General features: G+C 39.6%; 14 protein-coding genes across 21 annotated transcripts; 5 read left to right on the forward strand and 9 right to left on the reverse strand.

Annotated features, from left to right (window-relative positions):
* Nucleotides 1-1272: 1272 nt before the first annotated feature.
* Nucleotides 1273-27367, reverse strand: LOC121181061. Of its 2 annotated transcripts, XM_041036843.1 has the most exons (65): nucleotides 27242-27367; nucleotides 24554-24651; nucleotides 23623-23641; nucleotides 23429-23465; nucleotides 22284-22406; nucleotides 21785-21984; nucleotides 21602-21705; nucleotides 21049-21161; nucleotides 20553-20795; nucleotides 20295-20369; nucleotides 19945-20186; nucleotides 19405-19486; nucleotides 19116-19259; nucleotides 18617-18819; nucleotides 18406-18515; nucleotides 18160-18278; nucleotides 17876-18046; nucleotides 17764-17795; nucleotides 17379-17476; nucleotides 17263-17285; nucleotides 17142-17163; nucleotides 16998-17025; nucleotides 16820-16898; nucleotides 16591-16737; nucleotides 16216-16427; nucleotides 15830-15930; nucleotides 15614-15732; nucleotides 15322-15498; nucleotides 15199-15230; nucleotides 14994-15091; nucleotides 14731-14753; nucleotides 14613-14634; nucleotides 14486-14513; nucleotides 14293-14377; nucleotides 14030-14176; nucleotides 13610-13821; nucleotides 13366-13469; nucleotides 13168-13286; nucleotides 12901-13056; nucleotides 12536-12750; nucleotides 12285-12370; nucleotides 11877-12013; nucleotides 11667-11792; nucleotides 11392-11582; nucleotides 10306-10394; nucleotides 9738-9865; nucleotides 9528-9655; nucleotides 9334-9451; nucleotides 8749-8967; nucleotides 8440-8610; nucleotides 7955-8104; nucleotides 7811-7875; nucleotides 7586-7715; nucleotides 7257-7342; nucleotides 7038-7167; nucleotides 6515-6705; nucleotides 6189-6279; nucleotides 4649-4778; nucleotides 4373-4563; nucleotides 3855-4016; nucleotides 3628-3764; nucleotides 3039-3178; nucleotides 2855-2949; nucleotides 2268-2622; nucleotides 1273-1911 (listed from the first exon to the last, which is right to left on the reverse strand). In XM_041036843.1, exons 2-65 carry the CDS (start codon nucleotides 24603-24605, stop codon nucleotides 1823-1825), a joined length of 7851 nt encoding a protein of 2616 aa, XP_040892777.1. In that variant the 5' UTR covers nucleotides 24606-24651; nucleotides 27242-27367; the 3' UTR covers nucleotides 1273-1822. The 2 variants fall into 2 exon arrangements, with proteins under 2 accessions (XP_040892777.1, XP_040892778.1); XM_041036844.1 differs by lacking the exons at nucleotides 1273-1911; nucleotides 2268-2622; nucleotides 2855-2949; ... (1 more) ...; nucleotides 3628-3764; nucleotides 3855-4016 and having other exon boundaries at nucleotides 4423-4563; nucleotides 6185-6279.
* Nucleotides 27368-29595: 2228 nt separating this feature from the next.
* Nucleotides 29596-37702, forward strand: ears2 (glutamyl-tRNA synthetase 2, mitochondrial). Its single transcript, XM_041036856.1, has 10 exons — nucleotides 29596-30001; nucleotides 30685-30840; nucleotides 31042-31231; nucleotides 31360-31510; nucleotides 31709-32030; nucleotides 32480-32588; nucleotides 32995-33148; nucleotides 33742-33872; nucleotides 33954-34089; nucleotides 36548-37702. Exons 1-10 carry the CDS (start codon nucleotides 29827-29829, stop codon nucleotides 36641-36643), a joined length of 1620 nt encoding a protein of 539 aa, XP_040892790.1. The 5' UTR covers nucleotides 29596-29826; the 3' UTR covers nucleotides 36644-37702.
* A 699-nt stretch (nucleotides 37703-38401) lies between these two features.
* On the forward strand, nucleotides 38402-47287 carry LOC121181068 (ADP-ribosylation factor-binding protein GGA3-like). Its single transcript, XM_041036855.1, has 16 exons — nucleotides 38402-38540; nucleotides 40155-40239; nucleotides 40737-40812; nucleotides 41426-41524; nucleotides 42358-42481; nucleotides 42715-42815; nucleotides 42898-42978; nucleotides 43067-43204; nucleotides 43962-44175; nucleotides 44298-44477; nucleotides 44571-44638; nucleotides 44715-44827; nucleotides 45566-45702; nucleotides 45844-46013; nucleotides 46603-46713; nucleotides 47093-47287. Exons 1-16 carry the CDS (start codon nucleotides 38498-38500, stop codon nucleotides 47201-47203), a joined length of 1851 nt encoding a protein of 616 aa, XP_040892789.1. The 5' UTR covers nucleotides 38402-38497; the 3' UTR covers nucleotides 47204-47287.
* A 3110-nt stretch (nucleotides 47288-50397) lies between these two features.
* Nucleotides 50398-60918, reverse strand: LOC121181063 (cAMP-specific 3',5'-cyclic phosphodiesterase 4B-like; the record flags this gene model as incomplete). The annotated part of the gene is made up of 16 exons (XM_041036846.1): nucleotides 60868-60918; nucleotides 59778-59912; nucleotides 58587-58714; nucleotides 58286-58468; nucleotides 58102-58141; nucleotides 57784-57854; nucleotides 56966-57128; nucleotides 56443-56536; nucleotides 56176-56333; nucleotides 55181-55279; nucleotides 54870-55034; nucleotides 53781-53880; nucleotides 53525-53679; nucleotides 52912-53034; nucleotides 52565-52747; nucleotides 50398-51363 (listed from the first exon to the last, which is right to left on the reverse strand). Coding segments are annotated over exons 1-16 (2808 nt in total), but the record flags the coding sequence as incomplete, so codon positions are not given.
* Nucleotides 60919-64212: 3294 nt separating this feature from the next.
* Nucleotides 64213-99302, reverse strand: cdc37 (cell division cycle 37 homolog (S. cerevisiae)). 2 transcript variants are annotated; one of them, XM_041036868.1, is made up of 8 exons: nucleotides 98979-99302; nucleotides 96863-97156; nucleotides 96670-96775; nucleotides 67803-67918; nucleotides 67591-67713; nucleotides 66578-66760; nucleotides 65929-66000; nucleotides 64213-65801 (listed from the first exon to the last, which is right to left on the reverse strand). In XM_041036868.1, the coding sequence occupies exons 1-8, from the start codon at nucleotides 99093-99095 to the stop codon at nucleotides 65691-65693; spliced, it is 1122 nt and encodes a 373-aa protein (XP_040892802.1). In that variant the 5' UTR covers nucleotides 99096-99302; the 3' UTR covers nucleotides 64213-65690. The 2 variants fall into 2 exon arrangements, with proteins under 2 accessions (XP_040892802.1, XP_040892800.1); XM_041036866.1 differs by having other exon boundaries at nucleotides 98930-99302.
* Nucleotides 99303-101174: 1872 nt separating this feature from the next.
* Nucleotides 101175-125504, reverse strand: LOC121181072 (vascular cell adhesion protein 1-like). 4 transcript variants are annotated; one of them, XM_041036863.1, is made up of 6 exons: nucleotides 125189-125497; nucleotides 124540-124809; nucleotides 124040-124369; nucleotides 123247-123504; nucleotides 122338-122379; nucleotides 120988-122307 (listed from the first exon to the last, which is right to left on the reverse strand). In XM_041036863.1, exons 1-6 carry the CDS (start codon nucleotides 125253-125255, stop codon nucleotides 122189-122191), a joined length of 1086 nt encoding a protein of 361 aa, XP_040892797.1. In that variant the 5' UTR covers nucleotides 125256-125497; the 3' UTR covers nucleotides 120988-122188. The 4 variants fall into 4 exon arrangements, with proteins under 4 accessions (XP_040892796.1, XP_040892795.1, XP_040892797.1 ...); XM_041036862.1 differs by lacking the exons at nucleotides 120988-122307; nucleotides 122338-122379; nucleotides 123247-123504; nucleotides 124040-124369; nucleotides 124540-124809 and adding exons at nucleotides 101175-102797; nucleotides 102940-103197; nucleotides 104431-104760; nucleotides 104929-105198 and having other exon boundaries at nucleotides 125189-125504; XM_041036861.1 differs by lacking the exons at nucleotides 120988-122307; nucleotides 122338-122379; nucleotides 123247-123504; ... (1 more) ...; nucleotides 124540-124809; nucleotides 125189-125497 and adding exons at nucleotides 101175-102797; nucleotides 102940-103197; nucleotides 104431-104760; nucleotides 104929-105198; nucleotides 105946-106262.
* Nucleotides 111857-114706, forward strand: LOC121181076 (vascular cell adhesion protein 1-like). The gene is made up of 5 exons (XM_041036865.1): nucleotides 111857-112067; nucleotides 112427-112696; nucleotides 112867-113196; nucleotides 114095-114352; nucleotides 114495-114706. The coding sequence occupies exons 1-5, from the start codon at nucleotides 111995-111997 to the stop codon at nucleotides 114587-114589; spliced, it is 1026 nt and encodes a 341-aa protein (XP_040892799.1). The 5' UTR covers nucleotides 111857-111994; the 3' UTR covers nucleotides 114590-114706.
* LOC121181075 (intercellular adhesion molecule 1-like) lies at nucleotides 117316-120519 on the forward strand. The gene is made up of 5 exons (XM_041036864.1): nucleotides 117316-117460; nucleotides 118020-118289; nucleotides 118466-118795; nucleotides 119595-119852; nucleotides 119995-120519. Exons 1-5 carry the CDS (start codon nucleotides 117388-117390, stop codon nucleotides 120087-120089), a joined length of 1026 nt encoding a protein of 341 aa, XP_040892798.1. The 5' UTR covers nucleotides 117316-117387; the 3' UTR covers nucleotides 120090-120519.
* A 2443-nt stretch (nucleotides 125505-127947) lies between the features above and the next one.
* On the reverse strand, nucleotides 127948-144379 carry LOC121180903 (general transcription factor 3C polypeptide 1). The gene is made up of 40 exons (XM_041036596.1): nucleotides 143929-144379; nucleotides 142966-143175; nucleotides 142241-142417; nucleotides 141983-142126; nucleotides 141652-141748; nucleotides 141446-141569; nucleotides 140680-140856; nucleotides 140254-140369; nucleotides 140082-140134; nucleotides 139584-139975; nucleotides 139372-139437; nucleotides 138897-139027; nucleotides 138509-138633; nucleotides 138264-138417; nucleotides 137902-138005; nucleotides 137493-137635; nucleotides 136467-136850; nucleotides 136088-136233; nucleotides 135903-136000; nucleotides 135720-135816; nucleotides 135373-135556; nucleotides 135151-135247; nucleotides 134648-134780; nucleotides 134460-134547; nucleotides 134236-134297; nucleotides 133808-133916; nucleotides 133560-133702; nucleotides 133175-133317; nucleotides 133009-133093; nucleotides 132814-132926; nucleotides 132663-132722; nucleotides 132441-132534; nucleotides 132000-132172; nucleotides 131104-131766; nucleotides 130839-130978; nucleotides 130258-130362; nucleotides 129876-130165; nucleotides 129127-129692; nucleotides 128821-129007; nucleotides 127948-128423 (listed from the first exon to the last, which is right to left on the reverse strand). Exons 1-40 carry the CDS (start codon nucleotides 144147-144149, stop codon nucleotides 128223-128225), a joined length of 6795 nt encoding a protein of 2264 aa, XP_040892530.1. The 5' UTR covers nucleotides 144150-144379; the 3' UTR covers nucleotides 127948-128222.
* Nucleotides 144380-145233: 854 nt separating this feature from the next.
* LOC121180565 (axin-1-like) lies at nucleotides 145234-157074 on the reverse strand. Of its 2 annotated transcripts, none has more exons than XM_041036081.1 (13): nucleotides 156920-157074; nucleotides 155311-156001; nucleotides 153745-153938; nucleotides 153451-153606; nucleotides 152905-153039; nucleotides 152656-152752; nucleotides 152107-152244; nucleotides 150552-150945; nucleotides 150057-150234; nucleotides 149776-149949; nucleotides 149197-149496; nucleotides 148914-149063; nucleotides 145234-148446 (listed from the first exon to the last, which is right to left on the reverse strand). In XM_041036081.1, exons 2-13 carry the CDS (start codon nucleotides 155929-155931, stop codon nucleotides 148320-148322), a joined length of 2664 nt encoding a protein of 887 aa, XP_040892015.1. In that variant the 5' UTR covers nucleotides 155932-156001; nucleotides 156920-157074; the 3' UTR covers nucleotides 145234-148319. The 2 variants fall into 2 exon arrangements, with proteins under 2 accessions (XP_040892015.1, XP_040892014.1); XM_041036080.1 differs by having other exon boundaries at nucleotides 149776-149952.
* Nucleotides 157075-171097: 14023 nt separating this feature from the next.
* On the reverse strand, nucleotides 171098-174091 carry thumpd1 (THUMP domain containing 1). Its single transcript, XM_041035295.1, has 5 exons — nucleotides 173629-174091; nucleotides 172765-172942; nucleotides 172601-172686; nucleotides 172045-172207; nucleotides 171098-171912 (listed from the first exon to the last, which is right to left on the reverse strand). The coding sequence occupies exons 1-5, from the start codon at nucleotides 173833-173835 to the stop codon at nucleotides 171581-171583; spliced, it is 966 nt and encodes a 321-aa protein (XP_040891229.1). The 5' UTR covers nucleotides 173836-174091; the 3' UTR covers nucleotides 171098-171580.
* Nucleotides 174092-174380: 289 nt separating this feature from the next.
* On the reverse strand, nucleotides 174381-179008 carry eri2 (ERI1 exoribonuclease family member 2). Its single transcript, XM_041036438.1, has 9 exons — nucleotides 178859-179008; nucleotides 178489-178553; nucleotides 178321-178401; nucleotides 178111-178238; nucleotides 177834-177996; nucleotides 177378-177478; nucleotides 177062-177143; nucleotides 176865-176953; nucleotides 174381-176406 (listed from the first exon to the last, which is right to left on the reverse strand). Exons 1-9 carry the CDS (start codon nucleotides 178945-178947, stop codon nucleotides 174919-174921), a joined length of 2286 nt encoding a protein of 761 aa, XP_040892372.1. The 5' UTR covers nucleotides 178948-179008; the 3' UTR covers nucleotides 174381-174918.
* Nucleotides 179009-179348: 340 nt separating this feature from the next.
* LOC121180713 (RNA exonuclease 5-like) lies at nucleotides 179349-186628 on the forward strand. Its single transcript, XM_041036332.1, has 19 exons — nucleotides 179349-179461; nucleotides 180192-180464; nucleotides 180631-180757; nucleotides 180872-180992; nucleotides 181401-181508; nucleotides 181754-181842; nucleotides 182155-182270; nucleotides 182357-182495; nucleotides 182885-182979; nucleotides 183062-183164; nucleotides 183247-183344; nucleotides 183863-183971; nucleotides 184075-184191; nucleotides 184280-184417; nucleotides 184767-184859; nucleotides 184974-185337; nucleotides 185438-185628; nucleotides 185913-186022; nucleotides 186098-186628. The coding sequence occupies exons 2-19, from the start codon at nucleotides 180208-180210 to the stop codon at nucleotides 186141-186143; spliced, it is 2421 nt and encodes an 806-aa protein (XP_040892266.1). The 5' UTR covers nucleotides 179349-179461; nucleotides 180192-180207; the 3' UTR covers nucleotides 186144-186628.
* A 165-nt stretch (nucleotides 186629-186793) lies between these two features.
* Nucleotides 186794-195978, reverse strand: parn (poly(A)-specific ribonuclease (deadenylation nuclease)). 2 transcript variants are annotated; one of them, XM_041037121.1, is made up of 26 exons: nucleotides 195894-195978; nucleotides 195546-195623; nucleotides 195371-195450; nucleotides 194737-194804; nucleotides 194261-194342; nucleotides 193988-194048; nucleotides 192982-193150; nucleotides 192693-192755; nucleotides 192552-192590; nucleotides 192428-192470; nucleotides 192262-192342; nucleotides 192034-192090; nucleotides 191849-191926; nucleotides 191666-191709; nucleotides 191522-191564; nucleotides 191123-191198; nucleotides 190900-191010; nucleotides 190736-190805; nucleotides 190586-190641; nucleotides 190086-190172; nucleotides 189922-189996; nucleotides 189649-189826; nucleotides 189377-189504; nucleotides 188609-188675; nucleotides 188361-188521; nucleotides 186794-188009 (listed from the first exon to the last, which is right to left on the reverse strand). In XM_041037121.1, the coding sequence occupies exons 1-26, from the start codon at nucleotides 195910-195912 to the stop codon at nucleotides 187966-187968; spliced, it is 2058 nt and encodes a 685-aa protein (XP_040893055.1). In that variant the 5' UTR covers nucleotides 195913-195978; the 3' UTR covers nucleotides 186794-187965. The 2 variants fall into 2 exon arrangements, with proteins under 2 accessions (XP_040893055.1, XP_040893054.1); XM_041037120.1 differs by having other exon boundaries at nucleotides 186794-188012.
* Between the last annotated feature and the right edge of the window lie 90782 nt (nucleotides 195979-286760).

A 286760-nucleotide genomic window follows, 5' to 3' on the forward strand; every position in this document is an offset into this window, starting at 1 on the left:
CTTTGATATGAATTCTTTACAGGAGCAATGGCAAACGCACCGGTGTCTGTTGGTGAGTCCACACTCCGCATATGAAATTAGACATTAGCTCTAATTTCCTGTAACTTTATTGAAAACCTAATTCAATTCAAAACTGTGTTTTGAATTGAATTAACTTTTTTTTGGTCCTCTCCGTCCCCGTTTCTTGTAGTGTCAGTGGGTGCACTGGGCGACCGTCCGGTTCAGGTTGCCTGTCCTATGTGCCATCAGACAGTCTTCACCCAGGTGGACTACACCTCTGGCTTGCTCACCTACCTTTCCTGTGGAACCCTCTTCCTCTGTGGGTAAGAAGGACTGAGGTGTCATTCCCTTCATCATATTATTCATGAATATGAGGTCTACAGCCACGCTCACAGCCCCATGAGGCAGCAAAAGCAAAAAAAATTGTTGGGTGGCTTAAAAAGAGACAAAATTAAAAACACAAAAACTTTATCTATCCTTTATTTTTCAAAAATAATCAGAGAAATTATGAAATAATGTAAAGTTTGACATCCTGTATTTTATGTACTGTCCTCTCCAGCTGTTTTTTCGGTTGCTGTCTCATCCCGTTCTGCACTAACCGGCTAAGAGATGTCAAGCACTCCTGTCCAACCTGCAGAACTGTTCTTGGCGTGTACAAACGCTTATAACTGATGTCAGAACCGCAACGATTAGTCAATTCATTGATTTGTCAATCAACAATAGCAACTGCTTTGATAACTGAGTAACAGTTTCAGTCATTTTTTTAAAAGCCAACATTTGCTGGTTTTGTGCTTCTTGAATGTGAGAATCTGATGCTTTTCTTTGTTGTATGTGATAGTAAACCAAACAGGACATTTTCACTATTTTCTGATATTTTAAAGACGTAATTAACGATGAATAAAAAAATAATTGATAGTTACAGCCCTAAATGATATGGTTCTCTGCTTAGGGATAAACTTTCAGCACATTCCTTACTTCACCAGACAGTAGTTTTCTCCTCAATGAACCAGTGAATTCAGAAAATGTAATTATACTCAATCTGACTAATAAAGGTTGCTGCTGACACTGTTATATATTTACTCATGCTTCTTATTAAGTTGCCTTAAAAGTTTTGCAATGTTATACTGGAAACTTGGAGCTGAGTTTACATTCATGACATTTTTGGAACTAAATTTGTTCTATGTGTTGTTATTGCTAATGTACAGATAAAATGAGGATCCTCTTACAACTTATTCCCTTTTCATCCTTGAATATTCAAATAATGAACTTTGATCATAGTGCAAAGATAAACAATATGTATTTATTATTCAGAAACTCCAGGCATACTGTTTGTTTTCAAGGTAAAAGAAAGCCTTAAAGAAAGCACTAATTCCAAAAGGATACGCAGGATTACAGAAACATAAGTACAGTAGAAACTGTCACCTTATTTTCTTCCATTTAACCTTCATTTCAACAATTAAAACAACTGAAGCTTCAGGAAAAAAGCTTCAGAACAAAAATGTGATTGAAGCAAATATAAGAGCTTAATAAAAACGGTTTCACAGCATATATTCTTTCTACTGCAGGACTTATAAAGAATATATTATTTACATCTATTGTGTTGTTATTGCACTAGAAATATTTTATTCATAGTAAGCACTGCAATTTAATATGTAGCCATTTAATATCAGTTACGATTTGACGTAACCCTGGCTGTCTGCATCATCTCTTCAACATTATTTTCCTTCAGTTAGAGATAAATAAAAACTTTACTTCATCATCTTTTCCACTTCATGATTCTGGGCCCTGAATTTGGATTAGCAGCCATGTGAGTTCTGTTTCTTCACACTAAAATGTGCTGAGAAGTGATGAAGAGCACAAGGAGAACAAGGAGGGAGAAGCCAGCGTCTGCTCGGATTCGGGTACCATTACCTAAAACAGAAACACAAACTCCCGTTAAAGACCTCCTGTTAAAGTGAAGTTGTACTGTTAAAGACTGCAAAATACTTAACATCTCTCATTTAAATTTTTTAACTACAGTACCTGATTCAACAACGACTTAACCTCATATATTCCATATGTACGAACTACTGTTATTTCAGGTACTGTAAAACTAAAAATAGAATGAACTGCAAACTTATTTAACTAGTTTTCTGTCAGTTGTAGCTGTCTGGCCTTAGTTGTGTTGTTTCTTTTTGAAAAAAGAGATCTCAAACTCACACTGTTAGTGGTAAACAGTATACTGTTTCCCAAATATTCTTTTTACCTTATGAAGCCTCGATTCTCACCTGTGGTTGTGGAGGATCCAGTAGTGGTGGTTGAGGATGACGATGAGCTGCTTGCAACGGTGGTGGCAGCAGGAGAACCGGTGGCCGTAGAGTTGGTGTTTGGAGGGTTGGTGGCCGTAGAGTTGGTGTTTGGAGGGTTGGTGGCCATAGAGTTGGTGTTTGGAGGGTTGGTGGTCGTAGAGTTGGTGGTGGACGTGGGGTCAGCTCTACCTCCCACAATCCCCACGCCCAGCGTTTCGAGCTCTGACTGGAACTGCCTGCTGATCCAGCTCTGTACCAGTGTTTGGTTTTCATAGGATTTCAAATCTGCCAGGTTGGTGCCAAGAAGACCTTTAACTTGATTAACAGTCAGGTTCTTGGGAGAGCAGAGCAGGGAGAAGTGTTATAGTAGTGTGAAAACACACACACACATTTATTATTTGAATCGACTGTCACTAACTGCAGAAACAGAGGCTCAGAGCAGAATCATCTGCCACAATCTCACAAACTCACAAATCAATGGCCCTTACAAAGACTTCTGCCTCCCAAAGACTAACAACACTGCTAAAATTTAAACACATACACACACTCACACACACTCTACTAACCAGTACAACGTTCTCATCCAGACTGGTGAAGGTAGCCATGTCCATGTTGACATTGGAGGACGCCAATCTCACGACATAGTCTGAAGTTGCACCCCCTGCAGGCCGAGAAGGAAATGACCGGTGATTTAAGTTTTTCTGCATGCAGTGTGTGTGTGTGTGTGTGTGTGTGTGTGTGTTTGCCTACCGACATAAGATTGTGTGAGCTGGTAGGAGGATAAAGGGATAGTTGAGCGGGTGTTCACTGTAAATGCTTGGCTGGCGATGGTGAACAGTTCTCTCTTTTGTTCTGTGGTGCAGTTGGACACAGTGAGGGCACTGGCCTCTCTGCGGGACACAAACACACAATGTAGAGTAAGAGACAGGTATGAATAGTGCTAGAAAACCATTAAAATAAACGAGGATCCCCACATTGGAATCAATGTTCCCTTAAACGTTTATTAAACTTTTAGAAAGATCATAATGATTTAGTGATTTTCATATGTGCCAGACCATCCTAATTACATTTTGTCTGCCTTATTAGTTTCAACCCATGTGGGGTTGAAACTAATCAGAGTTTATGTGAGCCCTGTGAGATGAGAAAACCATCTCTCTTAGATGTAACTGTGTCCTTTTTGAGAATCACTACATCCATTTGTCTAAAAAAAAACTATAACAAAGTTCATTTTACAGGATTTGGAAATTGTTATTTTTCAAAAAATTTCATGCTATGATCAGAATAAACCCCTCTGACACCAAATAATCCTCCAAACACACACATAGCCCTGAAGTCTTACTTGAGGCTTTGTTGGGAAATGTTCTTTAAAACGTCGATGTCCAGGGAGCACAGGTTGGCTCCTCCGATGGCGTTGAGCTCTGCACTGCCGAGTTTATTCCCTGCCTGACTAAGATACTTAGAGATGATGGCCTTAGCCTGGACAAGAAGAAACATTCATCCATGAGAACGTATAATTATATACGCATACATGCCCAACACACTTTACGTGTTTACTTGTTTGCTCACCAGGCTCGGGTCCCACTGCCCATTTGATGAGTCCATCAAAGCAGAGAGTGTGTCAAGCTGAGTAATACTCCACTTGCTGATGTTGTCAATAGTGGCCACACGAGACGCTGGGCCTAAGAGCTGAACCTGATCCTCTGGGACGGTTGAGTTGGCAGCGTAAGCCTATAAACGTGAAAATCAGAGTGGAGACGTCGCAGAACCAGAGTCAGTTAATTTGTTAAAAGTGTTTGCCCTGCAGATGTTTTCTAAAACACAGCTGCTGCTCACTCCTTAGAGAATCAGTCAAACTTCTAATTCTCTTGTTCTGATGTTAAGGTTTCTCTAAAGGTTGAGGTTAATTCCAATGAGCTTCTCTCCAAAAGGAACATTTGGAAATATCCAACCTGTATTATTTTTGCATTTTCATCTGTTTTGCTCCGTTAACAAACTGATTTAAGCGGCACTGCTGCAAAAAGCCTGAGCTCTTAGAGTTCACTTTGAAAAAGGCACCTTCACCTTCACAGGCTACCGTCACCTACCTCTTCCAGCTTGCTGAGAACAATCTTCAGGTATTCCAGCTGGTCCACCTTGCTAGTGATGGCATCCAAGTTGTTTTTAACGGTCTCGGCACTGAGGCAACAGTTGAACTGGTTTATGTCGTCATAGTTGAAGGGGAACGTCTCATCGCTGATAGTCACCTGGGTGATTGTACCTACTGTGCACTCATTAACTGAAACACATGGAAAAATAATAAATTATGAATTCAAATAGAAAATTCATGATGGAAAAAATTAGCAGAGAAGAGAGACACTGACCTATAGATCGCTTTGACTTCTTTCTTATGGACAGTCTTATTTCTTCCTTCAGCCTCCTCCTCTTCTGTCTGTCCACTCTGTTCTGTCTGAGAACTCTCAGGAAGTACCTCAAGAACGTGCGCTTCGTTTTCTGCTCACAGGAGTAAAGCGGGTGTGTGATGTCTCAAAACAACCAAACACCACCAACCTCGGTCCAACACTTAGCAGATAATGTCAACCCATCCACTAAATGAAGACACTGATGTACAGTGGGTACGGAAAGTATTCAGACCCCCTTAAATTTTTCACTCTTTATTATATTGCAGCCATTTGCTAAAATCATTTAAGTTCATTTTTTTTCCTCATTAATGTACACACAGCACCCCATATTGACAGAGAAACACAAAATTGTTGAAATTTTTGCAGATTTATTGAAAAAGAAAAACTGAAATATCACACGGCCATAAGTATTCAGACCCTTTGCTGTGACCCTCATATATTTAACTCATGTGCTGTCCACTTCTTCTGATCATCCTTGAGATGGTTCTTCATTGGAGTCCAGCTGTGTTTGATTATACTGATTGGACTTGATTAGGAAGGCCACACACCTGTCTATATAAGACCTTACAGCTCACAGTGCATGTCAGAGCAAATGAGAATCATGAGGTCAAAGGAACTGCCTGAAGAGCTCAGAGACAGAATTGTGGCAAGGCACAGATCTGGCCAAGGTTACAAAAAAAATTCTGCTGCACTTAAGGTTCCTTAGAGCACAGTGGCCTCCATAATCCTTAAATGGAAGACGTTTGGGACGACCAGAACCCTTCCTAGAGCTGGCTGTCCGGCCAAACTGAGCAATCGGGGGAAAAGAGCCTTGGTGAGAGAGATAAAGAAGAACCCAAAGATCACTGTGGCTGAGCTCCAGAGATGCAGTCGGGAGATGGGAGAAAGTTCTAGAAAGTCAACCATCACTGCAGCCCTCCACCAGTCGGGCCTTTATGGCAGAGTGGCCTCTCCTCAGTGCAAGACCCATGGAAGCCCGCATGGAGTTTGCTAAAGAACACCTGTAGGACTCCAAGATGGTGAGAAATAAGATTCTCTAGTCTGATGAGACCAATAAAGAACTTTTTGGCCTTAATACTAAGCGGTATGTGTGGAGAAAACCAGGCACTGCTCATCACCTGTCCAATACAGTCCCAACAGTGATGCATGGTGGTGGCAGCGTCATGCTGTGGGGGTGTTTTTCAGCTGCAGGGACAGGACGACTGGTTGCAATAAAAGGAAAGATGAATGCGGCCAAGTACAAGGATATCCTGGTCAAACACTTTCTCCAGAGTGCTCAGGACCTCAGACTGCCGTGTGATATTTCAGTTTTTCTTTTTTAATAAATCTGCAAAAATTTCAACAATTTCATGTTTCTCTGTCAATATGGGGTGCTGTGTGTACATTAATGAGGAAAAAAAAGCTTAAATGATTTTAGCAAATGGCTGCAATATAACAAAGAGTGAAAAATTTAAGGGGGTCTGAATACTTTCCATACCCACTGTATACATGTGATACTCACTTTGTCAAAGTTGCCATAGAAAGTCGAGGTCAGATACAGCGGTAACATCCCGAGGTCCTCCAGAGTTTTTTCATTCCATGTTGATGGGTCTCTAGTTATTGAACAACAGTGTAAAAAGAGAGTATCACACTGAATATGACACTAACACTCATGTTTTAACTGACCAATAAATTACTTTTCTGTTTTGATCTTTTTTTGGAGATAAACAGATGAAGACAGGAAGCAAAGGTTGCTGGTAAGAAATAAATTTGCTGACAAGAACATACAAAAAAGTATGATCTTGTGAAACTTGAAAGTATGGTCCTGTACTGCTGCTGCTGACGTACCCGTACGGTGTTTTCCCGCTCAGCAGCAGGGTTTCAACAGCAGCAGCTTGAGCATTAGTGAGGTCCGGGCAGTTCTTGAGATTTTCCAAAATAGAGGGGTCAGAGTTCTCGATGTAGGAGCCATCCAGAGTGCAGCACATGTTCCCCAACACCAATATATTATCCTTCGTCAAACTCGTGTTTGTTATGCCCTTAGAAAATAAAACAAGTAAATAAAACAAGTAAGAATTAGGATTACAATGTTGACACTTTAATTTAGAAAGCTGTGTATTCACACTAAGCTATACACTAATTAACAGAATAATATAATATGAATAAACACACACAGAAATTTGGGTGGAATCAGAGGAGCAGAAACAGATCAGGAAAATGATCCCAGCGACATTTTCTTTGAACATGCAAAAACTGTCTTTGTTACTGATTTTATCAAAATTATTGGTTTATTGGTTCAGTGAATTTGACAATATTTCTTAAATTTTGTTTAATAGGCCACTTAAATATAGTTTATTGTTCAGGGACTCACCAGGCAGCTCCTGGCATTAGCAAACAGCGCAGTCAGTTTGTAGCTGAGGACGGAGGAGAAGACGGAGAAGTCTGCATCCGCCAGCTGTTGGAAATAGGACCTGCAGCTGGCCTGTGGCACCAGAGAGTAACTGTAGGGAGACAGAAAAACAGTCACTGACACAAACTGTAGCAAGACTTGGTTTTAGCTTTAGTCTAGCTCAAATAAGCCTAAACTCACTCATAGTACAGCAGCACATCAGGAGGATAGAGGTCGAAGCTGGTGGCATCTGAGTCGTTTTTAATGTAGTTGTACATGCAGGTCAACTGTTGGTGAGATAAGACAAAAGTCAGAATGTCCCCTTTGCTGTAGCAATAAGCAGAGATTTGGTTATTTGTAGGTGGAAAGGTTAAAAAACTGGGCTAACTCTGATTGAAAAGAAAAACCTTTGATTTGTCAAGGTTACATAAACTAGACACGAAGTGATGACCTGTTTTACACACAGACTTTTAAGGGCTTCAGTGCTTACTGTTACACACATCCACGCGTACATTCTCCCACTCTCTCACCTGAGTCTCCACCAGTGTGACCTTGTTCTTGCCTTTCCTCCGGCAGGCTCTGATCAGCCTCTTGATCTGCACCTTCCGAATGATCGTCACTGCAGTGCAGGTGAACCCTTGCAGCACAGAGGATGACAAACTACAGACAAAACACACACACACGCACAGTATGTTATATCCACACCGAAATCCACTTGTGGGACATTTTCTGACTGAAACGTCTTCGAAACTCACCTTTCTGGACCTCCGAGCTCTGCAGTTGCATTTTCCGCAGCTATTACATTGAAGAATAACTCAACCTAATGGAAAACATATGGCATGACATATAGCAGGTGTGTTGAGTACAAAAGTGTGTATTTCACTGTTGCAGCCCCCTACCTGTTGCCGTTTCCACTTCTTCTTGTTGAGCTTTGAGATAACACTGCCTTGATTTGAGAAGCCCAGCAGCAGAACTCGAGGGATCTCAGTGGCCATTTCATCTGGTACGTTCTGTATGATCACATCACTGTTGCTGTTCACTGATACGATCTGGGAAAAGACAGTTAAAGAGTTTGTTTACAAGAACATTAATATCCCTGCTTTGACTCTTATTCTGGTTTTGATCCTGTTTGGGATAAGGCATTAACATGTTTTGATCCTGATTCTCTCTATGTACTTGCACTTGAATTACCTTTAATTGTCATTCTTTTTCTCCATATTGTTTTTTTTACTATTGTTATTCTTGTCTACACTGCATGCACAAGTTTTTCTCTTACTTGAATCGAGGATCTGAAGATAGAGGATGTCGTACAAATTGGAATATCTTCTGGAGACTGTACAGATAAAACGGACTTGACCAAAAAGGCAAACTGTTATTTACATACCTGAGTAACAAACATCTCCCGGACAATCTGTGGAGCTGACATCAGGTACACCATGAATGTAGGATTCTGAGATACAGTAACAAGCTGGGAGCCACTAATACCGCTGAACACTGTAGAAGGAAGACCCACAACAAGAGAGCCCAGCTGGAGCAACGACGACATGCTGTTGATCTGGTGAGACAAAGGGGAAGCAGCACACAGATGACCCCTAAGATAACTTTACACTGGCTTGAGTGCCCTCAGAGACAAATCCCAAATCGGGATTCAATAAAACATACAGCGACAGGCGGACAAACAGACAGGAGCTACCTGCAGAACCCCTGAAGACATCAGAGACAGAATAATGGCCTTGGCCTGGCCTTCGTTCCAGCCTGTCACACTGCTGAGAATGCTCAAGGAAGCAAATAGCTCCTTAGGCTTAATACTCTTGATCTGGCCTGTGGACAAGCCGGAGCTTTCGTTGCCGAGGGCAGCAATGGCTGTGGAACCGATGTTGTTACCAAGGTTACCCGCCAAAGCTGCGGAAACCTATGATGACCAAAGGAAAAAAACGTAGTCAGTTCTGGAGTGTGTTTTGGAGTAAGATCCATTCCTGGTGCAGGACCGTACAGGTACAACATGGTACCCTTTGCACCTCTAAAATTCATACTTCGTACTACACTACATGGCGACACAGAGTCTGCCCAGTTGTCGTGAAACTGTAGATGTTAAAATTTGAACATTTATGATTCCATGACAACTGCGCTTTTGTGGACGAAGATCTTGATCTATGATCAAAAGGTAAAGAGAGAAAAAACTTGATAAGAGACTCTTTAGCATCGCGGCTCTACATATTTTGTACAGATTTTTCCTTGTTGATTGAAAACTGTGTGTGTTTTGTGGGGTTTTTATTACCTGTGGGTCCAGGTTTGTGCAGAGAGTGGTCAGGTTGTACAGCACTATCATACTTTCTGCTGCAGTCAGCTGGCTGAACGCTGGACCAGGAGCGACACACCGAAACAACAGTGGCAGACTGCAGAGAGAGAGAAGATCTGATTTAGGATGAGCACATTTAGAGGGTATTATACATTTCAGAAATTTAGACTCACAGTAAGGGATTAAAGTTGCTGTCCTGAAGATAAATAAGCTGAGTGTAGTAGTTGGTGAGGTTGAGAGGTAAGGTGGAGTGGTTGAAGAGGGCGATATTCAGAGGGTTCACTGTGAACACCTGGATAACCTGCAGAGAGGAGGTAGAGGTATGAACAAGTTGGTCTGTACATCACTAATCTACTGATCATCAGCTGTTTCCTTATTAATACCTGTGCAGATCCAAACGTCTGAAGAACATCCAGAGTGAGGAAAGGCAGGAAAGGGCCCATGTACTCAACAAACCAGGCTGTAGAGTTTAGTTCTGGGACGCTGGGATTGTAACACCTCGGCACCGTCGCTACAACCACAAATTATAGATATTTCAGTGGAGAATTTAAACTGACCAGAGAGAAAAATACAGGATAAATAAAACTCACAATTTAGAAAGACTGACAGAGATTCTTTTCAGGGTGAATCGTTTAGTTCTGACAAAAGTGCTGATAAACTTACTCCTACATGCTGAACATTCAGCCTGCCACCAAGTCTGATATTATTGGAAAAATAATTGATTACTATATCAGGGTGTCTGCAGGCCTTGAAAACTTATACATCTTCAGTTTTGAAATGTTTTTGTATCAAACTGGGCTTTCAGGAGATGTTGTACACTTATGTAGTTGTGGGATTGTAGTAGTATAATAATAAAGGATTCTAGGCAACATGGCATGACCATGAAACAAGCTTTAAATTAATTCTATGTATGTTTTATTTGATTTTTTTATTTGACAACTGAAGACTGACCTGAGGTGAGGTACGCCCTGATGGTGTTGAACACATCTTGCCTCCCAAACTGTGCAGTAGTGTAGTTGTATTTACTAAGAACTGAAACGCTGAAAAAAGACAAAATGAAGTCAGAACATAATATTTGAAAACAACTAAAATGTACACGATGGTGGATGGTAAGAAATTATTGGTCAGTTGATAACTGTCACATCCTTGTTCCTGAGTCAGGTCCTGTTTGTCTGTGTTCCTCAATACCAGTTTAGTTAGTTTCCTGTTTTACTTTGAAATTACCAACCCCTTTGTCTTTTTTGTACATTCACTTCCTGTCCTCCTTTGTCTCAGTGATTACCTGTCCCGCCCCTAATGTGTTGCACCTGTGTCTTATTGTTTCCCCGCCTGCTAGTGTATTTAAGTCTTGGTCTCCCCTTTGTTCTCTGCTAGATCGTCTTTGTCTGTATAGTCAGGCGTTCCAGCGTTAGTTCCTTGTGATTTGACCTGGTTTGTCTTCTTTATGGTTTTTCCCTTTGCCTTACAATTTTGTTACCTCTGCCTGATTTTGGACTGCCTTTCTGTGTACCGACCCTGTTTGGATAAAAGACCAGCTCTTTGCCTCTTATTCCTGTGTGCTCGAGTCGTGCATTTGAGTCCCTCTCTGAGCCCTCACCCCTTGTCAATATCAACACACCTCGCTTTTCCTTTTCAACCTACAATATTTATCATGAATTTATGCTTTAAGGATCTTTTAAGAATATTTTGCAAGCAACGATACTGATAACCCTTTACTGCAAAAGTGAAAATCAATAAGTCACAGGTGAAGTGGATTAAGTAGATGGCATTGCATTTGGCAGTTACATACTACATACTGCAAAATGTACAAGATTCACGTTAGGAAATATGGGACCCCAAAGTATATTTTATTATAAGCCAGAAACGGATCGTTCTGATTCCTAAGAAAAATAATTAATTTATAAATGTGTTAGTGGCCCTCCCATCTCCCCACTGAGATAAATGTGAATCTTTGCATTTTTTCTGTCTATTCGTGTTTAGAAAACAAATTTAGAAAAACTGACATGGTTTAATAAACATTAGACACAGCACACATACAGCTTTTGGAAGGCCAGACAGGTGGCGTTGTGCGTGACGTCAGGGCTGATCATGCTCTTTGTGAGGAAGACCAAGTAGTTGTGTAGACGTCGGTCAAACCAAGCATTGACGTCTGACCTCTCGGAGCTGCTGAGAGCCGTGGGCCAGAAGCAAGACAGTGTGGGTCGCCCCACCACCACCGGGAGAGACTCCTGTAGTGAATATACACATTAGTGTGTTTTTTTTCGTGACAGTGTGTTTGCATTTTGTTGTGTGTTTGTGTGTGTGGTACATACGGTCTCCAGGAACATTGGTATCTGGATGTAGTTGTGGTAGAGCACACAGAGCTGTGTATCATTGTCGACAATGTCAGGGCGACGGAGGAAATCCCCAAGAGCGGATGGAGGCATGGAGTTCACCAACTGGAAGAATGGAAAATGTAAAATGAGTTATTGTCCTCCTCATTTGTTTTATAAATTTCCCATCCCTCATTTCTGGACACACACCTGATGCATTCTGTCGGGAGGCATGAGCGACAGGAAGGTGGTCAGGTTGGGGAACTGGAATCCCATGAATGAACGCTCCAGGAAGCTATAGAAACTGTGATTGTAGTTGTCTCCGTAGCAGCGCAGAGGTATTGGTCCTAGAAGAAGGGAGAGTGAAAGAGGAAAACAAACTTTGACTTGATGAGTTAAAATGGTTGGGTGAAAGATAGTAAATCCAAGATTATAACTAGTGGTTAAAAACTCCTCATGGTGCCTTTAAACATCAACCCCTCTCTAAGATCAGTGACAGAACAATTATCCTGATGACTTATTGTTGCAGGAATAAGTGATGTGATAAGTATAATCCATTATTTTGTAATACACCACCCCTGAAAACTGTTACTAGTTTCCTCTCTGTGATTTCTTCACCTCTGAGAGTCTGAATGATGTGGTTGTGGATTCCTCTCTTTGCATCTTCACTGAGAGATGAGATTGTTGAATTTAGGTCCTCCACTCTGAAATAAAGAAAAAAAAAACATAACGTACATAAAGTTAAATTTAGAAATTAACTACTGCAAGTTACATTTTCTAAGACCAGAAAGGAAATGGTTTTTAAAAAAAAACATTTGATTCGAAGTAAAATTAAGCCATTATTTCGATCATCATGAGTTTAAACGTACCCCTGCTGCCCGATACTGCAGTTCCTTCCTGCCAGTATTCTGAAGAATGGCGCAACATGGAGGGGTGACAGATTGACCAGCAGGGGGCGCAGTCGGTTGTGGAGCCACAGCGACACAACAGAGTCGCTTACTGAGTGATCTGAGAGGTTTGCGCGATCGAACACAACCTGTAACATGGCCGACCTCACGGTCGAGGGGATCAAGTTTTCATGACCCTGCAGAAAAAGAGAAAAGACAAACATTTTTAAAAAGAAACCTTCAGGATGATTTATCTAAACCACTGTTTTACTTGATATGACCTGATACCAGTTTAAGGTGAGTTGTTATGTGTTTGCAGGAAACTTGTTGGTGTGACACACACTCACCATGATGGCAGGCGAGAAGTCATCAAAGAAGACAGGGAGTAGATGGCTGGGGACGTATGTCATCAGCATGTTAGCCTGGGCAGGAGAAGTGAGCTGACCAGGTGTGGAGGACACCTCTGCGAGTTGTCTGACTGTCAGCTGTGGCAACGCTTCCATCTGCATGTGCACAGACACACACACATAGATACACAACAACATAGGTGGTTAAAACACAGACAAAAATAAACAAATAAACAAATGTAAGAAACACAAAGCAACAGAAGGTACCGCTGAGAAGTTGGAGAGGAGCATCTGCAGGTCGCGGAAGGACACGAGGACAGAGAAACCTCCCAGGTTCTTCTGCAGCCATACTCCACTGTTGCCAGTGTGTAAACTGCAGCTGGGATCTGAACAACAAAAAGCACACAACTTTACTCCTCTGAAGGAAAAAGGCACTGTGAACTTTATGGGAATGCGAGCACCTACCTGCAGTGTTGTTTCTGGTCAGGAAAACCTTAATGAAGTGTGTGTAGACAGACATTTGCCTGGCTAGTGTCATGTGTGGCTGGAGATGACTCAAAATCTTCACACTGAGTTAAAAATGAGTAGAAAGGGTGATTTGATTAATGCAAAGTGTCACAATATTTTGACATCTCAAGCGAGAGAATCGGGTCTTCACGGAAGCAGCAAAGGCGTAAGAGGCTCCTATGATAAACGCCGGGCTGCTTACATTTGTTGGTAGGTGCTGCAGTTCATTCCCTTTTTGGTGAGACATGATAGGAAGTCAGGGGAAACAGCAGGCAGGAACGGACGAAGCCGGCGGTTGAACCAAAGCTGGATGAAGGCCGGATCATTGAGGCTGACCATGTTGAAGGTGTCCAGTCGGATTTCTCGTATAGAGTCCAGAACCATTGGCAGTGCAGGATTACTGGGGTCCAGAGTCTACAAAAAAGATTGAAAACAAATCCAGCACAGAGGTCAGGTCCATTCCCTTGTATGTCAATACCAAATGAATCTGACATTTTAACAACTTCTCACAGATTTTGTGACACTGAGAGAAAAAGCGAGACAGCTGTATATTTTAATCCAGCAGATGTAATTGTAAAAATGTGCTGTAAATAGTACCTCTCTGAGAGTTACTGATCTGTACCTTGTTGGCTATTAGATCCAGAGCTTCATCGAGCACATGAGAGGCTTTGGAGAGGAGAAGCTTCCAGGCGGGTCTGGATCCGCTGGAGTTGGAGGAGCGATTACACATCAGCATCACCCCCAGATCCTCGGCTGTTAACGCTGACAGCTGTGTTATGTAAGAGCAGAGGAACAACAGGTGAGGAAATACACGGACCCACAGACTTTTTCACACAGCGGCAGTTGTAGGACCTGTTGTTCATCTAAGATGTTTGGTTGTCTTACTGAGGCACAAGCAAACTCCTCAACAGTGAAGTCACAGAAACGTCCGTTCATTTTCCCGCTGTCAAGGTGGAGCTGCAGCTCTGTGCTGTGGGTGAAGAATGATCGAGAAACTCAAAATTTTGCGGACGTCACATTTGGCACCAAGTGTCAAAATGTCCAAAAATAAGAGTTGAGAGTGTTTTAGAAATCCCACCTGTTCACTCCAACACAAATGTCGGTTTCTGTGGAAAAACAGCAATAAATGAAATCATGGTGATTATAAACATTAAAAGTACTGAATTACTTTGAAAATGTAGTTTTTAAGCAGTGGGACAGCTTACCGTTTGTCATGGTGACACTGCACTATGGGGAGAAAAAGATTAAAATGGTTATTGATGCATCTTCTATCATGAGACCAAAATGTGACACTATGAACAGACAAAAATCACATATAATTACCTCTCCACTGTAAATGACACAACCTACAACAAAAACACAAGTAAATGCCAATCACTTAATGGTGTATTCGAACAAATTACATATTTAAATTCCTTTTAAGTAATAGGTTTGGGAATGTAACAATAGGAAAATAAAGACATGATCAGGTTCAGGGAAGATGGCAGCCTTAGATACTGTTCAGACTCTGCACTTTCCACTTGAATCCACTAAATTCTTTTCAAATACAGCCTTTGATAATGGAGGTCAGAGACTGTGCTTCTCACCTGGTGGTATGTGCTGGGATAAAGCAGTCTTGATGTTGGTGATGACTGAAACTACATCAAGAGAAACTTTAGTCATGGCCAGGTCCAGTCTGGTAAACCTGGAACACCAAAACATGAAGAATTAACATCACGGTGTAATAATCAAAAATAATTATCCATGAAAAACCATGAAAACCCCCCCCAACATATTTAGATATGAACTCACAGTGTTTTGTATGATGAGCAGGAGAGGTTTCCCTTGAAATGAAGAAAACAGAGATAATTACTTTTAACAAGCAGTGCAAAGTCAAAATTCTGAATGAGGAGGAAGAACTTTACTCTGTTTTACCTGCGGAACAAACGTGACGAGGTGGAGCAGGAACTCTGAAAATTTCTTCTGCTCCGGAGGCTCAGTCAGGTAATCAAACAGCATATTGATGATGACGTCTTTATGTGGAAGAGCTGGAAGAGTCAACGCCAGCAGCTCTGCACTCTGCTTTGGAGTCAGGAGTTGTAGGACGTCCAGCTAAAGATAAGTAAAAGAAGGAGAAAAAAAGTTTACCCATGCTGAAAATAACAAAGTAATAACAGCACTGGCCAATTCTTTTAAATCCTTGTTGTTTGCAGAACTGAAATCTCACAGGGTTGAAGTATGGGTTGAGATGCAGCAGCTCTTTGAGAGACAAAAACATCGAAAATGGACCCAGATTCTCCTTTAGCCACTCAGCACTGCCCGTGGAGCTGTTCACGCAGCCTGGACCTGGAGCAAGACAAGGAGGTAAAGAGATGTTTAAGTCCATCCATGTTTAGGAATATGAAATGGATCATTATGGTCACTCAGATAGTGCAGCGAGTACCTGAGTGTGGTTGTGACAGGAAACGCAGGATGAAATCCTTCAAGATCACATGTTGCTGGCTTAAGCTCATGTCAAACAGCTGCTGGACAAACACCTGCAGTCTGATGATAAACAGACAGAAGAGGAAATCAGGATGTGTATTAAAGTTTATATCGAAATTGGCAGCACCATGGCAGCACTTTTTTTCCATCTTTAACATAATAACATGCTAACATGCTATGTCAGCAAGCTACCATGAAAACAATTCTCCACTGATACAGGGCTCGACTGAATCCTTATCAATAAAGTCAAAAACAGCAAACTAGATACAGACATGATGTGTATAAATGCAGTACACCAATGCTGTAGTGCTGTATATTTGTGCACAGTGTGTGGGAATCTCTTACATTTGCTGGTACGACTGACAGCTGAGGTTTCTGTGGCTCAGGCAGCGCAGAAAACTTCCGGATGCATATGGCAGCAACCACCTCAGACGTCCGGCGAACCACATCCTGATCTCACTGCTGTTCATCAGCTGCTCGTCAGTCAGCATCGACACTCTGATCTCCCCAATCACATCCAAAACCTCTGACGCTGATGGACCAACCACGGGGATAGGCTGTGGGGACGAGATAAGTTGATTGACTCACTATAGATTAGATTAACTGGAGGTGTCTTCCCTCTGTCTTCTTCAAACTGGTTTGCACATTTTGTTTCATTATTTACTTTAATAATCCTGAAAAGAAGCTGAGGATCCATCAGAGATTTAAAAAGCTACTGACCGTGTTGGCCAGGATGTCCAGAGCTGCGTCCAGCACAAAGGAGAGTTTGGTGAGCACCAACTTCCACAGCACTTTCGAGTGGCTGCTGTTTCCAGGCAGATTACACCTCAGGAGGGACAACACCTGATCGGCTGTGAGGTTCTCCAGCTGCATGTGTGACAGCGTGGTCATTCAGTCATTTAGCCATCCTACAAAGTATTTTTGTAATTTCTATCTGATTTTGACTCACCTGTGCACATGCATATTTCTCCAAGGTAAAGTAACAGGGGACAGAGGTCGATGTATTTAAGTACGACTGTAGGTCAGAGCTGTGAATGCATGTAAATTAACAAACACACACATCAGTACAGAGGCTGTTAGAACAGTTCTGATAATTCTGGATATAGATTAAAAAAAAAACTGGATACCTGTCGATTCCTCTGCAGATGTTTGTGGCTGTCAAACAGCAACGAAAGAAAAAAATCGAAAGATTTAAGCTCTAAAAATATTCAAAACAAAGTACTCAATAATAAAATGAGACTTAACTCAGACGCCCGTCAAAGAATTCTTACCATTGAAGACGGTTACTGGGCACTGTGAATGACAGATTAAATACATTTAAAGGAAAACGCTGAAATAATTAATCAATAAAATTCAATCAAAAATAGTTGTGCTAACTGAAAGAAATCTTACCACGAAGTTCTCTGGCACACATGCTGTTCAAACAGAAACAGAAAATGTTCACTTGTAATAAAAATACAGTGTCGTCCTGTATGTTTTTTATGTGTTTGTGAAAAAAAGAGACTGACCTTCTGGTGCAATGTTCAGCAGTTCATCTATGCCAGCCCAGGTGCCTGGCTCCAGGTCCGGAGGCAGAGATGGTATGGCAACGTACAGTCGCTCCAAACTGACACACAAATAACAACAACAAACATTTAACTAGAATTCAGAGAGCTCATATCATTGTCAAAGCTACAGAATGCTTTACATTTGTTTTTTAAAAAACAGGAAACAGCCAATGTTGAGAAAAAATCCTGAATCCAGACCAAAAACAAACCACTTCCTTGGCCCTTTGGCTAACATTCTACCAAACCTGACTGAACTCTTTTCAGAAAGCTTTGAGATATCATGCAGACTGACACACAGATTATATACTGATGTAAAGCACATTAAAACCAATGTGGAGGTACTCACATGTGTTTGTAGACACCACAGGGTGGGTTGACCTGAGAAATTAAATATTTTAAAATTAAATTCACAGGACAGTGAAAGGTTTGCCGAACTTGTATCATGGAAAAGCTTTTACCTTGACGGCGAGCTGAACCAGATAGTGTAGCACCTCTGGGAAGTTTTCAGGGGACTTCATCAGGAAGTCAAACACTTGGTTGATAACAACGTCTTTCTCCGGAGGAGTGGGAAGAGGCAACAGCAGCATCTCTGCTATTTGTTTTGGAGACAAGAGGTGAAGAACCTCCAGCTGGACAGAAGACAAGAGAGGAGAGAAAACAGTTATTTACAGTATACTTAAAGCTTCACTCATGTCGGTTTTAAATGGTCGAATGTCAAAAAGTTCAGGTTTTCCAGACTTACTCCAGAGAAATTGGGGTTGAGCTTGTAGAAGTCAGTGATGGAGGCGAATCTTGAGAAGAAGCCAAAGTTGCCTTTCAGCCACTCTGCACTATGATTGGCTGAGGAGAGACACTGGGGGTCTGAAACATATGCACAGAAATGTAAAGTACTTCCATTTAATGGTATTTTATACTTTTTACTCAACTGCATTTATTCGACAGCTAAATTTCGTAGCTTCTGCTTTACGACTGCAATCAGTTTGCTTACCAGAGGTGTTGTGATGCAGCAGGAAGGAGAAGATAAAGTGCTCATAGATGTTGTGACTGTACATTGGATCAGCATCCATGAAACTCATGTGTTTGCTGAGAGCTGCGACACTGCACATAGCAAGACAGACAAGAGGACAAAATTACATTTACACCAAACCCAGTGAACGTGAAGAACAAAAAAAAAAATCCTCTCAAACCCATGAACTCACATGGTTTGGTAAACGGGGCAGGAGAAGTTCTTGGTGCTGAGGCAGGAGAGGAGAGCTGGGGGTATGTTAGGCAGGAGGGGCATCAGTTTGACCTGGAACCAGAGCTTGATGAAGTTCGGGTCCTTCAGGTGTTCCTGAGTTAGAGATGGAGAGTCTGCTTCACCAAAGATCTGCCGAAAGTCGGACACCACCTCCTGGAAGTTCTGCAGGAGAAACACAAGAAGGACAAAGCACTGATTTAAATTTTTATCTTAAAATGTATAGTAAAATGAGAAAGTAAACAAACACACATAAAGTAGGTTACAATAAATGTTGGAGTCAGGATACATAAAACTGTACACTGGTTCAGCATGAGATATGTTTTAGTCAATAACACGTCTTTATGAATGCAAATAAATCTAAATAAATAAAGCATATATAATCAAAAAATTGGCAATTGTGCTTTGATTATTGAACATCACAGAATATATGAATGGAAATCAGATAGATAGATACTCACTGCTGTGGACAACTCCATTATCAGTGAGTTCAGACGTTCAGTCAGCTCTATGATCAGTCTCATGATCGTCTCCTCGGACATTGTCAGGTTGGTACGAGCAGCGCAGTGCAAAACGTAGGCCACATTTTCCACTGCATCAGTCAGCTGGTACCAAAAAAAGAAAAAGAATTATAGAACTGTGAGTGCAGATGACTTACCACTTTTTCATTTTTTTAAGCAGATGTTTGGCACCCAGGAAAGATTCATGTAAGTTTAAAAAAATATAAATATATAAATCTCAAAGTCTCACCCCACAAGGGCTCTTGTCAAGGGTGATGCTACAAACATCCTGGATTTCAGAGGTTTGATTGTCCCGACTATGGTCGAGATAACTGCAAAAAAACAAGACACAAACATGCATTCAGAAGACATAATAATACACCATCTTACATCCTAGAAATATATAGACTGGTCTGGTGTGGACTGAGCTGGTTACTTATTTAAAGCTGCATTCATTGATTTTTGGCCACTAGAGGGCAGAAAAACTCCACAATGAGCTGATAAGTCTGACATATTTTCACCTTATAAAATTCTTACGGTTAACGTGTTAACAAGCAGTTTCCTTTTTACACATTCAGCAGACATGGAGAAACATTTGTATGAATTTGGAGTTGAGCTTCTGGTAACCTGATGAATGAAATCCCTATATACACATTAGTTTTTTTTGTACAGTAAAAACCCCAAAATTTGACCCATATTGTTTCCCGTTGACTGGCACCTTTACTGGTACACACTACATACAGAACGTGATATGTAAAAAATGCTAATCAAATGGGTCAGCTTGACTTACAACACTTCGTGGAAGGCGAGCATGATGTTGGAATGCATCAGGTTCTCATCGTTCGGCAAAAACCTCCGTAACACCGGCATCACGACCTGCTGGTACCAGTCCTCCACGTTCGTCACATCAAACTTTGGCGCCTCTGGAATGACGGATGTGTTCTGTGGCCGGTAAATGTCTGCCAGCTCAGCCAGAGTCCAGTTGAGCAGGAACTGGGTCAGAGTGGTACTTCTTATTTCTGAAACATTTCTCTGGAGAAACACGGCAGATCAGGAGTCATTTACATTTGGCAGGTTTACTGTAGTTTACATTCATTGTATGTCGGTTTATGTGCACATGTGTATAGTATGTGCTTGTACCTCATGTGTGAAAGACACAAAGTCATGAACGAAGCTCCCAATGGGTCTGAAAGCCATCATGAACCCGTTTACAACCTGTAAACATGACAAGAGGTGCTATATCAGCAGGTACTCTAAAATAGCAAAATACAGAAACAGTCATGAAAGCGAATAAGCGTATTTCCAAAAAATGTAAAAGATTTTAAATCTGTTATTTCAAGTACTTCAAGAGCATTAAAGACCTGGCAGAGTCCATACATCCATGCCACATTACAGTACCTCTCTGATGGGGTGTTGTGGAGAGACCATGCCATTTGTAGGATGCGGAGGATAGGTAGGTGGATATCCAGGGCTCGTCCAGTTGTGGCCCCCATCAGGGCTCATGGTGGGAGGAGGGCCAGAGCCCCCTGTCAGCAAATCGTGGAAGACCAGGGTTAAGGTGCCGTTGTCCCAACCAGCAACCTCAGGCATCAGCAGCAGCTCTGCCTTCTGTGCTGGAGACAGCAGGTGAAGAACCTCCAACTGCGGTGGAGAAAGAAGCAAGAACGGGAGAGAGGAGGAGGATGCAGAGGAAGCAGTGTGAAAGAGTAAGGATGTGTTTACTTTAAGTGCAGCGACAGACTTGAATGTAAAAAAAAACTATTATTAAACTGTGTCCACCATTTGATACAACCTGAACAGTTCTAGTCTCTGGGAAGCAAAATGAATTAAAACTCCACCCATTCTGTTCCTGTGAGGTATAAAACCTATAAACTTGGACGAAAACTCAACTCACTCCACTGAAAACCATGTTGAGTGTTGAGAAGTCTTTCATTCGGGCCATGGCTCTGAAGGCACCGAAATTCTTCATCAGCCACTCCTCGCTGCTCTCGACTGGGCTCACGCAACCTGTGCAGAGATTACACACACACAGTGAACACAACTAACACACATATACAAATTAGAAGAGATAAATAATCTTATGAGATCTTAACAGATCTGAACACCCGAATTTGTCAGTTAAAGAAAATGTCACTAAAGCAATATTATATTAATGGTCATAATTGAATGGTTGTGATTTAAAATAATAATAATAATAATAATCTCTGGTGAGAATTAAACACTTCTTCATGTCCACAATTAGCCAAGATGGACCAATCTACACCTCAGCATTTTCACACCTATTTTACATATATTCATTATTTGGAATTCTTATTTATTTTTATCTTATTTATTGAACACTAGCCTTTGTAGCACAGCTGGCCCTATAGTAGTATGTATGTTAACGCACATACTATATGACCAGTTAATTGGAATTTAGACTTATTTGCATTTTAAAAAAACTTTACCAGCTACCCTGTCTCCAGACAGGAAAGGGTACATGAAGAATGTGTAGATCCACTTTTGTCTGACTGGATCCATCTCAGAATAGTAGTGACTGAGCTCCCTCACTCTGAAAGAAAAGACAGGATGGTGAGAAGTTGCTGTGGTCACCAAAACACACTGGTAGATAGAGACAGAAATAGACATACACAGTCTGGTAGGTGGAGCAGCTGAAGTTCTTGGTGCTGAGGCAGGACAGGAAATGTTTGGTAATGGATTTCAGCAGTGGTTTTATCCTGACGTCCAGCCACATCAGGACCAGGTCTTCATTCTGGAGGGGGTCTGCCCCGGGCCTCCATTCCAGTAAGCCTTGCAGTGTGAGAAATGGCACTCCTGTCATGCTGGACCTCTGTGGTGATGAATATGAGAAAAAAAAGGAATCAGTAGGTGCTGATTTTTTTAATGTAACATGGATAAATGTGTTACCCTGAAAGGTTAATAAAACAGGTAGACAAATACATGTCTTTCCAGAAGACGTTATTGCACAACTGATCTGTGACAGTCTGGAAAATTTGACAGCCACCCCATAAGAAAATACAAAAACAGCATTACAGCACCAACTGGTCAGGTTGGAATTTCTGACAACATTCCTCCTGTTGCGTGTCTACTGAGTCACATTCTTGTGTTGGTGCTAACTTTAAGCTATACCATGAAGGTGTACACATCCATCGTCGCCTCAAGCATGCTTTTCAACCTCTGCATGTGGTCCCTCCCGGTGTCTGTCGATGGCAATCCCACACACTGGAGGAAATGTGCGGTCGGATCCGGCACCTTGGAATGAACGTCAGGAGGAAAACTTAAGCAATAAGTAAACAATTTGACTTAGCAAAACCAACTGAAATCATATTTGTGACAGCAACTACAGAGCTTCTTTCAAAAGATTTTTTTTTTACTGCAAACATTTTCAGAAAACAGAAACTGCACCAAAGCTCATAAAGACATAATCAGTTCATAACATTTGGGATTATAATGTGCTGTTTTATAACAGCAGGTTTCCATGGAGCCATGGCTGATCATGGCTAACTGTCTGATTGTGTACTTCTGAAAGCACTGAACTTGAGGCACCTGGCCTATACAAACCACACAATGGATACTGAATAGAATATATTAAAAACAGTGACTGTCAGACTCAAGACAGTTCACACTCATTTCTAACTGCCTCATCATTCTGCCGTCAGCGTCTCACAGTAACAAGTTGCAGCAATCTTGACAAACCTCCACATCATAGACTTCCCCACACTGGTATTTGTTGCAGGCAAAATCTATTGTTTGGTGTTTCTGTCATGCAGTCCACACCTACCCACCAGTTGTTTTCTATACAAGTTGTACTTTATCAGGTTCAGTGTGATAACTCATGTGAACAATGTGAGAACTGATCTTGATGTTGCGACCGTGCATTCAAGTCATTCCAAAAATCCTAGGACGGAGAAGTCGCAAGCAAACTGTCATGGTAACTAATATTCTGGACCTCTCTCTCTCTCTCTCTCTCTTTTTTTTTTTTTAATTACACTGAATGACCCAGTCTAATACTACCATTAGGAAACTCTATCCCCATGAATTTCACAACTTGCTTAAAATTGTCTTTGTTGTCATTTGCTGTTTACAAAACAATCTCAGAAATATTCTTCAACCAAGAGATAAAATCAGGACATGACGTCTCTTGCCTGCAGCTTTGGGAAGGATTGGACTATGATCATAAACCCATTTAGACCAAATTTCTGTTGAGCATTTTTTTCTTTCCTGCACAATAATAGAAAATGGTTTGGAAAATGTTTGTGTTCAGCTTCACTCACCTGAACGCAAGTTTCTCTTGTATCGCAGGTTTCATTTCTGTAGATTTGCATCAGTGAAGCAACAAAACAAAAGACGTCAATTTTCATTTTATTTACATCAGAGTGGAATCAGGTGGAGAAGAACATTTTATGCATGACTGGTTTTCTAATAAAAATGCCATATCTGGTTTTCCATTTTAACTCCTTGATCTTACCTTTGTGCCCTTGATGCCCCTGAAAAGAGAAGACAAGGTTCATTGTTATAGCTGGCACTAGAATCTGAGAGATTTCGGAATAGATTTGGACATATTGAGGACATTTCTATCATGAGATGTTTTCTGGCAAGATAATAATTGTTTATTGTCAGTATAGAACCAAAGGACCAAAATCAACCATGAATTAATCCTTCTATCCTTGTGTCCTGTCTCATCCCGATCTTCATTGTCCAACGATTTAAAGCTGTTGCACTGGCTGACATGTTCCTACATTATGATAAACATACCTTTCACAGGTACTTTTATTTATGATCCCATATACAACATTTAAGAATAGTATTGAGTCTCTTTTATGAGCTATATTTCTGTGACCCATCTTTTTTTACTTATTCAGTTTGATCCAATGAACTTGAGGCCACATAAAGACTAGAAAAGCCACAAGCTAAGTAATTTCTTACAACGGCTTGATGCTGTAGTTTATGGGGAATGTTAAGCCAGGCAGGAGTAAATAGGGCATTTGTTGGGGACTATTTTCAGTGGCTGATTAATACACTTTTGGTGCTCCAGTGAGCATCTCCGGCAGCAGGTTGGTGTATGTGCAATCGAGCAAAGATAGATAGATATAGTTGTCTTTTTCATGGCAATGCATTGTGAATGAAGGAAAATGTCACCAAATTCATTTTTGAATTTTTAAATGATTTTAATGGCTCTCAGAGCTATAACTAGCAGGCAAAGAATATCAGCCTGTAGCTACAGACAGTACTGTGTAGGATCAATTCACTGGTGATTCTGATCTTTTAATGAGACAAGCTGACAATAAGAAAAATATGGAGTATCTATCATCAGGCTTTTCTTTTATATCTGGATTCTTCCCTTCTGACTGTAGCAGAAAAGAGGAGGATTACAGAAAAGACACAAAATCCGATCTTACCAAAGCAGCACCCCAGGAGGTAAACTAGTAGGAACAGGTAGCGTGATCTCATGATGTGACAGGTCTCATGGGATGGGAGGGCTTTGTGGTGAAATTCACTGGGGAGGGAATCAGAAAGAGCAGGTGACACAGTCAGCTGCTTGCACCAACAGGCACTACAAGATGCAGGTGGATCAGGGGACTAAAACACGGATGTTTATCCCAATCAGAGTGTTTCAAGGTCTCTTAATAACTTTAATCCTGAACAACATTGTCGTCCAGAGGCTGTCAACGCTGTGTAATGCTCTGGCACTTGAAGCTCAGAGCCTGTTTGGCTGGCCACTGATAGCAATCAGGGAGTGGCTGTTGGATAGACAGTCAGTGCCATAATGTGACCTTTAACATAGCGGTACAAAAGTGATGAGACAATAGATGCTTCAGAGTAAAGAATGCCGAAATTCTACACCATCCACCTCCACACAAAGAACATAAAGACAACAAGCACATAACCATGGTTGAAAAAATATATTCTGTAAGATGTTGCAAGAAATATACCTTGTTTCACCGCAGTCTCAACAACTAGTTTTCAGATTTTCTGCTGATCTGTCAGTGTTAGGTAGAGCCGGTAACAGAAAGGTGAATAACAAGAACCTGTGAATCCATCTCTCATGTTGGTGCAAATGACTCACCCAGCTTTTGTCATGGGAAGGTGATAACAAGTAGCGCACTGTAGCTTGTTCTCTTTCTCATGCACACACACACAGACTGTTTTGTTGTTCCTCACATCAAAGCTGTTATGCAGAGGAGGAATCATGATATAAATCTCTCAGTGCACAAACAGTAGGGGGAGTCCCCACAATGTGCCTGAGTGAACAGATTTATTTATTTAATTTCAAATTTTAATTTGACGATGAACTCCTTGAGACGCATCGTCTCATTTTCAGGAGACCAACAATAATCAATATAATAGCATCAACGAGAACAGAAACCGCACACACTATATCTCAAGTGTAATCTGCTCAAAGCTAACGAGAAATAAAATGAATTAACATCTATTTTTCTAATTATTCCAGTCTGATGATGCTTTAGAATTGAAAGCATGTCTCCCATTCTCTTGAGAAATTAATGGCACAGTAAAAAAAAAGAAACGGCTGTTGAGTGTGTCCAAGTGAATATGATGATGTGAGTGGAACTAACAGTTGCATTAAGATTTATGACCCCACATGATTACAGTAACACAACAATCTGTCTGTGTGCCATCATACTGACATTAGCTGTAGAGACAGGCAGGTTTAACGTTCTCCCTGAGAAGAAAATTATGTTTGTTATGTGGTTTAGGTTATTGCAAATGAAAAGGATTTGTTGTTCATAACATGATGATTTAAGGCCCTTGATTTTTTTTTCTTCAGAAGACAGATTTATTTGTTTGCAATAACTAGTTATGTTCTTTTCTTACAAATGTTTTACCACTGCAAACACATTTTTGTGCCTTCTAAGTAACTAACAACTGCAAACAAATACACACACACACACACACACAAGTTCCCTCTCAAGACTTTCACCCTATTGATTCTATGTTATGTATTGCCACATATGTTCCTTGTTTGGTTAAAGTATTTGTTCAGGATCATTCCTCCTCTACACACATTTATAACTCTGGCAGGTGAAAGACGAACACTATTTAGATCCTTTGTGACTCATTTGCTATTACCAAAGCTGGAACAGAAGTGGTGTGAAAATATTTGAAAATGTTTGTCCTATAAGGCTGGTCAAATGACTTCACCAACTTCCACACTTAAACACACAGGGAAACCAGGGAAGTGCCACACTAAAGAACGGTTTTGAAGTTCTTTGATTGAATATTTTCATTTGATACCACTTTATATTGTACTTTCTACTGCACTACATGTTGATTTTCAGACTTACATTCACTTTGCAGATAAAGATTCTACATACACGCAACCTAAATATGAAGAACTGCTGCAGACAAAAGTACCAAAAGGTATGCTGAATAAGGTAAATATAAAACGGTACACACCCTGAAAGAAGCCATTCTTCATTAAATGTACTTTCACTTTTGATGTTAATTCTTGACCGTGCACAGTTCATGAGTTACAAAGAGAAGTAATAGGATCAGATACTTACACTTGACACCTAATGTTTTGTTGCTACTACTTTTGTACATTTGCTTCCATAGAATTTTCAATGTTGCTGTAATTCATTCATTATTCTTTGTTCTAAAGGTTATTTAGAAAGTCACCTTGTTATTACATATTGGGAGAGGGCCTCTTCTTAGAGGAACTCCTGCAGGCTTGAGCACACTCTAACCCAGTTTAATGAGGGAGAAGTTATTATTCCCGCAGCTGAAATCCCTGGTCGGCATGTTGTTGCCGGAGATGCACACTCACACAACAGAAAAAGACCAGGTTATGGTACTATGCGATTACTTGACTGATTTTCCTCCTTGTCTGCATGTATTTATCACTGTAAAACCTTCACTTCTACACTTCTAATTTAGCACGACTCTATTGTTCTCTGATTAATCTGATTATGAATACATGTCAATGGGAATAGAACCATCTACAATAAGTACATATGGCGATATAAGATATAAAAAAATTGGTGATGTGATCCTTTAGGCTACAGTGACAGATTTGGCATGGAAACAAAAATTACATGATGACATGAAATCAAAATCCAATCTCTTACCAAATCTTGTCTTGTCTTGTCTGGAGTCCTTCAATTGCCTTAAAGTGCTTGGCTTAAACACTCTCTCTCTCCTGACACCTGAGACACAGGTGCACCAGTAAACTGCTGAAGGGTGTGTTGTCTTGTGACGACAACGCAGGCGATGATGGCGGATTCCTGTCTGCTGCACAAGGGGGCAGGACGAGGTTTGTCCTCCTGTTTCAGCCGTGTACTACACTGCACCTGCTGCGTTTAGGTATACAGTATGTGTTTATACGTGTAGATTACATGTACCCTCAGCCCGTGTGTCTGTGGATGACCGTGTGAAAGAAAGTCAGAAAAGAGACACAAAGTATAAAGTTACATCCGATTCATGTTCAGCAGGTTACACCTCCCTAGTATTTGTTTTTGGATATATAAGCCTCTAGCTATGTTAACAATAAAGCAATTTGGACCTAATATTTGAGACAGCCAATCATGTACAGTTTACCTAAGAGATCAGCATGGATTTAATATGGATTTATCTTGAACTTTAAACAGCTTGCCACAGAAACTTCCCACTCTGTGGTTTCACGGCACCAAACCCAGTCACGATGTGTATACAGCACAATAAGGGTTGACCATAAACAGTCCTGCCACCAATGAGAAAGAGAACTCTTTCAGAGGTGACATGTGTCTTTAACATGTTCCAGGTTAGTCTGTCCATTGGCTTTAATGCCTAAAGTTAGAAGGTAAAACATCAACTGATAAGATAACTTGAAAATCTAAATGTGGACTGTAAATATCACAGTGACAGATTCTGAACAGAAGTTATTCTTAGAACTCATAGAATTCATCTGTACACACACACACACACACACACACACACACACACACACACACACACACACACCACACACACACACACACACACACACACATACACACACACGCACACACACGCACACACACACACACACACACACACCTAGCATGCACAGGCACATCAAGTTAAACTGGTTTGTTAATAATCTGAGGCTCCAAACAAAGTGAAATCAGTATTACAGAGAGTGAGTCATTCAGTATAAAGGGTAACTGAATGTTACAGTGAACAGAGACCCGGCCATAAATTATATCGCAGGAACTGGATTACAAAATCTTCAAATAGAATTAAGTTCATTCACAACCTGATGAAGAAGAAGTGTAAATATCAGTTGGTTCACAACCACTGTATCACTGATATGACTAATGATGTAACCCACATCAGGTTATGCATCACAGTATTTAAGAACTTGTTGAAAATGCTTTAAGAATTACATACCAGAAATATTGTATTTGAAAGAATACTGAACAAGTGCACAGAAACCAATGTGTTTAGCCTTTTTGTGTGTAAATTGGAGGTCACCAGCTTATAGCTGAACTAATTACTTTAATCCACACATTGCCCCCAGGTGGTCAAAGATTATATTTCTTCCCTTTTCTTGCCTATTGCCTAAAGATCAATGTGAATACTCTTCGTGGGCTGATAGGGAAGATGATGATATTGCTTTAATGAACTTTATGTAAGAAACTGACACTCACTTCTAGAATCATTCCAGCATAATATTTATTGTTTATAGAAGAAATAAGTGACTTGGCAAGAGCCAGGTTTTTGTAGTGGTTTCCTTGGAGTTTCCTTTACCCTATATGACATTTCCCTCATCTGCCTCAGCCATGCATCCTTGAGATAATTCTCTAGCTGCTTCCCATTGCTGCAGAGTAATCATACTTGAATATGACACAGCTTAAAGTGGTGTGTCCTGCCACCTTTCGTCAGTTTGTGAAGTTGTTTTTTTTTTTTTACTGTGAGTTTGACAGTGTGACCTTCAGAGCTTCCTGCAGGTTATTCTGGCTGCCTGGGTCCAAGTCCCTCATAATACAACTGAGTGACACTTTCATCAAACCACTGTCTGATAAACACTCACATCTTTCAAATCCCATGCCCCCAGTTTGTGTACAGGCTTTTTCTACAGTTGTGGCCAAGATTGGCATTTAATATACTAAACAAATAATAATAACTGGTTGTTTAGGTTTTTATCATTATATTTAAGACAACTTTAAGATTTACGTCGCTTTAAAAATATAAATAAAAATAAATAAAAAACGAAAAAAATGAATGAATGAATGAATGAATGAATGAATGGAGCCAGCCCCCAGCGGCAGCCGAGGAACTGCAACTTTTTGAACGCGGAAGTGATCCTCACTGCTGAAACCTACAACTCCCCCCTTGGTCTCTACATTTACGCAGCAATTGTTATTGGATTAGAAAAAATAACGAGGGTGCCCGCTGGGGGGCAGTACGCGCTTTATGTAAGCTAAATTCTACTTCCGGTCTTGTTTCGACGAACAAGATTATTCAATGGGCTGAAATCATGTTTGACCCAAACATTCCCACACGTGAGGGAATAACTTTTGTAATCATAACGATTCTTTTTAGTGTTTTGCCCTCGTCTGTTGAAATGCAGTCTCGGTAACGTTCGTGCACATTTAACCGGGTCGGACTTCGGCTGGTGTCGTTCGCCGGTCTCCGGTGTGGACGTTAAGACGCGTATCTTGTCGGTAAAACGCCGTCAAGACGTTTTATCGTCATGTGGCTGTGGCTGAGATCCTGTCAGCGGTGTAACCTGGGCGGTGTGGTGACACGGAGAGTTTCACAGTGTCCCAGAAGTACGCGGGATAAACTCCAGGTGAGCGCCGCCATTAGAAGTTGTTGCTCCGCGGTTCAGGGGGAAGTGAGGGTCAGGTTTGCGCCCAGTCCGACAGGTAAGGTCCTTTACGTTTGCTTTCTTTTCTGCTGCACCATTTTTCCAAAAGAGATCAACAAATCAAACACACTCACATCCTGAAATTATAGTTTCCGAGGAAAGCTGATGCACGGCCAAAAGTATCTGGACGTTACCTCCATGGGGCGAGGGTTCATGGATGGGCCTACTGGGCACAGGCCCCCCTCACCTCCCTGGCCTAAGTATGAAGTGACTGTTAATATTTCTTGTTTGAAAGTCAAAGAGCTCACTTCAGACACAAAATTCAACCACAGAGAGACCCTGAACAACTATAAAAGATGCAAAATAACCTCAAAGAGACATAAAATGACCCACAAAAACAAAAACAGTGAGGTCGACCACTGATGTTTGGTTGCAGGCTCAATTCCAGTTCATCTTCGTTGTGAAGTCAGGGCTCTGTGCGGGCCAGTCAAGTTCTTCCACACCAAACTGGGAAATCTATTTCTTTCTGTACCTGGCTTAGTGAATTTCCCTGTTTGCTCCAGTTCATCATCTACAGCACACAACAGCTGTCATTTTCACTGTGTCCATAACAAAGTATTTGGCGCTGTTTTGTAAATTTCATCCACATCTTCATTTAAACACCTTGTGTAAAATGAAAACCAGCCTCTTCAGGTGTTTAATCAGTCGGATATTCTGACGGTATATTGCTTTGCGCCGCAGGCTTCTTACACCTCGGAGGCCTCCGAACTGCTCTCTACAATTACATCTTTGCAAAGAAGTTTGGAGGCGCGTTCATCCTGCGACTGGAGGACACTGATCAGAGCAGATTGGTACCAGGAGCAGCAGAGTCCATAGAAGACATGTTAGAGTGGGCCGGTAGGAACGACAGTGAATTGTCACTGCAAAGTTTATTTAGTATAAAGGGCCATCAGGGGTTTAGTCTGAAATCCGAATTATTCACTTTTCAGATATTAAACTGCAGCTAAAATTGTATTTTTATTGTTGGCAATTTTTTATGTTGAAATACAGCACTGCAAAGGTTTATTAATTTCATTTCACCATTTTCATGTTTGCCAGGTATACCTCCAGATGAGAGTCCTCGCCAAGGTGGGCCGGTGGGTCCATATCTGCAGTCTCAGAGATTAGACCTGTATAGCCAGACAGCCCAGCAGCTTGTCAAGAATGGTCATGCCTACTACTGTTTCTGCAGCCCGCAGAGACTGGAACTACTCAAAAAAGAGGCTTTGAGGGCCGGACAGACTCCTAGGTGACAAAATAACCGGAATAAACTCACTGTTTTCTTTATGTGTCATATTCTCACAGACTTGAAGATAACATACAACCAGACATCAGGATGTTTTTTAAGGCATTTGCTGGATTTCCCGTTCTCTGCAGATATGACAACAGGTGTCGCCACCTTCGGGCTGACCAGGTCAAAGAGAAGCTGGCTCAGGGAGCGCCACATGTGATCAGATTTCGTCTGGAAGAGGGCGTCGAGCCTTTTCAGGATCTGATCTTTGGATGGAATCGTCATGAGGTGGCCCAGGTCGGGTTTCTAAAATGTCTTTTGTAGCCTTTTGTTTATTTGATTTTGTAGTACTCACTAAATGGGTTAGGATTGTGTTTGGACTATTAATCCCCAGCTTCGTCAGATAACTGAAGGGTGTTTTGATGCATTTTTTCCATTATATTTACAAACTTTTTCTTTTCAGTTTTCCTTCATACCCTCTGTCCTCTCTTCTAGGTGGAGGGGGATCCTGTGGTGATCAAAGCAGATGGTTTTCCCACCTACCACCTCGCTAACATAGTAGATGATCATTACATGAAGATCACCCATGTTCTGCGGGGGTCTGAGTGGCTCATCTCCACCTCCAAACATCTCCTCATGTACCGAGCTCTTGGATGGAAGCCACCCACCTTTGGACATCTGCCACTTCTGGTGAACAAAGATGGTAGTAAACTGTCCAAGAGGCAGGGGGACATATTCATCCAGAGCTACCAGAGAGAAGGGATCCTGCCTGAGGCCCTTCTGGATATCACTACCAACTGTGGATCTGGATTCAGCAGTGAGTGATTGGAAAGTTTTCAGAAAGAGAACTGGAATCGCTCTCAGTAGAGCACATACGGCTGCCTAGGACAGTGTCAAACAGCATACACCAGAGTTCAGAGATAAGAATTTATATTCTTCGTGAACTATCTGGATCTGCCCCGAAATTTAATCGATTCTTCCCTGGCTCATGCCCCATCCCTCCACCAAGTTTGGTGGAGGGATGGGGGAAGTTCGATACTTATTGTTTAATCCAGCTGAAAAATAAACAACAAGCAAACAGACATGGGTGAAAACATAACCTCCTTGGCGGAAGTAATACAGAAACATAAAGAGTTAGTGACTATAAAAAATGCATTTGTTTGGATGCTTCAGTTGCGTAAACTTTAAAAATATCAGCTCTGGATATTTTGCCAAAATAATAATAGTTATAGTTTTATGTTTCTAAGTCATCATGTTGCTTTACAGCCAATCGAACGGGGAGGAGGATAGATGAGCTGATTTCTGAGTTTAATGCTTCAAAGATCACAACTCATTCTGCTTTGTTAGACCTGGAAAAACTACCAGAATTCAACAGGTAAGTGAAAACTCCGTCCCTCTCTGTGTTCCTGTCTTTTCACATTCACATCTGTTGTTTTCTTTCTCATTTCTCTCATCTGAGCTCCCTAAAACCACTTGTCCGAGACTTAAGCTTGAGACCGTAGTTTGAGCTTAATGTTAACATAAAATGAAAACAGGCTAACATTATAAATGTAGAGAAAAGCGTGAAATTTCCTCACCTGTTGCTGTACAGACGATAAACTGAACCCACTTCTTGGCCTTTCAGAATACCTCATCAGTACAACAATTGTTCCTCTGTTGTGTAATGAGCATTACAGGCTCACGGGGCTGCTGCAATGTCCTTTTCAAGTAAATGTAGGTTTTGTGGTTAAAACAAGCTGAATAGTAGGTCATATATCAGTAATGTCTCTTAATTGCAACAGAATCCACCTGGAGCAGCGTATTGAAAACGAGGAGCAGTGTCTTTTACTGATTAAAGATCTTCAGATACAAATCCAGCAGGCGTACGCAGCAGAGATCCAGGATGAGGAAGTCCTGCGTGAGGATTACATCAGGCGGGTGCTGCATCTTCGTAAGGTAACTTTAAGATCATATTTACAAATAAGTATTTTGACCTTACTACAACTAAGGAAAACCCAGTGTCCAGCGTGGACTGTCAGCATGTAGCCACGGTATAAAGAGGGGGCCAAATGGAAATTGGTGCTGACCAGAAATAGTTTTTTTTTTACTGTATTTTTAATATAATCAACTCAAACAAGCAAGTGTGTGAAACTTCTGTGTTTGACCCCTGGATGGGTTGTTTTTACCTTGAGCAAAAAAGGAACTAGTGAAGTTTTGTAATTCAGGTTGGTAAATTACTTAAAATCTCCCGGCACGTCAAAGCCATAAAACTAGTTCATGGTTTTGATAAAATGTTTATTATAAATGGTTTCAATTTGCAGTAAATCATCTTGGTTTTCCATCAAAAATGTAGATATTATTCCTCATGGTAAATTGTCTCTGTGAGAAAATCATATATTTTTCATGTCAAATCCTGTAATCTTCTGTTTATTCTTCTACTCTTTTTTCTCTTTCTGTTGGTGATCAGATATGGTCTATACTCTTCTTTCTCAGTATGGCTCTTCTGTCTGTCCTGTAATACTGAAACTACTCTCTTCCCCTCTCTACAGGGTCACATATCCTCCCTAAAGGAGCTCGTAGGTCCTGGTTATTCTTACCTTTGGGTGCGTCCTTCCTTCTCCAGCCAGCAAGTGGCAGCACTCACCTCAGAAGCCCGGCACATTGCCTCACTAGTGCTGAAGTATGTAGTAGTATAAACTTTTCACTGTGCAGCTACAGTGTTTTAGCAGGGTTTTGAACATTTCTGTGTCTGTGCATTTAGACTGATAGAAGAGCGAGGCGAGGAGCTGGCAGTGGATCAGCTCAGTAAAGATCTGAAGACTTTGGCTAAACAGACTAAAGCCACCAAGTACCGAGAAGTGATGAAGCTGTTACGTCTGGCACTCAGCGGTCTGCAGGTATGTGAAGACATCATGCTCAGTTTTATGACAGATAGTTTTAAAAATCTGCAGGGTTTCCTGTGTGAAATTGTTTCAGCTGAGGTGGGAGGTGCTGAACTTCAAGCTAACTTGAAAGAAGAAGGCCGGCCGTGTCCTACATTTTGATAATTGTCAACAAACCTCCCAAAAAGTTTTGTTTGTGTATCCAGAACCTTGGCTTATTCCTTTGTGCCACAGACCTCCATTGTTGTCCAAAAACTATTAAAAACACATCACTGTGCCCGACACTGTTGCAGTGGGTAACACCTTTATTCATTATGAAAAATATGGGCACAGCTGATGACTTTCACAGTCTCTGGAGAGTAGTTCCTCCTAAGGGGGAGGCTACTGCGCATGCTCTGGAACATAGTTTGCATTGTAATCAATCATGTCAATCATGTCTTTTTTTTTTTTTTTTTTTTGAGCTTTCCACTTGTGCGAAATTAGCATTAGAAAATGATGTGCTCTGTCCATGGCTGTGGGACTGTCTTCACTCTGTTATGCTGTCACTTTATTTTCACCCTGAAGAAAGTCTCCAACCCTCAGGGGGTGAACGTCCCATTCACTGCAGCATCTACATCCTTGTATCCTCTCATCTGAATACTCTGGTTTATACACGTATGCTTCTATGAATCAATCACATCCAACAATTTCTTCTTGTGCGTTAGACTTACACAGTCTTTGTACTTGTCAGACTTTGTCCCAGACATTGTAAATTTCTCTAAGAACTTTCAAAGAACTTGAGAGTGAACTAGTCCAAAGTCAGGAGGTTGTTATATGTAACACGCGCAGTAGCCTCTGCTTTACAGGAACTACTCTCCAGAGACTGTGAAAGGCATTGCAGTTATTAGTGTGTGGAGCTGTTTGCAATACAAACACAGTGCCTGTATTTTTCATCATGTGTTTTTAATAGTTTTTGGAAAATTCCCCTGTGTTATGGAGCTCTATGACACAGAGGAATAAGCTGACTTAAGTTCTGAATACATACACAGTAGTTGTTAGTAGGATAAATTTATTGTTGTTTAGGTTTTTTTTGTTGGATTTGTTGCCAAATAAAGAAATGCTCCAGACTTATCCTTTAACCCAGAGCTTCACCAGCAGCTCTGGTTGTGTGTTGAGTCAATCTTCACGCATCCTCAGCTGTGTGTGACTGACTGAGCCATTTGCCTTCAACATTTACTGACTGAAAAACAAATAAAAAAAAGATTAAAGCCCTGTTCAGACCTGGCATTAACATGCGTCTCAGGTCATCTGATCACAAGTGGACAGCTCTGAGTAGGCATCTCCACACGTGTCTCCAGTGAGCACTTGTGATGGGACCTCAGTTCCCCACTCTATATGCAAATAAAGACGTACATCAATTCCATTTGCAAAGACCAAACGTGTTGTTGTTTTTAACTGACGGGAAACAGCAATGAACACAGGTGGTTTGCGTTTTGAATGATTTCATTTACTTACTTGTGCTGAGCAAATGAAGCAGTGTTGGAAACGTCCAATGTGAGGACAAGTTTTAATGCAGGCGGAGGTTAAGCTCATTTAACAGGCTCTGAAAACGTAGCTAAGAAAGTTTTCGCCTTCAGCAGGTCGTGGATGCAGCACAATCTGTCCACGTTTAATAAGCTGGCTTTGTAATGTTTCTGTACAAATGCATCACAAATGCAGAGACTGTCAGAAGAGTGAGTGATGAATGAGAGGATGTTTTGCCTCCTTTTCATCTTGTTAATGTTTGTTAGTTGGAGAAAATGATTTAATTGAAGTAATCTACAGGAAGAGTGGGTGAAATTTCCTAAATCAAGAATAAAACTATCTGCCAAAGGTGGTAGTGGTTCCCAAAGGCTAGTCCCAACAAGGTTTGCATTGTGAATTTAGTCACTCTTCATACTTTTGCAGCATACCGTAAAAAAATTACAGCCTTTCAGTGTGTCTCGCTGAGCTAGGCTGCTCTCTTAGTGAACAAATCACAGGCTTGTTAACATGTTTGTTTTTCTTTGATTTATTTTTGCATAGTTATTTTTTGTCTTCCTCAAGAAGACCACCTGCACTGTAATATTTGAGTATCATTTTCACTCACTAAGGAACTGACAACATTCTCCAATCATTTTCTACAGGGACTTGCAACTTTCATTTCTGCAATTTTACTTTTAAAACTGTATTTTACAATTTTCACCTCAGCTGATTCAGTCATTTTTTTGGGCTGCAATAATCAAAAAGATTCAGTAGTTCCTGATGGACTTTTAAACCTGCATTTATCCCTTTTTAAAATTTCCATCCATGGCATGACTAAGCTAAACTCTAAAATAGCATGTTTAAAATGAAGTAATGACTAGAATGTGGAAAAGAGGAAGTTCTTTCTCAATGTGTTTCACAGAGGTTACTGTCTGGTGTGATTTGCGTTACTCTACTGACTTTTGATCTCCTGTTCCCCTCTGACCTGTAGCAAGGTCCCAGTGTAGCTGAGATGATGGTGTCTTTGGGGCCTGCAGAGATCAGCCATCGGTTCGAGAAACTCCTGCTGCTCTCAGAGACCAGTTAAAGACGGGACAGCCTGTCACCTCATGGACTGGTGTGAACCTGAAGACAAGAACTGCTGTTAAGGACGTGGCCTGTATGTTGAGAGTTAAACGTCTGACCTCGCACCGATTCTGTCAAAGCTAACTGGGACACATTTAAAATGAACTGCACCCCACTGGTGCAAGTTAAATAGTACTTGAATCACTGCAGATATTTTATAAAACAGCTGAAAACTTATTTTACACACTGTTTTATTCATTGGTGTGAGGCTTTACAGGATCAGGTGACACCATGGGCTTAAAGATGGGAAGTACCTGGGTATTCTGTATGCAAATTATCTTGTGCTTTACTTCACAAGAACTGTTTTAACGAACTCCAGTGTACAGATGCATTGTATAGCCACGAGGGAAAACACTTCCAATTCAAACATGAAAAAGTCATAAAATACCAGTCATGCAAAAAACAGGGGACACAACCCCCCACCCCCCCCCACCCCCCCTCCCTCCCCCCTCCCTCCCCCCTCCCTCCCCACACACAGAAAATAGCAGTGGATGCTTTTGGGAAAAAAATCACGTCATAAATTATTTGAATTACTGCTGACTCTTTCTCATGAAACATATATATTTAATGTTACATTACTGCTCACCTGTTTCACTTTAATCTCATAGGATATTGTATTAAAGATTGAAAGCTTTGCCAAATAATATCAAATAATTATCATATCTTGTTAAAATATCAGCTATAGCCAAATTTTTAAGTATTTAAATAATATATTTGTGTTGTGATTCAAGACTCAGTACTCAGAGAGTCCTGCCTTCAAAATTTTACTTAAAGCATTATCACCTAAATATAATTAAAGCATCAAAAGTGGAAGGACCCATACAGCAGAATATGGCCTCTGTCAAAGAAATGAAGTGAAAAGAAGTAACTGTAACCCCTGCAACAAACAGACATTCAAACGTGAGCCTTCCTCTTTAAATGTCACTTCATTAACCCGTTAGAACAGGTCAAGACTTTTCATATTGAGCTGTCAGCTGAAGACATTTCCTGAGCTGATAAATTCTCAGACTCTTCAAACCATGTGGTAACACTCAGGAACCACAGGCCCTTCTGAGCGACTGACTGATGATCTGAAAATGAAGCTAATTGATGCCTACGACGCAGGGGAGGCTATAAAAAGATATCAGAGTGTTTCCAGCTTGCAATTTCCTCTGTCCAAAATGCCATGTCAACTGCAGAAGTCGAGACAAGACCTGGAAGACCAAGAAAACATTCAGATAAAACTGCCCCGTCTGCAGGGCAGGAACATTAAGCAAAACCTCCATATGACTGCAGAGGAGCTGCAGGAAGGCTTAGCATATACAATAGCAGTGACAGACAGGGTCTATACACAGAAGACCCAAGAGACGGAAGATTCCCTGCAACCTCATCACAAAATGTCAACGTTTGAAGTCTACAAAGCAACATCTGTCCAGTCAATCCAGTCTTGTTTTTGGAAACAAGTGCTGTGGACTGATGAAGTCAAAACGGAGCTCTGTGTGTTTGGAGAAAATAAAGAAGCAGCATTTTATGAAAAGAAAACTTTCCCAGCTGTTAAGCATGGGAGTGGAGATAATTAATTGTTCATGAGAGTTTTTTTTTTTGTAAAATACTTAAGTTTCCACCACTGACACAGTGTGGGGCAGATGTTCTGTGTGAGGGGAGGGGGCGGGGGGTGTAACACATAAACTGGTTAGTGTGTCAGGAGTGTGACTGGGCGTGAGTGTCACATGTCGCCACAGTGACACAGGCAGCAGTTTGACACCTCCGCTTCCCCCAGCAGACGCGCTCACATCAGCGGCTAAAGCTCCCCCGGACCCGCAGGAGACGGACCGCGATGGCGACCGGTGACAGCACGGAAACTTTCGAGTCGTGGCTCAGTAAGTAAAATGTGGGAATCCAACAAAGTTAATTTGTTGTTGTTGTTGGTTTTTTTTTTACTCGTAGAGCCGACCTTGCTAACGTAACGTTATCATCTCATATCTGAACCAACCGCCGCTGCTCGTTACGGGAACCGTTCTTTGGCGGCGTCAGCTGGACTAAGTTACTGTAATTAGACTTTATATTTGCGTGAATGTGCGTGTATGTCGATTTATTTTAACTTTAATAAATCAGTTTGCCCTGATGCACAAAGTATCAGTTGGAACAGGAAGTTGGTTAGGTCGTGCGCGTGCCCCACCAGCGGTGGAGCGGTGCGTTGTGTCTGCGCGTCTGTTGTGCGCGTTCACGGAGCTAGAAAACTTCCATAATATCTTTCAGGTTAAGATTAAAAAAAAAAAAAGTTTTCACAAGTTTTCATTTTGTTCGAGTAAAACTAATAATACTACCACGGAGACGGACACTAGTAGTGACACTAGTAGTGAATTTACTGACAAGTTTGCAAGTAAAATGACAAGTGCAAGTACTCGTTGTAAATACAGCTATTTTCAGAGTATTAATAATAGAGCTGCATCAATTAGTCATTTATTTCATTAGTTGATCAAAAGAAAAAGATGTCCTGCTTTTACTTACGTTCTAGTAAATTAAGTATTTTAAGGGTTCGGACTCTTGGTCGGACAAAACAAGACATTTAATGATGTGACTTTGTGCTCTTGGATTTTTTATGTTTATAGATCAAATGATTAATCAATAATGAACAGAATCGTTGGTTGCAGGCCTATTTAATTCTTGTGAAAACCCCCTATCCCCAATTTTGGCCATTTTATTCAAATCAGTTGACCTTACATGCTCCTTGACTTTTTATATAATGTCAAAGTGCCTGTTTTAATATTGGAAGACTTTTATGCCAAAATGACAGTATTTCATGATTTTATCTCGTTTTCAGTGTAACATCTGGATATTCAAAATAAATAGTAGCTCCGTTTGACCAATAAATGTTGTTCAGTAAAGTATGAAGTCAGCCAAAATAGAAATACTGAAGTACCAGTACCTCAAAATAGCATTAAGGAATCCTACCCTAGTGCTGAAATTATTAATTGGTAAATTGAAGGACAGTTAGTCAACAACAACAACAACAACAACAGCAGTTTTGCTAATCAGTTAAGCCACTTACTGAGCAAAATACAGAACCTTCTGGTTCTGGAGAACTTGTCAGATGAAACATGCAATTTGAAGAGTTCTGGAAGCTCTGGAAAGTTTTCTGGTGTTTTATAGACTCAAAAATTCCTCAATTAATGGAAAGAATAACCAACATGTTAACTGATAATGAAAATAATTGTTTGTTGCAGTGTTGTTTTGCTTACTACATCCGTAAGGTTTGCTTATAGTGCCTGAACATGCAGAACGTTCCTACTTCTCATAGATTCTGTGTACTTAGTAAAACATGCTTTAAGCAGATTTTCCCTTTTTTGTGCAGATCTGTCACTGATCTGTCAGCGTAATTTCACTTCCTCATTAAATTGTATATTTTTGCATACACTGGTAAGCATATGTTTGATCTAATTGTGGCACATTATGAAAATATTTCTTGGACATCTCTGATTTGTTTGTTCCAGACCAGGCCACAGACCCAAATAATCAGGAGGACAGATGGGACTGCATCCAGGGCTTCTACCAGCTTGTAAACCAGGAGACTGAAGGGTATGAAGAATTAGTTTTTTTTCTTTATTGTTACCCGCATTTTTTCACGTGAGTTTCCACATCGTTTTTCAGCTTTGAACATGAATTAAACTGTTTGAGGAAGGCCGCTTGCTTCTGGAAGTGACTTTAACGCAATTGTGTTGTTTGAGAAAGAGTTGCTTCACATCCATGTTGCGATCACAGCTTCTCAGTTACAGCATCGTGCAAGAACTCTGCAGCACCTTCGCCTTTGACCATGTTTCCTCTGCTCAGTATAAACACATTATATTGTCTAAATGTAATGCAATGTTAATTCAAAGGCAACAAAAATCTAACACTTTCCTCCTTATTTTAGGTTTTCATCCATTTCCATTCCATTTCTGTTAGCTGTGATCAAGCATTACAGAGTGTGGAATCTATGTGAATAGATCCTCTTTTGCTGCTGGCATAATATGTTCTCTGCTTCAAGTCTTTTCAGACATTTTAATGTGATTTAAAGCTTAATTTTCTGCTTTCAGGCCACAGGTAGCCACTCGTCTTCTTGCTCATAAAATCCAGTCCCCACAGGAGAAAGAGGCTCTGCAGGCACTGACCGTAAGTAACCAGATCAGAATCCTCACCTCCAGCTAAAAACACACATATAATCTACATTACACAGCATATTTTTATCTTTTGTCTTATTTTTCATTTATGAAGTCCCCTGAAGCAACTGGCAACAAATTTTCCCCTGTTTTTAAAATTTGAAATGTTCTTTTTTTTTTTTATTGTTTTAAAAGTCAGTTGTGATAATGAGATTGTTTGGTCCCTACATACAGTAAATACATAGATCTGTTTTTATTTAATGCTTTTTGTCACAGCTCATACGCAGCATTTAACACTGCATCATTCAGTGAAGAACAATGCCTTTGTTTTAACCCTGGGAGCAGGAGGTGAGGTGAATGATATCTGTGACTAACTTTAATCACATGGTGACATGAGGGGTTTGATCTGCATTTGAATCTGCTCTGCCTCTGTTTCCCTGCAAAATGCAACTCGGAGAAGATTCTCGATGTTCATGTGCCTCCTGTCATGTGATATATAAAGGTGGTTAACCACAAGCATGCATGCAGTGAAAAAATCTGTTCCCACTCTCTTGTGTTGCGTAAGAACAATCTTTTCTTTTAATCTCATTTTCATGTCTCAAGGTCTCTGCTTTGGTGCTTTCCAGGTTCTGGAGGCATGTATGAACAACTGCGGGAAGAGGTTCCACAGCGAAGCCGCCAAGTTTCGCTTTCTCAATGAGCTCATCAAAGTATTAACCCCAAAGGTACTACCCGTCCCAGAGCGTGTTGGTAGCTGGAAACAAGGGGAACACGTTACTTAAACTGTGATTTTTAAAGTAGTAATTCAGTCTTTTTTTTTTTTTAATTAAAAGAGATTTACTGCCTGATGCTGAGAACTCACATGACTTCAAACTCCCAAAAAGACAGTACAGAATAGAAAATTCTATTTTTAATCATTTAATTGCATTCATTAAAAGTGCTATGAAAAGAAACAAGACAGCAACTATAAACACAAAGCTAAAGCTGCAAACACCAATTCTAATCTGTAAATAAAACCTTTATACAAATAAACTACACGGATATATGACTTATCTAACAAATACATGTGCAAAGCTCAATCAGATACAAATACAACAGAAAAATATGTCAAACCATTAACCACACAGGTACATATTATACAATAGGAACATTAGTCAAAGCATAGGTAACTGTCCAATAATAGCAAATTAGAATAATTACAAGGCATAAAAAGACATGTTTTATAATATTTATTAAAAATAGTTACTGTAAAGGGTCAGAACAGTGAAGAGGGGTCAATACTGTTGTGAAAACAAGAATAATGTAGATTTATAAATCCAAAATGACATGAAATTAATCAAATGAGATTGTGTTTGAACTTTATCCAGAAAGGAAACTTATTGAAAAGGAACTAAATGTACACAGTTTGATATCAGAGGATCAGCATGATACAGAGTGGACTAGGAAATGAGTTATATCTGATGTAGCAGCAGAGTTAAAGAAAAGAATTAGCCGTGTAAAAGTTGCTCTCTGAGAAATGACGCTTCTGTGACTGACCCGCTTGATCTTTTCTGAGCAGTACTTCGGCGCGTGGACTCCTCAGAATGTTAAAGACAGAGTGACAGAGGTCCTCTATGGCTGGACGCTCTGGCTTAAAGATGAACCCAAGATTCAGGAAGCCTACAGAATGCTGAAGAAACAAGGTCAGGATGCAACACAGACACAAAACGACAACGCTTTTTCAAGCCTGTGCTCAGAGGACATGTACTTCTGATTCACACATCCATGTTTCACATTTTAAAATTCTGTCTGTATTTGATATATTAGGGTTTGCAGATATTTAAAGGTGTGATAATACTTCATTTGATTTTTAGGAATATGTCCTTTTTCAAGATTTCTTGAAAAAGAAATCTTTACCTTCTTTTTGTTTTTTCAGGTATTGTGATGAAAGATCCCAAACTACCAGACACACTCATAATGGCTCCTCCACCACAAAGAACCACAGAATCTGTTTTCGACCAGGAGGACAAAGCCAAGGTGAGTGTGCATGTGTCTGTGTTTAACAGGGCATCTGCTTGCGTATCATTTTCATTATCCTAACTTGTGTCTGTATCGTCAGCTGTTAGCCAGATTACTGAAAAGTGCCCGTCCGGAAGACCTGGAAACTGCAAACAGACTCATTAAAAGCACCATCAAAGAGGTGAGGAGTGCTGTGGTGGTCACAGTCGTCTTTACATTAATAACAGTTTACATTAATAACAGTTTTTGTGTGTGTGTGTTTGTTTTAGGAGCAGGAGAAGGCAGAGAAAGTGCTGAAGCGCGAATCTACTCTGAAGGAGGTGGAGAGCAGTACCAAGCAGCTCAGAGAGCTGCTGGACCAGCACACGATCAGTGGAACCGCGTTACAGCCCAGTGATGATGTGAAGGTGATGTGAAATTTTTAATCAGGGATCATCATAGTAACTTAAGCTTCTCTGGAGCAGACTGACTTCAGATGATCAGATCCAAACCTGACTACAGACCAATCAGGTCTGTAGTGGGAGTCATGGAGTCATCGTTCCTACAGGATCCTGACAGAAGGATTTACAATAAAGTAGAAAATAATAAGGAACAGTAGATATGTTTATAGATCAGTCGAATCATTTTGCTGTTCCAGGCTTTCATTTCCACTCTGGTTTTAAAACAGAGGGAGAGTTTTTCACACTAAATAACTACATAATGCCCATTGTAGTTTCTTTTATTCTCGACAGGATACCTGACAATGTCGATGCTTTTACACTTTTGTTCCATCAGTGCATCTCAGAATAACATGAGGACACTTTGCGACAATAATTGGAGATTAAATCTCAACATTCCCAATTATGTTTCCCATTATTATAAATGAATATTTTAGAAGAATGCAGTTCAGTAGAGTTTGGGGAACTTGTAAAATTTATGACGAGCGCTGAAGACTTGTGAATGCACAACACTTTTTTTTACACTGTTTTTGACTTAATGCATCACCCCAGATATCAGGGAAACCATGCAACCTGGTTTTAATGTATTGTAAATGTATTCTGACCTGAAAATCACTAAACCGGCAACAAATTCTCTTCACCGTAGAGGAGAATGTGTTTGTGTGGACGTGTGAGACACAGTAAATGCAGTTACTCAGCACTGTATCCATCCCTCTTCCCACTCCAGGCCTTGTACGAGAGCTGTGACCGGCTGAGGCCCAGCCTGTTTCGCCTGGCCAGCGAGACGATGGACGACGATGCTGCTCTGGCACAGATCCTGGCGGCTAACGACGAGCTAACACTTGTAGTAAACAGCTACAAAGACCTGGTGGGGAGAAGAGAGTACAATGGTGAAAGAGAAAGAAGTAAAAGTGAGGAAGGAAAGATGGGTAAAAACAGTGGTACGCCTCATTTTGTACACCTTTTGTCTTTTAGTAGTCTCTGTGGAAAACAACTTGACCTTGTGTTTGTTTGGCTGCTCTGTTCTGTTTGTATTTGATCCTGCTTCTTCTTGTTCCTCCAGTGCCTACGAGTCCCAGAGAGATTAAAAGCTACCACCTCATCGACCTGTCAGCACTGGACTCTCCACAGACTCGCAGAAAAGCTGATTCACCACCATCCTTCGAATCCTCTTCACCCCTTTTCCCCTCTCATCTGGAGAACGCTTTCCATCCAGTACCTGACCAAGATTTTCCTGAATTAGGTAGACCTCCATTTGTACCTACCTCTGGTTTATTTTCCATTGCAGTGATGAATATGTTTCATAATGTAATGATGTGGTGTCTTGTAATTACAGAGTTAGATAATAAGGTCTCGAAAGGGACTCGAGAGACTTCAAAGTCTTACTATGAGGAACTTATGCAGGTGAGGCTTGAATCTGTGGTTAAAAATGCTGATTTTACTTGGAAGAGTGTTTAACACAGTTTATCCTTACTGTCAGCTTAATGGAGACATCCAGAAGAAGAATGATGAGCAAAACGGAGGGAGAGGTGTTTTGCTGAGAGCTCGTGGATGTTTGGAGAGCAGTACTACATCAAACGGGACTAATATTTGGTAAGGATGTCAAGGAAAGGAGTGGAGATTCCCTGGGTATCGGCATGTCTAAATGAATTCAGATAATGTGTGTGTGTGTGTGTCGAAGGGCAGTACTGACTGAAATGTGACCAAAATGGATCCGAAACACACGAGCACAAGTGCTAACAGCTGACACTGAGTGCTTTGTCAGATTCCTGGCCTTATTTACTTTTTTTTAATTGAACCACTTGGTGTCCTGTGGAGTTTTCTTTAAAGCAAAGTTGCTTTTTCCATTCAGTCTCTTCACCAAAGCACATTGTGTGTATCCCTCTCAGATCAGACAACCATGTTGAGTACATTTCCTTCCTCAAAATCATTTACACTGTTTCAAGGTTTTTGTTAAAATTTTGAAACCTGTGTCGTTAACATCCATGTTTTTACTTTCCCGCCTTTGCTGGTGTAATATAAGTAATATACATTATGTAAGTAAACACTTTTCTCTATTGTCTAACATTTCGTGGGAAAAATAATTAATAAATTGAGAATTTCAGTAACTTTTATAAAAGCAGAGTTGTTGCACAGATGCTTCATGCTAAGAGAAAATTTAACACTAAGTATTGGACAGTTTCTATTATTGTGTGAAATAGAAAAAAGCAGAAGCGTGTTTATACTTCTCAAAGTAAGATATGAAGGTTTTGTTTGACTATCAGTACACCTGTGGTATTATATCTGCCATTAACATTACTAGTGAACTGACTCTGCCTCTTTTCCTCTCAGGTCACTCCCTCAAAATCAGCAGTTCACAGGATCGGGATCACTGTACCACACACAGCCAAATGAAGTGTCTGGGGAGAGCTTGTGTTCGCCACAATTACTGAAAAACATCTTTGTTCCAATGGAAGCCATCAAATCCAGTACGTCCACAGGTTTATATGTAGAGACGGTAGCTGGTTTAACCTTGTGTGTTGCTATGAGTTTCATCGCACTATTTTGCTACTATTGATTTATTCTCATCCATCCCTCTATATATCTGTTGTTTCCTTTTTTTGTGGTAGGTCAGCTGGAGCCGATCACATTATACGACCAGAGCGGTGTCCATGTATCTCTCCATTTTGCCAAAGACTCTCCGCCAGGCCATCCAAGTGTTGCTGTGGTCGTCATCTCCACAGTGAACACCTCTTCACTTGATGTGAAAGACTTCCTGTTTCAAGCTGCCGTTCCAAAGGTAACAAACAACAGTCACGATGGTCTGTGTTGAAAATAAAGTGTGAAATACAGTGATAGTGTTGACTTTTTTATTTATTTGTTTACTTATTTTTGCTTATTACGTTTTATACACTTGTCTGCCATTATCTGTGTATTTTCTGTTACACAACACTTTTAGCAGTCTGTTGTGTATGAACATTGTTATCTACATAATGACATTTTTTTCCATTTAAAATACACCGTCCCACCTTTGGGATACTTTGGCTTTGGCAGTGCTTTGGTGGAATGTTTTGGTCTGTACCAGATTCAATCTTGTCACAACTTTGACAAATTATACCTTGTTGGAAAGCTCTAAGTCTCATTATGCAAAGCACTGTAGCTTCCCTGTATCACACAGAATTGCTTCAGACTTGTGGCTATTCCCTTATTTAATTCCCCAAAAAAAGCAACACAAAAAAAACCTTACATTTCCGCCCGTGTTTGTACCTCTGTACAACCATTTTATTTTGGCTGCATTATTTTCAGGCTCGTGCACAAAATGGGTGTGTCTCATAACCGGTTGAGAGTTGAATGTACAGCTCATTCTCAGTTTAAAATGTGCCCTGCAGATCATGCTGGTGAAACTTCAACCTGCCTCAGGGACACACCTACCTCCTTACAATCCTCTCCTGCCTCCACCTGCCATCTCTCAGGTTGTCCTACTGGCTAATCCTCACAAGGTGGGTTTATATACCTTCACATATTAGTGACTCATCTCACTCCCTACTTCTGTGTTGAAGCAGAATAATTTGTATATTGAATCATTACATTTCAGTGTTTTTCTGTCCATAGCTATGATTTTATTATGGCCTCCCACCATGGTACATGTTATGTGGGACATTGTGTCATCATTCTGGCTTCTGTGACTCTGTGAACTCAATAACTCGATGCAGCTACAATACAGCCGAGAAGAATATTAAATATTAATTTGAATTTGATTATTTATTCATGCACAGTCTTCTTTACAAAATGTAGGAATGTATGGATTTATTTATATTTTTATTTTTAAAAATCTCCTTTGCTGTGTCCCTAACATGAACCTCTTTTTTTTTACTTCAGCGTAAGGTGCGTCTACGCTACAAGCTGACACTGACGCACGGAGACCAACAGCTGAACGAGACCGGAGAGATCGACAACTTCCCAGACTGGACCTCTTTGATTGGCCACTAGAAACTTCATACACTTGGATTTAAAAAAAAAACTGCACAGGACCTGAAATCTAGGTTTTGAGTGCAGAGAGAGTTAAGTGGACCCGGTGAGAGAGAGAAGATCAACAAAAAGGTGGGAAACATGACCACACCTTGACTCAATCATCGTCATGAGGTAAACAGCCACAACAACAAGCAAATATCAAGTTATGTATTAATGCATAAAAGGACATAATCCCAAAAAGACATATTACTCTAAAAAGGTGGGTAAACTCTATTTCACACATATGATGGTACAGATTTTTTTTTTACAGATTTTCCCTGAGATATACAGTATTCTGCAGTTGTCTTAGTGAACTGATTTTGTGATTGCTGCCCCACTTTGACAAAAACAGTATATTCACCATACATGTTTGTTGGCATGTAGCTGGTTACATGTCTGCATATGAAATTTGGTATTTTTTTGCTTTCATGCACATGTGACATTCAAAATTCCCAAAGTGCCTGAAAATGGAAATGTGTTTTTTTTCCCCTAAATGTGTATTTATTTGAATCAAGTTCTGTACATCAGAAAAGGTGCGTGAAAAGGCTGCCTTAAGAACTGTGAGTGTGTTAGAGACCTTAAAAACATTTGCACTTGTGTGTATTTATGTTTTTTCAAACGAAGGTTGAGGTTTTCTGCTTTCAGGTGGGAAATTAATGAAACGTAATCGTATCATGGATTGATGTCACAATTTATACCAGTTGATTATTAGAGTCTGTTTTTTGATTTTTCTGATGTCACCTTTTTAAAAAGATGATGTTGGAGTGCACATTTGTGCGGAGGCTGAGAGTGCTTTAAGCACTGCAGCTTAACGGTAAATGAAGAAAAGATCTTCACCACTTTCACAAAACAGGCAGCATTTAAAAAAAAACTAAATGCTGCAAGTAGATGAAGCACAGACAGATAAAGAAACATTTGACAGCATGTTTAAGGCATAAAGACGAGCTGCAAATACAGGGCAACTTCAACACAAGTTTAATTTCTGCAGGAACAGGCTAAGAAAGTTGTTTGTGTTTTAGTTTTAACGTTGTGATTTTGTGTTTCTGATATTACTGGAGATATTTCACCTATTTATTGCCTTTTGCTAATTAATAGCATGTTCTTCAGTTTTTAGTGTCCCTCAGAAACCGCTGTTGCATTGTATTTGTTAGTTTTATTTCTTTGCAGCTTTTTTTCTAAACAGATGTCAGTATTATGAAAGTTGTGATGATTGTTTCTTAATTTGCTCATGTTTCAAGCTGCACTTGGTTGAGCTCTTTTGGTCGCCATAGATTTGAGGACTCTGTTCACTTTCAGTAAGTCTGTTAATTTCACATGACCAGATCAGCGTTTCCTGATCACTCATCTTATACTGTGAAGCTTTATCAGAAGTTTTATCTATAACTGTCAAAGCAGACCGCACGTGAGCTTTTGTGAGAGGATTCTGGATGATTTAAGGCTAATCTGAACGTTTTCTTTGAACGCTTGTCTGCCTGCTGTCTGTCAGTACAACAGTTTGTTGCTCTGCCATCAATAAACCCAATCTGTAACACACAGGATAAAGTTTTACCAATAATCTTATCAACCAACTATCACATTCATAATTAGTCAATCTGCTCATTTTTTTCCAAAAAAATCAATTAAGCATTTTTTCAATAAAACGTCAGGAAATAGTGAAAAATGTCCATTGTAATTTCCTAAATACCAAATTGACTAATTTAAATTGCTGTTATTGAGAGTAAAGTGTTTCCAAAAGAACAACTCCTTTTAGGTAAATTCTTTCCTGGGTGGAAAGTTGCCTGTAACTGAAAACACCAATCCATCAACTTCATTGATCATATTTATTATATGACATCAGCAGATTAAAATACATGTTTATTATGTACATATATGTAACAGGGGTGTTAGATAAAGTGCCAAATACCATTTTTACAAAAAAAAAAAAAATGGGATTTGTGGAAGACCATCACACCCGTTAGCCTGGTCCCACAGTTCATTGCTTCATGGAGTAGCCACCCTGTTTTGGAGGAAGGCTGAATTGCTCATTGCTGGTCGTGAGACAGTTTGGCACAATTCACCCGGAAATCAAGGTCACACAGTCTGGGAGAGGTGAAACTATTGTGACAGGATGAATACTGGGTGTTTGTTTGTTTTTTTTTGTTTGTTTTTTTTTAAACAGTAACTGACATCGACACTTACAATAGGTCAGCCTTTTGAGCTGGACTGTGAGTGTTTCCAGGCATTATTCAGAAATGGTTTCAGAAATCCAGCATTGTTGCTTTAAGGTCAGTATGTGAGGGAATCAAACTGTTCATGTGAGCATCCTGCTCACACGTGGAAAGTTTTTGTAGTATATATGTAAGACAACAGACTACACTTTCCAGACTTTTTTGCATTTTTTTTCTTTTTTCTGACAAACAGAGGAAGTTGACATTCTTCAAACAGTGTTTCTTGAGTTAAATAGTCACCGTGTGTGTGGCATTACAGAGACGATGGGTAATAATCCATGAGACCGGGAGAACAGGCACACAATTATTTGCATGTATGCAGGGTATTTTTTTTTAGGTTTTTTTTTTTTTTAAGATTTTCAGGAGCTACAAAAGGTTGATAAAACAGGCCCCAGTTTATCCCCTACGGCAGTGATGGATGTACAGATACTTGGTGATGAAGACTCTAGTCTTTCTATCACTACCAGTTGGTCGAGATGCTGTAACAATCTGTTTGTTGCCAGGAAGGCGAGGTTTTGTTTCAGTGCCCGGAGCTGTACTGTCGGTCTGAAATGTTTCTCTGTGAGCTGTGAAGTCCGTTTAAGACGTCTGTATCTGAGCGTACATCGGTCTTCAACTGAGAGGGTCACATGATAAAGTGAACGGAGCACGTTATCTTCATTTCTTTTGCCTCTTGCTCAACAGTCATACTGCTAACTCTGGAAGCCTCTCTGGATTTTTACTTCTTTATCTCACTGCAAAATTTCCTCACTGACCATGTTAATTTGTGATTTTTACACCCAACTAACTTTCCTCTTCTTCTTCCCCTACTGGCGCCTCCTCTTCTTCTTCCGCTACTGGTGCCTCCTCCTCTTCTTCTTCCTCTACTGGCGCCTCCTCCTCTCCTTCCTCTGCTGGCGCCTCCTCCTCTTCTTCTTCCGCTACTGGCACCTCCTCCTCTTCTTCTTCCTCTGCTGGCGCCTCCTCCTCTTCTTCTTCCTCTGCTGGCGCCTCCTCCTCTTCTTCTTCCTCTACTGGTGCCTCCTCCTCCTCTGCTTCCTCCAACTCTCCTTTCTCCTCTTCATCTTCTAAATTTTCTGTTTCTACCTCTTCTTCCTCAACTTTCTCTTCCCTTTCTGCCTGCTCTTCTTCCGCTTTCTCCTCATTCTCTCCCTCTTCTTTTTCAACATTTCCCTCTGTCTCCTCCTCTACATTCTCCTCCACTTCTGCCTCCTCATTTTCTGTTTCCTCTTCCCCTTCATCTTCTTTTTCTCCTTGTTCCCCTTCTACCTCGACCCCGTCTACATTTTGCTCACCTTCTCCTTCATCCCCCTTTGCCTCCTCATTTTCTTCACCTTCCTCCTCCCCCTGCTCCTCTTCTCCTTCCTGATTTTGTTCGTTATCTTCTTTGGTCACCTCATCCTCCACAACATCATTAACTTCTTCCTCTTCTTTTTCTATTTCATCTATCTGTCCTCCTCCTTCTTCTTCTTCTACTTGCGCCTCTCCATGTTCTTCATGTGCTGCGTTCTCCTGCATCTCCTCCTCCTCCTCTTCATCCTGGACTCCATTCTGTTCACTGTTGTGATTTTCCTCGTCTTCTTCTTTCTCAGTTTCTACGTGGTTCTGCTCCTCGCCGTTAGGCTCGACCTGGTCATTCTGCATCCTGTCTGCGTCATTGCAAACCTCTTTCCTCCCACTTCTCCCTCCGCTGCTGTTCCTCAGGTGCATGTGGTTGTGGTTGTTGTGCTCCAGTTCCTCCAGGGTGATTTCGAACTGGAAGCGGTCGTGCTGTAGGTGTCTGTCTGGGGGAGGTGACGGAGACTGGGGCATGGTGTTCAGGTACCACTCCCTGTTCTCCTCCAGTGTGTCCAGCAACTCCTGGGCGTCTGGGTGCACCAGGTCGGCCCACGTCTCCCACAGTGGGTGGACAATGTAGTCGATGAAACCCACCTGGAAAAGGAGGAGAATCACATGGTAAATACCTTTGATGTCCCTGAGGCTTGAGGTGGTGTTAAAGGAATACTTAGCAGCTGTTTGCAGCGTACCCATGGAAGCACAGACAACTATGAGGTAATTACTGTTATACTGACGAAAAGTTAAAAATGAGATGATTCTCAGTTCTGAAGTGTATTTTTTTTCGATTTCTAAGAGGATTTAAGGACATTTATTTGCAATAGACATCTGAGATAATGATATTTTTGGTAAGTGCAGTTCACAGAGAATATTAATATGTGTTATGACTCACACCTCTTGTCTTTCTCTTTTGGCTTGGTCTTGCTGAATGTCCAAGTCTATTACAGACCATATTCTTAGTTACATCCCAGCTGTTTCCCTGTTTAAGGTCTTTACGCTAAGCTAAGCTAACTACCAGTTGGCTCCAGCTTAATGAGAGGTATCGATCTTCTCATCTAACTGTCGGCAAGAAAGAGGACAAGTGTATTTCCCAAAAAAGTCAAATTATTCCTTTAAAGTACAGAGAAATCCAGCTGGCAGAGTAACTGAAAAGAAATTTTTAACTAAGCACAGAATCAGTAACCACAAACTTGACGTTGGAAGATGTCACTGTTTAACATCATGGAGATTAAAAGGGGGATATGACTGTAGCCACTGCCAGTTGGACGTTGAAATAAAAATGCATTTGTCATACATGTATCCAAAATATTTAAAAAAAAGAAATCATTGCCAGAGTTCATCATAAGTTATTCCAAGCGTCATTGCCCTGCCAGATTTTTGAAAAGGTTTTTGTTTTTTTTTTGCAGGGGGACAAGGAAAATTCTGCCAGATTTGTCTCTTTTGTGCTACAATGCAAACCAAACAACAAAAAGAACAGAATAAAAAAAAACATAAATTTTAACAGACAATTAACTTAAAGGCCTGATCAGCATTTTAGACCATATAAAATTCAAGTAAAATCAAGAGTTACAGAAACTGCAGAAAATTTAGTGTATCCTGATTTTAAATAGGATACACAAATTTGGTGTGTTTACAGTTATCAGTGATATGAATCAAGCCTGTCAGACAACCCTTTTGTTTAAATGTGGAACTCTATGACTTAGATGCTATAACCACTGTACAAACAGTTTCCACTTCATCTGTTTGGATTAACTCTATTAACAATGACGCATTTAAACAGGGTGAGATCAAATGTTACCTGGCTCTTCTCCACTGATGCAGTGTGTTTGTCACACATGGCGCTGATCTCCATCCCTCTCTCTCTTTCTTTGTCACCCTGTCGAAAAAACTCCTCCATGATCCTCTCTGTCCACTGTCTGTATAATGGTAGCTGCTTGGTCGGGTTGCTCAGGTCTGCACAGTGAACCATGTTCCTCAAAACCTACACACACACACACACACACAAGAAAATGTGTTAAATGTGTTAATACTTAAATATATACACAACATTTTTGAAGATTTCAGGTGATGTTCTACAGTCCACAGGCCAAAACACCACAACTGTGATGTGAGCCACCGACACGGCACGCACAGATGACAGGTTACCTGTATTCTTTCTGTATAGTGGTCCAGGAGTAGCACACCAGAACTCGTCACCTTCTTGGTCTCCACCATGGTCTTCAGATCAGCCAGCAGGGTCATGTGCTTGGACATGTCTGTGGCCAACACCTGCAGACAGAGACAGACAGAGAAAGACAACCCAATTACTGCAGTTGTTAGGTGTTAACAGAGTTCCTATGAACTGCAAATCAAAAATATTTCATCTTTTCATATTTCATCATTTATTTTGGTTTTAGCTTTATTTTAAAGCCCCTGAAAAAGAGGTTGCAAATCAATCAAGTATTTCTCTATTGCATTAAGTATGCATGACTAAATAAACAACAGTCAGAGTTAAATAATACCAAAGGATATTGTTTTAGTTATGAACTAACAGCATTTACACAATTAAACAAAATGTAACTGCACAATCTTAAGTAGATAAAATAATTAAGAATCAAATACAAGAAATATATGAAATTAAATCCACATAACCTGGCAAGAGCAGTCTAATGGAAAGAAGCCACAGAGGAACCAAAAATGGCTGAAGGAGAATTTAAAATAGATCTTGTGTATTTGTTTATAATTTCAGAGGGTGAACTGTCGTAAACAAGCTCCTGACCATATCTATGACGAGCTTGCGAAGGCTCTGGCGCTGTCTCTTGGTGAGGTTTTGGAAAATGTCACAGTTTTCCTGGTGCAGAAGCTTGAAGCCCACAGCGAGATGATGGTTCTCCAAAACTGACTCATCGTTATACATGAGGGCCAGCTCTGAGTCTGAGCACAGAGGAGGAGGAGGAGGGGTGTGAAAACAGTTTCTGCAAATACCTAAACACATTTTACTGTTTAACTGTGAGCTTGTGTGTGTTTGGACTCACTGGTGTTGATGAGGAACTGATTGGAAACTCCAGGGTGGTCCACATCATGGATAGCTGCAGCGAACAGAGCCGCGAGGATCTCCAAGTCAGTGAAGACGGCCTGAACGGGACAGGAATGGGCAGGAGACATATACAAGGGCAGAAAAACAAAGACCAATTCAGAGAAAGGAACATGGAAACAACACAGCGAGCTGCAAACACATTACACTGTCACTGCCATCTGTTTTTTATTGAATAAAAATATGGGATTTGGAGCTCCAACAATAAGCGGCAATGTCATCCACCCTCTCTCTCTCTCCCGCTCTCGTCATTTCCTGTCATCTCTCTACTGTCGTCTGTCAAATAACGCCCTAAAATGCAAAAATAATGTTACATTCATGTCCACGATCGCTACGTAGTTATGACAGTCTTGTTTTGATTTTGTGTTCTCCTTTCTCCACCTGTTATTTAATTTTTTTTTTTGGTTGTTTTGGTTGTTTTCTCACATCTTGTCTCCTTGTAAACACTATAAATGCTGGATCATGTTTTGAATGTTACTCAGTAATACCATTTAATGTTGTTTTTATCAGGTTGTTTTACAGGAATGAAAAAGGGTTTGCGGGTTTATGAATGTTTAAATGAACGACCGGTTGTCATGTTGTTTTTCCATGTGACTTATTGTTTTTAAACATTTATGGCTGTGCCTTGGGTTAGGCCATGAATTATTTTCCAGCTTTGGTTGGATAGTAAAGTTCTATTTTGCTGCACTTAATTGTATTCTATAAAGGATGTGTATTTTTGTCAATCCCAGCAGAATGATGAGAACTTTCCCATGACTGACCTGGGCAGGTGGGGAAGCCAAGCACAAACCCGACATTGTCTGTGTGTTTTCACATCCTTTACTGAGGTAAGAGTGCTGATAACACACTGTAAAAATAATTCATTACAAGTACAAACCCTGCATTGAAAAGTAAGAGTATCTAATTAAAATGAGGAAAATGTATTCATATATATATATATATAAATTGGGACTTAAGCACAGTACTTTAGCAAACTTACATTCCACTACTGTGTATGTGAGTGTGTGTGTGAGTGTGCATGTCAACATACATCAAGAGCAGGTGTGGATAGGAGGACGTGTGTGGACTGGGTGACATCTGCAGCATGGAGGCTGTTGTGGTACGCTACGTTTCCATGGTAATGGTCCTCCAGGGTCATCACGTAAGTGACAAAGGTGTCGACTGGGATGCGAAACGTCTTCAACAGCTCTCGTTCCTGAGGAGGAGGAGGTAGACGAAGGAGGAAAGGAGACAGAACGTCACTCCACCAGAAGTACAACATGTACATCAGCAGCAAATACCCAAACACTTCAGGTGAGAACAATCATGCAGAAAACCCGCTCTCACACTCGTTTTGTTTACCTGGAAGATGGCATACATGATGCAGCTGAGAGGTCTGTTGTTGGAGAATTCTGCTACTCTGAATATGTTAAAGCTCCACTTGTCCAGATCCTCCAGCTCCTGATTAAACAGCACAGACTTGGATGAGCATTCATGAACTGAGAGAGAAAACCAGCCATGCCAGGCCAAACAGACTAAAAGCTTCGTTAAACGTTTGTGCATGTCTTCTAAAACATAGGATGGATTCATTTTTTAATTCATTTTGAAACACAGGGTGAGATAATAAACCAACTTTACTTAGTGTCACAAATCTGAGAAAAGAATGTTCTCTTCAGTTCAAGCTAGTTAAGCAGACTCCCAGTATATTCAGTGTTTGTGCATGTTTAGGCTTCTGTTGTTGAGGTCTGGTGCCTTTCAAACGATGATCACACAGCAGAAAATAACCTTGATCATTCAGTCTGTGTGACAGGGCGTCCAGAGATGTACTGGGAATATCCACAGCCTCTTTTACTTACAGTGACAAACCTTAAACCTCCTCTATTTGTGTCAAGAATATTCTCTTCTGATTTATGTACTGCTACATGAAGATGCAGAGATAGAGACAGTTTCCATCCTGCTATGGGGCTTTCCAAACATTTGGTTCTACAAACTGGATGAAATTAAACAATGAGGCGCTGAGCACTAAAAAGCAGACAAAGGGAATAATAAAAGATTCAGAGAGCATTTCCTTCTGTATGTGATGCAGACATGAACCTAGCAAATGTTTGCACAGAATGTTACTGAGATTCCTTTTCAGTAAAAATATGTAATAACCTAATATGTGAGGAGATTTTATGATGTTTTTTAAGAGGTACAGGGGACACTTTTCTCGGTACTGATGGAAGGGACAAAGACACTTCTGAATAAAACTGTTTACTGGGAAAGAATCAAATCATTCGCTGTTCAAAGTCTGAACAGGGATTGATTTGTGTAACTTATTTTATGTGAGTCAGAGAAAAGCAGACAGACAACAAGACCTTGGCAAGCTCATCCTCATGGTCTGTGTTGACACCGAAGCGAGGCATTGAAGTGCTGGAGAGACTGGAGCTGTGAGACAGTTTCCTCACTCCACTGATGTGACTCATAGGTTTGTCTTTCAGGGTGGGAGATGGGATTTCCACCTCGTTCTGCTTGTCTACAGATTGATGGAAAAACACGAGCACGCAAAGAGAGATTTATTGTTTTTGTTTGGCAAAGGTTTTAAATGTAAGTTTGACAGAAATCAGATTCTGGTCCCGACTTACCCAGGAAGGTGCTAGAGATGTATTCAGATACCTGGTTACCAGAGCGACTCATCTCTGACAGGTGGGACAGCTCTCTGTTCAGCATCCTCTTAAACTATGGCACAATGAGAACGACACAGAAAAACAATTCAGTCTCTCGTCTTTAGTTAAAGACTGTTTCTCTGTGGAGGAAACTTAGAGGTACTATTTAATATACTGTAGTCTCTGGGGTTTATTTGAAGGTCTTTGGTAAGTCACCAAGGTTTAAGGTTGCAGTAAAACTCCTGCTAAACAAAATACTTTATACTTTATTTGTCCCTCAAGAGGTGGGTCTGCAAACAAAGCACATATAGGCAACTCACCTACATACATAAAAACTAAAAATACAAACTTTGGAAAGACTTAAAATATACAAGGAGCTGTAACAGTGGTCAGTCCATTACTGGCCAACAATGTCCAAAACCACAAAGGCACATTTTATGATTAAAATTACAAGTGCGTTTATTAGTCTAAACACAGTGATGGTTGAGTGATCCTCACATACCTTGTTGGAGGCCATTTCACTGACAGAGCGATGTGTCTGAATGGTCTCCAGCTGGTCCAAGCACCAGTCCAGTTCCTCCAGCGTGTCCAGGGCGAGCTGTTGGTACTGCTGGTCCGACAGTGTTGATCTGGGACTGACGCACACTCCACCCAGAGGAGACCTCCTAAAAACACAGTGGTTAGTTAGACCAGCAAGAAGCTGCAGACTAGACTTGTGTATCTTGTGTGTGTGTGTGTGTGTGTGTGTGTGTATAATATATTAAAGATATTTGTAGTTATTTATCAAAGTGTTTCTTACTCCACGCTCCACACATTTTTAAGCTTTGTGATTGATTCGTGATTTTTAAGTTTTTTCTGTGTTAAGTGTTTTTCTTTGTTGATCTGGGTGACGAAGGCTTTACTTGTTTTCTTTACTGACCCGAACTGAACAGAGCATACATAGAAGATACGACAGAGATGGGAATAATAATTTGCATTTAATGTTAAAGTCTGTCTTTCTGCACCTGCAGGGAACTGTGGATTGTAGGCAGCGTTTTGAATCTGAACCAGTGCACTTGCTTCAGAGTACTTTATGAGTACCACACTAGACTATATGAGTTGCTCAACAGTATTACTGTAGTCATGAAATGTGTGCGTGAGTATGACATGAGTTGCTTACAGAGATAAGTAGTGGTACTTTAAGTCTCATACACTGCAGTAAAATAGATTGTTTTTAGTTTAATAAGTCTGAAAATACCTCTGACTGTTTACACAAAGGACAACACACTATCGTAAAATGGATTATTGGGTCATTTCAGGACAATAATTATTGGTACTGACTTGACTGTTGGTGTGGAGACGTTGGCAAGGATGGTGAAGTTGCTCCGTACTGATCGTAGACTGGCCAGCACCTGAATCACCACACAGTGTCACGGGATGTCAGGATATACACCATCAGAGAAACACAAGTGTCCCAGGGGGAGGTGAATGCCACACACTGCTTTCAACGCCTCAACATGCTGATTTAACTATTTTTCAAAACTTTTACATTGAAAACTTTAGCAGAGCATTCAGAAGCAGCATGAAGCATGAAACATTTTACACAATTTCTATGACTTTTTATCTAGATAAGTGACTAATCTATGAAGCAAAACTCACTTGAGCAAAAGGTGTGACAATAAAGTCCTCTGCAGTGTGCCTAAGAGGAAGATGAACAGTAGAAAGAGTTGGGAAGAGGGGAGGGGGGGCAGAGGTAATAGGAATATTTCTCATGAAAATGTCAACATTGAAGTACACACATACATACTCTCTCGCCCTCTCATTCATTCTTTCAGAGCCTCACCCTTCGCTGGCGAGGGAGGAGTTACGTGAGACCGTCTTGGGCGACATGTCGTAGTCTGAGTCGGAGCGGTAGAGGAAGGATTCTCTTCTCTGGCCCTGGGGGAAGGAGGTGTGCAGGGTAAGGCCTGGACTCTGTGAGCCCAGAGGGGTGTGACCTGGTGACACGCCATTTTCTGCTTCGTAACTGGAACATGAAGATGAGGATTAGGGAGGACAGACATGAAACATACTGCAAAGCGTTCAGCAAGGAAAAATCAGTAGCTCTAACAAAAAAAATAGAAAAAGGTGAAATGTGTGTAAACCTGTCAACATCTGCTTGCGTGATGGAGATGCGTGGTGGGATTCGGAGAGGAAGAGTTGTTGGACGCGACACATTGCTCAGGACCTCTGGTGAACAAGTGCGATCCCGAGGGCGGAGCCAGCAGGGCACCTGTGGAGTTGGGTTTGTATTAAAGAGGATGGTGGACACCCATCACTTTGCAGGTGTACACTCAGTCTCTCTCCCTTTCAATTCTGGATTCTCACCAAAGCAAGCAACTGCCCCAGAGCCACAAAAGGTCCAGGTTCACTCTCATCTGGTATAAGGTGATTATTATTATTATAAAAATCACTTGGGGGCAACTTGTTCAGCTTGTTTACAGCGTGACCTTAAATTATGTTTTTTCCCACTTTGGGAGCAGTGCAACAAGGTGTAAACACAAAACTGATACTGATCAACTGGCATGTTATCACATTATAAAGTTGCATGTTAGCAAACAACCTAACCATCACTCTTCTTTTAGCTTTGTTTTGATCTCCATCAACTCTTAAGGTAAATATTTCTTGAGCTGGTGAATAATGCTCCACTTTATTCACCAGCTAGCTGCTAACTTTGTCTCTTAGTGATGTTTTTTTTTTTTTTTTTTTTTTGCAGAAAACAGCTGCCTGCTAAAGCAAAACAGTACAAATGGAAGCCATACAAACCAAAACAATGGACTACAGCATCAGGTGATAATCCTCTGTGGGTCTGGGACTCCTTTCACATTCACAGAGTCATTTGATCTATTGTTAATGTAAAAATATTGATTGGTGCAGCTTTAATCTATCACAGTGAACACAGAATCTGCATAAAATGTTATCAGTATTTCACTGTTGTTGCACAGACCGATGTGGAAAGTCTGCACAGAATTTTAACAAACAAATTTATGCAGACTTGGTGTACAATGAGATGGATTACACAACTCCATACAAAACCTGTAGATCAGTGCAACGGTGGGGAAAAAAAAATTCTAAAACGTCTTAACATGTTTTTCAAGAGTTTCAGGTAATATACTGTAAAATATACGTGATTTGTAGTTAATGAGCTAAGATTTTCTAAATCACTGGTATGTTCCATTCACAGTACATATTGCATTGACATGGCACATGCTCCTGAATACATTGGTGTTTACTTGGGGACATTTTTGCCCCACAGCCCCCAAGCTGGTAAATGCACCCAAGCTTCCTTTCAGTACCTGGAGACTAGACGAGAGTCTTCTGCTCCTCCCTCTGCGTAGCTCAGCACCCAGTGTGGCCCCAGACGTATACGATCGGCTGTAGCGCGATGACTCCGCCTTCTCCCCAGCACCTGTTATATCAGTGTCATTACCCTGTGAGACAGCAGCGAGGGCAGATGAGGAAAACAGGTTAAATGAAGTGAGAGAGGTACATCTTCACAGGATTAAACATTTTTCTTTATATACACAAACTGTATTGTTTATCTAACAGTAAAAAATCAGATCCAGAGATAAATATTAAACAACTTGGTCCATACAGCTGTCATTTTGGCACATTTGCCAAACCGTGTTGATTTGTCATATTTGAAATCTGCCGAGTAAAGAAACTTCCACAAAAACACAAACTATAAATTCTCCATGTATGTGTTTTTGCATGCGGTGTCTGGCTGTGTGTGTGTTGAGCTACATGTATGCGTGCATGTGTGTGTGTGTCTGGGATGAGGCCTCTACAGACTGAGCTCTTGGAGGCTGATCTGCACTGCAGTACCGTAGCAACAAAACACTGGGGGAATGGTAGCAGTTGCTAGGCAACAGTGCCGTGTTGCTTCCATGCTGCGTTTGATGTCGTCCAGACCCAGATGTGGAAAGATGCTCACATCCCCACACACACACACATACATATATACATACAGTACACACACACATTCACAAACGTATGGGCAGCCGCTCAGCATAATCAATAAAAGAGCGCTTGAATAATGCATGGTATCATGTCCTTCGGCCATTACCTTTAAAAGAAAACAGCTCATTTACATAGAGGACTGTGACTGACTGAGTGGTTCACATGGTGTGAGTGGAGGCTAGAGGAGACAAACTGTCCACTCTGACATCTGAGTGTGTCCACAGATACTGAGGACAAGAACAAAGGGAGCCTGGATGTGTGAAAGGCATGAGGTTTGTATGTCATGGTAAGCATTCAAGAAAACACACACACACAGACACACAACTGAGTCTGACAATCTGATCTGCTTTGTTTCTACTTTTGCTGTAACAAGTGTCGAAGTTAGCGGGTTTTCTCACGTACATCTCTGATTGTTTCCACTCTCACCTCTTCTCCTCCAGTCACCGACAGCACGCTGCGGCTCTTCTTCATTCTGATTGGCTCGTTCTGGGCCCCAGGGCGGAGCGTTCCCGAACCCAGGCAGCAGAGCAGGTGGAGAGCCAGGACCGGAGAGGTCAAAGGTCACTGCAAGGTCAAACCGGGGTCAGACCGGGTCACAACCGGCCCCCATTGGAGCTGACTCAACGCCAGCCAACCGCCTCGCTCGCACTGTTGACACCTCAGTCCTCAGAAGGCTGAAACTGGGCGTCCTACTGCCGCAAAACAGTAAAGGTGCATTTATGTGCCCTTCAGAGTATCCAGGTTCAGTGTGAGGTTAATGACCTTTGTTTTGGAGTTACTGATTTTCACAAGCCAAAGGTGGAAGAAAGAAAAAATCCAAAGTTTCACTCCATTTTAGTGTAGGCTACAAGTTTCTGGGAAAAAATAAGTCTGTCTGCATGTTGTCCTCCTTTGGCTACACAAGCCAGTAGGATGTCCCGGTCAGAGTTCATGATGTTGCTACTGAAGAAAATCTTTTCCCAAGCTGCTTGAAATATTTATCCAACCTGGGGTATTGTTTGCATGATGTTTTCCAGTTGTAAACCTGATCCCACATGAATGCAATTTCCCACTTAGAATCCAAAATCCAAAAGGGATTGTGGGAGAATTTGCACCAGGTCTCTCCTGTCTCAGATCAGCTTTCCATTGTCTGATTGGTCCTATGGATCCAAATCCTGCATAGGGAGATGTGTTAAATATGACAGGCTCATCTGTGAAGTCCAGAGGTCAAAACTCCAGGTTTGATTTGCCAGGATCCATGATTGAATTAGTCTCAGTGTGTCTTCCTCAGTATCGATTCCCTGTAAAAAAAAAAAAAAAAAGTAAATTCAAAAAACAGAAATCACTAGTTAGTACAAGGAATTTAAAAAAAATCGTCAGTTAATTTTCTCTCTGAGTCATCTTTCATCCCTCGTTTTAGAACTAATCCTCTTGCTTTCATGTAATGGATTCATCATATGCGTCGTAAAATGTGAGAAAATGCTTTGCCCACATTTACAGTACTCGAATAGTAAAACAAACCGGCTTGGAGAAATATTTGGAAACAAATGTCAATAATAAAAAATTCAAATTTCTCAACTAATATTCAAACATTGAAAATGGTTGTTCGATTAATTATAATTAATCAGAAAGAAGGCAGTCCTGACTAAATATTTGTGTCTATCCATGGCCGTGCAAGAGCTGTACCTTCAGTTTGGCTAATTCTGAGCGGATACTGCAACACCAAAGCTCTCTGATGTTATATAATTACTCTGAGCAGTCCGAGCTGACCTAATTCCATCAGATAGGACAGATTCAGCATATCAGAGGGTTTCTGATTGAGCTGGTACACAGACAGACAGCGGTGGAGACGACTTTTACCAGGGTCACCAAGAACACACCCACTCAATGAAAGGACTTCCACACTGGAGTCTGCACAGATTCACAGAGTTAAAACAGGTCTGTGCAGAGAAATCAACAAACGCACGGTGACACAGTGACATATATATTCACAGACAATGCCAAATTTGAACACATACACACCACACACACACCATGGCTGCCACCAGTACCACCTCCACTACAGATAAAGCAGCTTATAAAAACCAAGCAGCAATGCATCAATATGCAGCTCAACTAGCAGCCTGCTCTTCTGTTACAAAACACCCAAATATATAAAACACACATACACATTGAAACCATGCATGTATGAGGACTACCCTGCTATCATGCCTGTCTGCAGACGCACTGCAAGAGATATGTCACACACACATGGACACACACATAGTCAGGCTGCAGCATGTAAGAATAAAAACACACTCACCTTGATCGCCTCAAGATCAATGGCAAGATGGGCTGGGCCTCGTCTTGCTTTCACTCGTCTCCTTCCCCCTCTGTCTTCCCTGCTCCGTCTGTCTCTCTGCAGACTAGCAGTGTGTCACCACGGCGAGAGAAAAAACACTTGGCGTCTTCATGAATATCCGCGGCTTCACCAGCTTCCCTCCCTCCCTGACTCTCCTTTCCCTCTCCCCTGCCACAGTGGTCTCCCCCAGCCACCCCCCATCATCACCACCACCACCACAGCCTCCGTGGAGAAGCCCATCTCCCCTCCCTTCCCCTTCCTCCACCCGCACAGACGCACAGTGTGTCCATTAATCCCATACAACAGCCTCCGCTCCTCCTCTCTCCATTGGTACTCCTGCCTTTTTTTATTTTCCTCTGGCAGTGCCTTTTATTTTTTCTCTTATTGGCAGCCACACGCCAATTCTCTGCTTCAATAGTCAGGCGTCATTTCTCTCCATCACACTCACCCACACACATAGCAGATTTTTTGTGGAACACACTGCTCATATTAAAAAAATCACAATAAGGATTCATGTCTCCTGTTACTCACTCTCCTATTTTCTCCCACTCCTATTGACTGTGTCCTTTTACAATCATTCAAGGACGTGCAGTACATTTATCCATTTTAAGCCCTAAAACAGAAATCGTGCTACTCCTTTTTAAAAACCTTGGACAGTTTGGAATAAAGGTGTGCATGAACACTAATCTTCCAACAGCTGGAAAGCTATTATCTCTGTTTTATTGTGTTTAAGTTACACTTCACAAACAGTAAGGCTGCAACGAACAATTATTTTCATTCAAATATTAATCTTGTTATGGAGAAAACTGTGCATCACAATTTAGCTAAATCCCAGGTTGACTTATTATAATTGCTTCTTTCATCAGTCCAATACTAATTAAAAACTCAAATATATTGAGTTTATCATATTGACGACTACTACAATTGTTGTAGATTAATTTTCTATCAACTAATCGACAAACCATTTCAGCTCTAAAGGCAACAGCACAGGTGAAGTAGGGCTACTAACTAACTAACACTTATTTTCATTATAGATTGATCAGCTTATTGTTCTCACAAACATAAATTTCCAGAGGCCAAGACAACATCTTCAAATTTCTTTCTTTTTTTTTTTATCAGATAAACAATCACAAACCTCAGATATTTATTTATCTAAAAACTTAACACAAGTTAAGGAAGCAAATCTTCATGTCTGAGAAGCTGTAACAAGAGACCCTTTGAAATTTCTTCTTGAAAAGGGACTGATAACAACTGATCAGTTATTGCTAATAAACGTTTGGTGAATCAACCAAGAAACTGTCTCAGCTCTACATGACAGAGACTGAGGCAGTGCACAAACTGTCTGTAGCACAGCCTCTAATGATCACTGCAAACATTCAGAAATGAAACCTGCGCTGAGCTTTGTTCAATGCTTTTCTTTTAATTAGTATAACATTCACACATTAGGAGAGAACCTGACTGCTGCAGGACACTGATAAAAACTGACCCTCAACATACAAATAACCACACACAAGCAGCTCTGCATGAAGCAGTGACGCTATTCTGTTACTCTCCCATCGACTTTTGCAGGCATTATCCAGATTTGATTTATGCCCTGCGCCTGCGCTAATTGTTTTCTATTTACAAAAGTGACTGCACAAAGAAGCTTTGCCTCGAAAAAAAATCCTGCACAGACCACTAAATCAAACCTACCGATTAATTATGAAGGAGAGAGAGGCAGAGAGAGCGGCTCAGCAATTAATTATGCAAGTGATAGAGGGATAGAGAGAGAGAGAGAGATGGAGAGAGAATTATGGCAGAAAGTCAGGATTCAGAGCAGCCAGAGCAAAAGTTAGTAAACCGGAAAGAAACTGTTTGTGAACAGCAAAAGTTTAGCCTGGTTTATTGTGCAAGTTCTACAACACAACCTAAAAACAGTGTCACAGCTACAAAGATAAATACAAAATAAAATAAAATAAAATATTCTGCTTCTAAAAACTTCACACAAAAACTATGAAAACAGCAACAGTGAAACAATATAATAAATAAAGCTGCTCTCCATCTTAAAATCACTTTTAGAGTTTAAACTATTTTTCAACTAACTGATCAGCCCATGGATTTAATCGGCAAAATTAAATTAATTGGCCACTATTGCGACTAACAAATGTGAGGATTTGCTGCTTTCTGTTTTATATAATAGCAATTTCTGGACTGTTGGTCGGAAACAACAACAACACTTGACAATGGCCTATATCGGATAATATTCACATTTTCACATCCTGTCATCTTAGGCCCATTTGATTTTGCCCAACACTGATTACAAATTAAATAATCTGGGGAACAGAAACATTTTTTTAACCAATCTCTGCTCATTCTGCAGGCTACTGATGTGTTTTCTGGGCTGTCAGTCCTCAAGCAGACATGAGATGGCGCTGTCGTCCGCAATAGCACAACAGCAGGAACGACTGCAGTAGAGAAGAATTCCTCAACCTGAAAGCGACTGTGATGGCATGTAAAATTTTCTGTGTCTCAGAGTTTGTACTGGCACCTGTTTCTCATCCTGTTTGCAGCTGTGTTAATATCATGAGACCAGACGTGTTGGCAGTTTTACCAGGTCCATGAAAAAAGTAAAACGTCTGTTTTCTCAACTGATCTTTCAAACATTTCTTTCTATACATCTTGACATTTTGATGTGCACATATTTAATATTACCAAGAACATACTACAACAATGCACATTATGTTGCATGCATTAAACATTACTTTCAAATACCATCAAAGACAAATCAATGGACATATTTACGAACACAGCTTCCATAAACAAATTACACAGAACACAAAAAGCGATGTTTTCTTAAAATGATGATGTGGGTCAAAATGGAGGAAAGGAAGTGATGTCACCAGAAACATTTTTCCCCTGCCTTTTGCTGCTCATTTAGCTTCTTCTATTTTTAACCCTCTTCCTCATCCTCTTCATCGTTTTCCTCTTCATCATCACCCTCTCCTGAATCAGGTACCCACAATCCAGAGTCAATACACCTCTCCAGGTAGTATTTTCCTTCCTGTAGAGAGAAACGTAGTGACTCCAGTTCAGGACAGAATGAATAAACAAATGGATATATGAATGAACAGTTACTTGTCTTGACTGAGGAATTACTATTTCAGGGTGAGTCTCAGTTACACACTCACCTCAGGGTCCAGTTTGTTGAGAGCTTCCTGTAGCATCTGAATGTTCTTCTCGTCAAAGCTCCTTTGTATTTCCTATAAAACCAAAACGGTTGAAGTACTAATGTGATGCAGTGAAGCTAGTGAACTGAGCACTGCCTACTGAGTATGTGAGCAATGAATCTGAACAAGGAATCTCTCTTCCTTCCTTCCTTCTGCTAAGTAGGAACAAAAAGCACAAACAAAATACCTTCACTATGAACACCACTGTAAACTGTTTCAAGTTGTTAAGCCTCATGAAGTTTAGAAGTTAACACAATAACTTGTCGCCAGGCGCAGTGTTGAATTTGATGTGTGTGACAAAAACAGGACAATCTAACAAAGCTGCTGTTTTCTCTCACAGCCTCAAGGGGCAACACATCTTTTTATTTGCACCATTTTTTTTGTTAACCTTAAACCTAAACCTAACCCTTTTCTTGCCCTCCATTTAGGCATATTAACCTGCCGTTTTGACAGTTCACTGTGCATTTTAAGTTAAAAATTGTAGTAATATTCAGCCGAAAATAGCACTGGAATCATTTGTTCCACATCAACAAAACAGCAACTGCCCTGTGGCAAACAAGTCCCGGGAATTCTCAGGAGTGTATCTGTGCATATGTGTGTTTGTGGTTACCTTTGGCAGTGACTCATAGACCTCTACAGGGTCTAAACCACCGGGGCCCAGTCTCTTCTGCCTCTCCTCCTCCTCCATCTCCTTCATGGTGTTCTCCATCCGAATCTGTGCGCAGCTGCGGACCCGCTCCTTCAGCAACTCCAGCTCATGGCTGAATGCATCTTGATATGGCTTGTCAGCAGTCTGAAAGGGAAGATATTAAATGAGGCATTATACAGGTAACTTCTAAGGTAAAGTAAATCTCTCCCCATCACTATAAGGGAGGCTCCCTTATAGTGACGGGGAGAGATTTACTTCTGTGTGCAAAAACACTAAGCATTTTACATCATCATTTTATTCACTTCCTTGTTCTGCAATTTATATGTTGCCAAATGTGAAAGTGAGTAATGTGATGTGAGTAATGAAAACATTTATTTCCAAGGAGCTAAGTGGGAAAGCCCCTGGGAATTTCCTCTTACGCGTTTCCTCCAGGCAACTGAAATCTCCAATTTTCATATTATAAACCTGCAAAGTGCTTTTCAGTTTCCTGCAGGTGCATTCTGCACAACTGGATCAAAGATACCCTGCCTAATGTTACCATCTGGTACGAAGAGATCCTCAACACCGTCGCCAGTGAAAGAATGTGGACATCTAAAGTGGACCGGAGACTATACTTGATTTAATTTCATGTAACTGCTTTATTTCTTTGTTTATTGTTTGTGTTTAATATCTGTGCCCTTTCTTCTTTGCTGTTCTTTTCTCCTTGTTGACTTGGATGTGTGCACATGTGGTTTGAGTTTTTTTTTGGATGTGCTGACTGGTTGTTAAGGTGGATGCAATGGTGGGATTGTCGTGCATTATTCTGTTGTATACGTGGCTTCCTTTTTAAACTCAATCAAATTTAGTACAAAAAAAAAAAAAACAAAACAAAAAGATATGGCCGAATTCCCACAAACCAAACAAACAGGAATAGATCTTCCCATAGAGAATGACTACACAGACAAACATGCGGGAGATCACATTTAATTACAGACCTTGATCTTTGAGAAGAACTGTCTGAAGCAGCCTCTCGGGTCGACCTTCAGTGTCCGAGCCAAATCCAAGATGAACTGCATGACAATGGCCTGGTGGGCCACCTGCTCCATCAGTGCATGTTTCTACAAGTACATGGAGAATTTACATGGCTTAGTTAGTTAGTTAATATTTTATCTACAGTATGCATACACACACTTCTTACAGCACCCACCTCATCTATCTCAAAGTCAATACAGATGACAACAAGGCAGTTAGCGGTCTCTTCACACACCAGGTGTGGGTTGTCTGACAGATACTTCTGACTGTCGTCCCAACGCCGCAACATACCTGGTGCGCACACAAACAAATACCACAAGCATACTGAGGTTCAAGTATGTTCATTGTTCAGCTGGCTTAAGTCACGTGAACACTGTTGCTAGGTGACCGATGCTGCCCTGTTCCCTTTTGTGTTTTGACCATTTCAGTGTCATACTGGAGACAAAAGATAAAAATAAACAGAAAGAGGTTGCAAAAAATAATTTCCATGGGCTCAACATTTTAAAGGGGAAATGATTTTACCCATATGGGTCAGTTCAGTCATGTGGTCAGGCCTGTGATGTGTAATGTGTAATGCCTTTTGTAGCTCTGAAGAAGCTTGGTCAATTCTGAAAATTTTACCTTGACAATGTCAGCTGGGTTATCTCATCTTGGGTTTGGAGAATACACATTTTAACAAGAAAGCCTTAGTGACAAACTAGAAGGTGTTGGGTCTGAAAGGTGTGGGTGTTTGCTGTGTAGGGAAAGTCTGAACATCCACTTCCCTTGAACTGATCCTGCCCAGTTTGTTTTACGAGGACACCCTAAACTTTGACCAGTGAAACTGTTGGGCTCTCCAATGTTAAGTATAATTTCATAAAGGAGGTGGGGTTGAATTATTCAAGAAATATTTGTTTTTGTTTTTATTTAATTTGTAATAAAATATTACAAGTAGCAGAGAGTGCAATGACTGTGAGAGAGGTTAATCACAATAAAGTGTTTGATATATAGACTGTATAAAACATGGACGTAGCACACGTGACGTCACCCATTGGTTTCGGGCGGGGGGGTTTGACAAACCATGGGAATTTGAGCTGCGCCATCTTGGATTTTAGTGGGAGTGTACTTTCCATATATGGCGGAGAGGCGGTTACTCTACGGGTCAGCTGGCCGAGAACCCGCCCACTTAGGTCGGAGCAAAGGGGGGAGTTGTAGGTTTCAGCAGTGAGGATCACTTCTGCATCACTTCCGCATTCCACCTTAGTTTCCACCTCCGTGAACACGGGGGGGCTGGGCTAGGCAGCTACATTCAGAGGCCTCCGGCTACCTCCAGCGGTTGACAGGGGCTGCAGCGTCCGTGTTTGATTGCTAATGTTCAGATAGGTTTTTGTGACAGTATGGCTTGTAGTGTGGACTGTACTAACGGACCGTCGAAGGAGTCTGTGTTGCAGTTTTTTCGGTAAGTAAAATTCTCACTACTGTCCCTGGATGTTTGCAAAAAGTAATACTTTTTCGGCCGATTTTGACGCCTTACTATACTAAGACCATTTTTATGACATTTTGAGGCCAAAATGATATATGACTTTTTTTGGCCGATTTTGACACCTTACTATAGTATGATATTTTTTGACGCCTTACTATACTAAGACCATTTTTATGACATTTTGAGGCCAAAATAATATATGACTTTTTTGGCCCGATTTTGACGCCTTACTATAGTATGACGTTTTTTAGGACATTTTGAGGTGGAAAAATTTTTTGACTTTTTTGGTCCGATTTTGACGCCTTACTATAGTATGACGTTTTTTATGACATTTTGAAGTCGAAAAATTTTTTGACTTTTTTGGTCCGATTTTGACGCCTTACTATAGTATGACGTTTTTTATGACATTTTGAAGTCGAAATTTTTTTTGACTTTTTTGGTCCGATTTTGACGCCTTACTATAGTATGACGTTTTTTATGACATTTTGAGGTCGAAAATTTTTTTGACTTTTTTGGTCCGATTTTGACGCCTTACTATAGTATGACGTTTTTTATGACATTTTGAGGTCGAAAAATTTTTTGACTTTTTTGGTCCGATTTTGACACCTTACTATAGTATGACGTTTTTTAGGACATTTTGAGGTCGAAAAAAATTTTGACTTTTTTGGTCCGATTTTGACGCCTTACTATAGTATGACGTTATTTATGACATTTTGAGGTCGAAATTCTTTTTGACTTTTTTGGTCCGATTTTGACGCCTTACTATAGTATGACGTTTTTTATGACATTTTGAGGTCGAAAAAATTTTTGACTTTTTTGGTCCGATTTTGACGCCTTACTATATATGACGTTTTTTAGGACATTTTGAGGTCGAAAAAATTTTTGACTTTTTTGGTCTGATTTTGACGCCTTACTATAGTATGACGTTTTTTATGACATTTTGAGGTCGAAAATTTTTTTGACTTTTTTGGTCCGATTTTGACGCCTTACTATAGTATGACGTTTTTTAGGACATTTTGAGGTGGAAAAATTTTTTGACTTTTTTGGTCCGATTTTGACGCCTTACTATAGTATGACGTTTTTTAGGACATTTTGAGGTGGAAAAAATTTTTGACTTTTTTGGTCCGATTTTGACGCCTTACTATAGTATGACGTTTTTTATGACATTTTGAGGTCGAAATTTTTTTTGACTTATTTGGTCCGATTTTGACGCCTTACTATAGTATGACGTTTTTTAGGACATTTTGAGGTGGAAAAAATTTTTGACTTTTTTGGTCCGATTTTGACGCCTTACTATAGTATGACGTTTTTTAGGACATTTTGAGGTGGAAAAAATTTTTGACTTTTTTGGTCCGATTTTGACGCCTTACTATAGTATGACGTTTTTTATGACATTTTGAGGTCGAAATTTTTTTTGACTTTTTTGGTCCGATTTTGACGCCTTACTATAGTATGACGTTTTTTAGGACATTTTGAGGTGGAAAAATTTTTTGACTTTTTTGGTCCGATTTTGACGCCTTACTATAGTATGACGTTTTTTATGACATTTTGAGGTCGAAAATTTTTTTGACTTTTTTGGTCCGATTTTGACGCCTTACTATAGTATGACGTTTTTTATGACATTTTGAGGTCGAAAAAATTTTTGACTTTTTTGGTCCGATTTTGACGCCTTACTATAGTATGACGTTTTTTAGGACATTTTGAGGTCGAAATTTTTTTTGACTTTTTTGGTCCGATTTTGACGCCTTACTATACTATGACGTTTTTTATGACATTTTGAGGTGGAAAAAAATTTTGACTTTTTTGGTCCGATTTTGACGCCTTACTATAGTATGACGTTTTTTATGACATTTTGAGGTCGAAAAAAATTGTGACTTTTTTGGTCCGATTTTGACGCCTTACTATAGTATGACGTTTTTTAGGACATTTTGAGGTCGAAAAAAATTTTGACTTTTTTGGTCCGATTTTGACGCCTTACTATACTATGATGTTTTTTATGACATTTTGAGGTCGAAAATTTTTTTGACTTTTTTGGTCCGATTTTGACGCCTTACTATAGTATGACGTTTTTTATGACATTTTGAGGTGGAAAAAATTTTTGACTTTTTTGGTCCGATTTTGACGCCTTACTATAGTATGACGTTTTTTATGACATTTTGAGGTCGAAATTTTTTTTGACTTTTTTGGTCCGATTTTGACGCCTTACTATAGTATGACGTTTTTTAGGACATTTTGAGGTGGAAAAATTTTTTGACTTTTTTGGTCCGATTTTGACGCCTTACTATACTATGACGTTTTTTATGACATTTTGAGGTGGAAAAAATTTTTGACTTTTTTGGTCCGATTTTGACGCCTTATTATAGTATGACGTTTTTTATGACATTTTGAGGTCGAAAAAAATTTAGACTTTTTTGGTCCGATTTTGACGCCTTACTATAGTATGACGTTTTTTAGGACATTTTGAGGTCGAAAAAAATTGTGACTTTTTTGGTCCGATTTTGACGCCTTACTATAGTATGACGTTTTTTAGGACATTTTGAGGTGGAAAAAATTTTTGACTTTTTTGGTCCGATTTTGACGCCTTACTATAGTATGACGTTTTTTATGACATTTTGAGGTCAAAATTTTTTTTGACTTTTTTGGTCTGATTTTGACGCCTTACTATACTATGATGTTTTTTAGGACATTTTGAGGTCGAAAAATTTTTTGACTTTTTTGGTCCGATTTTGACGCCTTACTATAGTATGACGTTTTTTAGGACATTTTGAGGTCGAAATTTTTTTTTACTTTTTTGGTCCGATTTTGACGCCTTACTATAGTATGACGTTTTTTATGACATTTTGAGGTCGAAAAAAATTTTGACTTTTTTGGTCCGATTTTGACGCCTTACTATATATGACGTTTTTTAGGACATTTTGAGGTCGAAAAAATTTTTGACTTTTTTGGTCTGATTTTGACGCCTTACTATAGTATGACGTTTTTTATGACATTTTGAGGTCGAAAATTTTTTTGACTTTTTTGGTCCGATTTTGACGCCTTACTATAGTATGACGTTTTTTAGGACATTTTGAGGTGGAAAATTTTTTTGACTTTTTTGGTCCGATTTTGACGCCTTACTATAGTATGACGTTTTTTAGGACATTTTGAGGTGGAAAAAATTTTTGACTTTTTTGGTCCGATTTTGACGCCTTACTATAGTATGACATTTTTTATGACATTTTGAGGTCGAAATTTTTTTTGACTTTTTTGGTCCGATTTTGACGCCTTACTATAGTATGACGTTTTTTAGGACATTTTGAGGTGGAAAATTTTTTTGACTTTTTTGGTCCGATTTTGACGCCTTACTATAGTATGACGTTTTTTATGACATTTTGAGGTCGAAAATTTTTTTGACTTTTTTGGTCCGATTTTGACGCCTTACTATAGTATGACGTTTTTTATGACATTTTGAGGTCGAAAATTTTTTTGACTTTTTTGGTCCGATTTTGACACCTTACTATAGTATGACGTTTTTTAGGACATTTTGAGGTCGAAAAAAATTTTGACTTTTTTGGTCCGATTTTGACGCCTTACTATAGTATGACGTTATTTATGACATTTTGAGGTCGAAATTCTTTTTGACTTTTTTGGTCCGATTTTGACGCCTTACTATAGTATGACGTTTTTTATGACATTTTGAGGTCGAAAAAATTTTTGACTTTTTTGGTCCGATTTTGACGCCTTACTATATATGACGTTTTTTAGGACATTTTGAGGTGGAAAATTTTTTTGACTTTTTTGGTCTGATTTTGACGCCTTACTATAGTATGACGTTTTTTATGACATTTTGAGGTCGAAAATTTTTTTGACTTTTTTGGTCCGATTTTGACGCCTTACTATAGTATGACGTTTTTTAGGACATTTTGAGGTGGAAAAATTTTTTGACTTTTTTGGTCCGATTTTGACGCCTTACTATAGTATGACGTTTTTTAGGACATTTTGAGGTGGAAAAATTTTTTGACTTTTTTGGTCCGATTTTGACGCCTTACTATAGTATGACGTTTTTTATGACATTTTGAGGTCGAAATTTTTTTTGACTTATTTGGTCCGATTTTGACGCCTTACTATAGTATGACGTTTTTTAGGACATTTTGAGGTGGAAAAAATTTTTGACTTTTTTGGTCCGATTTTGACGCCTTACTATAGTATGACGTTTTTTAGGACATTTTGAGGTCGAAATTTTTTTTTGACTTTTTTGGTCCGATTTTGACGCCTTACTATACTATGACGTTTTTTATGACATTTTGAGGTGGAAAAAAATTTTGACTTTTTTGGTCCGATTTTGACGCCTTACTATAGTATGACGTTTTTTATGACATTTTGAGGTCGAAAAAAATTGTGACTTTTTTGGTCCGATTTTGACGCCTTACTATAGTATGACGTTTTTTAGGACATTTTGAGGTCGAAAAAAATTGTGACTTTTTTGGTCCGATTTTGACGCCTTACTATAGTATGACGTTTTTTATGACATTTTGAGGTCAAAATTTTTTTTGACTTTTTTGGTCTGATTTTGACGCCTTACTATACTATGATGTTTTTTAGGACATTTTGAGGTCGAAAAATTTTTTGACTTTTTTGGTCCGATTTTGACGCCTTACTATAGTATGACGTTTTTTAGGACATTTTGAGGTCGAAATTTTTTTTTACTTTTTTGGTCCGATTTTGACGCCTTACTATAGTATGACGTTTTTTATGACATTTTGAGGTCGAAAAAAATTTTGACTTTTTTGGTCCGATTTTGACGCCTTACTATATATGACGTTTTTTAGGACATTTTGAGGTCGAAAAATTTTTTGACTTTTTTGGTCTGATTTTGACGCCTTACTATAGTATGACGTTTTTTATGACATTTTGAGGTCGAAAAAAATTTTGACTTTTTTGGTCCGATTTTGACGCCTTACTATAGTATGACGTTTTTTAGGACATTTTGAGGTGGAAAATTTTTTTGACTTTTTTGGTCCGATTTTGACGCCTTACTATAGTATGACGTTTTTTAGGACATTTTGAGGTGGAAAAAATTTTTGACTTTTTTGGTCCGATTTTGACGCCTTACTATAGTATGACGTTTTTTAGGACATTTTGAGGTCGAAATTTTTTTTGACTTTTTTGGTCCAATTTTGACGCCTTACTATACTATGACGTTTTCTATGACATTTTGAGGTCGAATTTTTTTTTTACTTTTTTGGTCCAATTTTGACGCCTTACTATAGAATGACGTTTTTTAGGACATTTTGAGATCGAAAAAAATTTTGACTTTTTTGGTCCGATTTTGACGCCTTACTATACTATGATGTTTTTTAGGACATTTTGAGGTCGAAAAATTTTTTGACTTTTTTGGTCCGATTTTGACGCCTTACTATAGTATGACGTTTTTTAGGACATTTTGAGGTGGAAAAAATTTTTGACTTTTTTGGTCCGATTTTGACGCCTTACTATAGTATGACGTTTTTTAGGACATTTTGAGGTCGAAAATTTTTCTGACTTTTTTGGTCCGATTTTGACGCCTTACTATACTATGACGTTTTTTAGGACATTTTGAGGTCGAAAAAAATTTTGACTTTTTTGGTCCGATTTTGACGCCTTACTATAGTATGACGTTTTTTAGGACATTTTGAGGTCGAAAAAATTTTTGACATTTTTGGTCCGATTTTGACGCCTTACTATAGTATGACGTTTTTTATGACATTTTGAGGTCGAAAATTTTTTTGACTTTTTTGGTCCGATTTTGACGCCTTACTATAGTATGACGTTTTTTAGGACATTTTGAGGTCGAAAAATTTTTTGACTTTTTTGGTCTGATTTTGACGCCTTACTATAGTATGACGTTTTTTATGACATTTTGAGGTCGAAATTTTTTTTGACTTTTTTGGTCCGATTTTGACGCCTTACTATAGTATGACGTTTTTTATGACATTTTGAGGTGGAAAAAAATTTTGACTTTTTTGGTCCGATTTTGACGCCTTACTATAGTATGACGTTTTTTAGGACATTTTGAGGTCGAAATTTTTTTTGACTTTTTTGGTCCAATTTTGACGCCTTACTATACTATGACGTTTTCTATGACATTTTGAGGTCGAATTTTTTTTTTACTTTTTTGGTCCAATTTTGACGCCTTACTATAGAATGACGTTTTTTAGGACATTTTGAGATCGAAAAAAATTTTGACTTTTTTGGTCCGATTTTGACGCCTTACTATACTATGATGTTTTTTAGGACATTTTGAGGTCGAAAATTTTTTTGACTTTTTTGGTCCGATTTTGACGCCTTACTATAGTATGACGTTTTTTAGGACATTTTGAGGTGGAAAAAAATTTTGACTTTTTTGGTCCGATTTTGACGCCTTACTATAGTATGACGTTTTTTAGGACATTTTGAGGTCGAAAATTTTTCTGACTTTTTTGGTCCGATTTTGACGCCTTACTATACTATGACGTTTTTTAGGACATTTTGAGGTCGAAAAAAATTTTGACTTTTTTGGTCCGATTTTGACGCCTTACTATAGTATGACGTTTTTTAGGACATTTTGAGGTCGAAAAAATTTTTGACTTTTTTGGTCCGATTTTGACGCCTTACTATAGTATGACGTTTTTTATGACATTTTGAGGTCGAAAAATTTTTTGACTTTTTTGGTCCGATTTTGACGCCTTACTATAGTATGACGTTTTTTAGGACATTTTGAGGTCGAAAAATTTTTTGACTTTTTTGGTCTGATTTTGACGCCTTACTATAGTATGACGTTTTTTATGACATTTTGAGGTCGAAATTTTTTTTGACTTTTTTGGTCCGATTTTGACGCCTTACTATAGTATGACGTTTTTTATGACATTTTGAGGTGGAAAAAAATTTTGACTTTTTTGGTCCGATTTTGACGCCTTACTATAGTATGACGTTTTTTAGGACATTTTGAGGTCGAAATTTTTTTTGACTTTTTTGGTCCAATTTTGACGCCTTACTATACTATGACGTTTTTTATGACATTTTGAGGTCGAATTTTTTTTTTACTTTTTTGGTCCAATTTTGACGCCTTACTATAGAATGACGTTTTTTAGGACATTTTGAGATCGAAAAAAATTTTGACTTTTTTGGTCCGATTTTGACGCCTTACTATACTATGATGTTTTTTAGGACATTTTGAGGTCGAAAATTTTTTTGACTTTTTTGGTCCGATTTTGACGCCTTACTATAGTATGACGTTTTTTAGGACATTTTGAGGTGGAAAAAAATTTTGACTTTTTTGGTCCGATTTTGACGCCTTACTATAGTATGACGTTTTTTAGGACATTTTGAGGTCGAAAAAAATTTTGACTTTTTTGGTCCGATTTTGACGCCTTACTATAGTATGACGTTTTTTATGACATTTTGAGGTAAACATTTTTTTGGACTTTTTTGGTCCGATTTTGACGCCTTACTATAGTATGACGTTTTTTATGACATTTTGAGGTAAACATTTTTTTGGACTTTTTTGGTCCGATTTTGACGCCTTACTATAGTATGACGTTTTTTATGACATTTTGAGGTCGAAAAAAATTTTGACTTTTTTGGTCCGATTTTGACGCCTTACTATAGTATGACGTTTTTTATGACATTTTGAGGTCGAAAAATTTTTTGACTTTTTTGGTCCGATTTTGACGCCTTACTATAGTATGACGTTTTTTAGGACATTTTGAGGTGGAAAAAAATTTTGACTTTTTTGGTCCGATTTTGACGCTTTACTATACTATGACGTTTTTTATGACATTTTGAGGTGGAAAAAAATTTTGACTTTTTTGGTCCGATTTTGACGCCTTATTATAGTATGACGTTTTTTATGACATTTTGAGGTCGAAAAAATTTTTGACTTTTTTGGTCCGATTTTGACGCCTTACTATAGTATGACGTTTTTTAGGACATTTTGAGGTCGAAAAAAATTGTGACTTTTTTGGTCCGATTTTGACGCCTTACTATAGTATGACGTTTTTTAGGACATTTTGAGGTGGAAAAATTTTTTGACTTTTTTGGTCCGATTTTGACGCCTTACTATAGTATGACGTTTTTTATGACATTTTGAGGTCGAAAAATTTTTTGACTTTTTTGGTCCGATTTTGACGCCTTACTATAGTATGACGTTTTTTAGGACATTTTGAGGTGGAAAAAAATTTTGACTTTTTTGGTCCGATTTTGACGCTTTACTATACTATGACGTTTTTTATGACATTTTGAGGTGGAAAAAAATTTTGACTTTTTTGGTCCGATTTTGACGCCTTATTATAGTATGACGTTTTTTATGACATTTTGAGGTCGAAAAAATTTTTGACTTTTTTGGTCCGATTTTGACGCCTTACTATAGTATGACGTTTTTTAGGACATTTTGAGGTCGAAAAAAATTGTGACTTTTTTGGTCCGATTTTGACGCCTTACTATAGTATGACGTTTTTTAGGACATTTTGAGGTGGAAAAATTTTTTGACTTTTTTGGTCCGATTTTGACGCCTTACTATAGTATGACGTTTTTTTATGACATTTTGAGGTCGAAATTTTTTTTGACTTTTTTGGTCTGATTTTGACGCCTTACTATACTATGATGTTTTTTATGACATTTTGAGGTCGAAATTTTTTTTGACTTTTTTGGTCCGATTTTGACGCCTTACTATAGTATGACGTTTTTTAGGACATTTTGAGGTCGAAATTTTTTTTGACTTTTTTGGTCCGATTTTGACGCCTTACTATACTATGACGTTTTTTAGGACATTTTGAGGTCGAAAAAAATTTGGACTTTTTTGGTCCAATTTTGACGCCTTACTATAGTATGACGTTTTTTATGACATTTTGAGGTCGAAAATTTTTTTGACTTTTTTGGTCCGATTTTGACGCCTTACTATACTATGACGTTTTTTATGACATTTTGAAGTCGAAATTTTTTTTGACTTTTTTGGTCCGATTTTGACGCCTTACTATAGTATGACGTTTTTTATGACATTTTGAGGTCGAAAATTTTTTTGACTTTTTTGGTCCGATTTTGACGCCTTACTATAGTATGACGTTTTTTATGACATTTTGAGGTCGAAAAATTTTTTGACTTTTTTGGTCCGATTTTGACACCTTACTATAGTATGACGTTTTTTAGGACATTTTGAGGTCGAAAAAAATTTTGACTTTTTTGGTCCGATTTTGACGCCTTACTATAGTATGACGTTATTTATGACATTTTGAGGTCGAAATTCTTTTTGACTTTTTTGGTCCGATTTTGACGCCTTACTATAGTATGACGTTTTTTATGACATTTTGAGGTCGAAAAAATTTTTGACTTTTTTGGTCCGATTTTGACGCCTTACTATATATGACGTTTTTTAGGACATTTTGAGGTCGAAAAAATTTTTGACTTTTTTGGTCTGATTTTGACGCCTTACTATAGTATGACGTTTTTTATGACATTTTGAGGTCGAAAATTTTTTTGACTTTTTTGGTCCGATTTTGACGCCTTACTATAGTATGACGTTTTTTAGGACATTTTGAGGTGGAAAAATTTTTTGACTTTTTTGGTCCGATTTTGACGCCTTACTATAGTATGACGTTTTTTAGGACATTTTGAGGTGGAAAAAATTTTTGACTTTTTTGGTCCGATTTTGACGCCTTACTATAGTATGACGTTTTTTATGACATTTTGAGGTCGAAATTTTTTTTGACTTATTTGGTCCGATTTTGACGCCTTACTATAGTATGACGTTTTTTAGGACATTTTGAGGTGGAAAAAATTTTTGACTTTTTTGGTCCGATTTTGACGCCTTACTATAGTATGACGTTTTTTAGGACATTTTGAGGTGGAAAAAATTTTTGACTTTTTTGGTCCGATTTTGACGCCTTACTATAGTATGACGTTTTTTATGACATTTTGAGGTCGAAATTTTTTTTGACTTTTTTGGTCCGATTTTGACGCCTTACTATAGTATGACGTTTTTTAGGACATTTTGAGGTGGAAAAATTTTTTGACTTTTTTGGTCCGATTTTGACGCCTTACTATAGTATGACGTTTTTTATGACATTTTGAGGTCGAAAATTTTTTTGACTTTTTTGGTCCGATTTTGACGCCTTACTATAGTATGACGTTTTTTATGACATTTTGAGGTCGAAAAAATTTTTGACTTTTTTGGTCCGATTTTGACGCCTTACTATAGTATGACGTTTTTTAGGACATTTTGAGGTCGAAATTTTTTTTGACTTTTTTGGTCCGATTTTGACGCCTTACTATACTATGACGTTTTTTATGACATTTTGAGGTGGAAAAAAATTTTGACTTTTTTGGTCCGATTTTGACGCCTTACTATAGTATGACGTTTTTTATGACATTTTGAGGTCGAAAAAAATTGTGACTTTTTTGGTCCGATTTTGACGCCTTACTATAGTATGACGTTTTTTAGGACATTTTGAGGTCGAAAAAAATTTTGACTTTTTTGGTCCGATTTTGACGCCTTACTATACTATGATGTTTTTTATGACATTTTGAGGTCGAAAATTTTTTTGACTTTTTTGGTCCGATTTTGACGCCTTACTATAGTATGACGTTTTTTATGACATTTTGAGGTGGAAAAAATTTTTGACTTTTTTGGTCCGATTTTGACGCCTTACTATAGTATGACGTTTTTTATGACATTTTGAGGTCGAAATTTTTTTTGACTTTTTTGGTCCGATTTTGACGCCTTACTATAGTATGACGTTTTTTAGGACATTTTGAGGTGGAAAAATTTTTTGACTTTTTTGGTCCGATTTTGACGCCTTACTATACTATGACGTTTTTTATGACATTTTGAGGTGGAAAAAATTTTTGACTTTTTTGGTCCGATTTTGACGCCTTATTATAGTATGACGTTTTTTATGACATTTTGAGGTCGAAAAAAATTTAGACTTTTTTGGTCCGATTTTGACGCCTTACTATAGTATGACGTTTTTTAGGACATTTTGAGGTCGAAAAAAATTGTGACTTTTTTGGTCCGATTTTGACGCCTTACTATAGTATGACGTTTTTTAGGACATTTTGAGGTGGAAAAAATTTTTGACTTTTTTGGTCCGATTTTGACGCCTTACTATAGTATGACGTTTTTTATGACATTTTGAGGTCAAAATTTTTTTTGACTTTTTTGGTCTGATTTTGACGCCTTACTATACTATGATGTTTTTTAGGACATTTTGAGGTCGAAAAATTTTTTGACTTTTTTGGTCCGATTTTGACGCCTTACTATAGTATGACGTTTTTTAGGACATTTTGAGGTCGAAATTTTTTTTTACTTTTTTGGTCCGATTTTGACGCCTTACTATAGTATGACGTTTTTTATGACATTTTGAGGTCGAAAAAAATTTTGACTTTTTTGGTCCGATTTTGACGCCTTACTATATATGACGTTTTTTAGGACATTTTGAGGTCGAAAAAATTTTTGACTTTTTTGGTCTGATTTTGACGCCTTACTATAGTATGACGTTTTTTATGACATTTTGAGGTCGAAAATTTTTTTGACTTTTTTGGTCCGATTTTGACGCCTTACTATAGTATGACGTTTTTTAGGACATTTTGAGGTGGAAAATTTTTTTGATTTTTTTGGTCCGATTTTGACGCCTTACTATAGTATGACGTTTTTTAGGACATTTTGAGGTGGAAAAAATTTTTGACTTTTTTGGTCCGATTTTGACGCCTTACTATAGTATGACATTTTTTATGACATTTTGAGGTCGAAATTTTTTTTGACTTTTTTGGTCCGATTTTGACGCCTTACTATAGTATGACGTTTTTTAGGACATTTTGAGGTGGAAAATTTTTTTGACTTTTTTGGTCCGATTTTGACGCCTTACTATAGTATGACGTTTTTTATGACATTTTGAGGTCGAAAATTTTTTTGACTTTTTTGGTCCGATTTTGACGCCTTACTATAGTATGACGTTTTTTATGACATTTTGAGGTCGAAAATTTTTTTGACTTTTTTGGTCCGATTTTGACACCTTACTATAGTATGACGTTTTTTAGGACATTTTGAGGTCGAAAAAAATTTTGACTTTTTTGGTCCGATTTTGACGCCTTACTATAGTATGACGTTATTTATGACATTTTGAGGTCGAAATTCTTTTTGACTTTTTTGGTCCGATTTTGACGCCTTACTATAGTATGACGTTTTTTATGACATTTTGAGGTCGAAAAAATTTTTGACTTTTTTGGTCCGATTTTGACGCCTTACTATATATGACGTTTTTTAGGACATTTTGAGGTGGAAAATTTTTTTGACTTTTTTGGTCTGATTTTGACGCCTTACTATAGTATGACGTTTTTTATGACATTTTGAGGTCGAAAATTTTTTTGACTTTTTTGGTCCGATTTTGACGCCTTACTATAGTATGACGTTTTTTAGGACATTTTGAGGTGGAAAAATTTTTTGACTTTTTTGGTCCGATTTTGACGCCTTACTATAGTATGACGTTTTTTAGGACATTTTGAGGTGGAAAAATTTTTTGACTTTTTTGGTCCGATTTTGACGCCTTACTATAGTATGACGTTTTTTATGACATTTTGAGGTCGAAATTTTTTTTGACTTATTTGGTCCGATTTTGACGCCTTACTATAGTATGACGTTTTTTAGGACATTTTGAGGTGGAAAAAATTTTTGACTTTTTTGGTCCGATTTTGACGCCTTACTATAGTATGACGTTTTTTAGGACATTTTGAGGTCGAAATTTTTTTTTGACTTTTTTGGTCCGATTTTGACGCCTTACTATACTATGACGTTTTTTATGACATTTTGAGGTGGAAAAAAATTTTGACTTTTTTGGTCCGATTTTGACGCCTTACTATAGTATGACGTTTTTTATGACATTTTGAGGTCGAAAAAAATTGTGACTTTTTTGGTCCGATTTTGACGCCTTACTATAGTATGACGTTTTTTAGGACATTTTGAGGTCGAAAAAAATTGTGACTTTTTTGGTCCGATTTTGACGCCTTACTATAGTATGACGTTTTTTATGACATTTTGAGGTCAAAATTTTTTTTGACTTTTTTGGTCTGATTTTGACGCCTTACTATACTATGATGTTTTTTAGGACATTTTGAGGTCGAAAAATTTTTTGACTTTTTTGGTCCGATTTTGACGCCTTACTATAGTATGACGTTTTTTAGGACATTTTGAGGTCGAAATTTTTTTTTACTTTTTTGGTCCGATTTTGACGCCTTACTATAGTATGACGTTTTTTATGACATTTTGAGGTCGAAAAAAATTTTGACTTTTTTGGTCCGATTTTGACGCCTTACTATATATGACGTTTTTTAGGACATTTTGAGGTCGAAAAATTTTTTGACTTTTTTGGTCTGATTTTGACGCCTTACTATAGTATGACGTTTTTTATGACATTTTGAGGTCGAAAAAAATTTTGACTTTTTTGGTCCGATTTTGACGCCTTACTATAGTATGACGTTTTTTAGGACATTTTGAGGTGGAAAATTTTTTTGACTTTTTTGGTCCGATTTTGACGCCTTACTATAGTATGACGTTTTTTAGGACATTTTGAGGTGGAAAAAATTTTTGACTTTTTTGGTCCGATTTTGACGCCTTACTATAGTATGACGTTTTTTAGGACATTTTGAGGTCGAAATTTTTTTTGACTTTTTTGGTCCAATTTTGACGCCTTACTATACTATGACGTTTTCTATGACATTTTGAGGTCGAATTTTTTTTTTACTTTTTTGGTCCAATTTTGACGCCTTACTATAGAATGACGTTTTTTAGGACATTTTGAGATCGAAAAAAATTTTGACTTTTTTGGTCCGATTTTGACGCCTTACTATACTATGATGTTTTTTAGGACATTTTGAGGTCGAAAATTTTTTTGACTTTTTTGGTCCGATTTTGACGCCTTACTATAGTATGACGTTTTTTAGGACATTTTGAGGTGGAAAAAATTTTTGACTTTTTTGGTCCGATTTTGACGCCTTACTATAGTATGACGTTTTTTAGGACATTTTGAGGTCGAAAATTTTTCTGACTTTTTTGGTCCGATTTTGACGCCTTACTATACTATGACGTTTTTTAGGACATTTTGAGGTCGAAAAAAATTTTGACTTTTTTGGTCCGATTTTGACGCCTTACTATAGTATGACGTTTTTTAGGACATTTTGAGGTCGAAAAAATTTTTGACATTTTTGGTCCGATTTTGACGCCTTACTATAGTATGACGTTTTTTATGACATTTTGAGGTCGAAAATTTTTTTGACTTTTTTGGTCCGATTTTGACGCCTTACTATAGTATGACGTTTTTTAGGACATTTTGAGGTCGAAAAATTTTTTGACTTTTTTGGTCTGATTTTGACGCCTTACTATAGTATGACGTTTTTTATGACATTTTGAGGTCGAAATTTTTTTTGACTTTTTTGGTCCGATTTTGACGCCTTACTATAGTATGACGTTTTTTATGACATTTTGAGGTGGAAAAAAATTTTGACTTTTTTGGTCCGATTTTGACGCCTTACTATAGTATGACGTTTTTTAGGACATTTTGAGGTCGAAATTTTTTTTGACTTTTTTGGTCCAATTTTGACGCCTTACTATACTATGACGTTTTCTATGACATTTTGAGGTCGAATTTTTTTTTTACTTTTTTGGTCCAATTTTGACGCCTTACTATAGAATGACGTTTTTTAGGACATTTTGAGATCGAAAAAAATTTTGACTTTTTTGGTCCGATTTTGACGCCTTACTATACTATGATGTTTTTTAGGACATTTTGAGGTCGAAAATTTTTTTGACTTTTTTGGTCCGATTTTGACGCCTTACTATAGTATGACGTTTTTTAGGACATTTTGAGGTGGAAAAAAATTTTGACTTTTTTGGTCCGATTTTGACGCCTTACTATAGTATGACGTTTTTTAGGACATTTTGAGGTCGAAAATTTTTCTGACTTTTTTGGTCCGATTTTGACGCCTTACTATACTATGACGTTTTTTAGGACATTTTGAGGTCGAAAAAAATTTTGACTTTTTTGGTCCGATTTTGACGCCTTACTATAGTATGACGTTTTTTAGGACATTTTGAGGTCGAAAAAATTTTTGACTTTTTTGGTCCGATTTTGACGCCTTACTATAGTATGACGTTTTTTATGACATTTTGAGGTCGAAAAATTTTTTGACTTTTTTGGTCCGATTTTGACGCCTTACTATAGTATGACGTTTTTTAGGACATTTTGAGGTCGAAAAATTTTTTGACTTTTTTGGTCTGATTTTGACGCCTTACTATAGTATGACGTTTTTTATGACATTTTGAGGTCGAAATTTTTTTTGACTTTTTTGGTCCGATTTTGACGCCTTACTATAGTATGACGTTTTTTATGACATTTTGAGGTGGAAAAAAATTTTGACTTTTTTGGTCCGATTTTGACGCCTTACTATAGTATGACGTTTTTTAGGACATTTTGAGGTCGAAATTTTTTTTGACTTTTTTGGTCCAATTTTGACGCCTTACTATACTATGACGTTTTTTATGACATTTTGAGGTCGAATTTTTTTTTTACTTTTTTGGTCCAATTTTGACGCCTTACTATAGAATGACGTTTTTTAGGACATTTTGAGATCGAAAAAAATTTTGACTTTTTTGGTCCGATTTTGACGCCTTACTATACTATGATGTTTTTTAGGACATTTTGAGGTCGAAAATTTTTTTGACTTTTTTGGTCCGATTTTGACGCCTTACTATAGTATGACGTTTTTTAGGACATTTTGAGGTGGAAAAAAATTTTGACTTTTTTGGTCCGATTTTGACGCCTTACTATAGTATGACGTTTTTTAGGACATTTTGAGGTCGAAAAAAATTTTGACTTTTTTGGTCCGATTTTGACGCCTTACTATAGTATGACGTTTTTTATGACATTTTGAGGTAAACATTTTTTTGGACTTTTTTGGTCCGATTTTGACGCCTTACTATAGTATGACGTTTTTTATGACATTTTGAGGTAAACATTTTTTTGGACTTTTTTGGTCCGATTTTGACGCCTTACTATAGTATGACGTTTTTTATGACATTTTGAGGTCGAAAAAAATTTTGACTTTTTTGGTCCGATTTTGACGCCTTACTATAGTATGACGTTTTTTATGACATTTTGAGGTCGAAAAATTTTTTGACTTTTTTGGTCCGATTTTGACGCCTTACTATAGTATGACGTTTTTTAGGACATTTTGAGGTGGAAAAAAATTTTGACTTTTTTGGTCCGATTTTGACGCTTTACTATACTATGACGTTTTTTATGACATTTTGAGGTGGAAAAAAATTTTGACTTTTTTGGTCCGATTTTGACGCCTTATTATAGTATGACGTTTTTTATGACATTTTGAGGTCGAAAAAATTTTTGACTTTTTTGGTCCGATTTTGACGCCTTACTATAGTATGACGTTTTTTAGGACATTTTGAGGTCGAAAAAAATTGTGACTTTTTTGGTCCGATTTTGACGCCTTACTATAGTATGACGTTTTTTAGGACATTTTGAGGTGGAAAAATTTTTTGACTTTTTTGGTCCGATTTTGACGCCTTACTATAGTATGACGTTTTTTATGACATTTTGAGGTCGAAAAATTTTTTGACTTTTTTGGTCCGATTTTGACGCCTTACTATAGTATGACGTTTTTTAGGACATTTTGAGGTGGAAAAAAATTTTGACTTTTTTGGTCCGATTTTGACGCTTTACTATACTATGACGTTTTTTATGACATTTTGAGGTGGAAAAAAATTTTGACTTTTTTGGTCCGATTTTGACGCCTTATTATAGTATGACGTTTTTTATGACATTTTGAGGTCGAAAAAATTTTTGACTTTTTTGGTCCGATTTTGACGCCTTACTATAGTATGACGTTTTTTAGGACATTTTGAGGTCGAAAAAAATTGTGACTTTTTTGGTCCGATTTTGACGCCTTACTATAGTATGACGTTTTTTAGGACATTTTGAGGTGGAAAAATTTTTTGACTTTTTTGGTCCGATTTTGACGCCTTACTATAGTATGACGTTTTTTTATGACATTTTGAGGTCGAAATTTTTTTTGACTTTTTTGGTCTGATTTTGACGCCTTACTATACTATGATGTTTTTTATGACATTTTGAGGTCGAAATTTTTTTTGACTTTTTTGGTCCGATTTTGACGCCTTACTATAGTATGACGTTTTTTAGGACATTTTGAGGTCGAAATTTTTTTTGACTTTTTTGGTCCGATTTTGACGCCTTACTATACTATGACGTTTTTTAGGACATTTTGAGGTCGAAAAAAATTTGGACTTTTTTGGTCCAATTTTGACGCCTTACTATAGTATGACGTTTTTTATGACATTTTGAGGTCGAAAATTTTTTTGACTTTTTTGGTCCGATTTTGACGCCTTACTATACTATGACGTTTTTTATGACATTTTGAGGTGGAAAAAAATTTTGACTTTTTTGGTCCGATTTTGACGCCTTACTATAGTATGACGTTTTTTATGACATTTTGAGGTGGAAAAAAATTTTGACTTTTTTGGTCCGATTTTGACGCCTTACTATAGTATGACGTTTTTTAGGACATTTTGAGGTGGAAAAAATTTTTGACTTTTTTGGTCCGATTTTGACGCCTTACTATAGTATGACGTTTTTTATGACATTTTGAGGTCGAAAAAAATTTTGACTTTTTTGGTCCGATTTTGACGCCTTACTATAGTATGACGTTTTTTAGGACATTTTGAGGTCGAAAAAAATTTTGACTTTTTTGGTCCGATTTTGACGCCTTACTATAGTATGACGTTTTTTAGGACATTTTGAGGTCGAAAAAAATTTTGACTTTTTTGGTCCGATTTTGACGCCTTACTATAGTATGACGTTTTTTATGACATTTTGAGGTCGAAAAATTTTTTGACTTTTTTGGTCCGATTTTGACGCCTTACTATAGTATGACGTTTTTTAGGACATTTTGAGGTGGAAAAAAATTTTGACTTTTTTGGTCCGATTTTGACGCCTTACTATAGTATGACGTTTTTTAGGACATTTTGAGGTCGAAAAAAATTTTGACTTTTTTGGTCCGATTTTGACGCCTTACTATAGTATGACGTTTTTTATGACATTTTGAGGTAAACATTTTTTTGGACTTTTTTGGTCCGATTTTGACGCCTTACTATAGTATGACGTTTTTTATGACATTTTGAGGTAAACATTTTTTTGGACTTTTTTGGTCCGATTTTGACGCCTTACTATAGTATGACGTTTTTTATGACATTTTGAGGTCGAAAAAAATTTTGACTTTTTTGGTCCGATTTTGACGCCTTACTATAGTATGACGTTTTTTATGACATTTTGAGGTCGAAAAATTTTTTGACTTTTTTGGTCCGATTTTGACGCCTTACTATAGTATGACGTTTTTTAGGACATTTTGAGGTGGAAAAAAATTTTGACTTTTTTGGTCCGATTTTGACGCTTTACTATACTATGACGTTTTTTATGACATTTTGAGGTGGAAAAAAATTTTGACTTTTTTGGTCCGATTTTGACGCCTTATTATAGTATGACGTTTTTTATGACATTTTGAGGTCGAAAAAATTTTTGACTTTTTTGGTCCGATTTTGACGCCTTACTATAGTATGACGTTTTTTAGGACATTTTGAGGTCGAAAAAAATTGTGACTTTTTTGGTCCGATTTTGACGCCTTACTATAGTATGACGTTTTTTAGGACATTTTGAGGTGGAAAAATTTTTTGACTTTTTTGGTCCGATTTTGACGCCTTACTATAGTATGACGTTTTTTATGACATTTTGAGGTCGAAAAATTTTTTGACTTTTTTGGTCCGATTTTGACGCCTTACTATAGTATGACGTTTTTTAGGACATTTTGAGGTGGAAAAAAATTTTGACTTTTTTGGTCCGATTTTGACGCTTTACTATACTATGACGTTTTTTATGACATTTTGAGGTGGAAAAAAATTTTGACTTTTTTGGTCCGATTTTGACGCCTTATTATAGTATGACGTTTTTTATGACATTTTGAGGTCGAAAAAATTTTTGACTTTTTTGGTCCGATTTTGACGCCTTACTATAGTATGACGTTTTTTAGGACATTTTGAGGTCGAAAAAAATTGTGACTTTTTTGGTCCGATTTTGACGCCTTACTATAGTATGACGTTTTTTAGGACATTTTGAGGTGGAAAAATTTTTTGACTTTTTTGGTCCGATTTTGACGCCTTACTATAGTATGACGTTTTTTTATGACATTTTGAGGTCGAAATTTTTTTTGACTTTTTTGGTCTGATTTTGACGCCTTACTATACTATGATGTTTTTTATGACATTTTGAGGTCGAAATTTTTTTTGACTTTTTTGGTCCGATTTTGACGCCTTACTATAGTATGACGTTTTTTAGGACATTTTGAGGTCGAAATTTTTTTTGACTTTTTTGGTCCGATTTTGACGCCTTACTATACTATGACGTTTTTTAGGACATTTTGAGGTCGAAAAAAATTTGGACTTTTTTGGTCCAATTTTGACGCCTTACTATAGTATGACGTTTTTTATGACATTTTGAGGTCGAAAATTTTTTTGACTTTTTTGGTCCGATTTTGACGCCTTACTATACTATGACGTTTTTTATGACATTTTGAGGTGGAAAAAAATTTTGACTTTTTTGGTCCGATTTTGACGCCTTACTATAGTATGACGTTTTTTATGACATTTTGAGGTGGAAAAAAATTTTGACTTTTTTGGTCCGATTTTGACGCCTTACTATAGTATGACGTTTTTTAGGACATTTTGAGGTGGAAAAAATTTTTGACTTTTTTGGTCCGATTTTGACGCCTTACTATAGTATGACGTTTTTTATGACATTTTGAGGTCGAAAAAAATTTTGACTTTTTTGGTCCGATTTTGACGCCTTACTATAGTATGACGTTTTTTAGGACATTTTGAGGTCGAAAAAAATTTTGACTTTTTTGGTCCGATTTTGACGCCTTACTATAGTATGACGTTTTTTAGGACATTTTGAGGTCGAAAAAAATTTTGACTTTTTTGGTCCGATTTTGACGCCTTACTATAGTATGACGTTTTTTATGACATTTTGAGGTCGAAAAATTTTTTGACTTTTTTGGTCCGATTTTGACGCCTTACTATAGTATGACGTTTTTTAGGACATTTTGAGGTCGAAAAATTTTTTGACTTTTTTGGTCTGATTTTGACGCCTTACTATAGTATGACGTTTTTTAGGACATTTTGAGGTCGAAATTTTTTTTGACTTTTTTGGTCCGATTTTGACGCCTTACTATAGTATGACGTTTTTTATGACATTTTGAGGTGGAAAAAAATTTTGACTTTTTTGGTCCGATTTTGACGCCTTACTATAGTATGACGTTTTTTAGGACATTTTGAGGTCGAAATTTTTTTTGACTTTTTTGGTCCAATTTTGACGCCTTACTATACTATGATGTTTTTTATGACATTTTGAGGTCGAAATTTTTTTTGACTTTTTTGGTCCGATTTTGACGCCTTACTATAGTATGACGTTTTTTAGGACATTTTGAGGTCGAAATTTTTTTTGACTTTTTTGGTCCGATTTTGACGCCTTACTATACTATGACGTTTTTTAGGACATTTTGAGGTCGAAAAAAATTTGGACTTTTTTGGTCCAATTTTGACGCCTTACTATAGTATGACGTTTTTTATGACATTTTGAGGTCGAAAATTTTTTTGACTTTTTTGGTCCGATTTTGACGCCTTACTATACTATGACGTTTTTTATGACATTTTGAGGTGGAAAAAAATTTTGACTTTTTTGGTCCGATTTTGACGCCTTACTATAGTATGACGTTTTTTATGACATTTTGAGGTGGAAAAAAATTTTGACTTTTTTGGTCCGATTTTGACGCCTTACTATAGTATGACGTTTTTTAGGACATTTTGAGGTGGAAAAAATTTTTGACTTTTTTGGTCCGATTTTGACGCCTTACTATAGTATGACGTTTTTTATGACATTTTGAGGTCGAAAAAAATTTTGACTTTTTTGGTCCGATTTTGACGCCTTACTATAGTATGACGTTTTTTAGGACATTTTGAGGTCGAAAAAAATTTTGACTTTTTTGGTCCGATTTTGACGCCTTACTATAGTATGACGTTTTTTAGGACATTTTGAGGTCGAAAAAAATTTTGACTTTTTTGGTCCGATTTTGACGCCTTACTATAGTATGACGTTTTTTATGACATTTTGAGGTCGAAAAATTTTTTGACTTTTTTGGTCCGATTTTGACGCCTTACTATAGTATGACGTTTTTTAGGACATTTTGAGGTCGAAAAATTTTTTGACTTTTTTGGTCTGATTTTGACGCCTTACTATAGTATGACGTTTTTTAGGACATTTTGAGGTCGAAATTTTTTTTGACTTTTTTGGTCCGATTTTGACGCCTTACTATAGTATGACGTTTTTTATGACATTTTGAGGTGGAAAAAAATTTTGACTTTTTTGGTCCGATTTTGACGCCTTACTATAGTATGACGTTTTTTAGGACATTTTGAGGTCGAAATTTTTTTTGACTTTTTTGGTCCAATTTTGACGCCTTACTATACTATGACGTTTTTTATGACATTTTGAGGTCGAATTTTTTTTTTACTTTTTTGGTCCAATTTTGACGCCTTACTATAGAATGACGTTTTTTAGGACATTTTGAGATCGAAAAAAATTTTGACTTTTTTGGTCCGATTTTGACGCCTTACTATACTATGATGTTTTTTAGGACATTTTGAGGTCGAAAATTTTTTTGACTTTTTTGGTCCGATTTTGACGCCTTACTATAGTATGACGTTTTTTAGGACATTTTGAGGTCGAATTTTTTTTTGACTTTTTTGGTCCGATTTTGACGCCTTACTATAGTATGACGTTTTTTAGGACATTTTGAGGTCGAAAATTTTTTTGACTTTTTTGGTCCGATTTTGACGCCTTACTATAGTATGACGTTTTTTAGGACATTTTGAGGTCGAAAAATTTTTTGACTTTTTTGGTCCGATTTTGACGCCTTACTATAGTATGACGTTTTTTATGACATTTTGAAGTCGAAATTTTTTTGACTTTTTTGGTCCGATTTTGACGCCTTACTATACTATGACGTTTTTTATGACATTTTGAGGTCGAAAAAATTTTTGACTTTTTTGGTCCGATTTTGACGCCTTACTATAGTGTGACGTTTTTTATGACATTTTGAGGTCGAAAAATTTTTTGACTTTTTTGGTCCGATTTTGACGCCTTACTATAGTATGACGTTTTTTATGACATTTTGAGGTAAACATTTTTTTGGACTTTTTTGGTCCGATTTTGACGCCTTACTATAGTATGACGTTTTTTATGACATTTTGAGGTCGAAATTTTTTTTGACTTTTTTGGTCCAATTTTGACGCCTTACTATAGAATGACGTTTTTTAGGACATTTTGAGATCGAAAAAAATTTTGACTTTTTTGGTCCGATTTTGACGCCTTACTATACTATGATGTTTTTTAGGACATTTTGAGGTCGAAATTTTTTTTGACTTTTTTGGTCCGATTTTGACGCCTTACTATAGTATGACGTTTTTTAGGACATTTTGAGGTGGAAAAAAATTTTGACTTTTTTGGTCCGATTTTGACGCCTTACTATAGTATGACGTTTTTTATGACATTTTGAGGTCGAAAAAAATTTTGACTTTTTTGGTCCGATTTTGACGCCTTACTATAGTATGACGTTTTTTAGGACATTTTGAGGTCGAAATTTTTTTTGACTTTTTTGGTCCGATTTTGACGCCTTACTATAGTATGACGTTTTTTAGGACATTTTGAGGTCGAAAAATTTTTTGACTTTTTTGGTCCGATTTTGACGCCTTACTATAGTATGACGTTTTTTAGGACATTTTGAGGTCGAAAAAAATTTTGACTTTTTTGGTCCGATTTTGACGCCTTACTATAGTGTGACGTTTTTTATGACATTTTGAGGTCGAAAAATTTTTTGACTTTTTTGGTCCGATTTTGACGCCTTACTATAGTATGACGTTTTTTATGACATTTTGAGGTAAACATTTTTTTGGACTTTTTTGGTCCGATTTTGACGCCTTACTATAGTATGACGTTTTTTATGACATTTTGAGGTCGAAAAAAATTTTGACTTTTTTGGTCCGATTTTGACGCCTTACTATAGTATGACGTTTTTTAGGACATTTTGAGGTCGAAAAAAATTGTGACTTTTTTGGTCCGATTTTGACGCCTTAGTATAGTATGACGTTTTTTAGGACATTTTGAGGTGGAAAAATTTTTTGACTTTTTTGGTCTGATTTTGACGCCTTACTATAGTATGACGTTTTTTATGACATTTTGAGGTCGAAAATTTTTTTGACTTTTTTGGTCCGATTTTGACGCCTTACTATAGTATGACGTTTTTTAGGACATTTTGAGGTGGAAAAAAATTTTGACTGTTTTGGTCCGATTTTGACGCCTTACTATAGTATGACGTTTTTTAGGACATTTTGAGGTCGAAAAATTTTTTGACTTTTTTTGTCCGATTTTGACGCCTTACTATAGTATGACGTTTTTTAGGACATTTTGAGGTGGAAAAATTTTTTGACTTTTTTGGTCCGATATTGACGCCTTACTATAGTATGACGTTTTTTATGACATTTTGAGGTCAAATTTTTTTTTGACTTTTTTGGTCCGATTTTGACGCCTTACTATAGTATGACGTTTTTTAGGACATTTTGAGGTCGAAAATTTTTTTGACTTTTTTGGTCCGATTTTGACGCCTTACTATAGTATGACGTTTTTTAGGACATTTTGAGGTCGAAAAATTTTTTGACTTTTTTGGTCCGATTTTGACGCCTTACTATAGTATGACGTTTTTTATGACATTTTGAAGTCGAAATTTTTTTGACTTTTTTGGTCCGATTTTGACGCCTTACTATACTATGACGTTTTTTATGACATTTTGAGGTCGAAAAAAATTTTGACTTTTTTGGTCCGATTTTGACGCCTTACTATAGTATGACGTTTTTTATGACATTTTGAGGTCGAAAAATTTTTTGACTTTTTTGGTCCGATTTTGACGCCTTACTATAGTATGACGTTTTTTAGGACATTTTGAGGTCGAAAAAAATTGTGACTTTTTTGGTCCGATTTTGACGCCTTAGTATAGTATGACGTTTTTTAGGACATTTTGAGGTGGAAAATTTTTTTGACTTTTTTGGTCTGATTTTGACGCCTTACTATAGTATGACGTTTTTTATGACATTTTGAGGTCGAAAATTTTTTTGACTTTTTTGGTCCGATTTTGACGCCTTACTATAGTATGACGTTTTTTAGGACATTTTGAGGTGGAAAAAAATTTTGACTGTTTTGGTCCGATTTTGACGCCTTACTATAGTATGACGTTTTTTAGGACATTTTGAGGTCGAAAAATTTTTTGACTTTTTTTGTCCGATTTTGACGCCTTACTATAGTATGACGTTTTTTAGGACATTTTGAGGTGGAAAAAAATTTTGACTTTTTTGGTCCGATATTGACGCCTTACTATAGTATGACGTTTTTTATGACATTTTGAGGTCGAATTTTTTTTTGACTTTTTTGGTCCGATTTTGACGCCTTACTATAGTATGACGTTTTTTAGGACATTTTGAGGTCGAAAATTTTTTTGACTTTTTTGGTCCGATTTTGACGCCTTACTATAGTATGACGTTTTTTAGGACATTTTGAGGTCGAAAAATTTTTTGACTTTTTTGGTCCGATTTTGACGCCTTACTATAGTATGACGTTTTTTATGACATTTTGAAGTCGAAATTTTTTTGACTTTTTTGGTCCGATTTTGACGCCTTACTATACTATGACGTTTTTTATGACATTTTGAGGTCGAAAAAAATTTTGACTTTTTTGGTCCGATTTTGACGCCTTACTATAGTATGACGTTTTTTAGGACATTTTGAGGTCGAAATTTTTTTTGACTTTTTTGGTCCGATTTTGACGCCTTACTATAGTATGACGTTTTTTAGGACATTTTGAGGTCGAAAAAATTTTGACTTTTTTGGTCCGATTTTGACGCCTTACTATAGTATGACGTTTTTTATGACATTTTGAGGTGGAAAAATTTTTTGACTTTTTTGGTCCGATTTTGACGCCTTACTATACTATGATGTTTTTTAGGACATTTTGAGGTCGAAAAATTTTTTGACTTTTTTGGTCCGATTTTGACGCCTTACTATAGTATGACGTTTTTTAGGACATTTTGAGGTCGAAATTTTTTTTGACTTTTTTGGTCCGATTTTGACGCCTTACTATAGTATGACGTTTTTTATGACATTTTGAGGTGGAAAAAATTTTTGACTTTTTTGGTCCGATTTTGACGCCTTACTATAGTATGACGTTTTTTATGACATTTTGAGGTCGAAATTTTTTTTGACTTTTTTGGTCTGATTTTGACGCCTTACTATACTATGATGTTTTTTATGACATTTTGAGGTCGAAATTTTTTTTGACTTTTTTGGTCCGATTTTGACGCCTTACTATAGTATGACGTTTTTTAGGACATTTTGAGGTCGAAATTTTTTTTGACTTTTTTGGTCCGATTTTGACGCCTTACTATACTATGACGTTTTTTAGGACATTTTGAGGTCGAAAAAAATTTGGACTTTTTTGGTCCAATTTTGACGCCTTACTATAGTATGACGTTTTTTAGGACATTTTGAGGTCGAAAAATTTTTTGACTTTTTTGGTCCGATTTTGACGCCGTACTATTTAATTTACTATCAACAATAATGTAAAAATATGTAATTAGTGCAAACATCCAGGTAAAATAGTGAGAAATTTACTTACTGAAAAAACTGCAACACAGACTCTTTCCACGGTCGGTTAGTACAGTCTACACTACAGCAAGCCATATTGTTTTAGGCTGTAAACTTGGCAATTTGAACATGGGGGTCAATGGCGAATTGCTCACTTCTGGAGCCAGCCCCCAGCAGCAGCCGAGAAACTGCAGCTTTTTAAATGCGGAAGTGATTCTTACTGCTGAAACCTACAACTCCCCCCTTGGTTCGATATGATGCTGTATAATTTTCAGCTTGTGGAATGCTGCTATTGTTGGCCTTTGTACTTTTTGTACAACACCTCCAAGAGTATTTCCTGTCCCACCTGCTATTACCACAGGCAAAATCCAGTCTGACCACACCTTTAAGGAAAATGCTATTGTTTGCATCATGGGTTGTGGGAACAAACATTTCTAAAGGGATGACAACTCTGAAGTCTATTCCAGAAAGTAGGTCTAGTAAAAAGTCTAAAGTATGTTGACCCTGAGTTGAGGGAAGCTCTGAGTTTTCAGTTCCTGAAAAACAGATCACTTCACCTCTGGGTCAGTTAGTGTGCTAACTTACTCTGTGAACCTAATGTGGCCTTTTCTTTACACATAAGAGAGTGATTCATGCAGAATTCTCATGCTGTGACAGGCTGCAATTAGGGAACATTCCTATCATAGTTCTCATGTTAAATGAGAGATCATGTGAATGTGAGTGAGTGTAGTGCTGCTGAAAAGAGATTTTAAAACTGCTGAATAAAGGTTGTACAAAGTTTTAATGTGTTTTAACATTTCAGTTACTATCTTTAAATTTACCACATGTTGAAATATACTGTTTGATTTCATCCTCTGCTGGTAACAGGACCAGGACGCCACCAGGTTAAAGCTGAATACATATATTTAATTTTTTAATTTAACAAACAGTAGGATTCCAGTTTTAACATCCATTAAGGAAATTCAAGTCAGTTACATAATGAATGAGCAGACAACTCTGAATAAAACAAAATAGTGTTGACTTCTTCATTCTTTTCTATAACTGGCTCCACTGGGTTAAATTGGAGGCCCTGCTGTTTATTTACCCTTTGCCAAGGTGAATCGTAGCATTCGAGCTCCACTCATGATGGCTTTTTTCCCAATTCACCAGAAATGCACCGAGAAGGAACAGAGTTAAGTGAACTGATAAGCTGTTCTGGAACCAAAAACCCAGAGTTTCCCTTCTCTTTGTTAGTCAGCTCAGAGTTCAGGACTCAGGAAGTTCAAAGTTTGTTAAAACCTGCTTTCTGCAACAGGCCCCAGGATATCTTGGCCGCTGCTGTTTCAATTTTGACCACTATTTTAATCTGTCTATTCTAAGTCCTCCAAATTCTCAACACATCTGTATACATCACAGCTGTATAAATTGTAAGGAGTAGTAGTATACAATCTGTGAACAACTACCCACCACGCACACACAGAAAAAATGGAATGTGAATGACCAGAGTGGTGTATAAAATTATTTTTGCTATTTGACTCAGTGGAAATAAAATTAATAGTTGATATCTAATATTTTCTCCAACAGCCCATGAGAAGTCTGGTGTCCTTGAAAATCCTGGGACATTGACTAGAGATTGAAATACAGGGGGTTTGAACAAACGCACAATTCCCATATCTACATAACATGAAAACTAACTGTCCATTGGGGTTAAGATGGTTTAGTATAGAGAAAAGTGCCGGAAGGAGAAGGACAACCTGAGGAAGAAGAAATATCAAGGATGCTGACACATACCAAAATGTCTGATTTCCTTTGCATACTTCTCCACAAAGAACTTGTGCTTCTCCACCTTTTCCTTCTCTGTCTCTTCCTTTGTTACAGGCTTGACGTTGAGCACACTCTAACAAGATAGAACCAACAGTCAATCAGTATAGCAACAGGTCACACTAAATCAAGCAAACCTTTTGACCCTGATACCATGCCTTACCTTGCTGAAACCTTCTTTGCTGATAGTATCGACATCCCAGGGCATTTTCTTTCCTTCTCGCTGGTGTTCTTCCATCATTTTCTCAAATAACTTTTCATCCTTCTTCAGTTTTCTCACCTCAGTCTGGACTTTCTTCAGCTCAGCCTCTCTCTCCTCATCCTCCCCCTCCTTCCTTCCTCCTTCAAGCTCTCTAAGTCGTCCTTGGGCTTCCTCTAATAATCTCTTGCATTCAGCAAAGTTGTTCTCCAGATCTTCCCCTCTCTGCTGAAACTCAGCCATTTTCTCCAACCGGGCCTGTTGTGGCAAGACAGAGTGGACAACAGTAAATATATGACTGAAAAAGAAACATGAGACACCGGTGGTGGGAGTCGAAATGATAAATGATCACAAATGAAATGGAGGGGAGAGGAACGCCGAAGGAGCTCAGGTAGGGATAAGATGCTCAAAGGTAACATTAGAAGAAAATTAGATCACACATCAAAAACAAATATGTACATGACAGGAAACAAAACACTGCAATCAGAATGCACATGGGCCTGAAACAGTTACCTGAAAGCTACGCTTGGCAATGTGCACACTTGTTTATTTATATTATGTAGATATGAAATGTTATGGCTCGTGCTCTAAGGGTATGAAGAAAAAAAATACATCAGACCTTCACTACAATCTTTCAACACATTCAGAGCAGAAATATGTACATTCACAAGCTGAAATGAGCAAAGTGATGTTATTTGGACTTTACCACATCTCCAAGGGGAAGCTGGAGACTACAGGTCAGTCAAGACTTCAATGAACAAGTCATGTGACAGCTGGGCACCAACAAGTTAATCTTATTACCCAGATTCAGAGCCAAACAAACAGAGCTTGACGATTGCAGTTACTGTCGCAGCCATACTAGTCACATCATTTATACACATCTTTTTTTCCACTAATTTATGGTTTTTACTTCACTGTTTAGCCTCTTACCAAGTTAAAAGTGAATACTGGATAATCTGATAAAGGACAATATTATTTTTTACTACGCCTGCAAAACATATAAACATGTTCAATGAGGATTGTCTGTTAAAGAATTAGAGCCAATTTTACAGTTGAAAACAAACTTTTCTGTGATATCTCATGGACAAACTGTTATGGCGACACCATTTCTAAATAATACATTCAACAGGTTTTTTCCAGAGCTTTCAACTCATAATCTCAACAGGTGATGAAGGCTGTGAGATGCAGTAGGAAGCTCTGGAAAAAGCTATTAAGGAGACACCAAGATGTATGCAAAAGCTAATAAGTGGACCTTTAGTAAAGATTAGTTAGTCAAACTTCCATTTCCACGGTCGAGAATGGCTTTCATGCTCTAAGTCAAACATATTTGTGCACCGCAATTTCTTGTTAGTTGTCAGCACCAGCTAAGTATGACCTGAGATATGCTAAAATCCACTGATAACATCTGCTTGGACAGTTTCTTTTTCCCTTGATAAGATGCAAAAACAAGCATAACTGTGTCAGACAATGTGACTTGATTTAAAAAAAAAAGGTACCTTGTATTTAAATATGGTCACAAATTCTACCAGTTATGAAACCAGACTTCATAATATTTAAATGTGGTCACACATTTCGATAGCTGGAAACCAGAAAACGTGACACAAATACAGTCACACATTTTGCTAAGTGTTACCAAATACTGTGACCACATGGCAGTTAGATATGGTCACAGTATCTATAGCTGTATCATCAGAAACTGCTAGACAGCACTGTCAATCTTTGAGCCTTTTTCTAGTGTTTTCTTGATTTTAAAGCTTTTATATTGTGGGTTACATCCTCAGTTTTGCTTGTTTTCAAATGTTGTGTTTTCTTTCATCTCATTCCTTTTCCTTTTTGTAAAGCACGTCGTTTCACAGAAGCGCTTTATGAATAACGCTTCCCAGATGGTCTTTAGTTAGCACATTTTTTTAGCGACACAGGATGTGACAGGTCACAGATTTCTGTTGAACACCTGCCGGTCAAACTCTGTCTGTATGGACTGCACTGGCTATCGATCTGTAACTACAAGTCACTTCTACTGGTAAAACTAACCAGGTATACGACTCCAAACTTCACGGCTACCACAAGGTTTACTGCTGACCCGGTGCCTCATTCTGAACAAGCTCGACGTGTCGACGAACGGACTGGTGACATCTTCGTCGTCCGACACATAGATGTGATCCCAGGAGCTGTAGTCGATGCCCGCTCCGGTGCTCATCTTCCAGCCTCTTTCTGCTCCAGCTCCTCGGGGCCTGTCAGTTTCAGTCACAGCAGAGGGAGACTGCAGGGCTGTTCGACCGGGACACGACACCGATCAGGCGTCGGCAAAGTGAGCAAACGGGGCAGAAATAGATCGCTTTCCAATCCTCTTAGTGAGACAGGAAACCACCAGACGTTTCCCAAAGTCCCCGGTTCACTCGTTGAGTCCAACGCTATGGTTCAACGGCATCTGCGCGCGCCGGGAACCTAAATGACACGTCATCAAAAAGAGCGGAGCGTTTCTTTTGTTTATTTATGTTTCGTTTACAAAATATTATGACAACAATAATAGTATAATAACAGTTTTTATCATTATTAGTTTAAAGTTAAGTTTATAGTGGCAGTGCACTTTAATAACCGCCGATCTAATTGTGCCAGAGTTGGCCCAGAGACTCCCTAAAATCCCTAAAAACAGAACAGTATTATTGAGATCCTTTTTAAGCATGCAGAGCAGTAATAAAAGGTGAAAAGAATATTAATTTTAGTAAAAAGAATATATATACAGTGCATAACAAATTTATTAGACCACCTGTCATAAAAACGTGAAAACACAAATATTTTAGCATTTTTTAAAAAACTTGTTTAAAACTAAAAATGTTATTATTTATTTGGCAAATAACAAATAGAAACAACTAATTTGACATCTTAATCAAGAAATAATAATGTGCATTACTATTTTTAAAGTTTTTTTTGTAAAACAGTAAATTTGAAAATGGATAAAAATAATTATATTTTACCATTAAAATTATTATTTCGGTTAAAGAACATCTACATACTGGTGTATTAACCATTACAGAAACATAAAAAATAATTATTATTATGGTAATTAATTTAGGGCAGCTGGGGCATAATTCTTATGGTGGTGTAATACATTTCTTAAGCACTATATATATATAACAATATATATATATATATGAATATTTTGTTGTTTCCAGTCTACACTAATTTTCAAAGGTACTGTTTCTTCAGTAGAAAGCAGCTTCACTGAAAATTGAAAAATATTGTGTCCTGTGAATGGTGATTGTACTATTCCAAGCATGACCTTTTGCAACCATGAAAATATGGAAATTCTGTGTAAGCATTCCAGGCCGGATCCACATGTGTTTCCTCTGCAAGTCTTTTCACTTTCTGAGTTTGCTACTTTACTCACTGTAAACATGCCCATGCTATTCAGTCATAGTTTGCAAAGAATGCGACCTGTCATTGTTAAATTGTTTCTTATGTGTCTTCCTGTAAGGGGAGGAGTAGGAGAGGGAAAGTGAAATCTCTCTGGGATTGAATTACTTGCCCCACATTAAATGGCCTCTGAAATGGAGTTTCCTATAAAAGCCTCAGAGATCTAGAGTTCTGATGAAGTAAAGCTAGCAATCACAAACAGGAAGTCTGTAATTACTACATCCTTTTCTCTTAGTACATTTGGCGTTTACTATACTTGCCATTTTGTCACACTTGCCAAGTATGTCTACCAGTCTACTATTTACACCATGAGGCAAGGTCAGAGTCTTACACTGTACAACTGGTATCTAAGGCCAGTCGATCGCTGTGATATTTTAAGTTAACATATTTGGAAGATAAAAAGCAGATAATGTAGTGTTGTTAACCATGCATCAATACTGTGATGTTTTGACACTGTCACATTTAGTTACTGTTAATAGGTACTAGCTTATTCTATGAAACTACTTTAAAATTCAATACGTTATACCATTTAATTTAATTTTAAAAAATAAACTTGGCCAAAGCTTATATTACCTTTCAAAACAGAAGAAAGATCCAAGGCACTCTTCAAAGTTAAAAAGCCTTAAATTCAGATAGCTGTTTCATAGTTATAGACTATAGATGTATAAACCATAGATGTTAAAAATGAGCTGAGTATCAAACCATGCATAGCAGCACAGAACAGTGTTCTTCAGGGAGTAGCTCTTAGTTGTAGTTCTTTACTGAAGTTCCATTATTTTACAGGTTTTGTTTGTATGATTTCCTCTTTTCATTATCACTTGGGGGACATCACATCATACAAGTAAATGCACATGCACACAGGAGCTGTTGATGGATTTATAACTGTGGGTTATTGCAAAATAAGACTCAAGCTTTCAGTGGTTAAACATGTAGCTGTGAAGTTCATTATGAGAATTTTCACATGATAGTGAACTTTCTGTTTATAGCACCTCTCTAAATAAAGTTGTAAAGTTCTTTGCAGTAACATGATAAAAATGAAGTGGCCAAAAACAGCAACACAGCGTGTTCATCTAAGCAAATGAATGCATGAATAATACATTGTACTGATATGTTAGCATCAGTGTAGTTTTCCATTTCTCATAGTAATTGATAAACCACAATCATGCATAAAACTGTAGTTGCAGCCCTTCTTACAGCTATAAATATGCACATTAATCTACATTTCTGTAAGTGTTCCAGTGTTAGCCAAAGGCACGATTTTCTAGAACCAATGAAGCAACAGTTTAAAAATACAAACACAGGGAGAGTAAGACAAAATTGACAACAATGGCTACAAAAACAGAATTGTTATATTTAGTGTGAAAACTACTGATCTACAGGCCCTCTTTGTATGAACCAAAATCAAGGTTGTAGATCAGTTCAAGAATAAGGCTGATGGTATTCTATATTTTTCTAATTCAGTTCACAAGAAAAGACCAAAGGAAAGAGGTGATCTTATTCAAGGCCAGATTAACAACCAGGTAAAAGAGGCAACTATCATTGGGTTCCTGAGCATCAGGGGCCTTGAACACCCCATGTTTCTGTGTGGCAAATATTCAGTGGTAATTTCTAAAAAAAAATGTTAGAGTAAGGTTGCTTAATTTTCAGAGCCTCAGTAAATGCACAAAATACTTACTATAATGTTTGCTAAAAACAACTGTGCTCAGCTATTTAAGGAAATTTCTGAACCTTTTAAAAATATATTTGTGACTTTGAAGAAAAAATATAGAAAAACCCTATTTTGTCACAACAATCCACTCTGTGGCTTTAAAGAAGAAAATGTGACCCATAGAGACAGAAAACATTACATTTGTTTCACATTTACACAGGATTTGCCTTTTTAACTCTATACATAGTAAAATATATACAATTTTTAAATACTGTGAGCTGCAGACATCTCCCCTTTAACACTTCAGTCTGTGGCCTAAAACCTAAATTTAACCATGTTTAAGCACGAGTTTCACCATAAGGCAGAGTATGTGTTGAACTGAATGCAGACTTCAGGTGGGGTTAGGCTAAATACAACTCTGCAAAACAGTCAAATGAAGCAAACTCAGAAGTTGGGTTTAGGACAGGAAGTGACTTATTCCATTCAGTCTGCAGGATAAAAAAAGTTGGAACTTATTTTATCGGGAGATGAGAAAGATACAACAAAGGCCCCTACCCAGACTCAAACCAAGGACGTTGCAGTTGATGGTAGTTGTCTTAAACTCTGCAGCTAATCACAGAATCAGTCCATACTGTCCATACAGGATTCATTCCATCCCACACACTTACTCCACAGTGGGCACGGCAACGTGTCGGGTATGCAAACGAAAAACATCCTTCAGATTGTACTGGCCCATTCGGTTGTGTTTGTAGTAAAATATGAGTCCTATTATTAAGCCAGTGATAATAAGAAGACCAACAATTGATAGTCCGCCTATGATGTATGGGATGATGTCGGCTGCAGAGAATTGGATGGAGAAAGAAAGAACAGAGAATATTAAATGTCAGACCAATATCAAAAATTACCAAAACAGTCATAATGAACTTTCCAGTAACAATCATAACACTGAAGACTGGACATGACAAAACTTAGAACTCACCTTTGACAACCACAGTAAACGTCACAGTGACTGTCCCCACACTGTTGCTGACAGAACAGGTGTACTGCCCTTCCTGCTCATAAGCTACAGATTTGATAGTGAGATGGCTGCTATTGGAGGAGGGGGCACTAGGTGGCAGGATCACCCAGGTGTATGAGGGGCTGGGGTTTCCCACAGCCTTGCAGCTCAGTTGTAGAAAGTTTCCCTCAGTGATGGTGACCGGATCTGGATGCAATGGCCCCTCTAGCTGAGGCTTATCTGTGTGTTGATTGAGGGAAGAAGGAAAAAAAACATGTAATTTCAGCAAAATGGAAACGGTTTTGGAAAAATAAACAGGATGTGCATTGACACGGTATATTGTGAAAGAGAAGTGGTGGAAAGCACCATATTTCTTTCACCACAGTTCTGTCCCTATCAGGGTTTTGTACCTCAGTTTTGGTTTCTGCTACTATACACTTTCACTCCACCACATTTCTGAGGAAAATATTTTACTTTTTAATTTCCTACATTTATTTAACAGCTGTTGTTAAAAGTTACTTTGCGGATCAACGTTTCATTATGTAAAAAACATACATTAGATACTTTAACAAACAACATATTAAGAGTTGCTGTTGTGAGTTTCACTCTGTTCAGAGATGTTAGTTCAGCCAGGGAAGTTAGAATCAGTGATGCTGCAAATTTCATAGCAATCCATCCAGGAGTTGTTGAGATACTTCTGTCTGAACCAAAGTAGTGGAAGGCGTAGTTTTACTGTGTCATGTTGCTGCATTTCCACCTGCAATAACTAACTTTTTCTGTCATTTGCGAGTAGCGGAAACAAGCTGTAAAAACAACATTGACTTATTATCAACTTTTAGGTTGATGCAACAAACAGTTGCCTGTATACACATCCAGCAGACAAGAAAAAAAGTACTGATTTGGAGTTGTGTTTCTGACCATCTGATAATTTCTGACATCATTCAATATTTACTTTCCCACTAGCTCTAATTTTAATCTTCACAAAATCCTGAGGGAAATTCCTGTCGCTTTAGCCACTAAATGCTCCACTGTTCACCAGCTAGTCTCTAACTGCAGAGTAGGTGGTTGGTTTTTAGAGCTCTTTCACTGAAAACAGCTGCCACTGAAAATCACACTGAGGGTAGTGAAACAGCTGTGTCTGAAAGCCAAACAACCAGCAATGAGATCAAAGACACTGTAAAAGGCCACAGAGATGAGTGGATCTGTGGGAATCAGGTAATAACTATTACACTACTAGAGACCCCTGTCACATACAGGTAATCATCTGATCCATTGCCTATATAAAAATATTGATAAGAGCAGCTTTAAGTAACAGACAAATATACTTCTTTCATAACTCCTAAAGAAGCCAACATGATGAGTAAAGAGAGATGTTTTTAAAGTGTTGTGTGTTTCATATTTCTTTTGTTACAGACATTTGACAAATTTTACTACAGCAAAATTGAGGTGTGTTGATTTTGTTGACAGACTCACAGAGGACAGTGGTGGTGATGATTTCTGACTTCACCAATGGGGGGCGCTGTGGTCCTTCAGGTCCCAGTTCCAGCTTGGCCTCACACCAGTACTGGACTCCATCATCTTCTTTACTGGTGTTGACGCTCAGAGTGAAGGTCTCACTTACTGGTGTCTTCAGGTCATTTGTGGACTTTGCTTGACCCAGTGCTGTCTGTCCTCTGTAGAAGGTCACTGTGAGGTCTCCAACAGGAGCAACGTTCTGTACTTTACACTGCAGAGTGTACTGATGACCCTCAATCATCGGCCCAGAGAGACCATCAAAGCTGATGGACACACTGTCTGGAGGCTCTGTGGAGACAGGGACAAGGAGACAAGCTGAGAGACACAAAACAAGCTAGAGTTCATCACCAAAAGTTGACAGTGTAAATCCTGTTAACAGTATTTGATTGAAAGAACAAATACAGGAAACCATCACTAGCCTTGTTTAGTGTTATGTTTACCAGCAAGTGAACTTACTGTACACAGTTAAAGGCAGGAGGCTGCAGCACTGGTAATCCGCAGCATTAGAATAATAGCAAAAGACATTTGAGTCCCATTCAGTCATTCTGTCAACCGTCCATAAAATCCTGGTTCCATTTTTTGTTGTGTTTCCCACAGGGCTTTCCAAACCAGTTTGGTCCTCATTGCAGCCAGACTGGCATGCATAGCACATAACACTGATGGAGTCACCATACTTCACTACAACTCTGGATGGAGTGAACACAGGTTTATCATCACAGTTTTCATCTGTTGAAAAAAAAAAAGTTGAAGGTTGTGATTTTAAACAGTATGATGTAAAATAAGGAAACAGACACACTATGAAAGCATGTTAACATTAAAGAAACAAAATATAATTAGTGTTATACTGTTTCACATAACAGTGTTTTTAGTTATTCATTCAGTGTAAGAGTGTAATGGCAGGCAACTTAAAGTGACCTTTGAGCCTAACATTAGCAGTTGTCGTGTAACATTCACCAAAAAATATTTTAAATTTACATGGTCATGTTTTTCTAATCATTTTTCTTATTTCTAATCAATCTTTCAATCAGCCAATAAGGTAATAGGTTATATATTTATGGTTATTTACCAGTGATTTAAACAGGTCAAACCATTCACTTAATGCTACGTATTAACTTTTAGATTGTAGTCCACTAGCTTTGGGTAAGTGATATAAAGACATTGCCATCTCTTTGCTTTTTGATAACAACATAAAGGTTGAGGTTGTAATAATTCCAAATGTAGCCAAAGGAAAGAAAGACAACATGTGGTTTGAACACAAACTACATGAAACAATATAAAGGAGACTATATAGGCTATGAATCTTGCACTATAACAAACTACAACCATATAGAAACAAAAATTAATTAAGTACACATTTGGCAAATCACTGAAAATGAGAGAATACAGGCTGTGATCGATGTTTTAAGCGCGAGTATCCATTCCACTCAGCTATGTTGGAAAAATCTCGGACCGCAGCGCAAGCGGAAAACTTACCACAGCTGGATACATGGAAGTCTCGCAGAAAAGTCGCCAAACAAACAAACACAAACACGTAACTCGAAAACATTATTTCCCGTTTGTCCTGTCAGCAATAAGAGCAGCCTGGTGTTAGATGCGTTTGAGCTCACGGCTGGTCAAAGAGAATACGTCGGAAATTGAAAGTAAAAGCGCTGTAAAGTGGTCCGAATTCGGGGAGGGACGTCTCCGGTTGACACATTAAAATTTCCCTCAGTCACGTCAGTATCTGAATAAATAGCTGAAACCGAAATAGAGGTAGTGATGATGTTTTTTTTGGGAAATTCCGCTGCTGTCAGCTGACGGTCTGAGCTATCTGAGCTATTTTACTGGACATAAGGCCCTCCCCTGATTTGATGTGGAACACGTTTAATCGTTAAAAGCTTACTTTACTTCCCCCTACATTGCACTCGTATGTACTAAATGGTTGAAAATACAAACCCAGTAAAGTTCCTCAAAACTGTAATTGAGTAAATGTATGTAGACATTTTTTCCACCACTCTAGTCTACACACCAGAGACGAGCATTTAGGTCAGCCTAGAGGGACCGTAGTGGTCTGGAAACCGTATTCCCTTCCCTGAGTATGAGGAAAAGAGCAGCAGATCCACACAACTGGAACAGAAAGCAGCGACATGTAAAGTCTGACTTCCACCAATGTATGGAAACCGTCAGGTAAAGGTGTACAGCAGGTCAGTGATTAAATACATCTTAATCACTCTTTACCAGAACCACATTCTGATAAACCACTCTTTATAAAGGCTCAGTAAGTTGTCAGTACTGTTCTGGGTTGCCAGGTTGTGAAAGCTGATATATTTATATCCCAGGTCCAAACCACTAATAATAACAAAAGAGAAACAGTTCACAAACAATGTGTGAACAACGATGGGCTCAATGAGCAGTTGATATAAATAAGTTAAAAAACTCCACTTTTTATCTCCATGTCTGTCACATCGTTACTCATCGCCCGTTTCAAGCTTGCCCCTACATGTTCCTTAAAAACCTGTCCATGTACGTGTTTTACAGTGAACAGAAGTGGTTTAGTCTGAGCAGTTTCACACAACATAAAGAGACCAGATCAGAACATGACTGGGAAATCTTGACTCCATTATCTCCCCTGCATTCATGTGAAATGGCTGGGTAGCTGAACTTTGAACAGGGAGACACATTTTAACAAAATATTAACAAAAAATAAACCTCTCTGGTTAAAGTCAGTGCTACATTTACTTAATGTGAATGTGCTCATCTATGCATTGTTTATACATTAGCATCACTGGGTAACCCATTCATTTCACCATTATCTTATTCATTATTTTTAAAAGAAAGTAGAAAACTGGAAAAATTGGAATTCCAGTTCAGCCTCCAAACAAAGGAAAAGTGTTTATGGGTATCTTTAGATACAGATAACACTCAGAGACGAGTGCTGCACTGAACACAGAAGTGAAACACTGAAGTGAATGTAAATGCTCTAAAACATATTACCAAACTCCTCACTGTGAACTTGACAGGAAACCAGAATACTCTTCAAATGAACCAACAGCTAAATTTATTGTCATTCATGCTGTGTCACAGCAGTTTCGGTCTTGTCACATAGCCTTCTATGTATTCACAGAGCTCATGTTGTTTTGTCATATGCTACATATGCTACATGCTACATTATAAACTCTTTCTCAGAATCAGAATGATGGAATTTAAAGGGAATATGTGGATATTTCTTAGGATCTGCTGAAAATTTCTTTTCCTGACAGCATTTTAATCTCCAGCTAAGGTCACAATGCCCTTCTTTACACAGCTTTCACAAAGGAAGAAACATTACATTAGAATACATTATTTTATTTGCATTGTGAGTATACTGAACCTACCTGAACACATCTTAGCAGGTCAATTTTCACTGACACCGCTATACTCTACCTGCCTGTAAAACTAATTGTTGACTAATAAACCTCAGTACCTTGTATGTCTTTTTAGATATTTAATGTCTATTTCTTTATTAACTACTACAAATTCCAATTGAACTAAACTAAGATGTCTCGAACTCTTCACTTGACATTTCTGACTGATTTTTTTCCCTTTACATGTCTGTGCTCAGGGGCCCATTGTCTCACAGCCTGTCCATGGTCTTTTAGCACGACCTTAATGAGCATGCCACGCTGCATTTCACTGAATATTTTGCCTGTGTATGTCACACATGAAACTTTGAATCCTGGAACTATTACACATCTTATTAATCACGAAATCACGTCATTCTGGTGTAGCAGGCTGACTCACTTCTAGGCAACTGGACACATTAAAGAAGCCAGTTACAACCTGCCCATGTTGCATTTTCCAACAGATTCACATATGCCATACTCTCAACATAAGTCCCATTTTACTCAGTACTTTCATCGGAATTTAATTGAGGTATTAATAGGATGTCACAATGTGACATGTTTCTTTCATTTCTGAACAAAAAAATCAGAAAAAAGTCCCATAACTTCATGACTGATTATGGGCCATAACACTGTTCAACTGAAATTAATTTTAATGAAAATGACAATGAGAAAAAAATCAAGCAGTCTATAAAACAGGATCATTTTCAGAAAATGTCATAGACAGTTAATATAAAATAGTGCCTCCCCCCAGTGGTTTTCTCAATAAAGACAACAATGAAGACCTGCTGGTTGGAGGTGAAAATAAATACCCCCCAGCACTGAGAATAACAGTGCCAAATAAATGTGGTACAATGTGTTTATGTTATGACCTGGGAGTAGTTCAGATTCTAAGAGACAGGAAAGGAATTTGGAGATTTATATAATTGCACAATAGTTATGCACTGATTGTAATCTCAACTCAAAACAGAGATTCTTTCAAAGCAATTCACAAGTTAAAAAGGCAGGAAAACAAATATGGCATAGTTCTTACTGGCTGTTTAGTTGTGTACAGACATTTTGTTTCTTTAACTTATGAGAAATTTTAATCTCTGTGTGTTCTGAGCAGATCTATAGTCAGGATTTTTTTTCACTTTTGTTGTATGTAGTCATATTGTTGTTTGTCTCACTGTGAACTATTGTGTTGCCCAGTGTGAATGTCTATATGGTGTTTTAAATCCTTCTCCAGATTGCAAGGAAGAAAATTGTGGTGGAAAAAGTTTGAGTACTAAATCATACTTTCTGAATTTAAATCAGAACATTTTGTAGCTTTACACTATATTTTAGCAAAGTTCGCTTTTTTAGTTTTAAAAAACAAATCCCTAAAGTATGATACTGCACAGCCATAGCAAACCTTGTGTTATTTGTTGGCCTGAAAATAGTCCAATTTCAGTAAAGTAAGTCTGCTACTACTACTTGTTAGAATCCGTCAGTAAAATACCCACTATGTATAAGTTTGTAAAATGTAAACACCCTGAAGGTTGCTAGAAATCTAAATTTCCCTCAAGGGCAGCAACAGCCCCGTTTCAGATCCCATTTCTGCAGAGAATCAGAAATGATGCTTTTAAACTCTGCTCACTCTGTAAATTACAGTTTACCACACTCTTGTGGTAAAATGTTAGTACCACAATGGGAAAAGTAAGTTTTGCACCTACTGGTCTTTGTTTGGCTCAGCTATTCAGAGGAAAATGTCCCATCTGAGTCTCCATAACACAGCTTAAAACAAGACCAGACATTCAATAGAAACTTTCACTTTTTCTTCTGTCATTTACAGCTTACTTGAGTATGTGCCTGTCATGCTCCACACACAACTAATTTAGGAAGAAGTGCTTCAAACATTAAGAAAACACAGTCAAACATTTTTACTACCCAAACTGGGAGTGTGGATGGAAAGTGAAGAACCTGGTGTCAACCCCAGCTAATGTGTGCAATTGAAAATGGCTTTGAGTATAATTTCAGCAAAAAAAAAAGCACAGCCTGGAACAGATCTCTCTCTCTCGTTCTTTGATGTGGACTTGTAGAGGCTGGACACTGTGTCCAAAACTGGGTCCTGTCATAATATCACAGAAGGTTTTTCTCCATAGCATTTCAGACTTTTTTGTGTTCTTCACATTCAAACAGAAGCTTCAGAAACACTGAGTCCCACTGTAATCTGGCTGACCAGATGTTTCATGTGGGTAACACATTCCGCCTGTATCCAGTTCTGGAAACCGTAACACTTGGTTCTCACCATCAGCAGATTGGCGAACAACCAGAGCTGGTTTTCACTGCCTTTGTCAGAAACTCACAATCTGAAGAAGCAGAAGAATCAACAGACTAGGAACTAGCTGTGTTCCTAGGAAGGACTAGTAACACAAGGAACGGGGCTTCAAAATAAAACAGGAAATAGTGAAACCAAAACTCAGGAAACCAAAACAAGGATCATCAAAAGTCCAAAGCCACAACAAAAGGAGTAGCTACAGGGCTGATTATGACAACAAGTCCACAAAAGAATCCAGTAATTTCAAAACAGTTCATAATTAGGACCAAAAAGGTCCAAAATGGAATTCAACCAGTCCAAATAGAGTTCAAAGCAGCCACCCTGGGGGCTGATCATAACACTTCTACAAACTGTCACGTTCTTATTGGAGTTCTATTGTTTTATATGCATTAAGAGTTTTGTCTGATTTAATCAATCAATCAAAGCACATTCAGTTTTCTTTTTTCTTTTTTTTTTTTAGTCCTGCTCATTTCTTTATTCAATTATTTGTTTTCTGTGTCACCTGACACATCTTTAAATAATTGTGGGCAAAGAAGTACACAATTTGTAACTTTATTTTACTTCAATTTTTCATATTTTATTAATTCACTTGACTGTTCTATTATATATTTTTTGTATATTTTATTTTCCAACATACTGTTTGAATTTATACATTTATACTGAGGAGATATTAAATCCTTCTTTGGACTGGGTGTTGAACCATAATACCATACTCACTTTGCGCGTACAGAACAAAAAGAGTCTAGTGCTGAAAGTTTGTACTGAATGTCTGGAGAGATTTTTAGTCTTGTTCTGATCTGTGTTATGGCGACTCAGATGGAATATTTTCTTCCGCATAGCTGAGCCAAACAGAGCCCAGTAGTACTGACATTTTACCACTAGAGGGTGGTAGACTACAATCTACAAAGCGCAGGGTGTTCAAATTGTATAAACTTGAGCATAGTGAGTATTTTACGGAGTAATCGTAGTAATCAGAGGCGATTCCAGAGTCTCTTGGGGCCCTAGGCAAAAATTCACAGGGGGCCCTCCTACCAGCATTCATCACCCTTACATAATAAATAATATGACACTAACAAACAAAAACGTGAAATGTAAATGCACATTGGCATCTTTTTTTTTTCTTCAAAATGCCGAATAAAACAATTGTAAAATGGAACAGTTGCCATTTTCAGTATGTACAAGCAAATGTCAGACTATTCAAATACTGGGATGGTATTTCTGCCTATTCTGTCCTGAGTAAGTCTTCTCCTGGTACCAAAGTGAACGGTGTTATCAGGAAAGAGATAAGGAAAAACTATTTCCAGACCGTACCCCCCCCCCCCCCCCCCCCCCCCCCCCCCCCACTCCACCCAAAAAAAAAAATCCAGGCTGACCTAAACATTCTTGTCTGATGTGTAGACTGCAGTACATTTACTCAAGTACAATTTTCAGGCACTTATATTTTATTGGGGCATATTCTACTCCGATATGTTGTTGAGCGAAACATTATTCTTTTTGTTTAACTATATTTATTTGACAGTTTAATTTAACACAAAATTATTATATCATTCTGATTACATGTGTCTCTTGAGTAATGCATTATCGATTATAGATTAAAGGCTCTCATCAGTAAAGCGTCTGATTAGACCTACTCAGGCTGGAGTTGCGTAGAGCTTCATATGTATGAGTGGGGGTCTGTTGATTGTTGGATTTCCGAGAAAGTCTCAGTGCCACAAATTTCAGTCCTCTGTTCACACAGTCTCCGCCCGCTCTGGGTACTGTCTGAAGGAGAGATAGAGATCGGACTATCATATCGCCCTTGTACATTAAATTTCAGACGCATTCTCTGATCAGCCCTGGGCTCAGCCGCTTTGAGCAAAAAATAATGCTTTTCAGTTACATATTTTTCTTTGTTTCTTTGGCGACTTTTCTGCGCGACTTCCATGTGTCCAGCTGTGGTAAGTTTACCGTGTCTGTTGCGGTCTGAGCTTTTATTTTTTGCATTTTTTCAGATGGAGTGAATATCTGCACTTACTCAAAACATGTCTCGCTCGATCGCAGCCTATATTCTGTATTTTTCATAATTTCTTTGCCAAATGTGTATTTAATTCATTTTTGTTTACTATGTGGTTGTAGTATGTTATAGTGTGTTATTTATAGCCTCTATGGTCTCCTTTATATTATTACATAGTGATTATGTAATTTGTACAGTATGTATGTTTCTTTAATGTTTAACATACTTTCATAGTGTGTCTGTTTGCTTATTTTACATCAAACTGTTTAAAATCACAACCTTTAAGGTTTTTTTTTTTTACAGATGAAAACTGTGATGATAAACCTGTGTTCAGTCCATCCAGAGTTGTAGTGGAGTATGGTGACTCCATCAGTGTTACGTGCTCTGCATGCCAGTCTGACTGCAATGAGAACCAAACTGGTTTGGAAAGCCCTGTGGGAGACAAAACAAAAAAAGGAACCAAGATTTTATGGACAGTTCACAGAATGACTGAATGGGACTCAAATGTCTATTGCTATCATTCTGATGCTTCTGATTACCAGTGCTGCAGCCTCCTGCCTTTAACTGTGTACAGTAAGTTCAGTTGCTGTTGAACATAACACTAAACAAGGCTAGTGATGGTTTACTGTATTTGTTCTTTCAATCAAATACTGTTAACAGGATTTACACTGTCAACTTTTGGTGATGAACTCTAGCTTGCTTTGTGTGTCTCTCAGCTTGTCTCCTTGTCCCTGTCTCCACAGAGCCTCCAGACAATGTGTCCATCGGCTTTGATGGTCTCTCTGGGCCGATGATTGAGGGTCGTCAGTACACTCTGCAGTGTAAAGTACAGAATGTTGCTCCTGTTGGAGACCTCACAGTGACTTTCTACAGAGGACAGACAGAACTGGGTAAAGCAAAGTCCACAAATGACCTGAAGACACCAGTAAATGAGACCTTCACTCTGAGCATCAACACCAGTAAAGAAGATGATGGACTCCAGTACAGGTGTGAGGCCAAGCTGGAACTGGGACCTGAAGGACCACAGCCCCCCCTACTGGTGAAGTCAGAAATCATCACCACCACTGTCCTCTGTGAGTCTGTCAAAAAGATCAACACACCTCAATTTTACTGTAGTAAAATTTGTCAAATGTCTACAACAAAAGAAACATATAAAACACAACACTTTTAAAACATCTCTCTTTACTCATCATGTTGGCTTCTTTAGGAGTTATGAATGAAGTTTTCATCTGTTACTTAAATCTGCTCTTATCAGGGGATCACATGATTACCTGTAGCCTATGTGAAAGGGATCTCTAGAAGTGTAATAGTAATTAGGTGGTTCCCTCAGATCACCTCATCTCTGTGGCTTTTTACGGTGTCTTTCACCTCCGATGATGTCAGTGTTGTGTTTATAGTTATCGCAAACAACAAAAAAGTTAGTTATTGCAGGTGTAAATGTAGCAGCATGACAGTAAAACCACGCCTTCCACCACTTTTGTGGAGACTGAAATATCTCAACAACTCCCTTTGAACTTCCTGTGAAAAGGGAGTTTTTTCTTGCCACTGCCGCCTTAAGTGCTTGCTCTGGGGTCAGGCTCTGAGTCTCTGTAAAGCGCTTTGAGACCATTTTGATTGTAGAAGGTGCTATATAAATAAAATTGAATTGAATTGAATTGGATGGATTGCTATGAAATTTTGTACAGACATTTGTGGTTCCCAGAGGATGGAGCCTACTGACCCTAAAATTTGTGTTTAAGAGAGAAATGTTTCAACAACTACAGGATGGATTGTCATGAAATGTGGTATCCATGTCCCCCTCAGGATGAACTGCAGTAACTTTGGTGATCCATAAACATCCCATCCAGCACCATCATGAGGCTGACATTAGTCCAGTACTGAAATCTCCTAATTCCATCTGCCTGAGCTGTACTCTGTGTTTAGTGTTAATATCAGCATGCTGACGTCTTGTATTTCCCTCAATCAACACAGATAAACCTCAGATAGAGGGGCCATTGCATCCAGATCAGATCACCATCACAAAGGGAAACTCTCTACAACTGAGCTGCATGGCTGTGGGAAACCCCAGCCCCTCATTCACCTGGGTGGTCCTCCCACGTAGTGTCCCCTCCTCCAATAGCAGCCATCTCACTATCAAATCTGTAGCTTATGAGCAGGAAGGGCAGTACACCTGTTCTGTCAGCAACAGTGTGGGGACAGTCACTGTGACGTTTACTGTGGTTGTCAAAGGTGAGTTCTAAGTTTTGTCATGTCCAGTCTTCAGTGTTATGATTGTTACTGGAAAGTTCATTATGGCTGTTTTGGTATTTTTTGATATTGGTCTGACATTTAATATTCTCTGTTCTTTTTTTCTCCATCCAATTCTCTGCAGCCAACATCATCCCAGACATCATAGGTGGAATTGTTGGTGCTCTTTTAATTGTCGGCTCAATAATAGGAGTCACATTTTACTGCAGACACAAGTGAATGTGGAGTAAGTCTGTGGGAAGGAATGAATCCTGTATGGACAATCCGGAGTGGTTCTGTGCTGCAGAGTTTAAGACAACTACCATCAACTGCAACATCCTTGGTTTGAGTCTGGTTATTGGCCGTTGTTGTATCGTTCTCATTTCCTGTTCTCTCTCTGCTGAAGCTATTTGATGATATAAAATGCCAAAAACAATATAGTTAAAAGAAAGAGTTTAAGTCAAGTTCCAACTTTTTTATCCTGCAGACTGAATGGAATAAGTCACTTCCTGTCCTAAACCCAACTTCTGAGTTTGCTTCATTTGACTGTTTTGCAGAGTTGTATTTAGCCTAACCCCACCTGAAGTCTCTGCATTCAGTTCAACACATACTCTGCTTTATGGTGAAACTCATGCTTAAACGTGGTTAAATTTAGGTTTTAGGTCAGAGACTGAAGTGTTAAAGGGGAGACGTCTACAGCTCACCTATTTAAAAATGTGTAGAAATAAAAGAAAAAACCAGTGTAAATATGAAGCAGATGTAATATATTGTGGCTCTGTGGGTCACGTGTTCTTTTTTAAAGTCAAGGAGACGATCACTCTATATTTTTCTTTTTTGCTAAGAAATTCCATCAAAATATTAAAATCAATACTTTCCTGTGTTCTGTCTGTGGCATTCAGCAACAAGTCCATTATTTCCTGCAGAAGACATAAAACTTGTTTTTCAAGAATTTCTTAATGCAGTCACCATCTGAATTAAAGGCTTTTAACTTTGAACAGTGTCTTCTGTGTTTGCTTCATTTGACTGTTTTGCAGAGTTGTATTTAGCCTAACCCCACCTGAAGTCTCTGCATTCAGTTCAACACGTACTCTGCTTTATGGTGAAACTCGTGCTTAAACGTGGTTAAATTTAGGTTTTAGGCCACAGACTGAAGTGTTAAAGGGGAGATGTCTGCAGCTCACCTATTTAAGAATGTGTAGAAATAAAAGGAAAAACCTGTGTAAATATGAAGCAGATGTAATACTTTGTGGCATAAGACAAGTCACAACAAGGAACAGCTAAGATAATGTGTGTATATAGCCCTGTTTCAGATCACATCTATGTAGAGAATCAGAAATGATGCTTTTAAACTCTGCTCACTCTGTAAATTACAGTCTACCACACTCTTGTGGTAAAATGTTTGTACTACAATGGAAAAAGTAAGTTTTGCACCTACTGGTTTTTGTTGGGCTCAGCTATTCAGAGGAAAATGTCCCGTCTGAGTCTTCATAACACAGCTTAAAACAAGACTAATAATCTCACCAGACATTCAGTACAAACTTTCAATACTTGACACTTTTTCTTCTGTACTTAGAAAGTGAGAACAGTAAACATTTACAGCTTACTTGAGTGTTTGCTTGTCATGCTTCACACACACTGTCTGCCTTACAACTAATTTAGGAAGAAGTGCTTGAGACATTAAGAAAATACAGTCAACAGTTTTACTATCCAAACTGGGAGTGTGGGTGAAAAATGGAGAACCTGGTGTCAACCCAAAGCTACTGAAACAAGAGTCATCAAAAGTCCAAAACCCAAACAAAAGGAGTAGCTACAGGGCTGATCATGACAACGAGTCCACAAAAGAATCCAACAAGTGCAGAACAGTCCATAACGAGGACCAACAAGGTCCAAAACTGAATTCAGTCAGTCCAAATAGAGTTCAAAGCAGCCACCCTGGGGGCTGATCATAACACCTCTACAAATAAGAAATGCAACAATTAAAAAAGTCTGAAAACCAGATTGAAGGCAAAGAGAATGAACATTGCAACTGCAGTGAAGGCCTGAAAGAGCATCTCCAGGGAGGGTAAAAGATAAAAGACACAGCTGGGAGTTTAAAGTAGTATCCATTGTTTTATGTCAAACTGAGCCAAACTGAGCCCAGTAGTACTGACATTTTACCACTAGAGGGTGGTAGACTATAATCTGCAAAGTGAGCAGCGTAATCTGAACCAGGTCTGCAGCTGCCATTGAGGGAAATGGATGATTTAGCGACCTGCAGGGTGTTTACATTGTAAACTACAGAGTAGTAGTAGTAGTAGTAGTAGTAGTGGTAGACTTGTTTTATTAATGTGACTATTTTAGGCCAAGAAAAAATAATAGCTATTGAAGGGATAGGGTTGGGTATGGATTTACAGTATCATGTAAACAAAAAATTCACAGGGGGCCCTCCAACCAGCATTCATCACCCTTACATTTTTTTTCAAAAGAGCACATTGGCATCTTTTTAAAATTTACAATAACTTCCATCAATTTACCTGAGTAGTACAAATTTCTTGCATATAAATTCTATAATTTAGCATTCTTAGCTTGATAGTTAAGTTTGGCTGGAACCAAGCTTTCATTTGATAACTAAAGAAAAAGTATTGTCCAAGTTCGATGTTTTTATTTTTTAGCCTGCTAACCAAGCAAACAAGTCACTGCAGGTACTCAGCTCGGTCACATCAGGACCAGCAGAGCAGGACAAACTAAGATGCTCTGAGATAAATGAACAACTGTAATCTACTCTGCACTGTCTTGCTTTCTTTTCTCCTCTCCCTATTTTTCCTCTTTCTTTTTCCGCTGTCAGGGGGAAACTTCTCTTTGTTTCCTCAAGCTCTCAGTTGTTTGTTTACAAAAGAGGAACTTGCTGCAAAAAGGAGATGTAATTGCAAACTTGTCAATACCGTGGTGGGGGGCAGGGGGTTGGGCGGAACCACCATTTTGGACTTTTACTTTCAATTTCAGACGCATTCTCTGATCAGCCCTGGGCTCAACCGCTTTAAGCAAACAAACCGGAAATAATGTTTTTCTGTTACATTTTTTTGTTTGTTTCTTTGGCGACTTTTCTGTGTGACTTCCATGTGTCCAGCTGTGGTAAGTTTTCCGTGTCTGTTGCGGTCTGAGTATTTTATTTTATTTTATAAGCTTTTGTATTTTATCAGATGGAGTGAATATCGCTCTGTCGCAGCCTGAATTCTTTCATTTTTGATGATTTGTTTGTCAAATGTGTATTTAATTCATTTTTGTGGTTGTAGTTTGTTATAGTGTATGTTTTATAGTCTCTATAGTCTCCTTTATATTGTTTCACAGTGTTTATGTAGTTTGTGTACAAACCACATGTCTTTCTTTCCTTTGGCTACATTTGGAACTATTACAAATATTGTAAACCTTTGTAAATTGTTTTGTAAAAAATGATTAGAAAAACATGGCCATGTAAATTTAAAATATGTTTTGGTGAATGTTATACATAATGCCTCCGGCCTTGGCTATCGCTGGCGCAGAGGCACAAAAAAAAAAAAAACACAGTAATGTGAAAGAGTATATAGCATTAATTATATTTTGGTTTCTTGAATGTTTCTTGAATGTTTAACATGCTTTCATAGTCTGTATGCTTATTTTAAAACAAACTGCTCAAATTGTTTTTTTTTAACAGATGAACACTGTGATGATAAACCTGTGTTCAGTCCATCCACAGTTGTAGTGAAGTATGGTGACTCCATCAGTGTTACGTGCTCTGCATGCCAGTCTGGCTGCAATGAGGACCAAACTGGTTTGGAAAGCACTGTGGGAGACAAAACAAAAAACGGAGCCAGGATTTTATGGACAGTTGACAGAATGACTGAATGGGACTCAAATGTCTTTTGCTATTATTCTAATGCTTCGGATTACCAGTGCTGCAGCCTCCTGCCTTTAACTGTGTACAGTAAGTTCACTTGCTGTTGAACATAACATTTAAACTAAACAAGGCTAGTGATGGTTTCCTGTATTTGTTCTTTCAATAATATACTGTTAACAGGATTTACACTCTGTCAGCTTTTGGTGATGAACTCTAGCTTGTTTTGTGTCTCTCAGCTTGTCTCCTTGTCCCTGTCTCCACAGAGCCTCCAGACAGCGTGTCCATCGGCTTTGATGGTCTCTCTGGGCCGATGATTGAGGGTCATCAGTACACTCTGCAGTGTAAAGTACAGAATGTTGCTCCTGTTGGAGACCTCACAGTGACCTTCTACAGAGGACAGACAGTACTGGGCCAAGCACAGTCCACAAATGACCTGAAGACACCAGTAAATGAGACCTTCAGTTTGAGCATCAACACCAGTAAAGAAGATGATAGAGTCCAGTACTGGTGTGAGGCCAAGCTGGAACTGGGACCTGAGGGACCACAGCGCCCCCCACTGGTGAAGTCAGAAATCATCACCTCTACTGTCCTCTGTGAGTCTGTCAACAAGATCAACACACCTCAATTTTACTGTAGTAAAATTTGTCAAATGTCTACAACAAAAGAGACATATAACACACAACACTTTAAAAACATTTCTCTTTACTCATCATGTTGGCTTCTTTAGGAGTTATGAAAGAAGTATATTTATCTGTTACTTAAAGTTGTTCTTATCAATATTTTTAGCAAGGGATCACATGATTACTTGTATGAGAAAGAGGTCTCTAGAAGTGTAATAGTTATTACATGGTTCCCACAGTAAAACCACGCCTTCCACCACTTTGGTGCAGACTGAGATATCTCAACAACACCCTTTTGACTTCTTGTGAAAAGGGAGTTTTTTCTTGCCACTGTCGCCTTAAGTGCTTGCTCTGGGGTCAGGCTCTTAGTCTCTGTAAAGCGCTTTGAGACCATTTTGATTGTGGAAGGTGCTATATAAATAAAATTGAATTGAATAGGATGGATTGCTATGAAATTTTGTACAGACATTTGTGGTCCCCAGAGGATGGAGCCTACCGACCCTGAAATTTGTGTTTAAGAGAGAAATGTTTCAACAACTACAGGATGGATTGTCATGAAATGTGGCATCCATGTCACCCTCAGGATGAACTGCAGTAACTTTGGTGATCCATAAACGTCTCATCCAGCACCATCATGAGGCTGACATTAGTCCAGTACTGAACTCTCCTAATTACTGACGATTCCATCTGCCTGAGCTGTACTTTGTGTTTAGTGTTAATAATCAGCATGTTAGCATTCTGACGTCTTGTATTTCCCTCAATCAACACACAGATAAGCCTCAGCTAGAGGGGCCATCACATCCAGATCCGATCACCATCACTGAGGGAAACTCTCTACAACTGAGCTGCAAGGCTGTGGGAAACCCAAGTCCCTCATACACCTGGGTGGTCCTGCCACCTAGTGTCCCCTCCTCCAATAGCAGCCATCTCACTATCAAATCTGTAGCTTATGAGCAGAAAGGGCAGTACACCTGTTCTGTCAGCAACAGTGTGGGGACAGTCACTGTGACGTTTACTGTGGTTGTCGAAGGTGAGTTCTAAGTTTTGTCATGTCCAGTCTTCAGTGTTATGATTGTTACTGGAAAGTTCATTATGGCTGTTTTGGTATTTTTTGATATTGGTCTGACATTTAATATTCTCTGTTCTTATTTTCTTCATCCAATTCTCTGCAGCCGACACCATGCCAGCCATCACAGGCGGAATTGTTGGTGCTCTTTTGATTGTTGGCTTGATAATAGGAGTCACTTTTTACGTCAGACACAGGTGAATGGGCCAGTACAATCTGAAGGATGTTTTGCATTTGCATACATGACGCATTGCCCTGCCCGCTGCGGAGTAAGTCTGTGAGATGGAATGAATCCTGTATGGACAGTCTGGTTCAGTTCAGGAGCCTTTGCTGTATCTTTCTCATTTCCCGTTCTCTCTCTACTGATGCTATCTGATGACATAAAATACCTAAAACTTTACTTTTTAAAGCCAAGGAGACGATTACTATATATTTTTCTTGTTGCTAAGAAATTCCATCAAAAGATTAAAATCAATACTTTCCTGTATTCTGCCTGTGGCATTCAGCAACAAGTCCATTATTTCCTGCTGAAGACATAAAACTTTAAAAACAAGTCACAAATGTATATATTTAAAAAAAAAAAAAAAAAAAAAGCAGGGTAATTTTCTTAAACAGTGTGTGCACAGTCTTTTTTTTTTTTTTTTTTTTTTTTTTTTTAGCAAACAAGAAATTTGTTTTGTGCAACCATGCATGGCTTTATGCATGACTGGGCTATGTTTTTCAAGAATTTCTTAAAGCAGTCATCATCTGAATTAAAGGCTTTTAACTTTGAACAGTGTCAAGCATGTCTTCTGAGTTTGCTTCATTTTACTGTTTTGCAGAGTTGTATTTAGCCTAACCCCACCTGAAGTCTCTGCATTCAGTTCAACACATACTCTGCCTTATGGTGAAACTCGTGCTTAAATGTGGTTAAATTTAGGTTTTAGGCCACAGACTGAAGTGTTAAAGGGGAGACGTTTGCAGCTCACCTATTTAAGAATGTGTAGAAATAAAAGGAAAAACCAGTGTAAATATGAAGCAAATGTAATATTTTGTGGCTCTATGGGCCAAAGAAGATCCAAGTTTTTTTTGAAAAGAAATATAACCCTAGCTCTGACCCAAGTTGACCAACTTTATTTTTTAAAGTATGTATGGTATCTCTTCCCAGTCTCTTTCATAGAAAGTCTATTTTCATAGAAAGGCATTTTCAATTAGCTGCATGGAACAATGTTCTATAGACAGCAATGACAGTAATCAAACAAATACACCACAACACTGAGTTTGTTAAAAACACATTATCTACTTTTATCATCTTGGATTCCAGTTGTCCAATGTGAGGATCTGACCTTGCTTCATAGAGTAAATAAAAGACTATCCGACATGCTTGCCGGGTTTTACAGTGTGACAAAATGGCAAGTGTAGTAAACCTCAAATTTACTGAAAAAACTGGACGTGGTATTTATACATCAATTAGTTCTGTGATCTCTATTCACTGCTCTGATAAAAATGCATTTTGTAACCTAAATTCTCCATGTAAAATAATTCATCATAAACCTTGAACACATTTCCATCAAATAAACTGTAATTTTCAAACAGTCGTGTCTCAAGTTTCTGTTTCATTCCTATCTTTGGTCTTGTCCATTCTGCCTTGCCACAACAGGCCTGGTTGGAGAAGATCGCTGAGTTTCAGCAGAGAGGGGAAGATCTGGAGAACAACTTTGCTTAGTGTTCCTAAAAACTGTGTGTTTTTCAATGCCTATGCCTATGTTAAGACTGTTCAAATCCTACACATAACATACAGAAAACACAATTATAGCAACAATATAACATTTATTTGAACTTTTAAAACAGTGTCTTAACTTATTTTGTGAAATATATCAGTATGTACTGGAGAGATTGGCATAAAATTTAGGGCAAATGTTCATTGTTTTCAGACCATCTATCCCAGTTACTTTGGGGCTCCCCTAACTTCTCCTCCTGTGTTTTAATTTGCAAACATAGTAAGCATTATACCGATATATTATCCTAATGTTAGCATTTGGCTTAAAGCACTGCTGTGCCTAAGAATAACCTCACAGTGGTGCGGTCATGGACTCTTCCTGTTTTTAAACTGTGTAAATATACACACTCTAAGATAATGCCCCAGTGGTTAAATATCAGTATTGCAATATAAAAAGTGAGAATTCTTACACAACAAGCTGCCATCTAAGGGGATAATAGGGGAACTGACTGTACTGACATCAGGTATGAACTTTGGAGGCATTCGATGATATGTTATTGTTCTGGAAACAAAAAGCCTCTTAAATTCTCAGGGTATGAACTCAAACCACAACAGAGATTAAAAGCATAAAACACATTATAAACCTGTAAATCAGTATGCTGCTGCTGCTGCTGCTGCTGCTGCTGCTCGGTGCCGTTGTAGCTGGTGCCGTTGTAGCTGGTGCTGTTGTAGCTGGTGCCGTTGTAGCTGAAGTTGTGGTTGTTGGCGGCGATGTGGTTGAGGTTAACAGACCTATGGACAGACAGACAGCTGGCGTGATGCTATCAATCATCATCTTTAAATGGAGGGCTGACATCATGCATGTTTTCTCTTTTGTTCATTTTTTTCTCTTTAATTCTTGGATGTTTAGGTGTATTGTTTCACCAATCACTGATGGCAGGTAATTACGTTCATGTTACAGGTAACATAATATGGAGCCTGGAAGGCATTAAATGGTATGTGCAGGTAGTTAGAGGATTAAAATGGACAGTAAAAACACTAAAACTTTATTTTTCCACTTGGTCAAGGTTTCCTCTTATATTTATAATTTACTAGCTCGTTTTATTTTTCAGCTTTTTTTTTTTTTTTTTTTAAATAACACTGCTTGTTTTCCTTACTACATTTCTAATTTTTCTAGGTGGTAAATAAAATGATAGCAATGACAGTGAAAGACAGTAGGGTCAAATAATTATATATATTATAATTATATAATTTATAATTATATATAGTTATATATATAAAGTTATTTTAATTATATTCTCAGAGCAGGAAGGCATAAAGGTTTGTATTTCTTTTTGCACTTTACAGCTAACAGCACGATTTATTGATGTCTTCAGTTACATTTTTGAATCCTCTCACAATCTTTTACTGCCTTTTGTCCACTTTGAGGCTCTGCAACACTAACAAAAAGTGTGAAAAGATTATGACCACATAATGGCAGCAGTTACCAAACGTTTGCATTTTAAGTCTGACTTCTCCACATTTGCTTGATTACTGTTGATAACCATGACAACTTGTGTTCCCATTGCATTTTTAAAATGAGCATGTAGCTGACTGCAAAGGAAGTCAAATCAGAGATTTAGGAAAAGAACAAAGAAAGAGTTTTGAGTTTGAACTCACCTTTGACAACCACGTTAAATGTGACATCGATAGCCCCCAGAGTGTTGCTGACATGACAGGTGTACTGCCCTTCATTCCTAGAAGTTACAGACGTGAAAACGAGAGTACTGCTGTTGGAGCTGGAAAAGTCAGCTAAGGGAAGCGTCCAGGTGTATGAGGGGCTGGGGTTTCCCACCGCTGAGCAGTTCAGTTGTAGAGGGTTTCCTTCTGTGACAACGATCGGCTCTGGATGTGAGGGCCCCTCTAGCTGAGGCTTATCTGTGGGTTGATTGAGGAGGAAGTGGAGGAGCCAGAGAGAAATACAACAGTTGTGCACAGTATGCAGGAATTCAGGCTTTTCAGTTTTTTTTTTTAGGAGTTTCAATCTACGTCATCAAAATGGTAACAAACGTTGTATGGAAGCTCAAACAGTCAAAATCAAGTGTCCGTTTCTGTAAAGATCAAGTTGGATTAATTATTTTTGTAAACTGTCAATCCATTCATCAGTTTTGTGCTGCTTATTTTGGGCCAAGTCACAGTAACTGATTTATTATTTTACTGGGACTTATTATTATATATAGCTGAAACATTCAGACAAAAATGTGATACAATTGTCAGTCTCCCTACTGGTTTTCCCTAATTCTCTGACTGGTATGACTGAAAAAAAGGATTTAAATTGTGTCCTTTGTGGAATTAAAAAGTCTTAGCTCTAAGTTGGTGCAGAAACCTTGTTTGTTACTATTGCAGGACACCAAGATTTTAGTACTTGGCTCAGTACAAAATTGAGGTGTGTTGATCTTGTTGACAGACTCACAGAGGACAGTAGAGGTGATGTTTTCTGACTTCACCAGTAGGGGGGGCTGTGGTCCTTCAGATCCCAGTTCCAGCTTGCCCTCACACCAGTACTGGACTCCATCATCTTCTTTACTGGTGTTGACGCTCAGAGTGAAGGTCTCATTTACTGGTTTCTTCAGGTCATTTGTGGACTTTGCTTGACCCAGTGCTGTCTGTCCTCTGTAGAAGGTCACTGTGAGGTCTCCAACAGGAGCAACGTTCTGTACTTTACACTGCAGAGTGTACTGATGACCCTCAAACATCGGCCCAGAGGGACCATCAAAGCTGATGGACACACTGTCTGGAGGCTCTGTGGAGACAGGGACGAAGAGACAAGCTGAGAGACACACAAAACAAGCTAGGGGTCGTCACCAAAAGTTGACAGTGTAAATCTTGTTAACAGCATATGATTGAAAGAACAAATACAGGAAACCATCACTAGCCTTGTTTAGTGTTATGTTCAACAGCAAGTGAACTTACTGTACACAGTTAAAGGCAGGAGGCTGCAGCACTGGTAATCCGAAGCATTAGAATGATAGCAAAAGACATTTATGTCCCATTCAGTCATTCTGTCAACTGTCCATAAAATCGTGGTTCCATTTTTTGTTTTGTCTCCCACAGGGTTTTCCAAACCAGTTTGTTCGTCATTGCAGCCAGACTGGCATGCAGAGCACGTAACACTGATGGAGTCACCATACTTCACTACAACTGTGGGTGGAGTGAACACAGGTTTATCAGCACAGTTTTCATCTGTAAAAAAAAAAAAAAGTTGTTAATGGTCATGGTGATAAAATTTAAACAGTATATATCTTGCAGCTGTCTCAATTTTAGATATATTTTTCCACAGCAAGGTTGCCAGGCAAACCATTAGTTAATCAGTTTGTTCTTTAATCACTTAGTTACTGATTCAATAAACAAGATTCTGGAAACCACTTGTCTAAGTACTAAATAATAATCTAATTTTCTGTTACTACTTCTACTACTACTACTAATAATAATAATAATAATAACAATAATAATAGTAATAATAACAACAATAATAATAACTTATTTTGTCCGGCTTTGCAAGAACAAAAGTAGGGCTTAAATAAATAGAAATTACTTTACTTACCGAAATTAATTCACTTACCGCAACTGGAGGCATGGGTGTCAAGCAGAAAACTCACGAAAGAAACCACCCAAAGAATGTAAAACATTGTTCCCAGCTTTTCTCTTAAGGGAGACTATAAAAATCGTGGAAAATGAAACCCAGTGGTCGTCAGAGAGTGAAAGCACCGATATGAGTTCACTCCCTCTATTTAATGTTTAGTTGTAGTAGAACAATGTTGGCAGCGCAGCCTGTTTTCATGCCAAACGTCCCACTCAAAGTTTTTTCATAGGCATGTCCTCAGAGTTGGCAACTTGTGAAAGTGAGTGTTCCAATGTGTGTCCACAACAAGAGGGTCACTTCCAGAAACAGGCGGTCTGTGATAACCCGTGATCCTCCTCTACGTCCTGCTCTCAGTTCATTGTAAAAGCACTTTACATAACCTGAGTAATACCTCTATCATCTCTACAGACTGCTCTGACTCTTATCTAATGTTACTCAACCTAACAAAGGAAGAAATAAAGTACTTCAATTCAGTATTTCAGGTTAATTATAAGAAAAATAGTGAGCTGTGAAGTGAGACCATTCATGTTATTAGTTACGCCATGTTGTGCAAAGTGAAAATGTCTGCCATTAAACTTCCTCAGTGCCAAAGTTTCTGTGAAGACTAAAAAAAAAAGGTAAAAAGGATAAACCATAGTGTTACAGTTAATATCAATTTCCTGACAGCCTTCCTGTTGTGACAAAGTCATGTTCAACACTCTTCTCTCGTTTATTCTTCGCCAGTCCTTATACAGTGCCAACTGCACTTAATATTCTCAATGCTCCTTTCCCCTCTCAAGTTTACAGACAAGGAGCACAGAACTCCGTATAACAGCAGAAACAATAAAGGTTTTATTGAGATAGGTGTGAGGGCTTGGAAAACAAAGACAGAGCCATGATCACAAGAGAAGGAGGTGTCATGTCCGCTGTCTCTATAAGCATTACGGAAATCGCCACTGATTACAAAACCATCTGAACCATTAAATGATGTTATCGGGCTACAAGAACAAGCTCTGCAGACACCAACAGCCAAACGTCCTCAGTAGCCAAGTACATTAACTCAAGTATTAAATTTAGTACAAATTTGGAGGTATTTATACTTTACTCAAGTCTTTTCCTTTCATGCCACTTTATGCTTCTGCTGGCTTTTTTGCAAATGCAGCCATTCAGGTCCACAAGTTCAACCTCAGTTGCTTCTTTGGGGAAGCACAACAGAAAATGTATCGCTAGCATGCTAATATTAGCTAGTTAGCCATAAGATAAAATACATTACCTGCATATACAGTGCTTAACAAATTTATTAGACCACCTCTCATAAAAATGAGAAAACATACATATTTTAGAAATCTTTTCAAAAACTTTAAAACTAAAAATGTAAAAAAAAAAATGTTATGTTATTTATTTGGCAAATAAACGGAAACAACTAAACAGTCCTTTTTCACACATCATAGCTGAAAAAGGAAAACAAAAAAATCAAGCATGACATTCAACCACTAAAACAATTTTTTCTGTTCAGGAATGCAAGTGAATCAGTATAATCTGACATCTTAATCAAGAAATAATAATGTACTTTACTATTTTTTTTTTCATTTTTTTTTTGTAAAACAGTAAATCTGAAAATTCATGGACAAAAACGATCAATTTATTTTAGCATTAAAAATATCATTGTGGTTAAAGAGCTTGTACATACTGGTGTATTAACCATTACAGAAACATACAAAATGATTTTGGTAGTTAATTTAGGGCAGCTGTGGCGTAAACCTAACATTGGGTGGTGGTCTAAAAAATTTGTTAAGCACTGTACGTTCTGATCCTTTCGAATAAAAAACCAACTCACAGTAGATGCGTTTTCTTCATTAGTTCCTCCAGCGGCTGAAAAATTCAAAGCAAAACCTGAGTAAAGAATCACAACATAAGACAGCATCAGCTATTTCATTGATTTGGTTAGTTCCCAAAGCTCATTAACACAGGTGAGGATTAGTGCATATGCTACTCACCTGAGCACACAGGTACACATTTCTACTCCTAGAGTCAAGCTCTTCCATTGACTTACAGTGAATGGTGTGCCAGGAAACACAAAAACAATGCTTCAAGATATGGAAAAAAACAGCTTTGCTAATAGATTATGAGGCTAACAACCTCATAATCTGTGTGTTTTTAGGCCTCAAGGACACCCACAGTGCATTTTGGTGAGACACAGTGAATGTAAATTATAAATGAAAAGCTTTTTTTGGTTTCAAAGAGAACTCCACAGGGTCCCTTTGACCTAAGTTGTGAAAAAGGGCTGAAGACACTAGAATTTCTTGACAGAGGGCAGTTAGTCTCTCTCGCAAAGAAGGGAGAATAATCTTAAGGCTTCAGACTTTGAAGTACTGAATCTCATCCTGAACATCTACACTCTTCTGCCAAGCAAGTTGGCAGAAGAAAAACGGTTTGATGAATTCAGCAGAAGGACCAAAAAGGACAAATGCTGCACTTGATGTCCGTGAAAAACAGGAAGGGAATCTGCTCACCCTGGGTGGAGCCCAACGTCCAGTGCGATCATATTTGGGAGACTGACCTCTTCCGCATTCATGAAATCAGACAATGCCAAGAGGAAATTCATGTTGAATGAAGGCCAGCATTCGTTTCCTCAGCACAACCGAGCAGTGGGATAAGTGGAGCAGTACCTTCAGGCTGTTCTTGTCCCTGTGGTTTACCACAAAATTTTACTACTAAACATGCCCACTTTGCTGCAACACAAATTTAAGACAAGAATGTCATGTGAGGCATTTTTATTTTATAATTTTAATCTTGATTTAATTCTAGGACACAAACTTAAAAAAAAGAAACATATATAAATAATTCCCTATTCTGTAAAACTAGAATTGATGACATGAAACCTTTTGTAAAATTACACTACTCAAGTATCGCAACAGTCTTTGTCCTCAGCTTCTTGAGGCTTAAACTTCAATAGCCTTATTATGTACATAACGTGACGCCAGCTCAAGTCAGGTAAGGCCAAGTGCAGGTCATGTGAGGTCAATGAAAACTTTCATGGCACACAGTAGTTCCAGTGACGTTCGTTGGGTAACACCTGAGCGAGCCGCAGGCAGCAGCTGATGGTAGGCTCATAAAAGACGGCGTCTGGCTCCTCAGTCTTCACTTCTGTCTGGTGCACAGAGCGAGTGAACAGCGAAGGTTTAGGACTTTTAACCAGAGTTTTTTTGGTCACACAGCCCATTTCTATAAGTGCCTACAGAGGGAAGAGGCAGGGTAACACAATCAGACATCAAAAAGGCATTTTTTTTTAAATTTTAACTTTAATAAAAACGTCCTAATCACGAATGACTAATTCCTAATGGGTCTTGCTGTACTGGTGGAATGAAGATTGTGGAAACTGACACTATACTGAATTTATCAAAACAAGTAAACAGTTTGCATTAACTGAGGAGAAGGAAATATTAGAAACGAAGTCCCAAATAAAGGCTTGGTTTTTAATCTATGACTGAGGCCAAAACTTGAGAATTACTGAGACAACTGGGGACAAAGCAGGAAAAGGGGAATGTTTATTGCACTGTGTAGAACACTGAATGCATTAAATGCATTGTAAAATAAAATGTCAGCCTACGTATTTGAGTATTTCTGCTTACCTGCACGAGGTCCAGCACTGCCATGGGCTGCAGCACATCTTTGTAATGTTCCATCAGCGTCTGCTGTGTGAGTCCGGGTCGGAACATGATGTGGTAAAGGATGGCCTCCAGCATGCCCTTACACACCTGCCGGTTCAGCTTACCGTCCACCATGCGCCACGGCCGACTGATGAAACTCACATTTTCACTGCGCGGGTTCGAGGTTGATGATGGAAACAGAAAGATGAAGATTAAACGCAGATAAGGGGAATGCACAGTTAACAGCGGTAAGATGATTACAACCAATCCCTCACGGTCTGTACTTACTCAGCATCAGCTGATCCTGCCAGGGGAGAGCATGCGTCTTCAACTCTTCCATCGTCTATACTGTCCTTTCTGGCTCTCTGCTCTCTCGTTTCTGCCCCTCTCTCCTCAGTTTCCACCTTCTCCTGTCTTACCTCCCCCTCTCCTTCCTCTTCATGTTGTGTCTTCTTTGCTCCTCCATTTTCTTTCAACTTCACCTGTTTGTCCCCAGTTTCCTCATCTGCGCTCTCTTTAAGCATTCCCAGCTGTGTCTCCTCGCCCAGCTTCTCTCCTGTTACGTTGCTCGGTGTTCCCTCTGCGTCCTCTCTGTCTGTGCTCTCTTGTCTGTCCACGGCCGTCTTTTTGGTTGGCGGTTCCTCGGTCTCCTGTGGGGCTTCTCGCCTGCATCTCTTGCGCATGAAGGGGATGTTGTGCTGATTCTCCAAAAACGGGAGTCTGTCAGATGTGAGGCGTGACTGGGACCATTGCTTGGAATTCACAGTCAGCAGCCACGGGTCAGCGTGCTTCGTGAGCACCCAACGGACGCCCAAACCCCCAACTTTTAACACCTGGCCTTCTTCTTGTAACTCCTGGAGCAAAAAGGGAGAACATCAGATCAGGCAACCACAGAGACAGAAAATGCTGGAAAACTGGTGGTTTGCTACACCCCTCCCCCAAACACCAACTGTCATATAATCATTTACAGTCACTGAAAATAGGCAGAGCAGGTTTGCTTCGGAAGCTTTGGATTTCTTTCTTTAACCTTTATTTACCTCCATGTACTGCTGCAGGGTCCTGGTTCGTCCAGACTGTGGACCCTCCGGGTGTGTGTGAGCCTGGTACAGGTCGTGTACGTCCAAACCCTTCTCACCAGCTTCATCCAAGCTCCTCCTGAGCTGAGCACATGCCTCTATGTCCTGAGGAGTGTATCCTCTTTGCTCAATCAAATACCTGTCAGTCTCCTCCACACTGAGTGAGGAGGAGGGGGAGGAACAGACCGAGTAGGTGAGGATGGAGGGCAGCATGGATGGACCACATTTAGAGAAGTCCAGTGGTGGAGAATCTATAAATAAAGGAAAAGAAAGGGAAAATAAAATGTTATTTTTTGCAGATCAAAAACCTGCTTGCACATCTATGGAGCGTACTGATACTTACTGTCCACAATGAACATGTGATGAGCAGGTGTGCTGCGCAGCTGAAGCTTCATTATACAGGACTCCACCACAATGTTATCGCTGGTGTTGAGGTTTCGTAGTTTGACTAGAAACAAAACCAAAAAAGAATTTTACAAATCTGATTAGGACGCTAACAGTTAACAGTTTTTCTCATTGCAGATGAATTTTTCGTTCACCAGACAAACAAAGATATCAAATTTACAAGGATGTAAAAGAGAGATAGACTGAAAATTCTCGACCCGACTGTTTGCTTGAAAAAATAAATATTCATCAGGATTGTATATTATATGTTTACTATTGTCTTTTGATTTAAATGAAAAGTGCATAGAGCCACAGTTTTAAACAAACAGAATTACAATGAATTGTGCTGGTACCTGAAAATGAAAAACCGGGCCATTTCATTAAACTGTTCCACAAAAAGTCACTGTTGTTGAAATACTTTGTTTTGATTCAAATGAAGCTGCTGAAAACCAAATTCACTTTTTGCCATACACCATATATAAGTGAGACACATCTACGCATTATACATTCACCTATGTAAGCAAAAGGCTCAAACCCTACCTATGCCAGGACAGCAGTATCCTCGCATCATCAGGTAGTTGGTGTGTGAGGCTTGATGTGCCTTCACTTGCATCTTCTTTCTCCCCTCACACTCCTCGCCGTCGAAATCATCATCGTCCTCGTCCTCCAGCGCCACCATACTGGAAAGACACAATTCACCTCAAGTTAAATTTCCAAAGAAATCTGAACAGATTAGGGCTGCGACTAACAATAATTTAAAAATAATGTAGTCATGTCATGAATAAAGAATAAATCATTAAAAAACCTCTTGACTACATCGTTGTCCACCAGGTTGCTGTCCACCACCACCATCTGTTTCGGTATGGACATGTGCACACTCAGCAGTCCCAGAGACATCAGGCTGAGAGAGGCCACACAGGCTCCACCTGGAGAGTCCAGAGAGAACTGCAGCATTTCCGACATATCTGGAGGATCCTCTGAGACTCGAGGTGCTGCGTTTGAGGCTGCAGCCGCTCCTGATGGCTCCTCTTTGGGCAGATGATCATCTGTCTGCTCTGTGCTCGATGGAGCTTCACCAGAACCAGCTGTAAGGCAGTCTTCTGGCTTTTTCTGTTCATCTGTTTTGTTCATCACCTCAGTGTTCGTATCTGTTTCCATCAACTTCTCTTCTTCTTCCGTTTGCCCTTGGTTGTTCTGTTTTTCCTTTGCTGACTCAGTGCTTGCCTCCTCCAGCTGTACCCCTGGTTCACTCACTGGTCTGCTGCCAGCCTTTCCTCCGCTTTGTTTTTCTTTTCTTTTTGAATCTGTTTGTCTGTCCAACACCTCCTCCCCACTCTCTGATCTGTTTTCTGTTTCATGGCAGAGCGCAATAATAGGTCTGTCATCTCTTGTCCCGTTGTTAATAAGACTCCTCAAGAAGAGGAAGGAATCAGTGCACAGCGAGTGAGGAAAGCGCCACGAAAAACACCTGTATAGGAAAGAGAGGGAGAGACTCAGCCATCAAACAGTAGACAGGTCGGCAACGATTCAAATGATGCTTCTAACAAACACAAAACTTTTTGGAACTAAACTCAGGAACTAAATCAATACTACATGAAAACTACATGACAGCTGAAATGTAGGGAGAGTTCCTAAAAAAAAAAAGTTTCTGGGTTCCCAAAGGAGCTCTGTATCCGTATCTTTCCTCAGCTGGTTGTGTACCTGTAGTAGGACTGGGACAGCTGGTAGGACATGGGCAGGATGGGCAGCGCTCGGTTCTTCTTTGGCCCAAATGGCTGACTGATACGACGGCGGTTGACCAGACCCCTCTTCCTGCACTGTATGAACACTTGGCACAGCAGCTCCTGGTTATACTTACTGTACATGTGGAAGGTCTAAGAGGGAAGAGAGAATAATCAGAGGTCTGAGAGTGTTTTGCAGAGTGGAACGGTAAAAAGAGAGAAGAGAGGAAAAGGGGCAAATGGACACTGTGGACACCTTTAAAAAGAAGCTCAGACCCACCTATTTAGACTTGCTTTGTGTACTGTGTTTGTGTTTGGTGGTCTGTTGCTGTACTTTTGTGTGTAATGCTCTTTAAAGGAGCCATATAAATAAATTAATTTGAGAGAGACTCTGTGAACAGAAGAATGAAATTAAATCTACCTGAAAGGATCTGGAGGACTTCATCTGACTGTTGGTCATGGCCAGAGTGCTTTGGATCAAGTTATGTAACACCACGCTGTGAATGTCATCTGTACTGCAGTGGACACACACACACACACACACACACACACACACACACACACACACACACACTTAGCTGCTACAGCAAAAATCCAAATTCATTCAGTGGAAATAAAACTAAAAATCTGACTGAATCATTACCAGTTGAGAGTGTCTTTGCTTGACAGCCGTTTTCCATTGTCTATTGTGGAAACCTTATACCTGTAACACACACGGATAACACACCATTACATTACACACTGCACACACTACTTGTCTCAACTCAGCACATCAGACCTCCTCCTCTTCTTACCGTGAGAAGAGCTGCTGTTTGGTGTCGGGCATGTTCATGTCACGAGCGCTCATGACTGAGCTGAACTTCTGTCTAAGAAGTCTGATGTACTCTGAGAAAGTTTCAGTGCAATCCTAAAACAGCACAGACAGAAATATTCAACTCTCATGTCAGAAAGTTGACTTTAAGAAACAACAACAAAAAAAAAAACCTCACCTCTGGTTTCTCGGGATCACTCGGTTTCTTCTCCTCCAACAGTCTCATCAGAGTTTTGTCCTGGTACACCTCAGCCAGACAAATCCTGCAACACATTATTGAGATGAGTGAAACTTCATGAGGGTTCGTGTTTTAAAATGCGTGCGTGTCTGTAATCGGTACCTACCTGTAGTTTAGTTGCGTCTGAGGATTCTTGAGGATGTATCGGGAGCGACGTCCGACAGCAAGAGAAGTTTTATCCATCGATATCTCAAACTCTGCGTGGAGCAGGTCTCTCACCACACAGTAAGGTATGAAAGGCCTTTTTAACTGCAACATATCAACAACATACTGTATGTTTCCTTTCTAACAGGTAAATAAAAGGATAAATGCGTGACTACAAATGTAATTGACTTAAAAACTGTTACATACTGCACAGATCTTTGACTTAAAAAAAAAAACCCATAATGAATAATGCAAAATAAATCCTCACTAATCCGAGGACGCCAATACAAAACATACTTGCCTCTGTTTTAAGCTACTCTGCTTCATGTAATTGTGTGTGTGTGTACCTTGCTGTTGAGCAGGTGTGAGGCCACGCTGCAGAGCATCATCAGTGAGTCTTCCTGTACGGACCAGTAGACTCGCTGTCTGGTCATCATTTTCAAAGCTCGGTGGTCCGCCTCATCGTGGGCTGGGGTGCGTTTCTTTGGCTCTTCAAGGCAAACAACAAACGGGCACACACACACACACAATCTGTCAGCTTTCAACTTTCAGTCCATCAGACAGACTCGTCCATTTTATGTTTGCGGATATGCACCTTTCTTCTTCTTGCGTGGGACCTTAACAACCTCCTTTTTGTTTCTCTTCCTCTTCTGTCTCTTTCCACCGACCACCTGCTGGTTTCTGGTGGCAGGCTCTATTCCCACCTGTTTACAAAGGCACAAGAGCAAGAGACACTGGCTTCAGTGTTTAACAAAGTATGTTAACACAAATACCTGCAAATACAGTTTGTTAAAGAAAAGATGCTGACACTATTTTGAAACAGGACATGTGAGTTTATTCCTATAACGTTCAGGGCAATCTCCTGTGGTCATGACTGCGTGACAATGACCATAACCGACTGATATGGGCGCATTCATTGAAGGACCACATTAGTTCCAGCTGGGGTTACTTATCACAAACTACCAGCTGAGAGTATATAAAAATAATAAAACAATAATAAAATGAAAATGATAGAACTTATACCTCAACATTTTCTGCCATCAGCGGTCGCTTGGCGGTCACATAACGCGGTGTTGTACTTCCTCCTGTTACACACAAGCGTATCAAAACCATATTATTGATGGGTATGACAGTGAGAGTGTTTCAAAGGTTCATTTCTGAAGGAGACTTCAGCTATGAAAGCTTTGTTACGACTGGACACAGAAAGTGGCTTAAGGGAGAAATTCATTATGTTCAAAGCAACTCACCAGCTCTAAGAGCAACTCTGAGAGCATTTTTACTCAGCAAGCTCTTCAGTCGGATTTTGTTTTCCTTTGCTTCCAAAGCAGTTGGGTTCTTAAAAAAAAAACAAAAAAACAAAAACAGATACATGTGTCCAAAATGGCAAACACACATACACATATACACGTACTGCCGCTTGTGTTTGTTTACATACCGTTTTGACAGAAAGTAGGTGATTGGTCCACAACCAGTTGCGTTTAAGATGAGCAAAAAATTCAGAATCCAGACCTCCTGCTCCTTTACTGTCTCCTGGTACTGACCCGTCATCACACACTTCACAACTGCCCCTGTGTGTGTGTGTGTAGAGATGCAAAATGCATACACCAGTTCTAAGTAGCACAGTGGTGGTGAACCTCATTTTTATACATAAAACATTCTTTGAGTTCATTATTTTATAAAACCTGAAAAAAGCAAAAATATTTTTAGGTTTTGAACTGTGGGTTGGACAAAACAAGGAAGACGTCACCTTGGGCTCTGGAAGATGACGACAGTTTTGTTTTTCACTATTTTCTCACATTTGTAGAATTGAAAAAAATTTCAACAGATAAATGGATGAGCCAAAAAAATCACAGGCTGTACATCGGTTATAGCTTTAACTTTGACCCTCCTGGCTTTTATTTTGCTCTGCAGCCTATAGAAAAATCACACTGTACTTACTTTAGCAGGTAGGCCAGTCCTACGAACACGCTGCGTTCTTGCACAAAAGACGGAGCAGAGTCCTCCTCTGGGACACTTCTCTTACTTCGAATTACCCCTAAAAGTGCAAAGAGACAGACAGACAGACATGTCTTAAAAAAGGTGATATATTTTTCCATATAACTGTCAGTGCTGTGAGTGATTCTGTCTGTTGTAAACGTGTGTGTGTGTGCGTGCATGTACCCAGAGGTGTATTGAGGCAGACACACATCAGGTCAAACCAGTAGTTTTCAACATCCTCAGCAGTGTTGAATGTGTAATGGCGCCTCTCAAATGGTTTGTCGGGTGACTCTGTGACCAGCCAGTAGTGAGGCTCAGCGTTGGTGGTATCAACAATGGTGGCATTACGTTTCAGGTACACAAACACCTGGATCAGCACAGGTATGGAGAAAGAAGTTTGATTTCTTTTAGCTCAGTAAAGAACCCCTGCTTCTTAACGTGACAATCATGCTTTATTTAAAACACACGCTATAAATACCAGAGCAGCAGTTAAATGATTTCTGACTTGACTTGATGTGGTTACTGTGTACCTGGTCTTTCTCCTTGAACTTCTCCACAGGACCAAACTGCAGCAGACCCATGTAGACCAACTTTTGCAGGTTCTCATGAAATGAGAACAGGTATTTTCTGATATAAAGAACCCATAAAAACTCAGATTAGAATTACTGTTATACTATACTATATAGCGAGAGCAAGAGGCCAAAGACAGTCACCGTTTATAAAGCAGCTGTCTTCTCATTCTGGGGGGCAGCACTCTAACGAGGTGGTGCTGCTTCACCGGGTCGTTGAGATATTCCTCCAGTCCATCCACCTGTGGACACAATTCAGCAAATGAGTTTTTATGTACGGTAAGTCTTTCCTCGTGTATGGAAAGTTGTGCTATAAGACGTGTGCTCACCTTATAGTTGATCTGTATGACCTGAATGAAGATGGAGAGAGGCAGGCAGAGGAGCAAGTCGCCCACCATCGCCCAGCCGCTGCTGAACTCTTTGTGCACACGGACAGGAGGGATGAATTTCTTCCATGACTCTTCATCAGTATACACTTTCAGAGACAGACAGAACAAGAAGTGTTTAGTTGGGAAACCCTGAAATAGCAGTTCTGTCCCAATTATTAAAATTACTATTATACCCACATTCATGAGTAAGTCCCAATATGCAGTGATAATTAACCATATGCAGAAATCATGCACTGCTCAATTTGGTTTTTTATAAACAAAATGAAAGGATCATCCAAAAAGCAAGGCATATATGTAGTTCACAAGTTGATTATCTCACCTTTCATGTCAGACTGAGAGCAAACAGGTGCTGACTCATCCTTCTGCTCCTCCTCTTCATCACCCGATGCCACGTCCAATTTAGACTCGGTAGAATCTGCACTTTGTGGGTCCACAGAGCCAGTGGCAGCATTTTCAGACGCCTGTGTTTGTCCGTCCGTGTTTGAGTTTACTGTGTCTTTCGGATCCTCTGTTTCATGGTTGTCTGGGTGTTTGGCTTCAGGGTCAGAGCTCTGTAGGTTTGCAGGTGTTTCACCGGTTGAGTCAGAGCTAGCAGAGCCGTGTCTGAGCGGGTGCCCGTACATCACGTACCAGAGGAAGTTATGAACAACTCGCAGACGATGCATCTTGGGCTGGAAGCCTAAAGTCTTACCCAGTCCTCGAACTATAAAAACAGAGAGAGCAAAACAGTGAGTATGGGACAAACATTTAGAGGAGAGAGAAAAATCTGATCTTGGGGTTATCAATACTGTACATATACTGTCACTGAGTCAACAAACTACATATAGAAGTGGGTAAAGTTGCAGAATCCTGCAGTTTTTTCTGTTAACTGCACTTTGTATGGAGTTAACTGATAAATAAAAAGTATTCATGACATTATTCTTGAAAGCATCCTCACTTTACTTTTAGTGCCTAAAACTTCTGCACAGTACTGTACATGATAATAATTTGAATATCTTTTGGATTTTTTTTATTGCTGGCCAGACAAATCAAGCAATCTCAATAAATCGCCTTGGGCTCTGGGAAATTATAATGACAATTTTTCCATATATTTTATAGACAAATGATGTGTCTTTGATATGTCCTCTGCCCTGAACTTTGTACGTACTGAGACTTTTATGTTTGACTTTTCCTGAGTGAAACTGCAGGTCCTCATTGTTTGTGCTGCTGGTTCGACTGCCCAATGAAGTCATATTGCTCCAACTGTCTGCCAATGAATCCTGACTACTCAGAAAATAAACAGACACCGGGCCGACTGAAATAACTTGTCCCACTTTGTATTCTGTGGTATTCAATCAAACAGAACCTGTTGTTGGCTTGAACTCCTTGTCGTCTTTAATGCTTGCTCTCTTCTTGCCAGCCTTGCTCTTTTTCCCCTTTGAAGTGCTGGCAGTCGTCTCCTCAGACTCTTTTTCTTGTTCTCTGGCTTTTTCATCAGCGTGCCCCAGACTGAGGGACAGCAGAGGAAGACAAAAGACAGTTGAACAGAGGCTGAATCAAGAGAAAAAGATACAAGAAACGTCCCTATGCTAGACAACTCTAAGTCAGGACTGAGTATGCAGTACATTTACACTAAGTAACTGACAAAATGAAGCCACAGGATTCAGACCGTGGGAGGACAGTGACAATCAGGGGATACCACCAAGCTCACACATCCAACTCAGATGTTCTGTATTTCTCTCTGACTTGCTTTATAATCTTCGGTTTGTTCTCACCGTACAGCTGAGTAAGAGCTGGAGATTCTGAAGCGGACCTGCTCGATAACTCTGTGCACTACGTCGTCATTGGGCTGAATGGACGGATGAACGATCATCTCAACCTGCATGTGGAGGAACGTCGGACAGAGAGAGAAGGAGAGGGGTGTGGGCGATATCAGCCAGTAACAAAAATTTATATTTCTTTTCTAGATTTCTAATCTCTAAATTTGCCTTTGCTGTAAATCATCAGATTGTGGGAGGTCAGTAGGTTTATTTTTACCACAGGTAGTGGATGTAATGAAAGAAAAAAACAACTTCAAAATGATAACAGATATGGAAACTGACTAACTGATCCATCAAGGTCTGGTGTGTGCTTGTACCTTCTTGGTGATCCCATCCTGTATGACAGTGGTTGTGTAAAATTTGAGCAAGCCTTCTCTGGACAGACCGTGGACCAGACGCAAAATAGTTTTCTTGCAACACTTTGAGCTGACTCCATCCTGCTTCTCTTCGTCATTAATCATCTTCTGCAGACTGGAAAGAGACAAAATGTTGACATTTTTGTTTCCTAATAGGCGAAAAAATGATTTGGAATAAACTGATAGAACAATTAAGGCAAACTGACGGGAAAAGACCCTCTATGATTTTCAAGCGGCAGACAGCCTCAACGATCAGGTTCTTCCTCCTCAGCAGGCGGTACGTCTCATGAGACCTCTCCAAAGTCCTTCCGGATTTTTTTCGACTGGGGGCCTGAGGGAGGTGGATCGAGCCGTTACTTTCATCTACCCATCTCAAACAGATTATCTCCAACCTAGGCCCTGTTCACTGACGTTTTATGGTGAATCCCATATGTGAAGACATGAACTAATATTCAGATACAAATGGAAAATGAAAAATTCTTACCATTAAAAGACAAATGTAGCCAGAACAGACTGCACTTAATTTGACATTAAACGGGAAATTGTCATTTGAGTAATTGAGCAAAACAAGTGAAACAAACCCATCATACTAACCTTCTGCTGACAGTCATCTTTAACAACCACAATGCTGTTCTCTGCTGAGTTATCAGCCGATGCCTCACTCTGAGGCAAAGAGGTGGCAGGAGTCAAGTTGGGCTGTTCTCCCTCCTCGGTTGCAGCTTGCTCTGAAAGAACAGACAATAAATATGATTAAACAGAAAAGGGGGAAAACATAACGTATTGCATCACAGAAAAGCACCAAGATATGGATTACTATTGATACTGTCAGCCAGGTCGACTGTAATGCTGACCCCACAGAGATTTATCATCTAGATCTGCAATTCTTCTCAGCTCTAGAGAGCTTTACGTAACTTTCCACTCGTTGTTTCGGGTTGACGACCAGCAGCTTCAACATTTTAGGCTCAGTCCCACTGCTCTGCTAGATGCTTTCTACTGTGTTCTACGGGTGGATTCATATTGCAGAAGTGTAGGTGAAATGTAGCTGTTTAGGCTCATTTCTGGGAATTACCTGTTCTGAGGTGAACATCAGGTGTCATACTGATCGATACTGAATCGCTGCATTCTGGGGTTTCACCTGATGAGAAAATTTTTTTTAAAAAGTGAGACAACACAAAGAGCTGTAATTACCTTTTAAGTTAGTTAGGACATAGATTTTGACTTACAGAGTTATTTTTAAACAATAGTTCTTCTGAAAAGTACAAAACTATAATGACTACTCACATTCAGTTGGAGTAGGTTGTACCATGGGGATGTCAGGCTGCGTCTGCTTCACTGTCACACTGCCTTTCTTCCCTCTTGTCTTTCTCCTTGCTCCTGATTTTTCTCTTACTTTACCTCTGCCTCCATCCAACCCTTCATCGCCCATTCCCACTTCTGTAACACCACACGTCTGCCCAGCTTCCTCTGCATCTTTGTCTTCTCCCCCACCTGCTTTCTGAATCTTTTCTGGCCCAGGAGTTTTGTCGTTTCCTTTTGCTGTCGACTTTGAGGATGACGGTGCTTTAGACGAGGCGGGTGCAGCATCTGATGTTTGAGGTGCAGAGGAGTAGAGGAGCTTCTTGCGTTCCTGCTCCTTTGCAAACAGCTGGAGCTGATCACTCACACCCACGCACCTGACAAGAGAAGTGAGCAGAGCAGTATTACTGATATTGTAGCATTTGATATGACGTGCTATTAAAAGATGCATTCAGACATTTTTTCTCATTTCCAGATACGCACTTGTGGCTGATAAATTTTGTTGTCCTCTGCCGACCCTCGTCCTCCATGAATCCCTGCAGGGTGAAAGACATCACACACATAAAGTGTTCATTTCTCTACACTGTAATATGTAATATGTGATATCAACAGTGTATAAAAAAGTCTTTTTGCTAGGAAGCAAATTTGGTCTTACCTTAATCAAACCATCCCTCTCCAGTCTTCGGCAGAGCATACGAGATTCCAGTTTGCCAACATTCATTCTGTACCCGATTCCAGACTGGGGGATTCCCTTTGTGCCACGGGATACGACTACAAGACACAGGCAAGAATTAATGTAATAATCATTTGGAGGTGAGAAAAGTTATTTAGGATAATTACAGTGTAATGAAAAACTTCTTGGACAATGAGAATTTTTGTTTGTTGCCTCCTGAACGCTGGACCTGAATACAGACAATGGATTTGAGGTTTAAGTGCTGACTTTCATTCCCAGAGCTGTACTCCTATCACTGTCCGATTTTACTGTTCACTAAAATAGGGACTATGTACAGCACTTGTATAGAACTGAAATATGTGATGTTGCTGGCTTCATGGACTTCAGTTGAGGATTGATGAACCATACCGATGTGATAGGCCTGTGACAGGACATCCTTCTCCATGATTCGTCCCTCTGGAGGGAAAGCCCTTCTCCTCGCTCCGGTGTCATCTTCCTCATCATCGTCCTCGTCGTCATCATCAGTGACACCCTTCTTCGCGTATGGCTTTAACAGTCTCAAACAGCGCACAAGCACTTTATTCCCTGGGGGAAAAAGTGAAATAACTCAGTGCTCATGTCAGGCATATGGCAAAAATAATCCAGTTACCAGATATTCCTTCTCAAATTATTTTAACAGAATATGTTTTTGAAGCTTAAAGATGTAAAAATATTTAGTCAGTAAGAAAGTAGAGAAATATATTTCTCCTGCTTTTGACCATCTTGCAACCTGTCACATTCCATAGGTTTCAGCCTGTTAAATGCAAAAATGAGCTGCTGTTCTTTTCTTAAGCGATAGCAAAGTGAATATCTTTAGGTTTGTGATTGTCTGTTAAACAAAGCATGGGCACGTGGGCCGGAGAAAGTTGTAATGGGCATTTTTTCACAATTTTCGGACATATTACGAATGCCACATGAAACAACTAATCAAGAAAATAAACATCAGTAGTGAAAATAATCAGCTGCGTGTGGTTTTAACTAAATTGTTCAAACAATACATGACTCACAAGATAACATAAGACTCCTGATATTGTGATGAAATCCTGATAATAAGTTGTTATTTGATCAAATGGATGTCAAATGCACATACACTTACATTGCTCTTATATGCACTGGTGCTTCAGTGGCACGTTACCTTTTTTGTTGGTGCAGGGCCCGGCGCTGGGATCTAAGTCCTCCAGAGGGTACTGGCAAAACTCGACCAACTTGGCAGCTCGCATGTACTGAAATACACGCTTAAAAGTACCGTCACTCACATTCTGCAAGAAAACACAAAGTTATTACCACAAACCGCTAGAAGAACACACACAGTCCAACAGACACTCACAGAGAGATACTCACCAGTTGTTCTTTGAGCGTGATCAAAGTAGAAAACTGACCAGGTAACTGCTGGAGAAGGTTGGACACATACTCCATCAGTATGTCATACTTACTCCTCCTGAAAGAGGAGAAAAGATTTAGGAGGAATTTCTCCAAAAGAGAGACAAAGACAGAGAAACTTGACACTACTTATTTACTTTGTCCATTTACTTTGTCTGTTTGATTGAGAGTTTCTGACTGATTAACAGAAATCACAGTCAAAGCTGGTTACAACTCCATCCTTCATCTTTCATCCATATGTATACAACAGTGTTGAGAATGAGAAAAAAACAAAACAAAAACAAAAACAAACCTGTTTACGTGGAAGCGTTTGAGCAGCAGAAGTATGGAGTGTTGCTGTTGTCCTGACTTCACTCGTGTGACGTGAGACTGCATGCTGATGAGTCCATGTTTGACAAGAGACTTCCTCATGTAGTGCAACTTCCGAGCATCAGTCCTAATAAAACACAACACTCACTGTTATATAGTGAACAACTAAACATCAGCTTGTAAGAAAGTAAAACAAAACAGCAACGGCCTGGAGCTACATGAGCGTGTATGTATCTCTTACTTGAAAGCGCATCCATGCAGATCACTCTGTAGCTCTCCTTGCCAGCGTGCTCGACCCACTCTTTCCAACACGCAGTAAGAGTCGTCGTTTAGTTTTAAATCAGGGTCGCTCTCACTACCAATCAGAGTCCGGAACCGCAGAATCTGAGACGCCACCACAACAAGCTTTCGGCCATATCTGAGGAGGAGTGGGTTAGGAAGAAGACAGCAGAAAGTGAAACATGAGACAAAAGTACACTTGCACTAAACTTATATTATCTTTTATCTTACAATATTATCTTTTTCACCTGTAACATTTTAAATCTCAATGTGGTTCTTCACAGATGTGATTAATTTAATTAACTTTTGTGGTCTTTGTTTAGATATTAGTAGATTTTTGAGTGTACAGACATACTGTGAATACATATGCATAAGCAAGTATGCACTGAGTTGAAAAGAGCATAATCTATGATTATAATTGATTCATTTTCTTTCAATACATGAATCAGAAAACGTCTTAGTTTGCCTTTAGTGAAATTTTACAATTTGTCAGTCTACAGACTAAAACTTCATAGCGAAATAAAGTCAACATGGTAATGGTTAATATGACTTAAATAAAAATTTCTGCATTAATCAATCAGTGCATTATATACACAGTCAGTGCTCCACAACAAGTTTAAACACAGGTAGTGAGTGGTTTAGAAACAGCTGTAACTCCATTGAACACATTTTAAACAATCTAACAACCTTTCCAAAGCCTCCTCCAAGCTGACCAATGTGGTGAGGGACTTGGACCGGACATGCTTAGTGATGTCTGTCCTCTCTTTGAAGAAGACACATGAGCCCTGTATCCCATCCTTGTTTTCTAGAATTATATGAACCGGGTAGACGTCTTTTTTTGTGCCAGAGGACTTCTGTGCTGTCTCAATGCCTGTCTCCGGATCAATGTCTTTAAACCTGAAAACACACACAGGCATGCAAACATAAAGTCTATGCTATGGCATCAAAAAGGTAATACAAACAAGTGCATGGAACACAAAATACAAAGATGATTCAGTGTCATGTTTTAACCTGAACACTGCACCCACATGTGATTGCTGAACACTTCGGTCCAAATCATTGGAATAAATCTGCCTGCATTCTTCTGCTTTCAGGCTTCCCACAACATTATGGACCCTGGCTGCAGGAATTTGCTCCCTTTCAAAAGGGGGAACCAGAACACCCACTCACAGTGGGTGTTCTGGTTCATCCCAAAGGGGGTAAATGCGGATGAGGTTGGGGCTCTGTTCGGGGTAGTCACGTTGTACCTCACCAAACTGGGAAATCAATGTCTTTATGGACCTGGCTTTGAGCACAGGTCCAGGTCCTGTTTCAGTATGGGCCACTGTCATGCTGAAACAGGACAGGGCCTTCTCCAAACTGTAAGAAGCCCACTCTTGTTTAAGATATTATTGCAGGCAACTGCCTTAAAGGGGCACTACACTGATTTTATACGTGGGTGAGTTAAGTTATAGCACTATATCACTAATCAGCCTGAAGTAAGCTATATAATGTTCTCTGTAAAATGTTTACATTGTGTTCTGCGGATTATCTTGAATAAACAGGACACTGAAAAAGGCTAAGTGAGAAAGAACAGCTTTTTTCTTAAAATGTGGACTGCACTGAGCCTTTTATAATGATAAAGGGTCTACAGTACGACGACAAACTCACCTGTCAGACAGCACAACATCGTCTCTCTCGACTGGGAGCTCATAAAATTGCAGGTCGGTGTTGATGGTAAGCGACTTCCAGATAAGCTCCTTGGTGCAGTCGTCGAGTTTGAGTGGAAACTTGGGCTGTCTGTTCTCTAGTCGTATCCACAGGGACGGAACAGTTATCCCGTCCAGTCCCTCCAAAGCCACTTCATCAGCGGCTGCACTCCACGCATCCATCGCTTGCCACCACCTGGGCTAACGCTGTCAGCTAGCTAACATGCTAATTTTGCTTATCAACAGCTAGCTAGTTAGCAGCTTGTGTTATCGTCGCAAGCTAATAAATTCTCTCTCACTGTTAACCAAACACCATTCGCGTTGCTTTCGAGAAAGATGACTGTGTTAAAAAATAAGAAAAACTTCTCCACGAAATGTATTTGTCCACATACGTTGTCCAACTGCTGTGTGTCTGCGTACGTGCTTACGTCATACTTCAGCTTTGACCGTGCGTCGTGCATCAATTCAAGAAAACAAAATCCAGAAGGAGGCGTTCAAGTGCAGTTTCTGAATTATCCTCATACATGCATCGTGGGATTTTTTTTTTTGTTAGGTACAGATGCTACACGTTAGTCACACAATTCAATGTTAAAAAAAAGTCTTAAAGCCTGCGTAGCTCAGCACGCCTGGATTATCAACCAAAAAAGGTTGCACTTAAAGAAAGTAAGCGAAAAGTACGTCTGATTAATCAAATCTAGTTCATTTGCACCAACGAGGTACAACATCAGCTATTACAGGTTCTCCATCCTCCTGATTTGTTGTAAATTGCTCCCATTGTTTCTGTGTCAACTTATTAGTCACACAGATTGTATAAATTTGTAATATTTCAAAGGTTAATATTTGCCCATATTCTGCACGAAACAGTTTTTTCTAAAGGCTAAGTGACAGGAGCTGTGACAAAATCAATATTAAATCTCATTAAGGTCATTTAAGTCTCATAAAAAGGTAGAAGCACGTCAGTTTACTTCGGCAAAGTACTTAGTGTAGTTCACTTCCACTCATGGCTGTATGACGTGCACTGTTCAACAAACTACTCTTACAATGTAAATACTGCTCAGGGTGATCAGGGTACTGATCAGAGTGGGGAAAGGATGGCTCACACACTCCCACCCAGCTAGCCCCTTCAGCTGAGGTGCCCTTTATACATGCACAGAGATGCATGCAGGGGTGCATGATGGGAGATGGGGTGTTTAATTCATTGTTTCTTAGAATATGAAAAGTATGTGAAAACCAAAAACATTACTTGAAAATCAAATGCAAGGAAGAGTTTATTCAACATCTTTATTATGAAGTACCTTTTTAAAAGAAATGTACAAGTGGAACCAGCACAGTGACATCTTGGCGTTCACCTTTGAAAAACAGAAACACCATGGACATGTGGTGCAGGTCTGAAGACACGTATGAAATGATAATGTACATATTTACAGCAGAGAGTCTATCAGAACAGAAGTGAGCAAGCGTGACTGCAGCTAAAAATATAACAGGACTGATTGAAAATAAAAACTTACATTAAAAGCATGGATTGGTTCAATAAACACATTTTGAGAGATAACATGATAAAGGCACTGTGTTTCACACAAATTGACAACACAATAGACACGGTTGTTTGTTTTGTCCATCAGATCACAATCACAAGAAACACCTCTTAACAAATGTTGTGATTTAACTGTCCCTGGGCGTTTGTTCTAACAAAACGGATAAAATATATCAGAGGGCCATAGCAGTTTGCACATAAACATAAAACAAAATAGATAATTCAACTCATCAGGAAAACATTCCCTATAAAGAACATGCTTGGTGATTATTAAAATTACATTTTTTAATAAACAATTACATATCTAAATTTTAAATTTCATATTGAAGGCAAAATGTGTTGAAGTAAGGACAAATATGTTTTATGATCCTATGTTTCCCTTGCTGGGCTGAAACCCAGGACAAATTGCATTTGACATTCCTGAAAGACCTTCTGTAGGACCCCCTTTTTTGATGAACACATTCAGTTAACTACCAGCAGAGATAACAAAACACTCAGTCAGGCCAAGAGTTGGAGATCAATACTGAAGGTAGACTCAGGCCATGACAAATGAAAGGATTTCCTTTGAGGATATAGCGGGTAAAAGTTTAAAAAATGTCAGATTACATTCAGCTTACATAGCTGGTGTGTCGTCAGTGCAGCGTGCACTGTGTTTTATGATATTCTGGCACAGAGGCCTCGCTGCTGTACTCCAGTGATGTGAGAAGTTAAAAAGAATTCAACATTTTTGGAAATCAGCTTTTTTGCTTTCTTTATGAGAGTTAAATGAGATGCCAACTACATGTGTGTACGTTCAGTGTGAAACTGCAGCTAGCAGCCAGTTAGCACACTGGAAATGCGGGGGCGGGGGGGGGGGGGGGGGGGGGGGCTCACTAACAAACATGCTATATCTAGTTTAGTTTAGAGCTGAATTAATTAAAATCATTTTAAAGTAGAAATGCCCGTCACTCTCTACCTCCAGTTTCTAAATTGTGATAATTTGCTGCTTCCTTTCTCTTATGTGAAAGAAAAGAAGAAAAGTTTTGAACTGTTGGTTGGACAAAACAAGTGATTTGTATATGTTGTCTTATGCTATAGGAAAGTGTGATGGGGTGAAGTTTTAAAATAATAAAACAAATTTAAGAAAATAATAAAAAATAATCAGTAGTTGCAGCCCTAGTTTGTTTAACCCGTACAAAAGGTAACAAACTGCTTGCCGTATGCTTCATATCTGCCGTACAGACATGGAAGGCAGTATCAATTCTCTCATCGGACCCGCAAGAAAGCAAATAAGCACATTTCCAAAATTGTCAAACTATTCTTTTAAGATAAGCTCCAGAGCTCAAAGTTCAGCCACAATGTTTGAAGTTTGGGAATCTGCAAGACAAAGAAGAGATTCCCTTCTGCTCACGGTGAAATAGTACATCCGATACTTGGACTGCACAGACACGCGCATGTAGGCATTCAGGGACGTACAATATGCTCTTTGGCTGAGTTCAGACATACACAACTGACACAGGCTTCCACACTCACAAACACGCTTCAGAATAAGCATTCTAGATAGTAATGGCACTGGCCAGGCAGGCAGGCACCTAAACTGAGCTTGGAGTTACATACACATGCTCTCGATATATAGCAGAAAAGTTACGAGATACATGAGGTGTGACCTGTTTAAAAACAACAGATGCTGTGGTCGAAGATGCCGCTCTTTTAGTGTGCACTCCTCTTTTTCATGAGAATTTTTGAGGGTAGGAAAAAAAAAAATTAACCTATGTTTAAAAATCTATCGCGCAGGTGAACAGAACTGCACACTCAAAAGGTAAACGGTAGAGAACTGAGGTGCACGGATGTGGTTTAGAGGAAAGAAGGAAAAAAACGGCTGCCCTGAAATGACTAATGAACTAGCTTCAAAACATACACAATAATACAAAATTAAGTTGAGATATGACAAAAATTAGGCTGCATTAGTAAGTAATAGTACCTGCCTTGTACATACACAATTCAAATAAAATGAAAACAAGTAGCTAGGATACTTGTCTTATCAAAAATATGTAGCTTTGGTAAACAAGTTATGTAGAGAACCATTGTCTGAACATGTTGATGTGAGAGATCACTACATGACATCTAGGAATCAAGGGTGAGAAAGTTTCTCTGTTTTGAGGCTATGAAGTCAATGAAAGGAGAAGCAGGTGAAAAGTTCCACTCCCCAAAATCCTCTGTCCTCTCCCCTTGTCACCAGCTGATGAGGAACAGAGACAGCAAAGGGCAGCGAGACTCCCGAACGGAACAAAACTGCTTTCTTTACTGTCCCGAGCACCGATTGAAGAGTTTCCGTGGTAATGTAGCAGCATTGTAATGGTCTGCGGAGGACAGACTCCTCCAGAGCAGAAGTGGAAGACTACTTTATCCTCTCTCCTTCCAGCAGTCCCCTCACCCTTTTCCATCCATCACAGTGGAGGTGGAAGACTGGTCAGACATCAGATTTGAACTGCCCTCCTTGAATATCCACAGTAGAGACAAGACAGGTGAAATAATTTATGTTCCTTTCCTCAGCTCCTGTTTCATCTGGCCAAGCTTCTTCGCTTGATGTGGGTTTGATCCAGGCGCTGATGCAGATATCCAGATATTCCATAAAAATAACCTCCTTAATACTTCAGCTTCTACCGTGCAGAGCAATCTCACTTCTGTCGCACTTCTCTTCTTCCATCCTTCTACTTTCTTTCATTCGTTTTCTCACAGCTGAATTTCCATCCAACCCGAATGTTCTCTTCCAATCTCCTCTTTTCAAATGATTTTTTTTATTTTTTTGCAACTCTGTTTCGTCTTCCTGTTCCCAAATTTCAGTCAACCTTCTCCACCTTCCCGATGATCTTCTCCTCGAAGATAGGCAGGATGGCGTCATCATCGCGGACCTCCTCGAACACTACACCACAGTCAAACTCGTCGCTCACTTTCTTGAAGTAGAACCTGCACGCAAACAACATGTCGACATGTCATTCATTAGTTCAAAACTACATTTGTAGATGGGCAAAATAAGGAGCCAAACAATGAAAAAATCTGGTTCATCTAAACTGAACTACAGGCGCCAAATTCAATTTCTAAACTTATTATTCAGTATTATTTACATGTTGATCTTTTGTCATATTTACTTGTATTCATCATATGTTTAATTAAGATCTACTGAGTAGATATAATCATATTTTTATTTGTGTATTACTAGTAATGCACTTCAATATGCACTGTATAACATCGCCCTCTGAGAGGACAGTGGAGACTGCATGGTCTGCTACACCCTCTGAGACCATGCAGCAAGTTTACAACACTTAAATTACAACACACTTTGTGTCAAGTTTATTTTCTGGATGAATATGTGGATGAATAAACCTTCTCTGCTTTCATTTACAAGAGGAGTCAGGAGTGAGCGGACTTCTCACCTGTAGTGGCCCTTTTTGGTAAGCAGCTCCTTGAACTGGCCCAATGTCACCACGCGGCCTTTGACTGATGTTCTGTATGGGATTGGCTCTCCACAGAAGTAGTAAGCGACCGTCATGTTCTCACACACTGGGCGCTTAGCAGACTTGTGCCTTGAAGAGAACAAGATCCATGTCAAAGCACTCAAGTAATACCACATGCACAAACAGAAACAAGCACTGGTTAATAGCTACTGATGAAAATGTAATTTTAGGCTATGCACATAAAACTGACTCGTCATCTCACCTCTGCTTGGCCTGCTGTAGTGCATTCCTCCTCCTCTCTTCCTCCAGCCTCCTCCTAGCCTCCTCCAGCTGGGTGAGGGGGTTTGGAGCTGGGTTGGGGGGCATAGCTGGGTCCTGGATGAAAGGATGAGAGGGCTGGACTTGGGCGGACGATGAGCCAGGGATGGCTGCAGACACCGAAGAAGGGTTGTTACGCAGCTGGGCAGAGACCCAGGGGTGCACAGCTCCGGGTCGCTCCACTGAAGTCGGACGTGGTGACTCGGTGCTGTTTCCTGTCCTCCTGGAGCTACTGGTGCTGCCGCTGGAAAAACAAGGGGTGGAGGGAGCATGATATAAAGATATAAAGAAGGATGTGTTGCACCCAGCATGCATGCATATTATAGGTTTAACTGACATTAATTTGTAAATGTTATGTTGTTATACATCTCAGATTAAAATGTTCAGCTCATAAATAGAAAATACAACAATTTTAAATAAATTATTAAAAATAAATTTAAATACAATTTTAAATATGAGTAATCATAAGACATTCGATTCTTACATTACTCATGAGTAATACAAATAAGAGTGAAAGACTCACCCATGCGAGCTCTTCCTTTGTCTGTCTCCTTCCATCATCCACTGCAGGATCTTCTGGTTTCTCTCCAGATCCTCCAGTGGCACCTGGGTCTCGAGACCTCGCCCACTCTCATCGCCTTTGCCTGATGTCTCTGAAGTCTTCTTACAGCCCCGTCGTGATAGCGTGCTGCCTTTACTGCTGCAGAACGAACAGGTAACACACAAACAAACAAGGTTATTTGAGTAAAAAACAGCATGTAGGGTCTGCTGTGGACCTCAGCATATATTACTACACCAGCTTACCTGTAACCCATCCCTTCAAGCGTGCTGGCCCCAGCCCCATCAGCATAGTTACGACTTCTCCCTGCATACTGGCCAGCCGGGTCTCCGTTCCACAGGAAGTTGGGCTGAGACCTAGAGCCTGTCTCCTCCTGTCCATCTCTTCCTCTGTGGTGGTACAGCTGCTTGTGGTGATGCATACCTGACACAGACATAAGGGTGAGAAATTACTAAGCCTTTTTAAAAAATTAAAACTATATACCGTTAACCGTGATAGTATGACAAAACGTGATGTGCTGTCATCTGACAAAGTCAAGGTACAAAAGTCAGGACCCAGTGTTGCTTTTCTTGAGAACAGTAATATATCCACCCGCCTGATATGCCAGGCTTCTTTACACAGAAAATAACAGGGGCAGATGTTTTGATGCTCATCGTATGCTGCTGGTGTGTTTGGGAGTTAATTCTCACTGCTGTCTTACCCTTTCACCCCATCTTTCCTTCCCCTCCACAGCCTCTTACCTTTGACCCCAGCAGCAGGCAGACTGTGACCTCCCCCTCGGTGTGGGGGGTAGTGAGGTGGTCCGATTCCCCCGTCAGGTGAGCGCGATGATTTGGGAGGGGTGTGTCGACCCCCTCCTCCTCCTAAGGTGCTATTGGTTGCCCCAGGCGACTGGCAGCCCGGCGTTTTCATCACACGTGATACATGCTCATCCAAAATAGACTCTGGGTCGTCGTCATGGGAATCCTCCATGGCAACCAGGCCGCCATAAGTGGCGACTGTTGCAGTGTTAGCAGTGGTCTCTGAATAGCGGGCGCCATAGAGAGGTTGGAACGATGAGGGGAGGGGGAGTGGTATGCTATGAGAAGACACTGAGGTTGTCATGGAGATGTCAGCATCATCCCCCTCTTCTTCCTGTTGGGAATATGAGAGAAACGTTTTATTTCTAACTGGACAAACCAGTATGAACACACAAGGACAAGGACTGAGAGGGAAAAAAAATCCTTAACCTTGTATGTGCTAGTAAATGTCAGACAAATAATGCCATCTGTTTTCCTATTAAAAATAAAGAGGCTTCATTAAAATCACTATGACAGTTAAACAGTCTATTAAATCTGGCTGAAGAATCTCTGTCTGTGTATCTTGCCCTCGGGGAGGAAAAACAAGCCCAGCAACATATTACATTACATTACTAAGGTTTAATGCGCAACATATACGTAGAGAACATCTGAAACCTCACGCTTATTTCAAGATTCACTGATTCCCACCAAGTAGACCCCACTGGTGGATCCATTACCCCATTTTGTTTTTGTTCTGAGTGTTTAGAGCTTGTTCTAAGGTGATACTGTATGCAAGTGAGGGCTGGTGATGATGAAATTGTAGGCTGAGTGTGTTTCAACAGAAAATATCGACAGTTCTGCAAATTTCCCCCTGTGGGATTAATAAAGTTCATCTTATCTGGTAGCACAGCAGCAAAAGTACAGAAGACATTTCTTTAAATTATGTACATGAAGGTTTTGTTTACCCAAGTGGTAGATAAAGATCCCTTTGGCAAACCAACATGAATAAAGTAAAACATAATTTAATTATATTTTACAATAAGGGCTGTGCTCGGAACAGAATTCTCCAAACTGACCCTAAGTTGCTAGTTTTGGCTGAATACTGGACTTTTGGAGGAGGGAGTGATATTTTGAGTATCACTGTTTTTTGTTATGTGCTTGTGGTTTCTGCTTTCGCAATACACCTGTTTTTGATTATCATCTGTGATGTGAAAACATCTGATTTCCACACTGTCAAAGAAATATAAAGCATGCATCCTGGAGACAGTTCAGTTCTAAAATCCTAGCACAGTGTGGAGTTTCTCTCCTGCATGGCTGCTGAACTCTCAGAGGACTTGCCGACAATACCACAGAGTTTCTTATTACTAAAAGGATAATCTGTCAATGTGAATTTCACTCATAATTCACCAAGTATTTCTGAGGAAACAACTTCACCACTGTGAGTAACTCAAATGAATTACTGCGGTATCAAAATGCCATCACATCATGAGAAACACACGTGCCGTTGAACACTCACCAGTCGTACTCTCTTCAGCCTCTCTTCGAGTCTTTCCTGAGCCTCCCTCTCTCTGAGAACCGTCTCCAGCCTGCTGATGAGCTCCGCTGCAAACCTCTCAGGCTCTACGTGGATGTCCTTTGGCATGCGGTACGTGCGCTGGGTATAGAAACATGAGCAAAAATTAGAAGCCTTGAATTCCTTCACACATCTGCTGCTAAAATTTAAATGCTGAATTTGTTAATTAACATGTAACTAACGCTTTTCAGATGGGGGGAAAAAAGGTAACAAGCATTCAATGGAAAAAAACAGAGCTGGAGTACTGTGAAGACAAAGACATAAAACAGATGTACGAACTCCAACAAAGAAAACACGAAGGCTCACAATCGTTATGTTGCTAACAATATAATGCAAATGTCTGACATCATAACCTATCACAACCAGCTATTTACTGTTGTCTGCTGCAGCAATACTTACAGCATGTTGATTAACAAAGTTCACCAGAGTTCATATTACATGAACGCAGCTATGCATGCTGACATGTGGCCAAATGAACAGCGTTTAACTCACAGGTATATGAGGTAGGGGCACACGTCCATTGGCTTTGGCACTTTCATGCATCTCTTTACGATGCTGCTTCCGATATCTGTATGGAGGAATACCATCTCTGCACAGACACAGACACAGAGAAACAGCCATCAAGCACGGCTCATTAATTACTACAGAGCCGTAGCACTGTTATTAAGCATGTTAACATCTAGTAGCTGAATTAATGAACTGATGAATATGCGCAGTAATTCAGGGAGCATGTGTACTTACACACTGCTGTCGGTCAGCGACAGTGTGTCTGCATCACTCGACATGCTCTGCTGCTCACTGTCATTGGCACTGGTGGCTGGAGCGCGAGCATAGCCCATGTTTGCGTAGTATGGGTTTACCGGCTCCCTCCATGGTCTGAGGATGTGTAGAGAGATTTTAATGTAGTGAGCTCACATTAAAATGCCGACACTTGTACACATTCATTCATATACAGGCAAGGGTCAGCGTACTGCTTTTTCTTAAATATTCTGATAATATTTGTCATTTCAATTCAGTTTTATTCAGAAAATAATACACTTTTAGCTTAAAAATTGGCGTAACAAGATAACCAATGTTTAAATTGACAAAAAAGGGTCAACGTAAAGAATCTAAAGCACAAGTGTGCATTAGACATGGTAATAAAAGCGAGTGGAAAAATACTGGTAAAATGTTCTACTGTTAACATAAACATAACATTTTAATTATCACACGTGATGGAAATAAACTTATAGACACCATGGTCTTCTTTTTGAGAGCAAGAACCTTGGGGGAGACACAGACACACACCTGTACTCCCTGCTGTCCTGCCTTCTCCTGCTGGTTGAGGCTCTCTGTGGTGCTGTCTGCATCAGCAGGCTGTGAGTCAGCCTACCAGCTGGTGTGTCTCCACACTCCTCCTCATCTTTCTCTTCCTCCACCTCCCTCACTCCTCCTCCCGCACACCTGAGATCATCAGAAGCATTAGCTTAATTACTCTACACGTTATAAGAATGTTTTGTCAGTGTTGAACTGAACAAGTCAGAAAGGTCTGCCCAATGTATGAATCTAGTGGTGAGACACAAAGTCTCATGCCCATCTCACCTCCACTCCTCATCCTCAGCGAGTGTGGGTAAATACCCAGGCACAGGCTTGGCTGGCCCCGATGAAGGGCTCTGATCACTGGGGTTAGGTTTGGGACTCTCTCCTCCTGTTCGTGTGTACTCCAGGTACAGATCCGACTTAAGGAATAAAGGGTAGGTGTTCTCCTCCATCATGGCCTGGATCTCTGTCTGGGCCTGGAACAAACAAACAGCGGTCACATAGCTGGACTAACGGTTGGTACAAAATTAAATGATGCCTAATTAGAGCAACATCTCATCAATGAAACATGTTCTTTTCAGACCAAAACAAAGACTAATGCAGCTAAAGTGCAGCTGACGACCCGGCTAATTTAATACCCAGTCCATACTGACACAAAGAATTGTGTTAAACCCACACTAGCGTTCAATCTGAAAGGGTCGAAGTGCATTTCTCGATGTGGTTTCACAGCCCTTCTCATAACTAGGTTTTCAAAGCAAGTCAGATGATATCTATCCTCGGTGAACTGGTGTTTTAATTACAGAAAGAAATTTAATGTATTGACTACTATAATCTTGTTAGAAAAAAGAAAGCATTATAGAAGAAAGCAAGAGAGCGCAGGGAAAGGCTGGCTGCAGAGAAAACTAAAACTGAAACTAGCTGAACTTTGGTTCATTATGGTCATTATGTAATCTCATTCTGTGTAATTTTGTTGTTTAGCGGTGATGTGTAAGGCACCGCTGTCAGAGAGTTGAGTCTCTGCTAAAAAAGACCTGTGATCACAGTCTCATATACTCTGTGTAGTCTGAACATGCATTTACTAGACCCACATTGTATCAGAGGAGAGCAATGAAGACCAAAAAAAAATCAAAGAGATCAGGATGAGAGAGGGCACAGGTGGGTGAGCGAAAAACCAGAAACTAAAACTTGATTTGGTCTTTTGTTGTGGTTTACTTACTAAAGCAGAAAAACCCAAGAAAACACGGATATCTATGTTTTGACAGTGTGGAACAGTGGTGCACCCTTTTTTTAAAAACATATTTTAAAATAGTGTTTAAATTTCACTATAAGGTTGTAACAGTCCATTACAACCCAAGGAACCCAGAAACCTTTTAAGGTACACAGGTACAACTGCATTCAGACGGCAGGAACCTAGGTCAAGTTTTTGTTTCTATGCCATAGTTCACGCACCCTAGAAACTGTGTGTACTGGGCACAAGTGATTACAGCTGTGAGGAATGAAAAGATAAAGTTCTCAGCACCAGGCTGCAGACAAAGACAGCTGCCATCAAAGCCAATTGTGGTACTTTTTGAGTCGTTCACATCATCTATTATCTTGCCAACAGGCATAATTCAGTTTCAGTTGCTGTATCCTGCCAGCCCGCACAGCAATGTTGTTTTGGACAGGGCGATACCTTAACAGCCTAAATTTTAAACCTTTAGCCTGGTTGGACCTGACAATTTTTAAGAACTGAGACAGACAAAATACAGCCTGTGAGAAATTTGTAACATCCTTCACTGGCCTGTGAAATCCATCATGCACTGCTCTTATTAGGACCCTTGACAAACATGAAATCAGTGTCTTAAATACCTGTTCAAACATAGCAGGGTCTGGATGCGGCCGTCCCACACAGTCTCTGATGAAGCTCTTTGTGGCTGCTTTGATCTGTCTGGAGACAATCCCACTTCCATCTACAATGTACTTCCTGTAGATGGCCTTGGCCAGCTTTGCCCTCTTCTCTTGGCTGGTCTTCCTGAACCCCGAGCAGGCAAACCAGAAGTCCAGAAGGTCTGCACACCCTTCCTGGCACAGGAAGTTTCGGAACAGCTGGATGCCTTCCTGGTCGTCTAGGAGAGAGTGGAGTGACTCAGCCCACTTCAGGTAAGGTGGAGTTGGTGAAGCCGAGCCCTCGGGTTCATACCCCAAGTCCAGATCAGGGCGACGCGGCGTCGCAGACGATGAGGAGGGTGTGTAACTTGATGGATCCCCCATTTTAGATAATGAGGATGATGGGGGATAGCCAAGGGTTTGGGAAAGGGTGTTCGGACGGGTGTTGGCTGACTGGGCTGGGGGGTCCACATCAGACCCCTCCTCGCCAGGAACTGGGGGTCGCGGAGCATCCTCAGTAAAGTGGGTAGGGCCGCTCAGAGAGGCCACAACCCCACCACCACCCCTGTACCCAATCCCATGTAATTCTCTGACAACGCTCATGTCTCTGATTGCACAAGGCAGAGGTCAGATCTTCGCCTCTAGCAATGACTCTGCTGGCAAACGATTCACCCTGTGGCGGAAACAAGAAAAGCGGTTAGTTGCAGCAGTGGGAGTTAACACAAAGGAAATAAACTAAGATAATAACTATCAAATGACTCATCTCTCACCCCCTTCACTCTGTCAGAGCACTAATACACACACACACACACATATATATCACAAAGCAAGAAAACAAAGAGCAGAACAGATAAATAAAAACTGAAGAGGACAGGAGCTAAGTGTGGTTGAGAAAGTGGAAGATCTAAAATAATGCTTAAGTGTTAACTTGGCATGTAAGCTTGCTCAGAAATACATTTTAGGATTTTAGGATATTATTACTGCAATCAGTTGCTTGCAAATACCAAATGAGACTACAGTCTGACCAACGACTGTGTAACGATGTGTACGTAAATCTACAAGCTGAAGTTCACCATCAAGTTTTTGTCGTCAGTTTAACAGGTACCTTAAAAGCCAGCGCCAGCAGCACTCAAAACAAAGCTCACACTTCGTCTAGTTGGGGCACAGTTTAGTAAACAATCAACAAATGTTAACAAGCTAAGACAGCGAGCTAGCCTTGCAGCAATGCCACCACCAATGCCAGTGCTTTAAAGTGAGAATCTCATTCATCTTGGCCTGCAAAGACGGTGGGGGATGGGTACAGAAACAAACTCTACAACCACACAAGACGGGCCTGCATGCAAAACACTTCCACACAGGCGTAGTTTGTTCATTTGTTAGTGCGAAGAAAACTCGTACAGAAGCAACGCCAACTTTCCAACTGATTAACTACCACAATTCGGCCGATTTACGATCAAAGAAAACAAGAAAGCGAGGGCACGTTTTCCACTCTGCTGGCTGCAGTGCCAGCTAGTTTTGGTTAGCTTGCTAGCTGGCTAGCTTAGCTAGGTGCGTTAACGTCCCGTGTTTTCCACAAAAGTGTCCGTCTTACCGTCTCTGAAAGCCCGTTCCCCGTAATCCGCTGCATTGGGGATACTGGCGCGAACTGTGTGCTCCAAAACGCAGCATATGGATAGCTTTCTGATATTAAATATTAACGAAAATAACCCGTCGTCTTGCCCTTAACTCCCCATGGTGGCTGGTTTCAATAATACGGAGCGAGAGAATACGTGCGTGCGCGCCGACGCCGTGCGGTGTGTAGCACGTTTATAGAGCTGCACCGGATAGAAGCGACACACAAACTGTCACTAAGGTCTCAGGTTAGCAGTGGTGGAAGAAATATTTAGATTCTTTGGTAAATTTGCAATACCACATCGTACAAATATTCCATACTCCATGTTCAAATACTACTTAAAAAGCAAGCAAGATGTACTTGAAAGTAACAGAACTCACTCTAAAGGCATATTATATTTAGAGCTTGAACACTTAGTCGATTAACTGATTAGTCGGAAGAAAAATAATCGGCGGCTATTTTGATTACAGATTCATAGTTTCAGCGCGCAAAAATATTGTCAAATATTTCAGCCACAAAAGAGAATATTTAGTAACCATGCATATGCAGTGCACACTGGCGGAAGAAGTATTTTGATCGTTTACTTAGATAAAGGTACAAGATACCTTATAACCTAGTTTTATATTATATATAATATTATTGGATTTTTATTACTTGTGCATTAAACAGTACTTAGTTTTGTAGGTGAAATCCTATTATGAAAAGTAACTTGTAACTTTAGCTGTCAAAGTTACTGGAGTTAAGAGATAAGATTAATCATGGGGCAGAAGTCAAAAGTAGCATAAAATTAACCTGTTTTAGTAAAGTACAAGTCCCGTGATTTTTTTTTTTTTTTTTTTTTACTTAAATAAATAAGTTCAGTAAATGTACTTTATTACTTTCCAGCTCTGGCGTTGCATTAAATAAGTTGATTTCAAACAACTCTTATAGATCATATCGGTTCTATCTGTCGCAGTTCTATGTCGGGGCAGCGAAAATACGCCCAGCAGCGCCCCCACCGACAACTATATGTCATTACACAATCCGGCCAAAAATTAATTGCAATAGAAGCGCTGACCTTTTAATAGAGTCTAATGAGCAAAAATATGACACGATAAGCTGTTAGTACCACACGCTGCCATGAAGATGAACGAAAAGGCAGGCTGTATTTAAACTAAAAGAAAATAAATGTAAGAGACAGACACGAACAGCAACACAGACAACATGACCAGGTGCAGCTTACTTTGCTCCCGGCAGGCATCAGCCAGTCTGAATGCGAGACAAACCTGAGGCAAACCACATGTTCTCGTGAGAAACACTAAAACTAAATAACGCGTCGACTCACCTCGGATTTCTGAAGCCTGGACAGGTGTTCAGTTGACGGAGTCCCTCTCCACTGGCAGAGTGACTGACAGGACAGAGAGAGCACAGCGCCGCCGCCACCTGAGCATCCCGCTTGTCACTCCCCTCCGCCGGGCTGTCAGTCAGTCAGGAGCACCGAGCTAACACCGGTTTGTGTGCAAGAGTGTGTGTGGTGGTGGGGGGGGGGGGGGGGGGGGGGCAGAAGGAGGGAGAGAGAGGGAGAGAGAGAGAGAGAGAAAGAAAGGGACATTAGATTAATTTTCTCTCAGTATTAACAACAGATTAAACATGTCACTCACCAAAAAAACGTGAAATGCACAATTTCACATGTGAGGTGTCCAAAGACCTCGTGCCTCATCACATGCTATTCTACATGTACTGTATGTACTGTACATGTTTCCCCCACATGTGCTTTTTTGTAAAATCTTCATCAGAAGATGGAGAGTGCCCACTTGTCATGGAATTGTTCAAATTTCCATTCCATCAAATCAGAACCCATGTACAATACATTTAGGGCTGCAACTAAGACCTATTTCAATTTTCAGTTAATTTGCAGATTATTTTTTCAATTGATCAATTTGTTGTCTGGTCTATAAAACATCAGAAAACAGTGAAAAATGAACATAATGGTTTCCCAGAGCCCAATTCTATGTCGTCAGATAGCTCTTTGTATTCAAGCAATACTTCAGAACCTAGAAATACTCAGTTTCCATAAGATAAGACTGGAAAAGTGACAAATCTCCACACTGGATAGACTGGAACCATCAAATATTTGGTATTTGTACTTAAAAATAGACATAAATGATTGACCATCAAAATAGTTGTTGATTATTTTTCTTTCAATCTACTAATCAATAATTTGACTAATTGTTTCAGTCATTGTGGAGTTTGTACACTGGATCTGTTGACTATGAATGTTTCATCCAAATGGTTTAGATTAGAAAATGTGAAAATACTGCAGTAAAGTCACCATGTCAGTGTCTGATGAGTTATTTCATCATTTACTGTCTTCAGGACAGAATTTGTCTTCATATGATCAGCACTGCAGTGAAAATATGAGAATTAAGCTACAGAATATTAATTTGGGGTAAAGCTGCCTTTCAGACTTAATACTTAAAAAGGCCACTGAAACAAATGGCTCCACAATGATGTACAGTGGTTTACCGTGCCTCCTGTGAGTTGTTGATGCCAGCTTTGCCATGTGGAGAAGGCAGGGTCAGGTGGCTCAGGTGAGCTCCTGACACCTGTCTTCATCTCTGTCCGCCCCTGGATGGACTGCTTCTCCATGATAATCTGAACGAGAAATAACAATAAGAATGATAAATGATAAACAACATTAAGAAACTGACACTTGTTGTGTTATTTGATTCTGTTAGTGTTTCCCACCCTTATGATCAGTTAAATCCCAGAAAACATAGCCTGAAATGTAGGAATCTGCCACACTTTCTCCTTAAAATTTGGTCTCATTTTAGCTTCTGCCTTCAAAACCATGTAGATGTCTTTGAGCAGAACACCGGTGTGAAATGTTTCAGTAAGAGATCTAGAGGAGCCTTTCAGAGGGCAGTAATGAAGCAGGGTTGTTTGCTGCGTTGGCTTGAGAAAACGATGATGAAATGTTTGGCGGTGTGTGTGTTTGATTGGCAGAATTGACAGCAAAGCTAAAACACGCTTCATTATGGAAATGTATTCATATCACTTTGGCTTATATCCTCAACAGTCAACACACATACACACATGCATACACAAGTTCCTGCTGCAACAGGCTGGTGTTGTTATGGTTGCTGCAGTGCCCCCAGAGACAATGAGCAGACAGGGAGGGGAGACAAAGAGAGAATACTGAGAAAGATGAACTTGACCTTTATGATGTCTTGGTGAGGAGGGGTTGGGGGCATGTTGGTACTTATGAATCTATAATGAATCTTGACTATGTACGTGTGTGTCTGTGTGTGTGTGTGTGTGTGTGTGTGTGTCTGTGAGAGACAGAGAGAGTATTGTGGAGGTCTGAGCTCTTAGCTGAGGAAAGGTCATCACACGGGGGGAAGCACTAACAAACCTGGCACTCACGCTCCCTCTTCCTTTAGTTATCTATCTATCTATCTATCTATCTATCTATCTATCTATCTATCTATCTATCTATCTATCTATCTATCTATCTATTTATCTATCTATCTGTCTATCTGTCTATCTTTCTGTTTGTCTATTTGTCTACCTGTCTATGTCCCTTTATCTTGCTGCTTCCGGATCTATCTCTGCTTAATTCCACAAAAATCAGCCTGCACATGTTTATTTGAGGATTGGGGAAATTTTACAACATATTTACTGTGGCACAATACACTGTGCATTTGTCAGCTGTCAGAGATTGTGCCACGTTTATACCAGGGTGCATACCCCTTTAATATTTCTGGTTGCATTAGTCCAAAAGCCTTTTCCACAGCAGACGTTTTGACAGAAGAAAAGTGTCTAATACCATTAATGATAACTTCATTCTGTGTAAGTGTCCCAGTAAGACAATGAGCCAGGATGCACAATACCAGGGCACTGAAGAGAAAACTGAACAGCTAGATTCAGCCATTATTAATGTTATTATTTTATTTTATTTTATTTTATTTTATTTTATTTTTATTTTATTTTATTTTATTTTATTTTATTTTATTTTATTTTATTTTATTATGGGCTTTTCCTACTATGATATGTCAACATGTTTCTGTCAGGAAAGCCAATTCTGGGCAATGCTGCAAACAACATGAATACCATATGCTAATATTAGATTTTTTCATTAATCTGATGAAGTACCTTGATTATTTATTATTACTATTATTATATATATTATATATATTATATATATTATAGGTATCTGAAAATTGTAGGTTATGCGGCACAAGTTACAATGCAATGGTACTGGTTAATTACAATGTCACTGATCTATGAGGCCACCTCCAGGATCAACTGATGACCCTCACTAACGTCTCTCAACTATTTGCACAATATCAGTAAAAGACAAAGAGTCCAGTGAATTACTCTTTAACCATTGTCAAGTATGTGATGAAAACAACTGTTTCCAGAGAAGATGAAAGTGGATTATTAATTCTTAAATTGAGGCAGCCCCCTTAGACTGCTGAATTGGAGCTTTTGGTCAGTGTGCTGGTCCAGCTCAGGGCTCCCTTTGTTCCAGCTGCCACAGCAGATTTAGGCGTCTGTACGGAGGCCTGTCAGAAACAGGCTTATCTCTTGGGGGCCTCCCAGCACAAAGACCCATTTAGATGCTCACAGAGAGTGAAATCTTCATTATATACCCCTTGAAAGAGAAACAGACCTCTGCTCTTTAAGAAAATTAATTGGAGACAAGTAGTTTGTTTGGCAGCAAAGAAAGCTCCAAAACAAAGGATGAGAAGGATCTTGTACAGTGGGCCCTTTTATTATCTTCGCCATAGGGTGATTTCAACATTTCATGTTGGTTTGTATTCATGTTTACTATAAATTAATGCATAAACATTGTCATGCAGTTATGAATGACATTGGAAGTTGAAGTGTTTCACCTCTATGTTTGTCTCAATCATACAAATTCCTTTTTTTTTTAAAGTACATGAACGGACAAAACAATATCTGAAATAAAGGAGAGATATCAATATCAAAGTTTTCTATTCATTCATCCAATTGTCCATTGATCCATCTCTCTATCATCTATCCACCCATCCATCCATCCACCTGTCCATCCATCTGCTGGCCTTTCCCAGCCATGCCTGTAGTAAGAGTGTCAGTATATCTGCCATGGCGTCCTGCTGATGTGTATTGTGATGGGGCTGAATACTCCAGCTACCAATATGGCCTGCACCAATACTGGATTAGCCACAGTGGATTAGCTGGCTGCCCTCCTGCTGCTTATTCAAATATTGTTTCACGTATTGTCATCATTGGGGCAAAGCTCTGGCCCAGTAGCCTGCAAGCTACAGAATATTCTCAAAGAAAACCAGAAAAAAATGTCTTTGCTTCCATTTCCCAACAAAAGCATCTGATTTCATTTTTCAGCGAATGTAGAATTTGGACCACTGAGGGATGGGAGAAAATGTCGATGGGTTTCGGAGAGCGTCTGCAGCCCTACAACGGGGAGAAAAGGGAGGATGGAAAGATGATGGAAAGCAAAACCCAACCAAGGCCAAAATCAGGCATGAAAGCGTGCCTTGATCTTTGATACATGGTGTTCTTCTTTTTTTCTCCTCTCTCCCTTTCTCTCTTTCACCCTCACACATACACTTGGGAGTCAAGGCAATTGATGTGCTGCCTTTGATGGCAAAGAGAGGCCTATATTAACAGCCAAAAGACCATGATGAAAGGGCTGAGAAAAAGAAAGAAAATGGGTACAAAATGTGTTATTAGAAAGAATGGCAACTCATGATAAATACTTGGGATGGAGTGATGGTAACCAGACATCGGGGCGTTGAGGGTTTGATGGTTTAACAGCAGCGGAGGAAAGGCTAAGGTAGACGGAGAGCTTACCGTGCTAGCCCGGCGGTAGCAGTGGCTGAGGTTGGCTTGGTGGTTCCAGTATGTCGTGCTGGTGGTCATCCTTTTAGAATAAGGGAAGTGAATACACTTGCTGCACGGCCTTGGTTTCTCCTGGCGATGCAGAGGTCTAGACGCCAGTGGACGTCCCATAGCAGAAGCAGTCGCCATCTTTGTCCCGTTGTTGTCTTGGATATCCTCTCCTGCGTCTTCATCCCTCCCTCTCTCCTTTGATCATGCCTCCCTCCCTCGCTCTCTGCCGTATGACATCATCACGCAGCAGTATCGACAAGCATCAAAGAACCTCTGGGCAGGACTGTCGGTCTGTGCGTTTGAAAAGGGTGTAAATATGGAGCATAAAGAGTCCTGTAACCCCCCCGCTCCCTGCATCCACTGTTCTCCTCTCCCTGCAGATGGATGGTTTATTAGACCAATACAAAACTATACACACACATGCACACACCCACACCACCCATCTCTCAGACGGGTGTATCCCGAGGCCCCCTGCTGTGCCTGCAGCGTTTGATGATGTGTATAACGGCTTCATTCATCCCCAAGCTTGCTGTTTTTCTTCCCACATTTGTTCTATCCTCCTTATCCATCTTTCCAAGCTGTTGCAGCAAACACAAATGTGTTCTTAGTCAACTTTGGGGCTAAATGACAGTTAATTCCTTCTCAAACTGATCTACCAACACTCCTCCTTGAGTGGCCACCCCTCCTTCCTCCCACTTTGACTCTCATCCCCTGCTCTTTCTTTCTTACGTCTTACAGCTGGTCGGTACCATTTCCAATCCTGTTAAAGTTGTATGTCCTCTTAAGGAGCCCTTCTGTCTGTCTGTCATCTGCCTGAAAATCACATATACATGTTTCACTGTCACACTCTCAGTCCTCGGCGGCAGCTGTTAACCAACCCAATGAGATCTTCCTTTGAGTAGCATTTGTCCAACATTAATGTACCAGCAAAGAGAATAAAGACAACTCTTTACCACTATTAACATTTCTTCAACAACATAAATTTAATTTAAATAACAGTAAACAAACAGTATTCCTCTATCTGACCTACAAAGGCAAAGTTGGGGTTTAAATTTGAAATGTGGTCTTTTTTTTAGCTTTTCTTAAGGCTGATTATTTTACCCCAACTTAAGCATACTGAATCACAAGAATACTCTGCTGGAGTCGAAAGCAAGGATGGCAGTTACTGCTACACTTCTAAACATGTCTACATCTTTTAGTTTAGTGTAGTTATGCTTTAGTTTAGCTGTTTTATTCATCATGACAAGATTTAGCCCCTGCTTAATTGGCAATGTTTAGTCATGGGGATTTAAAAACCTGAATAACCAAGATGTCATGTAATGAAATTTGACATTTTTAATAACAGGAAAGCTTAGTTAAAAAAAAAAGTAAAAAAAAAAATAAAAAAAAAAAATATATATATATATAGCTTTTTCTAAGCCTAACAGCTACCCTTATTTAAAATAGCTCTCTTGTTTTAGGTATCTAGACATGTTTAACTTTGTCTTGTAGTTTCTGTAAATGTACTTGCTGTTTTCACAGAAACAATACATTTCATATGATGAAATAAATCTCAAGGATTGACTCTATTTTGACCAAACTGTGTAAGATGGTTTAGTTCAAACTTAAAACTTAGGTGAGCCAACAATCTTTGTATATGTGTATTGTCAAACGTGCCCTCCTTCTTTCATTTAATTAACACTGTTATCCCTCTATTTGCAGTGTTGCTGCACATGCTGTTACAGAGTACATAACTAATGATACATCTGAAAAGGCAATTCTGAAATCCATTTATATCAATTTTATTGTCTGTCTTTTGCTTATAGCAAGCAAACTACCATAAAACACATAGTTTCACATTCTAGTTTATGAGGCATTAATTGTGGAAAAACTCATAATTGAAGATGTACTAGCAAATTAGCCTACAGTGTTTAACTTACAGGGGTTTCTATAGATGATATTGCCTGTAAAACAGTGACATCTAAACTATGTGTAAATTACTTTGACTCAAATTACTCTTAAGAGTCCTGGTGTCATTCAGTTGTATGCTGAACTCATTCTGTGTATTCATACATCTGTGTTAGACTAAGATCAAGTCTCATTAGTGAAACAGGGTTTTAATCCATTTCCTCCTAAGCACTGATCATTACACGGAGAAAAGAAAGAAAAGTAATTAAAGCTTTTTAGAGTCACACAGCTGATGTCCCGGTTCTGCCTCCTCCCTTGAGTCTCCTGCTCTTCAGTTTTTACCAGGTTCCTATTCACATCTTTGCTCCGCACGCTGCCCTCCTGCCTCTCTGCCCCCAAGTCCCCCCTGCTGTCTAACTAATTGTCAAGGTTCTTGTTAGCATTATGCTAAACTGTGTCTCTCTGCAGCATGGGCCATCCAGTGATATGGAAAGTACCCTAAGCAAGGACTATACCACTGACAAGAATGAGTGAATAAATGGGAGTGTATGCATGGAAAGATTGGTCCTAAATTTGTTCTTCACTCTTTTCTTTCCATCTTCTTGTTCCCTCTCAACAACTCCACAAACTGTTTCTTAGCCGTCCTAAAACCAAGCCGTCTTTCTCTCGTCCATGTTTCAATCACATAAACAGTTATTTACATTCAAATAGCAGCTTCATCCCAGGTATTAAGAAAACTAATTTCACCATATTAATAGATCCCTTAAAAATGCCCACTTATTTTCTCCATAAATTACTCACCATAATCCTAATCAACTAAATCCGTCTGCTGATTGCTGCCTTTCTGCAGGGACAAATAGGAATGTTTGGAATCAATTGGAGCACTCTTGGCCTACCTGTAGGATTGTTGGGGTAACAGCTAATAGCAGCGAGCTGACAGGCTGTAGAGGGTTGATAAGCATTTCTCATTATCGAACCCCATTCACATAGCTGGCTGCCACACACACACACACACACACACACACACACACACACACACACACACACACACACACACACACACACACACACACACACACACACACACACACACACACAAAATCTCTCAGAGAAATAGATGTTCTCCAAAACATATTCCCCTCACTGCAACAATAGATATAAATATATAAATAAATCATTGCCGTGCATCTATTGACAATGCATGTGTGTGACAAAAGGGAAAGCATCTGGAAAACTACAAACTGATACATACCTAGAGAAGATAGACAAAGCAGCAGAAAAGCCATACTACACAATAGCTCTGCAGGAAAATACCAGTTTAGCTAAGCTCATAATCGCTTTTTTTGTAGCTGTCAGACGTGTGGCTTCAACTCAGTGGTCACTTTTGTTATCATTTAGTGTCTTTCAGCCAGTGTTGGACTGCTTTGGGAGCTGCAATAAGCTGGACAGGACAACTGTCTTGTGTTTGTTGAACGTGTTCATGATTATTTAGACTTTATCTTTAATATTGCATACATTTGCAGTGCTTGTGATTGATATATCAAATGTCATGCAGGCTAATGTAAATCACAATCATATTTGCAGATATACAAGTATCTCAGCTTTAAGAGGTCATATTTTATTATCATTTTCCTCTCACATAACCCAGACTTCTAAATCACCACCCACGTTTCGGGTCTGTTCATTGATTCATACGAATTGAACAGTGGCTTCAGAAACTATTCAGTTCCCTTCACTTTTTGCATACTGTATTGTGTTGTAGATATAATTGTAAATTGAGAAAATGATTTTAAACTGGATGCATGTGACCACAGCACTCCAAGCTGTGGTCACATGCATCCTGTTTGCTTTAATTATGCTTGACATGTGTCTAGAACTTGAATGAAGTTTAGAAAAGTACACACCTGTGTACATAAGGTCCAAGCCATGGAGTCCAAGGAACTCTCTGTAGACCTCTGTGATAAAACCAGGGCTGGCCCAAGGCATAAGTGAACTGAGAAATGATCTTGAAATAATATCAAAATATCAGTTGCCTTGGGAAAGCTCTGTCTCATCTGCCCACCATTTGTTCTGGGGAATCTAATGAACAATGCAACTCTAGCAACCATCATCTTAAATTCTTGAATTGCCCCCCAGGGGACAAATAAAGTTCTTGATTGATTGATTGATTGATTGATTGATTGGGTTGTCCTAAACCTGGCAAGCCCCACTTTAATTCGTCGATGTCACTGATTTACATGACGTCACGATATCATCTGCGTTGGATGTCCAGGCGACGTTTCTGGCAATGACGTCATTAAGACTGATGACGTTGGCGGCTGTGAGGCTATATATATCAAAAGCTTTCACTGACACGGGAGGCAGGGACAGCTCTCGGCAATTCCAAAGCATCCTGCTGTCCTCGACTCTCTCCGAGAGAGAGCGACACATCAAGAGGGTTCCCGCTGCGAACCACTCTGTGCAGAGTTTGCATGTTCTTTGTGTGGGTTTTTTTCCCCCCGGTTACTCCGGTTTTCTCCCACAGGCCAAAACATGCACACAATAGGTTCTGTCTTCGCGTGTCAGCCCTGCGACTGACTCGCGACCCGTCCAGTGTGTACCGCGCCTCTCGCCCATAGTCAGCTGGGATAGGCTCCAGCTCCAGCTCATCTCCTACAGGTCTAAACAAACAAACAAACGATCTATCAGACAGTTGCAACTGGTCCAAAATGCTGCTGCCAGAGTCCTGACTAACCAGAAAAATGGACCACATTACACCTGTCCTCAAATCACTGCACTGGCTTCCTGTGAGTCAAAGGATACAGTTTAAAGTTAAAGTTCTACAAAGCCAAAATATCTCATGGGCTTATTGCTTCCTTATGAAGCATCCAGACCCCTGAGATCATCAGGGACAGGCCTACTGTGTGTGCCTAGGGTCAGGACTAAACAAAGTGAAGCATGATTCAGCTATTCTGCCCCTCACTTGTGGAATAGACTTCTGGAATACCTGAGGTCAGCCCAAACACTCAGTCAGGCCTGAAAACAGATTTGTTTACTGAAGCATTCTCTTAAATGCACTCTTCTCATTTAATTATTTAACTGTTTTCTTTTTTTCCAGGTCCAGTGTTTTAATATATTGCTTTTATTCTATTATTTATGATTTTAATGTTATCTGATTATGATTTGCTTTTATTCTATGGTTTTAATGTAATCTGTAAAGCACTATGAAGTACCTTGTGTACGAATGGTGCTATATAAATTAGCCTTGCCTTGCCTTGCCTATACCACTGGTATATAAGATAACCCTTTCTGGTGATAATGATGCTCAATAGAATTGTTGAAAACCATTAAAAGTGTTTTTAATGTTAAATAAAGTTATTTATGTGGCTCTTACTAAGTTTGTAGATTTTTTTGTTTTTCATACCTTATCTGGTTTGCACTTCCTTAATAATCAACATTAAACACATTTTCTGTTACACTAACTGTAGTAAGGAATAAAAGTAATGTACATGAAAATAAGTGAAGTGATGGAAAAGTGTGAGCAGTGCATGACTGATGAGTTCAGGCAGTAGTTCAAGCAGAAAGCAGAGCTCAGGATCTCTGTGAGGGATGTGAAATCAGAGAAGAGAAAAGACAACACTCATAACATTTACTATAAAAAGGAAACAAGCCGAAGTAGTCACGGTTTTTGACCAGAGTAGATGGTTTTGAATGAAGAAGTTGAGCTTTTGAGAGGTGAACATGCTGAAATTGAGGACAAACTAGACATGCTTATACAGGGACAGAGGAGACAGAGACCACAGAGGAGAGTGAATGCAGCTGTGCTCCCTCTGATATTGTTACTCAAATAAAGAGTTTCTTTATATAGCAGAAAAACAACATGAAGGAGGACAGGAAGACTGCCACATGTTAGGGTGCTGCGTGCTATTACACCCTATAGCAAATTTGGATTTTATTTCAATATGCACTTGTTTAGAGGCCACCACTTTCTACTGAAGGAAATGAATTTTAATCAGTGTGATATCAGAAGCTGTGACTTCCCAATTCTATGAATGAATTTTCTCTGAGAAATAAATAAATAAATGAATTTTACTTTAACTTTGTTTATTCAGTCATAAATATGGAAGGTTATAATGTAATGCTTAATTTTGTTAAACCAAATTTTCAAGGGCTTTATAACCATGTCCATTTTAACCACATGTATAGTAGGTAAGTGAAATCAGAGCTGGAGTCCTTGAAAAGCTCTGAAGTTCAGCAGTTTGAGCCTTGGTGTGTTCAGTCTGTGCTGAGAGAGAGGGAAAGCTACAGTTGTAAGGGGGTTGAAGCCATTGTTCGGGTAAAGTGAGACAAATGAGACTCTGGGGAGAACTACTTAGTCACTCATAAAGGTCAGATATGGAGCCACACCAGTGGATGCTAATCCTGACCCTGGGGACTGTGTGCACATGCGCCCGTTGATGCAATTGTTTCACAGGCCTGTGACATTTAAACCTGAATGAGCGTACAGTCCTGGGTGGTAGAACAGTGTGTATGTGCTTGCATGCCTATTTGGCTGAAAAGCAGTGGGCTTTAGTGCCCACGGAGGTTTAATTAGACATGGCCTTGCAGGCAATTAAAACATCAGAGGCTATTTTCTCATGTAGACAACACCAAGTGGTTACCACTAAATTTTCTCTTGATTTTGATTATGCTCATTCTATTTCTGGCTGGACCTATAAAGCTAAAGCTGTCAACTTCCACAAAATACTGAATGTAGTATATTTTCTTTCCAAACATTCAGTGATATTAAAAATACTTTTGCATCTATTGGAAATTTAGTTATTACATCTGCTATAAAGTAAGAATTTTACCTGACAGCAGAGATATCGTTAAGATGCTGCCACTGTGATATCATTATGAGGCATCACTGTACATTAACCATTATGTAGGGTAGGCACACAGTCTAATTGGTATTGTACTAATAACACACTGGCAGGCTGAAAACATGCAATCCTTCCCCCTTGTGTTGGAGCTATACGCTTGTCTGCAGGTCACACTGATTGGGGCACCTGAGAGCCAGTGGCAATGTAATTTGTGAGTTTTAGTTAGAATGCAGTGGAGATAATGACTGGAGGGTCACAGCAACAGTTCAGCCCAAGTATAATGTGCAGAAAAAGAATTCACAATTCAGTTAATGCATGTGTGTGTGGTGTGTACGTGACAGAGATACAGAGATGCAATGATTAATTTCATCACTGTGTCTACGATGTTGTATATACCTTTCCATTTTTGCTTTAAAAAACAGCCATATATATATATATATATATATATTTTTTTTTTTTTTTTTAAGCTTCTCCTAATTTTAAACATTAAGTTTTGATGTATCTACCCACAAATCTATAAACAAAGCCAAGTTCTCTTGGTAATATCTTCAAAAGACCAACTATAAAACTGTTCATGACCTTTGCAGACAGGCTCGGTGGACACAGAGGAGAGGCCCAAGATAATTCTTCAGAAATATGAGCACATGTTCTGGCTTAAACCTACAAACTGAATAAATATAAAACTCTTGAGAGTCACAGATGCAAGACAAGAACAGAAAACAACACATTTGGCCAAACTAGTGGAAAGGCTCTGAAGGTGGTATTGTCAGTCAGCTGGTTGGTCCAGACTGAAATATCTCAACAATGACTGGATGGATTGCAATTAAATTTTGTACTGGCCGTTGTGGCCCCCAGAGAATAAATCCTATTGACTTCAGTTATCCTCTGATTTTACCTGTGGAGCCACCACCCCACGGACCTTTGTAGTTTCATGAGAAATGTCTAAACAACTGTTGGACAGATTGTCATGAAAATATAACATTTTTTGAGGAATTTTACCCCTCACAGTGGTGACTGTTCCAGTTAATTACTGTTCTGCTGTCAAACATAAGGAAATTCACTATATCTGTAATGAGACACAAAATTTTTATCTGACACACAATCTATGAAATTGAAGTGTGTACTCTTTTTAAACAAAAATGAAACCCTATACTCTTCACAATTAAACATTTGCAGGACATTTAGAAAATCATTTGATTGGTAGGTAATGTAGCTCAGATAATGAGTACATCTTGCCAATATTCAAGGTTGGCAAGTGATTGGCGAGCGATTATCAATCCATGAGCAATAACCATACCAAACTTGTCATACAGCTGCCCATGCCTCTGCAAAATGAGGAATTAACTCCATCTTGTGGTGCAGAGAAGAACTCACAGGTCAAAGATGATGGTGGCAGTTCTAACAGTACAGTGGCAAACAGGACATTTTACTCCATGAAGTGAAATGCAAAAGCCTGACAACCCATAGGTGCTGAGCAACATTATATGTACTTTGTTATGTATTCCCACTTTTCCCTGCTGTGCCAATCACACTGAATCATTGAATGAGAAAAGGATACAGTCAAAAACACTGGCAGCTTTAATTCAGGTAGTGCTTTAGGAAATTATGTTTCTTACAAAAACAGTTTATTACTACATGTGACACACAAGCTGACCTGAACCAAACTCTTTTCTTTCACTTAAAATGTCAAAAATAAAATGACACACAAATTAAAAAATTCAGCATAAAAAATAAAAACCGTGAGCTGTTATGCTGCAGAATGGTGACATGTACGGTTAATTCAAAATCACTGCAATTTAAAATGGACATCTCAATGAAGTTGGTACTGACGTATCACAGATAACTTCATGAACAGAAAAAAGACATTTTATATTAGGATCCTGTTTGACTCCTGCCAACCTTGTAATGTTATCAGTCATGGAAAAAAAAAACGTATATTTTCTAAAACAAAAGTACTACAATATAACGCAACTTAATGTCTCTGAGAAATATTAAATCTAACACACCAACTGACAATCTGTTTCTTTAAATGTGACCCTTATTCCCCCTCACCTTCATCTTTATCAGCCTCCTTGTTGTCCTGTGGCACATTTTTGTCATTTTCCTCGTCACCTTTCTTGTCTTCTTGGTTTGTCTCCCCTGTGTTCTGTTTCTCCTTCTGCTCAGGTTTGTTTGGATCTGTTTTTGTTGTGGTCACATCAGGCTTCGGTGCGTCCTCTTTTACTACTTCCTGAACATTGTACTTTCTGTACAGTGTATAGTCTTTTACCACACTGATGCAACACACAGCCTTGATGACCTCCACAATGATTGTCAGTTCTGGGTTTGTCAAATCCACTTTGTTCTTAGGGTTCAGTTTCCCAACAAGACCTGCAATGGTCAAAAAACAAAAAGGTCAATTCGGTTTTAAACACTGATCAAAGGTGAAATTCACTTTCTATAACTTTTCTTTTGAAAAATTGTCAGATCAACATTATCTGTATTAAATAAACTTAAGACTACCTGCAATAGACTTGATGATTTCGTCTCTCTTGTTGTGGCTGCTGTTGCGGGCCTTGAAGGCGATCTGATAGGTCGCACAATTTGGGGTTTTGAACCAAGGCTCCAAGAAAGTGGTCAGGTACTTTACCATATCATCCTGGAAGGCCTTGCATGTTCCGGTTACCTGGATTAGATCCAAACAAGGATCACACAGTATTACACTTAGATTTATTTTTGTCTTGATATATACTTGAACATTCATTTTGTTTGTTATGACAGGCTGCACCTTATTTAAATGAACACAAGAAGCATGCTAATTAATGATGCAGTACTAACTGTTGTGATTTAGATGTGTACACCTTAAGAAGTGCTACATCTGCAAATGTCAGTCATTTTTAAAACCACCAGCTTACTTATAATAAGCACACAAGTTAATTAGGATTAAGTCATTTGAAAGCTAAGCTGCTCCAAAGTCCCTTAACCTCTTGTATTACAACATCTTTCTATGCTGCATTTGTTAAATCACTTGTACATATTAAATACAGTTAGGCCGACTGTTATGATTTTAGCTTCTCACTGGTAGCATTCGAAGGATCACACGGGACTTTTTCTTCTTGGTGGTGTGGAGATCAGACAGAATGTGATGAACCAACTTGTCAGATTCTAGGAGAGAGCAACAAAAATTATAGCCATAAATGCAGGAAGATAAACCACTTTCACGTCTTTCAATTAAATGCTCACCCAGATTTTGAGTTCTGATGAAGATGACATTGTTTGCCCCGCTGTCCAAAGCCTGGAAACGCCTCTCTTGTTTAGCTCCAGATGCTTGCAGCTGTGCCACTTCCTTCTTCAGTGCGACATCAACATCTTCTTCTTCAGCCTCTTCTTCTTCACTGCTGCTTCCAGTATTATCTTGCAACTGTGGTCATCAGAGCAATACTTTTAAATATAAAGTTCAGGACTGCAACCAGCAATCATATCCATTAGATGTCACTTTTCAGACTTCACATTTTTAATTGTTCTGCCAGTAAATTGTCAAGACAATACAGAAAGGGACAAAGCCTGCCAAACGGGACATCCACCCCCCACGACTATATGCCAAAACTTGAAGACCTTCCATTTTTGATAACTTAAATCAAAGAGACTCGGCAATTCCTCACATTTGATAAGCTGAAACCTGGATATATCTGAAACTTTTGCTTGACCAATTATTTAATGTTAAGCAACTGTCATATTTAAGTGTATGTGGCTCAACACAGAGGAAAGCAGCAAATACTGAAAAAGAAAGCAAATTTAAACAGTTTAAATTATTGTCATATGCATTAGAAGCTGGGTAGTAATGCATCCTTTTGCCTTCGCTACCTTCATATAATACAAGAGACAAATCTGCTAGAATAAAGTTAAATAAGGTAAATAATAATAATTTAAGTTAAACTTTTCCACCAACTGCTACAAGATACAGTTCACTTGTTCAACCTGCACAGAAACTTTTCGAAACAGCGAACATCAAAACGGACTTTAGCTGCCAAATGCGGACAGAAACATATGCTATGTTCTCTGATCATATATAATAACCGATAATGTTGTTAAGTGTTTCTCACTCACCTTCTCGGGTCCATACAGCTTGTCGGCGTATTCACTGAGCAGATTGAAGGCCTCCGCGGTGCACTTCCTCTCATTCATATTGCATGTGATGAGGATCCCCTCCATGCCCACCTCCAGCTCTCGGGAGCCCTTCCACCGCTTGTTGTGGTGGCCGGCCACATACCGCTTCTTGCTCCGTTTCCTGGACTCGTTTTGCGCGGCTGACATGTTCGCAGTGAGGCTTATGTGCTGGCTCAAACTGGCTCGTACTGAAGCTCAGTGGCAGGACACTTGTTTGGTAACTCCTTTATTAGCCGTTAGCTGACCAGCTGAGGCTAACACACGCTTTCCGGGATTTTAAACCTGCAGCGCCTACAATGTAAAAGCAACGAGGAGTTCGCGTTTTAGCCTCCACATGCGTTCAAGTTAAAACTGTGGCTGCTTCTGGTTTCAGGGAAGGACGTCTCATTCAGTCACAACACCACACGCTTTTTGGTGGCCCTGTACGGCGAGCGAGGAGGGACAAAGACATTCTCGCGAATCAGAAGTAGAGTTCAACTCACCGCGCACTTCCTAAGCTGAAAGGCTTGTAACCTGCTCAGTGCTGAGCCTGAGCCCACTGCAGTTTTACACTACTGAAGATTAACTGAAGCTCCTGACCTGTGTCTGCATAATACAGGAGCTTATTTCATTAAGCACAATAATCACAAATACAATTGTCTTTATATATATTCATATTTATATATTTATTTATTTATTAAACATCCAGAGCAGTAACATAAATGTGATCATGCAAAAATAAATTTATTTTTGCATGATCACAGTTATTAGTGTTATATTGATTCATACATGACAAATGCCCAGTGCAAATGTCTTAAAATTTATGTGCGCAAAAAAATTCCAACGTACTCAATTTTCAATTATGTTAAGTATATAAAAGCAACCATTTAGCTGTTTTTTGGGCACTGATAAAACTTGCTAATTGAAAATCAGTAACTAAAATTGGAATTGATAGCTTCAGCATTTAAAATGTTAGTTAAATAAAGGCTGTGATTTGTATGTACTTCATAAAAGGAGAACTGTATAATACACGTAGAATAAATAAAATGTCCTGCATTATCACCGAGCCTCTCTTAAGAGGTTTTTCCTTTTTTTTTTCCAATATTAGAGAAGGTTCAGCAGAGACACAGGTTAACCAACAAAATACAGTAATTCAGGAACCATTCAGGATTGATTAAACTTTGCATTGAAAACGTCTCAGTGTCATGGTGACTGGTGTGAAGGAGCAGGTCCAGCTGCTTCTCCAACACGTTAGTAGCTTTTTCTTAGTGTTGACCTTTGTTGTGGATGACAGAGCAGTGTCGAGTTGATCTGACAGAGTGAAACAGAGGATCTTACAGCAGGAGAGGCCACTACACTGCTCTTCATCAGAGAGGACTCCCATTTGAAGAACTCACATCCCTTCTGGATCCTGCCTTCGCTGCCTGACCGTCGGACCGGGCAGCAGTAAAACCCTCGGCCGTGGTTTGGACCACCGTTGGACACGACCTGCCGCTTTGCACGACGGCCGCATGAGCACAGCGGGGATGTGATCCTCTGTCCTCCTTTCATTGTCACAGAAATCGAGGAACGATTGGTACATGATGAGGGTGTGTTGGCTGACAAAGAGCAGAGGACATTCTTGGGGGTGTACAGAGAGCTACATGAGGACAGACGGGATGGCGCAGCAACACGTTTTGCTTGGTCAGCGTAGATGGTAAAGGAAGACTTTGGAGTGTCTTTGTGCTTTCCGTTTTGTGTGATGACTGGTTTGGGCTTTGCAAATGAGGTATTGGGAGTGGAGGTCTTTCCTGGGATGAAAGGTTTGTGCCTGAGCAGAGAGGGTGGGTTTGTTTTAGAGTTGTTTGGGGCTCCATCCGTCTTCCCTTGGAGTGGCAGAAAGGTTTTAAGTCCTATTTCATGCCGATTTGTTTTGGAGCCCCAAGTGACAGTCTTAGGCACAGCAAAATATGTCTCAGGCTCTGAGATTGTTGAGTGCTGACCCGTCTTATTCAACTGCTCCGTTATCATCGTCTTTGTAAATACAGACGTTGAGGATAATTCACTGGTTTTAGAGTTGTTTCCAGCACTCACGTTGTCCCTTAATGTGACACGACCCCCTGTTAAATGTGAATTGTCAGACTCTTCCCACACATGACATCCACTGTCAAAATCTGACATGTACTCAGCATCACATTCTCTATCAGCTTCATTAATAACGTCATCACCCTCCAACACCACGTCATCATATGAACCACACCTCTCCTCTGTTTCCACTAAAAGTTCTTCTCTTTCCTCTTCGGCCACAAGTTTCGCTTCTGCTCCGGTTTTTGAGAGCTGGTTCGGGTGAGGTAGATGAGAAAGGTAGCCCAGAGTAGTAGAACACATGACAAGGCTTTTGTTGGTGTTACTGTGCAGTGAAGTACCGTTTACCATAACTGAAGAGGAAAGGTTAGTGACAGCTTCTGAAATACCAGACCTCCTGCTGCGTCCCCACAGTGGTGTAGTTGTCCCATTCAGAAGTGTCGTGGGTGAGATCAGGTTTTGAACAGATTCCTGAACTGAACTTGAGTTTTCCTTTGTGTCTAAATTAATTGTATTTTTGTCCGAACCTGATTTTATTTGACATGATTTAGGAGGTACCTTAGATGATGACGGTTCATTTGTCGTAAGATTATTTTCCTCTTTATTGGTGTTGGGTTTTGCTTTCTTCTTGTCTGCAGCTGTGTTTCCAAACACAGGTTTTACCATTGATGGGGTCTATGAGAAGAAGATGAGAGATGTAATCAGCAACTCATTCTGGATTTTCCTTGAAACTGTATGGCCAAATAAATTGTGTTTATAGTTACTTGTGCTGTATTCTACAGCCCCTTAAGCTGCATGTTTATTTTACTCTTCTTTCTTTCCCAGACTCCAGAAAGATTTATTTAAAATTTCACATTTCATCAAATATTTTAAAAACTGCACCCCGTAAAAGTCTGGAAGATCACGATTTATGATTTGCAGCAGTCCAGTTTTATATTTGTTTATTTATATTACAAAATCTACAAAAAATTTAAAAAATTTGACACGTAAAATGTCTCTGAACTAAACAAGCTTCATCTGTGAGGATCTCCATATATTGCAGTCATCATCCATCCATTGGTTTTGGTTTTAGAGACAGACAGGGAGCTGGGTATTTAGGAACTGGGATGCATCGTTGGATGATGGCCACTCACCCTCTCAAGGCTTCTAGTGATCTTCATCACACACCCATCCCTCATCATCCTCGCTGCCAGCTTAGCTGTGTTTCGGGCATCATCCAAACCTGAGGAAAGAAGCAAAACAAGACATACAGGTTTAGATTATGTCTTATTTTCTATGTATAATTATTTGGACTTTTTTTGGAATTTGAATTTTTGTTCTTTTTTTGTACCTGAATGTTCTCTCCCAGAAAACTGTATTCCTAGATCTTGCAGTGCCCCATTCAGGCCTTTGGGCCTTCTGTTGTAAAAGAGCTGGAAAATGCAGAAAAAGGATTTATTACATGAGGGTCAAAAGGATTAGGCCTTATCAAACTGATAAGTCAATTGACAGAACAGTATATTAACAAAAATTTGTTTAATCGGTTAATAAGTCATTGGTAATAATTCATTGGTATATTAATCAATTATAAAGTCTGTTGCTTGGTCATAATCATAAGTGAGAGCATGAAAGACAGCAAAGGAGAAAGCAAGTGAGCTTCCACTTACTCTGTATGTACTTCTCAGGTCTATCCAGCTGTTGAGCACATCAGGTTTATGGAGCTGTTTGCGTTTACACTCGTACTGCAAACAAACTCCTAGATCCCAGTCTGACACACAACGCAAATGGAGGACATTTAAATTGACGGTCATTTAATTTTCCATATATCAGTAATTTCAATAATTCAAACATGCTATTCCTCTAATGCAGTGTTTTGTTGCATGTGATATGTATTACATTCCTATCTACAAATACAAAGAATTCAAAGTTCTTGTAAAAGTTGTTGTGCCTGAATTAAAAAAAAAAAGACATTTTAGTTGACATTTTGTGTGATCTTTTTTCCATTGCAGGAAAGAACCTCTTGAACTGAGCCAAGATCTGGGGAGGAGGCTCACAGGGTTCATGACTAACAATTAACGGTAACTGAGGAAGCAGAATTGGAGACCAACAAAAAAGACTTTTACCTGACCATGTGAGGAAAGTGCACAGTTTTTGAGAAGGTGAAGGTGCAGAACACCTCTGTTGTTTGTTGGGAAAGACCACCCCCATCTCAAGCTGCAGATTTTGGAGCCAGCGGCAGAACCGAGAAAGGCAGATCTGGAGGGGGATCCCTGCCTCAACTTGCATCTGTGAGACAGAAAAACAAAGCTGTCAGATATAAAGTAAAACTATATACAAGTAAACAGAACTAGAAAGCGCAGTGGTCTTTGTAGCTGTATATTTTTGGCTTTGCACAGGCACCTGTGTAATCCCTGTCAGCTCGGTGCAGAACTTGGACAGAATGGGGTGCTCCTGGGGTTGAACATATGTGTGAAACTCAGACTCGACTTCCCCTGTTGAGGTGTTCAGCAGAACTGCAGGAAACTCAACTACAGAAGGGTGGAAAAGATAAGAGGTCCTGTATGAAATACTAAAAAAAATACAACTAATAAAATAAGCAGTGCTACTTACTAATTTCCTGGCTGTAGTTGTTTTTCTCTCTCCAGCAAGTGGATTCAAAGTCAATCACAATCAGGTATGAAAATATTTGATCTGAAAGGAGGCACAGTATTATTCAACCGCCAGGGAATCAAATACTGACTCTCTATACACATTATCAAATCAGATGACCATACTCACTTGATACCAGTGATTTCTTTGATCCAGAGGAAGACTGACTCCGCTGCCTTAATAATCCGAGTTCTCTGTGGAGGGATGGAGGGAAGAAGAACTTAAATTAGCCCCAACAGGACCGATCTTTCGTGACTGTAAATGCTCTCACGCTAAACCAAAAATCTGCAAATTCGTGCAGTTTGAGCGAGAACTACTATTACTTTTTAGTGAATAAAACACGTACAAGTAATGATGACCTTTAAAGACTTTACGGACTTCATACGCTCAACTTAACACAACACAGACATTCAAATGTTTCTTTGTCTTTCCTGTTTGTTATTTCAGTTGGCTGTGCAGCTAGTTAACAGGCTAATGGCTGCTGGTTTATGTTACTTACTTGGCCAGTTTCTTTGTAGACATATCTTTTCCTTGAACCCGGGAACCGAGCCTTGTCACTACTCTTACAGATAAAAAACGTAAAATCATGAAAGAGTCTTGGTAGTAGCTACTTTAGAAGACGCAAAGAAATCGCGCTATTTTTTTTTAAATACGCATCCATCATTTCTGAGCTCGATTACTTTTGCCTGCAAGGAATAATCAACTACCGAAACAAATAGTCGATCATAGAAAAAAAATCAAGTTTCCCGCAATTTATCGTGGTACACTTCCGGTTAGACAAATTCCTATCAAAACAAAAGCACAAAGACGAATTTTTAAAAAATGTGTATGATGATATAGTGCCTTTTTAACGACAAAGCTTGATTTTTCACACATATTTAATCAAATCTACTGAGTTTTAGCTAATGGTACTGATTTATAGGTACTACAACAGTCAAAACATTAGTTTATTTTTAAAGTTACAAATCGGAAGTAGTGCTGCTATATTTCAACTTTATGTGACAGTGTAACGTGCGGCGGTGTGTGCCTTAGCCATGTGTTTTTAACTAGTAACAGTGGTGGAAAACTGTGAATTTGGAACCAGTTGGGCCAATAACATCTGGTATTTACACAGTTTTACTCTCGTTTTCGCTCTCACTTAGATATACTCCTGACTTGTAAATGTCTTAGTGTAAATCATTTTTAACGTGTTGGCTAGTTAGGTGTGTTGTCTTTCCTGTGTGTTGTGCTCATAAAGAACCATTAAACTGACCCCAGAGAGAAGTTAACCCACTAAACCAGCATGACAAGGAGCTCTTCAACTCTCACTATTGTTAGAGACCTTTAAAAGTTCACATTCCTCACGTTGATGTGGAATACACCATAGCATAAGGCTGTTTTGATGAAGACTTAATGTGAAATTCCAATAAATTCACCGGCAAGTACAGATAAATACTACACTTACTCTATTTACCTGGCAGTTGCGGCACAAATACAGTAAACACGTTATTATACAGTCACTAGCATCTAATGCACACATCTTCTCGTGACCCGCTAGTTTTAGTCAGTCTTTGGTCTGTTGACGATATAAAACAAGACATTTGAAAATGACAAGGATGATATATTTGATTCTTGACTGTCTGATACTCAGAAAATATTGAGGTTAGATACACAGTCCTAGCTGTTTGAACTCATGGCTCCTCTGTTCTGCCTTCATCTGCCCCTTTAAAGCAGTGAAAATTAAAAGAGGAGTATATGTTGAACTTCGATGTACATAAACCCGTGTTGAATTTATACAGTTCATAAGTCACAGCTAGAGCTCATTTCAAATATGTGTTTTTATTTCGCGGTAGAAACATCAGCTTGAACATGGAGCCTTCATCGGCAGCAGCAACGAGCAACAGAGAGAGAAGAAAGAACATTGCCCCCCCAACATATCATGAGAAGGCCAAGAGATTAAAAACTGAGCAGGAAAGTGAAGGGGTGATGGAGTGTGCACATTCGCCCCGCTTACCGAGGATCTCTGTGCTGCCTGACTGGCTCCAACAACCAATTACACTGAATGAGCTGACAGAGCTGCTGCATTATGCCGCCCTGGGGAAAACAGGTGGCATCAAACAGCCCAGGTAATGACTTTAGTAGCAAGGTGTGATCGGCTCTCATCAAATAACTGGTTTTAACTTACTTATGTTGTGTCATTGTACTTCAGCAGTCATAAAGACATGTTGACTACACCCACTTCTGTTTTTTAAATCAAATTTTTCTGTCATCATCCTCCTGTCTCTCTGCTAGTTGGTGCCGTCTCCACCACCAGAGGAAGGTTAAAGGTGTGAATGCTGTTATCGTGGAGGGTCTGACCCAGAGTCACTTTTACAAGCACTACCTCACTCTGCGACACCTCAGGACCAGCTACAACTCTGTAAGTATCCAGAAGAGATGGAAATGTAGAGACATAGATGATTTAATGAGAGAAATTCTATTCACAGTGTCAGCATTTTGGATTTTTATGTCTGCCTTTATCGGCCTGTTACAGAGGGTCACCTTCACTCCATCATCCAGCAACGTAGCGTCTGGAATCTTCATCAGTGAAGTTCCTAAATCAGATAATCCATCACTTTCCCAAACAAACAAGGAAAGCAGTGGATTACACAAAGGTGAGAATCACGTATGCACATATGTTCTGATATGAATGAAATATTAGTATAACATGAGACTGTTGTCTAAGAAATAGTTGTCATAAGATCATGTGCCTGCACAACTTTGCCTTTTCCTAATTTCTTAAGAGCAGCAGTGGAATATAACTAAGTACTTAATAACAATTTTGAGGTACTTAGACTTTATTTAAGCGTCCATAACACTTCAGAGTTAAATATTATGTTTCTGTTTCACTACATTTACTTTACAGCTTAAGTTACTAGTTACTTTTATGTTATGATTTTTGCTGATGATTATATTGAGGTGTTTTGTCAAGTATCTCCCAGCTTTAGTTGTTTTCTCTCAGGGTTTTTTTTTGCTCTTGTTCTTAACTGTGAATGTTTGTGTAAATTTGTGTACTGTTGCAGCACTGAAGAATCACCCAGTAATCACCAAGTTTGGGACACAGAGGAGAGGGCTCACAGTGTATGTACTCACCCAGGAGGAGATGATCAAGAGACACTACCCTGTCAAAGGTGAATCTCTTCCTGACTGGTCCACAGTATGCCAGCTAACCTCGAAAACACAAGAAAGATGTGCTTCCACTTTAGCGTTTTTAGGTTTTACTGCCACTCTGCTCCTGCTTGCCTCTTCATCCACTGTGGAGACCTTTTTCAGAAAGCTCAGTCCACAGTGTGGAGGGAAAGCCTCAGCAGTAGACATGGTCTCACTGTCTCTGTCTTCATCTCTACCTTCTCACTTCTTGTTTCTTTTGACACAGGAATGCCAGGGTTTGAGGAATTTGTGTGTACAGACAGTGTTGACTGTGTGACTGACAGCAGCCCTCTGTATGGACTTGACTGTGAAATGGTGAGTTGCTCTTAATGATTATCAGTGCAGTTTCAAACATATCCGTGTTTCATACATTATTGATTGACACCATTATCATGATTATTATGTTTTCTGGATACACTCATTTTACAGATCTGTCTCAAGTGATGTTACTGTGACTGTGTTACTGCGTTAATATTTACGACCTCTCAGAATGAGCTTCATGAATGTAAAGCACTTTTATTCCTGTTTTATTTCAGCTCATCTGAAGAGCAGCTCAAATTGTCAGACGCCTCCTGGCTACGACTGTCACTCTGTAGAGTCTGCTAATAAATTAATGTTGTGTTTCAGTGTCTAACAGAAAAGGGAAATGAGCTGACTCGTGTTTCTCTGGTGGATAGTGATGGGAACTGTGTGCTGGACGAGCTGGTGAAACCTCAGAATCGCATCCTCAACTACCTCACCAAGTACAAACACACACACACAGTTGTATTATTAATAACCAACATTACATATTTACATGTGACTTACGTTGTAGTTTTCCTTCTGATAGGTTCTCTGGCATCACCGCAGCGATGTTGCGACCGATCACCACCACCCTCCGGGACGTTCAGGCAAAGCTCAGGGCACTGTTGCCGCCGGACGCTGTCCTGGTTGGCCATTCACTCAACAATGACCTTGTGGCTCTGAAAGTGAGTGACTACTGACATTTTGATTTCTGCTTGCAACGGAGATGAAATTATCACAGCAAGCTTGAGTTTGAGTGTGGTCTCATCCTCCTGTGCTTTGGGGTTGTTTGAATCTTTCATGAAGATGAGGCAGGTGAAGCTTTGCATGCATAACTGCAAAGGAATTAGAGAGAAGTGTGTGTTTAGTAAGAAAATGTCAACACCATTTTTCTCGCTGTGCAGTCTCATAATCTTCACAATGCTCTGCTTTTGTTAGATACTGAGTGGTAGTGTACATACAACCCAAGTTTCCAAACAGTTTCATTCTGGAGGTATTTCACAGGAAGCACAAACACGTTTTTTTTTTATAAAAAGAAGTTTTGACCTGTATTGTGTGTCTGTCCTCCCTGCAGCTGATCCACCCGCATGTAATCGACACCTCACTGCTGTACAGGAGAGAGTTTGGACAGAGGTTTAAGCTCAAGGTCTTAGCGGAGACTGTGCTGAAGTAAGTTTTCTCTTTTTCTCTCCCTGCCTTTGTCTCTTTCACCTACCATGGCTAATAATTCAATTTTCCACTTGTGTCCCAGGAGGCAAATCCAAACTGAAGAGAAGAAAGGTCATAATCCCATTGAGGATGCTGTGGCAGCCCTGGAGCTGGCCCAGTACTTTATTAAAACAGGACCTTGTCAGGTACCCTTTGGCTTTTCTAACACACACACAAACACACGCATGCAGAAGTGATGCAATATTTTCTGTGTTTGCTCACTGTCAGGTTGTAGAGCATCATCTGGAGGAGCTGTGGGGATACACAGTGGACACAACCGTGGAGGAGCTCACTGACTGCTCACCTGCACCCACACCAAGTCTCAGGTACGGTACCTACAATCTGTATAGTCTGTTTGTTTACTTCTCACTACATTCACTCAGACCACGTCCACACTAAGTCAGTTGACCATATCTTTCCACACTTTTGCAGGCCCAGAAATGGAGCTTTTCAAAAACACTCTCTGTGATGGAAAAACACAGCCCTCATGTTTTAGTAAAATGTTGCTTTAAAAAAACAGTGACATGAGCTTCCTCACACACAGAAATTTTTCTTAGAAACAACCTGAAAACATTGTGGATACACATTGTTTTTAGTCATTTCAGGTTAACACTAGTTTGAGGTCCACACTGTGTTAACCTGACTGTCTGTATCTTCTATGGTTTAGTCTTGCAGTATCATTTCAACTACAAGCCAAGGGTTTATGAGGTTTAACCCCCTCCTGAAAATCTGAAAGATGGGGGAAAGATTCATCATTAATGAAAGCATTAAAAGGATTGTGGTCTTATCACATGTTCTGGTGCAGATATGTTTGACATATTCTCTGTGCTTCTTTTCTGTGCAGGTTTGCTGACATATTACAGACACTTGGCCGGTCAGTAGCCTTTTTAGGGAAGCGTTCTGACGTAGCCCTGGATCTGTCCAATCAGCAGTGGCACAACTCTGACAAAGAGGTTAGAAGTTAGGTGGTTTTGAAGAGTTTGCTGGTTTACCTATTTATTAGACATTAGGATCCCCTCTTCTTCTACCTGTGCAACTGTATCCTCTCTCCCTCAGGTGCTGGCCTCTTTCAGAAGACAGACCAAGTGTCCGTTCCTCTCAGTGCTCCAGCTCTCTTCCTTCTCAGACCACCTGAAGAGGTGTGCTCTTCATCAGGAGCAGCAGCACCAGAGGGTGAGTCACCAGATCAAAACATCATAAATGTGAAATGGCAGAGTGTTAGTTTAATGTACTATTTACTGTGTGTGTGTTTGTCCTGCAGGTGTGTGCAAACCTTCGTGATATGTGTGTAGTGTTTGCTGGGCCGTTCCCTGCAGGTTTCTCTGAGAGGGAGGTGAAGCGGCTTTTTTGTTGCTGTGGACCAGTGCGGAAAATCCAAATGCTGAACACAGCTGTCAGGGTATGTCTCACCTGCATACGGATCCTTCATTTGTTGCAACTTTTCATTTGATAAACTGTTGTTTTATTTTCGCCCGTTTGACCAGTGACCAGTTCTGTGAAAGAGGAAAATAAAAAACATTTTTAAACCTGCAAACAAAAAAGGGGGAAATCACAGCCAAGTTAAACCAAACAAAACAGTGTTCATTCAAACAGCAACTGCACACATTGGCTTTTAACAGCTGTTAAATGAAAATAAATAATGGCATGATTTAGGCCGACATACTGTAGCCTTTTTTTTATAAGCCATATCACCCTACTTTGATCCAGGGTGACCGTGATCTGCAGATAAAAATATGTTTGGTCTTCAGGTCCATGCAGAGGTAGAGTTTGAGCTGCTGGAGGGAGCTATGCTGGCTTTAAAAACTTTGGATGGATTTAATTTGCAGGGACAGTCCATCAAGGTAACTCTCTCCTTTTTTTCTTGTGCTTTTTGTTACTTATTTCATTTACATTCTGGTCAAATTATTCCCAAACCTTTGCAAACCAACATATTTGCTTGTGTGTGCATTTTCTAGGTCCAGAGGCCTGTTTATGAGTCAATGCTGGACCTGGATATGACCCTTGATGCTTTGATGGGTGACACTCTCAACGCCACTCACCTCTATGCTGTTAAATTAAAGCCCACTATGGCTGAGAGCATTAACATTTCTGCAAAGGTCAATGGACACACATTAAATGCAGAATGTTGTGCTGTAACTTCTGTTAAAAGAGCAAATGGGTTGCCCCCTGCTAAAGTAAACGGTAAACGGTTGCGGCTCGCCACCAAAAAGTCTGAACTGTCTGAGGAAACAGTCAGAAACAGATTTGGTCGCTTTGGGACAGTGGAGAGAATCGTCCTGCCTGCCAAACCTGGAAAACATGCAAGACATGCACACATAGGTGAGCAAAAAGTTACAGTATTCACCATCTCTTTGTTCCATTTGTGGGAGTTTGCACAAAAATTGTGAAATTCTCCACCTCGTTTGTGTCTGGCTGACAGAGTTTGAGAGTTCAGAGGGCAAACATGCAGCTCTCAGCTCCTCTGAGGATCTCTGGAAGGAGGACTATGTCATCTGCTCATCCCTGACTCCGCCCCACTTGCGTTCATGGGTTCCCATGACAACAACAGAAACTACAGTGGATGCTGACGGGGAAGATAAGGAGAGGACCCACATGTACACCAGTTCTCAGGTAAGAAAAAGGCAACAAACTCGACAGCTTTTTGGGAGAAGTGTGAACATCATAGCCTCAGTCAGTTCTCACTACATCTTGTCTAGATGGAAATCTCTTTGAAAACTGAGCTTTTCAGAGTTACGGTGCCTTTGTAAGGCTTTTTTGTCAATACATTTCTGTCTGAAAGCAATGCTTTGTGCTTTGTGTTTGCTCTGACATTTCTTGTCTTGCACATGTAATTATTGAAGCGGAAGAATTGGAAAAGTTGCCTATAAGAAAGAGTTACTTACAAATATCTGCAGGACCAGGAAATGGAGCTCCTGATGGGCAAGTTGGACCGCAGATTGGGGAAGCTGTTCAGATCTCTGCCAGACGGCACCTTGTCTGTGGTTGTGCTGCTTGGACATACCAGGTGAGGACTCTGACCATGTCTGGGAAAAACTGCTACCAAGTTAAATATTTCTAAACCATCTCTTTTCTTCCCCAGTGCTCATGGCCACCTACCTGGTTTGTGCTTTATGGAGATCAAGTGAGGGTCCTGAGGAGAGCGGTGATCCAGCTCTAGGAACAAGCATAAACCAGCTGAAAAAAATTAAGATTAAAAAATAAGTAAATAAATGATAAATAAGTTGCCATAAACTCTGTGTTTTACTAAGACTTCCTTCACAGCAGACTTTTGTATATTTTTACTGAAAGAGCAAAGAGTATGTCTGCATGATGCACTTTCCTATTTGGTACATGTAAAGGAAACTTACAGTCAAATGTGGGATGGAAATAAAAAAAGACTAAAGACTATTTTGTAACTATAGCAGTATTTACCATATAGGATCTATGCATTTAGATTTTGTGCAATTAAAACACTTTTTGTGTGACATTTTGTCTTTTCATCACTGACTTTCAGTACCACAGTTCAGCAATCACAGTCGAGCAGGTCACCTTCATTCCAGGGACCATAACAAGTCTTCATGGTATTAAATTGCTGAGTCAAATTGGAAACAAGGATAAGAATAGTACACCTAAAACATTTGTAGCCCACCAGGTGGAAAAACACTGATATCTGCAGTTGTGTTTTACTGTGGTGCTGAGTCATAAAAATGAAAGTACCACCACTTTCATGACATTTTATTCAGGTATTTTTCTTTTTTGATTAAATAAAATTGAAGTAATAAATTTCAAATGTGCCTTGTAAAACCATTTTTTTGAATGAGGAAAATCTAATTATCTTGTGGTTTTCTCAGAACCCTAAGAGAGGACTTTTTTTTTTTTTTTTTAAATATTAAATTCAATATTTCAGAGTGAGTCTTAAAGAGTTGTGCTCTAAATGTGAAGGGTAACAGTGCAGTGACTAACATGGAGAAAGCCCCTCACTTAAACTGATGGTTTGAGAACAGAAGATGTAAAAACAGAGATACTAAGAAACATTCTTTAATTTTTTCCCCTTTCCAAGGAAATATTTAAGGATTTTTAAACTTTATCTTATACAAAAATGTATACGTCTCATTAACGTTTACAGCTTTTGCATTAGAGCATACTTTGACATTGCAGATTGACACAGTTACAAATTTAACACAAAAAAGGTAAACAAAAACAATTCTGTACAAAAAGAAAAAAAAAAAAGACAAGCACCTCATGAAGGGTCAAAATGCCACCAATAATAAATATCACATTATCATTGATAAGCTTACATATGTCTGATAAAACTGGGGGAGTTGACAGAACTTTCGTTTTTTTTAAAATGGAAAAAATATTTTACTGCATTAAAATACTAAATAACCCTGACAATGTAAACTACAGGACCTGTCAAGTGGTATTTTATCTCTCACAATTTATGAAACAGATTCACAGGGATACAAAGACTAGAAGAAAAGGTACATCTCCCTCACATGCACAAACTCGCACGCAACTCAGGCTCACAAAATATAAGACTGACCGGAGGTGACGTGTCTTAAAAACTGATGAATGATTCCAAAGTGATAGCATGGCTGTGGTGGCAGATTCCAGTCTGAACACAGAGAATAAATCAACATTTCCGTAGTTTAGATTTTCAAGATCTTGTGGTATATATTTGTGTGTGTGTGTAGGTTTACCCAGAAGAGTTGCCTGCTCCTCTGATATAAGATCAAAATATGGCAGCTGTCGTTATGGCTTGTGTTCTCTCTTTCAATAGTCCAGTCAAGTGGCTTGGCTGGTAGCTTTGGACACGGTATCCACAGCTGTTGAGTGAACGAATGAATTTAGGGCATGCGTCACTCCTAGTGATGTACGACCTTACAGGAGAGTGCCCCAAGTGCTTAGGAAGACACTCCAAGCAGGAGCCCAGTGTGGGACAGTGGGCCCTCCACTCCTCGCCTCTCGCTACCAGACTTCTGGGACTTCAAAAAGCGATGTTGTGGATTCAGCTGCTGTACAAGAGAGGGAGAGATGTGTTAAGAACAAGAAGCAGCACACTTCAAGTATGCTGTTTTGCAAGTAATAAGACAGAGTAATAAGTAATAATACAGAAATCAGTATCACCACATATGTTCATGAGCTTTTTGCCTGTATGTTTTTCCCCACACACAACTAATAACTGTATATAAATGAACAGAACATTGTTGGAAGAATATGAGAGCCATGCTGAGAGGGCCTTTGAGCATTAGCAGTGAGTAGTCAGTGATTTTTGCCCATTTATATTCACATATTGTGAAATATACGGTGGAAAGTCATGCTGTGTTAGCTCCTGTTGATGCAGACACAAATAGCAAACACACCTCCAGACTTCTTTTTCTTGTTCTTTTGACCTTTCCTCCCATGGGCCGTTGGGGCTTGTTGCCAGGTGACCGTCCCCTCAGCATCACTGGTTGGATCTGTGCCCCCAGGACTTTCCTCGTCATCCGGGACTGGACTTAACCCTGCTGAGTCTGATGCGTCTCTGAAGGCACAGCAACCATTAAGAGGCTTAAATCACAGCAAACAGGATAATGCTAACAGGATAAATGATCACCTCGATTTCACTTACGCTGTGTTTAGCCATCCCTCTGATGTCTTGCTCTCAACAGCTTCAACATTTGCTTGTCCACTTGTATCTAGGGAACACAATGACAGGTGGGGCAGAGACTAGATTAGACCTCCTCATACAGCACGTATATTTTACCTAGTAAGCCTTTTAAGTTAGGAGCAATGCACACCAACCATCACACAACTTCTGTTGGGCCAGCAACATCAAAACCAAGACACAGGGTTAAAACAGCCCCAGTCACAGGATCAATCGGCTACTTACTGTTCAAGAAATCTCAACATAGCAAACTGACACATATCTGACACATAGGATTACAAAAAGCCCAACTGGGAGAAAAATGGAAAACTGAGATAATTTAAGACTCTCAACAGCAACATTAGATTGAGGCTACAAATAAATTCACCAAGCTGCATGCAAAACTTATTTCAATGAAGATTTGAGTAAAAAGAAAACCCAAGATGCAGCGTTGAAATTTCTGTGAAACGAAATGCTAAGATATCAAGCAAAAGCATCTGTGAAGAGACAATGTTGTCAATCCAGAGTGCATCTGACCCATCTGTTCTGGAGCAGGTGGGCATAAATAAAACATAAAATCTGATTTTAAACTAATTACTCAGCCTTGGTTGTGATGATTATTCAAAATGCCACCTGCCCTCTTCCTCAGGGCGCACTGAATCTCTGCTAAGTACTTTCCAAGGGGAAACCTGCATGTTACCAAGCTGCAGAAGGAAAGTACGTATGCATGCATGCGTGCGTACGTTCACACACCGTCAGTTTTCATCTTCTTGCTGCTTGTGCTATCCGGGTATGAGTAGTGACTCCAGCCGTCTGCAATTACAGGTTCTCCGCTCCCCTGCTCTCCCTGAACCGGACTGATGCTGCGTTTCCTCAAAGCCCTGGAACAAAAAAAAAAAAAAAAAAATAGGCCATACATTCAGCAGTATAAAAAGAAGCTATGGTAAGCTGCAGAACATCCTAGGCTACGGGTAAATACACAGGCTAATGTGTTGAAACTGTAGCACACAGTAGCACAGGCATACCTGGAATATCCAAAACCACTAGAAGCAGTGGAGGAGGTGTAATGAGGTTTCACCCAGCCGTCCTCTCCCCAGGTTTTGGCAGTTTGCCCGGACTTCTCCTGCTGCTGCTGCTTACCCTGGATGTACTCTGCATACGTCTGTATCCTGTAACTCTCTGCATAGCGACTGGTGTTCATAGCTGCGGGATGAGAGGAAGCCATTAACAGATTGCTTTAACATTTATTGTGCAGATGACAGAGGCCCGTCTGGTGTGAGGAAGGAGGTCAGACTCACCTATCTGTACCTGGTCTGTTTGACTTAGGGACACAAATGCTGATGTGTCATCTATCCATGAAACCTGGATGTTCCCTGAGTAGATAACCAAAGTAGAAAGTGAGCAGTAAATTATGGATCACACCTGTTTGCAAGCAGAATTAACATGCAAAATGATGTCTTACCAAAGGCACTAAAGAGTTGGTAGAGGTCACTAGTCTTCCATTCTTTTGGGAAGGTGACATACAGGACATGGTCTCTTTTGGGTTGCACTGAAGGAGCAGAAGAGATTAGCAGGAAAAAAAAAATAGTGAGGCCCAACAAGCATACTGAATGAATTACTTGCCAGGGCAATTCTAATTGTATTTTAAATTGTGCATAGAAATATGTTAGTGTTTACATCCATGTTTGCTAGCGTGCAGTCTTCTTCTTCACTATTTTTGCAAGTGCATTTTACTACAACCATCTGTCACTGAGCAGAACAGTGTGAATCTGGCAGCAGCAATGTGTACTGTGCACGCACAATACAAACAAAACAGGAACCCACTTGTAAACTTATCGCTCCGTAGTGCTACTATTGGTCAAAAACTTCACAGGGTGCCTTTATGTACGGCAAAACTTCCAAGCAGTAGTTAATGCAACATTCTTGACATACAGCCGTGCTCAGCTGCAATATTATACTCACAGTCTGGTCCTGTGATGTTGAGGTAGGGAATATCTATTATCCTCATCAGGAAAAGCCTTGAGAACAGAAAGAAGTATTACGTGTCTTTCTTTTAAGTCTTTCAACGGTTCATAAAAGAGAGCAGTAAAGAAATCAATGTGAATTTCTTACTTGTTGAAGAAAGGCTCAATGAGTTTGGATCGAGCTGAGATGTAAGCTTTGGGTGGAGTCAAGAAAGAGCCTGAAAAGAGAGTGTTGAGCAGACCAACTTAGACAATGTGTATTTAGACACATTTTTTACATTTGTGAAGAGGGCCGCTGTGATTGTATGTTACCCAGGTAGTTGGCCATGGAGATGAAGCAGAGGCCAGTGATGTAGGCATCATACCCTGCCTCATGGAGCTGCTCCTGGGCTGTGTCATAACTGGGGAACCCCTCTGCCGTTTCTGCAACAGTACAGAGAAGAAGAAGAAAGAAAAAAAAAAAAAAACAGTTGTGAGCAGGATTTTGTACAGTGAAGAATATTTCAGGCAAATGTTGTACAGAGTATTTACTCACCGACTTGTGGTGACTTGAATGGGTTCTCCTTCAGCTGTTTCTCCAGCTCTGCCAGGGAGGTGTTGGTGATCAGCTCCTGCAGCACAAAAAGGTAAAAACAACTTCTTAATGTTGCAATTTAGAGACACTAAATCATGAAAGAAATATCATGGAAGCAATGGAAGGGGCTCCAGCTACTATTCTCCAGGCTATTATCATAAGCAATTAAATAAGGAGCTTTTAATAAGTGCAATTTAAAAATCACAGTCAAGTTTACTGGTCAAGTATGTTGACACAAGAGAAATGTGATCCCGCTTCGCAGTAGCTCAAGATAATTATACAGTGCAGAGATCAAAGTTACCAGGCGACAGACTTACAGATAAACAAAGACAAGCTAAACAAACGAGCTGAAATGTCTACCTTAAATGGCTGCGTGGAAGCCATCAACTTTGTGTCCAGAAGTCTGCAAGTCAATAGGCGATGTAGATATAAACACACTGTACAACAAGAAGCAGAGAACAGTACAGTAGACATGGAAACAAATTTAGCTAAACTTGATGTTACCTTGGGAAGACACACATTGTGACCTCTTTGAAGTCTTGAAGATCCTGCAGAAAAGAGAATTAGTATAAATTATGCACAGTGGACATAACTCAGCTTTAAACTGCAATTCTGTGTAACAAAAAAGGCTGAGCGCTTAGCAGCCAAGAAGGCTCCATGTTTAAAATATCCCTCTGGAGTGTGTACCTCTGGAAGAGGGCAGTAGAACTGGTGAATGGTGTGCATCACATCCAACAGCATGTTGTGGCCAACCACAAGTTTACCCTGTGTGTCACATGAAATGGGTTAGGGGTACAAGTCAGATTTACCAAAGCTAAAGACATAACCAACTATGAGAGGTGCTTAAACAGAAAAAGTAGATGTAGACTCACAGATTTAGAGATGGCGTGGATGACCCTGGAGAAACCAACAGCATCGTTTAGCTCCTCCTGTTGTGGGAAGAGAAATGTGAGGTAAAAATATCAGATGTACAAAGAGAGTTGCACATTCTCCTTAACAACATCACACAGAAAATATGACACAAAAATGCATGTGTCTCTACATTCAACAGAACAAGAGTGTGACTGGAATATCTGATCTGATCTCAAGCCCAAACTCACCTGCTCTCTCTCCAGTTTCTGCTGCTCCCTCCTCTTCCTCTCCTCTTCATCCACCTTGCTGACCTGGATGTATCGCTCCTTCTGCAAACATCAAACAAATCACATCCATAATTCTACACTAAACATAACAGGAGGTCTGATAAGTTGATATAAAACATGTTCTAACCTTTTCTGTTTCCATGGTTTCCACATGAAGCCCCTTGGGAAACCTGTGAGAACAAGAAGAATGTTAATCTACAACAAACCAACACAGTAACAACAATAATAGCCAAGAGATAAGTGGCACTCACTTCCAGTTCAGGGTCTGGTATATCAGCTTTCTCTGAAACCTGTCAAGGAAATACAAATATATGGACAGACTGAAATACAAATTTCAACACAGTAAATACAAACAGGGCAGATGTGGCTTTTTGAGAGAAGGGACAGATTACCCAGTACATGGCTCCAAGTCCAAAGTCTTCTCTGCGTTAGTGAAGAGGGCCTCAACTTTTTCTCTGTGTGGAAAAATAAAGCTGAAATTAACAAAACATAATGCGCAGTTTACCCCCCAAAAAAGATAACAATAACACCTCATCTAGGACCTATCAGTGTGAAGGAACTAAGCTACCACCACTATGAACAGCTTCCTTTCCAAACCACCTGAAACACGGGTCACACCGCTGCTGTTTGTTTTACTCACACCTGGAATCTGAGAAACTTCATATGTACTGTAATACTCACACCACCCTGTTGATGAACTCTTTATGTTCCTCAGGTACGTGTGCAGGGCCTTTTGAGGACGATGGGGAGATGTAGGATGGTGTCCCTACACCGTTAGCATGCTGATTCCTTCTCTCCTCTGTCTGCTCCCTCAGCTGGGCCTCCTCTTCTTGATTTAGGTATGGGATTCCTTTGAAAAACAGAAAGATCTGAATTTTACTTCTGTGTAGCGACCTGAAGTTCTGCTGTTGCTCTGCCCGCTGACTGTCCCTGAACACCTGCAACACTGAACTGTTTATTGCATTACTGCATCCCAGCAAATTAAACTTCAGCGTGATTCAGAGTCTATGTTCTGGAAAGTTTACAGCAAGATGAAAAAGAAAGTTGCGGAGCATTAGTTTCAGCAAGCTGTCATGCATTTTTAAAAGCTATTCAGTGTTGTCATCGACAACATCAGCTGCACTGGGAAAAGGGAGAGGAAAATACAATGAACCAGAGTAATCAGGGCTCTTGCAGGTTCTGCTAAGCCAGTACAGCTTTTATGTGTGATTACATTTTTCAAGCTGTGAGCATAAGTGGCAGCATAACTCTCTACATCCACTGGCAAAATGGATACCACAGAGCTGAAAATAAAGATTGTAAAAGTCAACTAGGTTTCTACAAAGGCTAGCATAGTAATCAGACTGAATTGGCATTTGATTGTGTCAGAGGTCTGGAACCAGACTAACAAAAGAGCACTATCACAAATCTGAGTGAGGAGCCAAAGGTCCAGAGCCAGCTGTTCCAGTACTGGCAACAGTTGACAGATGCGAAAAACAAAACTGGAGTTGTAATACTGTCATGAAAAGGATTTGTTTCTTCTACAGAAACTTGATTATTTAAAAAAACTTTCCAAATTTTAATGCTGTCTTAACAAAAAGACACTTGAGACTGAGAACTGAGCAATTATTCACTACCAGCATATATAGTTATGTAAATGTTGAATACATTCACACAAAAAGATATTTCACTTTTTTGTTACACTCACCATGACAGAACACCTTGTTGAAGTCAAATCCCTGACTGGCCAGAAAGTCAATACTGGAGCTCTGAAACGACAAAAATTATCTTCAAACTTTCAAACAAAAAAAAAAAAAAAAAAAGAATAAAAAAAAACATCATCAAACATCAAAATAATCTTTTCACAGCTGACCAAGCAGAAACAATTTTAAACCACATAAATCACTGTTTCTAAAAGTCCTTCATCTTAGTTGTCCACAAAGACATAACAAAATTACCCTGAGGAGTCACACTGACTTACTTGGCAGATGAATTTAATGTCAGGGGACGTCCTGTTGAATGGTTTCGGGAATATATAAAAATTAAAAGGCTTCGTGATATACCTAGAGACACATGATACAAGAAAACAGCAAAATTAGAATAAAAGCTGGATCACTTCCATTATTAGTACTTAACTGACAAATGTTTTTGCACAAAACCTAGCAATGGCATTGGCAGTGAAACTTAAGACAAATCAGTTGGTACACAAAAATGTGCTGGGGCCCTGGGACACTTGCCCACTTGGTAATCCAGCCTTATTTCATTCAGGAGATGGTACAAGAAATATTTTTTTATTTGTGAATCTCCCAATATGCACAAATTTGTCTTGTCCAACTAAACTAAATATTACATCTTTTTTTTTAATGTAGCAAAAAGACATTTAAAAATGAGCAGAGGACAACATTGGGAGTCCTTTAGGACGTAGTACATTTAACTTGTTCAGCCGATATCACTCACTTTGACTTTGCCTGGTCGTATTTGAATGTACATAATCCAAACTGGAACAGCAGAAAGTCCATGGAATGCTGGTGGGCAGAAAGAAAGAGGTTTAATGACATACAAACAAACAAACTGCTGCTGGAGCATGGAAACTGGGATGCACTGGCTCTACACTCATCCTGCAGTGGTTTCAGCCTCTCTTTCTTGTGTGCATGTTTGTCATTGCCCTTGTTGCCTCTTGTGTCGTCTGTCCTTTTACAGGTCTTGGTGGAGAGGCAATGCTTTGGATCAGGTCCTATCTGTCTGGCAGCACCTGGAAGTTGCTCAACTATATTCTTCATATACGTTTGAAATCTACAATATTGCCACCCTGATTGTACAATACTGTAAATCTACTTTGTTGCTCTATTCTGCACACTGGACATCTATTGTCTTTCTGTATGTCTGTCCTGGTGGAGGGATCCCTCCTTTGTTGCTCTTCCTGGGATTTCTTTTATGTTTTTTCATGTATACGCTCTTCTGGGGAGTTCAACGATATAGGCTGCTGCACAGATTGTAAACCCCCTTGAGCCAAATTTGTGATTTGTGATATTGGGCTCTATAAATAAAACTGACTTGACTTGATTGGGGGTGTAGAGTAACTAATGTTGACCTTTTTAAGCTTCGTGTATCGCTCCTCTGGTGTATCCAGCCCATTGGTTAGTGCACTGACATTAGGACCGTCGCTTATCCCTAAAAAATAAACACAAAAAATACATATCCAGTTTAACAGACGCAGCGCTGGCTTTTTCCAATCCCCATTTCTGCTCAAACTCTCACTCGGTTACCTGAAAATTCTCCATCGATGGCAAGGAAGTCAGCCTCCTCTATCGCGCTATAAACCGTGTTTAAGCAGTCTTTATAATCTGGGAGGGGGGAAAGTAAAAAATGCATTAATATTTGTATGTTAGCGTGATACGGAAGGCGTGCTAGCCAGCAGAGGAGCACACAAGCCCGCAGCCGTGCTTGTTCCCTCGCAGCTACTTAGCTAGTTAGCTAGCTAGTAGCATAAAGACGAGAATTACGGAATCTTATCCATTATAACCACATCTCATGCCACTGTTCCGCTGTAGAGTTTCATGTCGCACCATGCAAACGAAAAAAATCGATTGTGCAAAATGTGGCTGGCTACTTACTTTTTCGTGTCACCTCCATCCCTGCACAATGACTGAACCCGGCTGACAGCTAACGCTAACTAGCCTCCGTCAACTGGCTTTTAACCGTTCTACAAACACTTCCGGGCCGCTGCTGCGAGACAAACTACCCCTCTGAGGGTCCGGTGCATTTATATAAGCTATACGTTCGGTGCTTCAGTTGTCTTAGATAAATTACATTCATTTACAACAAATATACCAGGTTATTTATTACAGTATGAGCTGACTGCAATTATTATAGAGGAATGACCGTGGAGGGTATAGTATAGTATAGTATATTAATTGAGGTACAAATGCGAAGTACTTGTACTTCACTCTTTTCATTTATTTCCACTTTATGCTTCTAGTTCACCACATTTCAGAGGGAAACTTAATCTGAACGTTTCATTTACTTCTCAGATGTGTTGGATTTATATAAAACATATTGTATGTTGTGTCCATTGTTGTTGCCATATGTATGCATCTTTGCATACATATAGCAAACCCCCCACAATGGCTTGAACAAAATAGTCATAATGTTCATGTTTATTTATCTTGGCTCAGCTTGTCCTTGTTCTTGCTGTATCTCCCTGGACATTATTGGCACTGTGCACTGTGTGTAAGTACACTGAGATCCACTTGAAACCAGAATCAAATTTACAATGCACAAATATACTCAGATTTAGATTCTGAAATTAAGATTTTTTTTTACGTGAAAAACATATGAAGAGCTTATAGAATATGATGCTCAGAAGTATTCAGACCCTTCACTTAAGTCACCTGAAAGTATGAATACCACACTGTAGAAATATAGTACTAATTATGATCAGGAAAATGTTTTGACAATATTAAAAGTAAGTCCTCAATGGAGCAAAGAATTATACATTACATCACTAGATTATTTTGGCAGTTGGTTGAGGTGGAGCTAATTTGAACTATTTTTTATGAGACTGCAACTAATGATTATTTTTTAAGTGCTTTTCCTTTTAATACTTAAAAGTGTTTAACTAAAGGATCTAAAACCCTCCACCACTGATGACAGGGGAACTGAGACTTGATGTATTATTTCTGTCTTAACCCCTGGATTTGTTTGTTGTTTCTGTTTCACTCGATATTTATATTTAATCTATCATCACAGTTTGCACCCATGGTACTCAAATTTTCAAGCACTGAACCTCTTGCCTACCAGTATGTTTATGCAACTGTTCCATACTTATTTTGCAAAAAGTCTAAGAATCTAAACTGCCACCCTCTACCTCACTGTGTATGCACTGTGTATTAACTGTATGTCCTTTATGCAAAAAAGAGTAGAGTGCATCAGCTTTAAGAAAGAAGATGCTCCCAGAATTTACTGTCATATCATGCCAGGAAGTTAATGGATGTTGGTCACAGGGAAAAATCCAGAGAAATGGCCAGAGACCAAAAGTGAAAATTTTTATACTGTTCATGTGGCCAAAATCACACACAATTGTTGCTTCATTGTCTTTGCTTTCCTCAGCATGACAGGAAGCTTAAGCCAGCAAACACTGAGACTACAGGGCAAGGAAACACACTAGATAAATCCATCACAGTGCTAACATATTTGAATAGCACATTTCTACCAAGATCCAACTCCCTTGCACAAGCGGATGTTTTGTGGATCTTACTATGGCTCACGATTGCATCTGCTACATTTATGAGTTAAAGTTGCTGATGTGATTTAAGGTGGTGTCTCTGAAGTCAGCCTGGCAGTGCAGCTGCCACTGAGTTTCAAAGAGAGAGAACAGTTCCTGCAATTATTATCTACACTTTGTGTTGTATGATGAATATAAAAACGTCTTTTTCAGGAGAAAATGTCTTCACAGTGAAAGCAGGGGTGAGGTGTTCTCGCCATTGAAATGCAAAAATGACATTTCAGAAGGTACGGACAGGGGGAATTTTTTTTTCTTTAATGATGGAAAGCAGGAAAAGGCAAAAGCTTTTATGACTAATGTTTTCTCCAGGGGTGTAAAACTGTAGAATTATATATTTTTTGACAGAATCTTAGCAATATGGAAATCAAAGCCTTTTCTAGTCTTTAGATTTAAGGCTTTTAAACACACAACAGAAATCTATATTATCTTACTGTAAGTCAAATATAGTTGTCTATGTACGCAGTGAGCTGCAATTTGTATGCCTTTGTTTGCAGAGTTTTATTACCTTGGGAGCAGACAAGCTATACACTTACTGTAGCTTATTATTACTACATGTTTTTCAAGATGACAACAAGCAGAAGAGAAAATAATTACAAAATTTGTGGCTCAGATCTAAATCGCCATATAAAAACATCTCACTGCAGAACAAACAAAAGAAAAAAGGAATACAGAGGAAACAAACAAACACCAGGATGACAAGCAATTTGATGTACAGCTTGGTGTGGAACCTGCTGGGCGTTGTTGCCTGCAGCACCTCCATCAGTGTCTTAGGTAAAACAAAAAAAAAAAAAAAAAAAACACAAAACAAAAAACACAACCAGGCAACGGGTCATCAGCTGGGGACCGGCATTCATTTCCATGCAGCTCTGATGAGATTCCACAGGATTTTCAGAACACCATGGCAGTTCTTGTTGAGCTTGTACTGTATTGCACTGGGTCTTTGAATTGATGCCGCTCTTGCCTTTCTGACAACCTCTGTCACCTCACCAGCAACGATGTAAGTGACATGGAAAAAAAATAGATCACAGCAGAGCATGTCAGGGTGACAAATGCTTACATAAGTGATAAATGACAGGGCAAATTAAACAGATTTAATTAAATATGGTTGATGAGTGGGAGTGAGCATGTGTGTGTCTATTTAAGTGTGTGTGTGTTGAACCTCAACAGAGGGCACTTGAATCACAATTGATCTATGGCATGCCGTTATTTTTGAATGACCTTTGAGATGTCATTTCAGATTTACTGCTCTTATGGGGGTTTTTTTTCTCCCACACGCTCTGCAGCAGAATGGTGAAAACATCTGATGTATTAATGAAAAACTTAGTCGGATTAGTCATATGTTACTTTGATTAGTCATAATGTGGTTTTCAGCTCCATCACACATGTGAACAGAAATGTCACCTCCAACAGCTTGAGCCAACCTTGAACCCAGAGTCTCTACATTTTTGAGAAAAAAGTGTACCCTGAATGGTTTTCCCATTCTTTTCACCATCAGACATCAGTGAGATGTTCTGGTCAGTGAGTAAGTGATAACACGCTCACTCTAGCTCGACTCGACCGGTTCTCTATCAATCTCAGGAAATCGGTTTCTCTAAATGACTTTTGCACTTTGTTGAGCAGTGAAATTTGTAATATTTTTTTAAAGATTATGTTGGTATTTTTTTTCCCTGTTTGACAGTCAATAGTGGAGAATCGGACAGGAAACGTGGCCCTCAACAAGAACCAAACTGTCGATGTTGCACTTTTGTGGCAAATGCTGTAACCATTTAGCTACCAGAGCACCACCAACATTTGTAATATTGAGAAAATGTGATTAAAAAAAACATTTTGGGGCATTTTGTGCTTTTAAATGCTTGTTTTGAAGTCTGTCTCAAAACAGTACTGACACGCCCATACTGAGTGTACACTGTAATAGTTTTTGAGTATTTTTGGCATGGAGACAATGTTCCAATAAACTGCTGTTGATTAAGTTTGTAGGTTTGGTTTTATCATTTAGCTTTAACACACAGAGCCTATATTCGGCTAACATTACAATCATAAGTGAATGGAATTTTGATGTCACCTTGCCTAGTTGAATTATTTCATGTTGAGGCAAGCTGTGAAGGTGCAGATATGGCTCTTCAAAACAAGGCAGGTTGGGTCTTGACAATCTGATAATGAAACAGCAATCTCAGGGAGTTGTCAGGGAGAGAACATCAGGGAGAGAACAATAGTAGAAACAATAAAAGGTAAAATGCTCAATTATCATGCCTGCAATTCCATCCCTGAAAACTAGAAACTGGATGCAATTTCAGTTTTTTTTTTTACTTCTGCATCCATTTTTACATCTGTCCTTGTCAATGCTGTAGGTAAAACAAAGTGTCATTTAGGCATGAAAAGAAATGTTGGTTTGACTATAAACCAGACCACCACCATGGGAGGGCACTATACTCCACATTTTCAGATGAGTTGTCTTGCTTTTAGAGAGCCCCTCCTCTCATCCTTTTAACACACACACACACACACACACACACACACACATATGGATGCCTGAGCTCACTGTAAAAGCTCTTTACTCCCTCTGTTTTTTTTTCTTTTTCATCAAAGCACATTATACCTTTTACAGTCAAAACGAGCACAATGGGGAAGGCATAGACTGGGTAGAGTCAGGAAGTGAATGAGAGGAGCGAGGGTGGGAGCTGCAATTTAAGGAAAAAGCAGGCTGAAGGGAGACCATTAGCATCTGTCAAGTGAGCGTGTCCGTGCCTGTGTGTGTAGTTTGTTTGGACATCTCCACAATCAGCCTTTTTTAGAGCAGACAAAGACATTGAAGAGAGGCCACCGTGGATAGAACAGGTAAAGAAGGAAAATTTGTTAGTGAAAGCAGCAGTCAGGAAGGCTAGATGAAGGTCAAGAGGGACGAGTGGCCGGAGATTTGTAATCCAGCAGGTGTATAAAAAGGGGGACACTTAAGACTGAAGGAGCACAGGTGGAAAGAAGAAAGAGAGAGTCTGGTTGTAATGTGACAGTTAGTGGTTCAATAAACATTTTCTAGGCTGTCACACACATAAAAAGTGTACATACACACATGCAAACACACACATGGAGGAGCTCCCATTTTTATAACCTGCTCAGACAGTCGTGTTATTGCTCTCCTAATCATGCGTGAGATTAGGTGGCAACACACAAGCAAAACCTGCTGTTGACACGTCGTATGCCATTTCATCTCTCTCTCTCTCTCTCACACACACACACACACACACACACACACACACACACACACATACTCTGTTTTAACAGGTTCTCTAGTGAATAGAATCTGATTTGCTTTCAGGCCAAACAGAAGAGTGAATAAATATGGTTTATCACTTCATAATTGTAGGGTGGGGTTGGGAAAGGAACAGAGACGTAGCTGTGAAAGGGATGAAAGTTTTTCAGATTTGTGGCAGTGTAACAGATAAGTAAGAACAAAGAATAAATTGATGGCAATTTAGGGAGAGGAGCTTTGCTGGCTGCCTTTCTCTGGTCTGGTTCTTTGTTTAAAAAGAACTTGTGGGAGGATGAGGGTTTTTGACTCATGATGAAAAGAAGAGCTGGAGTGAATCTCAGCTGTGGAGACAAGAAGGAAGGAAGTCTCACTTTCAGCGGTGAGACTTACAGAATCTATACCAACCGTTTCCCATCACCAGTGTGCAGAAATTGCCTCATTCTTGGATTCTAAATAGATCAAACATGATCAGAGAAGTGGTGCTACTTCTGAAATCTGCAGAATTTCTGGGTTCCCGTTTGTTAGCTGTGGAGGCGACTGAAATCTCAAACCAAACACATACAGTATGTACAGTATCAGCATCCAAATTTGTCTTTGTGACATTGGAGCAGAGAAATTCCACAGCTCATGGGCACACAAGGATTACAGAGAGACTCAACATTTGGTACAAAGGCAGAGCTCAGGGCACACAAGAGACAACAGACAATGCATGCTATTTACTCATATGTACAGTGTGCACACAATTTAAAATATTATTGTGCAACTAAGTAAAAACAGTAAAAAAAAACAAAAAAACAAAAAAAACAAAACAAAACTGGACGATCAAATTATTATGTTTAATGTGAAAGACATTGCTCCTAGTGATAAACTTACAGAGAATTATCACCTGACTTTGCAGTTTCCCAAAGCTCCACAAAGAATTTTAGCATCTTTGTTCTCTCATTGTTTTGATTCTATTCTATTCACCACTCACATCACCTTTGTTTCCAGATGGAGAAAGCAGCTGTTTTCAGCACAAAAAGCCCGGCACCCAAAAGGCAGACAGTGACTAGCTATTGTGGAGCATTTTTATCAACCGAAGAGCCAGATGTTTCCCTCTGTAATGGAGACCAGAACAGCTAATATTTGGTATTTGATATATTGCCTTTACATTCATCAGGTGGATACAAACATGGCTCCAAACGAATGGCAATGTGACTAAATGTCTGCTGGATGTGTAAACAGACAACTGTTTGCTAACACATCACTATATCAGCTTTATAAGGTGATCATACTGTACAAGTGGCCAAAAACTACTTGTTTGCAGGTTTAATCTTTCAAACACTTGTACATAGCAAACGTTCAGAGGTAGATACTGGTTATCTGAGCATTTGCAAATTGCTGTTGATCAGCACTAGGTTCAATCTTCTTTGCAATTGTCATTCACAAGTTTTTCACTTACAGCCCAACTCCACACTTCATTTTACCCTGAATTTGGCCTGTTAGCTTACGTTGGCATTGCAGGTGAAAGTATAAGTGACACGGGGAATGGGAAAGAAACCAAACCAATTCAGACATTTTCAGTACCATATATCTGACTGGTTGCGATATGACTTCAGTCATGTGAGGTGCAGTGAGGTGTTAAACCTGATCTCATTTCTTGTAAAAGTCCAAGTGACATAACAGGACCACAGGAGAATGTGATTGCAATGTCAAGGCCAAATGAAGATCCTTAAAACTATCTTTAGAAGCGAAAGATGTGGCTGGATAATATTTTATACTGAGCAGTATTTATGTAACAAACTCATTTATGAACCACTGAAGATGTGTCATGACACCATATGAGCATTAGGACTGTTAGGCTTTTTGTTTTGTTCCTTTTCTTTCTCCACATACAGGTGAGTACAGGAGGGTAAAGCACAGTGTAAATAATCTGTCTGTTTTGGCCTTGGATTTGCAAGTAGGTGTTAGCAGTTGTTCTCCTTGTGTTGCATATAAAACACAGTCATCAACACTGGGAGTTTATCGACTATAACTTCAAATAGAACCCACACATAGACAGGCCTTTACACACGCACACACAGAGCTGAGCATTGGATGATGATAATCTCAGCCTGTGATGGCACTCACTGCCACAGTAATTTTATGAATCACTTCCAATTTCCCAGGCCTCTGGCTCTGCAAGATAGGAGGCAGTTACCATACAGTTTTCTAAAAAACTGCCCGTGTCATCCCCATTCTAATGTCCAATACTCTCTAGCTGCAAAATACAATAGATAGATAGATAGATAGATAGATAGATAGATAGATAGATAGATAGATAGATAGATAGATAGATAGATAGATAGACAGATAGATAGATAGATAGATAGACTGAGCTTATACACCTTTCAGATTGCTCTGTATTGTTGTTACACTCTCTTTCATCATTCAGCTGTGTGAAAGATGTACAAAAGCTGGCACTCCTGCTTCTTTTCTCTTTTTCAGTCTCTGTATCTTTCACACATGCAGGTATGCAGAAATCCAGCCAATGCTCAAAACATAGTGTATAGTTACTTTGTGTTTCACTTGTATATGTAGTTCAGACCTTTCATTTTAAATTCCAGCTAATTACTAACTTTGTCTATCTGCCATTTGGTGCTGAACAGGTACAATACAAATGGGAGAATGAAAATAATCACTTGCCAGTCAAATTGTGGAAAAACTGAATAATTAAGATGAAATTTCTTTAGGGTTAGGGTCAGGGTTAGGGTTAGGGTTGTCACTATGAGCTACTCCTTTAACATTAAATACTGTCATTTGATCCATTACTACAAAGCTATTTGCTAGTGCAGCTTCAAATGTGTGAATGTTATTTGCCTTACTGCTGCTGTCAGCCACAGCAGGTGCGACCACACAGGCAGCCTGACATTTGTCAGTGTCAAAGTTTTGAGAGCATCTCGAACTGTACAGATCTCTGCTCACTTGAGGGACACAGTGGTATTTTTTAATAAATCAGTTCAGCAGTTTTCAAAAGAGTGTGTGGTTTAAAATTATGGATTTGTATATTAAAGTTGTGACTGTTTTGTGCCTTGGTATTGACTCTGCAGCCAAGATTCAAAGTTTAAATAGAGTGCTTTAAAAAAAAATATTTCCACAGAGATGAAAAAAAAGTTACTGAGTTGCCACCTCATTTAACTGAAAAATGGCTTTCAGGCACTATTGGATCTAGATTTCAGGCTTGTTCTGACTGGATAGACTTGATGAATTAATCGATTTTTTTTGTCCAAACACAACATTTGAGATAAATTGTTAAATTTAAAAGAAAGCTGGGACAAAAACTGATATATAATTCCATATAAGTCCGGTTAACAGAATCCTTTTGGTAAGCCAGGTTTTCCTTAGATCACCCCTAGTTATTTATGTTTGTTTATTTCATTCCTAAAATGCTCGTTTTGACAGAATCTGTCCCCAAAGAGACAGACAAACAGACATATGAACACCCACTAAAGTACTCAAACCACTTCTGTGGTAGTTCCTGCTACAGTAAGTGCCTCTAGGACCACATTTTTCCATGATGACACTCACACGCACACATAGACAGAATCACAAGGTTAGAATAATACCAGCCACACTGTTGCGGCCGATAGAAACATTGGCAAACGTTTTGAGATGATGGGCAGTGCAGATGGATATAAGATCATTTCTAGGAGACAGAGCTGGAACCGATTAGAAACTGAAAGAAAACTTTTGCAGGAGGCAACGCAATACATTACACAGGTGCATGTATTTACAAGCAATAGCAGGGTTTTCCTACAGTTGTGTGCGCCATTTTACTCAATAACGTTTTTCACCCATTTACTATCTAAAGTCAGGCTCCAAATACACAACATCAGCTTAGATGTATCCCACTGCCTGGGATCTCAAATGGGGAGGAAGCTCGCAGTCACTGACTGTGTTTATAAGGGCTTCTACAGCATTTCTGTGGAGTCACTGCTTTGTGCAAATTTCACTTTGATCTGTTCTTTCTATGTCTATATATGAGAGTTGATTCATGCACAGTAATAACTCATGCATCATCAGGTAGCTGGATTTCTGTATGTGACGTAAACTGCCTCGAAAACTCTGTGAGTCATAGTTTAATAATGGCATATACATGTCTGAAGTGCCCTTCAGTAATGCGATTGAATCGTCCAAGTATTTAATTCAAGGCTGTGACCTTACTTGGGTTTAGCTAATTAGAAACTACTGTTTACATGGGAATTTCTCACTGAGAGTATTGTATGAGTTGGATTAATGCCAGAATATTGCTTTCCATTTAAGAATTGCAACTTTTTTCCATCACACCTTAATTGTGGGGATGGATGGTAACCAAATAATCAATGTAGAAGGGTTTGTGTATGTTTGTATGTGTCAAAAAAGTGAGAGAATAGACCTTAATGAAGACAGAAGTTGTGCGTTTAATGAAGCCTGTGTGCACTGATGCTCAAAACTGAGGCATAAGTGTATTTCGTGCATGCGATGGTGCTCAATTATCTTAAGCTGGTGCGTGGGCAAAGCATGAGAGTGACACTAACCTGAAAACACTGTGCATTATTTATGAAGAACCAGGTGCTACAGTGCGGTGTATATGAATGCACACACAAGTACGCACAAGTACCTTCCCACACAGTGCATTAGTTGGCCATTCGGTCTGAAGTCAGTCAGTGCATCAGTCAGTCACTCAGGTAGTTTAGGAGCCAGACACTTCGACGCTAGTCAGTTCATCTGTTGGCCAATCAATCTTTATCACTTTCTTGCCATGTTAGCGGCACCCAGGGATGATGACAGTGTCAGTCTGTCGGTTGGTGCGTTCACCAGTTTGGTCCAGGCTGAAATATCTCAGCAGCTACTCGATGGTTTGTCATGAGATTTGGTGCTGACATTCATAGTCCTCAGAAGATGAATCCTAATGACTTTGGTCATCCCCTGACTTGAGGGGAGGAGGTTCACATTTAGGGTTTCGGGCATGATGTCTCATCAGTTGTTGGATGGACATTCATGTTCTCCTTTGAATGAACTGTAATGACTTTTACACTGATCCCTGAACTTTTCCGCTAGCATGAGAATTCTTCAGAATTTCGACCTACAAAACTGACACTGTCATTAACATCATCCTCAGCTGTAGTTTGTGATTAGTGGTATTTGGAAAATGTTGGCATGCAACAACTAAAGTGCAATGGCATAGATTTTTGCGTGAAGTAAAATGAGACAATCCTGATGAAAATATCTACCTTTGCTGAAAGTTTCACAGCCAGTGGGTGGAAGCAAAAACTAAAACAGAAACTCAAACTTTATCATCAAAAAGCTCACAGTACTTACCATACTGTTTGACTGCTAAGTCATCTGTGGAAGGTGAAGAAACACCAAAGCACTGACTGCTTATCATCACAGAGGTGATATAAGGCACTAAGATGGGAATAAAAAAATATATCTGCAGGATTACTAGATCACAGAGTGCTCATGAATTTTTCAACCACTCCATGAAATGTATTGATTCAAAAATTTTCTCAAGTTTTATTACATCCCCTGTGTGTGTTTGGTGTCCTTTCTTCACCTCCTTTGTCTCTGCCAGCAAACCTCTTCTCTGTCGCTGTCCTCATTCACTGTTATCAGCCCCGCTCTTTTAGCATTTATTTATTATGATCCTACTTTTCACTTTTCTCTTTGAACTCCAGTCTGATTGTCTGTCTCAGGCAGTGTCCTCGAGTGTCACTGTCCAACCAGCTTCAGTTAAAGCCTCAATTATACTTCTGCATCATGGTAGATGGTGGTCCCATTATGGGTGTCTCTGTGACAGGAATGAATTTACAGTTAGTGCTAACTATAGTACTAACACCATAGTACTATATATAGTTAGTGCTGTCTATAGCATTTCAGCAACATCAGACATGTATTGTTCTGTCTTTCAGTTTGTGATATTTAGCAACAAATAGCAAATGTATGCATGTAAATGTGGCAGCAGCTACTTTCTAAAAGTCATTTCTGTTCATTATAAAACCAAAAATCCTGTGCAGGGCGTTTTTTTTGTTTTTTTGTTTTTTTTTGCACTGTCCAGTTTTCTGTAAATTAGAACAAGCAGGTCTGAAGTGTCTGAAGTTAAACTCAATGCTTTGTTACACCCTGTAGGACAACTGGCTAAAAAAAAAAAAGTAACTAGTAAAAATGACTTTAAAAATTTACTACTCCTTTGTGACACTGCAATGAGTTAAGACAAGCATTCAATAGAAACTATACTGTACTTCTTGACAGTGGGAGTCAAGAATTCCTGCAAATAAATAAATAAATAAATAAATAAATAAAATAATGATAATAAAATAAAATAAAAAAAAAAAGAAAGAATATATTTAAGTAAATAAAACACATACAGGGGGACAAAAACAATTTATTCAGGCTATGTTTTCTCCCACACCTGTTTTATCATTTTCACCACAAAGCAGATAAAAGCAGTTTTTGTCAGTATATAGTAAATACAAATAGGCTCATCTATCTATACGTGTGTGTGATGAAAACTAAGAGAGGAGAGGAGAGGAGAGAATTTATGGTAAATCTCACACACACACACACACACACACACACACACACACACACACACACACATACACACACACGCGCACAGAGTTAATCTCATACGGCCTTGTGTTGCGGGAGGATTCTGAGGTAGCTTGAGTTCAGCCTTGAAGGGAAAGAGAAGGGACGATGGAGGAATGATGAGCAGAAAAAGAGGGGGAGAAAAGAAACGAGAAATAATGAGAGAAGGATCATGTGAGAGTTTGGGGCTGTTCTCATTAGCAGACAGACACACAGACACACACACTAAAACTTGCATATACACACATTTATGTCTTTTTTTCTCATATGAAAAGCACAATATAATTTTTTTTCTAGATTGTAGGTGTAGCTTAGTCTGTTAGTGTGTTTATGTATGTTGTGTGGACTGAAATTTTTGGTATGTAAATGTGTGATCATGCATGTCAAAGTTTTTTACACATGCTTGAAAGAAGGATTGATTATGTGTTGTAAACTGTCACCCAACACGTGGTGGCCTTGACTTGAAGCACCAGACGAGAGCAGGAAATGAGATTGTGTTTTACTAGCATGTCACACAAGTGCACACGTACACACAATAAGACACACAGACATGCACACATGGGAGAGGAAGTCACACTCTCATTTATATCTGAGAGACGAAACTGAACGCTCGCTCATTAAAATCACTGTCAGAAATGTAATGTAAATTTGTCATTTCATACACTATGTAAAAGGCAGAAAATTATCTCCTGCTGACAAACGTGTTTGTGTGTGTGGGCATGTATTGCAACTTCTGTAACAGAGGCTTGTCTTATTTGTCGGCTCACATTTTTTTTTTCATTATTTATAATTGCAAAATATTTTTGTGAGTTCAATTTGAGCTTGCTATTTGCTTTAAAGCTAATCTTTTCCGCTCTCCCAGTGAATTAAATACATTTCGTTTCCTGCAGCTCGTGACAATGTTTTACACCCATTTTGCTGAAGTGAAGGTCTATAAAATGAATCTTTTCACAGCCAATAGTTTAAGAAGGAAGTAAAATCAAATCTATTTAAATTAAATACCAGCTTTAGTGAGGATTTCTCTCAGCTCTGGAGGTTTCCAGACTGATTCAGGGCCAATCAAGATGATGCTCAGTGTATGAGTAAAGTGAAAGCAAAGGATACCATTGGCATGTTCAAAACTAACCACAGACGTTCTCTCCGTTCTCTCCAATCCAAAGATGATTCAACATTTGAATATTTTCCATTTAATTGAGATTGTGGTTTCCGTGTTCAGTGTAATTTTGGCATTTGGCAGTGAGATCCAGGTAAGATTAGAATAAACTGAATAACTCATTTTTTCACATTCTGGTTCTTTATTTATGAGTGATTCTAAGTAACATATATTTGTACTTTTCCTTAACTCAGATTTATGAATGAACAACTCCCACTGCTTCAACCAAACTGGGTCCATTTGTCACGACTAGGGCAAGGACTTGGACCCTAGAACTAAAAGTCTTTTAATAAACCAAAAATCAATGGAAGTGTCAAGGGCTAAGAAACAAAACCCAAATAACCAAAAATACAGGAGGGAAAAATGATAGAAGCATGGAAACAGATGAACCGACCAGAACACAGGGAAACGACGAGCTGATGTTGAAACACAAGAAAATGGGCAACAGGTGAAACCAATTAGGGCGAGGCAGACAATCACAAATGGAGGGAAACAAGACAAAGACAGGAAGTAAAAAAAGACAAAATACACAAGGACAATGACTTCAAAATAAAACAGGAACTATGAACAGAACTTAAGAAACTAGAGTCCAAAAGTCCACAAAAGGGTTCAAAACATAACAAAAGGGTTCAGAGAACAGCCCCCTTAGGGGTTAGTCATGACACCATTGTATTCCTGTGCTTACATTGTACAGCTCAATGTTTTTTTTTTTCTTTTTTGAGCATTAATAAACTTTGAGTTGCACTCAGCAAAAGAGGTTTTGTACAAGTACAAGGCCATGCGCACCTATGGTCCACACACACTGGTGATTTCATCTATTTCGGCTGATCACACCTTACACTTGTGGTCATGCACAGAATATGGTGCTCTCCAAAATATAGTGCCCTCAAAAATCTCCAACACTGTGCTCCCATGAAGAACAACAGCATCAGTCATTTCAGCAAGTGCCTCAACCCGGCATTTTGTTTATCTTCAAGTGACAAAGATCTCAAGTGGCTGTGGTAATTACGGCAGGAGCAAAGGAAGGAAGGATTCAGGCGATGTTGTTATAGCTCGACAGTGTCTGCATGGGGAGCCCTGCTGGGTGGATGGGCCAACAAAACATCATACTTTAACACTAGAGACTGGTGTTTCTTTTTTCAAACTGTTGTTTTTATCTAAAGCATGACCATGTCAGCCATCATCAAGTGTTTATTAAAGCAACCATGATGAAGATGTTTCCCTTGAAATGGGTGTGAAACATTTACCTCGATTTAGGACATGAACCAATATATTTTCTCATTTCAGTTTCTTTTAAATAGTCTCTTATATGTAGAATATTATTTCCCATGTGTAAACTGCCATTAAAACTGCTTCAGTGCCTGCATTGTGCCTTATAAACAAATATAACTTTCTTATCAGCTGTGATAGGCCCAAACTCCCTCCATTTCCCCTCAAATTACCATGGCAGGTATCACTGCAGAAATTGAAGTTGCCTTGGTAGTGATCACACATGACCCCTACTGATTGGAGCCACGCTTAAAATGGCAGAGATCTTTTTTCTATGCCCTGAGAAAGGTCCTCAGCAGGAACCTCTTGTTCGACTTGAACAGAGCTCAGGCTTCGAAATAGCTGTCTCTTCAGAAAGCTGTGAAGGGAAATATCCAGAAAGAAAACACAGTGCAGTTTCAGTGCAGCAAAGTGATCAGGACAATACACTGCGGACAATAAAGAGAGGAGAAAAAAGTTCATATGACTTTTGATCGGGCGGAAAGCCATATAAACTACCTTTCACCTCAGTCTGTTGTATTAACGTGCTTGCCCTACAAACACAGAGTGTACACTTTTTAGCCTGTGGCTACACATGAAAAGCTGCTTTTCAGATTGCGCTGTTTCCTTAACAGTAGACTTCAGCGATGATCACAGAAACTGTTTCCCATTCAGTTACAAAACCGCTGCCTCTCTGTTTATCAGCACCCCGTGTTTATTTATTTTATTAGGCTTATTTATCAAACGGTGCACGGTTGCTTTGTGTTTGGAGGGAACATTCGAGAAATGTGCGGTATCATCATATTCTATTCCAGAGTGCTGTTTGTTTGTTAATTATATTGTAAGAGGCTTATACTCATGCATGTATTTTTACTGAAATTACATGCACTCACTGGGATGTAGAGCACCAGCACTCAGCCTGTGTGTTCTTATGTGTGTGTGTCTGCAAGTATGGCATCTGTGCATTTTGAAGTGCAAATCTATAGAAACGAATTGATTATTTTGTTCCGTAATGTGTGTATCTTTGAAGCATTGTTTGTGTGTCTTGGATGACGCATTGTTAGCAAATTAGACTTCAAAAAGTCATTGATTAACGTCTGGCTATTGATTTGTACTTTACAATGCGTGCACACATACTGTACAGTATTTGCAAGAACGCACATGAGCAGCAAGGAATCTTTGTCCAACAGCACTTGTGAGAAAATAAAACTGTTAGCTGCATGAAATTTCGCTTGGAGGCCACAGAGTAACCACATTTTCTTGGCTAATTGCAATATACTTTGGCACTCAAACACACACGCTAACAGTGAATATTAAGATAGATTGAATTGTGGCTCCAATTAACTGGCAGCCGTTATGAAATGCTCAGCTGTAGGCTGTTGTATTAAAATTTTAACAGTGAACAAACACATGAGTATACTGGTATTTATGCTGGCACCATTGATGCGGAAATGTGGCTGCAAATGTGTGTATCTGTGTGTGTAGCAGGGCTCTTTCTGAGATTGCAGGGTTTCAATTGGAGGGTCCATGGGTTAAAGGTCATCCATCAACCATAACATCACATTAACTGTATGATCTTGTGAATGTGTTTGGTTGAAGGTCACTGTTATGAGTTTGTTTATGAATGTGTGCGTTTGGAGGACTCACTGTGTGTTTCTCTCCTGACACAAGCTTGATAATATTAGCTCAGACGTGAATGTGATTAAATATAAACACACTGTTTTCACCAGTGCCGTTCATTCCTTAATATTCAGCCCTTGTAAGTCCTCAGGGAGAGCATTAGTAGCAGCAGATGTCCTGTGATTGTAATATCCAAGAATCTCTCAGAGATATCAGTGATCTTTGCCTTGCTGCCATGGTGAAGGAATCCCAAGTGCCTACCATTTACAAAATGAGTCCTCTGACAATTTCAGCTCTTGCCAGAGCAGAAGCAAACAGTAACTTTTAATTTACAAAAACTAAATCCTAACCGTTTGGCTCAGCCAAAGAACAAAAACAGATTTTCCTGCTTTTCACTCATGGTACGTATCTCCTGTAGCCATGCAAATAGTTTGATTTCCTCAACCTTTAAAACATCAGTCTCCTCCAGTACACTGGAGGCAGATGAAATTTCAGCTGTGGCTCTCAAAGTATTGAAAAAACTCAACAGAAACATTTCTTTCCAGAAACAATATCCTGGCTATTCCATAGACATAACTGTGCACAATTTTCAACAGAAATCCTTTCTACCAGAGAAATGAGAGATATATATTTTTTCATTATTTTGAAGAGCACAAACAAAATTGCATTCACCTCTATTACATGCTGACAGAGGAACATATCTCCAAACCTCAACAAATACATCTGAAATTATCTTTACTACTTCAGTGCCTGTTCAACATGTGTCTGTCAGTATAAGGGCTGATTGCTTGGTCTTTCAAACAACTTTACATGCTGTAAGGGGTGAAACGTCAATGCACAACACAATATAGAATAAACTGTTGCAATTTAGTTTCAGCCTATTTTAAATCCCTCACATGTGCGCGTTGTAAATGGTCCCAGTGCTGCACTGCCCTTGCAGTGTAGTTCGGCCTGTTTCCTCACACTAATTAACATGTAGAAAAGTGAAGTTTGAAGCTTTTTTGAGAACCGTTCATCCAAAAAAATTCACATTCAAGACTGCACTTCCTTGGGTCTTCAGAAATATGCCCACCAACTTTGAAGACATGAGTGGTTGTTGAGCGGCATTACCTGATATAATACCAGTATTCTAATTTCTGCAAACGTCCGAGCTAAGTTCAGTAACAACATACAGTATATGTGCAGGTAGCTACAGGATTAGGGGTTAGGGAAATACTTTGGTTTTGGTTAATGTTATTATGAGTATCAGAACGTGGTGATTAACTCACTGATAATCATCACCCAGCTCTCCAGTTCCTCTCAGCTCTACAGAGCAACTTTAGGATTAGCTAATTTTTTTGGTTTTACCTTCACAACTTCACTCTTTCATTTCACTCTCTCTGCTCTCATCAGCACTGTTTCCAAACACAGGCAGCTGTTTTCACAGAAGAAGCTCTAAACACCCACTGCATGCTACCTGCCCAGCACAAAATTGCAGACATAAAGTTAATGACTTTCTAGTTCACATATTGGAGCATTTAGCAGCTAAAGAGCCAGACATTTTCCTCAGGTAATTAGTGGATATCAAAAACAGAGCTAAAAAGAGAATGATTATTGGACTTGTATTCATCAGGTGGCCTGACAGATGACTCCAAATGTTCCTCCACATCTGCTCGATATGTAAATAGCCAACTGTTTTTGCTAACACATTAGCTATATCAGCTTAAAAGGTGATAATATGTCTGTTTTTTTTCGATATTTAAGCAAGACCAAGCTCTTGTCTATGACCAAAAAAGACATTATTCATGCTTCAGCTGCCACACACAGATACTGTAGGGAATAGAAATTAAAAATGTTTACCTGTAAATGCTCTGCAGATACATTCTGTATGAACATTTTTGCAGATATGTTAATTAAAAATGTTTCCACCACCCACCACCACTTATCACTGGAACTGAATGTTGCGCTCCAGAATCATCTGATATCTGGTGAACTGCAAAACACATGTGGGTAATGAAAGAATCTTTTTTGTGGTTTGGGAAAAGTGAACCCTTAAATGTGTTTTACATGTGCATTACATTGCAATAGATGAACATCCCATTTGCATTGTACCATGATGATGACATTAGCAGCATTTCAAATGGGTTTGATAAAATACAGAAGTAGACATCATCACCTGCACCTGTCATCAGACATATGCTAATTTCATTTTCCTGTGCAACTCACTGAAGGTTTTTTCTTTAGCTCCACTGAGCATCAGCTGGTGGGACTCCTCTAAAAGCAGAGCCTGTGCAGCTGCACAGTCAGTTTCTGCCGCCCGGCCTAAAAGACCTCCAATAATTTTGTTCCTATTTCGCTTTTTTTATACTGACTGGGACTTCCTTTGACACGTTGACACTCAAAAGCAGCATATTTGCATATCTGCTCATGAAGTAGCTCTCACATCGCTCTCTCTCTGCATGACAGTTTCCCGAAATTCAAGGTTTTATTAGATTCATCCACTGCAAATCAGCCTCACATGTGGTACTGCACACGCTCCAGTACACAAACAGCTACCATGGCTGCTCTCAGGGTGGGCAGCGGCTACTGTGGCGAATCTATGGGCAAAACAAAAAAAATGAAACAGCATGGGATTAAAGAGTATTGTATCTGACTAAAACTGAGAAAAATCCGTGGGAAGTCTAACAGTCATTGTTTCCTTTGTTTGACAGATGATTGCAATTAAATTGTACTGATATTATTTATAGTCGTTTTATAGACTATTGTACCTTGATGAAGTTCCTGTTCTACCAACCTGTTAATTTTTTTTTAAAAAGTCTGATCTGATTCCTAAGACGGATAACTGTCAAGGCTACAACGACAGATATTTAAGAGGTCATAAAAAATAATGTGATAATACCAATAATACAGTGTGGGGAAGTCATGAATACATTAACTTTGCCAATAGGAATAATCCAAGAAAATCAGTACATACAAGATTTAATCTTCATCCACACGGCCTCCTGTGACCTGTGATCATTTACAGCTTCTGTGCATGTATGGCATGAGCATATGTGAAGGAGAAAAACAGGAAGAGCGTGTACGTGCACATAGTATCCAGTGGTGCAACAGCTCATGCTATAAATGTCCAGGGGAGGATATATGGACTAGTTTTGTGGGAGGAGGGGATGCTGGGAGAAGAGATACCCAGGATCGAGCATCTCATCTGGGATGAAAAACAGCTCGCTCTGGGACTTGTGAACCCACAGTGTAGCTCACCTTCCATTCCCATGAACAAGAAGTGCTCTGTGTATTGGGAATTAAAAAAAACTCTCTGAGTGTGCTTGTATGTTTGCTCACAGGCAACAGTTCAGCCTGCTCTACGCAGGCATGAGTGGTGTAATAATTAAGAGAGGCCTGGGCCTAAAGCCCCGGTCAGTGTGTCTATTATTGGTTCAAGCTGTGATTTATGTCTGTGCCCAGTGGACTAGAATAAGCACTGATTTAATCGACTGGGAGACAATTAATAATTTCATTTTTTTTGTGATTCATTAATTCATACCAATGTTTGCAAAATTAAGATCCAAGAAAGTCTGTTAGAGTCTAGTTTGTGCATTTCACACACATCATCAGTTCCCCAGCTTTCTCCTCTGGCCTTGATTTTAGCTTCAACATGCTTTTAGTGCAGTTTTGAATTTTGAACCATCTTTTAGATTCTTGAACTATTCTATGGAAGGTTGTAATGGCAGCCGTTTGCCTTGTGATCTCCTTGATTTATAATCTCTTTTGAAGATGTGATGCTTCTTCTGCGTACTCCTTGGTTTCTTATATTTCACAGCACTAACTTGTATCTCAATTTCCTTAATTGTCCTTTGGTTTATAAACATAGGTGTTCTTTTATTGACCTCTGAAGTGATGCTATAATGTACATTCATTAGATTAATATGCAATACAAGAATCATGATTTAGATTATTCTACTGCACGTTTGCAGCTTTAACTGCAAAAGTGCAACACTATACTAATATTAAAATAAAAAAAACAAAATTCATTAAAACTATTCAGTAGATAAACATGGTGCCAAAGCCAAGAATTTAAACTTAGCAGAACGCCCAAGACTGTCTGAATTCTCAAATAAACTCTCATCGATGTACTGTTGGAAGCAGTCAGAGGGCTTCCAGTTCTGATGAATTCTCAAACTTAAGTGATAAAAAAAAGGAGACATATACGTTTAATCAATTTTTAGCAGATATATGTAAATCAACAGGGTAAGTAGTTTGCCAAATCAAGATTTTAAATGATTGTGTACTGTGCCTATGTGTATATGTGTGTGTGTGTGTGTGTGTCTCTCTCTCTGTGTGTGTGTGTGTGTGTGTGTGTGTGTGTGTGTGTGTTTGATCAACAGTGTGAACAGTGAACTAAAACTGCTTTCATTTCCCTTTCTACACAATCTCCCTCCACAATTCTTAGCCAAATCCTCTGCTCTCTGCTCCCTAATGTATTAAAAATTGGGGTTAGTAAGTCCTGATGTCCAATACAAAAGACATTGAATCAAAAATATGTTTTGAACGTCAAAGTCAAGACTTTGATATTGAAGAAAAAACGTGTTTTTTAGCAACAGAAACATGGTATCAAAATCAATGACTTACCTCTCTTGTTGCCATAAAATGTGAAAGTTGGAATTCCTGCCATGCCACTTTGAAAAGACAATTGCTGTGTTGGCCACAACCCCACAATTAAGGCATCTCAAGAAAGCCCAGGATGTCCACTTAAAAGGACAGTACGATTGAGATAGTTTCTATAAATGATATTTTGATTAGATAAGAACAACAGCAAATACAGAGCCAAATAATGTGCAAAGTGTACACTTGATTGGGGCAATTAAGAATCAGTTTAGCTTTGGTGAAAATGAAATTCAGGGCACAATATAGCTTCTAAGCTTAAGTTAAATAAAAGACCCAGGGACTGGATGTACCAAATTGCTTGATTTGCATGAGTGACATGAGATATCAAGCACTAACTTGCTGGGAAAAAATAAATATTGCCTGTATTTCTGAATTTAGGTGTAACTTCCCCCTAGAGAATTGGGGACATCATATTGTATGTGTGTGTTGTTTAATTTTCAGTATTTAAATCCATGGAGAGAAAGGTGGGTGTCAAGTCTTCCCTAATATTCCTTTATGAGATTCTGTGTTTTTCTATGTGTGTGGGTGTACAAGGGTAGCCGCAGGTAAACCTCATGGGGCGTGTGCATAGCTGAAACGCCACTGTAAGCTGAAATAAAAGTTTCCCTAAATGTTGTTAAAATGCTTAGCCAGGAGTTTAACTGGGGAAAATTACTCACAAAGGTACTCAGGGCAGTAAAGTAAACCAGAGATACTGGGACAGAACAATTAAAAACCAACAAATTTTAGTTTCAAAGCTCTTGAGAACCACAGAAAAGCTGAAATAGCATGAAAAACATTCAGTATCATGGCAACATCTAAATATTTTTCCATGTCCATTTCCTCGTGAGCTGGTGAGGTGGTTATGTTTTCACCTTTGTCTGTTGGTTTGTTTACTTGTCAGCAGGATTATGCAAAAAACTCTGAACCGAAGGAGGTGATCCAGGGAAGAATGCATTAAACTTGGGGGCAGCTCTGGATCATTTGCTATGGATCTGAATTTTTTTTTTTTTTTTTGAAAAAGTCTGGTATGTGTTGTTTGACATTGGCTTTGGTGAAGGTTTACCCTCTCTGTGTGTCCTTCTAGTAGCTCTTGTGCTTTTGATTTTCTAAAGCCTAAAAAAAAAGACTCAGCCATTTAAATTCTTTAAAGGTATTGCTTTAAATGTATTACTCGCACAACGCTTCAGAACATGGAGAAATGTAAAGCTTGACAGGCCTGCCTTGGCTCGTTAAAGTTATAATATGATTCGACAGTTGCTACTTGTGGAAGGGTTTTAGTCAACATTTAGTTGAGGCAGTTGCAGTTTGGGAATAAGATAATATTATTGGTTTTAATGAGATGAAATACCTTATATAAACAGTTCAAAATTTGCCACTGCTCTCTCCTCCCACACATACAGCACAACCACCCACAACCCATTTTGGTTGTGTCTGTTCTTGTAATCCTTGCCTTTTATTTGCTTCATAGTTATACTAAAAAGTTCCCTGGTCACTATTAATTGAAATGATAATTGGTAAAGCTTGGAATACACACCACAGACTCCTGTGTCCTGATTTTGCAGCAACATAGACTCGATCTACACAGACCCACCCACGTACTACAGCACATGCAGAGAGTGACGTCTGAGAGATGCAGGGAGACTATATTATATTCATCTCTTCCAGCAGACAAATCCATGGCTACCAGCAGTGAAATTAAACAAACAGAAATTTTGAGCGGCAGAGGTTTCAGATTGTGTTGATTGCCGTCGGGAAGGATTTATTAAGGGCGGGAGAGTGGTGACAATCTATCGCTGTCCCCTGAAGAAAGGAGCGTTTGGACAGGCTGGATGGGGATTTGCCTGAAGCCCTACTAAGAAACAGAAGGAACAGCTGTCCTTGACACATACTCTGCACACAAATATCTGTGCAGGCACGCAGACAAAGACATGTACATGGACACGTTCATGCAAAGCGCACCCACATGCACTCAAACTAAGCCTGTCTATTGTTTCCTGAGGCAGCCTGGTATCACCAAATGTGCATGTGAATAACACACCATTTTCCTTAAGTCATTCTGTGTGTTATCACTACACATTTTTTTGCTTTTCATGTTTCATTTCACACCATGTCATTTTTCCCCTTACTGCCCCATAACCCATACCCCTAACCAAAACGGCCTTAAATGACACATGAAAAACTTAAAATACAAAGACATGACACACGAACGTGAACGGTCCTGAAAGTGGCGTGCTATTTATATGCACCGTTACCGGAGGACACATTTTTATAGGGAGCAAAGCGATTTCACGGAACGGGCACAAGAGAAGGCCATCAAGGCCAATGCATTCATATCACAATCTCATATCTCCTGGGCTGTACGACAGTTGGAAGAGAGCTCACAAACAATCGAGAGACCTTCTCTCTATTTGTCGTTTTTCTCTTTTAAAATAGCTCCATATCTGAAGAGCCTGGAGCACTTGGTAACATAGTAGGCTGTTGGGTTCATTTAAAACAGACACTGCTTAAATCGTCTGAGAATGGATAAATCAATGTCACACACATACATAAACAGATACAGGGTCTTCATTGAAGGGTTAAAGGACCAGTGAGTTATAGTAGCCATTAGGTTTTCACATGAGGCGTTTCTTGCTTATTGGTTTCTATTGCTTTCATTGAAAGTGTTCATTCTTCCCCTCAATTAGTCTTTACATGTACAGTAGATGCTTTAAAAATACTATAAGATAAGATAAATAAACAGGATTGCTTTCATTAACAGAAACCCTTTTGGTAAACAGGTTGCTTGCAACCACGCTGATAAATGCTTAAACCTTTAAGACCATATAAAGATGGCAATATGGAACAAATATTTTAAAAATCCAAGCCCAAAGGGACGGGATTTTTGTCATTGTGGAAGTATACTATTAAAAAAAATCATCTCCATTACATTTGTTGCTTCCCACACGTTCTGATTCAGTCAGCTATCCTTAAAACCATTTAAGTTGGCAAGCTCAAATCTTCAAAATATATAAAAGACTTTTGAAGCTGTTCATTAGCTTGAAGTGTAAAACTTTATCAGGCATGGTAATATTTGTTGGTATCATCCTGCATATAATTAGAAGCTTGTTGGAAAGAGTCCAGCCGAAAGTTCGAATGAAATGCAAGACGCAGACATGACGGATTCTCTATGATGAAGTCAAGACAGGAATAAATTCGTGAGGGTTCGTGGGTTGAACTTAACTGGTGGACAGAAGACCTCAGGTTGAAGCTAAAATGGATTCCACAGACTAAAACTATGGACAGTGATGCCCAAGTATACCAAAGCATAACATCCACTGACTGGTATGACTGAAACAGGAAACTGAAGCCCTAACTACGTGTCTGTGAAGATACTCAGTAATCCCCGTAGGATATCCACAGTGCTAAGTCAAAGGAAGCTGGATTGGAAACATTTTTCATCTAGACACACCTGCACGTTCAGCCTTTGGCTAAGAACCTCTAGAGCATTAGTTCCCAACCTGGGGGCCATGACCCACACAAAGGGCTTTGAGATGAATTGGAAGAACCACGAGGTAATCACTAGTGTAGAAAGATCCTGCCTTTTTTTTTTTCAAAAATACTGTTTAGTTTTACTGGCTCAGGCCTCTAAAATGTACACCAGTAAAAACAGTCTTGAAGGGAGAATCAGTCTTTAGGTAAACTGTTGTTGTGCTTAGTATTGTATTGGCACCGCTGTACTTTTCAGTGTATTTTGAAATTGTTGTTTGTTGTGTAGATGAAAATCATTGTAAATTTGAACATTATTCCACAGTTCAGATGTGCCTTAAACTCTGCTGTTCAAGAAGATGCCAGAATAACACCTGGGGCTTTACAAACAGGCAGGAAGATCCAGTTCATGGACACTTTTTTGGAAAGATTTACCTCCAGATGCAGCTGCTTATGATGTTGTTTACTATTAAAACAGCCCGAAGCTTGTGTTGATATTCTTCAGACAACCACAGAATTTTAATAAAGCCAGGCTTAGTGTTACTGTAGTTTCAAGACCAAGAAAAGAAGTTTTGTGAGGCATTAGACCACAACAGCCTAGGTTCAGATACTGCTGATACTGCAGAGCATTTCTACAATCCCAAACTCTAATGCTGAAGACAAGGTTTATAAATCCTGAATTTCCTTCATGAGTTGTTAAATTTCTCAGATTAAGAGTGAAAAAGGACACAGCACACCACAAAGTGCATTTTTGTCAAGGGGGAAGAGTGTGAAGGGGGAAAAAAAAGCAGAGATTAGCCCTTTAACTGTGAACAGAGGAGATAAAGGAGTGACACCTGGGATTGTGGGAGGGGCTAAAATTTACCAAACAAAATGGCCGAAGAAAGAAAGAAGGGAAGAGAGAGGTCTTAAAACAGGATTTTTTCAAGCTCTAATCTAGTTTCTGAACACTGTGCCTGCTCTCTGAAAGAAAGGCAGAGAAAACCACATGATTGTGACTAAGAGAAAATACATTTGGAAGAATGTGTGTGTCAGTTTGTATGCAGAACCAGCTGGATTTCCTGCTTGGGCAACCATGTGTTGCTAGACACAGAGTTGATCCCTGGAGTGGCTGTGATTGATTTTTTTTTTCTTTTTTAAATCTTCACCTTTTTCTGCTTGGATTTAACCCTCAACTTTTTTTCTTCACTTTACTGGATATTTTCACTAGCCCAAAGGAACTATCTACAGTAAGTCTCTCACTTTATTGGATTCTGTCTTGACTTCTCATAAACCTTTGACACTGTTTGGCCTTTAATTAACTATCCTAACAGTATCTGCTGCTTCTGAACTAAGCTAAACCCTTTGCCAACTTGGGTTATTTTTTGATTGTTTTTCTGATTGTTGCAATACAATATGCCTTGCCTTTCCGTTAGACTGATTGTGTTTCTGTCTGTTTATCATTTGTATGTTTGGTTGGTTAGCATGAATCTGGTTTCTTGAGGTTTATTTGTATTTGTTGCGGAACAGTATTAACCTCCAGGCATGCAACTTTTACTTTGGTTTTTACTTTCACTTTTTAATATTTGAAAAACTCACTCCTACATCTGCATGCATGTGTCTGTAAGGGACAGATATGTACAGCTTTCCCACACTGGATCAGATTTAAAGATGCTCAATATTTTTTATATAAATATTTTCAATAACTTGACAACTTGTATACGAAATGGGTCACTTGTATTGACAAACCCAGAGAGCTTTAGTCGCTTTCAGCTGTTTTGATTTTCTGGCATGTATGTTTACTGTTTTGGTTCTCTGTAACTACTCTCATAGTGTTGTTTATGGCCACAGCAGGCATCTGTTTTCAGATAAAAAGCTCTAAAAACCCACTATATACTACCTGCCCAGCACCAAAGGGCAAACAGACAAATTTAGTGATTAGCTGGTGAACATAGTGGAACATTTAGCATCTAAAGAGCCAGATATTTCCCTCAGGAGTTAGAGACCAAAATCAGAGCTAAAGTAAACACTGAACATTCATCAGGGGACACAAACATGACTCCAAACGAATGACAATGTTGCTGTGTTTCTGCTCCATGTGTACTTGTTGCTAATACGTTCACCATATCACTGTGAAATCTGACAATATTTCAGTGTTTTGTTCACAGCTGGTTTCTGATGCCCCCAAGCAGCGAAAAAATCGGTTAATGTGGGTTTAAAGTGCACACATGAAAAACATTAATGAGCGTTTAGTAATTAATGTGGCTGTGATCATTTTAAAGTGTGTTTCATATTTGAAAAATAGGCTTATTTGCTTTCTTGCTGAGCATTAGATCAGGAGATCAGGAGATCAGTATGATAACATGATAATACGATACCTATGGAGCCAGCAGTTGGTTAACTTAGTTTAGCATAAAGATTGAAAAGAACAGGGAAAAATAGCTTTGCTCTCTCCAAAGGTAACAAAATTCACCTAACCCCACCTTTGAGTGTACTAATTAACACCCTATCTTGTTTGTTTAATCTCTACAAAAACAAAAGTGTAAAAATGTAAGTTTTGTGTTTAATGAGGGTTACGTGCAGGACTACTTCTTGGAGTCTTCAGTGGTGCCTAACCAACTGCCAAGACATTGTCAAGCTAGCTAAGGCTAGCTATTGACCTCAGTTTTCAAAGTTTATGCTATAAGCTAAGCTACCCGACTGCTGGATTCAGCTATTTGCCATACAGATGTGACAGTGGTATCAGATTTCTCATTTCTAACTGTTCCTTTAACTAAAGAAACTACATGATTTGCAGCAAATGCGGTACACTACAGCAGATGAGTGTGCTTCATTCAAACACACATGAACACGCACAAGAACATGCACACGCACACATCCTCTGGTGAATATGTATGAGTTGATGCTTCCTAGTGGGATGACAGACTGTTTTCAACCCCCTTTGATCTGTATGCCTGCTCCCATATCCCCACACTTCACACATACACACACACATGCATACACACACACACAAACAAACCCACTGTCCCTTTGAACCCTGGCCAAGATGGTGGGTCAGGAACACAGAGTGTCCAAACAGGACAGGAAATGGAGCTGGTCCATGTAGAAAACGGCATCAACAACTCCTGTTTACATGTTACAGAGACAGAGAGAGAGAGTAAAGACGGACATAGGGAGGCAGAGACACGGAGGAGAGGACAATGAAGAAAAATAACAGCTGAGGAGAGAGTGATGTCCAGGGATGGAAAGAGTACTGGAAAATTGTACTCAAGTGATTAATTTCCATTTTTAAAATGGGGCAGGGGGGTAAACATGTTACATGGTGAAAATAATAACATAATAATGATATGTGATATTAAATTTAGGCTACCAGGCCTAAATGCATTGGTCTTTTGATACGCTGTGCCCAGGCGAGAACTGTATCTACTTTGCAGCATGTGCACACAACTGATAATTAGAAATTCAGTTGGCAGTTTATTAGGTATGTCTAGCTAAAACTGCTGCAGTCTAATTCAATAGTCCTGCAATAAATCCTCCCTTTGTGAAGGTTAAAATGCTCATTTTTTTTTAATGATATTGTTTTAGAGAGTGTTTGATTCAACTTTATGATCATTTTGAAGGATGTAATCTGTGGTGCTGCTGAGCTGCATTGCATTATCCAAAGAGATGTTTCTGTTATTCAGCCCGCCCTCATTAATACTATAAATGGTGTGGGCAAGATAATAGAAACACCTGAACACCACGGCAGGTGTCCATAGACTATATGTAGCTATATTAAACTAAGTTAATCAAATTGCCTGCCACTTCTTGTAGAGTTCACAGCAGAATAAAATGCACAAAAGTAAAAATGATGAACTCCACAGTGGCTGCAGCTGGCAAATAAAGACAGGGAGCACAGAAGTTGTGGAAGCTCTACAGTGACTTACAACAATCAGTCAGTTGTTTCACTCTCCTGTCTGAACGTCAATCTGTGAGTCTTGTGCACCACAAAGTCCCCTCTTCTCTAGTTCATTCTCAATGCAAAATATAACCAGTCCTCTCAGCCTCTCTGGTCTCACTGTTCTCCACCAGTCATCACTGAGCTGAATGAGCTCTGCAATCAAAACAGAGATTATCAAAAACAGCAGAAAGGTGGTGCACACCTCACTGATGATAGAAGTGGATGTAGAAGTCACATCTGAAGGATCCATCATTAATATTTTAGCATTTAGCCAGACCCAGTGTGCACCTGTTGGTCATGCAACATGGTAGGTGTGTTTGATTTGGGGCACTTGCCTTGATTGCTGGGGGGTTATTTAAGGCGGATGCAACCTTGTTTTTAATCTATGTAATGCTAATCTTAACCAAGGCTGCTTAATGATCACATCCTTAATTTTATTGCATAGCTAGACCCGGCCCAGGTGCAAAAGCACCCCTCACACACTATGCATGTAGAGTATGAGCTGAGGGCGGCTGAACACGGAGCTCTGCCCTCCTGCTGTCACAGACCATGATGCTGTACACTCACCATCAGCTTCTTCTCTGCTGCAGCTGCTGATTTGTCTCTTTTCATCTGTCTCGTTCTCATTCTCACGCGGTTAATCCTAACGTGATCATGTGACTATCCTGTAACAGTTTCCACTTTAAATGAAGGAAAGTAAAATACCTGAGTTAAAAAAAAAACAAAAAAAACCTGAAATTACAGATCTTTGAAAATACTCCAAAAAGTACAAGTACACAAAAAAACGACTTTGTTACAGTAAAGAGAGTAAATGTGACTCGTCGCTTCCACTCCTTGTGATGTCTGTCAGGCCTTTCTAGTACTGTTACTGAGATTCTTTGTTGAAGGTTGACAGTAAATGCAGCTAAGTATATTTTGTGTGCATGCACAGCTTGTGTGTGTGTGTGTGCTTCAGCAGCTCTCGTGTGCACACCATTGCGAGTGTACTTTTTTTTTACTTGTGTGTCTGCATGTGTCTGTCTGTTGAATAGGCTTCTTGTCATTGACCTAAAAACAGTGTGAGAGCCTGCCAGTGTCGCTTAAATCCTCTTTTCTTCTCCATTCCCCCAGTCTCTGTCTTCTAGTCGGCGTACACACTCGTATGTGTGTATATGTGTGAGTGCTTCTCAGAGTGTGTGTGCGCACGCGTCAGTTGCTGTCTCTATTTAAACATCATACAGACTCACAAATGGCGTTCCTGCCAACAGAGATGAGAGCATACTGTTCACAAAGACTCTTACTCTCCCACTCTTTCTCTCTCCCACTCTCCTTCTTCAGTCCCTCCTTTGTACTTTGAGGTACCCATGGGATATCATTAGTGTTATTACCGTATTGAGATAAATGAGTGCATGTACGTCTTTATGTGTGCATGCAGTTACGTGTGTGTGTGTGTGTGTGTGAACAGCATGATCGAGGTGGTGAGATGCTGCATGTCCAAACCAACCCGGAAGGGTTGGGTATAATTACGGAGTAAGACCGATTACAGTTGCCGCTTTCAAGATTTCAAGTGTTATTTTTTTTTCCTGCATCCCACAACTCCTTCATTCTGTCCTTCATCAAGAGAATATATACCTGGCTCTATGTGTTTTTTTGTTTTTTTTTACCCTTCCGCAAAAGGTAAAGTGAAGTGCTGGCGTTGTATGAACCTCATAAAGGCAGAGCGATGTTGCATCACCAAATCTCTCCTTAAGGGGTGAGGGTTAAGAATAATTACAGATGCTACTTTCATGTTTTCTCTCGCCTCGGCTAGTCTTCGCTGCCACCGCTGGCCTTTCGTTCCATATCAAAGGAGACTTTGGTCCTCTGGGCCTGCAGACCCAGACACACATTGACACAGATTAACACACACACACACACACACACACACACACACACACACACACACACACACACACACACACACACACACGCACACACATTCATCAGGACTTTATTTGGTGATTTGCATCAGTAAATTTATTTATTTAGCTATTTCAGCCTTGCACGCACACATCAGGATTTCACTTGTATGATTAATTTTGAGTTAGATCACTTTGGCTCTAGATAAAACTCAGATGAGGTTCCCAGATAAGTTCTGTTTTTTAGGTTTGTATTTTATTTTCAGGATTAACTCTTGTGTAATTGCATATCCTGAAGTAAGATTTCATGTAGCCTGTAATGACGGTTAATTAAATAAAGGAAGTGATCTCTCACAGGACCCTGCTAAACTACGCCTGTTGAACTTTATGTTCTTAAACAGTACAGGCGCAGTTTCCACCTCTCAAAATTATTAGTAACAGCAGGTCCTTCATTTCAGATGTAGACAAAAGCAGGCTTCTCATTTTTAGCCAGCAATTGTCATTTGATTTGGCATATTTTCTCAGCTGTCCAAACCCACCCTGAAGGTTGGGATTAGGATAAGCTATCTAATTAAGCTAACATTATTTCCATGAGCTGATTAACTCTGTTTCCAGTTGACTTTAAAATGTTTCCAGCTGACATGTTTTTAAATTAGTATAATGTTTAAGGGGTCTTAAATACGCACTTGACTGTTAAACCTGCATATACAAGGAGAAAAGTTAGTATTCTTCCCAGTTGATTTTCCATGTGGAAAACATGAAAATAAAGAGCATTCTTCTCGTTGCAGTGTAGAGCTGGTTTATCTGAGTATTATTTGTATGATAAGGTCATTCAAACACGATGCTATTCAGTGGCTTAGCTGACATAGGCTCCTTGTTTGTATTTCTAAATCATATCTTTAAGTTTAACTTTAACATAACTTTTAGCATTATGAGAGAAAAGGCTTTGAAGATGAAGACCATATGTTAGTTATGGATGCCTAACAGGAGTTATAGCTATTGACAAATACATCAATACACACTTAAAAATGTCCTTAGATCAGCTTAGAGCCACGCTAAAGCAGTTTTGGAGTGTCATAAACCATGTATTGATTGTGTATATACTACTGAATCCAGCAGTCGGGTATTGTGTATATACTTATATAAATTAACAGTTTAAATAAATTAATTGGGGCTATCTAAAAATAAGTGTTATCTAAGAATAAATATAAAATGTTAACATGTACTTGCATAACTGCTTTCATCATGAAAACAGATGTGTTCATAAAGAATCATAAATGTTACTGTGCAGCCCAGAGGCAATGTCAGATTATATGTGCGGTGGCTGTAGAACATATAATTTCTCTTGTTTGCATTCATATGAATAAATAATACATATGTGCACATGTACTTATTTTGTAAAGGTCCACATAGATTTGGAACATACAATTTACATTCTTCATATGTATTATGCATTCAGTAACATCATTTTCAACCATGTTGCATTTATGTCTGTATGGTTCATAATATACGAGATACAGATACTCTATAGATCTATGCAAGTATAAGTATACAGTGAACTACAAAAACGTACGCACATCTGACTTCCATACGGGTGTGTGGATGTTTCTGTTGGCTACTTTCTAACCAGAAGACACTTTTCACTCATTAATCAAAGCAGTCTGTTAAAATGATGGTATAACCCCTGCAGTAATGCTACACTTTAAAGTCAGCAACTGTAAAAATTAGCAAGATTTAGCAACATTTGTTGGTCTACCTTTCTTTACTGGGTCCATTTTGTTGTTTATAGTCTTTGTGTTTCTTGTTCCAACAGAAGAAAATGACAAATGCAGTAAAATGTACTGGTGTGATGTGATATCACATCAACATGTTTCCAGTGTAGCTTTTAAGCTTTTTTTTTTTCATACCAAATTGAGACATCAGTAGTAACCATCAGATCTTAAATATCAATTGCCCAGTCCTGTCAACATGCATGTCTCACAGCTGAGGCCACAACTTCCTGCTTATTTTCAGGTATTGTTAAAAGTCCCTTTGTAAAAAAAACCACCAAACAAAAAAAAAAAAAACAACCCTGAATGATAGAGGCAGATGAGACATGGTGAGAAAAGAGTGACAACAAACTGTTACATTAACAGCAGGGATGCGAATCATTGGTTTAACAGTGAATAAATTTGATCGTACATCTTAACTGTTCGATCCAGGAGGGATTGTTAATTTTCTTTCTTTTTATTTCGGAAGCGGTGGTTTGAATCAGTCATAATTAGCTGTATGTTATCAAATAAATAAATTATGTGAGACCATCCCTATAGTTCTGCAAGGTAAAAAGGTGGATAGCAGACTTTTGTTTTATGTGTTCAATTCACAAAAGAGATTTGTGTTTCATCATTTTCTGAAGCTTTCAGCTTCAGGTCACAGTCTTCCTTGGTGGATAGTGTTTGGTCACTTTTCATGGTTGTTATCAGGTAATGTAAGTATGGAACTTCCATCATGTCCTAATAGGTTGTCATGTAAATGTTTTGTTATTTAAAAATTATTATAATGAAACAAGCTAGCTGTGAATGAATGGGAAATAAATGTTTAATGGATTGACATTACCCTGTACAGTGGGGACCACGCATTTTAGCCTCAGCAGTGGTAGTAAAAGTAGTTAAAGTACTTATAGTAGCTTGTTTGAATTCAGTTTGATTTTTAAAAGGGGATTCATACTGACCTTTGCTAAAAAAAAAAATAAAAAAAAAAAGAGCCTTCTGAATTGATTGTGTCTGTTAACAGATTTAACAGATGTATGTATTGAGTTTGGATAATGTATAATCAATGCACTGATGCAGTGAATGAATTGTTTCACCTCTCATTAACACACTTTGAGTATTGTGAAGCAACATTATACATTTTTAGTGTAAGATTAACCAAGGAGATATAACAGGGATTATGTTTCATGTTCTTTTTAATTGTGCTGTATGTCACTTCTGAGATTTCCTCTATTCTTTACATAAGGAAGTCATGGTTTCGCACCAAACAGCACCAAACAGCATCAAACAGCATCAAACAGCAGAAGGTGTCTAGCTAATGAACATAGTGGAGCTTTTAATAAAGAGCCAGATATTTCCAAAGACAGAGCCAAAACACAGTAAATATTGGACTTATGTTAGTCAGGTGGACAGAAACACGTCTCCAAATGAAAGCTAATGTTGTCCCATAACTGTTGGATGTGTAAATAAAGGTGATTTTACTGTCAGTGTTGGGTTCAAAGCTTCTTTTCCACGACCCCCAAGTGGCCAAAAATAAATAAAAACACTTATTGCAGGTTCAAAGGTATGAATCTGATTTAAAGCCTTCTCCATAGTGCCAGGAAATAGCCTACATTTTGGAGGGAAATATTGAGACTTTTAATTATGGATTAATTTATTTGCCTGAAAGCAGTCAAAGTTAAATCTGCATTAACTAATTTTTTATCCACATGAGGGAAATGTCTTTCTCTTTAGCTGCTTAATGCTCCACTATTTTCACCAGCTTGTGCTATGAGCAACAGGTGAACCCGAATGCAGAACATAGACTCAGAGCTCAAATAAACATGAGAAAGTTTAGTACTTTATCACGGGAAGAAAAGGTTGAAAGGGAATGAGGGTTCTGGCAATCGAAGGCGGTGGACAGAAGGGAGCAGGCGGCTGGCAGAGAAGGGTTGAGTGGGGAATGAAGGCAGGGTGGTGAGTGGGGCTGGATGATTGACTTGGCAGGCCCAGGAATGAGCTGGGGTGCGGGCAGGCTGAGTGAGCTGAGAGAGGAGTGAAGGCAAGGTGGAGAATGGGGGCTGGATGTCCGGCTGGCAGAGGAATGAGCAGGGAAGCAAGCAGGCGAGGCGAGGCGAGGCGGTGGGCTTAGGAAGGCTGGAGACCGGCTGGATTGTTGAGAGCGTGGCAGGCAGAGAGGTGACAGGGCAAGCTGTCAGGCATGCAGTGGTCCTGAGCTCAAGGGAAGAATAATTAGCACAGAGAAAAACAGAAGGGAAAATAACATAGAACAAACCACAGTAAGTGGCTTGAAGGTGAGCTACCAAACTGGCTGAAAGCATGATCTGGTGAGGAGGGGATGAAGAACTGCGATAGATATACTGCTGGGCTGATGAGTAGATAGGTTGCTGGCGTGTGGGCTGATTGGCAATCAGGTAGCAAGGGGAGGGAGAGAGGGGGAGGGAGGGAGAGAGTAGCTCCACACTCGCAACACACACACACACACACACACAGAGAGAGAGAGAGAGAGAGAGAGAGAGAGAGAGAGAGAGAGAAATACAGACAGACAGGGAAGGACAGGAAACACAGGGGAAAGGGAAAACACTATAAACACAGGGAAAAAACTGGAGTCACGACCCAGACCGTGACAGTTAGTCGCTAACTGTGTCCGTCTGCTGTTTGGTGCTTTGCAGGTTGTGTACATTGTGTTTTTGGAGCTTTGCTGCTGAAAACGGCTGCCTGCTGCGACTGGAAACGAAGCTATGAGAGCAGTGAAAGTGAACCAAAGCAGCGAAGTTGTGGGCTGTGAATCCAAAAGGATGAGCTGAAAGACACTAAAAATTTGTATACAGCTGACATGGAGATAATTGTCGATCGGTTTGTCATGACCATTTTTAAAAATAGCAGCTTTACATGTATTTAATCAAAAATAAATCAATTAGATCAAACAAATAAAAAAGAAAACTAACTGGAATCGGCACCTAAAATACCTCACTGACCTCAGAAGTAGCTGCCTGACTGTTGTGACCCAGTACTACCAGTAACAGCACCACTGCAAATTAGAAAACAGACTCTCATCTAACCGACCTTTTAATTCTATCAATAATGATATGATGATTCATTATATATTCATCCCTGTAGAGAAATTATCCAACGGGTCAGATGTCAGGTCAAAGGTCAGCCACTAACAGCAGCCCTGGAGCAGATGCAAATTATGTGGTGTTATTCATGGACACTTCGGCATGGTGCGTCTGTTCTACTCTGTTTTATTCTGTTCTATTCTCTGCTCTCTGGACAGACGCGGAGACAGACAGGAGGAGGGATTTCTGTGAATTTACAATGTCTCTGCTATGTTTCTTCCTTTTTTTCCCTCTCTGACCTCGTCTGCCTCTTATCCTCCTAATTCCTAATTACTCAGTCATGCATTATGAGGGTCACCAGAGTATGGTTCACTCCAATGTCAGCCATCACCTACAGCCATATAGCGACAGATTACTGGGTTTATATATATATAGTCTCCATATCCACTAATGCGACATATGATGTAAGCCAGAGAACATACAACGGCGGATTTATGGTTTCTGTGAAAAAAGGGGCAGTTAATGTGCAAGGGTTTAAACGGGAGCCATGTTTTTTTGACTACAGTACATGTGCACGTTGTAATGTTAACATGTGGTTTGTGGGCTCACGCATTCATTTCTCTTTCAAGTTATTTCATTTAGCCCCCTCCACACCCATGTGTGTGTGTGCGCTTGTGCATGTGCGTCTGTCTGTGCCTGCACTAAAGAGGCAGTTAATCTGACCATGTCTGCTGGCAGGACATCAGGTTGCCCCGTAGTGCTTTTAGGCAAACAGCCAACCTCAAATAACATTGGACTGTTCATTCTGGTAAGCTACTGTAGTTTTACCTCCAGGAGCAGAGACCTGATGATTCCACCAGCACTTGGAGTGCAGAGAAATACCCAGAAATGTGGGTTTCCATCACTCCAAAAAAAAAATAAAAAAATACAGTGGCTCTCTAATGCTGTGCTGTAGGCTATGGGCTGTTTCATTCTCCTAAAGAACTCCAATAGCCTGAATTTCACACAATTTCGTCAAGAACTTTCCCAGTTTGGGTTTGATAGTACAGTACTTATCAGGCAATCTCGCTCTCCAAAAGGGAAAGTGTCTAATCTAAATGACTGTCTGCGGCGCTCGAAGTGCCATGCAACCCTCTCTCCTCTACCGGAACAGCTGGCTGGCGGTCGCTTCAGTTCAGAGGAGAGGCGACGGATTGAGGTTGATTGAAGCACATATAGAAAGAGGAGGAAAGAGAGTGAGAGAGAGAGAAAGAAAGAAAGGGAGAAATAAACTGAATTCCTGCGAATTAATGATCGTATGTTCCACTATGTGTATGTGAGAGAGAGAGTCAAAGACAGTCAAACAGAGAGAGAGAGAGAGAGAGAGGGAGGGTGAAAGAGAGAGAGAGAGAGAGAGAGAGAGAGAGGAGGGGGGAGTGGAGCCTGACGCAGTGTGAGAGGCAGAAACTGAGAGGAGAGAGACGGAGAACGAGGGAGACAGAGGCGAGGAGGCAGCACATCACATCAGGCGCCGTTTTGCATCCCAAAATCTTGACGCGGGTGAATCGTCAAACTGGCTGCTGCTGCTGTGACCACCGAGCCTCTTCCCGGTCACCGCTCTTCACAGAGACCGCAGAGGAGACAGGAGCGAGCTGGGATCAAACCAGTGACAGATAAAGACTGAAAAAACAAGACATATCTACACAACCACACACATATTGCCAGAGGCAACGAGCGGACCGGTTTGCTGAGGAGACCTGCGAGGCGAAGCGGCGTCTTCTTCCACGTTGGCATCTGGAACAGGTAAAGTGAAAACCACAAGCGAACATCTGTAGATTGCGCACAGAGCTTTGGCTTCGTTTCATGTGCCTGCCTTGTGATGGCTGGACTCGCATTGCGTAGGCAACTTTCAAATACGCCAACAGCTTTGGCATTCCTGCGGTTCTCAAATCACCGACACTGAACCCATCCGTGTGTGTGTGTGCACAGTCGTGATGAATGAGGGGAATTTGCTGGTTGGCTATTCTCAGGCAGCCTTGCTTGTCTTATCTCCATCCCTGTGTGTCCATTGATAATACAGGCGCAGATACATAGATCCAGATTTACATTATCGGCTCCTGGTGAACGTGTGCGGCGCTTGAACGTCCCATGCTCCAGTCTCTGCAACCTTCTAACAGTGCATCTCCGAGCCTGTTCGGCGTTTAAAGATATACCTGAAACGTGTCATATTATATCAATGTGTAGGCTGAGCACTTAGTATTAGATTAGTTTTTGTCCCGGGACGGGCCGCATATCCACAATGAGGGACCGGCATGGTTTATCTTCAAACCCGCATCGCAGTCCAGCGGGCTGAGTGTTCAGCACCATGGACAGCGGCTCTACACGCTCCGGGTAGCCGGCAGTGGAAAAAAAAATCCAGCCCCGTGAACTCGCCTTTTTCTCTGAGATTTCTTTGAAACGGTAGTTTCATCTGTATGTTCTTGTCAGCATGTTTCTTATTTTAGATCCGAGAAGCGTGTGGCAGGTACAACTTTAACACACCGGGCCTCTAACTACATTACTTCATAGTCGAAGCTGTCAGGAGAAAACTGTATCCCCTCATAGATTTCAGTGAAACCATGCGCAGGTTTCAGCAAATCTTTTTTCCCCCCAACATGCAGAACCCACACAGTGCAGAACATTCCACCACAAGTGCTTGTGCTTGCAAGAGATGACCATGTGCAGACAGGTGACAGATGAATTAAAGGGGTATTGTTATAAAGTTGGGGAAATAAAACACAAATGTTCTAAACTGCAGCAGCAGAAGCTCCTAACATTGGGTCCTTCCCATAATGGAACCTGAAGGCATCTTTCATAAGATAAACTTAGAAAGCTCCCTCCAGATCCACAGAAAACCTTATGCAACAGTTTTTTTTTTTTCAAAGCCTCTGTGGTACACCTCATGACAAGTAAACTGAACTTCCTGTGTGAAATTGGTGGCGTTCCCCTTTAAGGGAAAAACCTGACTAAATGAGTGGAGAAAGATAATGAATGTAGATGTCGCCACATAGGGCACGAAAGGTCACTAGATGGTTTAATGAGCATGAAAAAATGATGTGAATCGTATTCCATGTCCATCACAGTCACCACATCTCAACCCAATTAAACAGCAGTGGGAGATTTGGGAGTGACGTCTTAGACAGCACTCTCCAGAGGCTTGTAGAACGTACGCAAAGAAGCATGTGGCGGTGGCCCAGGACTTCACCAAGAAACTTTATGTTGGTTTTTTAATCCATTTGTATGTGTCTCACACTTTAAGGCAGCACAAGCATCATTTGGCATGAATGTAAAAAAGTGTTATCCAGTTAAAATGTGGCTGTGCAGCCAAAGTCCAGGCCTGTTAAAACAGTCTTGATGTGCAGTTAAAACACTGTGGCCCAGTGAGTGCATGTGTGTGACACAAAGTTGCTCAACCAGTTAAATTTTGGCTGTTGTGCCCTGTGCCTCCTGCCTACTGCCCCACTATCTGTTGTAACGGATGTTGTTTGCCACTTTGTCCCATAGGGCATGGACTACTAACAGAGTTTTTCCACTGACTGACTCCAATTGTTGGCTGAGTGCCACAGAGGGAGAGAGGGATAGGAAGAGGAAGACAGAAAGACAGATAGAAAGAGAGAGAGGAAAGGATCCCTCTCCTAGCACCATGAATAGACATGAGGTATCGTCAGTAAAACAGAGCAGCTTCACTGACTCATGTTAGGATGTTATGTGTTTGGGAATGAGAAATGGTTGGCCGGCTCTTTTCAAGGCCGGAGATCCTCAGTCACTGTGAAGACTTTAGTTGTCCTGGGAATTCATTGATAACTATCTTAGAGGTCGCTCATCGTGCTTTCATCCTGCATTAGTACTGCAGTGCTTGCTGCAGCACACTTCTCCAGTCTCCAGAGTTGTAAGAGCAGGACACCTCTGATCGGGATGGAACAAAAGAGTCCTTAAACCTGTGGTTGCCAGACCGCTCTGTTTGATTCTTGAGAGCTAAAAACTTCACAAAACAAAACTAAACAACCTCCCTCTACGCACTGCTACACAGTGAGAGCTTTTTGTGCTGCAGCAGCAGAAACGTCAAAAATGGTGGGAGTCCGATGTCTACATCTGTAATAAGGCAGGTGGCAGCATTAAAAAATCAGCTGTAATGAAAAGTGACAACTTTCGACTGTAGAGAGGAACTGCCAGAATGTCGGCAAGTACAAAGTGAATGAAATGTGATGGGTTTAATGTCTGTGCTGTCTTGTCATTGAACCAGGTTGTTGCTCTGAACCTTCACCTTACACTGTAAAAGGGTTTTTTTTTCTTCTCTCTCTGTATCGTTTTCCGTAGACCCAGGAGTGAGCTATCCATCCATGGTGCAATCTTAGTACCTAGAGGCATCACTGTGGGGCAAGTTCTCCAAGAATACTAAAGAAACACTGCTGTGTAATGGGAGATCCCTCCTTGCTCTGCCATCCATTTACTGCATTTTTCGCCCCTTTAGCTGCCACTGCAAGGGAGCAACACGGAGCACGTCTCTGTTGAAATCCCAGGCTAAATTTCCGAATCAACTCTCATCAGTTGTTATTTGTCAAAGACATCCATATTTCAACAGAAGCCAGCTTCCCATATTAGGCATGTTGGTGCACAGAGAGCCAGCAGTATCTGTTGTCATAATGTTGATCTTTCTTGAGAGGGAATACCCCATGGTGTGGAAGCAAATCTGCATGCATAGTTAACATGGCACCTCCCTGCTGACTGGGACTGAATGTGAATAGATTTGTTACTGTGCTATTGTTGAGAAATTGTCTACTGTTACATTTATTCATTCTCTGCTGTGTTACTAAAATACAATTGGAATACAAAGAAGTTGTAAACAAATCTTAGACTAAGCTTCTTGTCATGAGAAAAGTAGCCAGACACATACACACAATAATCCTGTGAAACAACACAAACACCCCCCTCCCATACTCCTAACATGAAGCTGTATCTTATGGCACTAACACAGAACGCAGCACATGCTCATACATGATCACAGCATCTATAGGAGAGTGTAAGAGAGATGTGCAGAGACAACAGGCAAGTGCATGCAGAAACATGTGGACATTCACACATGCACGCTGCAGACACACACTTCACAGCACGGGATGCACACGCTCAAGCAGGCACATGGATTAATAATGTACAATATTCCCTGTAGGAGGCTAGTTAGCATTTCAGGAAGATTGCACTAACACTGGGGAACTGTAATTAGGAAGTTATTCTTACAAGTTGCAACTCTCTCTCATACACACACACAAACACACACACATGCACGCACACAGTATGAAAATCGTGAAGCGAGGGGGTGTTAGGGGGAGGAGGGGGCTTACAATCCATTTCTCCTAATGTGCGTTTTATCAGTCATTGTGTGTGTGTGTGTGTGTGTTATGTACTTTGCCTGCTCTTTCTGTTATTCTCAAACCTTACAGGAAACTATGTCTGAATTCTGTCTCCTATGATATAAATGTCTATACATATTTTTAAAGGGTCAGTTCACCTTAATTTTCTTTTTTTATTAATTTAACCTTTATTCATCCAGGAAAGCCTTCCTGAAATCAAAAATCTCTTTTTCAAGTCTGTCAAAGACAGGCAGCAGTAATACTGAGTTACCGACAACATAAGACAGGCAACATAAAATATGTCATGAATAAAATTTCTAATTCGATCAGATGCAAAAACCTTCATCCTAGAAACAACCTAAATACCTTAAAATGACCCAGGAGTTGCCTAAAATGAGACTAACACATTAAAATTCTAAAGTACTCCAAAACATCGGCAGCCAGAAAAGAGAGCACACAGTTTCTGCTGTACAATACAACGTGGGTGAATGGAATATGGTTTGTGTTGTGCACAGCAGTGGGAAAAAAAAAAATCACATTTAAAAATTCAACAGTAACATCTCTTTTCACAAACAGTCTTCCTGTCAGAAGGAAGTGGTTGCACTGCAGATTGTTCAAAGAAGCTCCATTCATCATACTACAGTAGCGACAGAAGTCCTAAGCATAGATCTCAAAACCTGGGTAAATAATAAAATCCACACTATCTGCACAAACACTATGAGAGGTACGTGAGTGTAAGGCATATGTAGGTAATTAGTTGGTGCAGAGCCCTGCTCTCGTGACCCTCACCCTTTGCGTTAACACGGTTCCTGAAGGTTTGTGGCTCCAAGCTCATCAAATTTTGATCGGTCTCTTTTCGCCAGGGAATCTTAAAAACTAGAATGGTTCCGGGTCTCAAGCTGTAGTTTAAGAATTCCTGAAAGCCGGTTTCATTAACCATAGCGTTACATTTTGAGACAATGAGACAACCTAACGGTGACCTCATACCTCATGTTCATACCGTGAATGATGAATGAGCTCCTTAATGTATGCTGACGCACGTCTTGCTGATGCCGGCATGCCAGAACTAGAGCTTATCCCAACCTAAACTCTCTAGCAAAGGTCTCACACCTTCACTTGTTCTTTCTATGTCCCCTCGCCAAACGCCCTTTTTCTCCTCACCCTTCCTCTTTTCATCTCTTGCCATCTATGCCTCCAATCTTTATGATACTGCCACAATGCACACACCCTATTCATGCAGCATGTGTGTGCATTGAGTCAGCTAGTTTGTATGCCGGCTGCTGCTATACCAGCCTCTCTCTGGAAATCAAGGAGAGATCGTGGTGTGTATGCTGAGAGAGGGAGAGGGAGAGGAAGAAAGCGCAGGGGGAAGAAGCAGGGCGAATAGGGTGAGAGGTAATAGAGACAGAAAGAGAGATGGAGAGAGGGATAGGGATGCCACAGGGAGAAATGAAAAGGCAGAGGAAAAAAAATAACAAAGGGTGGGAAAGATGGAGAAACTGTTCAATAGATGTGTTCCCAGCCCGCTCGTCTCTATACTGTTTCATTACCTCTGCCCTCTGTTCTGCAGACAGCATTGTCTCTGTGGCAGAGGTAGTTTAGGTAGGAGACACTGTGGCCTGGCAGAAACTTGAAAACCGCTCTGATGTCCTGTTCTGAGGTGCTCTGCGGGGCTAAGAGGAGAAATCTCTCTGGCTGTCCCATTAACTTCTAGAGACTGGACTATTGAAATGGCATTACCTCCCCTGACTGAGAAGCACTGCAGCTCTTCCTCCATTTCCCAACAAAGATCTTTCGTTCAGACCCCCAAGATACCAGCATCAGGAGAGCAACAGGGAGATTGTTTTTTGATTTCTCGCTCCCCTCTTATCTTTCAGGCATCTCTATCTTTTCTTTCTTCTCTGGTGACAAATTTCTCTAGGGTTTAGACGTCATTTGTATCCCCTTCCTGTTGCTTGAAATATCCTGAGAGCGGCTCCGACAGAGATGTTGATAGAGCAGGAGGACGAAGATGATTCTCTCTGTTAGCTAACAGATAACTTTCATGTTTGAGGAACCGTTTTAATCCTTAAATGTTTTTACTCCCTGCTTGAAAAACCATTAACATGTCTATTTAACACCCAGAAGCTCCTTTTAAAACCAGTTAAAAATCTATGGCTGTGTGTAGAAACAAGAGGAAAACACCCACGAGAGTCTAGAAATATTTACAGCAAAGATACAGAGACCCTGCCTCTCACTTCCTGCATTGTGGTGACTTTCTATATATATGAGAACTGCATATTTACCTTCCTGTGGTAAGTGCTCTTTTGGCTCTAGAGACCCAATTTTTTATCTAATATGTTTTGCTGGCCATTTAGAAATGGCAATATACCATTAGCTAAACCCCTACCCCCAACAATTATTGTTTAATTATAGCTTAGCAACTGTTATTTTGGCCCAGGAGTTCAATTTCTGTGCATGTTGAAGTGATTCACGTGGGACTGTTGTAAGAGTGGTGCCCTGCATTGGAAGAGTTTGGAGGATTGTGGGTTCTTTGAGCAAAATGTGAGGAGTGGATGAAATGTAGATGTTTAATGTAATGTAGACTACAACGATACGATAGCAGTGTTTCCCCATAGAATGGTTTAAGCTGACAGTGTCTCTGTCCTGCGCTTAGATTTGGGGAAGTTCACACTCCAACAACCACAGGCAAAACTTACTATTCTAGATAATGTTGCAAACTAACCATGCACATTGGTTAGTTCTCATCCTCAGCATTTTCTTCTTGTAATATTAAAAGTGAAACATATCATTTTAATATAAAGACCATAAAGCAAAAATCTTGGTAAAAACTCTAAGTTTTCTAAGTATGTAAGATAAGCAGGTGGATGGGGGCTGCTAATACTGCTAATACTGTGGAACATGAGAACAATGCAGTTTCTTTATTTCCGTGTCTTCTTGTACATGGATCATAAATTGTTGAGGATGTAGCTTAGACTGTGTGCCGGGTAGTAGGTGCCGGTAGTCTGTCCCCGTCTGAAATCAAGGACCAGTTATTTCAGGAATTACTAATAATTTTGACGGTTAATTTGCGAGAATGGAAAGCATGACAGGTGTAGCAAGAGAAACCAGGTGAGAGAATAGTTAATAATCAATTTATGGGAAACTGCAATTGTTAGAACAGCATTAAAGCTGAAATCTCTGAGTAGGGCTGGCAAGTAAGCTCTTTATTTCTTTCTTTTTGTGTTATGGTAGAGGATCAAAAGGAATCACTGAGGGTCTGAAGATGCTACTTATGTGCATTTGTGGTACATGTGTGAACTGGGCATCTACAAAGAGAAAAATCATATTTTTTGTGGTTTCAGTCTGTCAAGTCACGTTATGTCAAGTTTGTTTGTATAGCCCAATATCCTATTCAGTGTCTCAATGGGCTTTACAGGCCCGCAACAGCAACGGCTCGGAGCCCAGGCTTTCTAAGAAGACAAGAAAAAAGTGTTACCACATAAAAAAAGGAACAAACTTTGAGAGGAAGTTTAAAAAGAGATTCTGTGACAGTATGTATGTCAGCAGCAGAAAACTACCGCTTTATGTAAAACAAGACAAGATGAAAAATCTTAACGTGCAGAGGAATGATTTCAACTACTCAGAATCAGCTTTATGGGCCAAATATGTGTATACTGTATATATGAGAAATTTGACTATGGTTTGGAGTGGCTCTATAGTTCCAAGAATAATTTTCCGGAAGATAGACATAGACATATGGCGAAAAACAAGAACAACAAAGCTGAACAAAGAGAGGTAAACATAAAACTCTTATGTTCATACAAACAGGCATAAATGATCCGCGGGGCGTCAGTATTCACATCCCTTCACTTTTTGCTCACTTTGTGTTGCAGATTTCATTTCGAATGGATAAAATAGCCATGCTTGCACATCAGTCTATATTTAATAACAATAATGACAAACTGAAGTGACATGTTTTTAGCAATTTTTTGCAAATTTATTAAAAATCAAAACTGAAATCTCACATTTGCAAATGTTTTAAGACCCTCTGCCGTGGTGCTCTGAACTGTGGTCATGTACATTCTGTTTGCTTTAAATATCCTTGAGATGTCTAGAAATTGATTGGAATCCACCTGCAGCAAACTGAATTGATTGGTCGGAGTTGAGAAAGATGCACACCTGTGTATACAAGGTCTCACAGTTCACACCTTCAAGTCAGGACAAAAACCAAGCTGTGAAGTCCAAGGAGCTCTCTGTGGACCTCTGTGATAAAATTGTGGTGAGGCATAGATCAGGGTGAGGTTATAAAACCATTTCTAAAGCTCTGAGTGTTCCCAGGAGCACAGTGACCTCTATGATTGTGAAACGGAAGAAGTTTGGAACCTCAAGGGCTCTGCCCAGAGTTGGCTGTTTGGCCAAAGCGGAAGGATGACCATCTAAACAGCACTCTATGAGTCAGATCTATGTGTCCTTGATTAGCTCAGCCAAAGCCCAGACTTAAAGCCTGCAGAACATCTGTGGAGAGACCTCAAGGTTGCAGTTCACAGACGGTTCGCATTCAGTTCGACAGAGCTTGTGAGGATCTGTCAGAAAGAATGGGATAAACTGTCCAAATCCAGGTGTGCAAACATACACTCAAGAAGACCTGAAGCTGTAGTTGCTGCCAAAGTGTCTTTTACAAAGTGCTGAATTACGTATTTAAGTATTTTCTGAATACTTTTGTTTTGACAGATTTCAGTTTTTGATTTTTTATGAATTTGCAAAAAAAAAAGTGTTTTCAATTTGTCATTATGGATTATGAAAAATGACTTGTGATTTTAGGACATTCTCCTGACTGATGCATGTAATGGAAACAGACTGAAATGATCTCACTGGGCTTGCAGATTTCTTTGAGGGCATTGACAAGTTATTTGACATGATGAGACAGTGTTGTAGTATGTGGATTTTAACACAAAAATCCCACCTGCAGTCTATAAAATTAATAGTCTAACCTGATGTGTGGTGATGCTGACATTTAATTGCATGGGTGAAATTGACTGGTTCTTATTGCTGCCTGGTTTTTCAGGTTCCCTGACCAAACATGGGAGGTGTTCATTGATGTATCAGGATGTTCACCCTGTTTTTTGATCACTTTAGCACTCCAGTTAGTCACAAGCTTTGTGAAATCAGCCAATTGGCAATCGCAACAGGGGATAAACCATACAAACCTTTTGTCAATTAGCGCTCAGTAACACCAGGGGAAAATACCAGTTCTTGGCAGCCAAGTGTGTATGTGTGTGTTTGGGCTGGGGAGGGTGTGTGTGTGTGAATTTGTCAGTTTCGTGTGAATTATTAAGTATGTGCATGAGTGGGTGGGCTTGTTGTTTCTATGTGTTTGAGGTCAGAGTTCAAGAGTGTGTGTGTATGTGTATGTCAATTTGAGTATATAATCTCTGTGTTTGCGGAGACAAACTAAATATCTTTCCTTGTATAAATATCTCTCCTTGTATAATCCTTTAATTTCCCAGAGCGCTGTGCATTTTATCCAATTTTCGTGGCCAAGTTACAGACATACTTAAGTGTGCATGTGTGTGTGAGTGTGTGAGTGAGAGAGAGAGAGAGAGAGAGGGAATGTGTGCATACAACATGAGCATGTATCTGAGAGTAGAACCAGAGAGAAGAAAAGGAAACACGAAACAGCGTGACTATCTGACAGCTGATGGCAGTATGTACTCTAGGTGTTGGAAGTGTGACATGCTCTATATTCGTGTGTGCGTGTGTGTGTGTGTGTTGAGGCATATGCTGGGTGTTAAATGTGTGAGTGAAAGCAATATTAGGTGTATATGATTTTGTAATGGTTGCCTGTAGTCAGCCTATTATTTTCTCCCTTTGTCACTGTCACTTTTCTGTCTCTCAGGCATTGTGTTGTGATGTGACATGTTGTCTTCAAGTATTTTCAGATTGGTTTTGTTTGGAGAGTTTTACACAAAACCTTGAGAATTTACGCCTTAATTTCAGCTTTGTCTGAGGAGATAAAAATATGCTGTTCAGAGCTGTGAGCGTTAGAGCAGCGGCTATCCAATCTAGAGCTGCCGTTAACGATTACCTTATCAATGAATCTGTCAGTTATTTTCTGGACTGATTAATTAGGTGTTTGGTTCATAAAATGTCAGAAAATTGTTAAAAAATACAGAAACCTTCATCCTCAAATCTCTTATTTGGTATAGCCAACATCAAACCCTCTCTTTGGAGAAGCCGGAACCAGAGAATGGAAGTTTTTGTGTGTGTTTTAAAATTGACTTATATGATTAATCAAAATAGGAATTGTGATAAAATTTCAAGTGAACCACAAGTTAATTCAGACATAAAGCTGCTTTTAATTAAAAAGGAATATAACAGCAACTTTTCTTTGTAAACAAAATGGCCACATTTCCAGGAGTCTCTTCAGATGCACACATATAAATGAGCAAATTAACATTTTGGGAAATACACTTCTTCACTCTCTTTCTGCAAGTTAGATGAAAAGATTGACATCACTCTCAAACAATGAGGCAGTACTGATGTTCTCATCTAACCTATAGCAGGAAAGCAAATGTTGGATTATTCCTTTAAATATCCTACATAGTTTAACACCCTTAACAGTTTCTGTGCTTGTACAAAAAGCTTTGGACATTCAGTGATTTTTTCTTTCTTGTCAAAAATGTAAAAACAACAACAACAAAATTTTTAAATAAAAAATTTGAGAGCTGAAACTCTCTGCAGGTCACACAGCATCTTTAGAAGGTGAGGACAAAATAAAAAGAACTTAGGCAAAGCAAGGGTAAAGAGTTTCCAAACGTATCACAATAGCTCAATGTTAGATATACTCCCGTCCTTATTTCTCTATCCCCCTTAGATCTCCCACAGACATGCATTACCATGACAACCCTGAGAATCCTGGGTAACGACAAACAAGCAGTGCTGTCAACCGCTCAAGACTGTTCCAGTAATCCAGAGCTACAGCAGGCATAGCTCTGCTCTGTGATACAGAAGAACTTAACCAAGGCCCACATTTTGTTTTTAACCAAGACAACAATTTAGTTAAAACTGGTTCCATCGTAAAATGATAATTTGTGAGCAGCAGGCTACAATAAGCATGTGATACCTGAAATGTATTTATGTTAGTTGTATTCGACAGAATAATACTGTCACGTTCCCATTTTCTTTGAATTCTTTTTTCTCCGCCACTTTCCAGGGAGCACAAAATCCAAATTACTAGGTGCCAAGATGTTACAAGTCTTTTCTGCATCAAATCAAAGCTACAAGCCATTAAATTCCTGAGGAAATCAATGTGAAATCATGCTCAGAATGAATGTTATTTCTTGACCTTGGAAAGAGCAGTTGACAGAATAGGACAAGGTCCACTCAGCACCTGTTGTGCTGCTTTCCAAGTTGTCATGAAATTGAATGTTCAGGTTTCCAATTTTTTTCTTCTGAGGCAACATGTACAGAACTTATATGAAATGGAAATTTGAACACATGTAAGCTCAGTGTTATTTAAATTAAAGAGAAAACAGCAACAACAAGTAACAATTAACAAAAGAATATGATTAGATTAGATTAGATTAGATTCAACTTTATTGTCATTACACATGTACAGGGACAGGGTAACGAAATGCAGTGATATGCATATGATAAATAAACACAAAAAAACAACTATTCACTCACCAAAAGACAGTAAAGAAACCACATGGAGCCCAACTTCAAGTGTCACAAAAATGAATGCACCTAGTAATTTGTTGCTAGGCGGCACTGGCTGGTTAATCATGGTGCGCGGAGCGCAGCCATTTACACAGTAGGCCTGTACTTGAACGAGAGCTGCTGAACAACAACAGGCAGAATGGATGGTTGGTGGCTGTTCAGAATGACCTTTTCCAACGTGAAGACAAAGGAAAATGTAACATCTGACTTAAACAGCAATTTTCTTCATTTAATTGAGGCTTAAATTGCACATTTTCATTAAATTTGGATCTGAGAATCTGATCTGAAGTGATGAGCATGTAGTCAACATCTCTGTGTTGTTCAACCACTGCCTGGTCTTTTCATTTTGTCTTAAGTCCTTCTGTGAATGCCTCTCTCATTAATATTTCTTACAAAAGGAGAGCATGCAATGCTGTAGTGATGGTTTCATTTCTAAAAAAAAACCCCTCAAACGCAGGGAAGGTGAGTAGGTGAGTTTAGGGAAGCAAAGAGTAACTTTAGAGAGCAAAAATAATACTTCGATTTTATCTCCTCCATGCGCACAAAAATATAAAAATGCAATTTTGGCTTAGCTTTCAGATAAAATCAGAGTAGCATATAATGGAGCATGAAGCACTCACATGCACAGCACACACACACACACAGACACACACCAGCATGATGATGTCAGGACTAAAGTCACATCATCTTGGAGAGAAAACAGGCCAAAATCTCATCACAGCATCCTGAAATGAGATTACCACCCCAGCCTTGCTTTTATATAGAAGTCAATATATCATTCATCCCTCTCTGCCTCCTTCCCTTACAAATTTTATTAAATCCCAGATATGTCCCATAGAATCAAGACCGGATTTCTGGGTGGGGTGGTCGGACGAGAGACAGACAGAGAAAGAGGAGAGAGAGAGAGAGAGAGAGAGAGAGAAAGAGAGAGGGAGGGATGTGAGTGTTGGGGACTTTACAGAACGCAGAGCTTCTTTGTGCGTCACTCAGAGCAAGCTCAGTCAAGGACACATTGAGACGTGTAAACTCAAAATATCACACACAGGAGTTTGTATCTGTTGTGTGTCTGTGTCTGTATGCATCTCAGACAAAGTTGGGCGCACCAGTGTAATGTCTCTGTACCTCACGCTCACAAACACGCGTACACACACGGTGCTGATGCGCCGAACAAAACTGCTGCTCTCAAAACCCTGCACTCACACTGACTGCTAATACCCTAACTGGCCAAAAGTATCGGGACAGTGGTCTTCATGTGCGTGCATGTGAAGGTAGATAGAATGCTCCTCCTTATCCCCTCTCTGGATAACAAGATGAGGGCTTCTCCACAGTTCATGTTGTTTATGCATATACAAACATATAAGAAGAGATATCTGATATGAGATTAAATTATTTTTAAGTACGTTTCAGTCTTTTTAGCACCAAATTTTATTTTTGTTACTATTCCTCCACCAAAGCACAGAGAGGAAACACTGTCTGGGGACACAAATAGAGGGGATTTTATATTAACAAAACTAACCTTGGAAGATTTAGACTGCTGAATGCAGTCTGAATCCTGAGAGTCCTTCAGACTGAATCCTACAGTCTAAATCCTGAGAACCCAGTGGAAACAGGACTCTCAGGATTTTGCCAGTATGAACAGGAGGAACGTGCAATGAGAGATGCTTAAGACTGCCAGCTGAATGCCAGGCCTTATCACTCCACATCAGTAGCCGACCTCACTAATGCTCTTGTGGCTGAATGGGAGTAAATATGTTCTTTTTAACTTTTTTACTCTTTCAATCTCTTGAGTTTGGTCTCTTTTTCCGGGCCAGAAAGGCACCACGGTTCACAAACAATAAAACCGTCGCAGCAGGAAATACAGAAGAAAACGGATAAGACAAAACACCACACCATGTAGAGATACAGCTCACTGTTTCCAGCCACAGAGAACATAGCCCCACAGGAAGAAACCGAAAAGGTCTACTGTCCTTACACTGTACCTCATCACACAGGAGTGTGACTCACCCACCCTTCTCCTCCCTCTCTGCTCTACAGTTGCCAACTCAGCTATTTAGCTCACGTCTGCCCTCTCTGACCATGCGTGGCCTCACCCCTCCTTTCTCTTCCTCCTGTTCTCCTCTGTTCTCCTCTTCTCTCTCTCCTTTGGCTTCTGCTGCCCTGTAACTCTTAGCAACACCGCTCACGCACACGGACGCATACATGCCCCGCACTGCACACACATGCATTTAAGGCACTTTATATACTTAAGATGCAAATGCAACATAAAAGAGTGTCCTGATCAGCAAAAGGTCCTGAAGCCAATCGCAGTAATGAGATCCTTTGGGAGGCATGGGCATGTGTAGATGTGTTTGCTTGCATATGATTGTGTTTTACTGTGTGTCTGTGTGTGTTGTTTGTGTGTGCTCATGTGTCCTGTGTGTGTGTGTGTGTGTGTGTGTGTGTGTGTCTGTGTGAGTGTGCGTGTGAATGGAGCTCTCTATGATGGCTGAACAGTTGAGTATTGTCCGTCTGTCCACGTTTTCTACAATTAGAACTGAGTGACTGTCGGAATATTTGGCTCTTCTTCATCCATCCTCAAAGCCCTTTGATGTGTGCAGCCAGCAGCTGTGTATCGATGGGCCGGGAGCCAATCAGAAGCCAACTAGGGCTCCTTATACTCTGGCCCAATACTGCAAAACACTGGACTCTTTGATTTGAGTGACGTGATCATTTTGTGTTCAGAGGATGATAAAGTGGAACAGAAAGTGAGGACTGGTGTGGATTCAGGAGTTTTTGATGAGTTTGTTTGCGCAGCGTATTTATCACGTCTGTTGCCCACATCTAGTCTCTATTCAAATTTAAATTTAAATTTGGCAGCTGAAGCCTTTGTGTATATGCATATAAAGTAGAGCCATACATGCATATTATTGCACAAAGTTACTGTACTTTAATTAGTGTCTGGGACTTTTTCTGTCCTACTCAGACTTAATAAGCCACAGTGGTGCTGCAATAACCTTGCAAGGCTACGAAGTCTGCAAAACATCCACAAGAACTGATTGAGCCCAGCTAAATATGGTACGTGCTGGACAAATAAACGGACTAAGGAGAGTGTTTAGATGATAATGTGACTCACAGTCTCACAAATTTCACAAAAACTGTTTAAACGTGTTGATTTCGGTAAAATACATTTATCTAAATTTCTTGTTCAACGCTGTGGTCTATCCCTTGCCTGAACTTCATTGAGAAACTTGCTTCAAAAACAGTTGCAGTCTGTCACATATTTGCTTTTGAGTTCTCAAAAACATCCAGGACAACGTTTTCCTGCTGCGGTGGCTCCACCCTTCAACAGGGTTGCGAGTCAGGTGGTAGCTCTTTTGTGGATGCTCAACTATTGGCATTTTCCACCGAATTCTTCCTGCCTTCTCACTGAAATTAGGTGAGCATGAAAACGATCAAATTTAAGCAGCCTTCAATATAATATTTATATCATATAGTGTGTAAAGAGTTAACTACAAGCTTGCTACAGTCCCAGAGTGAGAGAGGAAACTGTCAATCATTTACTTTACAGCTTGTTTGAAATCATGTCCCTAACAAGCGCCTGTTAAACCCCACCAAGTAAACTGTGAGCTGGCACTGCCAGGCAGTCTAGCAACAGCTGATAGTAAAAATAGTAAAATGTACTTTAGTTTTTATAATAAATGGATCTGAGTAAAACTCGTGTGCTTTGTATTCACACAACAACCTATTTTCTCATGCCAAGTTTAAATCTCACAGAAATGGTTACTATTTGTTTGGACATGTTTTCTGCTTGGCTCAAAGACTTGATGCTCCAAAACCTGGGAACACGCAATAATAACTGAGGGTATTGTTAAACCCGGGGCACTGTAGTGAATAATGATGTTAACAGGGTCCAATAAGCTACTGAGGCATTCAGATTTTCTCTCGGGGACTTTAAAAAGCTAAAACTTTAAATGCATTCAGCATTTTTTTTTTCTTGTTGATATAAATACATACACAGTGCACAATACAGAGCTACAGGTATTCAGAGATTATGTGCACAAAACATTTATAATCATTTATCTTTATAATAAGCTTGTTGGTCTGTTGGAGCATTAACATGGCAGTAATGTCATTAAAATTAGGCCCTTTAATCAGATCTGTCAACTCCTTTCTGTCTGTCCTCATTGTTCATCCACATCACTATGAAAATTATTATATTCTAATAAAATAATTATATTCTGGGGCCATTAGCGGAAGATGATTTTTTAAAGTAAATGCAGACATACCAGAATGTAAAAAACAAAAAAACACCCCCCCCCCAAAAAAAAAATATCATTAGCATAAAGTTATATATTCATTACATTCTTCCACTGTCCAAGTCAAGGGAATCCTGCTGAAACAAATCTGTGATTGTTAATGCTCATTTTTTCCACATCAGCTCGTATGTGCATCACTTTGGAAAGGTCAAACATTTCCTGTAAACTGACCTGTTTTCTCGACCTGTTAAGCTGACACTCGATCAGTCTTCTAACGTCTCCCCCCTGCCACTGGTTTTCGGCAGCGGATATCTGCTGAACAGGTCATCCTAGGCCATCTGCCGCTTGTCACTAGTTGATTACCGTGCTTGTCTTCCTGCCCTGTCTTGTCACCTGGTTGCTAGAGAAACGGCATGACTTGATCGGGAGCACCTAGTCTCCTGAAGTGTCCTTGAGCAAGATACTGACCTCCTACTGGCTCTAACTCACCAAAGGGATAAACAGAGTGTCACATTATTGCTAATTATTATCAGTGGCCCTGATGTGCCGATGATGAACACCTGATTTAATTATCATTGAGGAGTATTTTTCCTATCAGCCTTATCGCAGCACTGAGCTGCTGAAAGAGCAGCAAATTTAGGGAGTAGATTTTGGAAGTGCTGCTTCGCTGCTTAACAGTCTGGTCTCTCAACCTGAAATGATCGTTTTCAAAGCGATCTTCTTACATATGGCATGGTGGCCCAATAAATACAAATTACTAAATGTACAGATCAAATAAATGTCAAGGAAATACTTCAAATCTTTGTCCGTATGTGTCCTTAATTAATGAAATAGCAGCACTCTGAAAGAGGGGACATAGGTCGAGCTTAGAAAGACTGGCATTGCCATAGGAACCAGCTGCACCCACGCATTCATGGAGGGAAGGCTGGGAGAGTCACAGAGAGACAGGGAGAACAAGAGAGACTGAAAAAGAGAAAGAGAGAGGGAGAGATGTGATGTCTTTGATGTGACTAGCAGCCCCAGGTCTCTAATCTCTTCCTTCTAAATATTTTTCTGCTTATGCGATGAGATTTACCCCCTTTTTAAAATTCTTTGCATCCGTGACAGATGTCCTTGGGCAGAGTGAACATGGAGATGGGAGTTGAGTCAGAGATATAGAACAGCAAGTGTGGTTTAAAACTCGAAATTATGTCAGTCAGTCCACCTTTGTGTGCTGCTATGTGGAGGGGGAAAGTGATAATACCTGCAGGGTGCCCCGAGCTGGAAGAAGCCTTCAGGGAAGCATAAATGCACTGTAGGATTTTATATGCATTAGACATGTGGCGTTCCATGTGTCACATCTTATCATGCTGCCCAGAGTGTCTTAGAAGCCGCCCCAAGTCTGCTGCGTGATAGCACTGTCTGTCACATACTGTAGCTGTACTGAAATACGCTGCTGTCATTTTGTTTGGCTGTACATTGATCTCTCTCATCTCGCTCACAGCAAACCCATCAAAAATTCCTTTTATCAAATCCAAGCTTCCATCAATTACTAACTAGGCCTGGGCACAAAACTTTGTTTTTCTTTTGGCTTTATCAACTTATTTTCACAAGTAGAGACAACAGTAATGTTTTAGCTGTAACAGGACGCGTCTTTAAATCCAGTAAGCAATATTTCACTCTGTTAGAGGGGCAGGTTGCTGTAAAATGAGACTACAGATGATTTGGGGGGAGAGTAAAAAATTTGCTCCACACTATGTAGCACCTCAAAATATTGAAAAACAAAAAACAAACCTGAAGAGTCAAGAAGAGTCTGGTCAAGTTCTTAATCTTGTTTCATGTATTTTTCTCTGTGCATTTCTTTCATCTAATCACTCATCTTTTTCATCTTATGTCTTTAATGTCTTTAAACTTCATCTTGTCTCATGTCACTTCAATGGCTGATTCTGTTCCTACTTCTCATCTCTTTAATCTAATCTCATTTATCTTTTTCTCATTTAACTCATCTCATTTCTGACGTCAACATTTTTTAATCTGATTTCTCCATCTCATTTCATTTCTTTAAATTTTCTCTGTCATCCCTTTAATTTAATCTCTCACCTCTGTCAATATATTTCTATATTTCCATTTCATTTTTTCATTTCTTTTTATTTCTCCATCTCATCTCATTTTTCCATCCATTTTTTTGTCTGTCTCATCCCTCTCACCATCTAATTTCTCTCATCTTTTTTGTCTGATTTCTTCCAACATCTATACCACAGATCGCCTTTAAAAGAAATACATGGTGGATGAGCTAAAAGTAGAGCTGTTTCTCTAATCAGTGAACACTTTTGAGATATAACATTTTCATGTGGCACTGTGATGGCCTGTGGGAAAGTGGGAAAGAAAGTGGTGAGTGATAAGGAGGATAAGAGAGGTCAGTGGGAATGATAAAAAGGAAGTCCGATGTTGTTCTGACGCCCGTGCTGACGGGACCATCTGTCAAACGCACCTATCGCCCAGCTCGCCTGCAGCCACCTCACTCATTGTCATCACTACGGCCTGATGGATGAACTTGTGTGGTGTGTGTATGTGTCAAGACTGAGTCAACACTAGAGTGACAGTGTGATATGCCGAGTGAGACAAGGGACAGGGTGCTTCCAGGGGGTTTTGTCATTAGATAATTGTGCGTATGTTGTTGGCACAACAAAACACAAATATGCTTCAGGGCAGCGTTGGCTATCATTCCCCCACTCCTTTGCTCTTACTCTTCCTGTCCCTCATACTGAGAAGTCCACAGCCTTTCCTTTCCTTTTCTTTCCTTCCTTTCTTTCACTGTACCTTTACCCTCCAGTCACAACTTTTCCTTCCCCTTCTTTTTTTTTCTTTCTTTGTTCTTTGTGCTCTGTTTTCATCCTTTTGCTTCCCTTCTCCTCTTTTTTATTTCCTTTCTTTAATTTTCTGCCTTTCTTTCTTTCTGTCTTTTCCTTTCACTTCCACTCGTCTTGAACCTCTTACTCTTTCTTGCTCCTGTCATGTTTGGTGAATTCGATTAAAAATGGATGTTGAACTTTTTCAGTGATGAAGTTTTATGAACAAGCTTCTCTGCATAGTGATTAAACTTGTGTCTGACAGTAGCTTCTTGAAATCACGCTCCCTTGAGGCTGAGAAAATGACAAAAACAAACATTAGGAAAAAGATCTGGATCATTTAATTGTCACAAAAGAACTTCCGTGTTACATTTGTGTGTTAATAAAAAAAAAATCCTGGTTTAAGACGTGTCATTTGACCACCTGAGCTAGTTGTCCTCACAGGTGCTACAGCTTCTGCAGTGGATTTTCACATTTCAGACATTTGCCATAGGTTTACAAAACCTACGGCAGTGATGTTTATTTGAATCCCAACGAAACACCACAAGATCAAATTGTTCTACCTCATTAATGCTCCTTCTTATTCTCTTTGACTTGTCCCTCCCATTTCTTTTACTTTTATCAACATACAGCATTTCTATCTGCTGTTCTTTTCCCTCAGTTTCTCTCTATCCCGCTCTCTCTCATTTTCGGAGCCTAAACCCACCTCCTTAAAAGTGATCTATACCACCAGAGGGGTAATTTGCTTTAGCTCAAATCCTAGATGAAAGCCATTTTTCACCCAACAGAGTCAGGACGGCTACATATTCAAGTGCTAAGAGCAATATATTTCACAGAACCCAAGTGCGAATGGGAGGAATAGTAAAGAACAAATGGGGGAAGGGTTCAGAAAAACCCACTGTTCAGAATATACTTAACAGTATTGGGGACATTCTGCGCCACTTTCCTTTCTTTCCTAACATCAAACAAAATAGATGCCATTGTTTGTGTGTGTTTTTCTGGTGATGAGGATGTGTTAATTAATCAAGGAATGCCTTAGCAGTGATTCGTGCAGCGAGAATAATGAGAAGGAGAAACACTTACACATGCATTATTCATTAAGGGAACCATTTTATTTTGTACTCCAAATTAAAGTCTAGAAAGTAAAGCACCGGTCTAGTGTTTTGCTCTCTGATTCAGTCAGAGATCGACTTTCTGTGACTCTGGCGAAGACGGTACTGTAGGTCTTCTGTCTGCATATTGGTTTTCATTTCACACTCCGCTTTCGAAATGTATAGGCGGCCACAGTGAGGTCCAAATCATCCTGCAGCCCAGGGAGTGGCTGCTTTACTGCTGCGGTGAGAAAGAGTTATTATAGCCTCTTCTCTTCCTGCTCCAGTATTGGCACTCTGGAATGATGTTGGGCCAAATGACTGTACATATTTAATGTATTGCCACAGGCTGGAAGGCAACAGGCATCCACTCCTCACATTGTGCACTACTGTCCCCTATGCCTTCTAACAGCAGACCGTAATGATGCTGCTGTAGGGATTCTCATCTCTGTCCTGGGCTTGTCCACATGCCATTTTAAAGACTGCGCTGTGGTTTTAGGTTTGAATTTGAAATGAAAAGAACATTAGCAGATGTGCATGTTCTCTGGCTGAGTGAAATCAAAGTGTTTTGCTCCTCACGGAGCGTCACAGCTGAGCTTTAAGGCATGTGCTGCTCATTTGGCTTTGTGCTCACTGGAAAATAATCGTAAACCGCCTGTGAGATTTTCACACCGCAGCTTGATTGAATCAAGCTCTGTTTGGCTCATTTTGTCGTCCAAGCTTGGGTCAAATTTTGGTGTGTGGTGTTTTTACTCAGTGATGTGCAATGTTAGCATATGAAGAGTGCCATAAACACGAGACAGGGCTGAGGTAGGGATGTTATTAGTTTCTGCTTTTCTTATCTCTCTACAGAAAATAAAAATTACATTGCTGTCTCTCTGAAGACTGTGTGTGTGTGTGCCTGTGTGTGCCTGTGTGTTGTCTGTGTGTGTCTGTGTGTGTGTGTGTGACTGAAGGCCCATTATGACTCTATGCACTGGGTAAAATGTGTGTTACTCATCAGACCAGTGGGCCTTGACAGTCTAACATCTGACACACCAACACATAGTCATACACATTCATGTTTGTATTTCTATACTTTTCAGGACCCTCGTGGACATGAATTTCCTAAGCCTGTAAGCCTAACCTAATTCAAGCATTAACCTTAAAACCAGCTGGGATATTTACTAAGCTTGTCAAAAGTTACAGACCTTGCAATTTTTCAGTTTTATATTCATTCCCTCCTCCCATATCTTACACTGCTATACAGGAACGCCTTAAAATACATACTGCATGAGCCCAAGAGATTATGCTGCAATTTTCAGCAGTGTCGCTTTTCTCCCATTTTACCGGTGCAGAACTTCTCCGTGGTTCTTCGGTAAATAAGAAAATTGGATTTTATTGCCTGAACAATGGCCACAGGCCTTTTGTAAATACCCCTCTCAAATTTTAAAAGTGAAACAAAATAAAAAATTAAAAGAAAAATCCAAAAATGCAAAAAGGCAAAAACTCAAATTGTTCCCCAAAACATCAACCTACAAGAGCACCCATACTTTTGTATTACTGTACCTGAGAGAATTCTCATTGACTGCTTTTACATGCTTTTAAGTAACCAGGTTAGAGTTCTAATTGGTTATTAGTTTAATAAATTAAGTAGTTTACTACAGTGTAGTACAGCGAAAACAAGTTCCCCGCTAACCCGGGGTAAGCTGATTTCTCTGTTTAACTGTTACTTACGTAAACATACTGAATGAAATAAAGCACACAATGACTTGTGTGTGCACACAATGCCTTTGTCACCTGCATCACATCTTGTACTTGCACACTTGTCCAAAAATACCCCTATAAAGAGCTAACGACAGAAGAATGTGGTTTGATGTCAGCACAAGCTTTAAACCAACTTGTGATGAGCCTAATCAGTCAAGATGTTGAGTGTTTTTGTGTGTGTTGAAGTAATATGCATGTGCAGGTCTAAAAGACTGAGTGCAGGTCTGCACCTTCTGTTCTGAAGGTTCTTTGCACAATAGAAAAGGCAAGTGGCATTAAAGAAGAATTCACCCTCAGAGACTGTTGACTTGTTATTTTCAGCCATTAAGCGCCGATGTTCAGAACATTCCAAGAATTATCATGCGATAAAGTGCTGTAATTTACCCTCCTCTGCATACCCTCATGTACTTTTAGTTCAGTTTGCAGTTTCCTCCAGAGACATCAGTATGAACTGGTATCATTCAGCTGTGGATTATGCAGTATGATGGATCCCATGAGCGAGATTTTGTGGTCAAGAAAACGTGAGAGCCTCACTGTTCACAGATGAAGAAACGTGCCTTGTGGCTGCATAGCATTTTGGTCTGTCAAAGCTGCTCATGCAAGAGAAAATCATTTGATTTCCTCATTGATGACAGATTTTGTCGTTCTGTGAACCTAGAAAAAAAAGAAGCCTTTGGTTTAAATTCTGAATTATCTTCATTACTATCTGATGGCTTAGAAAGTGTAAACATTTTTGCTGTTTATTATATTACAGCCGTTTTATAATTACTTTGAAATACAGTGTTTGCTGTAAATGTGATATAGTCTAAGTTTGAGAAATTTGGAACTTTCTCCTCCATCTCACTTGTGCCCCTGTGATTTAAATAAACAAAAAAGGCTTGACTGAAAGGTTTCCCTCCACCTCAGAGTTAAATTCAGTAAAATTCTTCTTCTTCTTTTGGATGATTGCATGAGTCTACATGGAGTACGTTTGGGGTTAAATTTACCACAGTACATCACTTCAGCACTAATCTGCTACTGTTTTCTGTTTTATTGTTTTGCCTGCAGTCTGATTGAATTTTCATCCGTTCTCTGGAATTGGAGGAGCAACTTCACTTCTCCTCAGTGCCACTCACAGCCCTGAGCCCTGAGTGTTTTGGTAGCACTTTAGTAAGTGCAGAAATTAGAGGTAACACACTGCCACCGCTATATGTAATGTATTGGCAACTTACATCAGACGCAGCAAATTGGGATTTAGGCTGAGATTAACCATTTGTTGTTTATTCCCAAATGTTGTTTGTGACTTTAAATCCAATACAGTGTTGAATTTCCAATTTATTTATTTTTGGCTGTCAATTTTGGCTGTTAATTTTTGTACAGAAATTACTCATCCCATGTAATTACAGTATGTCACATACATTAATATCCTATATAAACAAAGATCTTTGACATTCATAGCCAAAACAAAAGGATAAATAATTGCTGCACACCATGTATTCTGAATGTTCCTGAGCAAAGAAACCTGAAGGAACCTGTTTTTACATATGAAAACAGGTTATATATATATACCAAGATAACACAACTATAACACTTTTTTCTGTGTCTGTCCTTTATATAAATAACCTTAATTTGCATCAGTAAAAAATATTGTTTTCAAAGAATAATCTTACATGCATGTTAAAGAATAATACAGGCCTCACAGTTGCATTTAAACTCAGTCCAAGTTGCGGCAGCGACTATAGTATATATTCTGCAGAACTGATTTTTTTTTTTAAACTTAATACTTAAACGCTGGCTCTAAAGGTGCTGATGTGAGTCTGTCGGTCGATCCGCTTTGGTGCAGACTGAAACATCTTAAAAACTCTTGGATGGATTTCCATGAAACTTGGTACAGATATTTATATTTCCCTCAGGATCAATTGCTGTAACTTCAGCATCACTTCACCTTCCATCTAGTGCTGTCATCAGTTGAAAATTTCAGTTTCTCCAGTAGTTTGGACATTCTGCTGGTAATGCAGATACTTCAGGCAGTCATAAAATATATACCAGGACCTGACTGGTGTATTTTGAAAGTGAAGTCAGGGTAAATGTTTCTAATAATCCTTTCTGATTTGTTTTCACTCCATTGTGAAAGTACTACCATGATCACTGCACTTGGCCTGCAGCTCAATGTCTTCACTTAATCTCAGTCTTCTGTGACTGCTTGAAGTCTGCCGCCCACAAAAAAACACACATCTCACCTCTGGTTGGTTGTGTTTGGACTGCAGTGTCATCCTAAAAGTTCCAGTTAGCATGTTTCCCCCTGCACATGCTGCTGTGTGATGTGCCAGTAATTAGTTTCTCTGAATTATGTGTTGTGACACGAGTCTTTCTGCAGGAACGCTGGTTGCTAAAAAATAAATGATTACTAATGGGAAAAGGATCACTACTGAATGCACAATTAGGTGAATTATAATAACATTGTCCCATCAGATGCTGTAATGGTTATGCAGCTCAGGATTCAGATATCACTCCTGTGCCTCAGAGTGACTCAGTTTGAAGGTAAAAGCTGACTTATGTCCCCTGAAGACAGAAACGACTATGAAGACGTTGTCCTGACTCCCAGTCAATGACGTCTCTCTGATATTTGTCTCCCTAAAAGAGGCTTTCAGAAGACTGGAAAAAAAGATTTTCACATTCAGTTCCATTTAAATGGCTTGAAAATCATTTGAATGTAGAAAGTGTTGAAAAGAATCTCACAAATGAGTCCTCCTGTATGTCAGAATGACGTCTGGGAGTGATGTAACTCTGCACCTGCCAAATTAAAACAGTCACCTCAGAAAACCGACCAGAAATATTCAGTTAATTTCACACATGGCACCACATCAGGTTAAGACAACACCTGTCAGTATGTGATGTTTAGCTTACTGTAATTGTGAACAATTCACCCCGTTCTCTTGTAGAAAGACTACCAATCGTATTTCTTTTTATACCTACAATCCACCTATTTATCACCACCTCTAAATGACACCAATAACTTTGTCCAGGCCATTTTAGAAGATCTTTGTAGAATAAGCAAAAATTCAACTTTTTTAACAGCATTTTTGGTTTACCATAGAGCAAAGCAAAGGTATACAGATATGCATAACGAAAACACCGGCATGTTTACCGGTGTTAACCAGCCTTTTGCAGTGTGCATGCAGTTTCAGGAGAAATACGAAATCTGTGCAGCATCTCAGTCGTCTGCCTTGTAATTTTATGAGCTGCTCTTGCTGGCCAGAGGAGCAGCATTATGTAAATTCTGAATTTGAGTAGTAGGCACCTTTTAACACAACTACACCCATATGGCCTGAGATCTGCCTGTGCTCATCGCTATCCCAGAATATTCAGCCCTCAAGTCCCCATGGAAACCAGGCATGTGATCCACAACAGTGTGTCTGTGTGTGTGTTTGTGTGCTTTTATTTCAGTGTGTGTGCATGTATGTGTGTTTACATTTTTTATATGGACAGTATAAATATCTCACGTAAAATAACAGGAACGGCCACACAGATTAATTAACTTCCCTCCAACATTATAAAAAAGAACTGAGAGCATTATATTTGTTTTTTTGTTTGTTTGTTTTTTTAATGTACATGTGTGTTATAAACAGAGTTGGGCAAGATACTAGAAATCTTGAGCTGTTATATTATTTTAATAATTTGACAAGAGCAGAAGTTAGTTACTCATCATAATAATTTCCGTTCCTCAGCCCTGCTCAGTCAAACCCGCCTTCCAACTACTCCAAAGCTCCCAAACATCACAGCTTCTGTATTTAACACATGCAGCCATGAAAAAAAAAACCTCAGCATTGTGGTTTAACAAGCAACCACCCTACGGCGTGGATTTATTTATTAAACACCAGCAGTTACCTTAACCTCGGGTATAGCGTACAACACTTCCCAGTTCCTGTCCTCACATTGAAGCCACGCAGTTCACACACGTTCCAACTCTGATCGAACCCTGCTGATTCCTGACTGTAAGCTTACCCAACCCCCTATCACCAGGCAGAATCTTAATGTTACTGTTGGAGGATTCTGCTGCCCTCTTTTTCTGTTTAGAGGGCCGCAGCTACTTTTTTCCCTGACAGCATCTGTTCACAGGAACTGCAGTATGGGTAAGCTGAGGGAAAGATTGTGATCACAGCAAATTAACAGTTAATTTATGGGTAAGGTTTAGCAACTGAAACACTAACGGTAGGGAAGGATTGTGGTTACATTTAAAAAAAAAAATAGACTATGGTGGGACAAGAATTGCAGTCACCTGCAAGAAAGTCAGACATGCATTTATCAGTTGGGACTGGATGTAAATTGTGAACTGTGGTGATCGTGTTTGATCTCTATCAGATGTGAGTGTAATTCTTAGGATACTGGGCTGGCTTAGCAGTGGCTAGCTACCAGCTAAAAAAGCACAACATGTTAGTTGAACAACTCTAGATTTGCCAGTGGGCATATTCCTCCCTTTTAGCCTTAGGCTATAGCCATCTCCTGACACTTTAGCTCTCCCTGAATCAGTCTTTCCACTGAATGCTTAGAGACAAAACACATACAAACCCTCCTGTTTAACTCCTGGTTTAGGTTTGAGTTAGGGAGCATAACTGGGATCAGTAACTGTGGTATAATTACTGAATTTCAAATTGTTATCCCTGACACTGAAAGTAATCACATTACTGTAACATTACTTCCCAATACTGATGCATCTGACAACGCTTCGCCTTTCTCCATCACTGTTTCTACTGTCGTCTCCTCCCTCCTCTCTTTCTGTCGTCTCCTCCCTCTCTACCCTGAGACTTCCTCCTCCTCCTCCTCCTCCTCTCCTCAGCCTCTCATCTCCAGTGGCTCTCATCTCTCATTGTGCTTGAAGTGTCTGGTTCAACAGTGTAGTTTTATCCCCTCTGTGGCTGTTAATGCCCATAATTGGAGGTTAGATATTCAGATTTCACAAAATCTAAAACACACAGTGTCTCATCTATTTGTCCTTGCATGGGTGTGACCTGAGGAAAGAGCTGTCTCCCTCCCTCAGACACACACACACACACACACACACACACACACACACACACACACACACACACACACACACACACACAAGCTTCTGATCACCAGTTGCCTCCATCATCTGAGTGCTGACACACTCCTATATGCCGCCAGACACCACTAACACCTGACTGGAGTGTGACTGAGAGCGACAGGACAATACACTTCAACTGACTCTGCACTCAAACGCTTTTTCTGTTTTCAACTGATCCTCTCCCCTCCAGCTCGACCCTCTGTTCCTCTTCTCCTCTCGCCTGTCTTTCCCTGTTGTGTACTGACCTCTCCTTTCCTCTCCTTTACTGCTCTGTCCTTTCCTTTTCCTGTTTAATTCTCAGCACAACAGCTCATCCACCCACAACTTACGACCCATCTGAGGGAGTTGTACATCTTGTCTCCTGCAGAGAGCTAAACAGAGAGAGCGGAGGAGAGAGAGAGAGAGTCAGAAAGGAAGAAAGAAAACTTTGCAGATGGTTTGACTGAAGTGAGCCTTCATTCTTCTTACCTCATGGTCTGATATAGAGGTGAAGAGCACATAAAAGATGGATGAGGGACGGTGAAAAAGGATGAGGAGGAGTGAGAGTGGCAAGCTGACAAAAAGAGTGGAGGGAAAGTGGGTCTGTCTCAGTGCAGCTCACTGATGAGGCGTTGAAGTGATTGGATTGAAGAAATGCACGCATAAATGTCAGTTACTCGATGTGAGGATTTGGCTAGTTTGGGATACCAGGCAGGTTTTTCTAATGGCATAAAGGATTTCAGTCAAATGATGAATGCCTTGAAAATAAGGAAGATGCACCTTAAAACACTGCAAAACCACCACAAACCCAAGAGACCTGAAATAATCCTTGTTTCTGCTTTCCTGACAAGTGGCCTCTTGCGAATAACGTGTGTGACTTTGACATCAAAGACCAGTTCGTGTCATGTCTACAATCAGTCAGTGTCTGTTTCTTTTAACATGACCACTCTCCTTTACATCCTTAGCTCTGAACAGCTTTTGTTGCCAAGATCAGGCAGAGGTGGAAGACAAAAACGCTTATACGAGTTATTTCTGGGATGGTAGTAAAGATCATGGTGGACAACAGTGAAAAGTGACGTATGTTGTCGTTCGGCTCTAAGGACAAGATAGGAATCAAAACAGCGACAGAGAGATTTTGTTTGTTAGACCCCAATAATATAAGGCATCTCCATAAAATAGTAGAACAAAAGACAGGATCCATGGATGTGAACTGGTTTGTTGGCTAAATATGAACTGGATTGTGCACCAGTCACTCTAGTGGACAAAGCTCTTCCATGGTTTTGGATTGGTAGTATTTGCGCATTCAGATTTTTCTCTGACTGAGCTGGCCAACTGCCCACACACGTGAATGGATAGAAAGAATCTAATGATACAGTGGTGTGAAAGTTTTTAATTTTTATTGGATGTAATGGAACAAATTGAGAAAATGCAGTATCACAGCCCAGAGTAACCTCTGAATGTGTGTAGTACTTTGTCCTCATGAAAAATGAATGCGTTGGTTATTTGATTAAACACTTAAAATGACTTATTTTTTAAACTTGTCCTGATATGGGTCCCTTGTGGCTGTGTGAATATGATTGTTCAGGTCTTGGACGGATTACCAAAGGTGCTTACCGGGCACAGGCCCAAGGGCCTGAGAAGTCCCTGAGCCTCTGTGTGTAGTGAGTGATGTTCATATATTTTTTTTTTGAAACTCACAAAGCTCATTTAAGAGACACAAAATGACCATAAAGAGGCAAAAAATTACCACAAAGTTAGTTGGCGTGGCAGGGAGTCTTTTACCTGTTTTTTGTATTTTGGTTACTTTTAATCGTGACCATGGTCTTTTTTAACCTTAGACAAAGTGTGTTAGTGTCCTAACCCTGATCGAACCTTAATGGCTGATGAGTAAATGCTCACATGAATCATTTTGCAACGGTCATCTGTAATGGTTTTGGAAGGCACTGACAAACAACATTATCCTGAATCGATGTCAGGCGACCTTTTTTCCATTAACATTAGAGGACTTGATGTTTTTACATCTGTTTTGTTTGAAATTGCTGTAAATGGGGAAAAGTACTTCTGGGATAAAACACCCAGAAGATGCTCCTCGGAGATGGTGGTGAAGAACCAACAGGTAGAAACTTTGGTTGGGACTGCTGCTAAAATCTGTAGATCACGGTGGTAATTGGTGAGGCAGAGAGCTGTGCGAGAGAGGAAATAAAAGAGACTGGAAATGATTCAGTGAAAACTAAAGACAGCAGGAGCATAAGAAATTATTCAACTTTTCAAATTAAAATGATCAAAAGGAGGATTTTAAATAATCCTAGAATTCCAGTCTGTGATTTAAAACAGTGTAAAGTGAATGTTTGTGCAGAAGTTGAAGGGAGATAAAACAGAAAAAAATAAAACAAATATAGTCCAGTTTGTAATCTGTTTACCAAATGCACAAACACGTGTGGGTAGGCACACACTTACACACACTCTCTCACACACGCACACACACACACAGAGTGGAAACTGCAGAGTTGGCAGTGTGGACTAATTTATGCTTGAGTGCGGTTCAATTAAGGCAGATGTAAAGAACTGTTCCCCAGTCTCAGCTTGTGCTACCCTGTTAAACGCAATGCAGAGCACACACATCCTCTCTCTCTCCCTCTGTTTCACAGACACACACACACACACACACACACAGACAAATACACACAATATGGAGGGGGGAGAGTGGGGTGTTAGAAAAATTCATTGACTTACATAATGAAGCTGAAATTGTTCACTGAACCATAGGATGTATACAAACACAGGAATGCCATGGCAACAGAGAAGGCCCTGGATGCCACAGCGCTGGAATTCGACTAAAAGGCTTCGTGACTGAACTAGATTGCAGCCTCAATGCTGGTGTGAAGCTTTGACACAGAACAGGGGGGAAAAAAATCTGCAAAGAAATGTTCGTTTTTTCATCAGCTGTGTATGAAAAGAGCTAAACATCCTCTCTGACTACAGAGAGCAACAGCGAGGTCAGCGTTCCTGATGAACTCTTGGAAGTAACATCACCTTGTTATTGACTGTGTGCTGGTTGGGTTTCTTGCTGTCCCCAACTGTTAGTGACCCCAGTTATTGCACCAGAGTAATTATAGTGTGTTTTCAGTGATAAAAGGGTCTGAGAGCTTGACTGAATAAACATGGAGTGGCTTTAGAGCAATGCTTGGATCTTGCAGTACTTGCTTTTAGTTATTAGAGGATCATAAGAGCTGTTTCTTCTTCTGGTTATTGTTCCTCCTTTTTGTGGCTCATTACTTTTAGAGTTGCCTTATTTTTGCTAAGCAAGATGTAAGTCTTGGTGGACAAGAAGGCAAGAGGAACATATATAACATAGAAAACATATCATGTAATTATGTAAACACTTATTGTTTTTACACATATATACAGTATGTAATAAATACAAATAAATGGTCCACTGATTCATAGCTTAGTTGGAATAAAAATGGACTTTAAAAAAAGGCAGAGTTTTTAACAAAATAAAAAAACTGAGCTGAGCATTTTGATTAAAAAAAAAAGTAAACTCTCTAAACTCTAAACTGTGATCTTAGAAAAACTCAAAAGGTATGGAGACCTTCAAAGTACTTAGTGCTGTTCAGGACTTAGCGCTGTATTTCCAGAATCTTTAAAACCCTTCTAACAGTGTTATAAAATATTCCACCAGTTAAAAGATAAAAACATTTTTAATCAATTTCTCAAGTTACAATGATTTCCTAATCCGGGTAGTTGGAAATTAAATATGTCCTTGCTCTATTTGAAAAACACAAACAAAATATGAACATGTTGTTTTATATGAAATGCAAAAAAATATATCACCAGGTTTTTCCTTTCACTTCTTCTTCCTTTCTTTCCAAAGTGAAATTGGTGCTTTCCTTCTCCTGTCAATGCCAAAGTGACACTGGAAGTTCAATTCAGTTGAACTCTGGCCGCAAAACCTGGCAGAAAATCAGGGCAGTGTGAGCTGCTGCCCAGGAGAATGCAGCCTCTCACTCCATTAAAGAAGAAAAGCCTTACTCTGTTCAATATTACAGTCAGTGGTTGATATATCTGGCTCTGTAATATACAGACAAGTGACAAATTAAAGGGAAAACCCGAATAAATGCTACCACACAGGTTCACTGCATGGTACAACTAAGCAGTTAACAGCCAGTCATTGTTCTGTGGCATAAAAATGCTGAGCAGGCGCAGCTGATTCTGATTTTATATCAACATGGTAAGAGTGAAAGATCTAAGTGACTTTGAAAGAGGGTTCATTGTTGGGGCATCGATGACAGGAGCTTCAGTCATAAAGACTGCTCAACTGGCAAGTGTTTCAAGGAAGAGTGACTAAAGTGATCTGCATTTAGATCTATGGGAAAGACGTCAGTAAGTAGACTGAGAAATTACTATTGAGAGCACACATTTGCTGATCGTGACGCTCGTGCATCAGAGTGATATGTAAGGAAGAGCAGAAGAGCAACTCTTCCTCAGCTGAATGTCAATGCAGGACGTGATCAGACCGTCAGCAAGAACAGTCTGTCAACAATTACATTATGCGGGATAATATAGTGGGGTTACAGTACATAAACTCCTGATTACAAAGATGAATGCACATTTGAGAGTTCAGTGGTGTAAAAACCACTGAAGGCGCTGGTCTGCAGAGATGCGGGAAAAAGTGCCATGGTCAGATGAGTCATCTTTCCCCAACTTCTCGACAAGTTGGCGATTGCGTGTGTGTCGTACACCAAGAGAATGGCATAGGCCTGAATCCCTGACCCCTACAGTGAGGGGATCTGGTGGCTCTGCTATGCTGGCATGGTTTGGGTCCACTCGTCCCCTTAGAGGGAAGGGTCACTGCAAATCATGAATACAAAGTTGTTCTGAGCGATCACCTGTATCCTATGCTGAAACATTTCTATCCTGATAGCAGTGGTGTCTTTCAGTATGACAGTGTCCCCGTCCACAGGGCACGAGGGGTCACTGAACGGTTTGATGAGTATGAAAATGATCATATGATGAATCATATGCCGTGGCCTTTGCCTTCACCCGATCTTAACCCAATTCTTTCGACATAAATAAGTGACACATTTAAAATAACGAACACTCTCCTCCATCAGCCACTCACTCTTTTCTTCCATCTGTATCTGCATACCCGTGCGTCCCTGTTATTGTACAGTTTTAGTTTTTCTAGGTCTTACTTAATTCCCTGCCTCTCGCTCTCTTTCTCTGTCTATCTCTTTCACCGCTCCCTCCCACATCTTATTGCTCAGAGCAAACAATTACTTGCCTTGTTTGAGATACTCTGGACTAAAATAAATCTGAATAAATGTAGGGATCTCAGTCGCTACAGAAATGTAATGCGGGTGAGGGAGGAATGGATGAAGAAAGGCAATAAGAGGTATACAAAGAGGATGTCACTGCAGATGAGCATCAGAATAGCCCTCTCTGTCGGTTTCTGCCGCGCATACATAGATACAAATACACAATTATATACGTCCACGTATTTTTGAAACAGAGCTTTCTTTTAAAGAGAATTATATGCCCACAGGCAAAGATGGATTACTAAAGAAAACATACAATCTTGTCAGACCTGAGGGCTTTTTATTGTTTCTGGGGGGGGGGGGGGGGGATCTCATCTCTCGCTTTGCCTCTCTGCTTTATTTTCCTCAGAATATTCATGTTTGTTTTACTGTAAATTATTAGTGGATCCCTTTAATTCATCCACACTGGGCCATCATTCACGGTGACCTCCATTTGAGGCTTTTTTTCCCCAACTGCAACTCTAAGATCCTGGAAGAGGTTTAAAGAAGCTGGGACGATTTAAATTGCAAATAACACTCTGCAGGGCTCTCGAGGATGCACATGCTCGATTATTTAAAACATTTATGGCATTTCTGACTTTTATTTTACACTGTACAGTAGGATGAGAGAGAAAAAAAATGGGGGATGGATGGTAATGAATTGGATTAAAACCTACAGTATGACACTTTTATTACTCTGAGCCACCAGGAGAAGTTTTACTGTTAACAATATTTCACCCTCTCAAAAAAAAAAAGAAAAAAAAAACCCTCCATTCATTAGGAGTTGAACAAATACAGGCAGACTACTCTATGGGCAGTACACATCACAATAAAATTACTTTACTGAAGCACAAAATCTTGTATATTTTTGTATTAGTGTCTTTTATATGATGCACAACATAATACTGCATTTGCAGTTTATGGTAAGTTGAAACAAGGTCTCTACAAAGATGATAATAATAATGTAGGATAATGCTACATTTCTACAGTTCCAGTGTGTTTGTGTATGTGTGTGATGTTGTGCCGATAATAGAATCTTAATTGGTTGATTAGGGAGGATTAAGGTCATTGATTGGATAGAGCTCAGGGCTCACCTGCTGTTCCCCACATCTAATTGGTTGGCTAAATAACATTTCAATGAAAGGCTGGGAGCTGCACCAGGCAAGCGTTCACACACTCGCACGCACACACAGAGGCACACACACACGGCTGAGAGGGAAGGACGGAGACAGATAAGAAGAGGAGCAGGGGATGAGGAATGGGGAAAAAGGAGAGAGGGAGCAAACATCCTTTTACACCTGAGTGTCTCAGCCTTTCTGGATGACAAAAATATGGTCTGTCAATCACAAAGCAGGGTGAAAGTGTGACTGTGTGTGTGTGTGAGGGAGAAAAATGCTCAGAGCGTACAAGGTGCAGGTGTTCAGAATAGACTGTTACTAACCTGTGTCAGCACACACACTGACACAAACTGACTCTCACACACACACACGCACAAAGTCGCACACAGCGCTGTGAGAGAAGTGTGATAGCTGCAGTGACAGTGACAGGCTGTGGGAGATGAGACTAATAACTGATTGACATTGGTGTCCTTGTAGCTTTATCTGTGTTTGTATAGGTATGGATTGTGTGGGTGTGTGTGCGCGTGTGTGTGCATGTGTGCATGGTTTGAATGTTGAATTTGACACAGTAGGAAAAGAGTACATATCTGTGCAAATGTGTGTTGTTGGGGTTTTTTTTGTGCAGGTGCTGCTGGTGAGCGTGCTGCATGCTGCATGCTGTTAGAGGATTATTGAGGTGTCTGCTTGGCAGCTACAGCCTGTATCATTATTATGGGAGACCATAATGATGGTGAATTATCATTACTGCAGAAAATGCTCCCCTGCACAGTAGGAAGGAAGCACATAAACAACATATTCACATACAGGAGGTTGTAAATCCTGCTCTACATATTTCTAATGTGCTGTGTATAGTGATGTATACAAAGAAGCAGCAGCGCATAAGCAGATTTGTGTGTGGACGACGTCTGGCACAAATCCAGAAAATGTAACAAGTAACTTTGCAATGCAAAATCTACAAATGGTGACTTATGCACAGTAAACTCTCACTACTGAGTAAGGACAACCTTATTTTTCATGTGTAAAATCAATGAGGTTCCTTTTCAACCCTTTCTCCTAGAAATTAGGTTTATATACAGCTAATATGCAACAGCAAATGAGTTTTGGAGGAAACTTCATTGTGACTTGATCATGTTTTCTCGGAATGAAATGAGGATATGTCGCTAACTTATATTTGGCAAGTCACAAATAAGTTGATGCTGGATGTATCAGTAAAATGTTTATATATACTTACATGTACGTACTTGTTTTCTGCCAAAATATCTGATCTTCTAGTACAATATCCACCCGTAGTGTCTACAGCATCATTAAACTTTTTGCATGGTTATGTTTCGACACTCACTCGCTAACTCAGGTTAGCGAAAAACTGTGGTCTGGTTTAATACAGAAAAAGTTCACAGAGTTTATTTACATTTAACCAGAACCACGACCCTTCCCTAACCTTAACCTTAAAGGAATTTGTTGCCTAAACTTAATCACAGACCCGACTGTGAATGCAAACACCAGCGCCTGCTGTGACAGTTGTGTGCTTTGTACAGCTGCCATCCACCCCAACCACCACCTGCTGCCATTAATAAATGTAGTGCTTCATTCATTCCAAAAAAAAAAAAAAAAAAAAAAACATTGCCTCTGAACACGATCCAGCCAGTTATTATGTTGCCACCCCAGCATTATTGGGAAAAAAGTTTAGCAGTATATGAACATAATTTCTTGGAGGCAGAGTTACCTCTTTTAATCCTGTTAACAGTCAACATACTTAAATCACATGTCCAGAATAATGTGCACTTATTGCACATTATTCACAGTGCACAGTGGACACACATGGCTTGAAAGAGAAAAGGACATTTAACAACGTCACAGCATCGTTGATTATTCTTCTTCTCTTCTGTGCTCTCGTCTTATTTAGATCCATTTAGAGTGTGGAGGAGTGGAGGTGGATATCCTGGTTACCTGCTGTCGAACGTGAGTTACCTCTTTATGATCTAATCTGATGATGCTCTGTCTCTCTCTCATTTACACACACACACACACATACGCGCGCGCATGCACGCACACATTATACTGCAAGGCCTTGACCTTTTGGCCAATGGCCGTGTCATACTAAGTAGGGTGAGAACACAAACCTGACTCAGCTCTTTAACTGTAGCTATTTAGAGACACACACACGTACTTGCGCTCATGCACACACACACACACACACAGACACACACACTCACTCATAGCACAAGTATGTGTGCATGTGTATGTGTTCGGAAATGGGAGCCAATAGAATATCAGGCTCTGCCATATTGTTCAGAAGACAGTACTTAAAAACAGATGGATCTCTCTCTCTCTCTCCCTCACACAAACACACACACGCACACACAAATGCATACACACACTCTGTCTCTTACAAATTGAGTATGCATATTTATAAGATGAATCACTGAATTATTGAAAGGATTGAAATGGAGCCAATGAAGGTGCAGCACTGTGCGTGTGTGTGTGTGCGTGTGTGTGTGTGTGTATATATATACTATATGCATATGTGAGAATGTGTGTGTTTTAAAAAGCAAATGAGCCAAAAATCACGACTTGCATACCCCTGCAGGTATTGATAGCTTTACCTCATAGATGTGCACAGACCCGCACTTACACTCGCATACAGTATCTCTCAAACTGTGTGTGGGAACCTTTTCAATAATTCAGTGGTTCATTGTTTTTAAACACTTCGGTTGAAGTTTTTAATAACGGATATTTTTTCCTGTTTCAAATGATCTGAGGCTGCGTTCATACAGTTTAACGCTCACTGGAAAGACTTGACCAGTCCTCCATTAGCTCGAGCTGGCATCAGGGTGTCATGATCCTCTTTCAAGTAGACAATCCAAGGTTGGTCACAGTGTTCTTTTCAAAAATGGAAACCCTTCTCAGTCTCATGGACTAGTGAGTAAAGATAACCCTAATTGTACTTTAGAGCATTGTATTATATGTTTTCAAGGAATAAGTCTCTCTCAGATTGCTCTAATATCTTTGGCCTTAAGGATCAATCTGTGCTTAAGGGTTTGAGTGAATGCAGATGTGTATGTGACTGTTCCTTTCCCCTGTTCACACATACAGACTTAAAGTGGCAGGCTCCCCGCACAAGCCTTAAGCTTGTGTGAAGTACTTTAATGTAGCTGAGCAGCGTAGGAAACAACTCTGCTTCCGTTTCCTGAGGCAATCAAAACGAGCATTACTGGTTGTCTGCAGGTTGCAGCTCCTGCATGTCAGAGGAGTTTTCAACAAGTCCTCTGTATTACAAAATAGACTGTAACTGCCCATTATAATCAGCAGATTAAGTTTAGACACAACGGTAACTTTGTTGGTTGTTTTTTTTTTCTTGTGTGCATTTTGTTTACCTCCACTGCATCACACCACTGAAATGAAAGAAAAGGCAGCTCTGGTTTCCACTTGAGTTTTCTCAGTCAAAGTACACCATGTATCTTCTTGTCTTTGATAATGTGTGTGTGTGTTCATCTTGAAGAAAAAAAGAGGAATGCTGAAGGCAAGAGCACGATGCAAACTGCTCTGCTTAATAAATTATAATAGTTAACTGGTGACTAGTTTATTACATAAATGCTGATCTGATTTTGCAGCCATTAGGAGGTATAAATGGTCACATGACTTGACCAGCCACCCCAGACCAGCTGTCCTATTCTTAGAATTTTAATGAACACAACCCAGTTTTACATCTTCACATGAATCATCCAGCCCCTCAGACTCTTTTCACTATTAACACCCTGTGGTAGTCACTCTGTGTTAACTTGAGAGCACACGAAAATATGAGTTACACATTTAAAAGCTCATGACAACAAACCAAATCAATCCAATTTACATTTTCAGATGACAGATGTTTGCAGATTTCAGCCTCTGAAGACTGCTGGCTGCACAGTTGTGTACACTCACAGTTATGAGACAGCACAGCTTGTACATTTTGTTGAAAAATGAAGTGAATTCAGGGTCATTAGTACAGTATGTGGGCTGCTGAAAAATCCACATACTGTATGATTCTTTAGCCCGGGGATCAAATTAAAGCCTTCTTTATACTGGTAATCACACTCAAAAGGCCTGTGCAGAACACGGCCATATTTCTTCCTGATCTTCTCTAACTCCCTGTCTTCCATCGTCTACACAACGTATCATCTGTCCCCTGAGAAGCCCACTGTTAGTTTGTCTAAAAAAGAACATGTTTGAAGCACTTACATACAAGGTAAAAGGAGCAAGGGATGCAGAGTGAAATGGGATGTTGTGCTGTACACAGTGGTTGCCATGACATCTGCAGCACCCAGCGACTGAACTGAGCACCAACAATTTCATTTGTCAGATACTTTAATACAAAACCTTGCAGCAGGATCTGAGGCTCAGGTTTCTCCTCTCATATCAGTTTTCAAAGGTGTCTTTGACCATTTGGCAAGAGGGAGACACCTAAAATCCTGTAGTTAAACAAAGGTGTATTGCTCCACTTTCCACCAAAGGGTTCAAGATCAGTTGTTAAGCAATACTGACTTGAATGATGTAGAATTACAGATGGTGTGCATCTTAGTCAGGTTTAGAGAAATGAACATTTCCTAGGAGGAAAAAATATATTCTTGCATGCTAATTAATCTTGAGGAAACTACAACAGAAGTTATATCAGTAGAGAGCCGATGTTAAACAGACTGTGCCGAGACTAGTCAGGCCATCACAGTGCAGGATTCGTGTGAAACAGGGAAGTTTGCTGCTGAGTCATACAACTTTGGGAAGAGCACAAACATACTCTTTGCTTAAGTTAAAATGTTTTCAGTGCAGTTGATGCCCCCTTCGCCCCAATCACGCTGTCTAGAGTGAATCCACGTCCACTGGAATCTAGACGGTTGAACTCGGCTGCAAAGTTTTCTGATGTGGTTTTGTTTGTAGAATGTGATGATTTATTTATTTGTCTAAGAGAGCCTGTCGTTTGTATTTTCCTCTGAAGATAAACTATCACAAAACAATTTTGGAGAGTATTATATTGCACTAAACACGACTGCATTGTTGCAAATGTCACCCCTAACATTTTGGAGTGAAGCCATACTAGAGAAACAGTACCCTTCAGAGGGTTTAGTGTGTATCGGCGGACCCGTTCTATTCAGTTGTCCCAGTAAGCCAACATGCACAATACCAGGACGCTCAAATCAAAGCAGATAACTGGAATTCAGCCATGATTCATTTTATCATTTACACCTGTGTTTGTCGTGCTGTCACATATCAAAAAGCCTTCTGTGAAAAATGCCTATGTTTTAGGGGCTGAAGAGTGATACCATCAGGCTTTTGCTTGATTTCAAAATACAAACATGGTGTGAAATTGTTACTTGCAGTTCCCTGGCTGCTGCGAATGGACTTTACTGGCACTGCCAACAAGGACAGGTGGCTGTTTTTTGTGTTTTATGACAGAAGCTCATCCACTAATGTTTCCAGCTGAGTTATGTTTGGAAGTACCTTTATTGTCTTTGTTCAGATGTCTTATCTACTACCACTTTCCTTCACTTGACATTTAAAAGAGCATTTTGTAATTTATGACCGTTATCAACAATTACCAGCTCCTAGCCAAGTACAGCAGCATCCACAGGCCCGTGTGAAAGGATAAAAAGCTTGTTTGATTTAATGGCTTAAGAATGAAACGTGATGTAACGCCAGTGACTCGCTATTGGACCCACCGTGTGCCACCTTTAAGGGGTTTTCTGAGGATGTATTTCTGTGTCTGAAACTGTGACAAAAGTATATACTGGAAGCCAGAAGTCTCAGCGCCCATCTCAGCATACAAAGTAATCATTAAGTCATTGGTATTGATTAAAACCCCTGCAGATATATTAGGGTCATTCTATGCGACAGTAAAATCTTAGTCAGTGCATCCTCAACGACAACTACATACATTTTAGAATCCACTTGCAGCCGACAAAACTGAAAATCGATAGCGCTAATATCAGAGATCCTGTATTGATTGGGATTGTTTTTTGTTTCTCAGCCTCTTATACTTTCAGAGCAGTGCCTACTAAATGAATCCCTGCTGTTTTATGTGAGGAAACAAACTCTGAAATATTAGTAAGATAATGCGAGTCGACAGATCTGGGAGAGACGAGAGCAGAGATCAGCATGAGACACCAAGAACAAGACTATAAACACTTTGGGGAATGAAACCCTGGCTGTCTCTTCTGGATAAGTTAGAGCCTTGTTCCATGTTTGTAAGTTCAGACTGAATTGATCAAAGAGTAACAGGTGGAGTCTTAAATTGAAATTGGCCTTTTAATAAGCAGCTGAATAACAACGAGAGGAAACCAGCTTAGCACATCTTACGTGCCTCCCAGCTGGGACGACTTAATCTTTTGAACCGTTGGTTAACATTGTGACTAAAGTGTTCATATTAAAAACGAATGACGCTTAATGCTCGTATCTTTATTCATAATAAGTCTAATGGTGTAATTATCAGAGAGGAGCTTTGTGTCTGTTGTAATTATGTGGTAGCTGGTCAAGGTCGAGTTTATTTTAAACTATTTTACATCATTTTGTGGTAGTTCTGAGTAACTAGCAACTATACTTGTCAGATGACATTGTAAAAGTGTAATATTTCCCCTTGAAATGGGACTAGAAGTGGACTAGAAGTGGACTAGAAGTATATCTAACACAAAAATACAAATGCTTTAGTAAAGTACAAGTACCTAAACACTGAACTTGAAGGATAACTTTAGGATTTTTGAACCTGTGCCTTATTTTCCCATGTATTTGAGAGTAAATTGTTGATAGGGATTACAGTCTTTGCAACTGGTCCACTATTGAGCAAGAACAGTATACCTGGCAACCACAGAGCAGCTGTAAAAACTGCTTGCTTTTGCCACTGACAGGCTCAGATGGTTATTATAAGTGACTGACAACATTATGGACAGGATCCCTACAGAGACAGACCTCTTTGTTTATTTTTCTCTTCTCCCGGTCTCTGTTGGAAAGGGGAAATGCATCTATATAATTATTTCTAATCTGTCATGACTCATTTGTCAGTTTGTACATACTACTCGCTTATTGGTTGACTGTAATGTGCACTGATGCCAGGTCAACAAAATAGCTCTGGCTAATAACGTTACCTCCACTCTGTCTGCAGCAGGTATATTCACTGTTGGAACAACACTGTTCTTCAATTAAAAGCGCTTTGGCGTTGGATTTCTTCTCTTATTTGACTGATAGTAGTCATCCTGGGCAAAACTGTTACTGCAAAGACGACAGTCTGCAAGGCTCAGTGTACCGACAGGAATGTTTTCGTCAATTTGTAGCACAGCCAGCCACAACTTCAGCTTGTCCCTCTCCCCATAAGGTGGTAAAAAGGCCCAGGTTAAAAAAATCCCATAGTTATCCATAGTTATTAAGATCAGTACTTGCATAAATGTACTTTTCCCGCCCTGATTATGAAGCAAGAATCTTAGAAAATTTTCATATTACTGTCGGTGAGAATTGAGAAGTGTGAAACTCTTTTGCAATCTATTTAGGCACAGAAAAGACAACACTACAACCACGTGTTTCTCTTCAGATAATCAACCAAAAGAAAAGGGAAAAAAAAGCTTAACATAAAATAACATAAAACAGGTGTTTGTGTTAAATGTAACAAAGGAGCAACTGTAGCTCAAAGGTGGTTTGGCCATTAAACGCATAAATAAAGGGTTGGTGGCGATTTGCTTCCCTAAGCCCCTCCTTTCTGTTTGTCCTATCAAAGTGACCTTGGGCAAGACACTGAACCCCAGTGGCTCCCAACGTGTATCTATATGAAAAACATTTAAGCGACAAGTGACAACTCATGAACATCCCAGCAACCTTTGAATTTTTTTTCTTATCTCAGGTATATTTAACCACTGACTATCAACAGCGTGGAACCTTGACGTCTAAAAAAGAAAAACCTTTATGTTTTCAGCCACATATATAAGTAGTTCTAACCTCTACGTGAGACATGTTTTGACTGGCAAGGAAACAAACCCATTCTTTGCCCATTCTCTGGTGCTTATTTGTCTTTTATCTGTGCCAATAACACCTTTGTTACGACAGGAGATGATGAACTATTGAAAAGACAGAGCTAAATTACTGGCAGGAAGGTTTTCATATATTATTGACACTGACAGCTCTTTGTTTGGTATATTCTGTGTCTAGAATTTGCTTCATTCATGTGAGACAGATAATATGGTTTTCCTAATTGTTATGGCTCATATTCATTAGGGTTTTTTTTTTTCTATTGTAGACTTAGAGAAACTGTCGTTTACTGCAGCACAGGAGTCTTCGCTGCAACAGAGCGTGCTGCTGTGCAGCTGCAACTAAACTGCAGAGAGACATGAAGGCAGAGAACAGGTGGGGTTTAAATGCCTTGTATTACAATACGAGGATTTCAGGAGGAGTTTTATGGAGGGAGAGCTCAAATGTGTGTTTGCTGAAAAGGCACTACTGAACTTGAGGGTAGAGCAGAGAGCATCTAAATCCTTTCATAAGAAGATTTATGAAAACTATCGGAGTGGGGATGGGAGCTGAATTTATATTCACCTTTAAAAATGCAAGACCACATCATTAATATCTTCTACGGGCCCAGCAACAAGAAATCCTCCTCATCTCAATGACCATATAGTTTGTCCCTAAACTCAGATACATCCCATAGGAGGAACCTTTATCGACGGTTAATCTTATGGTATGATCATGGTTTAATTAGTTTTAGGCACAAAAAAATTGGTAATGATGAGGAATGATGAGGAAGGTCATAGATAAGAGAAACAAAGATTGTTAGTTTGAAACGGGAAACAATCAGCGGTCACCCCTTTGAAAGTCTTATGTTCTTAGTACGCCACCAAACAAAATTATGAACACCGTTCTGTCGATTAATTTGGAGGACTTGTTGACTTTCTGTTCTGACACAGACTAAAGCGAAGAGGGGACAACTGGTGGCAGAGATAACATTTATTCCCTGATATCTGTAATTCATGAATATCTAATAACTGAAATATTTTTCCCATTAGCTACTTGAACGTGATAGAAAAAAGGAAACCCTGAAACGGTGACAGGATTATTGTACTGTGAGTGTGATAGCACACCTTTATGACCCACTGTGCATACAAACCCAGCCATTTGTAACTATTTGATCCCTTTTTTTTTATTTTTTAAATTATCCTGCAAAGGAAGGCTGTCACGTAAATTCAGATTGAATAAACGTTAAAAATCCTTCCTGCTCTCCCCAAAAAGCCAGACTGCCCTCCCATCACCTAAAAGAAAAAAAATGTTTTTTTACCTTTTCAAACATCCCTTTCCCCCTAACAATTTTTATACGGTCTTTACAAGCAAAGATGATGTTAGTCGGCAAGAACAAAAAGCTGAGAGAGACTGAGAAGCTGGAATATCAGATACACTCATTGGAGGTCATTTTTTTTCTGATTGGCTTTTTCTTGCTTTTACTGCCTTTGAGCTTTCCAGGGAAGATTTTACACATCTTCTGAAGAAGCAGAAAAACCAAGGCAACAATTCCTGCCTCATTCAACTCCTTACCTTATCTATCAAAATGTAATGGTATGGCATGAATCATGCAGCATCCACTGCAGCCACAGCATGAATAGTAACTTACAAGCCAACAGCTGGGCGGTAAAGATTCCCCATAGAGGCTTTTCAGACATGCACAGTGTTCAAGGACGCCCGCAAATGTGAAAAAAGTTACAGATATGTTTCTGCAAACTGAGATGGAGGGAAAATTCCCCAAGGTACCCTTTCTTCTTTCTCAATCCTCTCCTGCTCTCCCCTCTATGTCCTCTGTCATGTTTCTTCAAGTGCTACAAGTCTTTACCGCCATGCAGTGTTCCTATTACGTTTGTCTATTAAATCTGTCAAGAGCCAGTGTCCGTGTGTCTGTCTCAGACTTTCTTTCACATCTAATCGCCTACTTCCTCCATTAAAGGTACAGTATGTCAAAGAAGCCTCTGAGCCTTGTGGGCATCTTTGTGTATCATCTTTGCGTGTGTGTGTTGTGTTGTTAAGAGTTTAGCCATGAGTACTGTCAAAACCTTGAGTAAACACACAGAGAAGCTCATTTGCAGAGGACGCTTGACAACGAAAAGACAAGACAAACAAGGCGTGAAACATAAAAAGACGTTATACAGTACAACTGTTCAGTGTGTGTGTGTGTGTGTGTGTGTGTGTAAGAATCCTTGGTGTTTGTGTGAATCCTCTGTGTTCTGGCCTTATTTAGACTCATTTACAGTAAACAGATGAGTTAGAAATTCTGTTTATCTGGTGTCGGGGGGGTGGAAGGGGTAGTTGGAGACGTGGGAAAGACAGAGAGAAGAGGCAGAGCAGCTCTTTGCATACAATGATCTATTTATCAATTCCCCATCCTGTTTCTCTCCTCTCCACCCATCCTCTCCTCTCCTCCTCCTATTTCTCCTCCTCTTTTGACTGGCCTACTTGCTTATCCTCTTCAGAGCACTTTAAATTCAACTTAACAACACTTTTTTTTGGCTGCCACATGCTTCCTCTCCTTTTTCCCCTCCTTCATTTAATTTCTGTTTGATTGCTCATCTTCCCCGGTACAAATAAGATACAGTAGAGACAATTGGCTGCCTCTATCTCATTCCCGTTATTACTCCATCCAAACTTGTGTGTGTGTATAAATGTGTTTTTGTGTGCAGTTTGTTTCAGAAAGAAAGAAGCAATGAGGACAATACAGCAGGGCCATAATAACTATGGAGCTGTTGTTCTCAACAGTACACTGCTGCAATGCTTTAATTAATGTCTAAATATAGAGCCTTAAATAAATGCTTAGAGGCTGATTTGAAGAAATACATGCCAATTTCCTGTAGGCATATTGCTTAATTAAAAATGTTATTTTTAGAATTTAAGATTATGTCAGTCTGTAAAATGGAACCAGAAACAGTAAGAGAGGGAGAGAAAGTTAGGATGGAGAGAGAGAGAGAGTAAGAGTAGGGCATCTCATCTAAAGTAGGAACTTTTGGAAAGATATGTTTAAACAAGCTTAGCCTAAAAGTCTACAGCCAAGCTAACAGCCCTGTGAGGCTGTACTTAGTGGTGCTCTGAGCTAAATGCTAACATCAACATCTAGTGTTTGGCAGATATGATGTTTGCCATATTCACCATCATCATTAGCTAATTAGCACTCAATGCAAAAGTCACAGGATCACTAAAGTCATTTAGATTCATAAGAACTGGGCTGTTCACAAAATTACTGAAGAGGAGGAAAATGTTTTTGGGTGGGAGTTGTTCATTTATGTCCGCTTCTAACCTATACAGCCGTGTTGATCTCATCCACTTTAGTAGTGTTTTTGTTGTCTTTTTCTGTCCAATACAATTTTTTTTGTGGATACCTCCATTAAGTGCAGACAGCAGCCAATGGACACAACACCAGACGTGTCACTGAACAAATCTAAGATGTCAACAGTGATTTTGAGGCCTGGGATCAGGCTAGGTGTATGAACATGTTCATCGTAGTGCAGGAACATGTCACTCCAGGCAAAAGTGTGACTCACTCATTTGTTTTTTAATAGTTTTTGGACAGCAATGGGGCTTTACGGCACAGAGGAATAAGCTTTATCAGGCTTTGACTACACAAACAATACTTGTTAGTAGGATCAATTCATTATTGGTTTTGGTCTTTTCATGGGATTTGTAGTCAAAGCGAAAAATATAGAATATCACCAGACTTGCTCTTTAATGAGAGAAGGGGGTGGCGGGGCGCTCTGTCTGTCTGCTGTGATGATTTCTAGGATTGTTCTGATAACCATTTGATCCTCTTGCGTCAGGATGTGTGTGTGTGTGTGTGTGTGTGAGACAGGGAGAGAGAGTGATTATAAATCTGTCTCCTCATTTTCTGTCAGGATTGTACATCCTTCCACAGTGGGTTTTGTTTTTGTATGAACAAACAGTAATCAGAGCAGGAAAACCCAGTGGGGGGCAGTCAGAGAGAGAGAGAGAGAGAGAGAGAGAGAGAGAGAGAGAGAGAGAGAGAGAGAGTGGGTGAAATCATTACTCAGTGTGCTGCTGTTTGTGCTTTTCAGAGAGAAAGAGAGGAAGAGAGAGAGAGCAAGAGAGAGAGAGAGAGAGCAAGGGGGAGATTACACTGAAGGGATAACTCAAAGCTGATTGAAGGCCGTGGCGGGACTGGAGCATGTGACTGGCTCATGTTGATATTATGGTGTCATCAAGATCATAGTTCGTTTCTCTCTAACACCCTTCAATCAGCAAAGCTGCTGAAAAGCATGTGTTCAAGTGTATATTTAGCAAAGCTGCACGGCTGGTTTCAGCCTGCACTGGCACAAAAATGTCAAATTCTCCATGCTAGAGAGTAAAAACTGTGGCCATAAAGTGATTTGTAGAATCTTTATTTATTGCCAAAGCATTCCCTCCAAACTATAAGGCTTATTACAGAAATGGATTGGAAAGCCTGTGCCCCTTATTTTTGGTCACATTTTCACCTGTTATTGCCATGCACTCTGTATCTGGATATCTTATCTTGATAAGGAAAAAACACATGTTAATGCAGGTGTACAAGTGCATGCTGAAAACAATAAGAATGGATTTGGAACTGATCGGATCTCATCCAGCCCAAAATGCCGCCTGTACAGTTTGGCCACATTCGTAAGATAAAAAAAAAGACTGCCCAACAAGTTGAACAGACAGGAGGAGTGAAACACATAAAACAGCATATGGTTAATTTAAGAACCATGTGCCAATTAGTCAGCTTTGGAAAAGCGGGTAGGTGGATTTTGTAACCCATGGAGAGAGCCTGGTCATCTGTTTCCCCCTCTTTCCTGTCTTAATGCTAAGCTAAACTAACCAGCTGCTGGCTCCAGCTAACACGTTTACTGTGCAGGCATGAGAGGAGTATTTATTTCCTCATCTCCACCAGAAAACGAGTAAGCACGTTTCTATTAATATTCAACTATTCCTTTCATACTAGGTGTGAATGGGGTAGTAGTGCCACATTAGTGTCACTGAGACTTACAGCGTTACTGTATCTGTAGTTACAGGTCCTTGTGCCTGCTCCAGTCAGTTGGGGAGGAGCAGGGCCAGAGTGGCAGCAGCAGGTTAGTGTTTAAGTACTGAGGTGCCTACAAAACACTGAATTTGTTTCTTCATATTAATATCCTCAGGTTTTTTTTTTTCATTCATTGCATTTGTCCTCATCCCCTTGACATTGTTTATACAGTTGTGATACTAATTTAGACATTGGTTGAAGGCTAAGTGTGGGGCAATTGTGCAATGCAGTGCAAAATAAAAGGGAAAGTTGTCAAGCCATGGATGCTGTAATCTAAGTGAGCCACTTAGGTTTAATGAAGTAGTGACTTAGTATGGGACAAAGATACATGGACATATTGTAACAATTTTGTGTTTTTCTAACTCTCCATTGTAAAAAAAAAAAAAAAAAAATGTCAACAATAGCTTCTGTTCTATTAAATTTTGAAGTGTTAATTCAAGAGTGCAGTTTGGTGCCAAACCTCAATAGTACTGACATCTGACATTCAGTGACCAGATTGTTCCTGATTTAAATCAAAACATTGCTCAATTTAACAAACATTTCACAAACTCCAGAGCACAATTTTGTATACTTTTCCCATGAGATTTACTGGGCTCTGATGCTGATAAGTAAACAGTGTCAATAAAAAAAATCCTGACATGATGACACCTCAGATAAGTCCTTCGGGGGGGAGGAGACTAATGTTCTCACCCTCTCAAAACAGGACGCCCATTCTGCTGTGAAATAACCCGGGAAAAAGGGTGAACATGACACACCAAAACAGCAGTGTTTATTTATGGTGCTGTACGTATGTGTGTGTTTGTGCGATTTTGGGAAGGTCCTGTCAGTATGAGGCACTGCAGCTATAAGGTTCTTTCTCTTTTGGGAAAAGGGAGCGGGTGAGATAGGGAGAAAAATAGAGAAAGGGGAGCGGGGTGACAGAGGGAGAGGTTGGTGTGTTTTCAGCTGATCCACTTCCTCCCTGATGTTGGCTCTCATTTGTCTTGGCTGGAAAGTGAGTACAAGGCTGGAATACTGATGACTGTTACTCCACACCCCCTCCTCTCCTCCTCCCCTCTCTCTACCTCTCTCTCATCTTCACCCCCTCCATTTATCCTCTCTACACATACTCTACATTCTGTCTGCTCAACTGATTTCCTGCCTCCTGTCTCTCTCCCCCCTTTTACCCTCCTCATCTCAGCTCTCTCCCGATGCAGCTGCACTTTGCCGACCCAAATTTCTCTTCCACCCCTCCTCTCCTCTCCTTCTATCCATCTCTCCATCTGAACTCACTCTACCTCTCCCGCTGCTCAGTCTATCACTTACCGGCTACATTATCCAGCACCATTCCTCCTCCCTCTTGCCTCTTTCGCCCCTACCAATTCCTCCTTTCATCTCGCCTTCGGCACCCCTCCTGCATCTTGCTTGTCTTTTCTGCCTCGACTTTCTGCTTTCTCTCATTTAGCGTCTGCCTCCTGTCCTCCGCTTTTGGTCTGCCTCCCGTCACCTTTCTGTTTCTCTCTCTGTCTCTCTGGCTCTTTCCGGCCTGTGTGAATTAGTACCTGGTCTATGTGGGTCACGGGGGTGATGAGACGTAAAATCAGAGGTGTGTATATGTGTGTGTTCCTGTGACAGAGAGCAAGGGAGAGCAGTAGAGGGAAACAGGAAGGAGAGTTACACGGAGAGAAAAGGCTATAGAACAGCTCAGACTCTGTGCAGGTGATGTCCGTCCAGGTACGGTGACATTTTGTGAAATGCTTTCCTTGTAGGAAAAGCAAAAACTAAATAGCGACAGTTTGGCATCAAAAACAAATATTTACCTATTTGTAAGCTTGACTTGCATACAAGTTACATGTCATGTTTATGATCCATAGGAGCCTACCAGCGTCAGATGTACGTGACCTTTGGCGTGATGGTTACAGTAGTGTTTGTGGGGTTAGGGTCGTGGAACAGTCAGGGTTTGGTTAGGTTTAACTGTACTGTCAAATAAATAGCTGTCAAATAAAGTGCATGTAATGGAGTAGTAGAATATTTTATAGTATAAAGTAGCCTAAAGTGGAAAGTACAAGTACAAGTCAATGTAGTTGGTTACCACTGGAGATGGATTAATGTCCAAACTCTTACCTCAGGTCACTGTTACATGGAAAATCCTCTCTGGGATTTCACATGACACAAAAAACAAAGTGTATTTATGGAAGGCAGTGGGACCAGCTTGAGAGGCCTTACCTACATTTATGTGGGTGAGCCTAAGGCATGGGTATCATGGGCGCATTAAAGGCACTTACATGTACTTGAACTTCGGTAATAAGGTGTGCTCACTGACAATACACAGAGGGGTTCAAAACGGAGCGCTCATCTGTTCTAACATCTTAAAATGACCAGTATCTTTAACCACAATATTTCCCTAACTTTATCCAAGCAGACTGAGGTACTGAACAAGGTCCTTATTTTTTTAAGCTACAGTATGTAAAAAAGAATCAGTATCTTGCTGCAAAGCGAGCTGTTCCCCTCCAACATCACTGAGAGGTTTATTCTGAATTGGAAAGGATGTAAAGTGCACAGTGCATATCCTGGAATTTCTTAAAATTTGTCTCTCTGGTCGTTTCATATTTAGGACAATGGGAAGTGAAATGCACTTCATCCTCGATGTCACCTAAATTGCCTTCTTTCCACAGCCTGTGCTCCCCTGGTGACCGGGGTTTTCAATGGCTCTCCCTCTCTCTCTCACGATTCAATAAAAAATGACATGATTTATGAAAAATGTCGTCAGAGTTAGCACAGAGGTACCGAGGAGCAGAGCATGTCGAACCACACTGAGTGACTTCAATTTATCACCTGATGACCAGGGTACTGCGGTGTCCGACCATAACAGTTGCATTGTTTGTTTCCGTTCATTTGAGCTTTTGTGGCATAAATTGATTCACTGATTGGTTGTTTGATGGACTAGTTTATTGATTGAGCATGACTAGGTTGGCAGCCTCTTCTTCCAGCAGACTGTTTGTGCGAAGCAAGCTCAACAAAACAAAGCAAAGTTTGCTTTCAACATGATGTTAACTGTCCGAGCAGAGCGTTTGCTTTACCCGGGATGATGTGTTGTTGGTCTGATGAGGTTTGTCAGCATCTCTCTGAGTCCTCTTCCCTTCTCCTTTCTCTGCAGCAGCGTGAGGCAAAGAGCAGCCATAAGGTTGTCTCTCTCAGAGCTCATTTTTACAATCTCTGAATTTAATGAGCATCTGTACCAGAGCAGTCGATGGTCTGCTGATGAGCAAGAACTCGTTTGTTTTGATCATTCTCTATCTGGAGGACTTCAAAGTTGGTAGTCTCAATAGATGTTCTATGGGATGACATGGCAGGAGATCTCCACAGTGGTGACACTTTCCTGAAATGTCAAATCAAAAAGTAAGAACCCCAGTTTTGCATGAATGAATGAATGAAGCAAAAGAGCAGGCGGAGACCATAAAGGCAAAGGGGTCAAGCTGAACCGTGGGCGTCAGTTCCTAGAAGTCTGATGAAGTGATGAAGTTCAGTTCTTGATTCATGAAAAAAGTTTTCTTGCTGAGTAAATTAAATTTGTTTTTAACCAGTTTTCTGTTTGTATTGAACCATGTACCACCGTATTTGTGCAGCAGGCAGTTTTATATAACCCAAATCTCACATTTTAAAATATCTAAAGTTGGAAAAGTTGTGTAGCATACCCGATGATTAAAGGAAAGCCTCGAATGATGGTCTAATGCTGTTTATTTGTTTTCCATGCACAGTAAACCAAACAAGATGAACAGACAAGTAGACAAACAAAAGGCAAGGACATAAATTACATCTCCAAGGCATTACAAACACACACAAACACATAAATTCATTAAACATACCTTCTTGCCACTTGTCAGTGGAAGTAAATTCAAATTACACTCTCCATTATTGCTCTGTGAGCAGTGTTGGAAAGTAACTATGTACATTAACTGTAGTAAATATATTGTACTTAAATGCAGTTTTGAGGTACTTGTTCCCTACTTGAGTATTTCCATGCTATTTTATGCTTCCACTGCACTACACTTTGAGAAAGAAATATTGTATTTTGTACTCTACTACATTTGTTTGACAGCTTTAGTTACTAGTGACTTTTAAGATGAAAATTTTACACAGTTGATGATAACAAGCTTTCAAAATATAATCCAATATTTATCCATTTGGACAGTGCATATAGAGTAAAAATTGTTTTTTGAGAGGAGTCATTTTCAGATTTTGAACGGAGAGGTAGATAATTTATTTTCTATTTAGTTTTCAGCTACTCTAAATAAGGGCAACATTTTTTTTATTTTTACTCGATTAAGTGATCTTCATTTTTTACTCCAAAGTAAACCTCTGATTTAATTTAGTTAAAGCTACCTTTTTCTCCTAAAATATTCAAAAAATGTTTTTGCCTTTTTTCCTGGAATGTTATCTATGCATCCAAATGCGATTTTTTCTTAACATTTAAAGACAAACTATTGCTCAGTGACATCTGATGGCGCTCAAAGCAGCAGAATATCACATTTCATAAGTGCAGCAGTGATGTATCTTTCCAAACAGAACAAGATGGTTAATCACAATATTCAGTAAACTATGTAATGCACAGATTCTCCACAGATTTCTGCACAGAGAAAGAGACACAGTGTGCCGATGTTATTTTTGGTGAACTATCCCTTTAATTAACGACATTGGCTTGTGCGTAATCTAAGTGCCAAGCCTTGTGTCTTTATAAATAACATTCCTCTGTAGTGTCATTCATCTACGTGTACTCGTCCATTCTCTTTGAGATCTGTCGATTCCTTTTCTCCCTTCATCCCTGCCTCCTCACACTCATCCATCTCCCTCCTCTCCCTCCCTTCATCTCTTGGCCCCCATCTCTGTAATTCAGATTATTTTAATTCATATTTCATCCTTCGCTGTTTTATTCTAACTTAATCTATTATTCACAGCCTGTTTTAAAAATGTAACAGTGCGAAGGTCACTGATCCGTGCTTGCTCCTCACTGGCTCATACAAGACACCATGCACATCCACACACACTCACATGCATGCATACATACATTCACAAACACAAAGAAACAAACATGCTAATTCAAATTCAAAACGCACACAGAAATTATGCATGAGGCATGAGACTAAGGTTTTTCAGAGTGGCCATATGCAAGATGAGTGAGAGACGAATAGAAAGAAAGAGACGAATGGAGAAAAGACGAGTACTGCCAGAGAAAAAGAAAAGTACATCAATCACTGGACTTTTACCACAGAAACTCAAAGTAAAGTTCACTTCTGTTAAGCCTTAAAAGACAATGCCAAGACACAGATTACCTGGGCACCGCAGGCTACTAGAAACTGAGAAAGACACACACTAAATACAGACTACAGGTCCACAATTTAGCCATTGAGACCAGTGGACAAAGACAAACCTGGCAACACAGAATAGTGGTAGACACAGAGCTGCACTACATCTTGGATAGAGAAATAAGAACCAAGTTCTTCACTAAAATAAAACTCAAATACCAAGAATCTGACATACTCTCAGACCAAAACAAAATTCAGTGTTTACTTAGAGAAAAATATGTCAAAACATATCAGAATGTCAAAGTCTGAAGGAAAGCCAGTGGGACAGCACATGAAACTATTCTGGGCTTCTTGATTTTTATTTTATCCCCTCATTTTTTTTTAAAGAATTTTTTTAATGATTTTTTTTTTTTTTTGCAATGGTTTGTTTTTCCATATAGTAATAAACTTGTAGTATAGTGTAAGTGGTATCATTTATATTTATTTTTATTTTAATAAATTACAGTAATGATGATGATACCATTCCCTTCTTCTTCTTACATTTTCCATTTTTTCAAAACCTCCAACAACAAGCAGGCAAAATATGTACATCCAGTATCAGGGATTGCATCAAGAGCAAATACGTTACAGGTTTCACTGTAAAATCAGGCTTCTCCTCAAATGACAAACGGTATATTTTGAAAACAGTCAATCGATTCCCTTTTAACAATTCAAGTTATAAAGCAAGTTTGAATTTGAGAGAGAACAAGGATTGACAAAATGACATCACTCAGACAGAAAGAGAGATGTATCTGAGAAAAGACGGGAACAAAATGAAAATAAGAAAGGGGGAACGATTGGATGAGGGTTGGACAGATGCTGCATACTGAGCCAGCAGATGGTTGAGTTGGAAGGAAAAGGGAAAAGAGGGGGGAGAAGAGAGACAAAGAGAGATAGTCATCAACATAGAGTAAAATATGACGATGAGGAATCGAGTGAGGGGAATATGGAAGTTGTTTTACAAAACTGGAGAAGCAGAGGAGAAAGAGAAGAGGAAGTAAAGGGAAAGTAACGTACCGTACACGAAGTAACACAAATACATCTACACACACATACACACACACACTGCGAAGCAGATCATAGAGCAGTTAAAAAGGATCATCAGAATTAATAATTTAAAGAAGTGAGTGACATGCCAGCGGTCTCCTAATGTGTGTTTCACTTTGAAGCCAACGCTCTCACTCATAATGTACAGAAAACATCACCTTAGCTCCCTGCCTCCCCCTCTCTAATCTATGCATCTATGCACTGAATTCTAATTGTCTCCTTTACCAGCCAATTAAGTGGCGGTATCTGTCACCATGACAGCTCATTAGCAAATCAGCATTCAGCTTTCAGGCAGTGTGTTTTCAGGCATGTGCGCGGACGTGTTTGTGTGTCGCTCTGTAGATGCATGCAGCAGTAATGCCTCATAACTTTGCCCAGTGTGCAACGGCCGATCGCTGACCCAACCACGTGTGCGTCTGTGTGTCTGCGAGTGCTGCTATTAGCAGGAAATGGAAAATGTTTTTTCCCCGTGACCGTGCATGCAGATAGAAATGCGAGCTCTGATTCATGGGGTTTTGTATCTGCAGTGGCTTCTGAATCCATTTTCATCTGTTTGGAGGAGAGATTGGCTCCACACCTGACAAAACATTGTCGGGCGACGCAGGGAAGCGGGTTTGACACCCTGCCAGACAGGGAAAGGCCCAGCAGAGCATGCTGGGAGTAATGACTAAGAACAATGGCATTTTGCCTCATAACCGAGGGAGTTCAATTATGATCTGTACCTCTTCAACTCTCACAATATTTTATATTAAAGTCCAACCGAAATTAAATTGCAATGTTTTTTTCCACTACAGCGTACAGATCTTTTTTGTAAATTAGATTACAGAACCAGTATCCAAATGAAAGAAGTCAATATTTTATATTTCCTGGTTTCATGATTGTGCCTACTGTCTGTGCAAAAAACAGTTTGAAATTCACTGCATATATCCAGTTAAAACATTTTGGTATTTGCATAAAGTAGGCAACATAACTTTTCTGTGACTGACTGACAGTGACAACAGCTAACTAACAGACAACAGCTATGACACAAAACCAGCCACAAACTTTGCACTGCAACCCACTTTAACTTTCTAACTTCTGTGATCTTTTTATTTACAGGCGTGGAAACATTTCTTGTCCCGTGCCATGGCCTGTTGAATAGCTACCAAACAAACATTCACCAGGGGAAATGTGCACTGCCAACAACATTGTGCTGCGGAGAAAACTGTCAGCTGTAGCATTTGGAACAGCTTAAAAACTTAACCTGCAAATGTTGAGATTGGCGTTTAGATTTGGATCAAGTGTTTTGTTTAATAGAGTTCAAAGTTAGAGGAGCAGTTGCTCCCAGACGCATTCCTTTAACACTGCAATTTCTATTTCAAAGTGTTATTCAACATTCCTCAGTGTCCTATAGATTTAGTTCATGACCCTCAGTTTTCAACTTCTAAATCACATTTGTTTTTCATCAGTTTGGTGTGGCAGTTATCTCTAAATACCACAGTACACATCAGCCTCAGCTATTGCCATGGTTTTGTCATTGCAACTGGAAGCAAATAAAACACTGCACATTATAATTGCTGATTAATCCAGATTAGACCACGAATCCACAAATGAACTGATTTAAATTGCTGAATGTTTTATCAAGTTTCTACAGATCTTTAGCTTCAGTTCGCTGTGAGCAGCACATGCTGCAGAAATTTAAGGTCAGTGTTTGGATGTTTCCCAACAAAATGTGCCTTAGGAGTCATTGTTGACTTCTCCTCTCACACAAGCTTGTACTGTACATGTGACTGAAAAAAAAGAAAAAGATTTCTTATAGCAGAGTCGCTCATCCTTCGTACTAATGATGCAACCAGGACAGTTTAATGCCCGTCCAAGCTTTGGAAATGCTCCTACACCTACGGAAAATGAGTGAAACATACTCAAAATCTTGGATGCCTAAAATAACTCCTCCCACTTCCCCACTGTATGCCACTGCTGCCTGTCCTTGACTTGTAAGCTGCAATTACCAGTGCAAGTTCATTTACATTGTGTGTCCATGTCCCTGTCTGCTCAGCTGTCAGTCCGCCCACTCAGAGGCTTGGAGACTAAAGAAGAATTTGTGACAGATGTCTAAAGACATGTTTTTCTTTGTTTCAATAATAAAAACCTACTCACAATTAGTCTGATAAGGACTGACTGTTGTATAGAGACTGTCCAAAAAAAAAAAAAAAAAAAAAACCCATAGGCCATCTGTGCGAGAGGCTTATTATAGCTACGTTTTATTGTTACAATCTCAAGAGTCTGTAGTGATTATGGTGTGAGCAAAGGAGGGAGTCAGAAGATCCGGTACACCCCCGTGGGTCCCAATGGTCATTTAAGTTGGAGGACTTGGGGTGCAGAAGTGTACTCAGAGTAGACTCATGGTTATGGAGTGAAAAAAGGAAGGATCATCAGGTCCAGGTGCCAGCTCCTAGTCTGCATGAAAGTTTTGCCAGCCAGCTGTTTCCCCTGTAAGGAGTCCACTTGTTTCTCTCTTCACTTGGCCTGGTTGCCTGCTCGATTGTTCTCATCTCACTCCACGCCTCCTTCAGACTGTTTTTGCTGCACATTGCTCTTTGTCCTCTCCTGGTAGGTGTTCTTCCCATCCTCCATTCTCCTCTTTAGCTCCCTCTGGACACTTAACTTCCTGCCTGTCTCAAAGCCCTGAGAGCTCTCTTCTTCCTATTTATAAGGGATTGGATGGCTTTTGTCGTCCAGAGATTGTCCTTTGGAAAACAGTTTTTTGTTGGAATCTTAAGTGTCCACACAGGCACTGAAGTAATCTGTAATACCGTGGGAGAGTCCTTTGATGTCCCACAGAGCAGG

This window comes from Toxotes jaculatrix, chromosome 4, assembly GCF_017976425.1.
Source record: "Toxotes jaculatrix isolate fToxJac2 chromosome 4, fToxJac2.pri, whole genome shotgun sequence".
NCBI classification, from domain to species: Eukaryota; Metazoa; Chordata; class Actinopteri; family Toxotidae; genus Toxotes; species Toxotes jaculatrix.

What these genes read in the sequence shown, in the direction of transcription:
- LOC121181061 (XM_041036843.1), bottom strand. Translation starts at nt 24,605, where the DNA reads ATGAGATCACGCTACCTGTTCCTACTAGTTTACCTCCTGGGGTGCTGC. An exon ending in GTCTGGAGACAGGGTAGCTG is followed by an intron (nt 21,162 to 21,601) that starts GTAAAGTTTTTT and finishes ATCTCTGCACAG; the next exon opens with GTTGCGTGAGCCCAGTCGAG. An exon ending in TCACACTGGTGGAGACTCAG is followed by an intron (nt 7,343 to 7,585) that starts GTGAGAGAGTGG and finishes TCTCACCAACAG; the next exon opens with TTGACCTGCATGTACAACTA.
- ears2 (XM_041036856.1), top strand. Translation starts at nt 29,827, where the DNA reads ATGTGGCTGTGGCTGAGATCCTGTCAGCGGTGTAACCTGGGCGGTGTG. An exon ending in AGGGCCGGACAGACTCCTAG is followed by an intron (nt 31,232 to 31,359) that starts GTGACAAAATAA and finishes CGTTCTCTGCAG; the next exon opens with ATATGACAACAGGTGTCGCC. An exon ending in CTGTGGATCTGGATTCAGCA is followed by an intron (nt 32,031 to 32,479) that starts GTGAGTGATTGG and finishes GTTGCTTTACAG; the next exon opens with CCAATCGAACGGGGAGGAGG.
- LOC121181068 (XM_041036855.1), top strand. Translation starts at nt 38,498, where the DNA reads ATGGCGACCGGTGACAGCACGGAAACTTTCGAGTCGTGGCTCA. An exon ending in GTAAACCAGGAGACTGAAGG is followed by an intron (nt 40,240 to 40,736) that starts GTATGAAGAATT and finishes TTCTGCTTTCAG; the next exon opens with GCCACAGGTAGCCACTCGTC. An exon ending in TCAAAGTATTAACCCCAAAG is followed by an intron (nt 41,525 to 42,357) that starts GTACTACCCGTC and finishes TTTTCTGAGCAG; the next exon opens with TACTTCGGCGCGTGGACTCC.
- cdc37 (XM_041036868.1), bottom strand. Translation starts at nt 99,095, where the DNA reads ATGAGCACCGGAGCGGGCATCGACTACAGCTCCTGGGATCACATCTAT. An exon ending in AGTTCTTCTCAAAGATCAAG is followed by an intron (nt 66,761 to 67,590) that starts GTCTGTAATTAA and finishes CTTCCCTTTCAG; the next exon opens with ACTGCTGACAAGCCATATCA. An exon ending in TCTATGAGTCACTGCCAAAG is followed by an intron (nt 66,001 to 66,577) that starts GTAACCACAAAC and finishes TTGGTTTTATAG; the next exon opens with GAAATACAAAGGAGCTTTGA.
- LOC121181076 (XM_041036865.1), top strand. Translation starts at nt 111,995, where the DNA reads ATGCTTTTCAGTTACATATTTTTCTTTGTTTCTTTGGCGACTTTTCTG. An exon ending in CATCACCACCACTGTCCTCT is followed by an intron (nt 113,197 to 114,094) that starts GTGAGTCTGTCA and finishes CAATCAACACAG; the next exon opens with ATAAACCTCAGATAGAGGGG. An exon ending in GTTTACTGTGGTTGTCAAAG is followed by an intron (nt 114,353 to 114,494) that starts GTGAGTTCTAAG and finishes AATTCTCTGCAG; the next exon opens with CCAACATCATCCCAGACATC.
- LOC121181075 (XM_041036864.1), top strand. Translation starts at nt 117,388, where the DNA reads ATGTTTTTCTGTTACATTTTTTTGTTTGTTTCTTTGGCGACTTTTCTG. An exon ending in CTTCCATGTGTCCAGCTGTG is followed by an intron (nt 117,461 to 118,019) that starts GTAAGTTTTCCG and finishes TTTTTTTAACAG; the next exon opens with ATGAACACTGTGATGATAAA. An exon ending in GTTTACTGTGGTTGTCGAAG is followed by an intron (nt 119,853 to 119,994) that starts GTGAGTTCTAAG and finishes AATTCTCTGCAG; the next exon opens with CCGACACCATGCCAGCCATC.
- LOC121181072 (XM_041036860.1), bottom strand. Translation starts at nt 125,255, where the DNA reads ATGTTTTACATTCTTTGGGTGGTTTCTTTCGTGAGTTTTCTGCTTGAC. An exon ending in CCTGCCTTTAACTGTGTACA is followed by an intron (nt 124,370 to 124,539) that starts GTAAGTTCACTT and finishes CTGTCTCCACAG; the next exon opens with AGCCTCCAGACAGTGTGTCC. An exon ending in CATCACCTCTACTGTCCTCT is followed by an intron (nt 123,505 to 124,039) that starts GTGAGTCTGTCA and finishes ATCAACCCACAG; the next exon opens with ATAAGCCTCAGCTAGAGGGG.
- LOC121180903 (XM_041036596.1), bottom strand. Translation starts at nt 144,149, where the DNA reads ATGGATGCGTGGAGTGCAGCCGCTGATGAAGTGGCTTTGGAGGGACTG. An exon ending in GTCACAGGCCTATCACATCG is followed by an intron (nt 140,370 to 140,679) that starts GTATGGTTCATC and finishes TGTGTCTTGTAG; the next exon opens with TCGTATCCCGTGGCACAAAG. An exon ending in TGATGGCAGAAAATGTTGAG is followed by an intron (nt 133,917 to 134,235) that starts GTATAAGTTCTA and finishes CTTTGTAAACAG; the next exon opens with GTGGGAATAGAGCCTGCCAC.
- LOC121180565 (XM_041036080.1), bottom strand. Translation starts at nt 155,931, where the DNA reads ATGAGCGTTGTCAGAGAATTACATGGGATTGGGTACAGGGGTGGTGGT. An exon ending in GGCTGAAGAGAGTACGACTG is followed by an intron (nt 150,946 to 152,106) that starts GTGAGTGTTCAA and finishes TATTCCCAACAG; the next exon opens with GAAGAAGAGGGGGATGATGC. An exon ending in ACCAAAAAGGGCCACTACAG is followed by an intron (nt 148,447 to 148,913) that starts GTGAGAAGTCCG and finishes GTTTGCGTGCAG; the next exon opens with GTTCTACTTCAAGAAAGTGA.
- thumpd1 (XM_041035295.1), bottom strand. Translation starts at nt 173,835, where the DNA reads ATGTCAGCCGCGCAAAACGAGTCCAGGAAACGGAGCAAGAAGCGGTAT. An exon ending in CATCAGAACTCAAAATCTGG is followed by an intron (nt 172,687 to 172,764) that starts GTGAGCATTTAA and finishes GCTCTCTCCTAG; the next exon opens with AATCTGACAAGTTGGTTCAT. An exon ending in AATCATCAAGTCTATTGCAG is followed by an intron (nt 171,913 to 172,044) that starts GTAGTCTTAAGT and finishes TGACCATTGCAG; the next exon opens with GTCTTGTTGGGAAACTGAAC.
- eri2 (XM_041036438.1), bottom strand. Translation starts at nt 178,947, where the DNA reads ATGATTTTACGTTTTTTATCTGTAAGAGTAGTGACAAGGCTCGGTTCC. An exon ending in AGCTGACAGGGATTACACAG is followed by an intron (nt 177,997 to 178,110) that starts GTGCCTGTGCAA and finishes TCTGTCTCACAG; the next exon opens with ATGCAAGTTGAGGCAGGGAT. An exon ending in TTCTGGGAGAGAACATTCAG is followed by an intron (nt 176,954 to 177,061) that starts GTACAAAAAAAG and finishes TTCTTTCCTCAG; the next exon opens with GTTTGGATGATGCCCGAAAC.
- LOC121180713 (XM_041036332.1), top strand. Translation starts at nt 180,208, where the DNA reads ATGGAGCCTTCATCGGCAGCAGCAACGAGCAACAGAGAGAGAAGAAAG. An exon ending in TGCAGGGACAGTCCATCAAG is followed by an intron (nt 184,860 to 184,973) that starts GTAACTCTCTCC and finishes TGCATTTTCTAG; the next exon opens with GTCCAGAGGCCTGTTTATGA. An exon ending in GTGCTGCTTGGACATACCAG is followed by an intron (nt 186,023 to 186,097) that starts GTGAGGACTCTG and finishes TTTCTTCCCCAG; the next exon opens with TGCTCATGGCCACCTACCTG.
- parn (XM_041037120.1), bottom strand. An exon ending in CATCGATGGAGAATTTTCAG is followed by an intron (nt 195,451 to 195,545) that starts GTAACCGAGTGA and finishes TTTATTTTTTAG; the next exon opens with GGATAAGCGACGGTCCTAAT. An exon ending in CAAGAAAAAGAAGTCTGGAG is followed by an intron (nt 188,013 to 188,360) that starts GTGTGTTTGCTA and finishes TCTCTTGTACAG; the next exon opens with CAGCTGAATCCACAACATCG.